This window comes from Natrix helvetica (assembly GCF_964273705.1).
Source record: "Natrix helvetica genome assembly, chromosome: 1".
Classification (NCBI taxonomy): domain Eukaryota; kingdom Metazoa; phylum Chordata; class Lepidosauria; order Squamata; family Natricidae; genus Natrix; species Natrix helvetica.
This window is the reverse complement of record NC_138548.1, coordinates 324,737,941-325,026,298: the sequence shown is the minus strand read 5'-3', so window position 1 is coordinate 325,026,298 and position 288,358 is coordinate 324,737,941. Positions and strand designations below refer to the sequence as shown.

At 38.1% G+C, this 288,358-nt stretch overlaps 1 protein-coding gene across 4 annotated transcripts; it reads left to right on the top strand.

The window, feature by feature from the left end:
* The first annotated feature begins 57,898 nt into the window (after window positions 1-57,898).
* Window positions 57,899-277,953, top strand: CHL1 (cell adhesion molecule L1 like). 4 transcript variants are annotated; one of them, XM_081940227.1, is made up of 27 exons: window positions 57,899-58,028; window positions 171,886-172,068; window positions 183,980-184,085; window positions 185,811-186,001; window positions 199,156-199,278; window positions 201,069-201,239; window positions 204,552-204,593; window positions 205,568-205,685; window positions 209,765-209,946; window positions 225,539-225,670; window positions 227,929-228,075; window positions 229,655-229,766; window positions 233,800-233,951; window positions 235,362-235,527; window positions 237,487-237,611; window positions 243,542-243,643; window positions 243,882-244,079; window positions 246,580-246,650; window positions 249,951-250,170; window positions 252,578-252,693; window positions 253,295-253,499; window positions 254,507-254,629; window positions 256,158-256,337; window positions 264,491-264,649; window positions 266,179-266,310; window positions 269,552-269,624; window positions 271,949-277,953. In XM_081940227.1, exons 2-27 carry the CDS (start codon window positions 171,978-171,980, stop codon window positions 272,163-272,165), a joined length of 3,654 nt encoding a protein of 1,217 aa, XP_081796353.1. In that variant the 5' UTR covers window positions 57,899-58,028; window positions 171,886-171,977; the 3' UTR covers window positions 272,166-277,953. The 4 variants fall into 4 exon arrangements, with proteins under 4 accessions (XP_081796353.1, XP_081796352.1, XP_081796354.1 ...); XM_081940226.1 differs by lacking the exon at window positions 57,899-58,028 and adding an exon at window positions 58,617-58,766; XM_081940228.1 differs by lacking the exons at window positions 57,899-58,028; window positions 264,491-264,649 and adding an exon at window positions 58,617-58,766.
* Window positions 277,954-288,358: the final 10,405 nt, after the last annotated feature.

The window sequence follows — 288,358 nt, the reverse complement described above, 5'->3', positions numbered from 1 at the left end:
TAGTTTAAGTTGTTGTTGCCATCTTTTATTTTCTTCTAATGCTGCTGGGTTTTTATTTTTGCATGTGGTTTATTCTGTAATTTTCTCTGTGAGCTGCCAAGAGTAATTTTTGATTGCGGTGGCATACAGATATGTTTAATAATATATTTGAAATTTTAATTGCTAGTTATTAAAATTAAAAAGAAACAAGACCAGACATATTTAATCGCCATTCACACTCTCAGAATGAACCACACAATTAACGGGAAAATCCATGAACCTGGCACTTAGATAAAAGATTGTCAGTGGAACAATGCAGTGGTGGGATTCAATTTCTTTACTCCCGGTTCTGTGGGTGTGGCTTGGTGGGCACAGCAGGGGAAGGTTACTGCAAAATCCCCATTTCTTCCCGATCAGCTGGGACTTGGGAGGCAGAGAATAAATGGGGGGTGGGGCCAGTCAGAGGTGGTATTTACCAGTTCTCCAAACTAATCAACATTTCCACTACCGGTTCTCCAGAACTGGTCAGAACCTGTTGAATACCACCTCTGGAACCATGGTACTAGATACAATCTCCTACATCTGATGCAAACAACAAATGAGACTGACAAAGTAGCCCAATTAAAATAGGGCTAACAGCACTTCCAAACACTTAATCAACCAATACTTTTCAAGAAGCCTCCAGTCACCAAATAGCATATGCCACAGAGTTCAAATTTCATACAGATTATACTCTAAACCAGGGATGTCAAACTCGTGTCATCACAGCATCATCATATAACATATTGCAACTTCCTCTCCCCTTCACTAAACCAGGGGTGCGTGTGGCCAGCAAGTGATTCATCTGGTCCACGGGCCTCAAGTTTGATACCTCTGCTCTAAACTGTTGCATTGAGGAGGCCTTACAGGAACTCAAAGCAAATCATGTACACTCTGCAGATATTGGTTGCCCTACGTCTGGGAAACCCCAAGTTTTTAAAAAATGATTTAATTATTATATTTAATCTTGAACTGGCCTTTATTTTTTATTTTTTCTGGATTGAAAAGTTCTGCTCTATTCTCTTTTCTAACATCCTTACTCAATCGGATGAAAGGAAAGACAGTTTTGAAACTTCCTTCAAGGAAGAAAACAATTTTGCAGTAATTCTCTTGGATTTAATATAAGGTTCTTGCGGTAATTTAATTATAAGATGACCAAGGAATCTCTATAACTGGCAGGTCTCAAATCAAATGAAATCAAGATTTATTATATTCTTTGAGCCAAATAGTAATGTCATATCTTTCTTAATCTTCCTGGTGACTGGCAGCCAATGTATTGAATTATAGAAATTATATTCCTATAATTCAATAAATTGGCAGATGATATTATGGAAGGCTTTGTAGGATTTTTCAAGTAGGGTGAGCAGGAAAATTTCAGAATAACAACAACAACACAAAAACCAACTAAATATCATATTAGGAGTAGCACCCTCAATTGTGACCAGCAATAGATTAGACTGATAAAATGCATCAAGTGAAATGTGTAAATAGTCCAAAAAAATTGGAAAGTTTACTTCAAATTAATTTTTATTCCCGGTGACTCCAGAAAAAAAGCCATATCATTTTCTTGGCAACAATATGGAAGTTTTCTTTCTTGCCTTCCTCAATGATATTTGTTTCTCAACATATCCATTCTAATTCCAAGCCCTAATGTTACCTGTGGATACAGAAAACAAATAAACAGAAGTCTTTTTTGCAGAAATGGTATTGGAGAAACTGCAGCGCAAATGTCAGTACAATATGTCTAAACGAATCGATGAAAGATCATTAATTCCAAACAAGGTGCAAATTAACCAGTTCTACCTGTGCTTGTACATATAATGCATGATCGTTTGGATAAGTTATTCTAAAATTCCATGATTTCTGTCAGCCTTCATCATAATATTTCACTATTGTAGCCATTCATTGTCACTTAGAGGCATATATGAAACAAAAAAAAAAAAAATCAGTTGCAGATTTATCTCCCATCTGCTGTGGGAGAGGTCAGTGATATTTTCAATAATAAATATGCTATAACAAAGCTTATTTGCTTATCCTCAAAGGCTGCACAATTCTCCAGAAGTTCATCTTTTGGATTGAATGTGTTTTATCCTCTAATTGCTGCTCTAAGGATTCTTACTGCAAATATTTGGAACACTGGATGTATATCCAGTATATTTATGTTTCTCTACTTGTTAAATTGTCCCTTTATATATATCTGGACTTAAATTTATTTATATTTACTTATTTGCTAAATTTATTTGTCATCCATCTTGCCAAGTTGTTACTCTACAACTTCTGCAAATCTCCCATAGTTGTTAAGTCAACCTTTGCAGCCTATTTGAGTTACTGAGTTCTGAAGACTTTTTTGTATGCATCTTTTTTTTCCCCTCATTATATATAGAAAGGCGGATGGAGAAAACAGGTATTTAACAGCAGATCTGGAAATTTCTTGGTATTATTCCATAAATCTGTATTTGTATTTGGAATTCTAGTTATCATTCTTTATTTATAAACCTTCTCAGATAAATATTTGCCATAGTCCAAATAGATGAAATAAGCCTTCTATCACATGCACATTCACACTTGTATATTGATTATATATTATGCATAACACACACACACATACACACACATACAAAAGCAAACAAGCAAGCATGCATGCATGTATAAGTACACATTTTTATTGGTTAAAAAAATCCATCTGAAATAATGAGTGACAAATTGCAGTTAGTCCAGATATTTGGAAAAATAATAATAATGTTGGAACACAACAAAAACAGCATCTCTGTTAAAAAAACCAAGCTGCTATTAAATACAACTAAAAAAAAATATTTGGGATCTGTTGACAAAATTCTCCACAGCATTCAGCTTAACATGCAACTGCAGAGAAAGGGCATAAGTAACAATAGCTTTTCTAGGCCAGATGAAGATGCTTTTAAATCAAAACAGATTACCCAGTTGCTATTAGTATTCCCATCCGCAATACCGTCTAAATTGGTGTTTTGTTTTGTTTTTTTGGATCTTGGATGTTTTAAGGTTCAAAAGGAAGGTCTTTCTTATTGATGGGAACACTTGATGTACTCTTAGAAAGAGACTGAATTTGTATAATATTAGTAAATATATCTGCATAGTAAGGGTGTGTGTGTGGTATACATGTTTTGCAGGTGTGGTTATTAATTGTATTCAGACTGCATCTTTTCTCCCTCCTTTACCTCCAGTTAAATACTGTCAATTTCTTTTCCCCAAGTTTCATCAGGAGAAGGAAAGACCCAGTTCAGGTGCCACCATTAAAATGTGTGGATGTGCTTTCAGGAAATGTCAAATGACTGGCTTAAATGTTAATATGCATGCAGGAACATGATGCAGCAAGCTAGCTGAGGCTAAGTAGATCAGAACAAGATAGTGCCTAGATGGAAAATTACATGATTTTTCTATCACTTTATAACAATGCCTTGAGGTACCTTTTGAAGGAAAGCGGAGGTTTTGATGGAATAAGCAACTAATGGAATAAGCAAACAGCTGCATTGGAAAAAAGTCACAGATCGGCTAAATGCCTGCCTTAACTGTTCTTCTCTCTGGCTTATGTTATTATTCTTTCCAGTTCAAATGTTCATGCAATCTAAACATGAAATGAACTATTCCAATAACAAGCCAGTGGTCAATTGAGATGGATAAAGAATTAGATCCATCTGGAATTTGAGAGAGATATTCAGATAATGGATCTATCAATTATATGCATGAACCCAAAATGTTACTTTTGTGATAAAAACCCTCCCCATTTGGAAATTTGAATTGAATAGGGGGAAATAAGCACACACAACTTTTTTTTGGTTCACTGTGAGCGCTTAATGGAACTTGTTATCAATTAGATGAGAAATTCAGCAAAAAGCAAAATGATTAAGCTTTATGAATAGATGGCAGTCATAACTTAATCCTACAAAACCGGTTTGCTGCTGGCAAGAGGCAAAGTAGTAAACCCAGTGGAAGTTTTAGAAAGCCTGGTGAGCAGACAGATTAAAAGCTCTGCATTATTTGTTATGGAAATTACTATTAAAAAAAAAAGCACAAGCGTAACCAAAAAAAAAATAGTGGATAAGCTAGAGCATTGTTTGACACCTTCAGTGGACAGAAATAGCAATGACTTTACTTTTTAAGAACTTAGAGAGCTGAATTCTCACTGATGAAATCTGTTTCCTATTTAAATTGTGCTCAACTGAATAAGAAGGACTGGATGTCTAGAACCGAGAGTGCGGTTATTGGTGGTTGGGGTTTTTTTTTTGAACAATGTAGAAGTTGCATATTTTCATGCTCTTCCCTTTTTTCTCATCTGAAAAAAGAGGATGGTTCTCTTTCTTATTTTTTCTGAGATGATGTCTGGAGAGGTTTTCTATTTTGGATGAATAATGTGTTTTCACCTGGTATAATAAGCAGAACTCTTTGCTTCTAATTCAGAATTGTGTTTTTGAGTTTTGAAAGCGGTTGATGAATTCATTCTAGAAGTGTTTTGTTCATAGCATTTTTCTTATATGACTTTCCACCATGGTTTTAAAGATTTTTACACTCTAAGTCTCTTTCTGAAGCAGAGTTTAAGTTATGTGGCATGGCTTCATTTGGTATCTCTTTTATTCCCTAGCAGCAGTGCATAAGGATTGAACAAAAACTCAGATGTGATTGTTTGCTTCTAGTTCATGTCTAAAACATGTAACTTTTATGTACAAATAGATCCATTGGTACATGGACCTGTTTATGAGTTTGAATGTATAATGGTTGTGGTGGTAGGAGTTATAATTTCTAAGGATATCAAATTTAGCTGGTAGTTATCTGTGTGTATGTAAATGGTGGCTCAGTGGCTAAGACACTGAGCTTGTCAATCAGAAAGGTTGGCAGTTTGGCAGTTCAAATCCCTAGCACCATGTGAGCTCCCGTTACTTGTCCCAGCTTCTGTCAACCTAGCAGTTCGAAAGCATGTAAAAAATGCAAGTAAAAAAATAGGAACCACCTTTGGTGGGAAGGTAACAGCGTTCTGTATGCCTTCGGCATTTAGTCATGCCAGCTACATTACCACGGAGACATATTCGGACAGCACTGGCTCTTTGGCTTTGAAACGGAGATGAGCACCGTCCCCTAAATTCAGGAACAGCTAGCATGCATGTGTGAGGGCAACCTTTACCTTACCTTTACCTTATGTGCATACATGTGAATGTGAATATACACATAGGCACACACATTTTAATGTGCATGCCAGAACTTTATTGAGAAAAGAGGAGAATCATTAACAATCAATTAGATGATAGTGTTTTGCTTATTTTACTTGCTTGATTGATTTCAAGCAAAATTGTACCTACTTGTTTCTTTTAAAAGAGCAGCATTTAAACACATTATTGTTACCCAAGTGTTTAGTTCCAATCAGCTAAAGTACAGGTGAGGGAAACAAATTTTTGAAGCAGTGGGAGAGAGTGGTGATGACATACATTGCAAACCAACTGGGAATCACATTGAACAAACATGCAAGGAAGATGCTGTTCTCAGGGGTCCCAAAATGTACCTGAGCAGTTCCTGAAGCATTTCAGGAAAAGGGAAAGGGAAAGCAGGGAAAGGAAAGGAAAAGAAGGGAAGGGGAAGGAAAAGGAAAAGAAGGGAAAGGAGAGGGGAGGGGAAGGGAGGGGAGGGGAAGGGGAAGGGAAGGGAAGAGGAAAGGAGAAGGGAAGAAAATTTAAGGAAAGGGATGAGAACGGAAGGAAAGGAAAGGAAAAATAAATCCTTTCTTATTTGTTTCTAAGAATGAACATGTTCACAGAAGTATATATTGCTAAAGAAAAACAATTTGGGGAAGAACAAGTGAAGGGTGTCTCCTCAAATAGTATTTTATTATGCTACAGAGATTTTTTCTGTTAGCATAATTCCTTGAGAAGTAAATTATTTGAAATGACGAATCTAAGCTCACAAGAAGGAGGGAGGGAAGGAGAGAGAGGGAGAGAGGGGAGACTTCCAAATTCTTCTTACTAATAGACAAATGCAAAAGTAAGCTACTGGTCTTCCTAACTCCACCATGGAGGAAAAGGTTACTAAACTGACATTTATTAAAAGATTTCAGGCAACCTGAGAAAGTCCCAAGACCTTTAACATATTACAGTTGTAATTGATCAGGTTATTGTAATCTGCCTGACCTGCGTCTGCATTACAGTCCTGTCTTCCCTTCCACCCAGCCTACCCTAATTTAAATCTGTCATCACTTTAGCCACTCCATTGCATCTAATGAAATGAGCTGCAGTTCACAAAGATTCTGCCTTTTCATAAAATTTGCTAGATGGAAAAGGTGCTGTCAGATATCTTCTGATTTTGACACCAAAGGATGTCATAGTTCTCTCCTACAGTATCCTAAGCTTCAGCTGCCTCATTATTGAACATAAGAAAAACCAGCACTAATTTATTAATCTAGAATGAAAATGTATTTCCCCCTCTTTTCTGTAATTAATCCTTATTACTAGCTATGCTGCTTAGCCTATTATCTTATTATTCACAGAAGCAAGTAGAAAACTGAAAACAATAAGAAACATCCAAAGGTTCTCCAAATTAGTTTCTATGCAGCCTCTATTATTTTCTCTCTCTATCCACCTCAAAATCCTGCACTGTATGTATATGATTTCTAAGGAAAAAACCTTAAAATAATGCTGAAATCTGTATGCATTTACCGGTATTTAATAATTTTTGCTTTTGATTTAAATATAATTTCCGATGAGTATTCGTATGTACACCACAATGAATAACTTTTTAAAATGGGATGTCTAATGGATTAATAAGGATAGGATAGGATAGGATAGGATAGGATAGGATAGGATAGGATAGGATAGGATAATGGAATGGAGTAGAGTGGAGTAGAGTAGAGTAGAGTAGAGTAGAGTAGAGTAGAGTAGAGTAGAGTAGAGTAGAGCAGAGCAGAGCAGAGCAGAGCAGAGCAGAACAGAACAGAACAAAATAAAATAAAACAAAACAGCTTTATTTGGCCAAATGTGATTAGACACACAAGGAGTTTGTCTCTAGTGCAGAAGCCCTCAGAGCACAAGCTAAACAACGAAGTAATAAAGATATGGCTTTTAAAATATATATACAATAATGTGGGTTTTTTTGGTGGGGGGTTGCATGTAAAAGAGGTTAGGTTCAGTCCGAGGCTTCTCAGACTGGCTAGGGAGTGGCATAAATACTCCTGCTAGTTAATGTTGAATTCAGCAGTAGATGGACATGATATAATTCAGCTTCCAACAGTCTTGGAATAGCCTCACATCTGAAATTTGAGGTGCCTCCCTACCCTTTTAGCTTTCCATGGAGACCTGGCTCTTCCCCCAGATATTGGACTAGGAGATGATTGATTTAAGATATCAATAGTTTACAGTAGATGGCCTGGTACCAGGGGAAAAGGTTTATTTTGTTTTCATTCCATTGTCTTTATTGGTTCTTGTGAGCTGCCTAATATCACTATGCCATATAAGTTAAATAAATAAATAAGATTTTTAATTACCTCAACTCAACTCAGCTCCTTCAGATGGAAGACAAGAACTGAAGGATACAAGCTCTTCTTGGTTTTTTTTTTAAATACTACATGATCTGTATTGTAGACACAAGATCTTTATCAAATAGGAATGTTTACTAACAGTATTCTGGAGAGTGTCAGCAACAGTATGTTAAATATACATCATTGTTCACTGTGTCTGGTTTCAACCACTTCAGTTGTCAAAGTTGTCAATAGTACAGTGCAAGAAACACATTTACCTTGTATAATTGAAAATACTAGCAGAACTGGTTCAAGAAGGATTGCTGCCTGAATGGAAAAGAACAATTCTGTTAACTCCTATTTCATGTGCAAAACCAACTAGATAGGTAAGGTGAATATTCATTTCACAAGGTCAGTAGACAGCTCAGTGGGTGAACCAAGGCACTCTAGTAGGCCAACGATGAACCAGGTGGCACATAGCTTTCTGTTCTGTGGTGTTTTCTAGATTCTGACACTCAAGGCTTGTTTCATTCTAGTAGTCAGAGTGAATTTGGAGATGGGTAATGGAAGAAAATTTCTCAGATGAGGATAAAGGACTGGGATTACATTAATCATCCTCTGATTTAGGGTAAAAATCTAATGAGTTGCTGGCCATTTCAGAAAATGATCCTGTAATAATCCTGTATGCATCATTTTCATATATAACTAGAATGGAGCAATATTAACCAAACAATGGAGTAATATTAGTATGGCATAAACAATTATTCTGGATGAAATGAGTGTGAACAAAAAAGCATGTAAATTATCAGATCCAATTATAATGTATACTTTCAATATAGCTTGCAGGCAGATTCAAATATCTAATCCTTTTGTAGCCATAGATTTTGATAGGGGGGAAAAGGTGCTTGAATTTGATAATAATTTGTTACTATCCAACATCACTTGTTCATCACAGTATTCATTAAGGGAACAAAAAGGAAATATTTAAAGATAGGTTTGGAATCACTGCCATTTTTAATCTGCACCTTTCATATTAAATGGTATATGGCCACTAATTCCTTTCAAATATAGAATAACTGAAAAGTTAAGGTCTGCAAGGAAATCTTGATTACAGATGGGTGAAGACATCCAGACTACTGAATACCAAGTAATTCTCCTGCCCCATATTTTGCATGCCATATTTTGTAAGTTGCAACTGCTCTCTACTAAATACACATTATCTATATTCTTTTCGTAATGACATCTACCCATCCTACCAGTTCAGAGAGGATGGCTACACTCTTGGTTCCTTCTTCTGAATAATGTCATCTAATGAGAACTAGGAAATGTGCCTTTTCCATAACAACTTCCCTGGCAGAATTTACCCCCTGAAGTTTGGCAGGGTCTCTACCTTCCTTGCCTTTGAAGACCTAGTTTTTGCCCAAGTGTTGGGAAAAGATTAGATGATGGCATGTTAACACGGATTAGTTTTGTTATTGTTTTATTATTGTTTTAGTATTTTAGCAATCATAATAGCATTTAGACTTACTTTTTTTGCTCTGTAAGACGCACTCCCCCCCAAAAAAAAGGTGGGCGGAAATATCTGTGGAGTGAGTATTGTGTCGAGCCGCAGTGGCGGGGTCTTTTTACAGTGCTGAACCCCACCTCTTCTGTCTTTGTCATTGCCTGCCTCTTCTGTCTCTTTTCCACAGTACAGGAGTCCATAGGCAGAGATGGCACATGAGAGGATACCTCTTAGGCTCCGCTTGATTTTTTTTTCTTGTTTTCCTCCTCTAAAGTGTGTCTTATGGACTGAAAAATTCAGTATATAGCAGCAATCACCAACTGGTGATCTGTAGACCACTGGTGGTCTGCAAGAAATGTTGGTAGTCCACAGAAAAATTATTTGCACTTTTATATTGCCCTAAATCAGGAGTCCTCAAACTACGGCTCCTGGGCCGGATATGTGCAATGAAAGTTTGTGTTGCTGCAGAGAGTCCCCCCCCCTTTGGTGTCTTTTTGTGCAGGTCGGAGGGGGGCAGTTATTCCAAATTGGAGTCTGCTTCAGCCTCCTGGTGTGGGGCTTTTGGTGAAGGCTGGAGGAAAGTACCACTGGTGGTGACGAACTGGAGGACTTCAATCCAGTGGGACTGCATCATGGTCTGAAACTGATTGACCATCTCAGCCTGCTGAGCTCCAGGCACTGGTACATGGCCTTGCACTCCCACAGATCTTCCTTCTGCTTGGAAAACCTATGCTCGTAGTCCTCAGTGAGGTGCTTCTGCTGAGCCTCCTTCTCGGTCAGATCCAATTTGAACTGAGCCAGCTGTTTTGTCAACTCTTTCTCATGGTGGATGCTTGGCTCCAACAACTGCTTCCTGTTGGGTTCCTATGGAGCCCAGGCAGGGAGGCAAGGAGTGACTGGCAGGGGAGGGTGAGTAGAGGCCGGCGAGGCATCCCTTGATGTGAGTGACATCAAGTTGGCCATGGCCACCCAGTCACATGACCACCTAGTCACACCCATCCGGTCATTAGGCAGATCATATTAGTGGTCTGTTGGATTTAAATTATGAAGTTAGTTTCCTGAGGTCTGAAAGGTTGGTCTATACCAACCCCATAGTGCTTTACAACACTTTCTGGGTGGTTTACAATGTCACCATTATGGGTCCTCATTTTACCAATTTATAAAGAATATACCAAGGACAGAAGGATGAGTCAACCTTGAACCACATCAGGATCAAACTCCAGACTGTGGGCACAGTTTGCCTGAAATCCTGCATTATAAAACAGAGCTCCCGGTTTTATATTTTAACTGGTCATGTTCTACACATTTTATGTTTATTTTAATTTTTGACTGGGAGATTCCAGAGTTGGCTGAAAAAGTGTGGCTATATAAATGTTAAATAAAATAAACAAATATTCTAAATTTTACTCTCTTTTTTGTATAATTTGGCTCATCCTTAAATCAACAAAAATAGTTTTTATATGGAATAGTGAGGCCCTTTTTTTGCTGTGATGGTATTTTAATAATCAGAAAAGTCATTCGTGTATTGTTATGATAAATTGCTTTTCTGGCAGGTAATACAAACTTTAACAAATATAATGAATATTTCTGCATCACCCATAAAAGGTGAGGCAGCTTAAAATGTATGGATGAGAAAGAATGAAGATGAAAAAGCCTACTGAAAATATATCAGAATATATGTTTCTATAGTATATATTAAATCAGAAGAATGTATATGCCTAATAAGAAATTTAAATACAATCCATCTTCAAGGGCAAAAAAATGTCAATGTTACATCAGTTCATATCTCTGAGGATAAAAGAAACCAGGTTTTCTTAAAATTGGTTGGCAATTTGGGTTTTAATGATACTGACAATTTGACTTCTGAGGTCCAAAACCATGTTATTAGTATTCAGAGAAAAATGTTATCATGTATTTAGCATCCTAAAATGAACATTAAACTTTTCCTTTGCACATATTTTCATGAAAAGATTTGAGAGCGTCCCTTATATGTTATTTCATCTCCTATCCTTCCCCAAACACCCAGCTTGTCCTAAGTCTTAAGAAGAAAATAAAATCAATTACAAATCAAGGAATAGAAGTTTTCTCATGGGATGTATATAAGATACTCCTTAACTTACAACCATTTGTTCAGTGACAGTTCAAAGTTACAATGGCACTGAAAAAGTGACTTGCAATTAGTCCTCTCATTTACAACAATTGCAGCATCCCCCATGATCACATATCAAAATTCATAGACTTAGCAGCTGGCATGTAGTTACGATGGTTACAGTGTTCCAGAATCATGTGATCATCACTTGAGACCTTCCCAGACAGCTTCCAACAAGCAAAGTTAATTGGGGAAGCCAGACTCACTTAACAACTGCAAGACTCAAATACATATGGAAGTGATTTCCCCAACAACCAGTGGTGGGTTGCTAACTGGTTTACTACTGGTTCGTTCGTGCACATGTGCATGCTCGCGTGTGCATGCAATGCTTCTGTGCATGCGCAGAAGTGTCCAGGCAGGTGGGCAGAGCCTCCCATCACCGCCACTACTGGTTTGGCTGAACTGGGACGATCTGGCAGCAACCCACCTCTGCTAACAACCACGGCAAAAAAAAAAAGCTCAGAATATTGAATAAGATTCATTTAACAACCTCCTTGCTTAGCAATATAAATTCTGATCCCAACTGTGGTCGTAAGCCAAGAACTACCTGTTTATATGTGAATGATGTGGGTGAATAAAGTGTGTATGTATGTATGTATGTATGTATGTATGTATGTATGTATGTATGTATGTATATGTATATATGTTGCATTTTGTGCTGATAAATAAATAAAGGGAGACTAGTATAGATCTATTTCAAGCTGTTTAGCTCTCATCAGCTAGCCATACCCTTACTGGGATTCGAATCTGGGCTGTTTTTACATGTTAGGCAGTTGTATTAGCCTCTAAGCCACAAGCTCTCCTCCCTTATCAGCTGAACAAGGAAATGATTAAGTGTTTATGTCAAAGCACCTGGTATGCCCAAATACGGGAGGGAGCATACTGCTTCCCTTTTGATTTTCAGCTCCACCCTAGGAGCCTTCCAGGCAGAAAACCAATTTTGTGTTGCATTTTGTGCTGATAAATAAATAAAGGGAGACTAGTATAGATCTATCTCAAGCTGTTTAGCTCTCATCAGCTAGCCGTACCCTTACTGGGATTTGAACATGGGCTGTTTTTACATGTTAGGCAGTTGTATTAGTCTCTAAGCCACAAGCTCTCCTCCCATATCAGCTTATTTATTTATCAGCACAAAATGCAACACAAAATTGGTTTTCTGCCTGGAAGGCTCCTAGGGTGGAGCTGAAAGGCAAAAGGGAAGCAGTATGCTCCCTCCCACATTTGGGATATATATATGTGTTACTGTGAAAGTCCGAAATCTGGTGAATGTCGACATTCACCGGTGAATGTCGACATTCACATAGTCGCTTGGTGTATGTCCGAAATATTTGCTAAATACCCTTATCCTCTCGACACCCTTACCCTAATACCCTTACCCTAATACCTCGGCTCCTCGCTTCCTTTTAAGCGTCTTCTATTCGCGGACTTTTAAAAAAAAAAAACCTGCGATCCTGCGCGGTTAGAACGAGTAGTTTCCAGGACCGCGAATTGAAAAGCAAAAGGAAAGTGTTACGCTGAAATTTCGGACTTTCACAGTAACAATATGTCACCGTGAAAGACTGAAATTGGTATGTGTCGACATTCACCGGTGAATGTCGACATTCACCAATTTCGGTCTTTCACGGTGACATATACGTATATAATTTTCTTATGTCCAATGAAAATATCTCATTCAGATACTCTTTGCAGCATAAACTCTGTAGTTTAAAGAGTGACAAGGAGATGAATTATGTATGTTCTTCATGACAAATAAAAGAAATCTGAGAGATGTTTTGAGGAAACAAAAGCAGAGAACATTAGGAGACATAAATTTTGAAGAACCAGAGCAGAAGAAAGTATAGATTGAAACCTGCACAAATTTCATAGTGAATTGTTGAGAAAGCTGTCTTAAAAAGAATAAGTTAAACCAGCTCTTTAGCCCAAGGCTAAACTCTACTATCTATTTTGCCACACACATCCTGTTTATCCTACCTGGGGATCTTTTGTGACATGAACTCTTTATGGGATATAGCACTGGTATTTCCAAGTGCAGGGCTAAAGTAAAGTGCATCAGGGATTAGTAAAGCAAAGACAACTAGGGGAAGTCTGTAAGGCCACCAAGAAAGCACCACAATGGGGAATTATAACAAGGAGTATAGTCATGGGCAAAGGCAGTAATTCAGGTTGTCACTGACAACAGAGATTTTAAGAATGACCTTTTCTATTTAGGCATGCAGTTTGCAAACAATGTCCTCAAAGTATTTTGGCTGCGTTCACGGCAAGCATTTCTGTATTCCATTGTACAAGGGTTTCAAGAGAGCAGATTATATACAACGTTCTTATTTCCGTCAGACTCTTCAAAACTGACCTATTGACCTCTAGACATTTATTCTGGATGCAGGCTAACAGTGAAGTCCATAGTAAACAGGAATACAGTGAAAGGGAGCATTCACGCATCCTCTACCCAGCAAGAAGTTCACAGAAGACTTAAAAGACAAGGATATATTTATTGGCTAAATTTACCTCCTTTTCTTCTCTAGGAGTAAAAGACCCTTTACATGGGGATCTCCCTTCAATTTATCTCCATGAGAGAGAGGGTGGCACTCAATGATTTTCTGTGACTGAGGGAAGACTCCCTAGTTCCCAAAAAGAATGTTATTATCTCTCTTAAAATCAGGAGTAAACAGCTATTAAAAATTCCTCATTCCATCCAGACATCTGCAGAAGAGCAGGATGATGGTGAGAGTTGTCATATGTTGGCAGGTCCATTGTGACTTCATCATGCAAATGTTTTGAGCTATGCCCTTGAGTCAAACATTAAAAACCAAGTATATAATGATGGTATTTATATATAATATTATGCCATTTTGGTGTCATTGTCGTTTGCTGCATCCAACTATGATTAAGTCTTATTCTTGATAAATATACAGTGATACTAACCACATGATTTATTTTTATATTTTTCTCTCTTGAGCTGCTCTGAAAACAATGCTGTGGCATGACCTTGATGACATGGGGTATAGAAGTAGATAGAAAATGGGATATATAAGTAGATAGAAAAAATAGCAGAATATATATAGATTACCATGTTTGGTCCCCTCTTGATAAAACATGTAGCAATTACTAATTACATTTTCTAGAGTACTTTAGGCAAATGTATATTTGTCTCTTTTACTAAGGATAGCATTATATTTGAACGATGTTTAGGGTACTACTGAGAGTTGTCAAAGCTTGTTGGGTATAATATGCTTATCATACAGAATGACAACTCAGCTCTGTTTGATCCAATCTTGATGGCCAATGACATTGACAATAAGCCAACAGTTGTAAGAAATCAAAATCTTTGACTGTTCTACAGCTTTGTGAATTTCACTGTTTCTTCTTCTACCATCCATAGCCTATGTTTCTCTATCATTGGTTGGTTTTTGTTGACTTTCTGTCATATTCCCTGTCTCCCAGCTCTAGAAAGTATTTGTAAATTGCAAGGTGGTGAAGAAAAGAAAGAAAGACCAGGCTCAATTTAGTACACATTAGACTGGCAAATCCAACTCTAGTTAAAACATAAAGAATAATAAAAGAGGCTCAAAAATGTCAAGATGGTATCCATAATTGTGCAATCAAAGCTGCTTTATCTATCTAAGGCTCTAACGTGTTGACTGATTTTAAGCATGATTTTGCTGGCATGTAAAATTATTGGATGGTAGTTTGCACACACTGATAAGTTTCCTGTTTTGAAACTGAAATGTTGACTGAGGTCTTCCAAATAGATTTGTCAACATAGCTTTGCTAGAACTTTTACCAATCTTCTATTGCTTGCCATATTTTGGTGGTAATTCCATCAGTTCCTGTAGCCTTCTGACTTGGTAATAACTGGAGTACTGATCTAACTTCATCTTCTAGTACCAGAGCTTTTTGTAAATGAGGAATATATTTTAAGCTATCTTGACTGTTGACACCTACTATATACTGCATAGTTCTTCAGTGTACAACTTGATACTTTGAGTCCTTTAGCATGCCAGTTTGAGATTGAGTTCAAAAATTCATAAGATTTTTCTTATGTTTTTATGTCTGTTTCCATCCTCAGTGTCTTTACTGATGTTGTTGTAATAGTCTCCCATAATAGCTCTGAAAAATCCAGGAGTGGTTTACCATTGCTTTCTCCTTTGCAGTATGAATTGATGCTTTTTCATTGTCACTAAAGTGATAATCCACTCCAGAATTTTCCTATCTTGTTGTTGTCCAGTATAGGTGCTTCTTTGCTTTAGTTGGGCCACTGAGATGACCTTCACACCTTGGATGATCCTATTAGGAGCATGTACTCTTTGTATACACTCTTGATGTTCTATAGTTCAAGAGTATGATTTTTAAGAATAACAATCTCTTTCCTAAACTCATAACTTAATGACTAGAGAAATTTTCTCTTTGCTTCAGAAGATTCTGAGTTTAAATTATTTTATTTGTTTCTTTGCTTGGAATTGTTGAAATTCCATTTGCTCATTCTAATTAACTAAAACATGTTTTATTTGTAATGTCAGTTCTGCCTTTCTGAATCATTTTTGTTGAGCTATCAGTCAATAATACAGTGTAAAAATTAAATAATTTGCAGCAGAAAATTTTGTAAAGAACAATATTTTAATTAGTACTTGGCAAAGTTGATTGAATGTTATATTGATGGTGTACCAGCGAAATAAAATAAGAAATTTCATACTGTATTAAAGTAGGAATTGTCACAAAGTGTCAATTGATGAATTGATCTCTGTGAATTACTTTTATCAAAGACAAATAACTGAACAAGGGGGGGGGGGATATATTTCTGTTATGTATTTGCTCATATCCAGTGAAACAAATGAAAGAGTTAATATTCTACTCCAATAATATCAAGCCTTTTTCAGGTCCTTAAAATCATTCAACATTTTCTCTGTCCTATCACTCTCACTTTTCTTTTACCATGTAAGAGATAGAGATAACATGAGAGCTATTTTCTTATATTGCATGTACTGTATATGTTCTTGGCCTGAAATTATTTATGAACCATTTATTATAGTACAAAGAATGGAACATACATTTGATAAGAAAGCAAATTGAATGTAAAATATATCTGTATACTAAAAGTCTCATGTCTATAACCTTTTAACTGCCTAAAATAATGCATTATAGAATAACCATTTTTGAACCAAGTTAATTTAAATGAGCTAACTTACAGAATATGTCCAAACTCCAGGACCCATATATCACATGGGACTGAAATTTAGTAAATTTGTGATTTATTCAGTGCTACTGTGATGTTTGGACTACCACCCAAATGTTTACTAGACCACTCCTGCCCCAACCCTCCAGAGGCCAGACAAACTAGCCCCTCCTTCACCTGCTGGAGATCAGGTAGACTAGCTCCAGCCCAAACTAGTCCCATCATCAGCTATAATGGACAGTCAGTTGTGGTCAAATTGGCAGAAATTTAGATGTTGTTTCTGCTCCTACTCCTTTTTTGACCTTGGTCATTCTCTTTTCAGGAATTATCTTTGAAACAATGATCTAACATGTGTTGTTTAATCTACATACATGCTATTAAAATTCTCATTGCCATGATTTTTAACTGGACAAGCCTTTGCATCAAAGCACAACATTTTTTTTAATCAAAGTACCTCAAATGTGTTAATATAGAAAATGTGTCCAAAATCTGGAAATAAAATTTGAGGAATCTGTGGCTGCTTCAATATTACTAGCTGCTGCAGGGCTGCTACTGAAGTCATATGGTCTTCATTTTCAATGTTCCATGACAGTTTCCCAGCCAGTCTTGCAATCCCCCACTCCCTCTCCCACATAGCAGCAGTAACTTACCTACCTGTTGAGAAGGGAAGTGAAGGGAAAGGAAAGGAAGGTGTTTCCTGACCCATGCCACCCTCTGCATACTTCCAATTCATTCTGCCCTCCTACTGTAAGTGCCTTCCCTGACCCATGTAGAACCTCCTGCACATCCATATGATTCAACCTTATCTATGCCACCCTCACACAAGCTTTCTAACTCTCACAACACATCTCATGCATACTGATCTATACCCCAGCACACCACCACCCCCATTCCCTTTCCCACCTGGCATCACCCACTTACCTGTCTGCTAGCCTTTGATCTACATCTTCTCCTGGCTTCCCCACTGACTTTCTCCATTGCCACAAACAAAGGAAATGGAGAAACAGCAGGAATGGGAGGGAAGGAAGGACAAAGGAAAGAAAATTTATGATGGTCCGTGACAGCTTCCCACAAGGAAACTCAGTGAGAAAGCCTGGCAAGTTACTTCTTCTCCCATCGCTTTATTTCTACCCATAGCCATTCTGTTTCTCTGTTTAGGTAAGAAACGCTCTCTGAAATGTTGATCCAATGGGGCACAGGTTGCCTAGTTTGCTCTAAAATTCAAAACAAACCAACTGAATAAAAATCTGATCAGGTGATCAGATCTTTCAGCAATTATGTGCTGTTTTGAGTGATAAGCAGAGCTTTGACCACTTTCAAAAACAAAGCAAAACACTAACCCTATTGATTAGCTAATACGTTAGCATCAAGTGGCATTGAGCCATTCTTTCACAATATCCTGGAATAATACTCTGTCAGAAGCATTGTAAGGAAATTTAATAGCAGGTCTCTTCTGTCTAGTGTCAATTCATGATTTGTTATGGTCTTACTCCAAAGAAAAATCTAACAAATCTTGTGCATAATATAGGAACAGGACGTCTTAACAAGGGCCCCTTAAAACCTGATGTCAGCACTTTTTAAAAGGAAACATTAAGATAACTGCAATGCAACTCATTGGTTAGCACCTCTAACTAATTGATTCTGTATAATATATAAATGGTGACAACATATGGTTGAGTCATGTGCATTTTGCCTAAAAATATGAATAAAATATGGTTCATTAAAAGGTACAGCAAAAAGCAGATTACCTACAATAGTGCTTTATATCTTAGCTTTTCATCATGTTTACTTTTATACTTAAGGTACAGTATGTTTCAGGTGAAGGTCAGTGGTTGGGGAAAGGAGGGGGAAAGAAACCATAATTCCCATATCTGAGACAAAATAGGCACTTTATTATAAATCTATCCATTATTAGTATAGGTTAACTAATTCTTGGGGGATAGAAAAGCTGTACAGATATTTTATATAGCAAACCTGTGAATTAAGGATTGTGTTGATTTGTAAACACCTACTTGAAAGAAAGTTCTACGGTTAACCCGGTGACAGCTTATGTTTTTACAATGTTATCAGTCTGAACACAACAGCACCACTGAATGTCGTGAGAAAAAAAATATTTATTTTGTGTCATATAAAGTGTTTCAGTAAATGAAGCATAACAAAAGTTAATTTTTCTAACACTTTCAAATGGTCAAAGAATTTCTAGTTATTTCTCAAAATAAGTAAATGTTTATAGAATCTTGCCATGTATCAGCTGCCCAATATTGTAAAAACAAATAAAAAGAAGTCAAGCATTTAAACTAAGATGTTGCTTTGGTTTGTCCTTATGCTAGAATAGCAATAGTGATAGTACTTAGACTTATATACCACTTCACAGTGCTTTACAGCCCTCTCTAAGCATTTTACACAGTCAGCATACTGCACCCAACAATCTGGGTCCTCATTTTACCCACCTTGGAAGGATGGAAGGCTGAGTCAACCTTGAGCCTGGCGAGATCTGATCTGCCAAACTGCTGGCAGCCGGTGATCAGCAGAAGTAGCCTGCAATACTGCACTCTAACCACTGTGCTACCGTGGCTCTTAATGACTTCCAAGGATGCTATTTTTAAAACAAAAAAGATTACATATGCCATTTAAGCCTGTTGCTATCCTACTATGAAATACCCTGATTTTCCATCATCATTTTAACCATATATATATTAAAGGCATACATGTACCCATTTTGATTAGAAAATGAGATCATATTCAGAAACTATGACTTTTCAAATTATAACTGTGCAAAAGTAAATGTAATTGAAATAATGTTCTTTCCCAAAGGCCTGGGAAGAAAGATTAAGTAGACTATCTTGAAAAATAAGAATGAACTTATAGAACAGTGAATGTAGATAGAGGTCTATTATAATTATCTAGATGGGATAATGTGAAAAGTGGTAAAGAAGTTTTTTTCACAATCAGGTATATTTTGCAGAGAAGCCAAATGATTGATCTCCAGGCTTCTAAATTGCTGAGGAACAGGAATTGTTCCCTTTAAGGCTATTCCTAACCAGAATTTAAATACTTCTGGTGAGAAAGAATAACGTCTTCTTGCTCCAAGGCTGATAGTGGGGGGGGGATCATACTTTTCCTACTGTTTCAAAAGAGGAAATCTGTGGTTATGGAAACATTTGCTTCCAAGAATTTTCTCACCTCTCTTTCCAATCAAATGCAACTCATTTTTTTTATCCTCCTTATTCACAGAGACCAGCAATGGAAAACTGACTTCTGCAATTAGCACAATTCTGGTTTTGTATGGTAATTTTCTTTCAATGTGCTGACTATTTTAGAAGTTTCTCTTTGAACAGAACTGATCAAGTGGTTCTGTGGAGATTAATATAAGAAAGGAACATCTTTAAGTTGATCAGAGGAGCAGGAACATTGACTTACATTTTCCATCCTAATGAAGGACAAAAGGTAAAGGATGCTTTGAATGTGTTGAATTTGAACCATGATTCACAAAACTCCAAACCATGGCTGCAATGACTTAGAATTTCAGACATCTCTTTCCCTTTTCTTTCTGTATTACCCATCTATGTCACACTATGGCCTTGTTATGAACACGTGCACTTGTTTAGCCCTTTTAAGAAAATAAAACTTGGTTGGCTTGATGAATATGTTGGTCCCTGACAATAACGATTTGATTCAAGTAAAATATAGCTCCTATAGAACATCCCAGGGGTGAAATCCAGCAGGTTCTGACAGATTCTGGAGAACCGGTAGCAGAAATTTTGAGTAGTTCGGAGAACTGGTAGCAAAAAGTTTGAGTAGTTTGGAGAACTGGCAAATACCACCTCTGACTGGCCCCAGAGTAGGGTGGGAAGGGATATTTTGCAGTATCCTTCCCCTGCCATACCCACTAAGCCACACCCACCAAGCCACACTATGCCCACAGAACCGGTAGTAGAAAAATTGAATTTCACCACTGGAACATCCTCTATAATGGTTACTATCAGGGGTGGGTTCTGGCAGATACTACTGCAGTTTCACTCGTGGGTGCACTGAATGCACATGCACAGTGCAATTAAAATTGTTCTGCGCATGTGCAGAACCGAAAAACAAGATGGCGGCACCTACAGCGCTGCCTGAAGAACTGCCAGTTCAGTGACCCAGGCCACCAAACCACTACTGGTTCAGCCAACCCCACCACTAGTTAGGAACCCACCACTAGTTACTATTTTCTCATATATTTATTCTCCATATTGGCTAATATTGTTTTATACTCACTTATTTGTTGATTTTATACCATCTCTCTTCTTCAAGAACTCAATTCAGCTTATATAGAATCTCAACACCAACCCCATGAAATCAACTATGCTGAGAAAGAGTGATTACCCCAAAGATACCCAGAAAGTTTTCATAGATTTTCAGATTCACTAGATTACCCAAATCACTTGAATTTTCAGGAAATTATGCTCGTCATGAAATGTCACTTTACTGATAAGGATCCACATAAAGCTTATTTAGCCGATTTAGAGCACATTACTTTCGTTCCATTTTAAGTAATAAGGGATACTCAATTGTTTTCGAAAGCAAAATGCTTTTGTCAAAGTATCACAATATTGGCCAGATGTGATTGGAACTGTGTGTATTTCCATGTATACATTTCCATGTGTTTCAAAGCTCAAATTGTAACAGAGAAGCAATGCAACTTACCATTCATTAGTATGTCATCCATATATCTGAAAGTATCTTCCTTATCCAGAGATAATTCCCACATTTGCAATTTACCACCAAAGCATTAGACTAGAAACACAGAAAGCTGCCATGTGGGGCCACTCCAAAATGCTAAATTATATCTTGCAAATTGGCAGTTAAGCAAATTGGGCAGAATTACATCTAGTCTTCTACGTTTGCCAGACAGAAGTGGTTTTTAATTAAAAGCAGCCTGACTGCATTGTGTCCACCTGTGTCGTGCCCTTTTCTTTCAGAGAAGTCCCCTTGAGTTACTCTTCATTTACGCCAGCATAATCAATTTTGTAATCAGACATGTTCTCTTTCCCAGCCAATTGGATTTTCTCTTTTTTTCTCAAGGTATTTGGCTTCCAAGATGAACAAGCCAGAGTACTTTATACAGTACAGGTGAAAAGGGGACTGCTAATTAAGGCTTATTAGTCACTGTCACTCCTTTCTGAACTAAAACAGGTGATGTTCAAACAATTCATCTTATTCACACTGGAGGTCACAATTCAAGTGACTGAACTCATCAGAATAAACACCCATAATCACTCTTTATCCACTTCATCACCATTCAAGCTATATTTTGTCCCCCAGTTGCCTGTCCAGCACTGCCACTCTGAACACATTACATGAATCCCTTTCTGAGCACCACATCACATACATCTTAGCTGAGGAGCATTTTTGTCAAGCCAGACAAGTCCTGGAAATTTATGATATCTCATATTTCTGCCTAGTAGCCTATCAAGCCAGCTTCTTCAGGCTTAGCAGAATGTTTTCCCAGAGAGAATTTGCAATTGACATTCTCTCAAGAGGTAGCAATTAGATCACTGGAATTAATAGGACATGTTCAAACTTGAATCGTTTTAAACCTAATTCAATATAACAAAAAGAGGTACATAATAGTGGATTAATTAAGCTAGGATTTACTACCAGGTAGCCAGGATTTCCTTCTTTTTTTTTTCAAGAAAAATCAGGTAGAATTTTCTTTTCAAACTGGATCATTGTGCTAGGAGCACAAGTTAAATTCACATACTTAGTGCCAAGCCAATCATTGTGAAACAGAAGAGGATGAGTTCAGACCCTTGTATTTTAGTTTTTTAAAAGGTTGTGTTGCAAAGATCAGGAAAAGTTTTACATGGATCAGACATTTTCTCTGCTCCTGAATTACCAAAGTACTGGTAAAAAAGTTCAGTGCATTTCTCATCATCTTTATATCTATGTTTTTAAAAGTGAAGCATCTAATACTTCTCTTAATCCACCTGATATATTTTTTACTAAGCTCCAGTGAAAACACATTTAAATACTAATTTTATATTCATTTTTTGCTTAATAGTGCTTAAGAAATAATCTCAGATAGATAGACACTATTTGTCTTGATTATTTTTTTAAATTTTATTGTTTTAATTAAACAGAAAACACACACAAAAAACACTCTTCAATACATCTTCCAGCAAGCATGTCGATTGATTACAATTAAATTCCGTGCATTACTACAATCATTCTTTATATTTCATTCAAATTGAATTGTACATTTTAAATCAAAAATCTTTATACCGTCAATATACCAACATTCTCATTTAACTATATTTGTTTGAAAGTACTTTTATCTAGAATCATTCATATTTATATTATAATAAATGTCATAATGGGTTATGAAATTTGTCTTGATTTATAAGGATACATACATATATGTGTTTGTGTGTGTGCCCCCTCCCCCAATATATGTATAGGTATATATGTGATTTATAGTTCTTTTATAGCTGAAATACAGATACTGAAATTCCTTTTGTTGTATTCTTTCCTCCCCGACTTACGACCGGGGAATTCCCCCCTGTTGTCAGCCAGCAACAGCCATGCTGCGCCTTAGCCAATCAGGCGCGGCATGGCTGAAGGCGGGCTGATCTGATCTCCTGATTGGTTCCTCGGCCTTAAATAGCTGTCAGGCTAAGGAACGGGCGATTCTCTCCTGTATTGCTTGCTGTTATTAAATCCTAATAAAATAGAGTTGGACGTTCCTCAGTGTGTCAAGCCTCGTCTTTTCCCACGCTTCTTCACCTTTCACTGGGAATGTTGCTCTTGGAGAAAAATAATGCTTAATCCAAGTCACGTGAATATAGATTTTGCACATAATAGGAGAAATAGCATCAGCCGAATTGTGTGAATAGCAACGTAAATACTAAAGTTATTCAGATTTATTTCATTCATCCAGCAATATTTATAATAAATCACTATATATAATTTGCTTCCAAAAGGATTAAAATATTATTAACCATTTACCCTGAAATAATCAATTAAAACATTGGGTAGGCATCTTTAAGGTATTTTTAGGCATCTTTAAGTTTCCCCCTTATGTTAACCCGGAGATACTTGTCTCCCAGGCACAACCAAACGGAACTTAAGCTGCCTTATTAAATCTTCGTCTTCCATCCCTCATTTCCTTGCTTTGGCCACAGCAACAGTCAGGGTGCACTTAACTTAGCTTCTGCTTGTGGATCCTCATATTTGTTTCCCTTCCCACCCATGCCAGGAAAATGAATGCCCGTAGTTTCTCTTTGGTGGGCTCATTTTTAAAGGTCAAAGAAACAGCTAGCATTTCATAACTCCACTACTGATCCTGTTAAATAAAACCCTACAGTGGCACCATCTTATATAACAGGCACCTCAGCAGTTCAATATAAAATAACTATTGAAAGCAGAGGGTGGGAATTGGAAAAAGTGGGGTGCCTACTCTTGGACACACACACACACACAAGCCAACCAGTATGGAGGTAGTTCTATAGGAATGAATGAAGTGCATCAGGTGGACCAGATTGTCCTACATGCCAGCAGAGAGAAAACGTTATTTATACTAATTTGGACAGAATGTATGATAAGATTATTAGGTTTATATGTGTGTTTGTGAGTATGGAGGTGAAGGCTGATTCTGAAAGGGCTGCATATAATGAAACAAAGCATGCTGGCTGCCGTCTTTAAAGCCCTTCATAGTTTGGGACCTGGTTATCTAAGAGACCATCAATGAAGGCAAAGAATGTTGCAGATCCCATCCTAAGAAGGCACATGTGGTGGGGCGCAGAACAAGGGCCTCTCTGTGGTGGCTCCCTCCCTTTGGAATATTAACCCTTCAAAAATTAGATTGGAGCAACCAAGTTTAATACTCTTTTATAAGGCCCCAAAGACTTGGTTTTGCTTGAGGAATCCAGAGTGGGATGGAGCCTATTACAGCTCATTTGATTATATGTTGTCACCAGGGTGATGTTCTGACCTAGGCTTCCCCAAAAACATGAAGCAGATTCCTGGTCCCGACAAAACCCCTTTTATTAAATGAACGTGAGTTTCCCCCATTCACATTCAGCAAAGGCCTTGTAAACAGACTTTCAAAGGCGAATTTATGATCAGAGATCTTATCTAGCTTGGAAAGCTGCCATGTAAATATTTTACAAATGCAGTGCTGTGCAAGGAAAGACTTGGCACAAAGTCTCTGAGATTCACAGACAGATCTTCACACTCCTCAAACGAGTGAACAAATTGTTTCCTGCAAACGCCCACTCCCCTTTCGCTCCTCTTTTATTTCCTATGGGAGGGCCCTTTCACTGTCCACCTGTGGCTTTATTCCCAAGTCGACCCTGATTTCTGAGCTGTTCTTTTCTTCTGACAACTCTGTGCATGCACACACTGGGAACAGGCTCCAGCTGTTCCTCAGCCTCACTGATGTCTAGCTTCGAAGGCAACTGAGAACTGCCAGATGGCCTTGGGCCCATCTCTGCCTCCAACACAGAGCCCTCGTCTGAGCCTTTCCCAGCCTACAGGACTGGCTCATGTTCCTCCCCAACCTCCTCACTGTCTGACTCTGGCAGCCAGCCACAACAGGTGGGTGATGGGGATTATTGTTTTTTTATTATTTTTATTTTTTTCTATACTGTGTTTTTATTGTTTGTAAGCTGCCTAGAGTCGCTGTGAGCAAATAGGTAGCTATATAAATTTGGAACAGCACTTCTGGAAAACCTTGCCAAGAAAATTACAAGAACTTGTCCAGACTGTCTTTGAGAATTAGGCACCATTGAAAGGAAGAGAAAAAAAAATAGGAATATTAGAGTTGGACTTCAAAAGTCTGGACAAACATAAGATGGCAGCAGAGAGGTACAGGAAAGTCGAATCTCATATATAATTGCATTGAACCTGAAACATTTTGAATGCAAACTATTTGGTGTGGTACTGAGCTGTGGTGTCTCTTATAAGGTTTAAAAGCATAAGAATAACTCAACCAGATCAGTTCAAGATGCACGTTAATGCAGCATTTTGTTTCTTTCAATGTCCAGTCAGATTGCTTACAAGCAGGAGACACGAGCATCCCTTGCGCCTGTTGTTGATCCTATGAAATTGGTATTTTGAGGCATGCAATCTAAGCTCAGAAGGAACATTAAGCCTTTAAGAGCAGCATCTCTTATCCAATCCTCCGTTAAAACTATCCAGCGCAGGGTCCAGTGCCGTATCTTGTAGTAATGAATGTCATATGTTAAATAAGCGATGTATGAAAAATCAGCTAATCCATATTCATTTTGGCCACCTTCTTCAGTACTTTTGCGAGGTCTTTTTTTCTAATGTGATGACCAGAGAAGGGAGGGAGAGACAGAGAAAGAGAGACAGAAACAGAGATAGACCCACAGAGACAGACAGACAGACAGACAGACAGACACACACACACACACACACACACACACACACACTAGTGGGGAGAAATATGTTATGGACTTCCCAATGCAGTTAGCTTCCATGTTATTGGCTGTTCATATGCTTTTAAAAGCTGAATTGTTTTACAGGTATCATAGATATTAATGCGTTGTTTGTGACTTTACATTGCCATTTTCACATTCCTTATGGAAATTGCATTTTATTATTGTTTGCCATACGGCCATTGTTAACTGTGATAGCGGATATTGAATAGTATAAATCTAAGAAATAAAACAAATTGTTTTCAAGCTCCCCCCACCCCCACCCATTCTTGAATTTTAAGAAGGTTGCTTCATTATTGTCAAATGTGTGTGTTGGACACATATACCTGTATAAGCCATTGTGATACCACATGCATTATCATGGTAATGGCACAAATTATATAATTCACTTTCCTCTCTAGTCCTTCTGTGAATTTTCATGGCTGACTTTGACTGGAAATTTCCCATTTTATATATGTACTAAATGTAATAGTATTACAGTCACTGATTCCTGTTGGTTTCCCAAAACTTATATGCTGCACAATATCATATCATATCATATGGTGGGTTTTGATTTTCTTTAATACTGGTTTGCACGTGCGTGCACGCGCCACTTCTGCAAATGCACATAAGCGTCCGGGCAGGTGGGCGGAGCCTCCCACCACTGACACTTCTGGTTTGCCCAATCTGGGCTGAGCCTGGAGCAACCCACCTCTGATATCATATCATAATGTCCATCATTATTTAGAGTTAAGCCAAGGGTTCCTTAACATTTAAAAAGGTTGAAGAAATGTAATAATTTAACCTTGTAAATGTATCCAAAAAGATAAAATTTTCTACTCTGCAAAATGCTGGGTTATGTGCATTGCTGTTTTCCATGGTCTTTTGTTTAAAAAAATTAAGTTTAATTATTAAAAGTATAAGGTTGCTCAACATGCACACTCTGGGCAGCATACAATATTAAAATATTACTGCATATTATATTAAATTATATTAATGTTAAAATATTAAAAATAATTATGAAAAATACAAACAAAATAAATATTAAAAATAGAAACAAAACAGCAACAGGACTCCAGAAACACATTCATACACACTCTAAAAAGAGACATACAAATATAACACATAAAAAGCCCACAATGATCCTTGTTCAAATTTCAGGAGAACAGCAGGTTTTAATAGCTCCTTTAAACAAGATTAAAATTGGGGCCAAACATGTCTCTGGGGAGATGTTGTTCCAGAGGACAAGCACTGTGACAGAGTAGATAGACTTCCCAGGTCCCACCAGATGACACCATTTAATGGATGGGACCTGGAATATGTCAACTCTGCCTGATCCTGGAGGATGGGTAAAAAGTATGGAAGACAGATGGTTGCTTGCATAATCAGGCTCAGTGCCATGAAAAATGAGCTCTGAATCTTTTAAAATAAATTACCGTGTTTAATAAACTACTGTGCTTGCCTAGAGATGAAAGGAAAGGCAGAATGATGTAAGGAAAAAGGAATTTAACATTTTACTGTGAACCAGGCCATAAAAAAAGAAAATATGTTAAAGTTCTTATTTCTCTTTCACTACTGTCTCAGTAGCTGCAGATTAAAAATTGGGATCATAGGGCCTTTAGTTAAATAAATATTTTGCAATAAGATGGACTTTGCAATTTGTGAGTATGTTTGCAACAAGTTGACTGTAGTGTTTACGAAACTTGTTCTGGCTTTTTTAGTTCTTATTTTTTTAAAAGTTCTTCCTTTCAGTTAGAGTACACTGTCATCTCTTCAGAGTTATGGTGCAATGGATTCTTGTCCAAGGTTTGAAGGTTGGCATGGAAACTCTTTTCTTTATTGATTATCAAGTGGTTGGGTACAATTTGTCCTGCAGAAAACACTGCTGAACTACTAGGTTCAGTTTAGAGGCATTAAAACAATCGTTCTCAACCTTGGGTCGGGACCAGTGGTGGGTTCCTGCCGGATCGCACCGGATCGCGTGCTCCCTTTTGGCGCTAAACCCGGAAGTACGTTCTGGCCCCGCCCCTGGCGATGCGACGACGCTTGCCTGCGCTCCACCAGCTCGGCTGGGAACGGAGACGTTTCTCTGCTCAGCAATGTCTTCAGTGGAGTGGTGGCAGCCTGGCAGGCTGAGCCTGCGTCCCTTTCAGGCGCTCCGCTCCGCTAAGGAAACATCTCCGTTCCCAGCCGAGCTGGTGGAGCGCAGGCAAGTGTCGTCGCGTCGCCAGGGGTGGGGCAAGACCGTACTTCCGGGTTTAGCGCCGAAAGGGAGCGTGCGATCCGGTGCGATCCGGCAGGAACCCACCACTGGTCGGGACCCCTTTAGGGGTCGGACGACCCTTTCATAGGGGTTGCCTAAGACCATCGGAAAACACATATTTTCGATGGTCTTAGGAACCGAGACACCAATTTTATGGTTGGGGGTCACCACAACATGAGGAACTGTATTAAATGATTGCGCCATTGGGGAGGTTGAGAACCACTCCATTAAAACATGTGGACTTTTCAAACATAACGCCTGAGAAGCTTACTCTGAATTTAGATGCATCATCATGGGCGGTAAGTGCAGGGCCCACATCAAGGCTCAAGGAGAGGGAGGAAACGGGCCTACGGGAGGTTCCGTAAGTCCAGAAACATGCCCGTTTCTGGCCTCCAGAAAAAGCAGTTTCACCCTCCCAGAGACTCGAGGAAAGCCTCTGGAGCCTGGGGAGGCAAAAAGCTTCCCACCGCCACCATGGTGCCATGCCACTAAGCCATGCCCACCATGGCCACTCCCACCCAGCAATAGGGCAGTGAACCCATTGCTGCAATTTTTGAAGCCCATCCCTGCTTTGTGCAACTTTGTGTTATGCCCAGTTATGCCCAGTTCCTGAATTGTGAGGCCCTGCATACAGTCACTCATACCTTGGTTGTCTCACATTTGGACTACTATAATGTGTTCTACATGGGCTACCCTTGAAGATTATTTGGAAGCCTGCCTTGGGAAATTGGTTTGGGAAACTGGCACAGAACGCAGCTGCACAGATAGTTCTAAGGACTCCTCTAGTAGCCCATGTAACATTACTGATGTAGGAGTTGCCCTGGTTGCCAGTTTGCTTCTGGGTCCAATTTCAGGTGTTGGTTATTATATTTACATCCCTTCATACTAGAACCAGGCTACCCGACAAAGCCTCTCACTCCAATGGGATTGGCCTGTCCAACTCACTTCACAGAAAGGGCATGCTGCAGACCCTGTCAGTCAAGGAATTTCAGTTGACAGGGTCCAAGAGGAGACCCTTTTCTGCTGTGGCCCCTATTCTTTGGAACACTGTGCTGCTGGAGGTAAGAACCAGCCCCACTCTCTTGGTCTTCCAAAGGGGCCTCAAAACGTGGCTTGGAATCCCAAAGCATCATTGTACATTGGAGGTAGCTAGTGGACTAAGAAAAGAAAATCCCCTCTCCATTCTGCTTCTGTACTGGTTCCTAGATTTATGTGATCCCTGTTAACTTTAATGTTTTTAACGTTTTGAAGTTTTTATATTCCTGCTTTAATACAATAATACAATAATACAATAATACAATAATTTCAATAATACAATAATACAATAATACAATAATACAATAATACAATAATACAATAATACAATAATACAATAATACAATAATACAATAATACAATAATACAATAATACAATAATACAATAATACAATAATACAATACAATAATACAATAATACAATAATACAATAATACAATAATACAATAATACAATAATACAATAATACAATAATACAATAATACAATAATACAATAATACAATAATACAATAATACAATAATACAATAATACAATAATACAATAATACAATAATACAATAATACAATAGTAGAGTTGGAAGGGACCTTGGAGGTCTTCTAGTCCAACCCCCTGCCTAGGCAGGAAACCCTATACCGTTTCAGACAGATGGCTATCCAACATCTTCTTAAAGACTTCCAGTGTTGGGGCATTCACAACTTCTGGAGGCAAGCTGTTCCACTGATTAATTGTTTTTATTTTATTAATTGCTTTTATTCTGTTAAAAACCACCCAGAGTTACTTTGATAGTGTGATAGGCAACGTTATAAATCTAATAAATAAATCTGTTCAGGGAAACGCATTTTGCTTCTTGAAATATTTTTAAACATCCCTGAAATCTGTGATGTCAAATCATTTTCATGTAGGGCCTGAGGTATTTTGCAGTGGCCATATGTGCTACAAAACTTCCTCACATTATTTTACCCAGGGGTCCCTTAGCAGTTAAATTTCAAACTTTAGCTCAGAACCAGCTGTGGGATATTTAAAAGGTGAAACCAAACCAGAACAACAGAATAGCATAGTTGGAAGATTGAAAACAAAACAAACCAAGCCAAACTTGTAACCTATGTAAACATTTTGGAAGTACTATAATGCAAATACATTTCCCTACTTTTACTATCTAGCTGAAATTTTCAGAGAACTGTAACAAGCCACCATAATTGTAATTCCTTGTGCCCATGCCTGGTTTTTAATTCCACAGTCTATTCAATTTCTAATGCAGTTTTGTCATTCATATATTTAAAAGGCAGCTCTGTGTGTATCTGCATGTACATATGCACATTTTTCCATTTAATGTTGTCAAGAACCTCCAACTAAAAAACTACGCTTATTAGTTTGGTCTCGGAGAGCTATGGGTGGTATTTTCATGATGCACGGATGTCAACTTTTCAGTCTTCTATTTTTTTTGTTTTTTGTTTTTAATGCTTCTTGAGCTGGAGCGCCAAGGAAAAATGGAGGCATCGAGTCTTCAGTGTAGATGTCTATGGAGATTCTCAGTCATCCCAGGTCATGGTTGTCCCAAAGGTGCTTTCTCAAATGGCAATTGGACTTTCTTTGTTTTTCCTTGAAGATGTTTTGTTTCTCATCAAAGAAGCTTCTTCAGTTCTGAACTGAAGATTACTGATTATCTCCTATCAAAGGATTAATTAAATCCAATCCTATTTAGTTTCCTGAGATTAATCAAGTGCTGCCATCTACTTTGGCCCATTTTAAAACTATTTCTTCTTTATTTCTTTTTACAAATAAATAAAATAGTGATGCTCTGGGGAGGAACATGAAGGTTTGAGGTGGGTTAAATTCAATCTGTAAATTCATTTATATATTTAATCTGTAATTTCTTCACCAAGAGATTAGGTTGGATTTAAATGTGGAAAATTTAGACATGTCTAGAAACTCACCAATTTGCTTCAACATTTTTGCATACTTTGCCTAATAATCTTAAAGTTACTTAAAAGCACAAAGCTACAGCATGTTCCTGATCTATATCTCACTTGTATTAATAAGTGCAGAAGCGTAAACAGTCGTTTTTAAATTTATAGCAACCGTTTGATCCAATTCACCTCTGTCTCTGAGGTAAAGAGTCGCCTTCAACTATATGGGTGGCATACAAGTTTGGTAAATAAATTAGGATGAGCTCTATTTTAGTCCTATTGCCAGTACCTTGCCAAACATAAATCTTTGCTTATTTGTCACATTTGATTTTCCTTTGCCTCCAGATGCTCAGATAAGGGAGCATAAAGTTGTTTTTAACCATCACAAACATCCCTAGGCTACCATTGAATATCTCAGGAAAAGTTTTGACCTTCTTTAAATCATAGCTGAGGCCATATACTTCAAAAACATAACTTCTACCTTTGTATCATGATCCTTAAAGACCAGGTCAATCAATGTTCCACCTATGTCTTCCTCAAATAGGTGTTTCTATAATGTATTGTCCCTGTTTTCATACTCAACAATTTGATAATCCAGTCTGCTAAAGTCTTTAGTTAGGATAGGAATGACCTCATCTAGCTATGTTTCTAATTGTCCAGGTATTATCTAGCCAGGATACAGATAGACTATAAATCTCTATAATAAAAACTCTCCTTATAGGAGCAGATCAATGCCATGCTTGTGTCATGAGACATAACTCAAATATAGAAGGGGGGAAAAAAACCATCTATGGATAGGTTTCCCAAGAGTAAATCCAGCTGTATACAAAATATTTGAAAGAAGTCAGCTGCACACTTTTCTGCTGCATGGGCATTTTTCATAAAGCTTTCTTCATCTCCCGAAAAAAGCTAAGTGTTCCCTTTTTCCCTTCTAAATCCCCTTCCTTCTTTCTGGGTGGCTCTTTCAAGCATGGCATGCAGATGTTTAAGATTACAAAGCTAGCAAAGCAGCTTTTAACCTGACAGAATACCACAGGGAAAGCCAGAAGCTGGAGAGCTACCTCTTTGAGATGACTCAACCCTTGGAACTAGGATCAGAAATATTTCAATCATCCAATAAGGACAGAATTAATATAGCTCCTGTGTGTGTGAACACATGAACATCAATCAAAGAGGGAAAGTACATGTTCCAAAGATGTTTAAAATGGAGGAGGAGGGAGAGGATCTATACCTGAATATAAATAGTATTGCTTATGATTTGTACAAAGTTAAGTTCTTCTCTTAGAACTTTTTGAAGTTTAAGAGCATATGGATAAAAAAAGGAGATCTAAGAGGTAGTAAATTCAGCAGCATAGAATATTTTGAAGAAATGTACATGTGGTGGTGGCTCAGTGGCTAAGATGCTGAGCTTGTTGATCAGAAAGGTCGGCAGTTTAACGGTTCAAATTCAGTGGTGGAATTCAGCCAGTTCGCACCACTTTGGGAGAACTGGTTATTAAGTTTCTGAGCAGTTTGGTGAACTGGTTGTTGGAAGAAATCAGTAGGGCAGAGAACCAATTGTTAAATTATTTGAATCCCACCACTGTTCAAATCCCTAGCGGCATGTAACGGAGTGAGCTCCCATTACTTGTCCCAGCTTTTGTCAACCTAGAAGTTCGAAAGCATGTAAAAATGCAAGTAGAAAAATAGGGACCACCTTTGTTGAGAAGGTAATAGAGTTCCATGCGCCTTTGGCGTTCAGTCAGGCTGGCCACATGACCACGGATATGTCTTCAGACAGCGCTGGCTCTTCGGCTTTGAAACAGAGATGAGCACCATCCCCTAGAGTTGGGAACGACTAGCACATATGTGCGAGGGGAACCTTTACCTTTACACTACTTTCAGTAGTCTATTTCAAGAAGCCCGTATTTTTTAAAAAAAAAAAAACAGTATGTGGGATATGACTGCAGCTTTGCTTAGCAGAGCTAAGCCTTTAAAACCGTGAGGAAACAATGATGAGTAAAAGGTGCCAGTGTTTCTGTTTAAGAAAAAGAAGAAGAAGAAAATAACAGGAGGAAGTATGTGGTAAGAAAGAGAGAATTCCAGGAGAAAGGAAATGGAAACCCTCGGGCCAAATTCTTAATCTTGGGAGTGCCAGGACATCGCATTGCCCTAGAAATTCCAGATCCAGTCTCTCATTCAACCATGAACTTCACTGGATGATTGGAGGAGCTGGCATTGTTTTAACTTGCCTTACAGCAGAGACTCACAAGAACATAATAAAAAGCAGAGATCTTTTGGTACCTATCTTCCGAAGTTGCTAAATTTCAACCTCTAGCACAGCTAACAGTGAAGGATTCTGGGAGCAGTAGTTCGGTATCAACCATAGAACCCCATTTTTTTTCTCTATAGAATAGAATAGAATTCTTTATTTGCCAATGTGATTGGACACACAAGGAAGTTGTCTTTGGTGCATATGCTCTCAGTGTACATAAAAAGACAAGATACATTTGTCACGAATCATAAGGTACAACACTTAATGATAGTCATAGGGTAGAAACAAGCAACGATGAAACAATCAATATCAATATAATTCGTAAGGATACAAGCAACAAAGTTACAGTCCTGCAGTCATAAGTGGGAGGAGATGGGTGATAGGAACGATGAGAAGACTAATAGTAATAGTAATGCAGCCTTAGTGAATGGTTTGACAGTGGGGAGGGAATTATTTGTTTATCAGAGTGATGTCATTCAGGAAAAAACTGTTCTTGTTCTTTAATTGTTGAAGGTATATCAGATTATTTTAATTCCTTGCTTTTGAATCAGCTTGCTACTTATAAGTCATAAGGAATTGAAAAGCCCAAAATGCAAGTAATAAAAATATGAGAATCATCGTACTCGGAATTTAAGGTTGGGTGTCTTTGTGTGCGTAGCTAGTTTGCCATCTTTAGATTGGGATTAACTTTATTTATTTAATTATTTGTTTGTTCTGTTATTTCCCAGTGTTTGCATGCGGAAAAAAATTGGAAACACTATTGTGCAAGAGAAAGATAATTGAAAATCTCCTTGAAACCACGTATCAAATCTTATGAGGGTTAAAATATATGCAAATGTGGAAAAGGAGAATAGACAATTATCTGCAATGGTTACTCTCAGTCATTTTAAAAGTGCCTTGTGAGCTCTATGGACTTGCCAGTGTCTTGGATTGCTGAAAAGGCATATAACTCTGATTTGCTCAAGTGCTTTGATCTCTGCTGAGATGCTTGAATGGAAGCATACCGGTCTGGCAGGCAGGTTTTCAAATCCTTTCTTTGAACCTCTTGGGCTCATGTTTGTTGTATGGATCTTTGCTAAATACAGGCAGATGCTAATTCGATGCACGCTGCAAAAGAAGAAATGAGTTCAAATGGAAGGTTGAACTCCGCTGAGGCTTTCAACACAATTCTTTCTGTACTTGGAAGCCATCCTAGGAAGTTACTGTACCGTACATTTCTGCAGTGAAGAGTTCTCTTGCAAAATGTCAGGGTTGTTTGGTAAAATTCCCTCTGCACACATGCAAAAACGCAGATGCACAAAGAGGGCATGTTAAAAGGTCTTGTTCAGCCGCCTTTCTTCCACCCGTCCAAGAAAAAAAAAACTCATTTGCAAGTTAAGTCCGCTCAGTATGTGGATATTTAAGACATTTTTAGTACCACTGGTAGCTTTTTATGGAACCTCATTTGTTTGGAGGTAGGAGGTGGGGAGGGCTAAATGATTGGAAAAGCCTTAATTGCTCAAATAAAACATATCACAATTCAGGCAATTATTGTTGGTCATTAAACAACAGAAAACAACCTAAGTATACTCTTCCAATTATTTTGCATTTATTACCTGTGCTTGACAGTAGTGCATTTACAGAGAGGCACTTTCATTTTCTTTCTCGGTGAATGCTTGGGAAATCTTTTACCTTGTTACCATTCATGGAATGACAAGAGTTCAAGGCACAGCACATGCTTTGCATGCAAAAGATCCCAGGTTCATCTTCAGAAGAATACTGTTCCTCTCTGAAAACTGAAGACATTATGCCAATTGATCATAGTAACCTAATGGATCCTCTGGTATAAACTGGTTTCCCAGGAAACCTATATTTTTTTTAAAGGAATGGATGTGTAAAAATCAAGTCAACTTAGTAGGGAAAATCTAAGCATGCTCGTTGGATTCTTTTTTTGTTTTTAGTTCATGAGAATTGTACAACTTTTCTTGCCAAAGCTGTTAAGTGAAACACTGCAGTTAATAAGTTAGTAACATGGTTGTTAAGTGAATCTAGTTTCTCCATTAACTTTATGTCAACTTGGATTTCTTTTGAAACTTGACTCGAGGCTCATAAATTAATTAGAGCATCTTTCGGAAACCTGACACTTTGCTTGTAAGAAGGTTGCAAAAGGTGATCCCATGACCTCGGGACACTGCAACCATCGCTCATAACTATGAGTTGGTTGCTAAACATCTGGTTTTGATCACATGACCATAGGGGTTCTGCAAGAGTCATAAGTGTGAAAATCAATCATATGCCACTATTTTCAGTGCTGGTACTTCAAACGGTCACTAAACAAACTGTTGTAAGTTGAGGGTTAGCTGTAGTAGGAAAATTCCATCATTACTTTTTAGCCCTGGGAAGCAGCAAAGGAAATAATTAAGGAAATCTTTATTCAACATGCCTATTTGGTTGCATGTTGCATTTCAGTCCAGCCTCAATATCTACCAAGATGTGGATATTTCACATATTTGCTAATTAGGTGTTTTACAATAACGCACACTTCTATGTATTATTTATCAGGTTTATTTAATTTTTTCATTATCCCCTTGAAGCAGAGACAAGGTTATATTTCCATGTCTGAATTTCAGGATGACACTAGACCAAAAGGTGAAGCCCAGCTTAGGTCTAGCAACTTATGCCTCTTTTAGCATCTTCTGGGAATTTAATGTCATCATGCCCTAAATAACATATGCAAGTAGAAGACGTCAAGAATCAGAACAGATTCCTCACCTCTAGAGCTGTGTGGTGGTGATTCTATATTCTCAGGGTGATTTTTTATTATTATTATTTATTCATTCAATTTGTATGCCACCCATCTCTGTACCAAGCAACTCTGGGTGACTCGGTATGTATAACCATATATTGTTCTTTTATCATTGCCAGTGAATAAAATTGTAGTAATTATCTTGGAGTTCAATAAACCTGTGATGTGAGCAGTTTCTGGAGATGGCAACATCTTTCTGAGGTGATTTATAATGACAAGGAGTCACTATATAGCATGGCAAGCATGTAAAAGGGGTTTGTCTTTGGTAGGATCATGCATATTGAAGAGCCAGCTAGCAAGCTATGAGGAACACTTTGTTATATCTAGTATAGTCCAAAAGAGGCTGGCAATAAAACCAAGAAAAATGTCAGTTTTTAGCCAGTTAGAATGATGAAAAAACATGAAAAAAGCCAAATAACAAAAGAAATAGCAATAGCACTTATATGTCACTTCACAGTGTTTTATAGCCCCCCTCTAAGGAGTTTACAGAGTCAGCATATTGCCCACAACAATCTGGGTCCTCATTTTACCCACCTCGGAAGGATGGAAGGCTGAATCAACCTTGAGTTGATGAGAATCGAACTGCCAAACCTCTGGCAGCTGCCAATCAACTGAAGTACCTGCAGTAGTTCTTTCTAACCACTGTGCCACCAAGCTAATATCTAAGCTTCAGAAATCTGAACAACTACTAGATAATAGCACAGAGTTAATTTTGTGTCTCTTCAGAATTTTTTAATCCAGATCTGGTACACCTAGGCAAGGTGCATAGGACATAGAAGAAGCCATAGCTAAACTACAGTGAGGAGGTTCAAGATGTTATCCAGAGCATATTCAGAGGGTGATTTATGTCAACTACATATTTCTCCTCTACTGTAAAAGAGATCTGTCTAAAAAGATACTGAATAAAGCTCTTTAAGTTTGTGCCATCATTGAGATGTAAGATGGAAATAACAATTATTTTTACTTTTATATCTCTGATGTTGTGAGAAAATTGACTAGAAAACAATGGGCATCACAGTGATAATGGAGAGAGATGTCAATGACATCACAACATTGATTTCTTTAGGATAATCAGGATTGGAAAATATTTTCCAGAACATGATAAAACCATTCACAGCCAGTTAATGCAACAATTAGAACCTGTTCAGTTAATCATTGTGGTCACTGATTGTAGAATAGAAATCTAGGAGCAGAAAATTATTTTTGGGAGATAATTTCCATCTACAAAAGTAAAAAAAAAAATCATGCGAAACCTAAGATGGCACACTATATCTTTTCAGGGACAATTTTTCTGTATTCAAAATCATTAGATATAGTAAAATAACAAGAGTCGCTTCTATTAGTTTTCATAAGTCACAAGATCTATAGTCTTTATATTGGCATTTTTAAGAAAATGTTATTATTTTGAGAAAGTAGCAAAATATGACAGTCTAGTGTTCCAGGTTCTCAGGAGGGGAAAGCTACTATGTTAGCCCATTTTCTCCACGTTGTATGCAATTAGGATAGTATGGATGTTTTAGTTTTTTTGTGAAGACAGCCATAAGCCTATCAGATTGGATGCTAATTGTATTAATTGCTGATCAGAGGGAAGATGTTGAGTATTTCCAGGCATTGTACATCATTCTGTGACAAATCTGACCACATATTTGACATCTGAATAATCTTTTACATCTAGACTCATAACTGATAGAAGAGGTACAAGGATTAAAATCAGGTATTTTATATCTGTTCCAGTATGATACAGGAAAGTTGAGGGTTTTTTCAAATTCTTGATACTCTTACATAACTCAGTTGAGTTTTGGGTTCTCCTTTATTTAAAGCATGTTCCTCTTGATTTCACCACACAATGCTTTAAATTATCCCCCTTTTCCCTCTCTCTCCCAATACATGTGGCAAAGTAGGAAAATTGGAATGAAAGTACAAAGTTTCAGTGAATATGAGAATGTTATTTTGCATCTATGAAGCTTAAGCATCACTTCCTAATAGAAAACTTCCTATTTTAAAGTATAGGAATAAAAAAAATAGCCTGCTCCCTCTGAATTAATACTTAAGGCGGGGGTGTCAAACTCAATTTCATTGAGGGCTGCATCAGGGTTGTGTTTAATCTTAGGGGGCCGGGGTGGGTGAGGGCAGGGTAGGTGTGGCCAGCTTGATGTCACTCGTGTCAGGGGTGCCTGTGGTGGCCCAAATGCTCTGCCAGCGAAAACGGGCTCCCAAGCTCCATTTTCAGCCGTGATGACCTCCTACAGCCCTCTGCCAGTGAAAATGGAGTTTGGGGTGGCCAAGCGCAGTCCTTCTCAGCTCCATTATCAACTGTGATGGCCTCCTGCAGCCCTCTACCAGTGCACGTCTGAGCTCCATTTTCTCTGGCAGAGGCACCACAGGTCAGTCCTTTGCTGTTTCCAGGGTGGCCCCGCGGGCCAGATCTAAGCACTCCACCCCCACGCCTTGAGTTTGACACCCCTGACTTAAGGCATCAAAGCAATGATTATATCAAGAGAAAGAATGGGAAAAGGAAAGGTTAATTAATGTCAAAGAACAGAACCTGGGAAGAAGGGGTAAAGTAAAGGAGAAATGTGGGAACTAATGAATAAGCTTATTTAGAGAGAAAAAGTGGAGGGGGATGGAAGAAGGAATAATTTATTGCTTCCATCTATACCTCTGGTGTCTTCTCTAGCCAGTACTTCATTGTTAGTTGGTGCCTCAAGGCTTTTTACAGAATTTAACCAGTACTATAAATGCTCGCAGTCTAGATAGTACCTTGTAGCTAAGAATAATCTCAGCTGTGGAGAATATTCCTAGCCATGCACTATAAACATTACTGGGAAGATAAGACAGAGAGTGAATAACACACACATCCAGGAGAATAACCCATTACAAAATTATTCCAGATTCTTCTGCAAACATTCCTGTTAATTGCTCATCCATGTGGTCTTCGGCAACCAGGAGGGCGAATGGCATAAAATCCATTGGAACTACTACACTGAACACTGCAAGGAAAAGATGCTGAGTGTAAATCATCCTTGCTGGTTTTTTAATTACTTCACTCAACATTAAACCAGGATTGGGCCATTTTTCTTCAAGTCAGCAGTTGAATTTATTTTAAAATTATTTCAAGGCCCCAGGGAGAATGGAGATAATATCATGAGGTCAGTGAAAGTAGCTAATTCAAAACCTTTTAGAAAATGGGGGGGGGGGTTGACAGGTTGAAGGAAGGTCACCACAAAAGATATGTTAGATTAGTACCTGAAAAAAATCAGCAATGTGCTACTAAAATTTGGTGATGTTGTTTTTGAAGGAATCAATGAGCTGCAATATTGGAGCCAAGAACCTGCATATGGGCCTACGGGAAATTCAATCTGAATTGGAGTAACTTTTGTAGTATTCGTTAGAATGTCCTCTATCACCTCTGCCAAGTTGCAGCAGTCGAAGAAAAGTGAACAATTTATCCGCCCTGCCACAATTGCCGGCTGTTTGTCTAAATGCTGGACTGCATGGCTACCATTATTATGATTATCTCTGTATTTTTCCATATTTTTAGAAGCATTTTCTCAACATCTACCGGTACAGAATAGAATGGCGAAGCCTTTCTATACAACGAGCAGGATGTCTATGGAGATTCTCAGTCATCCATATCATGGACAATAAGCAGGATATGCTTCCTTCATCACTCTTTTGCGTTTTTACCTGAACTACTTCTAATCCATTGTTAACTTAAATTCTGAATATAAGGTGCTATGTCAAACTTTAAACGAATGGAGTTTTGCAATTTTGCAATTCCCATTAGTAATCAGATCGGCATTTTGTACCTATGACTCTAGGACCTTAAGTTAATGAAGTGACTCTTGGCCTCCCTTGGCTTCATTGCTTAATATAGACAGCAGAAGAGAGCTTGTGCTCATCCAAATTAGAAGCAGAAGCACGCATGTATGCGCATTAGCACACATACACTGTCTCTCTCTCTCTCTCTCTCTCTCACACACACACACACTCACTCACTCACTCACACAAACACACAACCCTCCTTCTAGTTCTGTAATGTTGTACTTGGAATAAAAATCTGCCATAAACCCCTCAGGCAATCAATTTATGCCCTGAAGCATGATATTTGATTAACCATGTTATTATCTCAGCTTGCATAGCTAAAAATGTTATACACAGGCATAAAATTATCCAACATTTGAAATGCACATTTAAAAAAAAAATCCTGGAGTGTTTGAATCCCTGACCTCATGAGACACTATTCCCAGAGACCTAGCCATCTCTATAATCAATCAAATTGTTATTTGTAAGGTAAAAGTTACATAAGTTACATTAAACGGGGGGGGGGGGTTTTAAAGTTTTTGTTGCTTTTTACAAAATATACTCAACATTGTCAAATGATATCACGAACATGCTGATATTCCGGGCTGAACATTTCAATAATCCAGCCCCCAATCAGTTAAACAAGGGTTTGTGTATCAAAATGTTACTTTCAAAATATCATGATTTATACAATTGCTACTTCACTTCTCCATTATAGTTCTGCAATGTTATTTAAAGATCAGAGGAGTTGACAGATGCTATTCATGGTTTTAATTCTACTTAGGCTCAACACAAATCTGGTAAGCACTTCTCTTGGGTAGGTTTTTGAGGCTTTCAAGGACCACTTCACATACAAATTACGAGTACTTGGAGCTTGAGACTTACAGCTCTGTTTTAAGTAGCCCTGACTGCTTCGTAGTTGGGCAGAAAAAGAAGAAAAAAACATTATCAGCCTCAAGCACCCATCTAGATAAACCCACCCACTGGTAAATTGGAGAATTTTAAGTGTGGACTGCTATTATGAAATGAAAGATAACTGATTACTACAACCCAAAGAAGTGACTCTATATTAATTTTGCTAATTTTTTTTGACAATGGATTAATTAAACTGTGCTGCAACTTTTCCTAGATAGTGCTAGGGAAGGCCAGAAAAAGTATGGCATATGCCACTGCCCCAGTAAATAGTATTTACTGTATATCCCAGTTTCATGTACACTATTCTGAATATACATTTTAATGCAACTTTCCTTAAATACAGATTTTAAGTGGAATTCAGCCCCAATATATGAATTTAAATGTAACCCTTAAATGGATGGGCTACATTTTATGTAACTTCCTTGGTTTTTCTAGCTGACAGTGACAAATGAGAATGGAGTTAGTAACATAATATGTGCTGCAACTGAATCTGTTTGAATGGCTCGTGGATATTTTTATGTAAAAGAAATTGGTAATGGATTATTGTTTATTCATTTTGCATCCACTTATTTGAGGATATCTTCAGATATTTCTTTGAACATGTCCAGCTTCTCAACCAATTTTTCAAAGGTAGAATTTGCCTTTAGCAGTGATAATAATTGTGCTACTGAAAAATCCAGTGGGGAAAAAAGTTCCATTATAACTTCTTTCCCTGGGCTTTAGTGGAAGAGATTATTCTACAATGGAAAGATGATTGTGCAGTGCAAAACACATGTTGCTCTGGGCTATGTCATAAACAAATAAGGACAAAATCTATCTAATCTCATAATGGCTTATTTGTCAAATAACTTTTCTTCTTTGGAATAACTTTTTTTTATTAAATTGTTTAAAAATACAGGGCTCTTGGCACTGTTTACTTCACTGTGATCTAAACAGAACCATTGAGACAAATAGTAAAGGTAAACGTTCTCCTCACACATATGTGCTAGTCATTCCCAACTCTTAGGGGCGGTGCCCATCTCCATTTCAAAGCCAAAGAACCAGCTTTGTCCGAAGATGTCTCCATAGTCATGTGGTCGGCATGACTAAATGCCGAAGGCACACGTAATGCTGTTACCTTCCCACCAAAGGTGGTTCCTATTTTTCTACTTGAATTTTTACATGCTTTCAAACTGCTAGGTTGGCAGAAGATGGGACAAGTAACGGGACTCACTCCATTACGTGGCACTAGGGATTCGAACCGCTGAACTGCCAACCTTTCTGATTGACAAGCTCAACGTCTTAGCCATTGAGCCAACCTTAGAGACAAATACTACATTATTTCAAATAAGTGTGACAAACAGATCATACCTGAATTATGATTTCTACCACTGTAGAAATCAACAGTACCACTACAGTTTTACTACAATATTCATATTCCTCTCAGTTTGCAAAGAGATGCAGTATGTTTCTTATTTCAGATGGTTTAGTCTTGAAGCAGAAAAGATAAATAAGAAGGATGCAACCTTTATTGTCTATATTCACAGCGTTTTCAACTAGACCGGCTAAACATTCACGGGAAGCTTGTGAAATACCTAAGTATACCAGGTAGCACATTGTTAGCCATAGAATGCTGAGCCAGGTAGATCTTTTCTCTCATTTCTGAAGGCAATTATTTTGTGATTGGAAGACCTGCAATTCATCAGTTCATTTAATTGATTTGATTTGATTTCAATAGCTGCCTATCTCAGCACATGACTCTGAGTGGGATACATCATGAGATATAAAAACTATTAAAACTCTATAAAATAAATGCATATGGCACCAAGTAAGCTATGGATGTCACAGGGCCTTTAACACACTTGGGTCCAGTCTTGGATACACAACAAAGCCTTCATGGCCTTACAAAAGGCCACCTGGGACAGGGTCATGCTGATGTGTCAGAGTTTGTTGCATAAATTCAAATCCAGAAAACACACACAGATAACTGATTCATCTGGATTCATTAACTTCTTTATATACATAATAACAGATAAGTAAATGTACAATACCAACAGGTGGTTCTTCCAAGTAAACACAAGGCAGGAGAGTTTCAGGCAAATACAAGCAGTTCGTTTCATATCAGCAGACAAGCCCAGACAGACTGCTTTCTTACTCCTCAGAGCGCAGACTGCTTAATACTGACAAAGAGAACCTTCTCTTTACAGGACAGTTAAGCTAAGCCTAAGCCACGCCCATGCTCGGAGCCATCTGGAATAGCTCTCAGTCACCAAATAGCTCTCATTGGCTGACCCAGTTGCCATGTCTTACATTGGCTGACCTCAGTGGTCGGTTCAGGATTGGAACGTCCCCAGAGGCGCGCACACACGGGTGGCACGCACATGCGGTCTAGTATCAAATTATGCTTCCACAAGCCTCTGCGATGCTCCAACTGCTCCGCGGAGCATCGTGCAGGCACCATACACTCCATGCGCAGAAGCGCCAACAACATAAAGCACTTGTAAGGAGCATGGCTGGGTGGGTGGGCTCTCCGGAGTACCATACCGGAACGGTATCTGGTGCTCCGGGCAGGATCCGGTACTCCCATACCAGGACATAGCGCCTTCAACCCACCACTGGCTGACCTTGTTCCCATGTCTTTCCCAGTTATGAACATGATGTCTAAAGGGAAAATGTTCCAGAGAGGAGGAGCTATGGTGGAAAAGGCACATCTCCTAGTTTCTGCCAGTCAACATTTATTAGCTGATGGGAGCCAGAGCATCCTTACCTGCCTGCCTGAATTGGATGGGTATAGGCCCCTTAGGTAACCTGGCTCCAAGCAAAGAAGAGATTTAAATGTGATAACCAGCACCTTGAATTGCACCTGGGGGAAAAAACTGGCAACCAACACAGCTCATGAAACATGATGTGACACCTATCATACTGTTTACTACCCATGCATCTGCATTCTGCACCAGTTGAAGCTTCCAAATACTTTTGAAGGGCAGCCTGATGCACATTGCAGTAGTCAAGATGAGAGATCACGGGGCACAAAAGTGGGCTGTGAACAAAGCTTCCCAGTTTGATTGTCAAACAGACAGCCATATTTAAAATCACAGCCACATTTACTACATGATTTTAGATCATTTATTTTAAAGAAACAAAAACAATTACTTTTACAACAAAATTGTGCTTTATAATTACTGTATAAGGCAAAATATGATAAGGGACTGCTAGCAAGGTTTATAATGGAAAGTCAACATGTCCTTCATATGTTGTTTAAGTACATGTAATTCCATCATTTCTCAGATTTCAAGGAATTGTGAAAATGAACAAATCTACAGACACTGTAATCAGGCTGGATATGAGAGAAAAAGAAAGCTACAAGAGGAAAGCATGTACAGTTTGTGGAACTGAAATTAATGGTTTTCTTTCTTTCTTGAGTTTCCTGGAAATTAAAAGAATACTATTACATTTTGGATTTATAGTGATTGGTACAAATTTACTTGGCACAGTTATAATAAATTCTGCATTCACAGGACATTTCTTTAATAGTTTTCTCCTTGTTTTTTGTAAACAATATATTGTGGTTACTTTTAATTTATTATGAAAAGCCATTACTCATAATCAAATGAGAAATGATTGGATCAAGTGGAAAACCAATAATAGAAAAGTGGGATTCTGCTGGTAATACCACCAAAATAATAGAAACCTAACTAAATGAGTTTCAGTGGAGACTTTGGATTGGTTTAGAATATTTTGTTGGACTTAAAAGTGTTGCTGTAACCTACTATATAGTAGCTGAGAATAGAGCTGTTATGGTTTGAGTGCTAATACAGAACTCACATCAGAGATCTATATATCTGCTATGGATAAGAGATCTTATTTTTTTCTTATTTTGAGCATAGAGCTATCCTTGGCAAAGTTTCCACCAATACAGCTGGACCTCATTTACTGACCATTCAATTAGAGACTGCTTGAGGATATGTCTACACTGAAAAAGGAAACTTACTACTGATCCTCAAGAGTTCCAGCCATTACAGCAGCCCCACAGTAATTTAGGCATTTGGCAACTAACTTGCACTTACTGTCGTTGCAATGTCCCATAGTTCTGTGGCCACCATTTTCAATCATGCCTGCAAACTTTCTATAAGCAAAATCAATGAGAAAAACCACAGAGAATGTTGAAAGTCACTCCAGTAAGTCACTCCCCCTCCTGCACCTGGCAGCAGCCATCCTGGTTCGTCTGCACTTGTACCATGTGCAACACTTTATCTGCCTCCTGTCCTACTTGTAGCTACCTGGGACTCCACTTAATGACCTACAATAGTACTTAGACTTATAAGTTTGCTTCACAATGCTTTACAGCCCTCTCTAAGCGGTTTACAGAGTCAGCCTATTGCCCCCAACAATCTGGGTCCTCATTTTACCCACCCCGGAAGGATGGAAGGCTGAGTCAACCTTGAGTCAATGAGATTTGAACTGCTGAACTGCAGCTAGCAGTCAGCTGAAATAGCCTGCAGTACTGCACTCTAACCACTGCGCCACCTCAGCTCTCAATCCTCACTTAATTTTGGCAGTGGGGAGTCCTGGGATTGCTGTCACTAAATGATGCAGTCACCTGATGTTCTGCTTTACTTCTGCCTCGCCTAGCCACAAAAATTCTGGTTCCACTCTTAACCAAAGATTATCTGTAGCAGATCTTGACATTCTAGGGGTATGTTAGAGGTTAACATTGAGGGCAGATGCAACCAGGCACAAAGTGAAGGTGACAAAGAAGAAATCAGTTGTTGAAACAAACAGCAAAGATGAATTCATTAGCTTGGGCAGACAGGTCAAATGTCTTCTAAACTTTCCTATAAATGGACAGTCACTTGTCTGATATGGTATAGGGTCTCCTGCTTGAATAGAGGGTTGGGCTAGAAGACCTTGATGGCTTCTTCCAGCTCTATTCTGATTGATTGATTGATTGATTGATTGATTGAATATTTAAGTATCCATTGACTACAATCACTACTTTCACTACCTAACAGATACAATGTAGCTACGTAATAGTCCTGATACTTCCTGTGATTCTAGTCAATGAATAGAATCACAGGAAGTGACATGACTATTACTTAGCTACATTTTATTTGTTAGGTGGTGAAAGTAGTGGAAAAATTGTGGAAGATAAAAGAGAGCAATGGAACAGCTCCTGCAGATAGCAATGCTTTTCTTGCTGCTAATCCAGATTAGAAAGAGTGGCTGGTGCATAGTGCCAGTCATTACATCACTGTCAGTTGCAGTCATCATTTGAATCATAACACTTAGTGTCTCTGTTAACTCGGACTCTAGGAAAGGTGTCAGATGGTGTGGTTGATTGGAAGGATAGATGAGATATAAGAGCATAACCAAAGCAGAATCACCACTATTTAAATATCAATTTGCACTTTTACAGCTCTATCAATCTTTTTATCCTAGCTGTAGCTCAAACTGTAGCTTGGTGTGCTGTTTTATTAGACAAAATCTTAAAGCAATAGTAACATAATGCAAATCTGGAATACAACAGTGCGGTGACTCAGCTTTTTAGATACTTCTTACTGATGCTAAATAAAACAAACAAAAATGCAGGGACCTGTGTAACAATCAGTAAATGGGAAATAGAAGCTGTTCAGACTACTTATTTTGGTGGGCTCCAGCAAACCACATCAGTATTTCAATTTATTACAAGTGTTCTTGGAACAAAGAAGCAAGAAAGGTTTATCCCTTTCAAATTATGGAATCTAAAAGTAATTTGGATCTGTTTCTAATGTTAAACATGGCTCAGTGCATGGGCTATTTATAAATCACAGAGAAAACCAAATGTGATAGTCTTTTCATTACGAACAAGAGGTTAATGTGTAACTAAATTAGACGTAAGGATCTACGTTCTAATTGGTGAGGTTCAGGCAACAATAGGTTGGTTTGCAATGTAGTCTCTAGAATAGGGATTATCTTGCCTATAAATCCTACCTTGCTATTTTATATCAATTTAAGAATAGAATAGAAGAGAAGAGAAGAGAAGAGAAGAGAAGAGAAGAGAAGAGAAGAGAAGAGAAGAGAAGAGAAGAGGAGTTGGTATAGACTTTGGATGTCTTCTAGTCTAACCCTCTGTTCCGGCAAAAAAAACCTATACCATTTCAGACACATGTTTGTCCAATCTCTTCTTAAAAACCTCCAGTATTGGAGGATTCACAACTTCTGGAGGCAAGTTGTTCCACTGATCAATTGTTCTGCCAGAAAATTTCTCCTTAGTTCTAAGTTGCTTCTCTCCCTGATTAGTTTCCATCCATTGCTTCTTGTCCTGCCCTCAAGTGCTTTGGAGAATAGTTTGTCTCCCTCTTCTTTGTAGCAACCCCTGAGATATTGGTACACTGCTATCATGGCACACCTAGTCCTTCTTTTCATTAAACTAGACATACCCAATTCTAGCAACCATTCTGTCTATGTTTTAACCTCCAGTCCCCTAATCATCTTTGTTGCTCTTCCCTGCACTCATACTAGAATCTCAACATCTTTTTTTACATTGTGGTGACCAAAACTGAATGCAGTATTTCAAGTGTGATCTTACCAAGGCATTATAAAGTGATATTAACACTTCACATGATCTTGACTCTATCCCTCTGTTTATGCTGCCTAGAACCATGTTGGCTTTTTTGGCATCTACAGCACACTGTTAGCTCATGTTTAAATGATTGTCTACTAGGACTTCAAGATCCTTCTCACAATTACAACTATTGAGCGAGGTACGTTCTATACTTATTTATTTATTATTTATTTATTTGTTTATTGTATTAGACTTATAAGCCGCTCCCTCTCCTCGAAGGGACTCAGGGCGGCGTACAATAAAAAACATATCACATGTTGCACGGAGGAGGTATAAAAAACTCACAACATCAATTATTACAATTCATAAAATAATACAGTAATAATAGAGTTAAAAAACATTAAAATACCCTAAAATTTAAAATTGCCAGGGGGATTAGAAGATAGAGCTATAGTTGAGCCAGGCCGGCTAGTTGGAACAGGTGGGTCTTGAGTTTCTTGCAGAAGGAGCGGAGATCAGTAGTAGTCCTAATGTCGGGGGGAGGTCATTCCAGAGGGCTGGGCCCATCACAGAGAAGGCCCTGCTCCTGGGCGCCGCCCTCTGGCACTGCTTAGTGGACGGCACCCGGAGGAGTCCCTCTCTGTGAGAGCGAATTGGTCGCAGGGATGTATGGGGCAGGATGCGATCCCGCAAGTAACTAGGTCCTGTGCCATGGAGCACTTTAAAGATGGTGATCAGCACCTTGAAACGCACCCGGTAGACCACAGGGAGCCAGTGCAGCTCACGCAGGAGAGGTGTTATATGGGAGTATCTCGTACTCCCCATAATTGCCCGCGCGGCCGCATTCTGGACCAGCTGTAGTCTTCGGGTGCATCTCAAGGGGAGCCCCATGTAGAGAGTGTATACTGTACCTGTGGATTTTGTTTTTCTTACCTAAATATAGAGCTTTATTTTTTTAACCATTGAATTTCATTTTGTTAGACAGTGCCCAATGTTCAAGTCTGTCACGATCCTTCTGTATATTAAACCTATCTTCTGGAATGTTGGCTATTCCTGCCAGCTTGGTGTTGTTTGCAAATTTGATGAGTTCCCCATCTATGCCCTAGTCCAAATCATTGATGAAGATGTTGAAGAGTACTGGGAGAATACTTACAAAAGGTGAGGAAATGGATGAAGAATTTTAGGATGCTAGTGCAAAGGTGGTGGTATGTAATCTGTTAACAGTAATGAAAACTTGTTGGGAAAAAATCACAGCATATAAGGTGCTGTTACTCACTTTGATATATGGAAATAAAAAAACAACAAAGTTATCAGAATGCAGGGGAAGTAATATCCAAAATGTTTACCTGGCAAAAATGCCAGTGAGCCACCCTAACTGAGTATAAGATTCCAAAGGTCCCACATCCCCACAGCTTGAATGGTAGTTTAGCCAGGCCATCCTACTTTACCGTAAAAGTGTGTACCATGGAATGCATCCTTTTCTTATATTAGTTGGCCATGGGAAAGGAATGTTGTTCTTCAGTTTTGTTCCTGCCTCGCAGAACTTTGAAAAAGTTACCACTTTGTCTAGAGAAGTAAGCTATCATTTTGGTCCAGTTTAGCCTGGCATTTTTGCTTCCTTGTCAGCTGCCTCACTCTTCTAATTTATTTATTTTTTTCCTGTAATGTTCAGAGAAGTGACCATGTCTGTCTATGCTCTCCCCCAAAGTATGGGAGAGCTTTGGTAGTTTGTTTGTTTTTCCCCTCATTACAGGAGGTTTGTCCTCCCTTTGTCCATTCTTCCATGTCTGGTGGAAGTCCTTACGATCATCAGTATTCGCAGTCAGCTGCTTAATCTCTCTTCTCCTGCGTCATGTACAATGTCACTGTTGAACTGCCTTGCAGCTACATGAGTCACCATGACCTAACAGAGCTTGTAGGAATAAGATGACCTAATAGTAAGAAAAAAGAACCAGGCCCTTTGACATTGTAAAAAAAAAAAATCCCAACCAATGCTTAGGTTACCAATGGATCACAAAGATCTGTTTGTTTGTTTTTTCTTTCCTCTCATGCCTGCTGGAGAATATAATGCAGCATATTTTGGGTATGATTCTGGCTTCTTTTTTTAATAGGCTCAGGTGTTGTTTTGCTAGAACTCCCACTGTGATTCCTAATAATTGAAGGAAGACAATAATAGCAAATCCCTCTTATCCTTCCAAGATCCAGTTATCCCAATGGACAGATGAGTCATCCATTGGGATATCAAATCTCCAGATACATATACAGATGGCTGCCAGATTCACTTTTGACACTTTTTGATTATAAGACTTGTTGGTCTGTTTTGACAGCTTCTTAAATGGAAAAAATGCCATGGCTGATTGACTAGTCTTTCCAGGACACATAATGATCCTGATAGAAAGAAGGGAGCGAATGCCCTATGAACTTTGAAGATAAAGCAGGAAATAAATATGAAATGGCATTTATAAAAGCATAATGACCCTGGGATCTGTTCTGCTTCTTATTCCTCCTTGAGAGCAAGAAATATTCCAATTTTAAATTCTCACAATTGCTGCTATTTAAATCACGCACCCTTGAGGAATATCTTCGGCCTTCTCTTTCTCTTGGAGTGGGGTCTCAAGTGATGAGAATAGGGAGCCTCACACTGTCTGCAAATTGATTTCTCCATTTGTTCTCCCTTCACTAGTTCTAAGCTAATCAGTCCATTCCTTGACAATGTTGAATGGTTCCCTAATGGATATTTTTCCTAGTGAAGTGTCCAGTCTCATTTTAATTAGCTTTAGATAATGGACTCTCAACGACTTCCCCTGGGAGTCTGTGGCAAGGTTGTAAAAATCATGCAGTTTGTAAGTTTCGACTGTTTGCTTTGTGAACATGCTTTCCCTTGACACGATTTCATATTCTGACACTTAGATCGAGTACTCAAAAAGATAGTGATATTCCTATTCAAAATTACTTACTAAATCTAAAACCATGAATAGAAAAGTGATAATCACCTTTCCCTGGCAATCAAATGTGTGGCTGAAACTAATAATCTGTTATACGACCTGAAAGAGTTAAGCTGTAGACCACAAAACACAAGATTTTAATAAAGCATATCTCACAATAATTACTGCTGACAATTGTTCTGATTATACCTTCTCAAAAAGGTTAGTAGGGATTTAAGAAGATTTGGAATGAGCAGGCAAATTGACCAAGAGGGGGAAAAAATCCATCAAAATTTGGCCTTCAGAAAATTAATTTTGGAATGCAGTCCCAAATCATTAAAATCAAAGTAGTTTTGCCTTTACTGTTAGTGGAAAGTGTATGCATTAACAATGTTTGTTTTATTTCATTACATTCACACGTGTTTTGCTTGGCTCTTTTTTGTTTAGGATTCAAAATATTACAGCAATCATTGCAAACAAAAAATGCTGTGGGAAGGAAGCAGAGCTGTCATTGCAAGGACAAAAGGACAGGGGGGAAATGAAGTAAAGATGTGTAGAGGTGGTATTCAGCAGGTTCTGACGAGTTCCGGAGAACTGGTAGTGGAAATTTTGAGCAGTTCAGAGAACCGGTAAAGATTACCTCTGACTGATCCCACCCCCATCTATTCTCTGCCTCCAAAGTCCCAGCTGATCGGGAGGGAATGAGGATTTTACAGTAATCTTCTCCTGAAGTGGGGAGGGAATGGACATTTTACAGTATCCTTCCCCTGCCATGGCCACCAAGCCATACCACACCCACCAAGCCACACCCACAGAACTGGTCGTAAACATTTTTGAATCCCACCACGGGTATAGATCAATAGCCTTGATTCTTTTTAAAATAATTGCAAAGCCTATTCTGATTTTTAAGAAGAGATTGGAGAGCCATTTGTTTGAAGTGGTTTAGGTTTCCTGCTTGAGCAAGGAGTTGAACTAGACAACCTTCCAACTCTTATGTTATTTTGTTATTTTCTGTTTTCTTTCATGAGAACAAGCAACTTGTGGGTTTCTTATGCCGTCGATATAGTTTACTTGGACTTCAGTAAGGCTTTTGATAAGGTAGACCATAACCTACTACTAGATAAAGTAGAATACAGCATCACCACCAGATGGATTTGTAACTGGCTGACCAACCGCACCCAACGTTAGTCCTCAATGGAACTGCATCTACATGGACGGAAGTATGCAGTGGAGTACCCCAAGGCTCTGTTTTAGGCCCAATACTCTTCAACATCTTCATCAATGATTTGGATGAGGGAATAAATGGGGAACTCATCAAATTTGCAGATGACACCAAGCTGGCAGGAATAGCTAACACTCCAGAAGATAGGCTTAAGATACAGAAGGATCTTGACAAACTTGAACATTGGGCACTATCTAATAAAATGAAATTCAATGCTGAAAAGAGTAAGGTTCTACATTTAGGCAACAAAAACGGAATGCACAGGTACAGTATAAATGATACCTTGCTCAGTAGTAGTAACTGTGAAAGGAATCTTGGAGTCCTAGTGGACAACCATTTAAATATGAGCCAGCAGTATGGAACAGTGCCAAAAAAGCCAACACAGTTCTAGGCTGCATAAATAGAGGGATAGAATCAAGATCACGTGAAGTGTTAATATCACTTTATAATGCCTTGGTAAGGCACACTTGGAATACTGCATTCAGTTCTGGTCGCCACAATGTAAAACAGATGTGGAGACTCTAGAAAGAGTGCAGAGAAGAGCAACAAAGATCATTAGGGGACTGGAGACTAAAACATATGAAGAACGGTTGCAGGAACTGGGTATGTTTAGCTTAAGAGAGAGAAGGACTAGGGGAGACATGATAGCATTGTTCCAATATCTCAGGGGTTGCCACAAAGAAGAGGGAGTCAAATTATTCTCCAAGGCACCTGAGGGTAGAACAAGAAGCAATGGGTGGAAACTAATCAAGGAGAGAAGCAACTTAGAACTGAGGAGAAATTTCCTGACAGTTAGAACAATTAATCAGTGGAACAGCTTGCCTCCAGAAGTTGTGAATGCCCCAACACTGGAAGTCTTTAAGAAGATGTTGAATAGCCATCTGTCTGAAATGGTATAGGGTTTCCTTCCTAGGCAGGGGGTTGGACTAGAAGACTCCAAGGTCCCTTCCAACTCTACTATTGTATTATTGTATTATAACACATACAGCCTATGTAATAATATTTTATTCCCCAAAACTTTAATTAAAGCTTCAAAACTTTCTGTAACTAATAAACATAATACTGTAGTAAAGTGCCTGTGAAATATAAAACATCCTCGAGAAAAGTGACACCTTTAGATTTTATCATAATGGCACCATGGTTATCTCTTAATCCAGAGTGACTGATAGTACTGATTTTAAGTATTGATAGTACTTAAAATACAAACGTTCAAAGAGTCTAGAATAATTTAAAGTGGGATATGAATTACTAATAGCCTTTCTTTGCTATATCACCTACCCCATGAATGGGGAAAAGAGCATGATGCCTTTTCTTATATAGGACCCAGTTTTTGAAAAGCCTTATCTGAACTTGGATATTTCAAATTGTCATTTTCAAATTTAATTACTGAGATTTTCTAAATGCTGGATTCAGAATCAGTGCTAGGCATGGATCAAAAGGAAAACAACGGGACCTTTATGTCACCTTCAGGAGAATTCTTCCATCCATGAAGGCATCACTGGTCCAACTTCTCTCCATTAATTTCTGCTTCCTCCAGGATCAGCAAAATTAACAGATCCTGTTCCTAAAGTTTTTATTCCCTTCCATCTGTCACCTGTCCATCCTTCTCTGTTTTTTTCTTTTCCATTTTGAACTAGATGAACACACAAAGGAAGAGACAGCAGGAAACTACTTATATCAGTCTTACTTCACCTTTACACTCAGAACATATGGCTTGCGGTTTCTATCCAGAATGAATTTTGAGCTGGACAAATCCCACGTAGGGAAAGAAAGAGTAACGTATAAATTGGTTAATATTAAAATTGGTTTTAAAAATAAAAACTATAAGTATTTATTTATTTGGTTTTCAAATTTATATAGCCACCCATCTCACAAGAACTGACTCTGGGCAGCATACAATAATCCATATATAATAATAATTAGACAGTAGACTATAAAAAGTAGACTATAAAAAGTAGACTATAAAAAAGATATAATGAAAAGCTACCCCATCAACAGATACTACAGTGAGCTAATCAAGTATCAATGCAGTGATAGATGCTTTCACTGCCTATCATTGTCAGTTACTGCCACCATTGCTGGCTTTTACAAGCTGTCATGGCAATGTGCTCATCACTCCCAAGGGTCTTCTGAATCATGGCACTGCCGGTGTAATTTCATCTGATTCCCCGCTGAATAGATTTGTAATATATAACTTTGATGGTTTCATATGAGACTCTATTCTTCCATCTTCAATCTTCCCAATAATGATATTGTTGCTCATATTTTATATGAAATCTCATGATGAAAATGGTGAGTGAAGGTGTCTTTAACTGATTAACAGAATCAATTGGCAGCGATCATTGCAATGAGATCACCAATGGTTACCTCAATCACAGGACTGAATGGGGTGATCCTAGGGTGAAAATCTTCATTTTACTATTTGTTCTATTTTTTCCTTCTTTCTTCCTTCTTCCCTCCTTTCCCTTTTTTTCTTTATTTTCCTTTCCTTGTTTTCTTTTTTTTCCTCTTTCCTCTTTCCTTCCTTCCATTTCCTCTTTTGCAATTGTATGCCAATAACTTAGCCACTTTCCAGTACAAGCATAATAATTGTTGTCCTTTGTGAAAAACACTTGGCTTCTTATGGTTATTTCACTTTTAAACCTGGAGAAACAACAGCATCATATTCAATACATTGTATTATCATTCACCCTTACTGCCCTGTCTTTGAACAAAAAATAATAATGATCTGCCTATATAAAATTGCTTTGAAAATCCCTCAGGATATGACCAATTTCACTGCAAATTTCATAATGTTCTCCCAAGTGTTTTCCCCATGTTAGATAATGAGAGGTTTTGCTTTGTTTTAGTCCAGGAGCCAAGGCAGGAATCAACATAATAACCCAGGTAATTTCTATAACCCTGAACCTAGTTCTCTGAATTGATCAAATGGTGTCTGAAGTCTGAAATTTTACCAAACTGCTACTCCTAATGCAGAACTGATCAATTAAAAAGATACAACATCACTTACAATCTAATGTCATGTGGCCTACCATGATACCACCCATTGATCAGCCTATTGTGGGAAAAGGTGTGGCTGCCCAGAATTCTGCTGTGCATCCCATTAGCACCTTCCAATTAAGCAGCAGGGGAAACGTCCAATCTACAGTTTGCTCTCCTATTTTCTGCTGCTCAGATTATAGAACAGGGATAATGATGCCTGTTTCGGGGTGTTGGGTCTGAACATGTGAAGAAATCAATCCTAAAATGATCATAACCCCCTCTGCCTCATCTCTCAGTTGTGGCCCAGACCTCTGTCACTGCCAGGATGTGCCTCCAGATGTCTTTGATATACTTCAAAGGAAAGCATGGTCTTTGCATGGGAAAAATATGCCCATTACTGCTACAGGATTACAGAAGGGGCAATGAGATTTCCACTTTCCATTTGTAACAATCTGGTTCTTCAGGGGTTTGCCACAACAGTTGTAGTAACACCCTGCTAACTGTAGGACAGTTTCATGGCGATTTACATGGAAACGCATCTGTCTTTACATGACAGATATTTTCATCTGTTTTTCAACAGCCCTTTAGAATTTTCTGCATTTTATAACTTATCCCCTTACCTTCGCTAGTCTACCCTAGTTATGTCCCGTCCCCCCTTATATCTCACTCTTGAATATATACTTATATATTTAATATTTCTTTTCTGAAATGATACTAAATTATATTTGGGTTGGCGGAAATGCCATCCCAAGGAAACATAATCTGAGATTTGAAATATACACCAACATTAAGAGAAAGAGAAAGGGAGAGAGGAGGAGAGAAAGAAAGGAAGACAAGGGAAATACGAATTTTCTGCATTTTGTGTAGCTTCATTTTTGAATAGCTTTACCTTGGAGCTATCAGGATAATGTACAGGAGTTCTAGGAAAGGCATTGAAAGGGACATGTAAGCATAGCCTTTTTCCTCCTTATGTTAAAAGCTTACATTATAGAATTCTACAACAGCTAGGAATGTCTGAGCTTCATTGAAACCATAATCAAATATATGACATGGTAGCAATATTCCAATATTTGAGTGTCTGCCATAAAGTGGTGAATCTAGAAAGCATACTAAAACGCAGAGACATCATCCTGCCAACAAAAGTGCATATAGTTAAGGCTATGGTTTTTCCAGTTGCAATGTATGGATGTGAAAGTTGGACCATAACAAAGACTGAGTGCCAAAGAATTGAGGCATTTGAACTATAGTGCTGGAGAAGATTCCTGCGAGTCCCTTGGACTGCAAGGCAATCAAACCAGTCAGTCCTAGTGGAGATCAATCCTGACTGCGCTTTGGAAGGCCAGATCCTGAAGATGAAACTCAAATACTTTGGCCACCTAATGAGAAGGAAGGACTCACTGGAGAAGAGCCTAATGCTGGGAAAGATGGAGGGCAAAAGAAGAAGGGAATGACAGAGAATGAGGTGGCTGGATGGAATCACCTAAGTAGAAGGTGTGAACTTAAATGGACTCTAGAGGATGGTATAGGATAGGAAGGCCTGGAGGAACATTGTCCATGGGGTTGCAATGGGTCATGCAAGACTTTGTAACTAACAACAACATAAAGAAGAGGACAAATTACTCTTCAAAGCATCACAGGGCAGGATTAGAAACAATGGATGGGAATGAATCAAGGAGAGAAGCAACCTGAAATGAAGGAGAAACTTTTTAACAGTGAGAACAATTAACCAGTGGAACAGTTTGCCTTCAGAAGTTGTAGGTGCTCTGTCACTGGAGGTTTTTAAGAAGAGACTGGACAGCCAACTGTCTGAAATAGTATAGGGTCGCATGCCTGAACAGGAGTTAAACTAGAGACCTTCAAGGTCCCTTCCAGCTCTATTCTATGTTATGTTAAACATAATGAGCTTTTATGACTTCATGGAATAATAAGTCTTCCTGTGACTTTGTGCCCATCAACAATTCTTCAAACCTACAAAAATGAACTTTGCACATTTATGATCACTTGGAAACTTCTCTTTTAAGTAGCTGACAATAAACATGGAACATGATGAAAACAAATTAGCAATTTAGAAGGACGATCCTGGTTATATTTATAGGATATAACCATGCTGTCTCACTTGGCTTAAGGCTTTCTATTGGCCATTCCAGGAAGAAACCAGTAAATCCTAGAATTAAAACCACCAATCCAAATGCCATTTAATTCATTCAGAATAGAGACTCTACATTTATCTCCCTTCATTTGTTTAAAAGAGTCACTTAATGTTTCCTAAGAAAATCAGATGCCCCAGGTTAAATATTTTCTCACATATTTGGGGGTGGGCGTGGGATGGGGAAGGAAAGGCGAAAAGAGTTAGGGACTAATAGTCATCTTCTCCAACCATTTCCCATTCTTTCCTAAGGTCTCTTCTATCCAATTCTAGTGAACTTCCTAAACAACCTTCCCTTCTGTCTCTGCTCCTCAAAGCATGTTCAGCTGGCAGGGTGTGGCAGATACCTGAACATAGTATGAAGCATGAGAACATGCCAGGACTGGACTTTTTTGCAGTGTATTTGGTTTAGGGCAGCTGGGGGAGGGAGGAGGAGGCTGGCATTGAATGATTTCCATCAGAAATAGCCTGAAAAAGAGGGGAAAGGGTGTGTATTGGTCTGTGTGACTGGAGACCAGCTGTGCAAAAAGGAAGCATCTCTGCACCTTTGATTCCCCAGCACCCACTGCCTTCTCTCATCTGGCTTTTCATTTTCTGCACTGCTACAAACAGCTGTTCTAGAGGAGCACAACTCTGCTGCTTCTCCCCCCCCCTTCTTCAAGGTATGGTGCCCTCCCTAAGGAGGTTCTTGTTGCTCTTGGTAACGCCCGGTGGTTTGGTTGCGGTTAGGATATTTCTGCCAGGGTGTGTGCACGTGTGAAATGAAATGCCTTCTTTCACAGAATATCCCCCCAATTCTCCATTGAGAAAGATGCGGCCGGTGTGTGACTTTTCTCTCCCTCCCCTTCGCTGTTGGTCCTGCCTCTTGTTTGCCAAAAACACAGCGCCCCCCCACCCCCCACACCCCAATCTCTAGCTTCAAGTCTCTTCTCCCCTTTGTAGGTCTTCATCCCTTGGAGTTCAGAAAAATGGGCTTTGGGAAGGAGGGGTACGAAAGAGAATTGGGAAGGTTTCTCTCACTCCCCTTTCTCCTTCCTGTTCAGGGAATCTTCCCTTGATTCTTGGGGAACCTTGGAAGGAGATTCTACCTGGTTGATTCAGATCCGGTAGGGAGATAGGTAGGTAGGTAGGTAGGTAGGTAGGTAGGTAGGTAGGTAGGTAGGTAGGTAAGCGTGTATGTGTACGTACGTGTCAGCCTATCGCTTTCTCCCCGTTGGATTTTTTTTTTTTGAGAAAGCAACCTGTGTGTGTGTGTGTGTGTGTGTGTGTGTGTGTGTGTGTGTGTGTGCGTGCACGCGTATAAAGAGATTGACACCTGGATGAATTGGAAAGTCGGCAGGCTATATAAAACCCTCTTCTTCCCACCCATCCACCACCAGCCCGCGCGCGTCTACCGTTCTCAGGTGTCCGTCAGCTTCTAACCGGGGAAGAGCCTACGAAGCGGCTCAGGCCAGGTCAGCCTTAGGGGCTTAAGGGACAACTCGCCCAGATCTGGGGAGTGGGGGACACGCCCCCACGAGCCCTTCTCCGGGGTCCAGGTAAGCGTCCGGAGACGCCCTTTCCCAGGTTGCCAGGCTTCAAGCAAGTTCCTCGTATAGGAGAAGGCCGGGGGAAGGGTGAGCGAGCGAACACAGCTCGTTCCCCGCTTTCGGTGTCTCTCCAACCTCTTAGCGGCAGAGGGATGGCGGCCGGGTGGGGGGAGTGGGTTGGGTCCGTGGGAGGGAGGGAGGGAGAGGATAAGGCTGTCTCCCCTCCTTTTTTTTCTTTCTCCCCGGAGCACCAGCAGCAGGCACAGCAGCAGCAGTTTGTGCATGTGTGTGCGGGTGTCCATGCTTGCGCGCGTGTCCGTCTGTAGCTGAGAGAGAGAGAGAGAGATTTGGGGAGGTTTAGGGGCTCGTTGCCATGACTCCCTTGAAGCTCCGCCGAAGGAGATATTGATGCCAGTCACGGAGGGACCTTCTCTTTTCTCCAGGCTTGAGATTTTTCATCCTCCTCTCCCTCTCTCTTTCTCTCTATCTCCTCCCTTTTCCCACCTTCTTCCCCTCCTAGCTCCCTCCCCTTTCGCGAAGGGAAGGAAAAAAAGCAAAAGTGATTAATTTAGCAAGCTGGGACGGGCTCCCCAGCGCTCTTGCCCTCAGCCGAATTCCGTTGCAAACTCCAACCGCTTCCCTGAGACAGACAGACACACACACACGCTGGCACCCCTCTCCCGCGCGTGCCCCCCAACCCGGCAGCGCTGCAAACAGCTCCCGTCAACACACCCCTCAAGTGGCAAGGTAAGATGAAGAGAGAAGGGGGAGAAAGGGGAGGAGGTGCCCTTTCGCACCTGGATGGGGGAGAAATCTACTGCAAGGAGCGTTTTGGGGGTACAAGGGTGGGGGAACAGATTTGGTGGTCCCAAAGGCTGAGAGATGCGGTGAAGAAGGGGGAAAATGTAAGAGAACTGGACAGGACCTTTTCCCTAACAAAAGACGCTTGGATAAACTGGGGAAAAAATCTAAAGATCTCCTGACAATCCACCTGCTGAGCTAGAAGGAAACCCACGGTGGACCCAACGCCACCAGTGAAAAAGCTTCCTCGCCTCAGAGTCCGTTGTTTCCTCCCTATCTCAGCTCCGGATCCTCCTGAGCCCCCAAAAGTAGAAAGGGAACTCGCTTCCCCTCACCACAACCGTCCATGGGAATGCGATTGGGAATCTTTTGTGGTGTGATGTGTGTGCGTGCTTGTGTTTCCCCCACCCCCACCCCGCCTCGCACGACCCGAAGGGATCCGCCAGAGAGCAACAGCAAAGCAATATACCGTCGATTCGGATGTTAGGGACAGTTGACACCTTCAAATTCAAGGAGATGTTGTTCGTCCTTCCTCCGGGTTTTAAGTTGCCGCCTATTCCGAGGCTTTTTATGATATAATCTAGCGGAGATCGGTGGATTATACGGTCCTAGAAGTATTTGGGGAGGGAAGGAGGGGGAACAAATCAGTGTGACATTGTTATCTGGTTAAAGTTTATTTGTCACAGTCCTTTGAAAGTATGAGGGGGAGGGGTGTCTTTCTGAGCATGAGGAATTACAAGGGACTAGTGTGAGTCTTTGAGGATGATATGCAATGCTGAATTTGAAGATTATTGACTCTATTTTCCCCCTCCCCTTCTAATGGCATTAATTGTTAGTTTGGATTTATTGAAGTTAACAAAAAATTGGATTTGATTTCTAATGGAGAAAAGGGCTTATTTATGATTTTAAAACCCACATTTTATTATAAATGGAAAGACAGATAAATGAATTGTAGAATAATAAATATTAATTATTTAAGCATATGTAATTTGGAATAAATGAAGGATAAATTAGATGCTGTGTTATGGAAATGGCATAAATAAGGGGCATACCAAAGTTGAGGTAAAGGTGGTTTAAAAGCACATCATGATCACAAACACCAATTTAAGTAATTTCCTCCTAGATGTCTGTGGAGATTATCAGTCATCCAGGTCATGGCTGTCCCAAAGGTGTGTTTTCAAAAGGTAATCGGACTTTCTTGTCTTTTTCTTGAAGCCATTTCGCTTCTTATGGAGTAAGCTTCTTCAGTTCTACTTCAGTTGCCTTTTGAAAAAGCATCTTTGGGATAGTTCCTCCTAATTGTTTCTTCCTTCCTATCTCCCTATTTCATATCAAGGTAGTAAAGGCATGAAGTGTTATCATAATCTGCTCACAGAAGTACTCAATGCCCCATTCCCAAAAAATACCTGACAGTCTCTTAATGTGGTAGTATATTGATGTTCAAAAGTAGGCTTTTGTAAACCTCTTAGGTTATAAACGTTTTAAAGAAAAATGGGATCATGCATTTAAATGAAGGAAATATGACCTATTTCACAGTGAGTCCCAACTCCATCAGACTACATCTAGATTAAGATTGACTTCGATGGGATCTAGGTCTGACAGGATGAAAACATATGCCCCATTGATGTCAAAAGGACAAAATGCAACTATTTTGTCTTCATATGACTAATCAGAATGTGCCACTCAGTCTTTGATAATAACAAAGTAGGTAAAAGACTTGGACAAAATGGATTGGTTTATAAAATATAAACTTCACCAGAAGAGAGCCATTATTTTTAAAATAACAATTTAATTTGTAGAAAAATTGCGAATAAATCTTGATGTGTTGCATTAGATTCAAATGCACTGCATAACATTTGCACAGGGGAGTCTGCTTTCTTTTCTAAATTCCATGCATAAGGATTGGTTCTGAAACTATCTTCTAATTGAGGATGCACATCTGTGTGTATTCAGTCTTCAAAAAGGTTATAACAGATGTATATGTGCATGCAATATTGCTGTCAGAGCTGAGGGGATTCTCAATAGATTACCCTGGGGTGTTCCTAGCTGTGTATTCGACTTTAAACATTTTAGTCGTGCTTTCTCTAGTCTCATTCTTCCCTGCTTCACCCTTCAATATTTATCAAGCAGTGGCCCTTTTCCTGATTTTTATTTTAAAACTGAGGGTTGCCCTTTAGGTAATCAGGTTTCAATATGGACTTAAATCCAGTGCACATCTCTCTGCATCTGTCTGTCTGTGTGTGTCTGTCTCTGTCTGTCTGTCTCTGTCTGTCTGTCTGTCTGTCTCTCTCTCTCTCTCTCTCTCTCTGTGTGTGTGTGTGTGTATGTGTGTGTCTCCAGATAGACATATGGTATACATATACACATCCATCCATCCATCTATCCATCCATCCATCCACCTACCATCTATGTATCTATCACAAGATAATTCTTGGAAGCAATATCCACCTGTTATATTCTGTTCTACATGTGTTCATTTTTCTGTTATCCCATCAGGAATTCCAGTTAAGCCATGTTCATAGGGCTTTATGTGATTCAAATTGTCCTCATTTCTACCAGTGCTACATTAGTCTCAGGTATCTTTTGGTGTGATTCTTAAAGATTCTTATGGATAGCTACAACATGAAATACCCTCCCCTCCACTTACTCTAACGTTAGCTGTTATTGTTAGATATTCCCTTCTCCCATAAACCAGTTTCCTACAGGATAAACTAAAGGCAGAAAACTTTTACATCTTATAATGTATGGGGGGAGTTTGGGGGGTGTATGTGCTCTGACATGCATGAATCTTCCAGAGCCTTCACAATTAGATACAGTTCTTAAATCTTTGACTTTTTTTTTAAAAAAAAGGCTTTAGTATTTGGAAAAAGAAGGAAGTGACAGAGGTTGGGAGAGAGGAAATGAAAGTAATTCTTAGAATATGATCATTTTTGCACAGTGGCTTCGTTAAAAAATTATGGGATGCATGGGCTTATTTTGGATGGAAGAATGCAAAGGAAAGTGAAGTATTCAGATATTACCCTTGGATTGTTTCCCACAAATGTATCTTGTTGTTTTGTGTGTGTGCTTATTAATACTTTGGGTCTCACAATTACAAATGCACAGATGTACCATGAGTCTTGATGGAGCAATTACACTCTCCAGAGGCAGATGAATGGAGAATGTAGAAAATTTCCTTTATAACATAGGCTGTCAGAGTGATCTGTAAATGCTGTTAAATTAAATAAAGGGATAAATATTGATAAGAGAAAAACTTGTACATCTGTTAAGCATTCTATGCAGCGTCCATTCAATGTTCCAGGCTTTCAACAAACTCCTTAGCATCTGTTATGAAGAAAATGCCACTAAAATGACTTAATGGCATTCAATCTCCAGATCCTTTATTATCTTTTAGTGACTTCATTTGGATGCTAATTGCTTAGAGGACCAAAACCATCCCTTAAAAAATTGCAATAATGCCCAGAATGCTGAGCAACAGTACCTAGCATTTCTGAGTACATTCAATCAAATAGGACCAGGATTGCTGAAAATCAGTGCCAACAAATCCCATAGAAGCCAAATATTCCAGAAAAATACCCTATGGGTTGTATCAAATTTGTTGGGAAAGTTGTAGCAGAGCTAAGCAGGGTAGAATATTAATCAATCAATCAATTGGAATAGAGCTGAAAGTTACCTTGGAAGTTTTCTAGTCAAATCCCCTTCTCAAGCAGGGTACCCTATTCAATATGAGAAAAGTGGCTGTCCAGTTTCTTCTTAAAAGCCTCCAGGGATAACTTCTGAAGACAAGCCATTCCACTGGTTAATTATTCTCACTGTTAGGAAGTTTTTCCTTAATTCCAGCTTGCTTCTCTCCTTGATTAGTTTCCATCCATTGTTTCTTGCCTTCTGGTGCTTTGGAAAACAAGTTGACCCCCCTCGTCTTTGTGGCAGCCCTTCAAATACTGGAATACTGCTATCATGTCACCTCTAGTCCTTCTTTATGCTTTATCTGTTTTCCAGCACAGATCATTGACTACAGTAACGGAGATGGTTTTACATTGCAACGTATGTGTAAATAATCTTCGCCCACAGAATACTGAAATTGGATTTCCAACATTAACCCCAGGATCTTGCTTAAAAATGCTTCTGTAAAAGTTGCTTGGACATTACTCTTGTCTGCCACCGACCCAGACAGTTCCCCTTCGGCAGTTTTTACTAAGCAGGATGAACTGAGCAAAGATCTAGCAAACAAGTGTTTGTCCTCATTTCTCCAAACAACTTGTCCAATACTCTACCTCCGGGTGAACAAAATGAAACTCATCCATCAAAACTGGACAAGTGTCTGCCTCAGTCACCCCACCAGAATCCACTGTCAATGTAGAGCTGTCAAAATGAATGGAAGTAATTTTAGCAGAAAAATGGTTTATAGACTCATCTCACTGGGTTGCCTAATTGAGGGATCCAATGAGCATAATCTCTTTTCTTCTCAAAACAACTCATATGGACATATCGGGGGGGGGGGGGGAGAGGGAGGTTGTCATCAGATTTCAGACAAATAGCTATCCATGAAATATATGAGAATATGGGAAAATCATAGGACTTGTAATTCAACCTGTCTACAGGGCATTAGTCTGGAACCTTTGTATATGCGTGCACATATACATACAGTACAGCCATACACTAATAACATCATTGCAGTAAGAACATATGGTGACAACTTCCTCCCTTATTATAAAATATTGTTTATAAACGGTATTTGAAACAACAGAGACAAAGAGGGATCTTTGGTAAAGCACCATGGTAAAAATTCATCTTCACAGAACTATTTATGAGCCCTAAAATTTACCTTTGAAAAGCACTGAAATATTTTTAGCATTCATCATCTTGAAATAGCATGGTCAGTTTGGAAGAAAAATGTTTTGGCTTACCTGTGTGTGTTTACAAATACTCAGTAACATGTAAAGGCTTCGTTTTTCAAACAATAACCCTTGACTGTTGCTGATTGCCATTACACAATAACAGTGTATTTGTATGGTTTGTTGTAAAAGGTCTCATTTTTCTATCTGGTCTGCCCTAAATAGGATAGCTTAGGTAAATAAAACAAAGATGACTTTTGCTGATATTTGCTGCTATCACTTTCTGTTTTCCACCCAGTCAAGGAGATAGAAGTAAGACTAAAACATCCAAATGTCTCCCCACTTCTAGTATAAAGGAAAGAAAAATGGCAATTAAAGGTGAAGAACAGTGGTGGGATTCAAAAACTTTTACTACCAGTTCTGTGGGCATGGCTTGGTGGCCGTGGCAGGGAAAGGAAACTGTAAAGTCTCCATTCACTCCCTATTCCAGGGGAAGGTTACCCCATCCCCTCCCGATCAGCTGGGACTTGGGAGGCAGAGAATAGATGGGGGTGGGGCCAGTCAGAGGTGGTATTTGCCAGTTCTCCAAACTACTCAAAATTTCTGCTACCCGTTCTCCAGAATTGGTCAGAACCTGCTGAATACCATCTCTGGTGAAGAAGTGATAGCTAATTTGCAAAGATTTAGGATGTTACAGTCTAAATCCACAAGATGCCACCAAAACCGTTTCCTTTAAATTTTATTCACTTTATTAAAAAACATAAAACTGCAAATAGCAACATAAATAGATGTGGCCTTCTGAGAAATAACAGAATAACAGAGTTGGAAGGGACCTTGGAGGTTTCTAGTCCAACCCACTGTTCAGGCAGGAAACCTTATACCATTTCAGAGAAATGGTTGTCCAATCTCTTCTTGACAACTTCAAATGTTGGAGCAGGTTGTGCTTGAACTGGGGGGAGGGGGCTATGTGAATGTGGCCAGGGTGGATATGGTCAGCTTGGCATCATCGTGTTGGGGTGCCTGTGGCACCTCTGCCAGTGAAAACGGAGTTCAGGAGGGTCACATGCAGCCCTCCTGACCTCCATTTTCACTGTCAGAGGTGCCACTGGCTGGTCCTTCACTGTTTCCAGGGTGGTCCTGCAGGTCAGATCCAAGCACCCCTTGGGCCGGATTTGGTTTGAGGGCCTTGAATTTAACACCCCTGCTCTAGCTGATCACTTATAGCTCCTAGAAATTTGCATGCAATTAAAGTGCTGCTACCCAGCCTTTCCTTGGGAACTCACTAGAAAGCAAAACAAATCATACTAATACCAAAGAACATAACATTGTTGGATGGATTCTGTTTATCTTATTTAAAAAATGGCTTTAGCTAATGCAAGTATCAGTCCCACTAGGTAGATCAGACCAGGAAATCAATTTCTCAGAAAGTTAGAACTACCTTTTTGCAATTGGCTATAATAACAGAATCAGTCAAGTTTGATTGTGTTGTACGTCCCTCCCTCTACCTCTCAGCCTTACTTCTATTCCCCAGAGAATCAGGAAGGCATCTGAGTCACTTCTGAATGCTATCTTGTTTCTCAGAGGTTAAAAATGTTGCATTCCTTTTTGCCCAGGTAACAATATATTCTTGTATATTTCCTTATTCTCCACAATAAGTAAAAAAGAATAAAGTAGAAATTATTTTATTTTTCACTCAGATTTAATTCTTTCAGATTTAGAAATTTCAATCCAGTTCAGCTTCCTCAGAAGCAAGGCATTTATCACACCATAAATTCCATAAAGCCAATATCAATTCAATTAGCTCTGTCCATCTCAAATCTTTGCATCCCCATAGCTCTTGAACAATTACTGTTTCTTTACTTTGTGTATTAGCAATGCAGAAAAGGCACCCAAACATTTAAAAATTGGACAGCAGACAAAATAGGACCAACAACTACAAGAAGTTCTTAAGAAAGGCTTAAATGTCACACCAGTCCAGATGAATTCTACCTTCTATTCTATCTGTACAGTAGGAATGTTAAAATAGTAAAACAATAGAATAAAACTGAGAGTAGCCTTTCAGAGTGAAACGGGCAACATATAATTTTTTAAACAAAACCTAAAATAACAAATACAGTAGCAAAAACATAATAAAAACCATGACACACATTTGAAGTTGTGAATTTAACAAGTCATTCTTAAAATGCCAAGTTTTTACAGCTGTTCCTAAAACTCAACAAGGTGAGAAATAATCTGATCTCTGGCAGTGAGCTGTTCCAAACGAGATCTACTGCTCAAGCAGGAGATCATATACTATTTCAGACAAATGGCTATCCAATCTCTTCTTAAAAACCTCCAGTGATGGAGCTTCCCTTTCATAAGGGAAGCCTTATGAAAAGGTTCAACTCGCTGGATTCTAGATTATGCTCCTTTATGAGGTGGGACCCAGGGAAAGTTTTCTTGAGAATTGGCTCCTATAAATATACAGATCTCAAGGCATGTAGTGATTATAACAATGATAGTTTGAATAGCCCCTTGATTTCTCAGTTCTGCTGTACAGAAACCAAAGTTCAGAAAAACATATCTAGGCAGAGGGCAAATCCCAGTATTTTCAGTCAGTGAGAAGCTACACATAGGATTCTCACTGGTAATGTTTGCCCAAAGCATTGGACTGTGAAGTGGTCGGCCACATTTTACTCCCAACATTTTTAATAGACTATAGTCAAGTGCAATGCAAACCCATAAGACTGAATTAATTGAATGCACCACAATAAGTTGACCTCAGGGTTTCCTCCTTCAATTCTAAAAGTTTCAAATTCAAAATATTTTTCACAAGTTTCATTAGCAAGCCACATATCCCTCCTGACATTTGGCTGGTGCGTCTGATTTTTGTTTCCTAAATTATTATAATTTCATTATTTATTTATTTATAATAAATAAATATAATTTATTTATGTTACTTTTAATCATTTTCTCTAATACCAAAACATTGTTTTCAATATTATTTCTGTCTACTAATATCCCACCTAATGTTATGTTATCTGTAAATCAGATAAACGTTACTTCCATCTCTTTATCAATGTCACTAATGAAAATGTAATGCATAGAAATCAGAACTAAATTTTCTACCATATTAAAGTTTGTTTATGAATGACTATAGGTCTATGCTATATTTCATTACCATCAATAAATAATCAGTTGCATATCTCATAATAGGTTAAAGATAAAATCAAGTTATTAAACATATAATGCATCTTCTGATTAAGTAGTTTGCATTAAGCTGAAAGGAATTCAATTATTATGGACATTTAGAATGTGTACTTTTATAATTAAACTGAATTAGTAAAAGCATGAAAGCCTAACTGTATATTCCAGAAGTCCCCAAGATAAATATTCTGTAATACATTATTTGCAAGCATTGTATGTTTATTTAGCAGTTTGAATTGCAGCCATTTTGTTTGCTATTGAAATGTTGAATGAATCAGCTGTCATTGGCTGGCAGGGAGAAGTCAAAACCTAGTTATAAGGAGATTCAAGGACCTTGTGACTAATTTGCATAATGATTCTTTTTTCTCCTTCTCTCCTTCTGTCCTGCGATTCTCCATGGGACAGGACACACAATAACAAAATAGCACTAATTGCTCTTGTTTATTCACATATGTTACTTTGGTGCAATTAATTGTTGCTTTTCCTATTAGCACTTTTAAAGAATAGTAGATTAATGTACTGTATTCATCAAAAGGCATTTACAAAGTTTATCGAATGTGTTACTACATTACATGAAGTTACTGAGATTTTCAAAGTAACAAAAATATATGTGGCTTTTTCTACAAGGTGCTTTAGACCTTGATGTATGACTTGAATTGATCACCAAGGAGTGACACTGGAACTATTAGTTGCTAAGCAACCTGGTTAATTCTACAATTTTGTCTTTATTTCTCTAGCAAGTAAGATTTGTGTGTGTGTGTATGTGTGTGATTTAAAAAATACTTTTTAATGAGAAAAAAAGACACCAGTTATAATAACAATAACAACAGTAGGATGATATTACCAAAAATATTTCTGTGCCATACATCATAAGATTAAAGACTTTTGATTTCATACCCAGAACATTTCAGATTTATTAGATGTTTTTTTAATAATTTGCAATAAGTTATAATTTCATGTTTTTTCTTTTTGTATTAGCTGTCTAGAGAAAGACGCACAATAGTGGGAGAAATAGATCCCTATGGGAGGAATTCATCTACTTAGTGCTTGAAATGGTTTGTTCATGCTGCCTTTATGTATGAGGTCCTGTTAAGTCATGTTGAGTTACATCATGAATAAATGAATCATAGCATGGAGCATGCCATTCAATGATTGCCCAGATTATAACAGGCAGCTTGGCACAGCTTGAGTTCACAGGAGTTGAAATCTCCACTGGATCGTCTCAATGATTGAAGCTGATTTCATCAATGGCATCCTTTGTCTTGCTTTCCCTGAAGGTGTTAATGATTGGGATTAGTGTAAAATTGCTTAACAATAATGATATGATACAATGATGGAATTTAAAGACACTCTTGGGATTTTTAAACAATTTTGCAATGTGATTTATTTAGAAATGGAACTACTTTATGGTAGTGTAAAATAATGACACATATATGAAATTAACACATTTCTGTAGTATAGGGTGATGGGCTAAATGTTTTAAATAAACATTTTAAGATTTTAAAAGTCTACTATTTGCAGCTGGAGGACCTTTCTTTTTAAACTGGCCTAGTATGATCTTAAGTAAATCAATGCTATCCAAACATTTCTATTTCAAGGTCAATAGTGCAGAGGAGGTAAGCTACAACATGCCACATAATCTTTATCCCTTATCCCTTGGAATCCAAGACTCTGTAAAGGGATGGTAACTTCATGAAAGTTCATAAGTTTATTTTCAATCATTCACTTCATATTAAAAATGGAAAAAGGGGTCATAGAAATATTTTAAACAATTAAGGAATGGTTGTTAAAATTCTGTGCAATTTGATTGCTTTAAGCAACCACCAGGTATAGTTCAGAGGGGAAAATTGGACTAACAAATCATGAGTTATATGCTTTGTGAAGAACAGATTTAATAAGACCTTCAGCCACAAGTATTACTTGCAGCTGAAGATCCTCCAGCTGCAAATAATAGTTTTTCACAGTTCTTCAGTAATGAGATTCTTCAAAAATTATTTATGCATCGTGAGAGAAAGGGCGTGAGCTATTTGTACTGAAAATACCTTGTACACACCTGAAGTATCATCGAATAGATTTCTACTTATTTCTGAGTAGGCATAAGATTGCAAAAGAAAAGTTTGGAATGGAATTGATTTTTTTTAAAAAAGATGCTGCAAAGTTCCCAAAACATTTTGTTAAATGGGTGCAGATTTAAGACAAATAGAATAAAATGCTTGTAGTTTGTTCAGTTCCACTAAACAGTCCATGGAACCATGTTAAATCAAAAGAATTTTGCCTTTTATCAGTGGAAATATATAAGATATGAACATTTTGGAGGCATTTCTACACTCACAAATCTCTCAAACCCACCCAAAATCATTATGAACATGGTAAAGCCTATATTATCAAGCATCATTCCAACCTATTCCAAGTAGCTGGCCTGGCTCAACTATGATCTAACTATATCGCTCCTGACGGGTTTTTTATTTAGGGGTTTTTAAACATTGTGATTTTAATTGTTTTTATTCATCAGCTCACCTCCTCCTTGTACACGTCTTAGTATACGTCTTTGTTATATGTATGTCTTGTCTAGATATGTATTTTATATGTTTTATTGTACGCCGCCCCGAGTCCTTTGGGAGAGGGAGCGGCTAAGAAATAAATATTTATTATTATTATTATTATCATTCTGCCACATTTTAAGTCAGATTTACTAGGTAGACCTCAAGTTGTGTTACCACATTCATGATGTTCAAGCAAAGAGAGCCATAGAAACTAGCAATTGCAAATGAAACAAACAAAATGTTAAAAAGTTATATTTATGTAGTTATTTGCCAAGCATATCTAAATTATATTAAAGTAGCCCAAATATCTTGACAATCCCCAAGGCATGTCACAACCTTTGAGCACCCCTAACGCTTGGAAATTGAAAGCTGAGCATTTTGACATGCTGTATATTGCATCTATGACTCTGCATTAAGTAAAAAGAATAACCTTGAGGAACAGAGGCAAAAGTGACTACAAAGGCAATGATCAGATAAAAGAAACCCAAGTCTGCAGCAGAACTGTTATCTGAGAAAGTGTCTCAGATCAAACCCTCCCCCAGTTCTCATAAAGATAAAGGGAGAGAGATGGGGACAATTCAAACTTGCACGATTCTGTTGCTGCAACCTTATAATAAAAAGTAATATTAGCCTGCATGACTTTGCCTTCTAGTAAGGGCTGCCTTTGCAATTGATGCAAGATGAGGTGGTTTGTGTGTTAACCATAGCAAGTGACAGGGATTGTGTAACACCTGAAATAAAAGTCTATCCTGATTGTGTGAGACCTGGAAGTTTATCTTTTACATTGGGCCTTCAGGCCTGCCACAATTTCTACTGTGGGAAAATGGGAGGGGGTTTATATGGAGTATGGGTGAGATATAGTCAAAATAACATTCTTTTCTCAAGAGAGTCAAAGACACCTTGTCCTGCAGCTGTGATGGTGTGACTTGGAGGCATCCCCAGTTTTGGATGGTGTCTGATTGGATCATGTGATGGTCATGTGGGTGCTGGGACAGGAACTTGGACTTTCATTTGGCCATCTGTCAGAAATCGTGTAGGGTCTCCTGCTTGGGCAGGGGTTTGGACTAGATGACCAACAAGGTCCCTTCCAACTCTGTTAATCTGAATCTAATCTAAAGATTCCTTAATTGCTAGAAGGTCATCTTTCCAGATTATTCTTATATAGTCTCATCCAGTTTCCAAAAGAACTGATTAGCCCCTACTTGAAAACTGGTAAAAATCCATCTCTTTTTGCCCATTTTTTAATCATGACTTGTACTTGTATTATTGATTTTAATTTTGCCTTGACTTTCATTGTATTGTTCTTACCCTTACATTTTAAATCTGGTTTTAAATTGCTGTCAGCCATTTGTTTGGTTATTTGAACAGAAAAACAAGATGTAATTTAAAAAAAAAATAGACAACCCACGTTAATTTAACAGCATGTTTGGTGTGCATTTGTTACCATAGCAGCCAACTAAATGCGAATAGTCACCACCGAAATAGAGTGGAAAATGTCCATATTTTCAATAATTGACAGTAAGAACCATTTAACATTTAATAATATAATAAACTATATTCATGAATAGCCAGTCCTCTTAAAATTTATCTATCCAGTTCTCTTTTAAAGCCATCTAACTTTAAATGTTGATGACTATTGCTACATCTATACTAGAGTCATACGTACATGACAAATGTTTCCTGCCATAAAGAATATGAGTTTCAATATAGATGTTGGTTTGATATAATCATTGGCAGCAATTAGTACTTCTTAAATAGCTGTCACTCTCCAACCCATAGAAACCAGACAGAGTTGTTTATACCACTAAACCACATTGCCCAAATAGGTAGACTATGCTGATGTGCTTGCAGTTGCCTGCCCAACTATTGGTTCTCTGATTTCACAATCAATCTTATTCCTGAAGCCTGTATGCTTGCAAACTGCCACTCCCAGCCTCAAACATAGACTGCCTAAAAGAATTTACCAATGAGAATTTAAAAGTTGAACTATTATCACCTGGGATGAATACTTTTAAGGGCAATGATACATATAACTTTTTGCAATTGTGAAGTCAACATTTAATTAAGTCAAAGTAACTCAGCAATATTTGCATCTTGTAATGCAAATAATAGGGGAGTAGAGTGGCCTAGCGGTTAAAATGTGATGCTTGTTGATGGGAAAGTTGGCAATCCTTCTCTAGCCCGGCTCCTGCTAACCTAAAAGTTGGAAAGCATGCAGATGCAAGTGTCAATTTCAAACTGAACTAGATTTGGTTTTCCTTTGAAGCTGTGCTGATGTGATATACTCATTAAAACAGCCAAGTCTGGGAGTTCTGATTTGCTTGAGTTCATTAGTCGAAGCCTTGACAGTAAGTAGATAAACAGGTACCACTTCGAGGGAAGGAAATACTAACTGCGTTCTGTGCACTCTGTATATAATCATGATGGCCACATAACCACAGAAGTGCCTTCTGACAATACTATCTCCCTTGGCTAGGAAACAGAGATGAGCACCACCCCCTGGAGTTAGACACGAGTGGACAGGGGAAATCTTTATCTTTTTAAAAATGCAAATAATTGTCATAGTTACTACTACCATCACCACTATTACAAGTAGAAGCATTTCAAGATTATGGATTTCTGTTTTAGGGAAATACTGTCCTACCCAGAAGAGTTTGAATCCCCATCTCCAACTTTAGCATTGCATTAATGAAAGTTGTCCACTTTAATTTCAGCCTGTCCACACTCATCCAATTTATTATTGGGTTTCAGTAAGGATGTACTATTGATTTGGTGCTTGGAATTTAATGGCATGTAACAATAGAGCTGGGTGGCATCAATATAATGATAACATTCTAAATCTCTAAATGTCCTAAACAATCAGTATTGCTTGGAAGTTAAATAGTTACATAAAGGGCAGAATGGATCATTATACGGTGCCACCAGTTAATAGACTATGGTTGTTGAACTGTCCGGCAATGCACTTTCTGGCAATGACCCAGCATCAATAATCAGAATTATTGAAAATAACTGTTCCAAAAAGATTGGTCAACAATACTGAAAGCAGATCTGGAATTGGTATTTATGCTATCTATGTATTTACTTACTCATTTTTTTAAAGCTTCCTAATCATCAGTTAACTCAAATTAGCAAAACACATTATTCAAGCCAGAAAGAGGTCATCTACAAATAAAACCAAAACTACTTTAGCAAAAGTATCTTGAAAAGGCATCTGGGCCTATTTGGTCTAGTGGTTAAAGTACTAGGCTAAAAAGCAGGAGATCAGGAGTTCAAGTCCTATCTTAGCCATGAAAACTGGATGTTTTTTGGGCCAGTCATGCTCTCAAGCTTAACTCACCTCAAAGGTTGCTGTGGTGGGAAAAATAGGAGGAAGGTGTGTTGGATATGTTTTCTGTCTTGAGTTATTTTTAAAAATAATAAAAGCAAGATACAAATGAATAAAAATAAACTTGTAAAAATATGCCTTTTGAATCAATTTAGCAGAAATTGAATACTAGAGTTAAGTCTGTTATTACAATGATCGCAAGAGGCATTTAATAATTGCCTCTTTAGGCATGTCACCCCAAGGCAGCATCAAACACCTACTTAATCAAGAAATTATGGCTGATTTGAATATGCAGAAAGGACAAGGATTGAATAGAGAAACAATTGCCCTGATTCCACCCACTGTGCCCACATACTCAAGATTTATAAGCTGAAGCCAATTCAAAATAATAGGGCAGACAGGTCCCAGGTTTATATCACTGCAACCTGCCCAACACTGGGATGCAAGTTAATTAAGATCTAATTCACTCAGATTTACATAAATATTCTTAGACTATGCTAGTGACTGTTCCACAATATAGAAAGCAAGACCAGGCTAGTTTGCCTGGAGACAGAAAAGAAACTATTATTTGCTGTCTCTATTACCATTAAATAAATTCAATCTAATTTAATCTGATTTCTCCTGAATTTCCTCCATTTGTAATCAATGATCATTTATTAATAAATCAGGATCTGATTTAACTCTGAAGAAGTTATGAATGGTACAAGATATAAATGTTCCTACACTGTTCCCCCCAAAAAAAACCTCTACCATTTTTGCAAATTTTCCTTGAGGATGAAATATATCTTTTTCCCTTCCCTGAGTTTTAGATGTTGCATATAAGAGATCTTAGTATTAGAAAAAAATAAGTGTAGTGGATCAGGCTCAAAAATTATTCATGCTGCATATCTAAACACCATTTGTTTCAGGAGCTCAATGAGCTGCAAGACATGTAAGAAAAATAGTCATTCTATCATAGATGTTTTTTAAATAAAAAAAAATCAAGAAACATGCACTGAAATTAGGAGATCAGCATAAAAAATACTGCTGGCGTCAGTATTTTAGTAAAAAGGTTACAACTAATAAAGTGTCGGTACATTCTCAGTTTAATCACCTGAAACCTATTCCTACATTTTTCTATGTATCATACATGTCTCTGTCTGATTTGAATAAATGTTGCATATTTATAAAACTGAGATCCACTGAACTTCCAGGCATCGGCCATATGATGCTGTCATCCAATATTAATTATTTGTGGAAAGTAATTGAAAAGTCATTCAATAGCTCTTGCTTTTGCAAGTATTGTCCACACAACAGTCTGTATCTCCAGACTTCCCTACTTGTTAAATTAATTTTAAAAACTTTTGAGAAATTGAGAGATTGACAATTTTTGTGGGATTTCCATGTTCAGCAAAAGATTGCTGAAATCTCATGATAAGTAATAGAATGAAATTTCTGTTTACATTTGCTATCTTGTGAAAGTTGGGAGAAAAATTTAAAGTTGTCATTGTACAAGCTTGTATGAATTAACCCATGGCATAAGGAAGTGGAGTTTGCATTAAACATTGGCAAAGATTATCTATTGAAGATGCACAAACAAACAAAAAATAAAGTAAAATATCAGAAATATTAACAGATCAGTTATTTTCTGGAATATAACTGAATGCTTAATTTGAGCAAAATACAATAAATTAGGGACATATATTGTTGTGCATTTGCTTGGCAATTTATAGAAGTAATTATTAGTTTTCAAACACAAGTAATCATGTATGTATGTGATGGTAGACATGCAGGAAAGCCTGCAAAAAAAAGAACAATGCAAACATGTTCTTAAACAAATTATCATTGAACAACTTCAATGATGATGTTATGAATTATCATATGTAATGAATCATCATCATCATCATTTTAGCTATTGCCTATCCACTTCAGGATGAAGGCTTCTTCCACATGTTTCCAGACTATATGATATTGAGCTTTCTTTTGCCAATTGGGCCTGCAATACTTGCTGATGTTGTCCATCTTGTTTTACGTCTCTTTTTGTGGCTGTTTTTTTTATCAATGGGATCCATTCTATGACTGCCTTGATCCACCTGCCATCAGTTCTTCTTTCTATGTGACCAGCCCATTTCAATTTCAATTCTTTTATTCTCTTGATGATATCATATACTTTTGTTTGCTCTCTGATTCTTCTGCAGCTGTTTCCATGGCTCTTTGCACCACTTGTAGCTTTTTTATCGATTGTGAGGTTAATGTCCATATTCATATTCATATTATGAATACACTCTTCTAAATGTAGGTTGACCAATGATGAAACTAAAAGCATGGATCATTCAGTGAATAGTTGTTTTAATGATAATTCCTCTGAATTGAAGGAGACTTGTTGAAAGAAGAATGTTAATATCTTAAGGTATTCTACCTATATAGTGAGATGCTTAACTGCAAATAATGTTGTTTAGAAATAACATTAATAAAATGGTGCGAAAAGAAAATGTCTATTTTTATTGCTGATTGAAAATCTCCTATGAACTTTTTGTGTAAAACAAAGAAAAAATGAATGTATGATTTTGACGATTAGGCATGATAGATTATGGAAAGAAGAAAGTTATGTTGTAAGCACAGAGTAAGAAATAAACTTAAAATTGTACTTATAATTGCAGTAGAGAAGAAACCTATGAAATGATCTTGAAGGATCTTGGTATGTTTAGCCTAAAGAAGAGAAAGCTAAGGGAGATATGATAGCAGTCCAACATATGAAGGGATGACACCAGAAACAGGGTGTGGATCTATTTTCCACAATACACGAGGATTAAAAAAAGAAATCCAGAGGGAGGAAGTTTCCAGTGAAAGATCTAAACTTGATATAAAGGGAAATTTCCTAACTGGGAAAGCTGTTTAGCAACAGAACAGCATGCGCCCTGGATAGCAATAGCAATAGCATTTAGACTTATACACCTCTTCATAGTGCTTTACAGCCTTCTCTGGCTGGTTTATAGTGTCAGCATATTGCCCCCAACAATCATTTGAGGTCCTCATTTTACTGACTTCAGAAGAATGGAAGGCTGAGTCAACCTTGAACCGGTCAAGATCGAACTCCTGGAAGTGGGAAGTTAGCTTGCAATACTGCATTCTATTCACCAATGCTCTACCATTGAGAATGTATAAGAAAAGACAGTAACACCATTTGTCCAGGATGTTATAAGTATTCTTACATTGGTTAGGGAGGTGGACTAGAAGACCCATTTCAACTCTATGATTCTATTATTTAGATTTTACATACACAATACTTTATGAAAATAGTATATAATAATAATAATGAAATATTAATTATTAAGATGTATGAAACTATAGAATGTTTTTGCTGATGTGTTTTTCCTCTTTTTGATTTAACTGGTCTCCTATTTTTTCTTTCCTTCTTTGTAACCTGATTACATTTTGGTGGAGTACTCTGAACCAAATAAAAGGCTGAATGCAACCATTATGCTACAAATATGTTTTTATTACAATTTTAATTCACACAATAACAAGATCAGATTACAAAGCTGTGATTGTACATGCCTAAATGCTTGAATATAGGGAAGGTTGCAACAACAAGGGAATAAGTCAGAAAAAGCTGATCAGTGCTAAAATAAATTCAATCAATATTGCCAATTATATCACTACTGCATAACAATTGTTGCCTTTTTCCTCTGATTTACATTGATTAAGCTGTGCCTGGTCAAAGGAGGCAATTGGCCATATTTCAAGTTGTTTTCCTGCCAAATATTTTGCTCAGAGAACTCCCTGCTAATGGCAATGGAAGACTCATAAATGCAAAGCTTATCATGCTTTTGACAAATATAGGTTTTCATACTCAGTTGATTCTGCTTTTAGTTTCTTGTTCATTAAAAAAAATACATTGTACTATCCCTGATTATTATCTGTGGAATTTCATTACCCATACTATCTGGGTAAGCAAGCAAGCCACATTTCTGCGGGTTCTGTTGAATGTACCGTAATTTTATAGGACTACCTGTCCCAACCAGAACTCATCTGCAGTGAGTTAGTTTCTGTTACATCCCAGTAAGAAAGAAAAACATACAAATTATGGTGGAATCAGTAGTGGGATTCAAAAATCTTTACAACCGGTTCTGTGGGCGTAGCTTGGTGGGCATGGCATGGCTTGGTGGGCATGGCTTGGTGGGTGTGACAGGGGAAGGATACTGTAAAATCTCAATTTCTTCCCCATTCCAGGGGAAGCTTACTGCAAAATCCCCATTTCTTCCCGATCAGCTGGGACTTGGGAGGCAGAGAATAGATGAGTGCGGGGCCAGTCAGAGGTGGCATTTACCAGTTCTCCAAACTACTCAAAATTTCCACTACCGGTTCTCCAGAACTGGTAGAACCTGCTGAATGCCATCTCTGGGTGTAATGTAGTCCTGATTTCCAAGAGGGAAGGTGTACATTCTAAAGAAGCAAAAGACAGTGAAGTTTAGATCGTTTGGATGGGAGAAAGAGAGTCAAGACACCTCCTCACTCTAGGAGTTCTCAGAGTATATGTTTAATGGTGAAAGTGGTTTGCTTTAGTTTGGTAAGATTTTTGTCTATAGGTGAAGAACAATAAAAGAAGCCAGAAGAACTTCGGTGTGTTGTTGTTGTTGGTTTTTGGAGCCTGTCAAAAATAATCCATCAAAATAATGTATCATAGAGTTTTTATCTGCAATTTTTAAGAAATATATTAGCAACCAAAAGAAGGGAGAGGTGGAGGATGGTAAGGGGGATAGATGCCTGTCATGTTACCTCTGAAATCGAGTTGTTTTATTCCCAGCAGCATTTAGCTTGTACAGGTTTTGAAACTTACAGTGTCTGGGGTATGGTAGCTTTTATACAGAGCAATGTAGTTGTCTCCTTTATAACAGTGCAGTAGAAAATATGGATTTTGCTATCCTGCTTTGTAGAAAGAGTTCAGTGAACAATTCCAACTTCACATCAGGGTGAAAAAGTAATCATCTGTATGTGGTAAATAAGTCTGTCTTTCAAAGTAACAACAGTAAGCTTATGAAGAAAAATGTGTTTTTCATTGTGATGTCAAGTTCACCACAGTTTGATATAGTCATCCAATTAAGTGATCAACAAAAAGTCATATTCTAAATTGATTCACTAATCATCAGCCATGATGTTGAAACTTATCATGTCTTCCGTGCCCACATCTTTCTAAATTAGCTCAAATTAAGACATTTAATTAATTCTGTGTTCTATGTACACACACACAAACAGAGAGAGAATGTGCGTGAGAGAGAGCAAGATAGAGGGAGAGAGGTTTAAAAACAAAACAAAATAGATAGCTGGATTTTTTCCCTTCAAAATTGAATAAAATTTATATGTTATTTGTATTTGTGGATTATAAATTGTTATGTTCATGAATTAGGTATCCATGATTTAATGCTCATATTCAAAACAAAGACATATGAATGTATAGTCTAATATTATAGAAATGGCAGCCAAAGATTCAGAGAGACATATGATAATTAATGGTTTATTTTAAAGTTATGATGTGATCAGATCCATTTATTGTTCTCAAGTAGGGTTTCAGTTGTCCTTTTGTTGTCCTTCCTCAAGAAAACCTTCCTGTATTTTAAGTTGCAAATTAAGAGGGAAATCAAACAGAAACCTCTGATGAGCATTAGTCCATTATATGTCTGCTCTCTTGAGGAAGCAGAGAAATTAAAAACTGCTTGATGATTGACACACAACTAATGTTTGAGTTAGCCTCTAATACTAACGTCATTGATGCTTAGCAGAGATTTGGAACCAATTAGTCTGTTGAATAAGATATTTGGTCCATTGGGTAAGAATATGAAGGCCATTTATATACTGAAGTAGATTAGGGTGTCAGAAATGTAGAGTACCACTTATGAATTTGATGATCTGTGTCCGTTTGATATTAGATTAATAATAAAGTTGTTACACAAGTTTGCAAAAATAGTGATATAAGATAATATTTCCACATTTTTACTTGGGTTGTTCACTTTTCCTAACAATGCTTTTAAAATGTTTTGTTTTGAAGGTTAAAATGGTAATTGTTTTGTGGTTCATGTGCCAGTTTAGAAACTGGTAACTTTAAATTCAGATTAATTCATGTTGAAGGAGTTGAAGTCCATTTTGCTCAGATACAGTTCCTTCTGCCTTCACATGTATAGGACAGTATTGCATGTTAATATTGCTTGTTGCAGATATGTATTACATAGATATGAGTCACATTTGTCAATTCTAATTCTAAGACCCCTGGTGGCGCAGTGGTTCGAATGCAGTATTGCACGCTACTTCTGTTGATCACCAGATGCCAGCAATTTGGCAGTTCGAGTCTCACTGGCTCAAGGTTGACTCAGCCTTCCATCCATCCAAGGTCAGTAAAATGAGGACCCATATTGTTGGGGGCAATTTGATGACTCTGTAAACTGCTTAGAGAGGGCTGTAAAGTACTGTGTATATAAGTCTAAGTGCTATTGCTATTGCTTTGGATTTTCCATTTTTATTCTCTGCCAGGGACAAGAGTGCTTTTCACCTGAGGGCGGGGCTTGATGTTGCAATGACACAATATGCAATCTTGGGGCTCCAGTATTGTGTCGATATCTTTGTTCCTGGACGGTCCCTTTGGACCTAAACTGTTCTGAAGAAACAGTGATAGAAAAGAGCATGTCCTGCTGATCTCAGGGACATCGCAAAGTTCCTGATTGATCCAGGAGAAAACTCTTTTTGCCAGCTACAAGAGAAGCAGTCAAAATGGCTACAGAAGATTGGTACAAGCCCCTGAAACAGAAGCAGTACAGGAGAGCCAGTGTGTCAAAATGGTGAGAAAAAGTTTTATTATTAGAGAAGGGAAAATCCAAAAGACTTGGAATTCAAAATAAAATTGAAGACAGAAGAAAATAAGTGGCAAATTAACCCTGGTTTAAAACTATCATGTTATCTTTTCTACCTTAACTTTGTTTTCTATGGATGGGTATTTTTACAAATGCCTCTTACTTTTAAACTGGACTGGTCTCTTTTTTTCCTTTTTCCTCTATACTTTTTCCATTTTTTGTTTTCGTGGATTAAAAGTTTCTTCTCTCGCTTGATCGGAGCGTAATTTTTAAACATTTTTTTCCTCTTCTGGAGCTTGAAGTTTACAGAGAGAGACAAAAACAGATGGAAAAGAGGTAACAGGTGGAGGAGGTGCTTCCGGAGGGAATGGAGGTTTACCTCTGAGCTCCGTTCACGCGGAGCTCTCTATCGGGCTGGGGATGCTGCCGACCCTCTTTTTCATCCCGAGGGTCGGAATTCCTGTTGGCTGACCACCCTGCCTTCTGCCTGGGACCCGAACTGGCCCGCCTGGTTGCCTGGTTGCCCGGGCAGGAGCGAGGGAGATGGCGCACCAGCTGGTGCGGGGCGGAGCGGAGCGGAGAATCGGCAAGGCCTTGAATGGGGGGGCGGAGGAGGCCGGAGGACGGTTGGAAGGCGGCGGCGACCCGATGGACAGAATTAAAGATCCAAAGAGCCGGGACGGGATGGCGGCGACCCAGGGAGAGCCAAGGGAGAGTTGAGAGTCGTGGGAGAGCCGAGCGGTCCGAATTGCGCCGGTCTTGGTGAACCCAGACCGGCGGGAGGGCCGCGGAGAGGAGAATAAGGCCCGGATGGAGCCCGAGGCGCCGGAGGGAAGAAGGAAAGTAGAGCGAGGCCTGAGGCGCCGGAGGGAGTGGAAAAAAACAGAAGGTAGGCCACAGGAAGGCCGTGGGGAGGTCGGAACGCTTTTCCAGGCCCAAAAACGGCCGAGGGTTGCTGGACAGATTGAGGACTATCCATAATTGGTGCTGAAGGCAGGCCACGGGGACAGAGGCGCTGGAGCACAGGCCATGGACTTAGTGGTACATCAGAGGCCTGTGCGGAGGGTTGCCCTGTACCCCCCCCCGTGCGATTACAACCCCCCCCACTCATCTAGGGCTACCTGTTTCTACCACCCACTGCGGCCTTCCTCTCAGTTCCAGCCCCAGTTTCCATATTCACCAGCTGGTTATTATTATTATTATTAACCCATCATCTTCATCTACGATGTGGACCACTTCCATCTGCCTATCCCTACCAGGACTATTTCATCTGTTCCATCTGGATGTATGTGGTTTCGGCTAACTTACATTAACATCGACAGCACCCACTTGATGAGCGCTGGCCCTTTATTATGCTTTATTCGAGACTAGACCTGCTGCTACTGCGAGAGTCCCCCCTCTCGCAGTCATGGCCTCCAGCCCTTTCAAGGGCCCACCTTGAGGACGGGTTTGTTAACCCAGAGAGGTGGAGGAAGCGTGCATTAAGGGTTTTTTTAGTTAATTGTTTTTTAAAATTTGTAAAGGGTTCTAAGGGTGGGGGGGGGAAGGACCAGATCAGGAGTGATAGTAGAGCCAGGCAACTAGGTGTGGTCGAAAGAGGAAGGAACGGAGCGGGAGAGGAAAGGGAGGATAACATTCCATTACAGGGCTCTTTGATACCAACGGTCGTGGGGAGGGGCAGGCGCGAGGACACATTAAGAACGCGCAGTCGGTTGGGAGACCGGGGTTTTTGGTCATTCCCGGTCGTTTGTACCAACCCCTGCATACTAGGTGGTCAGGTTCCACAGGCCCAAGGCCTGAGACTGCTGTTATGCAACGCGAGGTCCGTTGTCAATAAGGCCCCCCTCATTCATGATCTTATTTTGGAGGGGGAGCCGGACCTCGCAGGAATAACCGAGACCTGGTTGGGCTGCGAGGGAGGTTTACCCCTCGTGGAATTGTGCCCACCAGGTTATCGAGCATTTCATCAGCCTCGGGCCCAGGGGAGGGGCGGCGGGGTAGCAGTGATTATTCGGGAAGACCTTGAGCCGAGAGAGTTCACCGTGCCACAGACATCCGGGTGTGAGTCCCTTGTCGTGAGATGGGGCCCAGGGAGGCAGTTGGGCCTGCTGATAGTATACCTGGCTCCTCGCTATACGTCAGCGGCCCTGCCTGAACTCCTTGAGCTGATCTCATCGGTGGCGGTTGAGACCCCCAACCTTATAGTGATGGGGGATTTCAATCTGCCGTCGATGGGAGAAGCGTCTGAGGGGGTTCGGGAGTTCATGGCTTCCATGACAGCCATGGACCTGACCCAGTTAATTCAGGGCCCTACTCACGAGGGAGGTCACACGCTGGACCTTGTTTTTGTCTCAGGCCGGTGGATGAGTGATCAGGGAATAGGGGACTTAGCCATTACTCCCCTGTCATGGTCGGATCACTATCTTCTCCGGCTGGACTTCCCTGGTGCTACCCCACACCGCGAGGAGGCGGAACTGGAAGGTATTAGATGGTTCCGCCCCAAGCGCCTGTTGGAACCAGATAGGTTCCAGACGGAGCTTGGGCCACCTCCTGTGGATTTGACCCGCCCCCGAGTGGAGGACCTGGTAGACGCATGGAATAGTGCGACTACCGGGGCCCTGGACCGGGTGGCGCCTTTGCGGCCTCTCCTGCGGCGACAAACCACCCTGGCTCCCTGGTTTACCGAGGAGCTAAGGGTGATGAAACGCCAAAGGAGACGCCTAGAGAGTCGTTGGAGATCCTCTCGTTCCGAATCTGACCGAGCACAGGCACGAGCCTATTTGAGGACGTACCTTGTGGCATTAAGAGCGGCCAAACGTCAACATTGCGCCGCCCTTATTGCGTCTGCAGATAACCGCCCTGCCGCCTTGTTTCGGGTGACTCGCTCCCTCTTGTTTGAGAGGCCGCGGGAAGCCCCTTTACAGGGTAGAGCAGAGGAGTTTGGGAAATATCTACATGACAAAGTCGCTCAAATCCGGATGGGATGGGCCCCCTTCAGTGGTTCAGTAGAGACGCCCGTGGCGAGTCTTGAGGGTCCGCTTTGGGAGGAGTTTGATTCGGTTGCCATCGAGGATTTGGACAGGTTGCGTGGACGTCTGCGACCCACCACATGTTTATTGGACCCGTGTCCCTCCTGGCTTGTACTGGCATCCTGGGAGGTTACACGTGACTGGCTCCTGGTCCTAGTGAACACTTCGTTGGGTGAGGGGTCTCTACCAGCCGCCTTGAAAGAGGCGGTGGTGAGACCCCTGCTCAAGAAGCCTTCCCTGGACCCGACGGACCTAGTCAATTACCGTCCAGTCTCCAACCTTCCTTTTCTAGCGAAGGTTGTAGAGAGTGTGGTGGTACAGCAGTTCCCACGCCACCTGGAGGAAAATGATTATCTAGACCCGCGCCAGTCCGGCTTCCGACCCGGGCACAGCACGGAGACGGCCTTGGTCGCATTGGTGGATGATCTCTGGCGGGCCAGAGATAGGGGTTGTTCCTCTATCCTGGTCCTATTAGACCTCTCGGCGGCTTTCGATACCATCGACCATGGTATCCTGTTGCACCGGCTGGAGGGGCTGGGAGTCAGGGGCACCGTTTTACGGTGGTTTGGCTCCTACCTCACTGACCGGACGCAACGTGTGTTGGCAGGGGAGCAGAGATCGACCCGGAGGCCTCTCACATGTGGAGTGCCACAGGGTTCGGTACTCTCGCCTCTCCTGTTCAACACATACATGAAACCGCTGGGCGAGATCATCCGTGGCTTTGGGGTGGGATATCATCTGTATGCTGATGACACTCAGCTATACATCTCCACCCCGAACCACCCCAATGAGGCCATCGAAGTGATGTCCCGGTGTTTGGAGGCCGTACGGATCTGGATGGATGGCAACCGACTGAAACTCAACCCTTCCAAGACGGAGTGGCTGTGGCTTCCGGCGCCCCGGTTCAACCAGGTGCTTCCATCTCTGGCCATTGGGGGCGTGCAATTAGCCCCTATGGAACAGGTGCGCAATTTGGGCGTCCTCCTGGATGCCCGGCTGTCCATGGATGACCATGTAACAGCCGTGGCAAGGGGGGCGTTCCATCAGGTTCGCCTGATGCGCCAATTGCGCCCCTTATTGGACCGGGATGCCCTACGCACAGTCACCCATGCGCTGGTGACGTCTCGCCTGGACTACTGCAATGCTCTCTACATGGGGCTTCCTTTGAGATGCACTCGGAGACTACAGTTGGTCCAGAACGCGGCCGCGCGGGTGATCATGGGGAGGACTAGATTCTCCCCTGTAACACCTCTCCTGCGCGAGCTGCACTGGCTTCCTGTGGTCTACCGAGTGCGTTTCAAGGTCTTGATTATGATCTTTAAAGCGCTTCATGGCACAGGGCCTAGTTACATGCAGGATCGCATCCTGCCCCACACATCCCTACGACCAATCCGCTCTCACAGAGAGGGACTTCTCCGGGTGCCGTCCGCCAAACAGTGCCGGGGGGCGACACCCAGGAGCAGAGCCTTCTCTGTGATGGGCCCAGCCCTGTGGAATGACCTCCCCCGTGACATCAGGATTACTTCCGATCTCCGCTCCTTCCGTGTACAACTGAAGACCCACCTCTTTCAACTATCTGGCCTGGCTCAACCGTAATTTTTTCGTACCCCTCCTGACTGTCTGTTTTTAACATTTTGAATTTGGATTGTACATGGGGTTTTATAATTAGGGTATTTTAATGGTTTTTAATTGTCTATGTATTGTATCTGTTAACCTCCTCCGTACATGTGTGTCTTTGTATTTATGTATGTCATGGGTTTATGTAAATGTTATATGTTTTTTACTCCATTGTACGCCGCCCCGAGTCCTATTCGGAAAGGGAGCGGCTAATAAATTTAAATTGAAATTGAAAATCTAGTGGCTAGAGGCTTGGCAATATCTGATATTACAAAGCTATAGGCTTTGTTTACTGAAAGGGTCAGTGGAAAACATTTTGTTTATACAGGTGTTCCTTTGAAGGAAAGAGAAAGCTTTGATTTGAAAAACTCCACTGAATTTGTTTGAAACCTAAAAAGTCTCTGATGTTTTGGCAGTGTTTATAACCTGGAAAATGGCACAATGTGAAGAAGAAAAGGCATTAACTTTGCAAAGAATTTTCAAAATTCAAAAAGTTTTAATAATCACAGAAAGAAATGAAAAGACTTGAAATTATAGATCAAAATACAGAAAGTACAGGGACAGTGATGAAGTTTGAGGACAGAGATCAAAAAATCACAGAGACATATGAAAGTGATAAGAAAATTGTTGACACTGTCAGCAAACTGAGAGTGGAGGGAAATCACAAGTGTGAAATATGGAAAGGAGAGATCGATGAATTGGAACTTTATTTCAAATGTCAGGGCATAGATGAAGAAAGGAGAGAAAATTTGGCAGAAATAATGAGAGTCATCTCGGCAGAAGCACTAATGATAACAAAAGTTAAGCTGATAAAAGGAGCAGATAGAGGGTTTCAAATCCTTATAAGACATGCAATGAACAACAAGTTCTTAAGTGAAGTCCACATAAGACTTATCAAGAAAACACTTGGAATACAGACTTTACAAATGGCAAGAGATATTGGACTACACTATTTCTGGAAAGATACAGGATGTTGAAATGAAATGTCACAATAAAATTTAGTTAAATGTAGTTAAATTTTGAGTGCTATATACAATGTAATAATAGCTATAGTCAAATAAATGATTAATAATGATAACAAAGCATTTATATATACTAGATTGATAATATGACATTTTATACAAACTGTAAGTGAGGGTGATGGAGATGATGTTGAAAAGCCTTTTTATAAAAGATAAATAATTCTATATAGAATAGAATATAAAGATATAATATCATTCGATGATTTCAGGATGATGTAATGAAATGCCATAATATAAATTTACTTCAAATTTAATGTCTTATGTTGAAAGGATATAATGATAGCTAGACTTAATGGATGTTTAATAATTATAACAATTTGTATACATGTATATTAGATTGATGATACTAATAATGGGAAAAACGTGGAATTGAAAATTATTAGAGAATGTTATCAATGCTAAAATAATAGAATGACTTAGAATAGGTTAAAAAATAACTTAATTATTGGATATATTGAAGATGATATAATGAATCATTATAATATTAATGGTTATATATTTAGAATGTCTTGTTTAAAATGGAGAAACAATAATGATAATCAAACAAAGGAAGCATAATAACAATGTATACAAAGATATTTTGATTGACAATAAGTAAATTTTGATAAAATTCAAGTGATGACTATGGAAAGGATGCAGAAAGACCTTGTAACCAATCAACACACTGTATGTACTTGAAGAGGCTTTTATGTTATATGTGTTGTGTGTTTGTGTTTGTTTGAAAATTATTGAATTTTTTAAAAAAGAGTGCTTTTCACCTGGGAAGGAGTGGGAGGTAGGAAATCTCATACCCTTAAATTATAAGACTGATGATATTGGATGTTGGAAAATCTTGATTAGACAACGCTCCCAGATAGTATGTTCTGGAAACGGCAGCTTGGTGATAGATGATTTATGGGTCTGGTTCACTTTAAGTCTCTTACTCTCCATGCTTTCCATTGAAAACTTTTATGGAAGAAGTCAGCAGCAGAATAATCCAACTCTATAAATTGCATGATAAAAGAAACAACGTGTTAATCTTTAGTTAACACATTGTTTATTTTAGTTAATCTTTAGTTCTGTCTGCTCTAATTGTTCAGGATGTTTCATTTGCTGTCTTCCAAAGTATCCTCTTCCTTTGCATACTTTTATGACTTTTTAGAAAGACCCTTGGAATTCAGAATCTCTGGGTGACAAGCCACTTTGTATAAAATTAGGGCAGGGATCCTCAAACTTTTTAAATAGGGGGCCAATTCATCCCCAGTTGGGGGTGGGTGGGCATGGCTAGGAGTTCATGTGACTGGGTGGCCATGGCCAATTTAGCAGTCCAAACAATAGACACAAATTAAACTTTAATTTGTTATGCTCCTGGAGGTGGAAAGCAGGTTAGTGACGGGATGTGGCTGCCTTGAGGTGTGTATGTGGGACTTCTATTTGTGTGTGCGTGTGTGTGTGTGCGTGTGTGTGTGTTACTCCCTCTCTTTGGAGGCTTGGGAGGCTAAAAACGGGCCCATTTTTGGCCTCATGAGGCCTCAGCACGTCCCGCTGTTGGCCTCCCCGGCCTCCAGTAGTATTCTGCCACCGAAAAAGGATCCTGTTTTTGGCCTCCAGAAGGTGGGTGGGAGCTGGTGGATAGGCAGGGTGATGTGAGTGGGGCAGTCTCATGGTGTAGTGCAGGCCAGATTAATGACTTTGATGGGCTGTATGCGGTCCATGGGCCATAGTTTGAGGACCCCTGACTTAGGGTATGTCTTTAAGGAAGGAATGAAGAGATTTTTCCTACTTGCACCTAATTGCAGCCCAAATATTCCTGGTAACTCTCTTTTTTTAGAAAAAAAAAGTGTTCACATGAGATCTGATGCCAGAGCCATAAGTGTGGCAACCTCACAGCCAATGGGTAGCATTCAAATTTGATAAATAAAAATAATAAATGTTAAGGTGGATGATCATGATGTTTTTGATGATGATAAATTAAATTCATATGCCATCCAGCTCCAAGTAAATTTGTGCTGGGAGATAATTTGTCCTTATCATTTTGGTCTGGATACACTCTAATGTGCTAGTGTAGCAATCAGATAACACCTAGGGGCTGAGATAAGCATGACACCTAATAGCCACTTGTTTATTTATTATATTTCTCCACTACTCCCTGTGATGCCGGTCAGTTAGGCTGATGAAGGCACATCTTTCCTTCCACCCCCCCCCCCCGGTATTATCTTCCAGAATCATTATGTTTTGAGTAGAATGGGAGAAGAATGGGAGAGTCTGGTTCTTTCAAAGTGTTTTTTCCACTGTACTCTCTAACCAGCAGTAGCAGATTGAAAAGAAAGAAAGAAGGGAGGGAGGGAGGGAAGGAAGGAAGGAAGGAGGAAGGTAGGAAGGAGGGAGGGAGGGAGGGAGGGAGGGAGGGAGGAAGGAAGGAAGGAAGGAAGGGCAAGCGAGCATGAGCTAGCAGTCTGTGTGCCATCTCTTGGCATAACTCATCCCCTGCATGCCAGTTATTGTTCAGGGGTTTGGGAGTTGTTCTATTGGAAGAGCACTAAATTTCCATCCAAAAAAGCTTCGCAGCTGATAGTCAGACTGCTATTGGACCTAGGTTTCAATAGATCAGTAAATATCTTCACCAGCCTCAATAACTGACATGCATGGCACTTTGCTCCTGGTTTTCAGGAGCATTCTTAACCCTAGCACCATGTTGATGGTGTTAACTCTCGACACATTTTGTTATTAAGCAAAGAAACACCCAAAGAAACTTTTGCAGAAAAATAAAGTAAATTTTGACAGGTAACTAAAGCCGTATATCTAGTTCAAAATTTCCCTTTTCCACAGCTGTCACTTCAGTTCCACAAGGAAATATATTGGGGCATTTTTTTTTTTCATGAACCAGTGATGTTTCAAAAAAGAGAAGCAAAACAAAGTAGATAAATCCATCATTCCTTTTCCTGACTTCCTTGGATTATTGTAAATAACAACAGTTTCTAATAGCAGCCTTCCTGAGTCAGAAATGGGGCAGCCAGTTTTATGCCAGTGCATTTGTCTGCATCTAAGTGGGTATTACTCAGCTAAGGAAAGATATCTGAGAATCACATGACAAAAATATATTTGCACATATATACTCTATGCAGACTAACAAAGAATGAGATCATTCTGGAGAACTGAAAAATCACTGTTTATGGATAGATGTAGAGATGATAGGGATAGACATGATATAGCTATTCAGAGATGATAAGGATAGAGCAGATAGAAATGATAGAGGGGGAAGAGAAAGATGGCAAATGAGGTCCAGGCAGAAGAAGGAAATCATGGCTTCAAAATCTAAGGGACAGGTTGGGACAAAACACAGCAGCACTTTTTCATGCGGCTGTTGATAAAAATAGGATCGGCAACATGATCAACAACAAGAAGAAGAAGAACAAAATTATCAGGAGAAACTGAAAAATAATTATAATTGAAGAGTTTTGGCATATATATATATACAAATACAACACAAATGTAACAAAGGCAACATTAAAAATATGATTTTCTGCCTGGATGGTCTCCTGGAGTGATCCGAAAGACAGAAAAGGGAAGCAGTGTGTTCCCTCCCATATTTGGCCATACCAGGGGTTGTGACACTATATATATATATATATATATATATATATATATATATATATATATATATATGTGTGTGTGTGTGTGTGTGTGTGTGTGTGTGTGTGTGTGTGTGTGTGTATTTATGTTACAACCCCTGGTGTGATACATACCTATTTCCCTGGCTCAACTGATAAGGAAGAGGACCCGTGGCTTAGTGGTTAAGAGTCCTGCCTAAGATATATACAGCCCGGGTTCTAATCCCAGTAAGGGTATGGCTAGCTGATGAGAGCTAATTAGCTCGAAATAGATCTATCCTAGTCTCCCTTTATTTATTTATCAGTACAATTACAACACAAATTTATATATATATATATATATATATATATATATATATATATATATATATATATATATATATATATATATATATATATATATATATATATATAGTACATATTTGTGTGTGTGTGTGTGTGTAGGTGTGTGTGTGTGTGTGTGTAGGTGTAGGTTTATATGTATATGTACACATTATTAATATATATTAATATATTATATTAAATCTTTTTCTGATTATGGCACCAGGTTTTCTTGAAAAAGAAAAACATTCACACGTAAGCATAAAAGGAGTCTGTGACATAGCTGAGGTTAGGATTCCATTAAGAACAGTGTTTTTCCCTTTGATACTGAGAGGTAGTTCTTATTTCTTCTATTTTAAATTAATAATTGCTTGATTCGTTGTTCATATGTTGTAATGGAGTTTTGACAATTAAATGCGGAAAAAAATGTTCTTTTTGAGACAAAGATCCAAGATGTGAATGGACTCTCCAGGGATCTCATTAAAGTGCTTGCTCCCTAATAGTGTCTAGCACAACAGCCACTCCTACCATAATCCCTCACAATGTATTTTTCAGTTAGGTTAGTTTACGCAAAATTAATAGTCTAATTTTGCAAGCAACTGGTGCAAAGAATTTTTTTTTTTTTTTGCATAAGCCTCATTTCATTTTAAGGTAGCTTTAATTTTCAGAGCTTGTCAGAATGCCTGACACAACTTATGTTATGCTAAAAATGAGGTCTGGTTTTACATACTGTTTTCTTATGTACTTATATTCGGGTATATATACCCAAAAAGACACATTTTCTTATTTTCTTGCTGGAGATATTCACAACATGACAGCTCACAACTAAATGCTTCCCTGGGCTTTTGCAGTTTCAACTACAGCTCTTGTTTCTGAGTCAAGCTTTATCTGGATGCTTCTTTTGAAAAGCTTCTATTTAAATGTTGGATTTTACTAAGGAAAGGAAACAAGCAGGTCAAAGTCCATCAGGACTGGGATGGGATTGTAAAATAAATTATTTTAGGGTATATGTTATAAACGGTATGCCTGAGAACAGTGAAAATACATGCCATTTATTATTTTAAACTTGAGATTGGCATGTTTTAGGATTTAGGACTAATACAAACCTAAGGATTCTCAGGTTGTTTATCTCTGATTTGGACAGAGTGATCAGCTACAAATAATAGAATTTGAACAGCAGAATGATTGTAGGAGAGTAATAATTAATATATAACAACAAACTATAAGGAATATTTCAACTTTTAATTGCTTCTGGGTGGTTTAGTTATTCCATCGTTACTTAAAATGGATGTTGATTGGGTTTCCTTAGAAATGTTTATATTTGTAATCTGGAACACCAGTTTCTGGAATTTATAAGCATCCTTGTTTATTGGATTTATTGTATTGTGTATGAAGGGAGAGCCTCAGCTCTTGTCTATTTAAGATTAATTTTATTCCATATTGTATTGTTACAAAATCTGAAAGCAGAAAAATAGTACAATTAAAGACACATTAGAAGTTAATTGCTGGGAAGCAACAGACACAATAACAAAGGATGTCTAAAATACGCCTAGTGTTGAGGTCTGGGGTGTCAGACAAATATGTTGCCAATAAGCAACCAATTGCAGATTGTAACACAAACAGTAGAACCCCCCCCCCCTCCCTTGAAGTTGGACCTGGCTCAATCATGAATCTCAGGTAGTCGGAATCTTCTAGGAAGAGATAATTTGCATGCATTAGGAGTCAGTTTGTTCTCATCATCTCTGCATACTGCACTAAGTGCAGCTTCTCAATGTCCCATGGGGGGATTCCACATATAGGGCACTGTTATAATCTAATATTGAGATTAGCAGTGCATGAATGATGGGGGCCAACCTATCCTCATTCATTAATCAGACAAAGCGCTGTGCTTGATTCTGAGTCAATATAAATACAGTTTCTCTTCAGACCACTTACGTGAATATCCCTGAGAGGACAAGGGATGGGACTAACGGACTAAGTAGTATGGCCACTATTATTCCCTACCTCCAGGCATTCAGATAAGCATCTAAACAGAGCCTGTGAAATACATATGGAAGTTTCAAGAGAAAAGGGGAACAGTGTCTGCATTGTTTTCTGAGTCATGATATGAACAATCCAGGATGACAACCTTGATGTCAGACGGAAACTCCCTTCAGATTTTTTCTCATCAAAATACTAAATTGTTTATAGAAATACAGTTAAGCATCTGAAAATGATAGAAGACAAAAAATGAATAGCTGATATGAGGCTGCCTTTTGACAGATTGCTGCGATATAATGTGAGGCAGCAGAAAAAGAAAATGTCTGTTTCTGAATGGGCTAAATAATTTCGGCTGTTTAACACAAGAGTAGCAAGCCAAGAAAATCTGGTAAAATAACCAAGTATGTGATAGAGCCTAGACAATGACAGCCCAAACCATAGCCCATCTGGTCTCCAACAACTGCCACATGGTTTTATGTCATATTAAACAGGATCCATTTTGGAAACAGAACAAGCAAAGCTACTATAAAACAAGTTTTTTTTTTATTCCTAATGCATTCAGAGTAGCAATTGTTCAGAACTGCAGGAAAGACTCTAAAATAAATTATTATTCCTCTCTTTTTGGAATGATGCTGAAATTACTTTTGGAACTGGACCCAAACTAGATCTGACATTATAACCAAGCTAGGCAGTTTGTATACCATACAGATGATCCTTGCCATTTTGGCTCTAACCCTCTGGATGTATTCCAACAATCTGCAATAAAGATGTAGGCTTCTTTATAAAGTTGTGTTCTTTTCACAAACTCTTTTGTTACCCTTAATTAAACCCATTGTTTTCAGTGACAATGAAGCTAATCTTTATATTATGTAGGCTTAAATAAATGAAAAAGGACTTATTTTACTTGGCAGTAACAGTAGTTAGACTACTTTGACCAAGTAAAATAATTTGTAACAAGTATGAATAATTCAAAATGTTATGATGCAAATCCTGCCCTCATGTACTTGTGTCAATTAATGCAGGCACATAATTAACAATTTTGTCAAAAAGTTATAATGCACATTTTGTCATTTGCTGTCTTGTACATTACTCCATACAGTAGAAATTCTCAATTCCTTTACACCATATTTTCAAAAGACTTATTTTTTGGTAATGATAAGTTGGAATGGTTTGCTAGGTTTTTAAATGGTGTCTTTTTAAGCTCACAGAAATATCAAGAAACAATATTAGTTATAGAAATAAAGAAATAGGAATAAGGAAAACAAAACAAAAGAGAGGCATATTTCAGTAGCATAATTTGGCATAGTTGTGTACCAATAAATTATGAATGTTTAAAACATAGCTGTACTGTGAATATTCAGTTAGATGTGGAGTTATTAAATATAAAATAGGACAAGTAGCAAAAATAGTAGTCTATGTGAGCTAAAAGAGGAGATCTCTATTATTTAAAGACACAGTTAAACCAAGAAGATTGATGATTATGGCCAGCTTAACCTAATAAAACAGTGGTAGAAGGACAACTTATCTACACTGGTATCTCTGAAGAATTTCTATTCTTATAGGGAAAATATGATTTTAAAAACTTGCTCAGCTTATATTACATATGCCCTGGATTTACAAAACAAGCAGTTCTTTTTTATTGCAGTAAATTTTATATCATGTTTAATCATAAAAGCTATACATTACCTTTTGTTAGTACTGATAACTAAGTGCACAATAAAAACATGTCATTCATTGCCTTTGAAACACTTGCTATTCATGTATTGGGAGAGGCCAAAGTCCTGTTTTTTTTGTCCTTAATTCTTTTATGTTCATTCTCCTCTAATGTGATCATGCTGTGGACTTAGAAAAAGCCTATGTATTAAACAAGAGACTAGTTCAATACAATCTGATCAAAGGGCGTGGAAGAACAGAAGAGCAAAAAGCATATGTATTCATGTATGTGTGTCTTGAAAACCCTGGGAGAGTGATAAACTAACTTCAAAGGCTTTGCATTTAAATTGTTATATCACTCGCCTCGAGCATTTCTGGACTTGCCAAAAGGGTTTTCTAAACTGTGGTTTGTTAAATTCTAAACTCCAAAAATCAGGCAGATCTTAACTCCCCACTCTGAACCATTTTAGATTCTTACCTTTTTGGTACATATCGTAGTACTTATTCCTATCCTTGTTATATTAGAAGCATTTGTCAGGGTTCCAAGTAATGTAGCCATAGCAAGCAAAACTCCAAGGCAGGTAGATTCTTCAAAGAATAGTTTTATTGGATATATCATATGGCACAGATCTGGTGAAAACTGACTCTGAAGCTTCCCACGGTTTTCATCCAATTAAAAGTAAAAACTTGTCACTTTCTTAAAACAATCAGTCACATGGTCCAATCATGGCTCTGTCTAGTTGCCTGATGACATTACTCCTCCTTCCTCCAATCAGGTCTGAGAATGTCCTTGGTTCCCAAGAGAAAGTATTTTATTTCGACTACAAAGTCCCAATTATGTCAGATCCCCTCTTCCTATCCCTCAGCTCCAGTGTGACAACACTGAAGCTCCAAGATGGCTTTGGTCAGGTCAGCTTCAGGGTTGATAGTATAGTCAACTTGTCTAAGGTTAAAATAACATACATCTATTGAACTAAGCCATAATGTGATTTTAAAAAAATAGAAAATTTTTTGAAACTATTTCTTATTGTCTTACTGATTGAAGATATCATTTTCAAACTCATTCAACTGACAATGGGAAGAGTGGCTAAAAAGGAAAAAAAGCTTAGTTTAAATAATGTATTAGTGTAATGTGTGAACATAGCTACAAGTAATGCAAAAGTGGCTATATAAAATTATGGTTTTTATAGCAGAATAAAGAGGTTTAGGCCATGGGCTTTGAGCTTGCTTCAACTTCTAGTTATTACAGTATGTGTAAAACCATCATAAAAAGTCATTACATGCTAAAATGGTTTGGTTTTTCTTAGTTAGTTAGTTCAATTAAGAACAATCACGAACTGAATAAACCAAATGGTAAATTAGATGAGTGTGTAAATTGTAAAGTGATAAATATCTGTGACCACTATATCAGATTTTTTTTCAAAGCTGTACATTTGTTCACTTATCCCCAGTGGTTTTTAAGGCAATCAGGTGAAAGTTTATCCATCTTTATGCATTTTAATGTTCCATCGTCTTAAAAAAAAAATAACCTCCTTTTCACATAGTGAGAAATTATATACATAAATGAACTGGCATTCGTATATCAGCTTAGTACTGCCCCTAAAGAGGAATCAAAGCAGGCAAGATGGCAGTTTCCTCAAGGTGGTTTAAGATTGTCTCACAAAGTTGATGCACTATAAAAAGGACAAGGTTTCAACGATGATGCCTTAACCTTTACCTTTTGGTTATGACCAGGCATGAAATCCTCATACCTTTGCTACTGGTTCGGAATCAGGAGCACGCCCACCTGCCCACGAGACTTGCTCGCACATGGCACTTCTGAGCCTGTGCAGAAGCTTCTGTGCATGCACAGAGCATTCTTGATGATGTCTGGCAGGTGGGTGGAGCCTCCCACTGCCGCCACTACCGGTTCGCCTAAACCGGTGCCAACTGGCACGCATACCACCTTTGGTTGTGACCCTATGGATGCTGCTGGATCTATGCAGAGATAAGGTGATCAGGAAATGTTAGCTATCCTGCCATTGCCTCCAGAATGCCATGCAATGTTGATATTGGATAATGTGAATGGGCGCTGTTATTGTACTCATGTCCCACTTTGTGCTTTTTTTTAATATATATAAAAAGAGATTTTATAAATTGGCCACTGAAGGATCAGAATATTGCATTGATAAGCCTTTGATCTGATTCAGCACACATCTTTTTTATGTTCTTGGATTTGTGTGCAAAACATGAGTGGACTATGACAGCAGGCAAGGGACTGAATCAATTTTCAAATAACATAAATGGTAATCCTGACTTTCTTGATTTGGAGTGGGACTGATCTTTTAATGCTTGGGCCTTTCCTGCGGATTATCTAATAACACAAAGACCAGCCATTGTATTCTTTTGCTGCCTCCAGTATTCCTTGCTCTATACTTTCTTGCAAATCCGACTTTTGAGAAGGAAGGATTTGTGAACCTTGGGAAAACACATGTATCATGAGATTCCCTTGTTTAGAATATTTTGGCTGATAAAAGGCTGTAATTTAGACTTACAATACAACCTGCCATTACTTCGCAAAGAAAAATAATCAGTGAAGCTACCGATTCTGCTATAATGATAGCAAAACTAAAAACAACAAAAACAGCAATAGAGGAATAGGGTTCATGGAAGCAAGGTTTTATACAACTGTGTTGTCAATTTTTTTCCCATTAAAACAGAATGAAAATTGTTGATTAAAATTTATTTTGGGTTGTGACAAGCAGTTTTTTTTAAAAAAAAAAAGTAAATCTGAAGAAAAATAGTCTTACATAATTTGCAGTAGGTATATGCATATGTGTGTGTGTGTGTGTATGAGATTCATATGCGTGTGCCCTTGCATTAATAACTAATTTGGATTTACATTTAGTTAATAACTAGTACCTTTAAAAAAAATGTAACATATGTAAAAAATGTTCTTCCCTTCAAAATAATGCAGGACTCATGCATTTCTCTATCTATTATTTTGGTTTATTAAGGAATAAATACATTTAAACTGCTCTCTGGCTTGGTATTTTGCATGAGACTGTGTGGGAACAAAAATTAATAATGAATGAATGAATTATTCAGTACCCATAAATATCACTGGAGTAATTGATTTTTATCACAATTCTAAATTACTTGTCAGGCCAAAATGATGGGTAAAACATAAGTTCTTAATCCATGGCTGAAGTCAGGTTTGATTAAGGATTTTACTATTCATTCCTGGAAAACATTTTTTCAAGAGCAGTACTATAGTAAGCATGTGCTTGTATCTAAATTCCAGCATTAAATATGTGCAATAACTTTTTCTCTAATTTTGCCACTATGTATGTATGTATGTATGTATGTATGTATGTATGTATGTATGTATGCATGCATGTATGTGTGTTACAACCCCTGGTATGCCCAAATATGTAATATGTAATACAGCCCTGGTTCAAATCCCAGTAAGGGTATGGCTAGCTGATGAGAGCTAAATAGCTTGAAATAGATCTATACTAGTCTCCCTGTATTTATTTATCAGCGCAAATACAACACACACACACACACACACACACACATTTAGAATTGAAGTTTAAATGTACAGCAACAATATTTATATTATATGGAGATTATAGATGACAAAGCTTCAACATATTTTATTTTTATTACTCTTAAAATATGTGCCCTGCATATCCAGGACCAACCAGCAATTCCAGGCAACTTTCAAGGTAACACATAAAAACCACAGTCTACAAATTCATACCTAAAATTACCATGTTGAAAGTACAGCTCCACAAAATAAAAGAAAAGCTCTCCAGGAAAGCTGTTTTCTTCTCAGGTTTAAAGTTTGAAAGAGGCTTGTTGTTTTGTTTTGCTTTTTTAAATTGAAAGCCTGGTAAAATGCAAATGTTTAACTTAGTTTGGAATGAAAATTAGGTAGAAATAAGCAAGCCCTCCTGGGACAGAATGATTGCAAGTGGAGGTGATCCTACCAAAACAATTCTCCCTTTGACTTACATCCATAGGCAGTCCTCTACTTGCACTCCTCTATGTAGTGGCCATTTGAAGTTACAGTGGCATTGCAAACACGTGACCTATGACCCCTTTTCACATTTAAGAAGATGGCTGTAGCATTTCCATGGCCACATGTTCAAAATTCAGAAGCTTGGCAACTGTCATGTATTTACTATGGTTGCTTGTCCCAGGGTCATGCGACCACATTCTGATAAGCAGTCAATGGGGAAGTCCCACTCACTTAACAACTGTTTTATTAACTTAACAGCTACAGTGATTCACTTAACAACTGTGGCAAGAAAGCTCATCAAATGGGGCAAAGTTCACTTAACAACTGTCTTGCTTAACAATGGAAATTTGGGGCTCAGTTGTGGTCATAAGTCAAGAATTACCTTTAATATAATTCTCATAATGTACTAGATAGGAGTATTCAATGATAATCTCAATAATTGGGACAGGCAATCAAGAGATGCTTCATATATCGCCCAAGTGTTTTTCTTCTCCCTCTCCCGCTCTCCCTGCTGTTGCTAGATCTCTATTGGGACAGAGGCAATGAACTTATACTGTATTACTTTTTTTCTCCAAATACAAAAGAAATATTATCTTCAAATAATATTTTTTTCAAATAATCTCCCTGTATCTGGAAAGAATTGTATTTTTTATCAATTCAGGTTTTCTACCAAAGTCTCAAGTTGCTTAATCAAAGCGACGGTACAATGAAAGAAGAAATCACCTTTGATCGCTGCTAAAATCTGAACATGATATGACCTATCTGAAGAATAGAAACACCCTGTAGCAGGGGTGAAATTCAGCAGGTTCTGACAAGTTCTGGAGAACAGGTAGCATAAATTTTGAGTAGTTTGGAGAACCAGCAAATATTACCTCTGGCTGGCCCCAGAGTGGGGTGGGAATGGAGATTTTGCAATATCCTTCCCCTGCCACACCCACCAAGTCACGCCCACGGAACCGGTAGTAAAAAAAATGAATTTCACTACTGTCATGTAGCAACTGAATATTCTGGAAATGAAGAAGACCAGCCCACTATAAACAGATAAAATATGTTGCTTTGATGGTTGGGCATATAGATGGCTTTGTCCTTTGGCTAGCTTCCTGGAGACTGTATTCTTGGTGGGACCCAAGAAAGATAAATAATTCAAAATCAGGACAAAAAGCAAAATTTGAATCCATTTAAATTTAATATTAACTAAATATAAACATTTCCCATCATTTGCTTCATATGAAATATTACAGCTTGATGGACATTTTTGTAGAACAATATCCAATGCATGCAGGGCTTCATGCAGCTTTTCAGTCACAGATTATAGATCTATGATGCACTTCTTCTGGCCATCTTTACAGTAATAACAATCAAGAATGGCACAAAATAATTTTCTCTCTTAAAGCACTAAGTTGTTAGCACTAAATAATGGCTTTCACAATCACACTAGTTTCTCCTAGTTTCCCAAGCCTTTGTGTGCCTCCTCACAAAAGTTGCAACAGAAATAATAGCTCTCAATGTAATAATTCTCAAGTAATTACTCTTGTTATCCAATTGGCCACAATGGTCATTAGGATCAGAGAAAGCACACAAGATACTTTCTCTTTCTTCTCTTGCATCTGCCCTCTTTTCCCTTGATTGGAAAACTAGTCTAGATTAACCACAATCCCCCTTCTTTTTAAAGAAGAGCTCATAGTTTATTAATCAGTGTTTCATTGTCCCTTTCTCACACTTAATGTAGAGGGGCTTAACCAAAGTTCCCAGCTGAACGTCTGCAAAATTTAGGTAGCTAGGGAAATAAATGTGTCAAGTTAAATAAATATGTGCATTCTGCCCTTTTTCAAATCAGTGATTTTCTCTATGCCAGGCTGTTATGGAAACCCTTACTACAATAGTTTCATCAGAAATAAGAGGCAGCAGCCATTGATTCAAATGAGAGGGCGTTTCTCAGTCTATTTACTTGAGAAAGTAAAGTATAGAGGCAAATCAGACAACAAGGTTTGAGCCAACAAGATTGAAAAACACTATTTTCATCTTGCTATTGGAAAATATGGGCATTTCATGTAGACTGAAGGTGGGTAGAAGATAACTTCATCCATTCTTGCCTCTAGGGCTGCTTGGTGGTCCACACTAAGGTCAAGTGGATATGCCCTTAATGGGTCTGCTAAAATACTTTTAAGGTTTTTAACTCACTTGAAGTTAGATGGATTCATCTACTCTCCAGTTTAAAATCTTTCGCAGATTACTTAGTTAGAATATGCGGTAAAAGTGTCCTGGAAAGGGCAAGAAATCATGTTATATGTCAAAAAAGGGAACTAAAGGTCAGTGTGGTGTAATGATTTTAAATGAGTGAAACTGATGAGTTCTGTCAAGTGTCCTTCTAGCCCAGTGATGGAAAGAATGTATAAAACTTTATTTTTATTAGTTGTTTTTAAAAAAAATGGTAAAACTTGCTCAACTGTCTTCCTCAAAATGCTTCACCATGTGTTATTTGCTTCAAGTTTTAAAAATAATTTAAATCTACATTATTGTCTCTATTTGTCAGCATGTACATCATTTTCCCTGTCCCTAAGCTCATTTTGTAACTACTGATCTCTTTCACTCTGTGTGCATTTGAATGGTAGAACATTAGATGTTGTCATCCTAGAAATAGGGTTTGGATGATGATCTTAATTAAACTGCACTTGAAAAGGATTTTGGGGGATGCTGCAGAAATGGCTTGACTAACAGACATGTAATTTGAAAACCTCTGAACTTATGAAAACCCTTTCATTATTCAAGTTTTCAGGCAAGAGTTTTTTATAGCCTTCCAGACAATGATGGGATTTATATATACAAAGAGATGTAGTATCGTTGAGCCACTATAATTTACCAGGTCTAGCTAGGATGAACATATTTCTGAATCATGACCTATAATTTGTTCCAAATAATAAGAGAAGTTTTTTTTGGGGGGGGGCAGTTCTTCTAGTAGGCAAAGTCTGGTAAGAATGCTATCCTAGTGTCATGATGTATTATCTGAATTGTAAGAAAAACTGCTAAATTTGTAGAGTATTGTAGAAGAACCATGCTTATCCGCTATTAAAAACCCAAGGGTGGTTTTTAATGGCAGGGGAGAGAATGGCAAAACATTATAGCATAACCAATACTTTAAGGGTCATTGATATCAATGAGACTCGTAGATGGATAGCAGGATGGAATTAATATTTTTCCTCATTATACAAGTGCTGATTGACTTTTGCTGTACCACAAACTACAGTTTGTAATAAAGCAAAAGTCATGTGTTGTAACTCTTCTGGTTTATGTCAATATAATTAGTGGTTATGTTCTTTTGTTTGCAAAGTCCTACTGCCATAAATAAATAGTGGACTAAAAGCATGCTTTAAACAACCCCATTACAAGTTACTGTATATTTTATTTTTGCTAGTAGGCATGAAAGTGATTTAGGCTGTGTCATATCATGTTAATTAAGTTAAGGTAAATGGCTCCTATGCTTTGCCTGCAGAAATGAACTTTTAAAAACAAGCAGATCTGGATAAAATCTAACCTAAGTAGACCTAATTTGACAAGCAGACTGTGCAAGTGACCTGCTCAGTTTGCACTCCAAGCCACTTACATTTCAAATCTGATTTCAATTAGGAACCTCTAGAAAACTTTTAGTGATGGGAATCTTATGTTTCATTCTACCTTATATATACTGTATATTAAAAAAAAATTCAAATATGTTGTCATCTGGTACACCTGGGAGCATTTGAAGTACAAATCTACATTCTGCCTTCCTGAGACCGTAAAATGGTGGATTGGTAGCTATATTTTAATCTTGAAATTAAAATGAAAAGGACAGTTTGTTCATGGACCTGAAGGCAAGCCATGGTTTTATAAAACCTATATAGTACTGGTCATGTAGGTGGCATGATAGCTTAGTGGTTAAGATTCTGGGCTTGGAAAACCAGCAGCCTGGGTTCAAATCCCGAGCAGCACATGAGGGGAGCTCCCAATACCAGGTCCTGCCAACCTAGCAGTTTGAAAGAATGCAAATGAGGATAAATACCGCATTTTTCGGAGTATAAGACACACCTTTTTCCCTCAAAAAAGAGGCTGAAAATCTGGGCGCATCTTATGTACTGAGTACAGCAATTTTTGCCTCCAGAAATTCCACCCCCTTCACCAAAATGGTCGTGCATAGCCTTTAGGAGGCTTTCAGAAGTGTTCCTGGGTGCTGGGGAGGCCAGAAATGAGTGAAAAATGGGCCAATTGTTTTGCTCAATTTTGCCCCCCATCCCCCAGGAGCACTTTCTAAGTCTTCTAAAGGCTATGTGTGCCCTTTTTTTTGACATGTTGGCCTGTTTTTTTGCGAAAAATGGACTGTTTTTTGCTTGTTTTGAGGGGTCCCCACCCCCAGGAACACTGTACAAGCTTCTTAAAGGCTATTCATGCTCTTTAAAAAAAACAGGCCATTTTTGTGAGGTCTGCAGGGTGCAAAAACTTCTTTTTAAAATTTGCCTCTTCATAACCTTGGCGCGTCTTATACTGCAGAGCGTCTTATACTCCAAAAATTACGGTAGGTACTACTTTGGCAGAAAGGTTTCTGCATTCCATATTTTCATGCTGGCCACATGATGATAGAAGCATATTTCAAACAACACAGGCTCCCTTGGCTGAGAATTGGAGATGAGCACTGCCCTCTTGAGTCAGTCACAACAGTAAGGGGGAAATCTTTAAACCTGTATTAGTCATGCAGTAGTTCCACTAGTATTGTATTAGGCAGGTTCAGATCTTCCCTCAGTCTAAGAAATTTACTGGGTTACTTTGGACAAGTTATGGTCTGCCTCTAAAGTTCATTAGAGGAAAGTAAGGGAAATAGAATGTTAGATGGGTCACCATAAGCGCTTGGAGGAAATAAACTAACAAAATACAGTATTTAATAGGAGCTGCCTAAACTTGAAGCTTCTGGGCTAGATAATTCCATCCTCCCCCCAAAAAATAAATTAGATATGAGAATTGGCATTATATTACATTTTTTTAAAAAAAAGAAAACACAGGTAAGGATGAACCTTAAATATAAAAATCAAGTAAAGGTGTTGCCTTCATATTCACACTCTTGTGTATGTTGATAAACTAGAGATTCTCAGGATCCACCACAACAAATAGATTTGCAACCAAAGTGTCAGGGTTCCAAGTAATATACCCATAACGAACAGAACTCCAAAGCAGGTAGATTCCTCAAAGAACATTTCATACCTGACAATTTGAAAACAAAGAGTTTGTGGTTGTGCATGAAATGGATATTTTTGTTTTGTTTTGAATCCCACACAAAGATCAAATCCCAGTTATGGAAAACAGAATATTTTTGGTTATTCACACAATATTTGATCAAACAAAATCTGAGTGACTTTACAGGATAAGTAATATAAGTTGATGCCATCAACCTACTCCTCTCTTACTTACAATTTCCAAGCACAGCATATTATATTGGCCCATATAGCTCATTCTCCTCTCTTTCCTTGCCTGGATTCCTCCCTTTCCTCAGCTACTGCTATCATTGATGATGATCCAACATAGGATATTTTACTGGCTTGCTTTCACGCCCCAAATCTTCCCAATGAGCTGCTGCGAGTGCCCCCAGCTTCTGTTTGCTCATATTCTCTTCTCATTCTCATCACTGCTATACAGAAAACTCTGGTTCAGTTTATATCAGAAATAAAACTATAAATTTTGGTTCCATATGTGAACCAAAGCACAAACAGTGTTTGGGCACAGAGCATCTAAAACTCTATCTACTCTCTTAGCTCTACCATAGCGTACATAGAAAATTATATTCGTCACATCCCTTCCAGAAATCTGGGCTGATATACTGTATGTGATAGTTTCATTTCCAGGATCCTCTCAAGAGAATCTCATTTACATATTCATGATGTCAGAGGATCTTTAATTGCCTTTAGGGGGCCAGTTTTCCTTGCTCTAAAATACTATGTCTCATGTTAATCGTACAAATAGATTATTTGTAAGGGTAGCATCAAGAATGCACAATATATCCAATTAGATTATATAGAGAAATTTATTTTCCAAGAAAGTGGTAGACATGCGTCATTGACAACTTATAATGAGTGCCCTCGGTTTATTTCAAGAAATGAGTTTAAAATAAATGCCACTTTTGAAAGTTAGTTATATGGTGGCAAGTGTTTCATTCATTTCAACTCTGTTCGTTTCCATTTCTGCCCATTGTAAGTCATCTTATTTGTTATTCTTGCTTTTGAAAATAATGCTGACATTTGCATAGATCTTGCACATTTCAGCCAACATTTTATAAGCAGCTTTGCCTAATATCATAGAATCATAAGGTTGGAAAGTACAATAGAATCCAATCCAACCCTCTGTCAATGCTGAACTACTTACGGTGGTCTGTCTCAATCTTTTCTTGAAAACCTCTGATGATGAGCACCCACGACTTCAGGATAGGGTATTCCCATGCATAATAGCTCTTACTATAAAAAACATCTTCCTAATTTCATGTTTTGATATCTCTCTCTCTCCTCTCTCTCTGTAAACCTCTTATTATTAGTTTTTGTCTTATTGTTAGATGTTCTAGAAAATCGATCTACATTGTCTTCTTAGTGACATTCCTACATACAGTATATTGTAAAACAGTTATCATGTCTCCCTTAACCTTCTCTACTTTAGGCTAAACATGCTAATTTCCACAGGCGTCCTTTGTCGAGTTTAGTTTCCCAGCTTTTCACTTCATTGCTGCTTTTCTCTGCAATATGCATTTTATTACATCATTTTTACCACACTAAATATACTTTTCTGCTTGCTGATTTATAATATTTGATATTGCAGTGCACTTGAGAAATTTAGAGGTTTGACTTTTAAAATGAAAAATTGGAGATGCAGATATATTAAATTGAAAATATTATTTTGCACTTTTTACATGAAGTCATTTAATGTCATATTATTAATAAAATTACATGCTGTAATAGCTTTTCTTCCTGAAGTATAGAAAAATAATTTCTACTTTAAGAAATCCAAATACATAACTTGGACATTTGGAAATGAGGGAAATAACGTTGTTCATGACCATCTCTTATTTTCCCTTAGCCAAACTTGACAAATGTGGTAATTCAATGAGTGGATGGTTCCGTTTGGAGGATGAGATGCTGGCCAGATGGCTTATCAGTTTTGAGATGCTGCAGGGTTTGGACCCTTTTCTCCTGTAGCTTTATGTTTATATGAAGCTACTGTGATAGATCATCTGTTGGTGTAACTGTAGTATCATGATACCCAGTCAGTGGTTCTCAATTGTGCATCGCTACTGTTGACCCTGCTGATAATGCTATAAAAGTCTTCTTGTCTTGAGACTTTGGCTGTCTGGACGAGATTAAAAGGGTGAAATTGAACTGAAGCAAGTTGATGTTAAGCTGGCCTCCCTCAGCAACCAAGAAAGAAACCACTTAACTCCATTTTGCAGAATTAAGAGTACTTTTACTGGTTATGAAGATAGCAGCTAAGAAAAGCAAGATCTGAGGCAAAAATGTGCGAAATCATACATATCAATATGTGACCAAACCCCCTCCCCCTGGTAACCCTCATCCCAGTGTCCAATCTGCAAATTCCTTAGGTGTCATGTGAGTTCCATCTTCAAGGAGCATCATTGGGTTGGTATGCAGGACGGTTGGCCTTGACCGACACCAAGCACTAATCTCCAGGATGCGCAGTAGACGGTGAGACCAAAACTCCCAAATATCATCACCCCCGTTTCAATGGCAGCTGAAAGCAAATAGCGAAACAGAGGCTGACAGTTGATCTCTCAGCAACTTTGAATATCCTTGCTTATGGTTTTATTCTAGAATGGGGCTCATTGGAAGCTTCAGTTGTTCTAAGAACTGGCACAGGAGGCAAGAGTGAGCATGTCTCAGTATTCTCAAGTAATATCCTTGCTTCACAAGTTGCACTGATTTCCATTATGCTTCTGGGTGTGATTTAAGGTGCTGGCTGTAACCTACAAAGGTCTACATGACACAGGGGCTGATTATATGAAAAACTGCCTAACTCCCATGATTTCAACCTGTTTGGGAAGAGTTGACAAAAGTGAATGCAATCAAGCCCCCTCTCCCAATGAAATAATACCATCTATCAAGGACCCAGGAAACCAAAGCCTTGTTTTTTAAATGTAATCATCCCATGTTTTTGGATACATAATACACTGTGATTTTTCATAAGTATATGTAAAATTATAAGTTGATTTCTATTTTTCTACCATAAAGCTCTGTAGCTATTTATTAATGCCTGAATCATCATAATACTTTAAAAAATATGGAAATCTCATCAGCGAAGTGGGAACTGTATAATTAAAGATTGCATTCATAATGAAAGTGTGGATGATACAAGTTTCTGAAGTTGACCTTGTTCGTCTTTTGTTCTTTTTTCTTTAGGGATGCATTCTCTCATTTTGTTGTTTATACAAGTCTGGTGTGCTGCCTTTTAGATAGAACATGCTTTGGATAGGTTAAGAACCATGGCATTAACAATGTTTATTGAAATAATCCTGTTTTGTGAACATTCAGCTTCTTTTAAAAAATAAAATAAAAGCTGTCCCATTATTACTTAATTCTAGCTAGCCTTATCTTTCTCTTAGTTTTCTCTTCCCCAAAATAGCATTTATCAATGTAGGCTTTTAAATGTCTACATATAAAATCATGCTTTAATTGGAAATTTCTGAAGCACTGTTTCCTTCAAAACATCTGATTTGACTAGTTGTTTTGTTTGCATTTTACTAGAAGTTATATTTTAAGTGACTTTCTAAAAATACAATGGTGAGTCCTTCCTATGATGTTTCATGAGACATTTCATATACTGTCTTTATTTAATTGTAGATAGATGTTTATTTCCCAAATAAACTAAAGTCATGATGGATAAGCTATCTGTGATAGCGCAGTGGTTAGGATGCAGTATTGCAGTTCAATCCTGACACCTTCAAGGTTGATTCAGCCTTCCATCCTTCTGAGGTCAGTAAAATGAGCACCCAGATTGTTGGGAGCAATATGTTGACTCTGTAAACCACTTACAGCACAGGTGTCAAACTTGATCACATCACGTGACATATCGTGACATATTGCAACATTTTTTTGCCTTTGCGGAGCCAGGGTGGGTGTGGCCTGCCCCTTATGCATCTGGCCTGCTGGCCGCCAGTTTGACAGGCCTGACTTAGAGAGTGCCCTAAAGAACTGTGAAGCGGTATATAAGTCTAGCTGCTATTGTTATTGCAATAATCAGTAGTTTCATACAGCATATAAATTCATGTGTTTTACCAATTTAAGCAGACTCCTAAAAGGGGGAAATGCTATTGTAAGTGTCGTTTCTATGAGGAAGAACGATTATCTGGACTGTAATATCAAGCTGGAAGATGGATGCTTTATCATGAAAATGACATGTGGTGTGAATCATTCTTACATAAATTGTACTTCATCACAAGGCAGTCATTTATGGATGGTAGTCATAAACTGCTGAGTTGGGGATTAACTCTATTCTCATTTTCATAAGGCCCAAAAATATTTGGACCTCCCAAGACACTGTTTTGCATCCCAGATTTTTTTAACCTATATGTGCTTGCATTCTTGGTACTGTTGTGCTTAATGAAATGTATGTATGCATCCACTCCTTCTTAATTGTTCTAAGCAGAATCATGATATTTTTGCATTCATCTCCTGCATGATATTTGCTTTCCCATGATTCCCTTACTAGTACCCCACCCTCTACACCAGCTTTGTAAGCATTTGATGAAACATAGACTCCACCTCAGTGAGTACATCAAAATTAATAAGATTGTCTTAACCTCATCTGCTGACTGATTTAACCCTTTGACCCTTTAGAAAATTGAAGGTGCAGTGAAGGGGTTCTAATAAAAACAAGTGTGAATGCAAAACATGGAACTAAAGGACAAACAGCAAATCTCCATTTAACAGCACAGCACAATGACTTGACAGCACAGCGTATTCAGATTTGTGTATAACCTTTGTCAATCACTGCAGATTTTCTGTCATATGGAAGTGGTATATTATAACCAAGAGATGAAAACAAAAATATAAGGTTTTTTTTCCCACCCAGATAGCAGGAGGTTTCATCTTAGTTTTGGAAAGGCATGAAGGAACTGTTATTGCAAATTGATAAATGTAACTCTGAGGTGGAATGGAATTCCTTCCAGTTACTAAAACACTTCAGCCTAGCGTTCGCCATATGGGTATTTTTCAAGACAAAAGATTCCAACAGCAATCACCCAAAAGCCCTTTTTTCCTCCTACTATGTCAGAATAATGCTAATGCCTCATAAGGAATCTTTCTGCATCATCTGTTTTCCGTTTGTGAAATAATTAGTGAGTGCCCTTGACTTTAGCAAGTAGGTAGTTTTTACTGCCCTGGACCAATATTTCCATATTAAGTGCAATCAGTCTATCTTTTGTGTTTGATATCCAGCCAGTTCTGATAGCTGGGAGACACAGTACCTAATTTCAGCAAAAAGCACTTTTCTATTTCAAGACTGTAAATCAAACTTTGTTGTAATGCTAATATACCACTGATCTTTTTCTCTAGAAAAAAAATGGAGAGGTCTGATGTCCTTTAGAATTGCTACTAAATGCTCTACAGTTATTGAGTTTATCACCAATATAGGACTATTATAACAATCTTTCTCACATATTGGTCACAGTAAATGTAAACAAAGAGTGCACAGCTTTCATTATTTATATATTTTCATTGCAAAGCCAGGTCTCAATTAGAATATGCAGCTATATGCATCCTAGCATTTAAGAACATTTATTTCTGTGTAATGACTGAAAGCTATTCACTATCATCTTTCCTTGCTGCTTCAGGAATAATAAAAAAAATATATTAGTGGTAAATAATTGTTATTTTCTCCTGTTAACTTAGGATAGTTAAGCATATTAACCTAAGCTGGAAAAGGATGGTTATAGCATAAAGGAATATGAGTCAAGTGGTTTATCAGCTGCTATTAACATTTTTCATTAATGTCTTCTGAGACACATACGCACACATGCACAAACAGACACATATATATATATACTAACAAAATAGAGAAACACCCCAACAACATGAATAAATGTGACGAGGCCTCCCGCCTGCCAGACATCTGGAAACCAGCTCTAGTCAACAAACAAACCCCACCCACCACCCAGGCTGTTGCAACACAAAACAATAATGGACACACAGCAAGGATCTATCAATCAGCACCAATCTACCAATCATGATACAACCACACAGCCAATCAATCCACTTACTGAAACAACGCCAGCACTCTACACACCCCACCAAGATTTATAGCAAGACGGCAGCTCCGATCACACTTTAAGCCAAAAACACCAGTCTGAGGATGGCGAGTGAGACCTTGCCAAATAAAATCTCAATCTTACATGGCAAAAAGACTCGAATAAAACAAGACCAGCATACCTACACCCGTGAAAATCTACGAATATATATATATATATATATATATATATATATATATATATATATATATATATATATATATATATATATATATATATATATATATATATATATATATATATATATATATATATATATATATATATATATATATATATGTTGTATTTGTGCTGATAAAATAAAGGGAGACTAGTATAGATCATACCAGGGGTTGTAACACAAACACACATACATACATACATACATACATACATACATACATACATACATACATACATACATACATATATATATATATATATATAAATACATGACACAAACAAGCATGCAGGAATTGCACAACTTCAAAAATAAGCAACAATTGTGGCAACCATGCATATCAGGGGGAAGAGAGCACACAATGAAGTGATAGTTAAGAATTTGTTTTTCAATGAAATTCCTTTTTTTTCCTTTAATATATCATAGTCCCTGACCCAGAAATGTTTGCTTGTTAAACCATGATAGAGCAGACATAATGGACATATAGGCAGGAATTCCAACATCAAAGTAGGTTCAATAGTCTGACAACTGATTTAACATATGCAGGTATATCAGTCAGTATGTCCTTACTTGATCTCCATCATAAATTGTGGTCATGAATGGAACCTGCTAATTAAAATGTCAATAAGATTGTACCTTAACCAGGATGAGCTCCAGGACACTGTGTTTATTGGAACATACAACTCTAAAAATGGAAAGTGTTAAACAGTTGTATTACTGAAATGTCCATTGACTCCATTGACACTCAATGGCTGAAAATTGCACTCTTTATTTCCAACTTAGAACATTATATCAAGGAAAAGCCATTGGTCAGTTGGAACAGCTATAAAAAGCATGAGTTACCTTTTAATCTGCCATAAAGAACAGTTTTCAGAACTTGTACTCAATTTCTGAACTCTTTTCCTCCTCCCCCCATATTCTTTTAATCTTTATTTCCTTTTACATTGTGTCATTCAAACTATAAATCAGATTTCCATTATGCCTTGGAAAGGCTTATTTGATTGAAGAGTGAGGAAAAATCATTGTTTTAAAAAGGTTGCATGCCATCTAAGGCAGGCTGAATCGTACAACTATTAATAACCCAGTTCAAGTTAATATATACAATATGTGAAAAGTATTTTATTAATCATATATATCACATAAGCAAAACAGCGTGCAAACTTTTAACTTATTGTTAGCAGAAGTGTTGTTTTATAAAAAGAAAAACCCTGGAAATTATTATTTGAAAGAAGAAAAACATATTAATAAGATAAATTGTGCCACGTCTTCTTCTGGGAGGAAATATAAGAATTTGACTAAAGTATATATAATTCATGTAGAAATCTAGATTAGTAAATGTAAACTGTCCTTCAAATTGTTGATGTATTATGCTCTAAACTAAGGATTAGTAAATGCACAAGGGCCAGAGACCACACTGTTAATGTAACTTTTTCCACCCCATCGCTTAAGCTCACCCAATACTGGATGGGCATTTTTTGCCCCACCCACATCAAGGTAGCTGGTGAACCTGTCACCAAAATGGCCACCTGAGGAGACAGTAATCATTTACAAGAATGCGGTAGAACATGGAATGTTACACACTTTCCCATTTGCATATTATGCACCTCTATTATGTGAGCTGCACTGGCCCCCAGTTTTTTTTTCTGGCTGTAACTTAAGATTCTGATTATCATCCTTGTAAGTCCTAAATAGCACAAGGCCAGGGGACTGTCTCTCTCTGAGGCAAGCACTTCAAGAGTGGACACAATTCAAGTCCCTTGTCACAAATGCTGCTTTCTAGTATGAAATAGGAAGTGTGTCTTCTCCATAGCAAAGCTGCCTTTTGGATACTCTTCCTCTTGAAATCTGGCAGACTCCCATCCTCCTTGCCTTCAAAAACACCCTAAAGAACTGTCTGTTCTCCAAAATATTTGGCACAGGGTGAGGTTGGAACCCAGGGATTAAATAGCACACATAGGATAGGTTTTGGAATATTCAGGATACAAAGTAATTGAATATTGATATGGATGTTTTGAAGGCAACAATATATAATATTGTTAGTAAAAAAATCACACTGGACAGAGGCAGGTGGGGATTGTATCTTTGCATTTTTCAAAAATTGCACTTTTCAAAAAATCTAGAAAGTTGCTGAATGAACTGTGAGCAGCCTAATTAACATCTAGAAGCTTTGAACTCACTGAAAAATTCTTTGCCAGTTTTTTTCTATTTTCATTTTGTTATAAATTCAGGAAAAGAAAACTCACTGCAAAGGACACATGTTGAGTGACTTGAAGGCTAATGAAAACTATTGATCATAATGTACCTGTCATATTTTTTTGAAGAGAGGGACAAATGCTGACTTAGTTTATAGTGTGTGTTCCATCATAGATTCATTAAAACGAATTCCTGGATTGTTTCCACTGGAATCAGTAGCAAAAATACTTTGCTACCTCAACAGTGCATCAGATAGTGGGATTAATGTCATGGGATGGTTTTCATATAGAAATACTGAGTGACATTTCCTTTTATTCGAATATTTAAGATTATTATATTGGAAGCAGTGAATTATGCATTTTTCAGAAAGCTTCATTTCATATTAAAAAGCTACTGGATACAAATGTCCTGCATATGAATGATGTTGCCAAAAACTAAATAAAATAAGGGTTGTAACAACACCAAATTTATTCAGCTGAGTTTAATGCTAGTTTTTTGTTTGAGCTTGGGTTGCTTTTGGCATACTTTGCCACAATAGTTACTAATTTGTCTTGACTGCTTTACAATGGTAGCATCTATTAAAAATGGTCTTAATCATCTTTTATCTCTGTTTCTTGCTTTTGAAAGTACAGTGAGGATATTGACATAGTACAAAATGATATGCAGATTGTACTATTGCCAATGCTTATTTCTCGTTCTCTAACAAGAATGAAAAGTGTTGTAAAATCTCTGGAGATTAGTTATGCTGCAAGTTGCATTTCACATGCTACTCATTGCATATTCTATTTTCCAACCACTGCTAATAGAAACAATAACTGTAAAGTAATTTGAGCCCCTGATGGCTGTTCTTTATGCCTCTGAACTTTATTTTCCCAACTTCAGTCCCCAAAGAAGTTGCTGGAGAACATTATTGTCCTGTGAAATAATTGCCCACCTGCTAGCTGAAAAAGACATTAATACAATAATTAAAGACTCTATGGAATTTAAATTATCATCCCAAAGAAAAGGCATTTATTTTTCATCTCTGCATGAGTAACTATTCTTCACTTATATGCAATCATATTATACGAAGGAGAGAATATTCTATTATTTTTGACCTTTCCAGTAGTACTTAAACTGTGTGCCATTATCTGTTGTAAGAGACTTGCCAGAGATTGGACAGGATCTGAATTTAGCCATGTTTAGAGGAGACAACCCCAAATTAAAGGAATTTAATTAGTCATGGTTAATTTATCTGATTGGTTTCAATGGGTTTCTTCCAAGCATGAATATCTAGATCCAACTCAAGAGAGCTTATTTTTCTACTTCCACTACATCCACACAAATTAGGTTGGCATTATTTTCTGCATGGTATAGTACTTTCTTCAACATAATATTGGAAAAGGGAAACTGCAACAGTTGGTGTCTTGATAAAAATTATTTACATTGTTTGTTGTGCCTAAAGTTGATGAAATCTACCTTACTTGGATTCCAATATTGGAATCAGGGGTGAGTTCCTGCCAGTTCTAACCTCTTCTATAGAATAGGTTCCACAAATCTACAGTGCTGTTTAGAACCGGTTCCAGCTCCCTCCTCCTGCCATCCGCACATCATCAAGATGAAGAGCGAGAGGAGGAATTCTGGGAGTTGAAGTCCACAGGTCTTAAAGCTGTCAAGTTTGAACACCCCTGGGGTTTTTCCCTAAAGGGTTAGGGGTGCAAGGGTCTTGTAACTTGACAGCTTTAAGACTTGCACACTTCAATGCCAGAGTTTCTGAGCCAACATTTTGGTTGCTAAGCAAGAGCGTTTTAACACATTTTACAAGTTGGCCACGCCTACCAAGTCACATGGTTGGCAAGCCACTCCCACTCAGTCACATGGCCACTCTCACAAAGCAGGCCACACCTACAGAAGAGGTTCTAAAAATTTTTGAAAGCCACCATTGATTGGAATACAATGCCAATGTTTTAAATTTTCATATTATTTTTTTTAACCTTATAGATTTTGAAAATTTGAATAGACATATAGAGAGATGAGTGCTATTATCTTCCTTTTGCCCCAGTCCTCCCTATCTGATTCAACTGGCAAGAACAGGAATAGCCCATAATTAAGAAAGTGATCAATGACCGTTTCTAGATGGTATATGTTTAAAGGTAAAAGTAAGGGTTCCACTCACACATGTGTGCTAGTCGTTCCTGACTCTAGGGAGTGGTGCTCATCTCAATTTCAAAACCAAAGAGCCAGCAGTGTCCGAAGACATCTCTGTGGTCATGACTAAATGCCGAAGGTGCACGGAGTGCTGTTACCTTCCCACCAAAGTGGCTCCTATTTTTCTACTTGCATTTTTACATGCTAGGTAGGTAAAACTAGGACAAGTAATGGGAGCTCACCCCATTACCTGGCACTAGAGATTCAAATTGCCGAACTGCCGACCTTCTGATCAACAAGCTTAGCATCTTATGTGTTTACTTCACCACCTTACTGAATAACCCAGGACTTTTGTAATAATTGTAGGGTGTGAACATCATATCCATAGATACATGTACAAGTACCATTTCAAGCAGGTTTTCTACTGAAATTTGGTACTGAGACTGGTTGAGTCATTTGCGTTGCTGACCTATGCTGAAAACTGACACAAGGAAGTGTAATTCTAGGCCACATGCTGCTTTTTAACATGATTGGCCGCACTATGCTTTTAGATCTTGGAGAGATTTTTGTGCAGTTGACCTGCTCCTTTCATTGAGGCCAATTCAAATAACACTGGAAACTACAGTCCAACCCCTATGATATTTACAGAATTCCATTAGCATGTTCAGTACTGTTGCTTTTTGACATGCTAAGTGATTGTTGTTGTTAGTTGCGAAGTTGTGTCTGACCTATCGTGGCCCCATAGACAACATTCCTCCAAGCCTTCCTGTCCTCTACCATCCTCTGGAGTACTTTTAAGCTCACACCTACAATTTCAGTGACTCCATCCAGCCACCTCATTCTCTGTCATCCCCTTCTTCTTTTGCCCTCAATCTTTCCCAGCATTAGGCTCTTCTCCAGTGAGTCCTTTCTTCTCATTATGTGGCCAAACTAGTTGAGCTAATTAATTATAAGGACACAATTGGGATAGTTAAATATTTCCTACATAAATATTCCCTACAATTGACAAACACCTTCTTCCCCACTAGGGTCTTGCATGGGGATGCTGTCTATTGCCAGCCAAATCCCTTCCTGCCTTGGATTTTGGATAAAGATGTGCTTTCTCTGGGTCTTCATTTCCCTTGTTCAATGGAAGCCACCTTTGGCAATTTCTTCTCCATGTCTGGGAAATTGTTCTGTACCAATGGTGGGATTCAGCCAGTTTGCACCTATTCGGGAGAACAGGTTGTTAACTTTCTAAGCAGTTTGGAGAACCGGTTGTTGGAAGAAATCTTTTCTTTTTTCCCCACTTTACAGGGCTAATCCTGTAAGGAAGGTAGAGAGGAAATATATGGTGTTGTTTCTAGCCTAATCTTTATTGCCCTGCTTCCAGAAACTGCCTCTCCAGTTAACCCTTAATTACATTATAACAGCTAAGGCGAAGCACCCATCGACGTGAGTGACATTGAGTTAGTCCCGGCCACCCAATCACCTGACCACTGAGCCCTGCCTACCCAGCTGGTCATTAGGGCAGAGAACAGATTGTTAAATTATTTGAATCCCACCACTGTTCTGTACACTTACATAATTTCACTCTCCAACTTTTCTCTCCAGCCACTCCATTTCACAGGTGTTCCTTCTTCTTTTCTTATTTTTTTCTTTGTCACTACAACTTTTACTCAAACCAACACATATCTCCGAGAACTGGGGAGGTAAGTGTGCCTCCCAGAGCTCTAATTCATCTGCAAGACTACAAGACATTGTACAAGACTGGTACAACGAAACTACTCTGTATCTTCCTACAAGTCCTAGTTAACAGCTAGCTCAGTGCATTAGCCTTGTGGCACCAGAGCTGCCTTTCAAAGCCAAAACTCAGTTTCTTTTCCTCCTTTCTCATGCCATTTGCTTAGTTCTGCCAATGGAACAACAGCTATATCAAGCCACTGATAATCATATGTCACAGTGACAATTTAGTCATCTGGATTACTATTCTGTACAAATGTGGGATTAACCTTAAATAAATATTAAAAAGATCAAACTGATGCAAAATGAGGCAGACAACCGTGCTTTAGTCCAAACTAAGGAATTTGCTGTTTACTTTCTAGACATAGGTCCCTAAATGGTTTGGTGCCTATAGAACTATCTTGCCCATCTATGTAATTTTGCAGGACTTGTCTTTCTGACACAAAAGAAAAGGCTTTCTACTGCATAATTTTCAGGCTTTCAAATTTATTCCTTCAAGAGTTCTGTTTACCCATCCCTCTCTCTCTCATTATAGAGGAAGTCTGTTCATATATAGCAAGGTAGATGGGTGGTTTCAAAATTTGATAAATAAATGTAAAAACATTCTTTTGTCAGGCTCTTAAATATTCATTGGGAAGTCATGTTAATACTGAGTTTAATATTTAGTTTTAAATGTTATGTGCACTATACAGCAATTATTTTAAGTCACCTTGAATACAGTTCTAATTTGAATACAAAGAGGTATATAGTTTGAACAAATGAGAAATAAAACGGATGTGGTTTTTGTTTATTGCTGCCTAGAGTGCAACAACATATACCCAGCTCATACCTGATTTCAGTTTCAGTGTAAATTTTAGCCAAGGCTGTACATTTTCAATACCTGAAATAGAAAATTAAAGAGTTATTTTTCTCTGTCATTAAAAATGCAACAAGAATAAATTGAATTACTAGTAATTTTCTATCCAGACTACCTTTATATTTGTTTAGGTGCCAAATGAGGGACATTATACTGTTTTAACCAGCTTTCTAAGATGTTAGATTTACTTGCAATTGATTTTTTTTTGACCTGGTGCTGGTTTGGGTTTTGAAAGCTAGTAGCTTACAATTATATTACATTTGGGAATAAGTCAATTATACCGAGCAAGGATAAGGAAGTAAGCTATAGTTTACATTTGTATAAAATAGGGAAAGGCTCTTGATGAAGCATAAGATTGGTCTCAAAGATACTGTATTAATCCTTGATTCAATTTCATGTGTGTGAAGAATGTCAGAATTTAGCACTGTGAAAAATTTTGGATTCTGCAAACCTTAGGAACATAGCTGGCTATTGCTTGTCAGAATATACAATGTGACTGTATGGGCCCTTAGGATAGTATCATTAATGGATTCTTTAGAAGAGATTTAAAAAGTCACAATTCTCTATTTCAGGTCTGCTATCTTCATTAATTTAATTAACTTTTAGAGCTCTGTAAGGATTACTAAGTTAAACTGTGCAAAAATGATTGCACACTTAGGAGTTTTGTTGCTAATTTACTTAGGAAAACCACAATCTATGGATACGGCCATTAGGTGAGCTGCCTTTATAAAGTAAATTACATACATCCACAATGATTTCAGTTTGTAAATCTGTTAGAGCTGGATTGAATTTTCAATATACTATTGAGTATAATTCAATGGAGGAAAACTATGGAGCAGGCACTTTGGAAGACAAAATGTCCCTCTAGGAAGATCTTTTTCTATGACATCAGGAATTATTTTATTTTATGTTCTTACATTCACAATAGCAACTGCAACACAAGAGAATCTTTATAAAATCATCTTGCCAAAACTAGGAAAAATGTGTCACATTCCAAGAATTGAAAAGGAACTCAGGTTTAGGTGAAATGGCTTCCAATATATTGGTGTATATGCGGGCCTGTTTGTATGGCTTTAAAGATAGCTTTGTTTTCTACACAAGCTAATTTCCTCCCTACCCAGCTCATTCACTTTGGAAAATATTTTGATCTCCCAATCCCTCTCAGCTTCTTGGCTTTCCCTTCTTGTATTTTATATGCAAATACTCCCAACCAGCTAAATAAATTCTAATTGCCCCAACCTTTTTAAGTGACCCATGCTTTGCCTGACCAGAGTATGAACCCTGGAACAACCATTCATATTAAGATTCCTTCCCTGGCCACGTAAATCAAATGTGTTAAAAGCTTAGTAGCCCATTGTTAAACCTGCAGAGCCTTCATTAGAAAAGCCTTGATTTCTATTAATACTAGTGTAGCCAGTTATAAATTGCTGTCAGAAGTGAAATGGTTTTTCAGAAATTGCGGCTTTTATGTCCTTCTTCCATTCCTTGGTAGCATGTGTGAGAGAGATACATTTCAGCAAATATACTTGTGACTGTATTTTAAGTAGTAACATCCCTAAATCTGCACTGGAAAATCACACCAGGCATATCTCATGTTGAAGTTGTAAGTGTGGTGAGGCATCCATATTTGCTTTGTCTGTTAAGAAAAAAAAGCAATTTGGTTAAAGATGTGCCCTTGGTGACAAGAGCAGCTAATTAAAAATTAGCTGAGTTTTGGATAGACTTTCCTTGACCCTCATATATATATCATAATGACAGTAATAATAAATTAACAATGAAAGGCAAGAGAACTTTAAGCAAATGCGCTCAACCCTGAAAAATTGAATTTTATTTTTTAGGATTATGTCCTTGATGACTAATGATCTGTATTTTTTGCATGCCACCTGTTTCCAGTCCTACTTGCAGCTTCATAGATTGAAGAATCTGGATGGACATTACATCATGCAGGCCAATTGCAGTTAGCAAAAGCTTAGCAAGAGAATACTGTGAACACAAGATAATGCACGAGCATCTAAAGAACCTGTAGAAATCCCTCTAGTGCTGATTTCTGCCAGAATGATCAAGGATCTTGGCAAGAATATACTCCTTATATTGGGCTTAGGAAGGGTATCTCCATATGATGGCTTTATTATAATTTAAAATCAGCTTCTAACTTCTGCAATCTCAGGTTGTCCATTGGTTGAGAGATGAGAACCAAATTCATGTTTCTCTGAAACTGAAGCAAAGCTAGTTTCTTCTCTGCCTCCAATACTGCCACTCTACAAATTATGTAGAATTCAATTCAAGTTTGTAGATTAGTAAGAATGTTTTAGCAATGCTATCTCCAGGCACCTGTCATTAACAAGTAAATTTACTTTCTCTTTTCCTTGGAGTACGGATGAAGGGATTTTTTGGTATTCTATGGTCTGAGGTAGTCAAGGAATTGATTGAACAATGGTTATGCTCTGTTATTGACTACTTAATGATGATCAAGATTAGATCATGGAATCTCTGTATGTTCTGAACAGTTTGTGATTAGTAGAACTAAAATCCACTTTGCATTGCTTTGGAGGAATTGGAAAGTAGAAACCGTTGTGATGTGAAAGGGCCCTAAACTCACAAATTTATAAATATTTACTTAGGAATAAATAAGTTTTATTTAAGTAGTCATGTATATAATGATTTGATTCCAAAATGATTTACATTTCTGGTTTCATTCTATTCCCAATAGTTCATTTAAGCAATTGATAAATCAGCATTGCTATTGCAAATTTTTGTGTGTTTCTCCAAAAAGAAGGCCGAGTCTTACATTCTTTTTAGCCCTGAAAACACATCTAGGCCTTCTTTTTGGAGGACCCCCTGCTGGCCCACTACTTCTGCTGCTGCTTGCTGCCACTTGCACGCATCGCCCTGGCCTCTGTTTCGCCTTCAGATGTCTGCCGGAAGGCAACTGCAGCCAATAACAATGCAGCACATATCTGAGAGCAAAACGGAGGCCAGGGCAATGTATGTGAGTGGCGGCAAATGGCTGCAGAAGAAGAGGAGGCAGGTGTTGGGGTGTGCGAGTCCTGGTAAGTAAGGCAGCTCCACCCCATCTCCACCCTAGCTTATTTTTTACCTGTGTGCCTCAACCCACCCCCTGCACCCTGGGGTGGGCGGGGTCTTAATTAGGGCTAATTTTGTGGGTGGGGCTTAATTTGATCATATGCACTCAAAAACATGATAGGGCTTCTTTTCAAGGTGGGTCATCTTTTTGGAGAAACACCTTATGTTCCCAGTTCCCTTTTCAAGTATGCAGAGTGGTTTGCTGGTTTGTCTGCTTTATATCCCACCTTGTGTTCTGGAGAACAAAGCAGCAGTTCTACTGAAATACCAAAGAGAAATCTTTCAATAGTTTCAGCTTCCCAATGAAATATAGCAGAGGCTTAAGGGAGGTTCATTATGTAATCAGAACCTTATTTGTGAGAGTCATGTCACATAATTTCAGCTATGGCTAAGCTTCAAAATCCATACTAAAATCTGTTCTAACATCTAAAGTGTAAAGCACCTGTCAGCAAGGTATTACTTTATTCTGTAAATTGGCAGGAAAGAGATCTGGATTCTTCTTGCTTGCAATTTGTAGGCAAAACTATGAGGAGAAGGGGAAATAAAATTGCTAAAATTGAGCAGTGGTGCTTTCACATTAAATAATCCCCATTCCTTGATTCACTCAAATGATTAGAACTGGAACTGCGTGAGTGTTCTAATTCTGAGTGGCATGCTTGCTCCGATAAGAAATATTTCCTATTTAGATTAGTGCAGAAGGGACCTGTAATACATTATTATGGTGTGGATATATTTTATTTAGGATTCCAGCCAGCTCTGCTTTCTGCTGGGATGTTTCCTTCTGTTTCCTCATTCATTGTTTCCCAATTAGCAGAGCTTATGACTACATAGCAAGAAGTGTACACTTCTCCTCCTAACATTTAACAAACTTTTAGTCTTAGTGTGTGCATGTGTGTGTGCATGTATGGGTATACACCTATTTTATTTTCTTTAATCAAAAACCAAAGGCAGTGGTACATGAATGTACACACTAGTTTTATACCACATTCAGCCCCACAATTTGTATTTAGCCTGAAAGCACATACTATACGGCAAATGTAAGTGTAAAATTAATTAATTATTCTTGCCTACTTTAAAAATGTCAATTCCAAATTTAAATGTTAACATTTTAGCTTTTATATATTGTTTATATTTTGATGTTTTATTGTACAATGCCCAGAGTCATTTTTGAGAACGATGGCCAGTTCAGAAAAATGAATAAAACAAATAAATAAAGTGAATAGTAAACTAGCCTAGCTGTAGCTCTGAGAAATATATGTAAGTTATTCAATGAACAATAGCTTTCTTGGATATTTGAAATTCAACATGTAATTTCCTTGTATAACTGTTATCCACTGCAGAATGTTACCTCTTCATGGTAGCTAATAGACTACCACTTCAATCTAAAAGATTAGAAATAAGAAATTTTCAACTTCCCAATCTATAACTAAAAGAGAATGGCTAGTTAAATTCACCAAGCTGGTTTCCATGTCTGAGAGAGAACTAAAGCCTGGGTCTCTTCACTCTCCACTCCTAGTCCAGTACCTTAATCCTTACATTTGACCGGCATGTATACAAGTGTATTCATACATCTGTTTACATCCATTCCTACATAAAGGTCTTTTGAAATTGCTCCTGGGAATACCATTTTTTACCCAAACAAGGAAACATTTCCTCTCCTTTAACATGTACAGTATTAGTCAACAATATAGTTTATCTCTGTCCCAAGAAAAGGTCAGTTCACACTTAGGTTAGCAGTTAGTCCTTTATGTCCTTGAATAGCTTTATGGCAGTTCTCACAAGTCATTTGGCGGAAAATGTTCCCTAAAGGATACGGCATCACCTAGAGCAGGGCTTACAAATTCACAGGCTGTGGGCCAGATGCATCACACACTGGCCACACCCATGCCTGGTTTAGCAAAAGGGGGGGGGGGAGTTCTGATACATCACGTGATGCCGCTGTGATGCTGCGAGTTTGACACCCCTTGACCTAGAGTATCGAACAAATTTTGAAAGCAAATGTTGCATTTTATATTACTGAGAATTATGCATTAACAGCATGAGGTACAAAAAATATTGAGCTAGCTTGCACATTTGGCCTTACAATCCAGTCTATGTTGTGTCAGGTAACACATGCTGATCAACCTGAATTTCAAGATGAAATGGCACTACACTAGACTGAAGATATTTATGTGTACTCCTTTTGTATTTTGAGAACTAATAGAAAAACAGAAATGAAAGTATGGAGGAAAATATTTCTGAAGTGAGTATTCCTGCTGAAAAAGTCTGATCACCAAAATGTAACACATTTTAAGGATGTGGTAGAATTTGGCACCGAAATGCAGGAAGGAGGTGCAAAGAGGCAAATCAGTACTGAGTCATTGGTATGTAGAAGGAGATGTAGAAGGGATCCTCCCTAAATCTTCACAGTATTTGTCTAATAGTTATGCAGAGTGTAATGTGGTAAGATTAATGTCATGCATGAAGCATCAAGAACACCACAATGAATTGCTCAAAGTAGTTTCTTTATTGCTGATTACCTAAAGACATGAATCTTGCCAAACTAAAGCACACTCTGCATAACTATCAGATACATATTATGAAATTTAGGGAGGATTTTTCTACATACCAATTTGCCTTTTCACTCCAATCTCTGCAAATCAGCAGCAGACTCCACCACAAAGTATAAGAGGTGCCTCTGATGAGAACTAAATAAATATTTTCATAGTAAACATCACGGACAAGTTAGTGCCAATAATTATTTAATGATTATAAATTCAGTATACACACTGAAGAAAAGCCTGAACTGAAGAGGTACGGTAGTACGATAACTTCGCAATCCCAAGAGTAGTAGAGAACAAGAGCATTTTACTACTACTTTATGCTTCGTTAATAATTGACAATATAAAGTCTACCTATAGATCTATATTCTTTACTACATAAGTAAATTGTTTCCGTATTTATTTTCAGAGCAGTTTTATTATTTCCGTGTTGTTAAAGTCTGCTGGGATTTTTTGCTGACTTGAAATGTCTGTTTTTAATTCAGTCATGTCTTCTCTATCACTATATATATCTATCACAAAAAAAGCTACACATAGCCTAAATTTCTACATGTCCTGAAGATTCTCCAGGGAAATAAAGAGGCAAAATCTTGCTTTAAGCAGCAGAAGGATATATTTTTTACAGAAGTCATAACATTAGCTGAATTTGCACTACCTCTCCAGACCATGAATTTCTCCAGACCTAATCGACTACCGGTAGTTTAGGCCTTCTGCAGCAATGAAAGGAAGCAGCCTCTAATTTAGGAGTAGAGATATGAAAATTGCAGATGGAATCGTTACGAAGATTCAACCAAGGGGTTACTTTTGTATTAGTCCACAAATCCAAATGCATTTCTGTTTTTGTGTATTTTATGAGTTGAATTTATGCCAAGCTGACTTGGTATCTGACTTTTCAAACTCTGGAAGCAGTTTGCAATTAAAGTGACCATCCCCCCTCAAAAAAAAAAGCAAATTAGGTCCACTTTATGCAAATAAGGGGGAATCTTCTAGAATACAGGAAGCAGGAATTTTCTTCATTCTGCTTGAATGGCTATAGAAGTTTGAGGTGCTAGCTCATGGGTCCTCAACATATGCATGCGGCTTGCTGAAGCCATTAATCCGGCCCTCTTTGACCACACCCTTTGGCCGAGTGCAGGACTTACCTTTGCGAGCCCCGCAGGCTGGAACTAAAAGGTAAGGCCAACAATTTTGGCCTGCAGAGACATTCTGGAGGTGGGGGAGGTGAAGAACAGGGCACACAAAGATCCCAGGAGGTCAAAAAAATGGGCAAAAATAGGCCATTTTGGCTAAAACAATGAGCCATTTTTGTCTGTTTCTGGCCTGCAAAATGCTTCTGGAGGTGGGAGGATGAAAAATGGGGTGCATAGATTTCTCGAGGCCAAAAAATGGGGGAAATGGCCCATTTTTGGCCAAAAACTGAGCCATTTTTGCCTGTTTTCGGCCTGCAGAATGCTTCTGGAGGTGGGAGAGGTGAAAAACAGGGCACCCAGATAGTCCAGGAGGCCCAAAAACCTGGTGAAAACAGCCTGTTTTTTTACCTCCCCTGCCTTCAAAACATAGAGAGAGATAGAGAGATGGAGGGAGGGAGGGATAGAGGGAGGAAGAGAGAGAGAGATTTCTCAAGCTCCTTGGGGCTGAGAAGAACTGCTGCAAAACTGAGTTTCCTGAAGTAGACCAATAGACTCCTAAACTGAAAAAATGATTTAGTAAATAGAAAAGGCAACCAAAAGAGCAACATGCAAACAAAAGCAAATAAAACACCCTCAGGAGCAAAACAAATTAAACTTTAATTTGTGTGCATTGTTCAATAGACTATTAAATTGGCCACACACACCCAGTCACATGATCTATCTACACCCACCCAATCACACAACCACTTAGCCAAGCCATGCCCCAGCTGCCCCCCCCCCAACAGTCTGAGGGACCATGAATTGACCCCCTGTTTAAAAGGTTTGAGGACTCCTAATATAGTTATTGACTAGATCAGTGTTTCTGAAACATTTTGGTCCTAGTACCACTTAAAATGATTGTGCTTTGCTTTTTTTGGTTGTATTGCCAATATTTAGTTATAAGTAATTAAAACTGAGCAAATTAGTTACTTATTTGATTTGATAGACCTCCCAGTAGGATATTGGGATTCCCGGGGGTTCAGAGATCACATTGTTGTGGCCATTGGCTGCAGACAGAGCTAGCAGCAGAGTCAGGTGAGGGGGAGGTTGAGGGAGAAACCTGGGCCAGTTTAGGAGCCTTTGGAAGGCTCTGATAAGGAAACAGCATCAGAGATAGAGGCAGACCCGGAGCCTTCTGTCCTCCCCCAGGTGGAGAGACAGCTGTCTTCGAGGGCTGAACTGAGTGAGGGGGAGACATAGATGGGTGCCATCCCAGATGTGCATATGTGCAGGGAGGAAACAAGAAGAGAGCAAAGGAAAACAGTAAGCTGGATGTCAGGGAGAGGCAGACATAGATGATAGCTAGCCTCTCCCTGGCTGGGAAATAAATAGGAGGGGTTTGGGAGTGGCCGGTTGTCGCAGGCAGCCGTTCATTTTCTATATACAGTAGGGAATTTGGGTTCCTTGGCCAGAACCAGTTTTTTGGGGGGGCTAATTACATTTGGTTTGATCATGTAAATGAATCCTGCCCTGTTTTGAAAAGTGGTTTGCTTTACTCATGAGTAAGCGGCTTATCATTATTGTGAAGGCTGAGTCAGAACACACACTTTGAGGACCACTGGACTAGAACAATATAATCAAGGGGTTCATTTTCATAGCTTTTATTTATATAAGAGATATTTACAAATACATCAGGAATCATCACAATAAGCCCTCAAAACAGAGATGATAAGTATGAGAATCCTATTACGGGGTATAAACCAGTATATTTATATTTAAGAAAGAGAGAAAGTCTGATCTGATCACATTTTCCAGGTGATTCCAGCTTCTGTGATTAGGCAGGTATTTGACAAACATGTTGAGAAAGCATTTCTTCATTAGTAAAATCCTCAATGTGTAAATGTCTTTTGAGGATAATATTTCCATCAGAAGAAATACTTTAATGTCAAGTAATTATTTATATTGGATATTTTGGGCACCTGGTGAAGGCTACTTCTAGTCCATTTTGTTGTTCTCAAAGCTGTCTGATTGTGTGGAGATTCTCAGTCATCCAGGTCATAGTTGTCTTACAGGTGCTTTGTCCATTCTGACCAGAACAGATGCTTCTTGGATGAGAACCAAAATGTCTTCTCCTTTCTTCCTCAAGGGAAAAAAAAAACAATCCTTTTAAAAAAGCCCCTTTGAGACAAGCTGTCTGATTTTGTTGTTTCTTTTTTGTTATGACCTGTTTGATTCTGGCTATCTATTCACCCCTCCATTTTTCCATGGGTCCTGATGACAGAAGAAAGGATAAGCGGAAGCAATCTTCAGAGGATATTTTTATTTATTTACTTATTTATTAAACAAACTTGTATGGCCACCCAACTCACACATAAGTGACTCAGAGTGTCTTACAGCATTAAAAATCACAACATAAAACCCCATAAAAACACATAACTCATTGCTATTGCTATTGTATGGCAATAGCGATACAATCAAATTAATAACTTGACCAGCTGCATCTCTGTTTGGGATCCCCATAGATTATCCACAGCATTACCCAGAAACAAAATAATATTTCTCTAAATCTTTTATAGAATCTTTGAGATCTGTTTTATTCAGATAAGACCATCCTTTTTGCTGCTAGGAGGTTTGAATTAAGGTTTCGCTTTGAGCTAAATATTGTGCAAGGATTTTCAGGGGGGGGGGCAGTTGAATGTGAAAAAAGGGAACAACATTTAGTTCATGTCCATACAAAGAGCTAACAATGAAAGAGACATTTTTGTGAGGTTTATTTGCTGATATAAGCAAATGGGATCACAAAGTCAAGGTCCATTCCAAAGTGATTTTCTCTTATTATTACCCATGGCTGCATTTGAATTGATAACCTTGAGATAAAATGATCCCATTTTTGCATCACTGATATTTCAGACCATCGGGCCTCCAATGCTCCATGTAAAATCAATTTCCATATGATACTTCCTTGGATACAATAATTTCCTGAATTAATTAATATTAATAACAGCAATCGTCTTGATGAATATACTCATTATTATCAGTGTATTTAAGTGTGTCATTTGTCTTATACATATTTCCACAGTTTTGCTGAATAGATGAAGATTTGATAGAGGGAAAAAAATGGAGCTAAATGATCTAGATAGCAAAGCTAGTTTTCTTTTGCCTGGCTAGATGAATCATTTAAGACAATGACAGAGAAACATGCCATACAGTAGTTTAAATAAATAAATCAGTAAATAAATAATAATAAAAGTCGGAGAGTAATATAATCCCCTCAAAGGATTATTTATTTCAAGTAAATTATAATTTGAAGTCCTGTTTCGATGATGAAATAAGCATGACTACAGATTACTATGTAAAAATGTTTAAAAATATGACTTAAAACAAAATTAGTGTGAATATGCAATATAGCTACACAAATCACCAGAGGGGAAAGGAAAAAAAAACAACCCACAGAAACAGGAAAATTACATGTCCTCGGTGTAATGTCTTTTTGCCCCTAGGAAATAGAAAGCAGGTCATATTAATAGAAAGTGGGGGTGAGACAGAAGGAATTTTAGAGTGAATTTGTTCATATCCAAGCCTCTGCTAAATTCAGAAATATTTCTTATGGAGTAAAGAGCATTATTAAAATCAAATCTTTGTCTGCAGCTTTAAACAAATCCAGAAAGAGAAACAGGCATTTAAGAAATTTAAAATAAATAATACTCTACCATGCAGACATAAACTGAGGTAACTAACAGATTATGTACTAAACATCATCAATCATAGCTTTTCATAGAAATGGCTCACAGAGCCTGAATCTATAACCATCTAAGTCCAGTCACAAGCTTTAGACTGGAAAAAGATTTAAATCAGCTAAAATTACATCAATGCTAGATCTGATTAGCATAGAGCACTGTCCACTTTCTGAACTGTTACACAGTGGAAATTAAGCAATTTAAGGCCCACTGAGGTCACTGGGGGAATGGACTTTTGGATGTCTGCCAGTGGATTTAGGGAATTACCAGGAAAACACTTTCTTTCACTAATTTCTTGGAGAGAGTACTGTTGACTTATTCCAATAAACTGTTTGGGATACAGCCTAATCAGAATCCCTACTACGATCTGCTTAATAACGCATCATAAAGTGATTATAGACACTTTATCTGATGGATTGATTATGTGCCATCAAGTTGTTTTTAACATCTAACGACAATTTATTTATATAATATATATATATATATATTATTTGGTGATGGAAATGTAGGGCATTTACAAAATCTTTCAATAGTTTACTTCTCTGGTATGAGGTAGAATGACATACAGTAGAACCCCTGGTCACAACCCTAATTCATTCCATAACTTTGATCGCAACCCGATTTGGTCGTGACCCAAACCTAATTCTGGAAATTTGGCGCTTACAAAAAAATGTTGCAGAAGGGGAAATTGGTTGCAAAAAATAAGTCCATGTTTTTGATCGGAAGCTGATTTGGTCATGGTCAGAAGCATTTGCTGCCCAAAATCACTTTTTGTGAGATGTGCAGCTATATAAATTTGATAAAATAAATATTAAATGTGTAAATAAGAAAGTAAATAAATAAGCAAACCTTTTAATGACATGCATTCACTAAAGCACACTTTCCTTTAGTGATAATAGGATGAGATTATCAAAAAATAATATCCATTAAAAAACTCAGCTATGATTTTGGTTCACAGTAAAGGTATAAAAATATTCAGCTATTTAGAAGCATGGGGGAACCAACCTATGAACTATTAGCTGTTTTTTCCCTGTGATGTTCTCAAGGCCTGCTAGACTTTCCTTCTTGCTTACGGTCAACTCAACAGGACAATCTATCAATTGCATGTGTACACTATTGAAATAGCAATGTCTACCTCGGCTTGGGCATGTTGTGAGAATGGCTGATGGTTGGATTCCGAAAAATCTTGTGTATGGAAAATTAGTGCAGGGAAAGTGCCCCAGAGAGAGACCGCTGTGATATAAAGATATCTGCAAGAGGAATCTAAAGGCCTTGGGAATGGACATTAACAGCTGGAAACCTTGACCTCTAATTGTTCAGCTTGGAGGTTAAAGACGCAGCATGGCCTTCTCCAATTTGAAGAGACACTTGTCTGGCAGGCTGAGGCAAAGAGGCAGTCCCTGAGCCAGCAAAATCTGGAGGCTGGGCAGGAGACAGTGTGGAAGGGATTGCCACTCCCAAATTGGCCTTTTAAGCCACACCAGATGCTGCTTTAGGACCTGTTTCTAGAGCACGATATCATAGTCTTTTGATACTGAAGGATGCCAATGTAATTTACCCATTCCCTGGAACCTCCAGGCCTGCTGGCTTATTTAGGTTTTGTGGGACCTCCAGAAGCTCAACAGTGATGAGGCCAACCTCACTTCAAAGGGCAGAAGATTCCACAGTGTGGGCACCACAGCCAAAAAGGTCCACCGTCTAGGACCCACCAAATGTAGTTCCTTTGGCAATGGAACCTCTAAAATGTGAGCTCTGCTTGGATCTGATAGAATGGGCAGATGAAATTGGGAAGAATCAGCCCCTAAAATAACCCACTCCCATGGCATTAAGATATTACTCTTACACATGTCAGATTAGGTATGATTTCCAGCATGCTTAACATGAATGATTATTTCTATCATTCAGTAGTATGATTTCTGTTCCTTAGGAATATAGAACTATTTAAAATGAGGCTGCAACATTTCTGACAATTGTAACTCTCAGTTTTCTCACTCTGCCCTCCCTTTTCTGGCTCTTGTAAGATGAATATGTAAGCATTAAGTATAATATATGCAAATCCTTTAGCATTACCTGTGTTTGTTTTCCATCTATCAATTGCTTGGAAAGGTAAAGTGACATGGTGGTTAGAAAGATTGGTTACCTGTGATGTTATAATGGGCCATTATTTAGTAAACTGCTAATAGCTACATAAGAGATAAGTAAACAAGACAGCTGGAGTTAGGCCATGGGTCTATCTTTCTTTAAATTATCTGCAGAGAAAACAGTAGCTCTAGGGTATTAGATAGGAAGCTTTTTCAGGCCTGGTTGGAGCTATCAGGAAATGGAACTTGATTGTCTTTAGCTCTAAGCTACAATTGTTTCCTAGGTCCAGTGAAGAATTACCCATAGTTGGTTCATACAGCTCCTAAAGCTTTAATGAATAATTAAAAATGCGGAAATTGCTATTTTTCCATTAATAAATGAAGATATATACTTTTTTGGGGGGAGGGGTTCTACTGCCAAACTGTTTTTGAAATGTAATTCCAGGGGCAGGTAATTCAATACCTTTTTGGCAAAGGTATTCAGCAATGTCTATTAGGAAGCTATCCAATAGCTGGCAATGTCTTCTACAGACTCTGACTGTAGCTGAAAAACATCCCTAAAATGAGGAAAATCAGATTTTGGCCATGTGCCAGGATTCTGTAATAGAACAATAATTGGATTCCCATTGTTAATAATCTTTGATTTAGAGGAGCTGTGTTGCTCTGATAAAAGCCATTTTAGTTCATAAAGTTAATCATTTGTTTTAGAAATCCTTCTGGCAGTTGTAAGATCTCAGAGTGATAAACCCAAAATACAATAGAAAGTACAATACATAAGCTGTATAAGAATAGATAAGCTTTAAATAGCAAGACATATCAACTACAAAGGAACAGATAAAGTATAGACAGTACAATAGATAACCCGTTTTAAAAAAATAATAGAGCAAGAGAAATTTTACCACTGATATGAAAAGCAGCAGCAAGATTTTATCTACTATTAGTCTTTAGAATGGTAAATAAGTTGGTTGCATAAACGTTTATTCCATGAAAGTTTGAAGCATTTTTATAAAAGATGTTCTGTAAAAGAGATGAAAATACAAGAAGTCAGTGTTAGAATATTACAAATTTTATCTTTAATTTTATATGTGGTTGTCACTTTCTAGAAATAAATCCTTAATTCCAGTTTTTACATGCTTTGTGGAGTCCTTGGTATTTTGTGAGCTTGGTTGGTTGTTTGCTTGTTTGTTTGTTTCATTGTCCAACTAGGTAACATCATCAGAGCACTGGCACTAATTTTAAAGTATTTATTGTATGCTGCCCAAAGTCACTTTTTGTGAGATGTGTGACTATATAAATTTGATTAAATAAATATTAAATATGTAAATAAGAAAGTAAATAGATAAGCAAACCTTTTAATGAAATGCATACACTAAAGCACACTTTCCTTTAGTGATAATAGGATGAGATTATAAAAAAATAATATCCATTAAAAAACTCAGCTATGATTTTGGTTCACAGTAAAGGTATAAAAATATTCATTTATTTAGAAGCATCGGGGCACCAACCTATGAACTATTAGCTCTTTTTTTCCCGTGATGTTCTCACGGCCTGCTAGACTTTCCTTCTTGCTTACGGTCAACTCAACAGGATAATCTATCAATTGATTCCAGTGGCAATAGCATTTATTTGTTGTATCAATACATATGCCATTCCACATGTTTTTCTACCAATCAATCATGTTTGATTCTCAGAGACTGCTTGGACAAGTCCTTGCAGTTTTTTTGGCAACATTTTTCAGAAGTAGTTCGCCACTTCCTCCTTCCTAGGGCTAAGAAAAAGTATCTGGCTCAAGATCACACAATTGGCTACATGCCTAAGGCAGGATTGGAACTCATGGTCTCCCAGTTTACAGCCTCATAACTTAACCACTGCACCAAACTGATTCTTACTCTACTTGCACAAAGATAGAATTCCTATTCATTAAAATGCCCTCTTTTTCAGTAGCCCTCCTAACTAAATATGTTGGTTAATATATATTTAAAAAATGTAAATTTATTTTACAAAGATAGTTATAGAGAAGGAAATAGTGAGATATTTTCTTGTCTACAACTATCTCTGTAAGCAAATTATCTCATTATTTCTGTAAATAAATATCTCATTATTTCTTAGTACAATAATAATTGAAATGGTTGGATTTATTAGTTTGCTGGTGTATAAACTTTGAACAATATTTTATTTGAAATAACTTAAAAGCAATTGTGCATTTTGCTGACTGTCCAGTTATTAAAGACTTGCTGTCTTTGCTTCAATATATTTATCTTCCATTTCCCAGGATGGAATTATATTATATCTCCCTCCCATAAAAAAAATATTCTGTCATCTATAAATGTGCATCAGAGAAACTTCCTTTAAAGCTCTTTGAAAGCACAGCCTGAGCAAACTTGTGTGTGTGTGTGTGTGTGTGTATTCATTGATTCTTAATGGCTATTTCTCATATACCCACATGGGAGAGGAGAAAAGAGGAGAGGAGGGGAGAGGTCATGATGCTTTAGAAAGCCTAATTCCTGTTCAATATTTTTATTCTGTAGTGACCAACTGGATGTCTATACAAGACATAAAGGAAATTTTAACTTAGCTCCATTTTTGTGTGTGTTTATGTTGCTAGTCAGCTGTCACTATGTTTTCATGTTTCATAATAATTTCATTTTCTAGTCATAAAAGTCAAGGATGAAAGGAAAATCTATCAGTTCTGTTTCACAGTAATTGTTGAATGCAGTACAAAATATGGGAAAGCAACTCTATGTTTAGCTCACTCTCTTCTTCCTTCTCTTTCATTAGCTAGCAGAAACATAAAAGCAAAGCAAAAAAGCTATCATCTCATGAGATAAATTTGATTAGGTATTAAAGGGCTGTTGCTGTTATGAATAGCTTGGTCATAGTTGCCATTTCTTTTGATTTCCACCATCTGCTCTGACTACAAAATCCTACTATTAAATGAATCAATGGTAAATCAGACTACGGAATCAAAGCAGTCTGAGATACAACAGAAACCACAAATAAAGAGGCGTAATTCAAGCAGGCCCAAGTAAATTTGTTTTTAACAGGTTTCTACTTACATCTATGAAAAAGAAAGTAGCATGAAAATGCAGGGAGAAAGTGCTACCATAATTGTTTCCAACTATGAAGGTACAGTATCTTCAGAAGTTAAAGCAGTGTATATGTTTATGGTACACTATATATGGTACACAGTGGTGGGATTCAAAAATTTTACTACCGGTTCTGTAGGCGTTGCTTGGTGGGCATGGCATGGCTTGGTGGGCATGGCAGGGGAAGGTTACTGCAAAATCCCCATTTCCTCCTGATCAGCTGGGACTCGGGAGGCAGAGACTAGATGGGACGGGACCAGTCAGAGGTGGTATTTACCGGTTCTCCAAAGTACTCAAAATTTCTTCTACCGGTTCCCCAGAACTGTCAGAATCTGCTGATAACCACCTCTGATGGTACACTATAAAGAACAAGAGATGCACTAAACATCCTTGGATTGAGGTAGGTTCCTAGTGATTAAAGCAAAAGTTGAATAGTTTCTTTTTTTCAACTAGGTAAAACTTATTTTACTGCTTATTCTTCCCGGTTTGCATGTGTGTTTTCACCTCAGAACAATAGGAAATAATGAAAGCAATTTTTATCTATTGTGTTGGAAGAAGCTCTGATAAACAGAAAGGATTGGGAGGGAGAAAAGGAGGAAGAAGGATTATGAAGGCTTATCCAACTTGTTGTACAATCCTGGTTTATATAATAACTGTAGTTGAGTCAGTTGTCAAATAAAATACACAATCAACATTGTTGGATCAGATTTTAAAGATATGTAAAGACACCAATAATAAGCATTTCAAGGTAATAGCTGGAAAAGTACAATGAGGAAAGAATTGACCTGGCATAGGAAGGCCCAATTCAGGTCAAGCTCAGCCATGGAAGTTCCTGAGGTGATCTTGGGTTAATTCTCTCTGTCTCAGCTATTAATATATTTGTCGTGGTGTGGAAAAAAAATAATAAAAAGGGAAGTACTAGATGCATCGGCTTTGCAGGATTTGAATCTCATAAACTTAAGTTTCCTGCCTAAGCAGGGGGTTGGACTAGAAGACCTCCAAGGTCCCTCCCAACTCTAAACCAATCCAATTGAGGTAGAAAGCAGTTCTAATAAATTAGCAACAGCATTCCCTACTCTTATTTGTGTTTAAATAAATTATTAACCTTAAGATCTTTATTTTAAGATTTATTTTGATTTTAAATTTCTAATTTCAGTTTTAATTGGTAGATATTCTCACTGACCTCTGATCTCCTTTGGATATATGTCTCTAACCCTATTGTAAGGGGACTTTGTAAACTGATGATTGTTGCCTTTGAGAATGCCATTTGTCTGGCATTCACAAAAGGCAGTCACACATCCTGTCTAAGAAAATAATAATCCCCTTTTTTGAATTACCATTTTAATATAGAGTCGCTTTATCCAAAGTCACATTTACTAGGTCTTCCAGATACAAACACTGTACTTCTATCGTGTTACTTGACAGTGAATGACATCATTTTCTTTCTTGAAGACCATTATAAATTTGAAGATATGGATATGGTTTTGCAATTTGTCCTCTTAGCTGTATATCATTAGTCAGATTTTTTTTTAAAATGTCCCTCTTTATTGTGAAGGGGAAATACATAATTAAATTGCAACTAGTTCTAATCAGTGTGCATGTCAATGCCCATCTGATTATGAATAATGCAAAAATTGCTTTGATATTCCAGATAATTGCTGGGCTTTATTACCATTGCCTCAAAAGTCCCACTTGCATTGTTGTGACATTGTATGACATGGATAAACCACAGGTCTATAATTGCATTTGGAAAAAAAAATCTTGAAAATAGAGCATCATGCATATTATTACAACAAAGTAGATAATGTAACCTTGCCATAATCATATAAGCTTATAGCTGCGTAGTGTTTCCCTGAAAACTGTTTGAATATGTAGAATATAGGATGCAACATTATTAAGTTCTTACTATTAAGAACTTTAAATGCCTAGCTGACAGTGTATTCATTCAAACCAAAACTATGATTTAATTATTCACAATAACTGTTTATCATCAGGAAATTAGAAGAAAATTACATTTATTTCAGTATTCATGTAGGTATTATGATTAAAGTTAATTTAAAATGGAAAATATATTTAGAGGGCTAGCAAATAGCCCCACTAGTCCAATATATCCAATACATAGAAACATCTGCATCAAACAACAGGAAGGTCAAAAAAACCCTACTTTTTGCAAAGAACATAGCAAGATTTCATAGACACAGCTGTCACCAAAATTGATAATTTAGTTGAAAAGCTTCGTTCTTCCACATATATTCTGTGTTTAACACAGGCTCAAATCATACGGAATAATATAACTTTCCTTCAAGATGAATTTCACTCTGAATATAGCAGGCATTTCAGATGATCAGTCTTGTGTTTCTTTGGCATCTATCTGGGTAACCAGTAGTTACATGCCACAAGTATGGTCATGCAGATTGATTCACAATCAGTTGTTAAACATTTATGCAGATATTTCTGGAATGTTGACAGTGCTAAATTTTGAATCACTGCTATACAAGATTATAGAAATGGAATTTAATTATTTCACTATCTAATATTTGGAGTTATGAACAGTTGACAAGCAACTAATCTTCAATCCTTTGCTTGAGGATTTTGAATAAAACATGGATATTTTAAAAATTAGGAGTTAGCAAATACTTATATTCCATCTCTACGTTTGACTTTGAAGAGCAGAAAAAACAGAATTGTAGATTTCCAAAGACTCTTAGATGTTGTCTAGTCCAAGCCCCACTAGAGCACAAAATGGAAGTAATCAGAATCTGAGGTGGTATTCAGCAGGTTCTGACCAGTTCTGGAGGACCGGTAGCATAAATTTTGAGTAGATCAGAGGTAAACATCACCTCTGGCTGGCCCCGCCTCCATTTATTCTCTGCCTCCCGAGTCCCAGCTGATTGAGAGGAAATGAGGATTTTGCAGTAACCTTCCCCTGGAGTGGGGAGGGAGTGGAGATTTTAGGATATCCTTCCCTTGCCGCACCCACTAAGTCACACCCACCAAGCCACACCCACAGGACTGATAGTAAAAAATTTTGAATCCTATCACTGATCAGAACCCTATACAAGGCTGAAAGTTTGCTTACCAGCAAAGAGGGAAAAGAAAAAGACATCAAACGACTAAAAACATATAAAGGAAGACATCAGAAGTTGTGGCTATCCCAACGTTCCGGAACCTTCAGCAATCCAGGAAAAGATCCAGCAGGAATTCCTCCATAACAAGGAAAGAAGAGAATAACAAATAAAGCAATGTTCTTATTCCATACATTGCAGGAATATCTGAAGAGCTCAGGAGGCACAACATATGTGCACACTTTAAACCCAAGAATACACTAAGACAGAAGCTTGCCATCCACGAGGATAAAACACCCAGAGATAAACTAAGCAATGTGGTATATGCTGTGCACATTCTGGACAGAGAGGAGCATGGTTTGAAAGAGGAGTCAAAGAGACCATCTATATTGAAATTGAAAAGCCCTCTCTCAACAGAAGGGGAGGTATACAGCACCACCTATCTCCTGTCTACAACACAGTCCTTTCAGCAGTCCCAATCTAGTTGCCCTCTGATTTAGGTGAAGCTGAAAGTGGCCTCAACAATTTTCTGAGAACTAATGACCCACCTTTAGAGTGCTAATAATCAGATGACTGCTAAGGAATATAAATCCTTCTATTCCTCGCCATTCAGCCAGAACTGAAGAATCTTCTTGAATGGGAAGTGAAACATTTTCAAGGAAAACAAAACCAAGAAAGTCCAGTTGCCTTTTGAAAACCACCTTTAGGACAACCATGACCTGGATGATCAAGAATCTCCATCGAAATTTCTATGGGATCTATTCCTTTTGAATAACTTGTAGTCTTTCAGTGTTCTTTGCAAATCATGAGTATCATCGCACTAAGTTTCATTGATGTCTTATCCCATCATATTTGTCTTCCTGGATTAGACCTCCAGTTCTTATTGTTTATTTCCAAACTCTTCCTCTGTTTTATTCAGCCCAGCCTTTCACTGCATTATTTACTTCTGAGCCTTTGACACATTCCCCCTTTTGTTCTAGTTTAGTGCTCTGACAAGACTCCTCACACTTTTCTTTGTAGTTATTGACAGGTATTTCCTATATCATCCCAAGAGCCCTTCATGAAAGTAGAACAGGACACTGTCACAGAATCTAAACCTTTATAAGTGACACAATTTGATGGACAGTTGCTGGCTTCCTTGATCTTGTTTTGTCTTCTTTTATTATGGCCACAAACTGGACATTTGGTGTAAAAACTGTGGACTTAATTTCTTTACCTTTCTGCCCAAGTCTCTGAACACTTTCAAGGATTATATCATTTAACTCCATACAGATCGGATCAATCCATGTGGTTGATCGTCTAACACAGTGGTGGGCAACCTTTTTTTTCAACTGAGCCAAATCTCGCCAAAACCACGATTGAAATTTATTTTGAGAGCCACATTTTTAAAACCGAAAATACATAGGATGGTACACTATTTTCAATAAACTCTGGCATTTGAAGCACGCAAGTCTTAAAGCTGTCAAGTTGCAAGACCCTTGCACCCCTAACCCTTTAGAAAAAAAACCCAGGGGTCTTCAAACCTGACAGCTTGAAGACTTGTGGACTTCAACTCCCAGAATTCTGAGAATTGAAGTCCACCAAGGGCATTAATCATATTAGCCCAGGGATCTGCAAAATTGGCTCTTAAGACTGGTGGACTTCAACTCCCATAATTCTGAGAATTGAAGTCCACCAGTCTTAAAACAGCCAACTTTGCAGACCTCTGTGTTAGCCCAAAGCCTTGCGCTGGGCAGGCCTTGCTTCCCCATTGGTGGAGCCACAAGAAGCGAGGAGGGAGAAAAAGAGACGGAGGCCAAGGAGCTTCCCCCCCGCCCCCTCCCAGCAAAAATCTAACCGGGGAGCTGGGCGGGCAGTAGCAAATTAGCCGATCACGCAGCGTGATCAGCTAATTTGCTACTGCCCGCCCGGCTCCCCGGTTAGATTTTTGCTGGGAGGGGGCGGGGGGGAAGCTCCTTAGCCTCCGTTTCTTTTTCTGCCTCCTCGCTTCTCATCCCCGCCCGACTTCAGGATCCTCCCTAATCATTGTGGGTCGAAAAGAAAAAAGGGAAAGGGGCGCTTGTTTTGAAGTGCCCGAGAGGAGGGAGGGGAGCGGGTGCCCGGCACACAGAAGAGCCGCATTAAAATGTATAAAGAACCACATGTGGCTCGCGAGCCGCGGCTTGCCGACCACTGGTCTAACAGATAGCAAAAATATAAATGATCAAAAAGCCGTGGACATTTAGTTAAAAGAGGGATAATCTGCTGATTACAAATATCCCTATAAAACTGACAACAAAGTAAAACATGAGCAACGGATTCTATTGCATCCTTACTGCAGGCATAGTGTTGTTTTTAAGAAAACATTTCCTTATATTTCCCTTACAAAATACCTAAGAAGACATTAAAATGGGTTAGAATTAAAGCTCTTCCAAACAGGATGTAAGTAGGAAGCTGAACTGGGAATTAAATTTTCCTTTCTGGAAGCTCACAATGAAAGTCAGAATTGGCAATCACATGACCACGAGATGCTGCAATGTCATAATTTTGAGCCAGTCACCAAACACCTGGGTGCAAAAGTTGCACTTCGATGCACATCTGGGGTACTAACATTAAACAAATTTTCTAAATTCACTCATTTTTCCATTAAGTCAAATTGCTGTGAATCTTCTAGATTTTTTCGGGACATTTTTTTTTCAAAAGCCAATCTTTTAAAGGTCCCTCCCTTTGGGCCCCTAGCACCTCATCCCTCGTGGTCCTCCTGAGAAATTTAACATGTACCTCTCTTGGAACATTATGGGTTCTAGCATATGCTGAATTAATTCTATAAATCAGGTCCATATCCCACCACAACTGTTCTTTGTTTCTTTTAAGGTATTCTGCTAAAATTGTGCTCATAATATCTTTTAAGATCTTCATTTTCTGTCTCTGGTAAGTTCTGGAACCTAAGAAAAAAGGTTCAGGCATTTAACCAAAAGTGGTTAAGACATCAGGCTAGAAACTGGGAGTCCACGAGTTCTAATCCCACCTTGTATACACACACACACACACACACACACACACACACACACCGGGTGACCTTGGGCCAGTCACTCTATCACAACCCCAGGAAGCAGGCAATGGCAAATGGCTTCTGAATTATTGTTAAGAAAACTGCAGGACTAGTCTAGGCTATTGTCAGGAGTTTTAAAAAACTGAATTGAAGGCCCTGCCATCATATATAGTTAGACATACTTGAGAATAAGTCAGTTTAATTAAATAGAACACTATTTATGAGTGGTCAATCAGTATGAACCAGCAAAAAAAAAAAAAGATGAATTCTGAATTCATTGAAATTCAGAAATAATTTATGTTTGCTATTGTCATGTTTATAAAAATGACCTTACTATAAATATTACCAATCAACTGAAGTTTTAAAACTGGCCGTTTTCAATGTTTAATCCTTTTAATGTCTCTCATAGTTACGCCGTTGCATAATTTGTCAGAAGCTGCTTTCTCTTCCATTTCTGAGTAAGTTTGCTACAATGCTAATTTGTGATCTAGATATGCAGCCTAGATGTAACAGAAGAAAATACTGAGATTTTTTACTCATAGTAAATTGGAAATCATAAATATGTAATATGAGTTAAATATGTCAGTAAAGATTAGTGGTTTCATGTTTTTCAATGAGCTTTTATGTTTCTTTTAGACTTTCATTTACAATCACTAGTATTAATCAGTGAATCTCTCAAGAGATATCTTTGGCCAAATTAGTCTATAATCTGTAATAATGCTCTCTCTAGAGACTCTTATTATGAATGTTTTTGCTAAGTAATATGCAAACTAGGTCTGTATTCTCATGGCATGAATGAACAATTGTAGGTAGTGTGACGGCTCCATTATACAGAATGTGGGCATGGTAAATTTTCAGATTTATGCTTTATAGCTGAAATGCATTCCTTTTCTTGAGCATATTGCTGTTTCACAACCTGTGCTTTTTACTAGTGTTTTGTTTTATTTTTAAGGTTGCACCATCATCATTATTCTTTGGAGGAATATTAGGAAACAAACTTTTGAACAAGGCAAATCCACAGGCAACTGAAAAATTCAGTAGAGATTTTTGTTTCTCAACAGAGAAAAGCGTCATTTTACTCATTGTTTGATAATCACTTTCCAAAATATAACCAAGGCGTACTAAAACTGTGTACAATAAAGATGAGAAGATTTTCAAACTTGAAACAAAATGAGTTACTTGGGAGTACGTGGCATATACTTTGTGTTGTACCAAATGGAAGTACAGCATAGCTCCTATATGGTTCAGTACAGTATTTCAATATGGCTCATTCTTAGCAAACTTTCAGCATATTATTAAACACTCTGTGTGTGTGTGTGTACTGTAATATATAAACATGATAGGTAGGTAGGTAGATTAATTGATTGATTGATTGATTGATTTGCCCTGCTGATGTTGGTGGGATGGTTTTCTCCTTGATTAGGGTATTGCTTTCTGTTTGTTTGCCTGGTGTTAATTCCGGTTTAACAGGGTATCAATTGCTGGACAGGATATGTTCTACTCTTTTGGGGTTTTAAAAACTTTTTTATTATCTGTTTGAATGACCTATATCATTCTATCTCATTGTGTCTACTGATGCCTGATTTCTCTTAATGCCAAGCGTCCAATAATTCCCGATGTTCTTGAATTTAGCTTGGATTGGAAAAACGGCTCACAGTTTCTAGTTAAAATGTGTAGAAGCTGTCCATTTGTTGTGATACTAAGGGGTTTAATTGTGATTTTTCACTGCTAGCTGATGTTTATGGATGTGTTCTGCTAGTCTTCTGACTGTCATACATAGTGGCTGCTATAGTCCTCATAGATGACTCCTGTTTTTTCTTCTCACACTATTGGGTGTTTTGGTTTACTTAAACTGTTTTGGAGGATTTTAGTTTGTTTGTGTGATACAGTGATGCTATGTGTTGCTTATGCTGTAGTGGATTGAGTGGGGAAATAATTGGTGAATGTTTAAATATCAAGGAAAAATAAAAAAAGAAATAATGAATATCACAAACTATTATAAAATATATCCAAATGTACATTTAAATATTTGTCCTATTGAAAAGAAAAAGGAAGACAGATTCCTCATTCATATGTATCAGATCAGTGCAAAAGTTGCAGCAACCATTTGTTACAAATATATTGCATTTTTCCCACTCTTCTTTCTCTGAAGATGCAGAAGAAACAGTAGGACTAATGAAAAAGAGCGAATATAATAAAAATTAAATCTGTGTTACTCTAAATATGATGATAATAAGTAAGTTGTTGTGTTTATTTTGTTGGCTAAGGAGTATATTCCAAGTGCTAAATCACCTTTAATGGTTCTCACGCTCTCCAAGTTAACTCATATGCTGAGCAGAGAGTTAATTAATCTTTTTGCCAAGAGAATCCCCACTGCTATTATTCAAGGTGCTGCAGTGCATCAAGTTAATGGCTATTGAAGAATGACTTAGACATAGATCTCTAAGACACTGAGAATATTCCCACTTGCCAGTGTATGTTTTGTTCATGTTTTGGTGCTTCAAAAAAAGAAGAAGCTTTCATTCTTTTAAAAAGATTATTTTAGGTAAAACACTCCTCTATTCTTTCCATGCAACATTTGCCAACCCAGTACTATTATGCAATCATTCTTTTCTTCTTCTTTCTTTTTTTACATTCCTGAAAATAGACTGGGAAGAATGTACGGCTTTGAGTTCAAACAAAGAGAATCTGCAGCATTCTGAATGATAGAGAATTTCTACCTGCTAAACCACAACTTTGTTATAGTCTGCAGGCAGCTGTGGAGATGGAGGAGGTTGGGGAGGAACAAGGGGACAGTCCTGAGGGCTGAGGAAAGCTCAGATGAGGGCTCTGCATCGAAGGCAGAAAGGGAGCTAGACAGCAGCAAGGCAGAGGAACAGCTGGAGCCTATTCCCAGTGCATGCATGTGCAGAACTGCCAGAAGACAAGAACAACTAAGAAAGCAGTGTCAACTCAAGAGTAAAGCCATACTTTGAAGGTGATTTGCTCCTCCCATAGGAAACAAAAGGGGAATGAACAAGGAGTGGACTTTTGCAGGGAACAATTCGTTCACCAATCTGGAAAGTTCTGTTTGTGAGAAACTCTGTGCCAAGTTTAGTTTTGCTCTGTGTTTGGGCACTAGTTATCTGGCAGCGCTCCTAAGGGGGTAAGGTGCATGTTGATAAACATTCTTTTGAAAGACTGATTGTTAAACCCTTGCTGACTGTGAATGAAAGGAATTCACAGTTGTGTAAATAAAAGAGGTTTTGTTGAGACTAAGACTTTGCTTTTGCTTTCTAAGGAAGCCTGGGTCAGAACAAGCTTCAGATATTTTGGGGGGAAGACTTTTCAAGGGTGAGGGGGCATCAGCATTTGAGACACTACTCATTTCCAGTGAAGACAGGCTGTACTAAGATGTGATAAATTCTCTATGTATTGCTTTGATGGTACAAGTGCTTTCATGTAGTATTTGTCAGTTAGATATCACCGTCCCAGACAGGCATTGTTCACATCCATTGCCCTTGCTTGCCTAGGAAGAAAAGGAGTTTTAAATTCAATTTGTTTTAGAAGTGCCAGGTTTGGGACAGTAGGTCTGATGCTCTTCTATCAGAGCAGAATTCTCCATAAATAGCAGACTGTTGTGCGATTACAGAATCCATAATTTGCGTATCATTGTGCTGCTGTATTTTTTTTAAAAAAATCCTCTATTAAGAAATGAATGCAATGATAAAATGAATAAACATCATCATCATCTGAATTATATATCCCCCAATTCCCAATGATTCTAGGCAGTTCACATTGCAAGGATTAAGCATTATAATGATTAAAAAAAGAACAAGGGATAAATGGTAGCAAGTGTCTTTCTTTGTCTTAAGATGGAAAGAATCCAGATAACATTCTTGGAACAATAAAATCCTTTTATTTAGATGAACACAGAGATAGCAGCCCATTCAGTTTCCACCACATCCCTAATGGACTTTTGTGTAAAATTGAGTGTCCAGAAAACAGAAGGAAAGAGTATCAGATTATTCAGATGCTTTTTGATAGCGCATTTAATGATTGTGTCACTTTGATAAAGAGGATAGTTTAAAAGACCAAAATCCAGAGAAAGGTGATAGAAGGAAGATTTATGGTTGATGTCCAAATGTTTGGGTTTTGCTATTAGCCAGTTTGTTCAAAAGAAACATTGACATTACGGGATTTGGGTAGGCTTTTGTTGAGGTTTATTTCACAGTATCCTTCCTAAGGAAGAATTAAAAAGTTAGATACATATAGCATTATAAAGATTATTAAGACCATAATAATTCAATCAGGCATTAACATAAATGACTTTCACCCCCATCAACGTGTTCTGAAATTATGTGATTATGTGTCTATAACAAAATGACAAAGATAAAACATTTTTCAATTTTTAATTATAATGGGTTTACTTGTTGGAATGATTGGTGGAATTATAGATAAAACATGTACATACAATACGAGTTAGTTTAAAATAGTAATTATTAATACTATAATCTAAGCCACCCACATTTCACTAAATCATTTTAGCTGACATTTTTCAAAGTATTTTAACAATTGCTACTGTTTGTAGAAGATTTCATTGCAGTGCAGAAAGAGAAAAAGTTCCAAAAATATAGAGGCATTGCTGGAAATGACACTGTTAAGAAGGAAAAAACAAATCATTTTTAGAATGCCAGACTTAATTTTGCCTTTCATGGGAATTCAGGATCAGGTTTTGCATGTATGCAAATATGTGTGGATGTGGATATAGATACGTAGACCACTAAAAATTAAAATTGTTATTCTGTCACAATTACTGAACTAAAAATGCACAAAAAATCATAATTACTTAGATGCTACAACAGAACTATTGAGGGAAAAACATGAAATCATTTCACTCATAATATATTGTTATACAATTATCAGACAAATTATCTATTTTCTGTTATAGGCTGGTCAGGAAATAATTATTAAGAATTAATACTTATGTACCGTGTGAAAGTCACTGAAAGATTCAATCCACCAATAGCCACTAAAGTCACAGGATGACTTCTGACCAATCACACACTCTCATTCCAACGTACTTTCCAGAGCTGTGGTGGGGGAAAATGGAGGAAGGAGTGTTGTATGTGCTACTTTGAAAGAAAAGCAAGATATAAATCTAATGAAAACACTTCTCATGGGACCACTGGATTAGAGCAACAAGAAATAAGAATGTTACTTTAGAATCCTGATGTCTCAACATCAGAAGATAGAGGATGGTATCTCTATAGCTACAAAGAGATGCCATTTCATTTTAACAAATACTTCTAGAAATCAAAAGAGCTATGGTTAGTCCAATTGTTAGAATTCAGTCTTGCAATCTAACTCTGTCCTCTGCCAGGAGTTCAATTCTAACCAGCTTGAGATTGATTAAGCCTTCCATCCTTCCGAGATTAGTAAAATGAGGACCCAGATTGTTTGGGGGCAATATGATCACCCTGTGAACTGCTTAAAGCACTAAGAAGCAGTATATATAAGACTAAGGGCTATTCCTATTGCTATGTCTTAACAATGAAATATAAGATAAGCAAATTTCAATATTTTTTCCCATGCTGCTGATATCATCTTTTCATGTAACAGGAATTGGTGATGGTGTAGAGATCATAACAATCATATTCATTTTTGGAAAATATAGGGAGATGGTTTTTGTGATAACTTTACATATCATAAGTTAGGAAAGCTCAAAACCAATAAAAGAATTTATACTGCTTTTTTTCAATATAAAAACATCATATCCAATCTTTATAATCAGAAAGGAGGAATAAGGAATCCTTTCTGAACTGAATTGCATGCAGATGTTGGTTCTTAATCACTTTGAAACCAAATAATGAAGTATTCCACCATTCTGTACTCGTTCATGATGTTGCCTAAAGTATATGCAGTAAGGAGTTGAGTGTGTATGGTATTTGATCATTTAACTTCCTTGCCCCTCCAGCAGAAGCCTATAGACAACCACATTAATAAAAATAGTACTATATTTCAATAGTATGTAAAATCTTTTAATAAGGCCCACCTTTATCAACTCTATGACAGGAGATTATCAGGGTGAAGCATGTTAAGAGATATAGTCATCACAAAACAGAGTTTTAATCACTTTGGGATTTTTATCCCCCTCTATACGGATTTGTTAGCTGTTCAGAGTTAATATGACTGGAGTGGCATGGAAGCTAGAGCGAAGAAAGAAAGAAATGCATGGCAGACCTCACATTATATTGTGAATTGTTAATCAAAAAAAGAGCAGTAAAGTGGTGAATGTACACATAAAAAGTAGGAACTCTTTAAAATTATAATACAAATAATCACTCTTCTGAAAGTGCAAAGGAAGGCCATTCCACTTTTCTGATTAGTCCTTTTTTCTTTGAATGTGGCAGAAACTCTAAGAGGAGCACAGATTATAGAAATAATTCTATGTCTGCTATTTCATTCACTGATATTTGGAATTGTGGCTTCATGCGTTTCCTTAACACCAACTTAAAATGTATAAACCTTAAAAAGCTAAATGCAAGAATGTATTCTTTCCAAATCATACAAAATATGTATGATATATTATACATTCTTGAACCTGAGATAAGGTGAGTTCTATTCATTGGTTTCCTTTTTTTAATTGATTAGTTTTATTATTTCATAAGGATTATACAAAGGTAGGATGTCAAAAAATAGAGATACAAGAAGTAAAATATAGTGTAATTAAAAAAATACATTGCAAAAAATAGTTCAGTTGCGTACTTGGCCTTTTTCATTTTCCCCCAACCACTACTTACTAAAAATATTTATACTTTTAATTCAGTTTTTACAGTTGTTCTTTATGACTTCTTATATCTTCTGTAAAAGCCATATTCTAAAATGCCTTAGCTTGCCTTATTCTGTAACATATTGTATGTAAGGAAGCCATTATTCCTTGAATTGTATGTAAGGAAGCCATTATTCCTTGAATTGTATGTAAGGAAGCCATTATTCCTTGAATTTACTTAGACTTCTATTGCAAATATATACAATCATTTTTTTCCCATCGTTGCATATTCTCCAACTTTGGTTTCCCAATCTTGTATCACTGGCAAGTCTTATTGAGCCCTAGCAACATCCTCAATGCATCTACATTCTTATTCAGGTAGCTCCAGATTCAACCAGAACTGAAACAGTTATTTTAAACTCTTGCTACTGCTTCTTGGTTTTATATTATACTATTTATTTATATATCGGATTGCCATTATTATCTTTACAAACTGTGTGAGATGGGTTGAGCTTAGACACAGTAACTGGCTCAACGTTACTATTTATTTTCTTTCAGAGGCTTCAGAAACTTTGGAAATTTCATTTCTCACCATTTTTGAAAGTCATACACTTCACTATGAATCCTGACAGCAGGGTAAAATTTCTAACTATGATAAAATCTTGTCCAGGACATGATCATATCTTGCTAATTTTGGAAAAAGTGAAATGGCAGTAGGATTGGAAAAATGATGAAACTAATACTGCATTTACTAAACAATAGGATGACATTCTACATATTAATATTTAAGTATACCTTCAGGACAGCATGGCGGTCTAGTGGTGAAGATGGTCCTACTCAAAAGATTGAGAATTCACTCCAAGCTAGTGGCAGATGTTTCTCTTTTAGGGTGCAAAGAAAAATATCTGCCGTGAACTCCACATAGGCTTCAGGAAGGGCAACCAGCCAATAAATGCTCAGTTCCATTCATATAAGCAGAACTCATGAATTATCTCTATAACCATACCACACACCATGCACAAGATAACAGTTTACACAAAGTCAATAAGCAAGAACTCACAAAAAACCTAGAATTGAAAAGCTTGCTTATTAGAGGAGGTTCTGAAAATTCATATCAAATTGGCTCTGTTTACTGCCTCAGAGAGAACCACCCAATAGAAGCTTAGCTAGGTAAATTAGTTAATAGTTAAATTCTAGATTTTAAAAAGGAACATGGTGATAACGTAAGCAGGAGAAGAAAAATAAGCTTCCTAAAGTGGCTATACATACAATAGCTTATACACAGTTTTCTCTAAATAACAAGTCTAATAATGAGGCTCTAAAAATAATGCTACATATTTTTAAAATAGTTGTGCAGCATACATGGCTATATTAAACAGGTGATTTTCATAATTCTGTCATACAGATAGCAAAAACTCAGAGGGTTATGTTTTATGAAGCTAGTTACAATTTGTACAATCTCAAAAAAGAGCTTGTAAAAATTGATGTACATTTCCCAGAGAGAATATCCAGTAATTATATATTGGGAAAGGAAGTAGCAAGCTAGAAACTCTACATGAAAAATTATAATTGCTTTTATAATGAATTTACAATGCAGTCCATTGTTTGGTTTTGTCTATCTTCTTAACTATTGTGCAGTCAGCTACCAATCTAACAAACTCTACGAAGTTTCCAGAATTTACAGAGTAATACCACACACACACACACACACTACACATAATTAAAATAATAAAAGCTAAATCCTAACCCTTTAAATTAGGTACTAAATTAGAGCCGAGATGGCGCAGTGGTTAGAGTGCAGATCAAATATCACAGGCTCAAGGTTGACTCATTCTTCCATCCTTCCGAGGTGGGTAAAATGAGGACCCAGATTGTTGGGGGCAATATGCTGACTCTGTAAACCGCTTAGAGCGGGCTGTAAAGTACTGTGAAGCATTATATATGTAAGTCTAAGTGCAATTGGAGTTTAGCGGGAATAAGAATAAACTTTTGGCAGACACGTATGCCATTGTGTATATAGTTTGTACTGATGTTGTTATTTTTCCTCAATGTGTACAGAAAATTGCCATTCTGACTATTGGGTCTTTGTACTAACGTGGAACTTGTTACTAAACTCAGAGTTATCCCTATTCATAAGCAAAGTGAAATATTTCCTTTTCTTAAGCACGTACTGAGTGGAGGATGGTGTTAGGAACTAGTGAGGCAAAGAGTACCTGTTCTCAGAGTAGCAAGAATGTTATATCAATAAACCCTAGCTATGAATCCTTGAAGAGAAAAATACTATTAACTCAACAAGTCAAGAATAAAACTTCTAGAATTTAACCTCAGAAAATGAAGACACACACACACACACACACACACACACACACACACAGAGTGTGTGATTACAGTATAGTGCAGTAGTTACACCTTCTAAATTTTATCTTGTTTGCAATAAAGTGTCAAAACCAGCTGAGCTGTTTCCAGAAGATTTTTGCCAGATAAGCCTATTTCAGAACAAGGGGATAAGAGTCTGAGGTGCCATGATTTATAGCCATGTCTGGCATGAAGCTTGACAGATTGAAACTGACTGAAACCCTCAAGAGGCCTGTAAATTAGCTTGCTACTCTCCAGGTTAGGAGACTGGAAAAGATTCCACTAGAAATCTGTGGATTAGGTTCCTAGTAATCATCTTGTATAGTGCACAGAAGAAGAATGCTTCCATAGAGAAAAGAGAAAAACAGAGAAACATTAACAAGTGATTCTCTTCTATTTTGTAAAGAAGTAGAAGAGCGTAATGCTTAGTCATAGATCTGAAAAAGAGGGGATAATAGCAAGTGAATATTGATTGGTGATATTCTCTACATTCAACTGTCATTGGCTGGTGGTTCTTTGTGTGTTCCAACCTTACAAATATAAAAACATGTCTGTTCTCATCTGAATATCTGAAAGAGATCTGAACATTGTCAAAATATCAAATCTGGATATGCTTTAAACCAGATTCAATGGAGCTGGGAGAGAGAAAGTCTGGGTATTAGGAAATTTCTCTCTTTCTTGGTTATCTATCATAATACTCATTTATATGCCGAAGCCCATTTGTAACCTTTTTATGCTATTTATTTCTATGAATACCATTAATTGTATTAGATGATTTTATGCTTTCATTATAATTTCATTATTAAAATATATTTTGTTTAACATCCTGAATGCTGATTCGTTCAGTAATCCAGGCTGTAAATGTAATAGGAAAACAGGTAATGAAGATGTAATATTAGAAGATTGGGGCACAGTTTTGCTAAACATCTCCATTTTCTCTCTGAGTGACGAGAATGGCTTGTTATTTTGTCAGTGTTTAATATAATATCTTCATTGATTATTACATTGCAACTATATTTTTTAAAAAAAATCTAATATGTGCTTTTGATCATATTTGTCTGACAGCCTCTCTAATGGAAATTCAACCACAACCACAGTGTTGTGCGTATTGATTTTGAAATGTATCAAATATTACACAGTAATATTACAATTTCTTTTAAAGGCTATGTAAGGCATTAAAACAGCTTTAAGTTGATGTGATATAAAATGAAAGAACATGTGAAATACAAGTGAACAACATTTCAAAAACTTAATATCTGGATTTTGATAAGGTATAAAGAATATATATGTTGTCAAAGAGCTTTATGAATTAGGGTTAGATTGATAATGTTAATAATATATATACTACTTGCATAAATTAATTAATTATTGCTGGTTGGATACAGAATTCTAGAGGTCGAATAGAAATAGAATTGCAAGATTTCAAACTTGTGCTGGAGCCCATTTTTGTTCCCTGAAGATGGGCTCCAGCACAAGACCCAAACTCGGTCTTGCAACATTATCCTGGGACACATATGTGTTTGCCTTCATTCGGAGGGGATCATGTCATTATCTTCAATCTTTCTCAATCTTGAGAACTTTAAAAGGTGTGGATTTCAACTCCCACCCTGGCTGGGAAATTTTAGGAGTTGAAGTCCACACATCTGAAATTAATATAGGTTGAGAAATTTGGACTAATTTAGTCCAAAACCCTGGACCAAGTTTCAATGTTGCATATTGCACACTTGGAATACTGCATTCAGTTTTGGTCGCCACGATGTAAAAAAGATGTGGAGTCTCTAGAAAGAGTGCATAGAACAGCAACAAAGATGATTAGGGGATTGGAGGCTAAAACATGAGGAACGGTTGCAGGAACTGGGTGTGTCTAGTTTAATGAAAAGGACTAGGGGAGATATGATAGCAGTGTTCCAATATCTCATAGGTTGACACAAAGAAGAGGGAGTCAAACTATTCTCCAAGGCACCTGAGGATAGACCAAGAAGCAATGGGTGGAAACTAATCAAGGAGAAAAGCAACTTAGAACTGAGGAGAAATTTCCTGACAGTTGGAACAATTAATCAGTGGAACAGCTTGTCTCCAGAAGTTGTGAATGCCCCAACACTGGTAGTCTTTAAGAAGATGTTGGATAGCCATTTGTCTGAAACGGTATAGGGCTTCCTGCCTAGGCAGGGGGTTGGACTAGAAGTACTCAAGGTCCCTTCCAACTCTGCTATTGTGTTGTGTTGTATTGTATATCATTTATACAATACACTTGCTTATTTTTATGCAATCGATGTGACCTATCACCTCAATATTCATAGCCATTAGATGATATTAAATTGAATCTGAGTTCCCACCCTGGTCTATTTTTTCATGTTTCTCCTATTTAATTTGTCTTTATTACAGTTCTAGACATGTTGCTTTTTTGATTGGCTCATTGTATAACACTTACCATATTTTAAATCAGATAATTTGCAGACTTTGCATTCTTTTATTTTTAAAAAACATATGGAAATGTTATTTAAACATTTTTAACTTAAAAATAAATACATATATAAACATATACAGTCAAATCAACCTTGAGTTGCTGTTGATTCTGTGGATGTAAATATGCAGTTGAACAGATGCTGTTTGTCATTACCTTGCTTGGAGATTGTTTTTCAGATTCTTTGCATTTCAATAGCTCCAGAATTTTCTGGTGCTACAAGTACTAACAAGGCCCAATTCTTATTTTAAAGCCCAAACAAGGTCCATTAGATGCTGCTAATTAATGAGTGAACTATGTTCTATGGTTATGTTTTTATTTTTGTTTTACATTAGCCATTTAAGAGCATCCTCACACTCTTGTATGAATTGATTCCAGCAGGTTAAACAGGGAAAAAAAGAAAATCTCCATATTTTCCTCAAATATTTTAACCATGTATTCATTCATCTGAAAATAAAATGAGAGCAAAAGAAAAAAGGAATGACTGTAATAATCTATGCCTTTGAGGCAGAATAATTGTTTTAAAGGTTTGTCATTGTGAGTGACATATTACATAATTATAGCAGGGATTTAAACCCAATTGTTTCTATGAGACAGTACAATTGCAAATTAAATGAAATATAATTTACTGAGTTAACCACTAATTACAGAATATTATGAAATCCTCTGGGCACATAATTACTATAAAACTTTCCCTTTTTTATGACTTTATCACATAATCATAATGTGACTTCTTGGGTATTTTTACCCTACAAAATGAGGTAATGATTGTGTGGATATGATGGGGAAATTAAGATTGAGCAGTGAAACGGCCAAGTATGATGACACTAAATTATTTCGGACAATAATTATTTAAAAAGAATTACAAAAGTGTAGGAAAGAGCATGAAAATACTTTTTCCACACTGGGAAACAGACATGAAAGGGCTCAAATTTGCTAATTAATTAATATATCTTAACTTCCTCGATGCTGTTGAGGTTTGAGTTAGTAACAACCAATCAGAAGCAGGAATTTGGGTATTCCTGAACCAATAGAATAAATGAAGGAAGGTTTTCCAGGTTAATAGTTTAAATCTCAAAAGAAGAAAAAAACATTGAGGTAACAAAATTGGATTCATTTGAACAAGGAAAAAAAAACCTTTTTAATGAAATCTCCTCAAATGTCTGGCAAGTGAGAAACAGAAAGAGAAAAAGGAGGGTTAGAATGAGGAAATGAGGAAAAAATGGTCTGGACAGAGAAGGAAAAGTGTTTGGGTTCCACATAAGGACCTTGGGAAGAAGGCAACAGGAATTCACTAACATACTTTTGACAAAAAAAGAAATCACCAAGAACAGAGATGTCAAACTCATGGCCCATGGGTGGAGTGTGTCATGCGTGGGCCACCCCCACCCCATTTTAGTCACATGATGACATCATGATGATGCAAGTTTGACACCCCTGACCAAGAGGGTCCATAAGGAGGGGAGTCAAGATGGCAGCCACAGCTATGCAATCAAAACCCACCCATTTTTTTTCATGCATTGAAATGCAATACAAAAAAAAATGGGGATTGATTGCATGGATATGGCCACCATTTTGATTTTTAAAAAAATCATCCTGTAGATGTTCCTGTATATTGTCAATGACTTAAAGAAAGCAATATCTCTTCTGAGAAATTAACCTTGAAATCATAAGCGGGAGAGAGAAAAATCCCCATCTTGGTCCTATTTTGTAGCTATACCGAGCGCAGAACATTTCCATGCATCTTGATAAAGTTTCTTCATACACTCTATTGGGTTTATGATAAAATAGTCACCAGTGCAAGCAGAACTAAATAATAGAAGATGATGAACTTTCAAAACAGATTCTGAAGAAATAGATTTTTTTTCCAGCTGGTTAAGAGATTGGCATATAAAATTCAATGCATGGTAAATTCCACATTAAATTTTCTCCAACGATTTCAAACTTACACATATTTATACCCTATACAAACAAAATTCCTCTAATAATGTTTACCTAAGGGATAAATATATATTTCATGGTCTGTTATCAAACTCATTACAGTGTAAAGGCAGAACACAGTATAATGTCTGGAACTGTAGAAAATTCAGGAGAAAAAAAACATGCAAAGAAAAGTCATGGTAAATCTCCAGTGACATTTATGTAGTTTAATAATATACATTCTGATTATCTCTTTCCAATATTGCAGAATGAAAATTTACTTTGGGATTATAATCTGCTTTATAATTATTCAGAAAAAAAACTATTTAAAGTGATATTCTTTATTGGCCAAGTGTGATTGGACACACAAGGAATTTGTCTTTGGTGCAATGCTCTCAGTGCATATACACCAAATATACATATTGCACCAAAGATTCATATTGTTAGAAGATTGTTTGGGGTTCCAACTCAAACTGGGGGTTTGGTAGGAATAAATAGCAATGAGATCCAGACAATTTTTTTTTAAGTTTGTATTTAGGGGCAGCTACGGAGAAATGAGGTACAGCAATGTTACCTTTATAGGGGAGTTTGTCCAGGGTGTGGAAGTGTATAGAATAGAATAAAATAGAATAGAATAGAATAGAATTAGAATTCTTTATTGGCCAAGTGTTAATTCTTTATTGAATAGAATTCTTTATTGGCCAAGTTTGATTGGACACACAACAAATTTATGATGCATATGCTGTCAATGTACATAAAAGAAAATATACATTCATCAAGAATCGTAAGGTACAACACTTAATGATAGTCATAGGGTACAAATAAGCAATCGAATCATATTAAAAAACAATGAATATAAATTGTAAGGATACAAGCAACAAAGTTACAGTTTGTATTCCAGGGTTTATTCCTATGAACATGCAGTTCCGCTGGGAGACTTGATTTATATTTTAAAAAATCATATCTCCTTCTAGGAAAGATAGCATCAGAAATTCAGGTTTGCTGGAAATGTATAACTCCAAGTAAATTGAAATAATAATATTATGCTTGCTTATGCAATTGCTAACTAAAAGCATTTATTTTTCTTTATAAAAATGCATTGTAATAAGTTCTGATTGTCTCAGAATAAAGTTGAACCTAATAGAGACATTGATGGAGCTGGCAAAAAGTAGGGCCTTTAAGGCAAAGAAAGTAAGGTCTTTAAAAACCTCTTATATTTGCAAGAAAAAAAATGCTATCTATAGAGATGTTCAGAGAAGAAAAGAACAGCAGCAAATATTTAATTAAAAGAAAACCCTGCTTGAACTAGAGTATGCTGGTAGCAGCTGCTTAAACAGAGTTCTGGTTTTTAAACAAGGTGTAAAAATGTCAGCTGCAAGGGAGAAAAAAAAACAGAGCAATGAAACAGTTCAGTGACCATGTGATGTATTGGCAAACTGAAAATGCTATCCTCTAGTCTGCTGCTCATATAGGAGACTTCAGGCTGTTTATATATGACTTGGCCTTACAACTGGAAACAAAAACTGAAGCTGTTTGCATTTATCATACTACCTTTTTGAGAAGTAATGAGAGTGAGAAGTGCCCAAATAACCCTAGAAAATTATTTTGACATTTTATGTTGTATTTGTTATTGATGAGGGAAATTATAAGTTCTAGTCAGTTCTTACAAACTGGAGAACATCAGAGTTTAAGAAAAGCCCTGAGACTGGATCAGGCCTCAGACCTATATAATTCAGCATTCTATGTGCTTAGCATTTTGGTTGTTTCATTTCCTTTTAGCAGCCTTTACCACAAACGGTCGCAAAATCCATTATAAATATGTGACATGTTAAATAGTACATCATTCTGTTGTTCTGAATATTCCTGCATTGAATTCTAATGGATGAGCTTTTACATTGTGAAAAGGGTAGAAACGTTTTCTATAGACCCAGGTTATCTAACCGTATGTATATACTGTATTTCTAACCATATGTGCAGTGTATAGCAAAGCACTTAGAGTTATATACTGCTTTTCAGAGTCAGCAAATTGCCCCCAACAATCTGGGTCCTCATTTTACCCATTTCAGAAGGATGGAAGGCTGAGACAACCTTGAGCCTGGTGAGATTTGAACTGCCAAATTTCAGGCAGCTGGCAGTCAGCAGAAGCAACCTGCAGTACTACACTCCAACCAGTGTTTCTCAACTTCAACAACTTAAAGATGGGTGGACTTCAACTCCCAGAATTCCCCAGCCAGCTCTCTTGGCTGGGGAATTCCGGAAATTGAAATCCACCCATCTTTAGCTTGTTGAGATTGAGAAACACCACTGTGCCACCTTATATTTCTCTTATGTTTCATCTTTTGTTCAAATCATCCAACACGTTCAATGGCTATAGTCTCTCCTAGAGACTATACATTTACTTAATTTGTTTCATTTTTTTCCCACTTTTTATTACTGTTTATTTAATTTGTATTTTGCTTTTATTATCCAACACACCTTCCTCTTCCTGTTTCCCCCGCAGCAACAAGAGAGTGACTGGCCGAAAGTCATCCAACTGGCTTTAATGGCTAAGGTGGGATTTGAACTCACAATCTCCTGCTTTCTAGTCTAATGCCTTAACCACTAGACTGAACTGACAAACTAGACTTTCAGTTCAGTTGTCCTTTTTCCTGTGCACCGCTTGGAGAGTCCAAGCAATGGGTTAATTCAGTCTGGTTGCCCTGGATACTGAGGAACTTTTTTTCTCCCTTTAACCACACCTCCTCGTGTGATTACTGCCAGAATTAATTTCCTCACTGCCCAGATCGGATGCATATTTGAGTTCAGGCTATTAATCCTTGGCTTGGACTCTCCTAAATTTTTGGAAAACCTTTTCCTCTTCAAAACGAACTTTTCTCCTTGCCTTTTATTCTTCTGCAATCAACATCAGCTATCTCGGAGGCCAGGAGGTAAGCGTGTGTGGGGGAGGTTTTTTCTCCACAGCCTCGCACTCGTGCAGGCTTGAAAACTTGCCGCTTGCTCCCAGAGCGCGGCAACAGCGGCGAGGGGGTTTTTTCTTGGTTTTTGGCTCGGTTCCCTCCACGGTTGTTATTTTCCGGCCTAGTTTTTTCGTTTTTTTGACTCCCCTGCGTTTTTTTCCACCCCTCAGCCGCCGCGGAGCCACGAGCGGCCCGGATTGATCCTGGCTGCCGCTCTCCTCTCCGCCCAGCTCCTCGCTGTTGCGGTGGCCATTTTTAGGCGCGAAAAGTTCACGCCTTTAATTTTAGGCCTCTGCCGCTCAGCCACGCTCATGCAGGAGGCCGCTTGGTGGCTACAGGGCCTCGCCGGGCCCGCCCAACGGACCCTCGGCCACCACTCACTGGACATCAGCGGCGCTGGTAATTTGGCCACCACGTGTCCTTTGCACCGGCACAGGGAAGGATTTTTCTCTATCCTTAAGATCTGGCCAGGCCTTCGCCTTTTTTTTAAGCTCTAGTCTCCTGGCCTACTGACTTCCCTGTCTCTCCTGCAGGGGTTACTGCAGCCTGAGCTGCGGGCCCACCTCATAGCTCAGCCTCCTGGGTGTCCTCCTCCCATTTGGCTACTAGTGTTAGGCTGAAATGGATTTATTAATTTTTTCCTATACCTGTATTATTAATCATAATTGTCTTTTTTCTTTATGCCTTTCAGTGTAGCCAGTCGAATTCCGCTGCAGCCTACTCGCTTGCCTGTGTTTTCTGCATCATCCTTGTGCGGTCATTGGCATGGAGCTGCCCCCTCCATCAGGTTCCCTTGAGGCTAGATCCGGCCCCTCTCAGGCCCCTAGCAAGGATCCCCCTTCCAGTAGGGGTGGGAGTGTGGGCAAGGGCGTCTCAGGGGACACCCATAGGCACCCTGTCAAGGCCCCGTCTGCAGCCGAAACCAAGGACGCTGAGAGGCGCCAGCGGGCCCTTGATAAACAATTTGAGAAGGCCCGGCGCCAGGCTGGGACAGGGTCCCCCCCAGAGGTGGCCCCCGTTCCCCCATCCAGAGGTGATATCTTGGCATTGCTGAATGAGGAGGTAGAGTCTCAGGATCTGTCCCCGGACAGATCACTGGCGGAACCAGCTTCTCCTGCCCCGTCCTGGTCATATGAACAGGACCCAGTCCCAGAAGGTCACACCAGGGCTCCCCCGGCTGGGGGTTCCCACTACCATCTCCAAGACCCCAGGGACCCGGAATCAGATTCTGATCAGGAGCCCGAGCTGTCACCGCGCGTGCAGGCCTTGGTCGATCGTGCTATCGCCAGAGGCATTGCTGAGGGCCTCCAAAAGCGCTCCCCTCCCCCTTCGGGGCCAGGGACCACTTCCTGGGGCCCGGCGGCCCCTCCTCCAGCCAAGCGTGCCCGCCATCCGTCCCTTGAGTCATCCGTGGTCAGCGAAACCTCCGCCATCGAGGACGCTGACCAGGACAGCCTGGAGCTATCTGAAGACGAAGGCCTCCCCCCGGACGCCCCTGCCTTTTCCGGACTTTTCAAACCCACTCTCTTTAAGTCCATTCTCCGTAAGGCCAAACTAGCTACCAGGGTAGGGATTAAACCTAAGCCGGTCCAACCTTCGGCCGATGCTGTTCCCGAAAATCCCAATGCGGCCATGTTCGACGTCCCGGCCCCCCAACAAGAGCTGGTCCCGGTTCCAGGCTTATTCCTGGACGTAATCCAACGCCAGTGGGCCCAACCAGCCACCTTGTCTTCCCCCAGCGGGGCAGACAAGAAACTTTACTCTATGGACCCCACCTTGGAAGACCTTTTGGTTCTCCCAGCCGTGGAACCACCTATCACTGCCCTCACCTCCAACTCCTCCCTCCCAGCAGAACTGCTGGATGGGCTCAAGGCGGAGGATAAGAAGGCGGAGAGGGTATGCCATAAGGCCCACCTGGCGGCTGCCTGGGCCATCAAAGCCTCCTCTTCCGCCTCCTTTTTTAACAGGGCCTCCGTTATATGGCTAAGGGAACTGTTGGCCAAACTCCCGGCAGGAGACTTGCGCCTCCGCCAGGATATTTCAAAAATTATTGCGGCCTCGCAATATGCGGCGGACGCATCCCTTAACGCCTCTAAATTTGCTTCTAGAGCCTTGGCGGCCAACGTCACCTCACGCCGCCTGATCTGGCTCCGCGGACGCTTCTGGCAGGCGGACCAGAAGCATAAGTGGAAGCTGGCCTCAGCCCCCTTTAAGGGCGCCAAATTATTTGGGGAGGCGCTTGAGCCTCTCCTCATTGAATCCAAAGATAAAAGGAAGATTTTACCTTCCACCACTAAAAAGCAGGACCGCAAGTCCGCTCCATACCCCAGGAGGCAGCCCTTTCGTGCCTCTGAACCCTCTACCTCTACTTCCTTCTCCCCGCCCTACCGACCGGCCGGTCAGTCAGGGGACAGGTTCCAGGACAGGTCCTCCTTTAAGGACAGAGGTAGACAACAATTTGGCTTCCGTAAATCCAACCGCGGAGGTGCCTCTAACAGGCCCTTCCGCAAATCTAAGTGACTGCCCGGGCCCGTCACCCATAGGGGGGCGCCTCCAGCTATTCGCCCACCATTGGGCCCAGACCACGGAGGACGCCTGGGTCCTCCAGATTGTGAGGGAGGGCCTATCCCTAGAATTCCTATCCCCCCCTCCCCGGAACTTCATCCGGTGCCCCACTCCTTCCTGTCCTCTGAAGAGGGAGCTTATGAACCAGGAGATTCGCCATTTCCTGGAGATAGACGCGATAGAGCAGGTCCCCCCCCGACCAGGAGGGGAGGGGGTTCTACTCCATCCTCTTCCTGGTACCAAAGAACTCGGGGGGCTGGAGGGCCATCTTGGACCTAAAGAACCTCAACAGGCACATTGCCTACCGGAGGTTCAAGATGCAGTCCCTCCAGTCCATCCTGTCGGGGATCCGTCAGGGAGACCTCCTTACCTCTATCGACCTCAAGGAGGCTTACCTACACATCCCCATCCGTCCCCAGCACAGGAGGTTCCTACGCTTTTTTTATGCCGGCAGGCATTTTCAATACCGGGCCCTTCCCTTCGGCCTGTCGTCGGCCCCCAGGACCTTCACCAAGGTCCTGGCGGTTGTAGCAGCCCAACTGAGGCGTAGACCCATAAGGCTCCAGTGCTACCTGGACGACATCCTGATCCAGTTGTCGTCCAGGCAGCAGGCCTTGCGGGACCTCCGCATCACAATGAGAACCCTGAGGAGCCACGGTTTTTCCCTAAATCTGAAGAAAAGCCATCTGGTTCCCACCACCAGACTTATCCACCTGGGGGCGGTCATAGACACTTCCCTGTGCAGGGTCTTCCTATCCCAGGACAGGCTAGACAGCTTAGTGGCCATGACCCGCAAGGTGATGCTCGCGAGACAGGTACCGATCGTCCTCCTGTCACAGCTGTTGGGAAAAATGATCTCTTCCATCTCGATCGTCCCATGGGCTCGCCTCCACTCCAGAGCTCTCCAATGGCTCCTCCTTCCTCACCAGAGGGCCTCAAGGAGCAACTCAAATCGACTGGTGAGCGTTTCCCCAACAGTGAAGAGATCGCTCCGATGGTGGACGTCCCCTGCTCTCCTCAAGGGCCACCTGTTCAAGGAGCCCAACCAGTTAGTGGTCACCACAGACGCAAGCCTCGCCGGCTGGGGGGCACACATGGGTCATCTAGTGGTGCAAGGCAAATGGTCACTCGCAGAGAGCTCCTGCAGCATCAATCTTCTGGAACTGCGTGCGGCCCGCCTGGCACTCCGGCATTTTCGCCAGGACATTCACCATCAACATGTCCTATTGATGACGGACAATGTGGCCACCAAGGCCCACATAAACCGCCAGGGGGGCACCAGATCCAAGACGTTGATGAAGGAAGCGGAATCCCTGGGGCGCTGGGCGGAGAGGCATCTGGCATCTCTTCGCTCCGACCACATTTCGGGAGTCGACAACACCCAGGCGGACTGGCTGAGCAGGACCACCATAGACCCGGCAGAGTGGAAACTGGATCCGGCTCTGTTTCGCCAGCTGTCCCGCAAGTTCGGCACTCCCGCGGTCAACCTATTCGCATCCAGGGAAAATGCTCAACTTCACCGCTATTTCTCCCGCTTCCAGTCCCCGGGGGCGGAAGGGACGGATGCCCTTCGCTCCCCTTGGCCCCGGGGCCTACTTAATGCTTTTCCTCCTCTGCCCCTGATTCCACAAGTCATCCACAGGATCATCGCGGAGGAGGCGGAGGTGCTCCTCGTGGCCCCGCACTGGCCCCGTCGTTCATGGTTCGCCGACCTGGTCAGCCTCTCCCTGTCACCTCCGTGGAAGATTCCTCCAGACCAAGTTTCCCTCAGCCAGGGGGCCGTAACTCATCCAGAGCCCCAATGGCTACAATTGGCCATCTGGCACTTGAGGGGGACCAGCTGAGGCGCGAGGGCTTCTCAGGGGAGGTAATGCACACCATTCAGGCAGCTAGGCGACCGTCAACCACTCGAATCTACGATGCCTCGTGGGCCTCCTTCGCCAAATGGTGCGACGCCTTACGTTTAGACCCGGTGACGGCTCCGGTCTCCCACGTCCTGGACTTCCTACAAGGGGGTCTTGCCAAGGGCCTCGCTCCAAATACCCTTCGACGACAGGTGGCGGCCCTCTCCACCGTTTGGACCGGTGACCCGGTCTTGCCCCTTAGCAAGGTGCCCAGGGTCCGTTCCTTCCTCAAGGGAGCTTGTAACTTACGACCTCCCACGGTCCATCGTTACCCCACCTGGCAGCTGTCCGTGGTTCTGCAGGCGCTCACTGCTCCACCCTTCGAGCCTCTCAGCACTACGTCGCTACGTCATCTTACACTAAAGACGGCATTCCTCATCGCCGTGACGTCAGCTCGCCGTATTTCAGAACTGGCAGCCCTGTCGGTTCGCCAGGACCTATGTACCGTCCACCCAGATAGGGTGGTGTTGAGACTGGACCCTACTTTTATTCCAAAGGTTAATACTTGGTTTCATAGAACGCAAGAAATTGTGATTCCTGATTTCTGTCCGAGACCGTCACATCCCAGGGAACGACAGTGGCACATGTTGGACGTGAGAAGGGCGCTGAAAACATACATCGCCCGCACCTCCGAATTCCGGAAGTCGGAGTCTTTATTCGTGTCATTTCATCCAGGTTCCCTGGGCAAGAAAGTCTCCTCTTCCACTGTTGGCAGGTGGCTGCGCGCCTGCATCGCCCTGGCCTACGAAAGTCAGTCCAGATCGGTGCCCCGAGGCATCACTGCGCACTCCACTCGCAGCGCGGCTACCATGGCGGCCTGGGCCACCCAGGCATCAATACTAGACATTTGTAAGGCGGCTACGTGTCCTCCCCGTCACCCTTCATCCGTCATTATAAACTGGACGTTTACGCCTCGGCTGAGGCGTCCTTTGGCAGGAGGGTACTTCAAGGGGTCGTGTCTTCGACCGAATCCCGGGACTCTGATTCTGCCCACCCAACCGGACAATAACTTGGGTATGTCCCATTGCTTGGACTCTCCAAGCAGTGCACAGGAAAATGACCATTGGCTTACCTGAAGGGTCCTTTTCTGTGCACCGCGGGAGAGTCCAACCCACCCTGGTCTTCGGCCCGGGGATTCGTTCCTCTTTTTTCAACTGAAAACTCCTTGGACGCCTTCGCTCCATCCTCTCGACAGATTGACTTTTCGGCAATTAATTCTGGCAGTAATCACACGAGGAGGTGTGGTTAAAGGGAGAAAAAAAGTTCCTCAGTATCCAGGGCAACCAGACTGAATTAACCCATTGCTTGGACTCTCCCGCGGTGCACAGAAAAGGACCCTTCAGGTAAGCCAATGGTCATTTTGTACATTTTCTAGATTTATAATGCATATCCTTTTTAAGATATGGCGGCCAAAACTGTAAACAATGTTCCATCATAGATTTGTGTAAAGCCCTTATTATATATACAACTCTATTTGTAGTCCCATCAGCTGCTGCCTCTTTATCACTAAAACTTCAAATTTGAAGTTTTCTGCCAAAATGCACCACTTTACACATGTCTACATTCACCTATTTTTGAGATCTTTACCCTCACATCTAAATAGTTTGGTATCATCAGCGAATACAGCTTTTTCACTGAAGTTCACTTACAGATACATTAAAGCAGTGGTTCTCAACCTGTGGGTCAGGATCCCTTTGGGGGTTGAATGACCCTTTCACAGGGTTCACCTAAGACCATCGGAAAACACATATTTTCAATGGTCTTAGGAACCGAGAAACCAGTTTTATGGTTGGGGGTCACCACATGAAGAACTGTATTAAAGGGTCGCAGCATTGGGAAGGTTGAGAATCACTGCATTAAAGGGTTTTAGTTTCAACAGCAATCCATGAAGAACCTCCTTGCATATCCTGTGTAAACAATGTTCATTCCAATCCAATTTCCAGCATCTGAAGTTGTTCCAAATCTATAAGAACAATGTCTCCTCAATCTTGTAATACCTGAGTTTGTTCAGGAACCCTTGGTGAAAGACTTTACCACAGCTTTGTAAATTTCAAGCATACAACAACCTAGTGAAACAAGAGAATAAAAACAGCATTTTCAAATTGATTGATCAATTAGAGAAATATAACCTGTTCTTCAAAATATTCCCCAGTGCTCTGGAAAAAAAATCCAAATAAAAAAATGGAGACAGGGTTATTTATTTATTTGATAGCTGTGGTAGTAATAAATTTAAAGAAAACTCCCTTGTTTACAAGGCCAGTTTTTTTAAAACAACAACAACAACAAAAGAATATAACACTAACAATTTAATAATACTAAAGAAGAAAGCAAATTATAAATTGAATATGTCTGACTATAGTAGCGATCTACTGTTGTTAGAGCAAATTACTGTCCTTATTTCAACAAATTTTAGTATGCCATGATCTATCAATTATTGCCTGCCTGCCTGCCTGCCTGCCTGCCTGCCTGCCTGCCTGCCCGCCCGCCCGCCCGCCCGCCCACCCGCCCACCCGCCCATCCATCTTCTATCTATCTATCTATCTATCTATCTATCTATCTATCTATCTATCTATCTATCATCTATCTATCTATCTATCTATCTATCTATCTATCTATCTATCATCTATTTATCATCTCACTCATCCTTTATTGCATTGAGAACATTTACTTGGTGACATGTGCCTATAAATTGAATCATTTCTGTTAACTCATGCTCAGAATTAATTTTCAGTTTAATGTACTATGGATTTAGTTCCCTTGAAAATTTGGATTACTCATGAAATAAAACAATGATCTGATAAATGCTAATATTATCTTACATGATGCAGTATTGGAATCATCTATATAAAGAATGTATTTCCACTCCATCTAGATCTCAGAAAAATTACACCACTATGACTTTTAGATGAATTTATATGGAAAAAAATTCAATATCATCCATCATACACATGAAACATTGGTTTATAAGGCATTGCTATCTACGTTTTTCAGCTTAAACATACAGATAATAAATGAAATGTGCATTCAGCATCTGATCTGATGATCAGTGATAGCATCTCTATTCAGTGAAATTACATTTCCCAGGAAAAAAGATTGAAGACTGGAATCTATAAAAATATAATGTAGTTCAACGTTCACTATAAATACCAATTAAATCAAATCTTTATTTGCTTCAATTAGGCAAGTTTTTATTACATGTTTATTCCTGTCCTGTGATATTTGATTGGCAGCCATTTCCAATTCCAGTTTTGCATTCAATTTCTTCTATTATACCAAAATTCAGAAGGTTTAACTCCTGGGTAAATTTGTCTGAAGTTGGGTTGAGTTTTATAACATTAATGAAAAGAAGGATCACCTTTCATCATGTTATATAATTCATATTTCTAACATTACTAATACTTGGTGTCTATTCTTCTTGTACATTGTGATGCAGTAAAGATTCTGAAGTTCTGCTGCTTTTCCAGGAAGCATCTAAAATGCTGACCTAGAAACAGGAGAATATGAATTCCAGTCCCACCTTAGCCAAGAAGTGGATGGAGGACTTTGGGCAAACACTCTCTCTCAGTCCAACCCACCTTGCAGGATTGCTGTTCTGGGGAAAATAGATGGGAAAGTAGTAAAAGAAGGGGGGGGGATCTAATAAATACGTAAATAATAAATAAATAATACCCACAGTTTCTCAAGGCAAATCCACGCTTCTACAGTATTTTAAAATTAATATTACTTTGTGATGCATATTTCTTTGACTACACCATTGGTTGGAAGGGCATCCAGACAGTAAATATTCAGCTCGATCCAGTTGTCCTGACTCTACCCTGAATTAAGAGATTACAGGGTGCTAAAAGGGGGGAGCTATTTATTTATTTATTTATTTGCATTCAGAGAAAAATAAAGGACTTAAAATACAAAAAAGAAGCAGTAGTAATTATTTGCATCTGTCCTCACTGCAGAATATGTATGACATATGCTCATATATGAAGTGAAACCATAACAATGGAGTTTAAAAAAAACCCTAAATGTTTCAAAATACTGTAAACAAAGGTGTTACCCATCTGAACATTTTTAAAATTCAGATGTGAGATGATTCATTTTCTATTAAAATAGAAATAGAAAGGTACTCATTAAAACCTATGTCCAAAGTGACATAGGTACTGTTCAATTAAATTACTTTCAAGGATATGGAAATTATCTGCTTCACTTTGTTGAGTTAGCTTTATGGAAAAAAAATTGGATAGCCTTGAACCACTTATAGACAATAAAAGAGGTAGATGGACATTTTTTTATACTTAGGTCCTGCTTGTAAACTACACAAAGTCATGCATTTGGCCATTATAGGATCAGAATGCGTGATTAGAAGGTTTCTTTGGTTTGATTCAATGTGACTTTTCCTAAATCTGGGGGTAGAGATCTATATATAACATAGTTGACAATCAGCCCTGGGTCAAAAAAACAAACAAAAAAAAAACAGGTTTGAAATAAAATTTTAAACAATATAATGAGCCCTGATATAATTGCTTAAAATTTCATACAGGAAACCCGTATTGCGTATTATTGCGTATTCTTTTGGACTTGATCATCTTATGCATATGGATTATATAGTAAAATATAAATAGATCATACAGTAGTAATTTCTGAAGCCCTTGAATTTCAAACAGTTGACTGGATTAATAGGGCTCAGAATTAAACCAGAAAGATTTATAAAATGTAAGTTCAAACCTACAAGGTCATTATTTTTTCCTTTTTTATAGATAATTATCTTATAATTATTCATATTTTCCTTTAACTACTTGAAAAATAAGCATAGTTAGGTTGAATTTCTACTCAAATAAGATAACTCATAGCACTTTCCTTTTCCATGAAATAATGACTATGTATCAAGTACAAACAGACAGATATGTGTGTATTGTACATGTATATATAGAGAGAAACCTGCTTTTTATAGTTCATAGTATTAACTTTTCTTAACTGAAGAAAGTTACTGAATTAACCAATTAAAGAATGAGTAAGCTTTCAATATGCTGTTCTATGCAAACTTATTTTTAAACTGAAAATCTATATATTGCAGAATGTTTTTAATATTGTATCTGCCTTTACCTTTTGTTTTGCTGTTATTGAGAAATTCCAATAGCTTTTTGTAGACAGCATGCTAAATAAGTAGCATGTCAAAGTTAATAGCTGAAAAGCTAAAAAACTGATATTAGTGACAATTATATATCTTATTTTCTGGGTCAGTTAACAATATTCCAAAACAAGCAAATATGCCTTGAGAAATAGCCCCTTGAAATGTCCTTTTGTAGGACAGCTGTTTTGCATCAAATTAGATGCGGAATGGTAAACTGTCACATTCTTTGACAACAGAACAATGGCTTCAGAGAAAATAGCAATCTTTTTTAATATGCATTTTTTAAAGAAACAAAAAGCACAATTTAAAAGTCATAATAGAACAACATTTTAGATCTGCTGTAGAAAGCTTAAAATGTATACTGGAAAGAAATGAGGATAGACAATCAATCCTGCATATGAATATGCGACAAATGTGAGCTTCTGTTTCTATCCATGTTATACTGTAATTGAGAAAGTAGTTAGCAATGTTGAACTGATGGATAAAAAGAATACTTAATTGTGAGTGATGATAATAAATACAAAATGATACTAGGCTGAATTGAAATTTTGGTAAAACAGTTTCTATCACTTGTCTCGGGTTAGGAATTACCGTGTTCATATTAAGGTATGTTTGAATTCTCAAATATACATAATTTAAACAATTTAATATGGTAGCAAAATTATAAATGCCGCTGAGAAACTCCAGTCGAGTAAAACCTAATTACATCTTGTACAACAAAATACTATAACTACGAAATTAATATTTTCCCCACTGATGACAGTATCAAAAAGAGCTATATCCCAGGCCTATGATTTACTGAACTTAATTATTATAGTAAGAAATAAAAGTACCAATTATATTGCACTCAAATCTATTTCAGCACCTGATCTCCAATTTTGTTGATCATGAGAGGTAAGTTAGATGAGTTATTTTTAGATGGGACATATGGCTTCTCAGTAGGTTTGGCAGTCAGGCTAAATAGAGTATTTAGAGACCTGAAATCAGGGTGAGTGTACCTAAAACAGCCACCACATGTTGCGTTCAGAACATCTTAAATTGCTCCCCATGGTGGCTGCCTCTATACTGCAAGCTGTTCCTAAGCAATAGTTACACCATCAGAGAGGGAAAAAGCAGAGGGAAAGAAGGCTTTTACAGTGCTGTAGAGAAAATTGTACAAGACATTTTATGAGCCATGTTGTCCTAATGACCCGAACACATAGGAGAAGATACTCTCATGAAATCTTGTAGTAGCTTCTCCACAGCATCTGTTTCATGTTCACAACACCATCTTGTTATTTAAATATTGCCCTGATCTAAAATGGCATTATACATTTTATTATTTAAAGACCTATGAGATTGGAAAATAAGAACACATCAAGTTCAACCTAGAACTAAGGAGAAATTTCCTGTCAGCAATTAACCAGTAGAACAACTTGTCTCCAGAAGCTGTGAATGCTCCAAAACTGGATGTTTTAAAGAAGATATTGGATAACCATTTGTCTGAAGTGGTGTAGGGTTTCCTGCCTAAGCAGGGGGTTGAACTAGACGACCTCCAAGTTCCCTTCCAACTCTGTTATTCTATTCTATTCTATTCTATTCTATTCTATTCTATTCTATTCCCTAGTTTATTATCTTCACATGAGCAAAAACATTTTTAGAGGAAAATGTTTCTTATCAGTTTAGGCTTCCTACAAAGTTTGAATTTTTCAGGATTATAAATCTGGCAATGGACCTCCATTAACACAACAGGTTCCTCTTATAGTTTATTCTGTAGAAAGTCTGAGAATAGATCCACACTTTCTATCGTGCATAATTGGGAATAGGTGATATTATCCTTTTCTACTTCTTAGCTATTGCAAATGACCTCTGTTTTCTGGATTTCATTCAGAACTGCTGTATCCTGGCCTATTTTAATCACTTCAGAGTAGCTTTGCCTCCAATATTTTTTATCATTCTAATTCCATCCCCAGCTTTGATTGGCTACAATGCCCAACATGACCCTTTCCCTGGTCAGCCATTTCATCCTGGTTTGCCAGGGAGCTATGTGTTCTGCTTCTTGGCAGTTGCTTTAAAAATCACCACAATCATCTACATCCAGAAAATCCAATGATGACCCGTGAAGTCAATGAATTATCCTTCAACCTAGATTCTCCATTCATCCCTTACATCACCCAGGGGACATCATTTCAATTTCTCCTCAGGTGAAATTATAATAAAATGCAGAATGCTAATAGGCCAATAAATCAATTCTAGACCAGGACACCAGAAGTGGTGTTCAGCAGGTTCTGACCAGTTCTGGAGGACTGATAGCAGAAAGTTTGAGTAGTCGGAGAACCAGTAAACACTACCTCTGACTGGCCCCATCCCCATCTATTTTCTACCTCCCAAGTCCCAGCTGATTGGGAGAAAATGGGGATTTTGCAGTATCCTTTCCCTGGAGTGAGTAGGGAATGGAGATTTTACAGTATTTCCCCTGCCACGCCCACCAAGCCATGCCCACCAAGCCATACCACGGCCACAGAACTGGTAGTAATTTTTTTGAAACCCGCCACTGCAAGATACTATTTAAATAACAAGATGGGTTTCTGCACATGAAACACTTGCTATGAAAAAGATAGCACATGACATTGCCTCTATTTTCTTACCCCCTGCCCACAGTAGTAGAAACCCTCACTCCCCTTTATTTTATTTTTTTAAGCTTAGTTACATTGTAATATAGCATCATTACTATAATGTTGAACTCTCAGTTTTCCATGGACCTACAGAGAAACATAACGAAAAAAGAAAAACCAGTGCCCTATTGTTTTGATTAGTGTATCACCAGAGCTTCTCTATAGAGGGAAAGGTTAAATAAAGAATAGAACATAGTTGTAATTGCATTGAAATAAATAATGAGGGAACAATATTTGAAGGCATTCATGTGTGAGAATACTGATAAAGAAAAAGAAAATCATGTGGTCTAATGAGAAGTGAAGGAGAATGAAAAGGCAGGAATTGCAGACCAGTCCATAAAGGAGCCTACGGGCCCACGAGGTGAGCCTTTCATGCATGGATAGGAAGGCAAGAAGCAGGGGAGTGATCAATCAGGTCTTTGATTTGGATCAGGCATTGGCCTAGTGTAGCCCAATCCAGTTGTGAAATCACTGCAAAATAACTGCAATTTCTGAAGTTAGCTTACACAATTTACGATAAGCAGTTTCTACAACCCTGAAAAAATGTTCTGCAAACTACTTTTGTGTCATGGCCATTGCACCACATGGATGTGTCAATGTAGATATCAGAAACTTATTTTTAAAAATAAGTTTCTTTTTAATCTCATATTCTGCAACAAACATTTTCTTTGCATTTTTCTTAACACAATCTCTTCCATTTTTTTTCATTCTAATTAAGTTTTTTGCCCCATAATTCTAATTAGAATCACTCTATAAACTTCTGCAACACTTTTAACATAATTATTTTCATTTGTTGCAAGGAATTTCCATATATTTTTCCATATGTTCATTTTCTATTTATTTTATTGCAGGATTTATCTAGTACTCTTTCATACTGAACTCATTCTTCCTCTTTTTCTATTTTCTCTTATTCTACTTTCACCTTCATTTAGTTCACTTCTTTTCTTCTTTTTGTGTTAAGAATATATTCTTAACACTACTTAAAATGGCCTAACCCATCCTTTCATTAACTTTGTTTTTGTATTCTTTATGGTTCTCCTAATATTTTATCCTAAACTTTTTTTACATGAAGCTCACCTTTAGCTATTACGTTATCACCATTGTTCCATTTATCGGATTAATAGGTGCCCCCAACTTTTCAATCAGATATACTTACATAGTAAGCCAATATCTTATTTTATAAAATCTTAAAGTAAGGACCTTAGATAACAATAAGACAATAGAAAATTTGTTGTAATGTAGACTATTAAACCATCCAACAGTATATAAAAAGAACATTGTTTCTTTAAAATATTTACTTTTGGTTTCTATAAACCAATTCTTGGCACATGGGGTTATCTTAAATTCTTTTTTAAAAAATGTATTGTACATTTTTCTTCATTTTATGTCATAATTTCAATTTTGCAACAGCAATATACTGATTCTACCAGCCCTTTTTAAAATATACATGATGTTATATATCCTAATTACATCAATTTTTCTCTTATTCATACAATATTCAACATAGGAAAAAAAGGGAGAAAAAAGAAACTTGATATTATACAACATACTTATACAGTATCTATTGTTTCCATAATTCTAACATACTTTTCTATATATTTATCATTCTATATATTTTAATTTACACTTTTGTACATTTGGGTAGTGATATTGCTTACAATACAATAATAGATGCAAAGATTAGACAACAAATGATGAAAAATGATTAACAAACCAGAAATAAATACAGGCATGGAGTTATCTTAAATTCTTTGAATAGGCAGGAAAAGATAAATATAATTAAGATCTAGTGTGATTCCCATGGTTGTGATACATGAGTGGTTTGGACTTTGCCAATAGATGCAACATGCACTGTTATGTTATAAATTATGAAGCATTATTCTGCTTTCAAATTCAACTGATTGCAAAACTCTATTATTTCTTGATTGGACAGAAGGCAAAGATCTGGACAGAATGAAAACCAAGCATCTACAGTAGACAAATATAGGAGGGACTGTAAAGGAATAGAGAAGCACATGTCACAGCAATTTTTGAGAAAATGACAAATGATCTTAGTAGCCATAAAAGAAACATTTTCCAAGCAATTGTAGGATTATTTAAGGGACATTTCCACTGTGCGCATGTATTTTAGATGGAACAACTTTCTAAAAATGTAATTAAATGTAATTTTAAATTTATTACTCTTTCCGCTCCAGACTGTTACAAAATTATTACACTATCAGTAAAAGTGAACATTCTCCCTTTCCTCCCTCGCTTCTATCAAGAATGAAGGCCCTCCTGCTGTCATACCATGTTGCTGCTGTTAAATCACTCTGTTACATGACCTACTACATTGACCCCTGATGTCAGTCCCGTAACTACTTACTTTCCACTATTCATTCTTACCTTGGAAGAAAGTGCAGGGAAATCATTTCTGTGAACCACTAACAGGTTAACATTTTCTTTGATCTTGTATAGTTCTAACACTGGGCATAGGTACTTAGAAATCAAAACAGCATTCAATTGAAGTAAATCTGGTTTGAAAAGGGGTATGTTTACTCTGCTTACAAGAGGCATAAAATGTCTTCTACTTCCTTCTGTGAATAGAAACAGAAAGGTAGAAGCCATTTGATAGAACACTATCATTTTCAAGTATGATAAATAGTAAAACAATAGTAAGACATTGTTGAACCACATCCCTGGAACAATATATTTTGGGTATAGTTTATCATGGTTTTTTTTTTTTTTGGGGGGGGGGAATAGAGATAGATAGATAGATAGATAGATAGATAGATAGATAGATAGATAGACAGACAGACAGACAGACAGACAGACAGACTGACTGACTGACTGACTGACTGACTGACTGACAGACAGACTAGTGGAGGGATTATGAATGAGACTATGAATGATGGTGTTCAAAGCCTTTGACACCATTGGTGAATTTAGTACAATCAGGTATTAAACTCATCTATTTGGGAAAGTACTGTATGTATAAAAGAAGAGATAAAGGAGGAGAAGAAACAAAAGGAGAAGGAAAGGTTTAGAGATACGGTATTTAAGCTCTATTTACTAAAATATAGTATTGGATTTTCCATGTGGCGGTATATAAGTCTAAGTGCTATTGCTATTACCAGGATCCTATATCTTTTTTTCTGAGAATTCAATGTGATTTTCACTTTATACTCCCAAATGATCATTTAAACAGAATTAGTGGCCCCAAATTCAACCCCAAGTTTGAAATTTGGGGCTGAATTTGAACCTAGGCTTTCCTAAACCTAGATTCATACATTAACCATTGTAGCATTATACGTTCTGGATATTAGGTATGTATCACCATTTTCCAAAGTTACAGTTGTACTGATATCAAAATATACCATTTTTTCTTTATTTTTGTATTTTTCATAATTTTCTGTCAGTTATAATTCTTAATAAAAGTATTTTTTAAAAAGAAAAAGGTGCCTCTGTTTATATGGGATGTGCAATATAAAATTACATGTGTCAGTATGAATATATCAGCATAGATATTGATAGGAAGAGCAAATGAAAAAGAGAGAGAGACAAATTCCTTGCAAGAAAAAAATATCAGGTGTGCAGGGATAGCAATATCAATAGCTATTTATATAACATTTTACAGTGCTTTATAGCCCTCTCTAAGCAGTTTACAGAGTCAGCATATTTCCCCCAACAATTTGGGTCCTCATTTTTACCCATCTCGGAAAACTGGAAGGCTGAATTAACCTTGAGCCTGGTGAGATTTGAACTGCCGAATTTCAGGTAGTCGCCCGTCAGCAGAAGTAGCCTGCACTACTGCACACTAACCACTGCACCACTGGGCTCATGTTAAATTTTCCTTTGGTGTCTTTGTTTAGGTGTCATGAATGCCTTTTTTAATGAGGTTTCATATGAGCAGGAATTGACTCTGGCAGCAAGTTCTAAATCTTTTTTTGAATGCATTCTCAATATACGCATATCTCTATATCCCTAAATGCCTCTTCTGGTGCCAAAGTATGATTTTAGGAGAAAAGTGACTTGAATGCTCATTTGGTGTGTTTAGTACTTTTTTGTTACTTAGGATATAGTTTTAATTTATTTATCCTCAATTTACAATCACAATTGTGGCCAGAATTTCCAAAATGAGTTGGTGCAGTTGTAAAGCAAGTCATATGACCAGACCCGATGTTACAGTCATAGTTATTAAGTAAATCACCTGGTTATTAAGAGAATCCAGGTTCCCGAATTGACATTGTTTGTTGGAACTTAGGCTGAGGAGGTTGCAAATTCTGACCATAGGATGCTGCAACAGATTGTAAAGTCAAGCCAGTTGCCAAATGACTGAATTGCAATCACATGACTGTGGGGGAGAGTTAGCAATAATCATACGTACGAAGACATGTCATAAATCACTATTTTGTGTGGTGCTTGTAACTTTCAACCATCATTAAATGAACATACTGTAAGTTGAAGATTACCTCAGGTTTTCTTTCAAAATATGCAATGATTAGTCAAAATAATGTACTGTCTTTGTTCAATGCTATAAAGTTAGGTTATGACAGAAGAAATAGTAATTTAAGGGTGTGCGCCTTCTATGCTCTTAACTTCTAGTTGTGTGGGAAGAAACTCTAAAATCCAATGACAGTATAATGAGGATAAAGGAAACAGCAACATATATATCAGTACATGGAAAAATTAGAAAATAAAGGGCAGGATGAGTTAAGGGCAGTGGTGGGCTGCTGCGTGGTCATGTGGGTTTGGGCAAACCCTTAGCTTTGATCTCTGGCTGGGCCTGCCCACCTGCCTTTGTGCTAAGCTATCCGTTTATAACTAACTTTCTGGCTCGTTCCCTCCTCTCTTGCTGCCCAGCTGAGTTTTGTGCCTCCCCTGCTTTATTCACCAGAGCTGCCTGCATTGATTACCTGATTCTTTGAAGCTCCATTTCCCTCCCAAAGGGGTGCATGTGAGTGAAGCTAGTGCACAGGCGTTCACAACCAACAAACCACTTGTGAACATAAGTGCAGCCCATCTCTGGTAGGGGTAGAGCACCTCACTGAATATGGGTGAGATGGCCCTAACACAACAGTTGCTATGTCAGTTGTTTATGCATGATTCATGATGGATTACATTAGTGATAGAATATTGCAATAGGCTTTGAGTTTATGGAGATATCAAGAACCACCAAAGCCTACCAACATTAGCTTTGAGATTGGATGGCATTTTTAATTTAACACTTCCTAAATCTAATCATTTGTAGATGTAGTTAATTTGGATTGAAATATTGCTTGAATATGCTCCGTCTCCAGTTTAAGTTCTATTCATTTTCAATTTTTATTTAAGAGGAGGCTGGGGAGAGGAGAGCAACCCTGAATATAAATCGCCATCAAAGCTTTAATTCCTGTATTGAGTAAACAAATCCCCCCCCCCCCCCAATCTCCATAATTTCTACCCAGTTATAAACCAATGGCCTGTAACACCCTCTGAATAACTGCTGGTCAGCCAGCTGTTTCTCATTGTCTCTCTGGGGTTTTCTAAGTGTCACTTCCTGGCTGACTGCCTTCGCTCTGTCAGATATAACTGGAAGATAGCTAGCTTTTCTGAAGTACAAATTACAATCCAGAACATTTCTTCTGAGATAAATGGTCACCTGATTTCCATCAGTGTAGCAGCTGGTTGCCAAACTACTAGTTTCCACCTTGGGCAGTGAGCTGCGGGCAAAATGATATATAGACTTTTGGTTCTTCATTACATTTTATACCATCCAGCTTCTGTTCTTCCAAAGTCTTTTACAATGGCTATAAATGTAATGGTGTCTTTGTATCCACCTTAAATTATTGACTCTCAGTTTAAGATACCTGTGGTCGACAACATTATCTGTGAATGTGCCTGGGTAGAAAGCACATTTTCTATCCAAAGGTGTTTTATTGTTAATAAAATTCTAAGGTGTGCCTGATAGAATGTTGGGGTAATAGTAAAATAATTCTAGCTTGTATTACAAAATAAAATAAATGAACTGCCATGATAAATATTTTTAAAACTGTTTTCACTCTCTATGTCTCTATTAAAAAGAAAACAAATAGAATGTTAGAAGTGTGCCAAATATGTTCATCATTTTTCCCCTTGTATACAAGCAGGAAAGTAATTTGATTTGTTTGGGGGTAATTGATTTTGGGTTTTTTTTCTCTCTTTCTTTCTGAATATGAGAACAGGAGGCTAAAAGAATAAATTACAATCTGTATATTGCTGTGATTTATGCTTCTGCTTATAAATCTTTCCTATTTCTTCATGTTCTTAACATAATTACAGCTGGACCATTGCCTTAAGTTTATTTTGGTGACTGTCTCTGCTTCATTTCCAGATTTTGCTGTCTGGGACTGTATTCAGTGTGCAAAACAGGAAGATTGTGAAGCATCTTTCAGTCTGTTTGGACTTCATGTTTACAGAAGAGAGATGGAGATGCCATTAGAAACAAAAAGGATTTCTGTGTGCCTGATTCTCTTTGTATTAAGCTTGGCAGCCGCTATTGAAATCCCTCTTACTGGTAAGTTATAGCCATTTGCTGACTGTTTCTCCACTGGTGATTAGATTAGATCTTACGAATGTGTTGTTTCCATTTTGAGCTTTATTTTTTTTTCCTAGTGTGGTCTCTTGAGAATTTCTGTGTGACAGAATTGTGAGTTTTGTTTTCTTTCCTTATGATTCATGCAAAAGCATCAAAGGTATAAATAGCACATAGATAGGTGACTGAAGTTCATTATGTATCAGGCACTAAAGCTGTGATTACCAAATTTAGACAGGAGTTTCACTAGAATTTTTTAGTTATCCAGACATGACAGAAAAACTCAAAGTGAATATCCCAAAAAATTGGTGGCAATAATATCAATCAATGTTTCCTTGAATATTTATCAGCCAGGAGTATTTAATAAAACAATTATTTTGTTGCTTTTCATATGCTGTATTGTTATTTATCCATTTATAATAGATTTAGCTGCCATTCATGACTACAGTGGTTTGCAACTATACCTTTCAATAAAAGCAGCTTATGTATCATTTGTCTATGAAGAGAAAGAACTGCAAATAATGGAAAAATACAGTTTTTAAAGGATTGATGCAGATATGGGATTGGATTTTCTAAAATAGTAGTGCTTTGTTCCCATTACAGATAAAGGATTTTCTTTTTCTTTTCAATTACATAATTCATCTCACTTTTTCAATTTTATCTTATTAATTACAGAATGTGTAGAAGTTCTAGAGATCTATTCCATTCCCATCTATTTTTATGTGAAAATCTGCTGTTGCTTGTCATATACTGGATAGCTCACAAGTTTCTCTAATGAGAACTTATGAGGTGATTTTTTTTCTATATACAGATAATAAAAAATAAGTCTTAATACTTCCTCAGCTTTTCCTTCCTTCCTTCCTTCCTTCCTTCCTTCCTTCCTTCCTTCCTTCCTTCCTTCCTTCCTTCCTTCCTTCCATATTCTTAATAATTGCATTTTCATTGTCAACCAAAACATGATATACTTAATATCTGTTGTTATATACAGCTAACACTTATTAATATTTATGCTTATTGTGAAATTGACCCAATCAAAGTATCCCCCAAATCATAGAAGTCCTGAAGAATAGAAGTTAAAAGTACCTTAGTAAGAAAAAGGTGTGAAAACAATTCCCCTGTGAGCTCATGATTCTCATTTGGCTGCACTTTTCTCAAGTTCTCCTGAGAGAGAGCCACTCATGTTTTCACTAAGCAGATTAATGTACCTTTATATATAAGATGCTTTTCCACTCCTCCAATCTCATATCAGACAATTTTCTGTTCTAGCGTTAAGCATCCCAGGAAACTATTTTGTCTAATTTGACTGTAGACTGCCAGTATTAGGCAGAGACGACAAAATTGTGTATAAAGAAGTATTGTTCCATAGAGAATACTATTATCAGAAAGCTGAAAGTGAGTATTATACAGAAATCGTTTGCTTTGCAATGAGTAGGATCACGTATGAAACACCTTGCCTTGAATTATTAAAGCAGCCATCTCTTTTTTCCACATTTGTGGACCTTCCAGCTGATATGGCTACTTTAATCATTCATAGAGATGTGTTTGTTTAGGGTTTGCACAGCTCTAATGACCATGGAAAAACAATTACTTTTGTTGGTGTTAGTTCACAGTAAATGAATTACCTTTTTCAGAGCTGGTGGTTGAATTCTCTTATAAATTGCAAATTTGGATTCAAGATCACCCATTATTTAGAATCATCTCCTCAAATTACATGACCTTTCTTTGACCCCATTTTTCCATCTGAATTCTTAATTTCTGTTAATGAAGGTTTTAATGGCTTTAATAAACATGAATCATATTTGGCAATAAACCAGATAGGCAAAGCCTGGTTCCATTGGCAGTGTAGATGAAGAGGTACCATATGGTGCAGCAAGATACTGCATTCTCTTTAAGCAGCGGGTTTTCCAGTTCACTAGGTTTAAAGACTTTCTAGCCAGTTCTCTAATATGCATTCCTGTAATTTATAACAAAGTGGTAATTCTATTATGGTCAATTACTCTTCAGGGTACAATTTCCATTTTTATAGTTTGGTTATGTGAAGATTCACAACACTTTAATTTCTTCAGCATAATAAAAGAATGTAAATCTATGAAATAGATGATTTGCATAGTTGTGAGTCCATCTATTCTGCTTCTGGGGGTATATGGTTTTAAATAAAAATGTCACTGTTTGGCCATGGTGGGTAGATTCTATGGAAATATACTAAGTCACACCAAGACTTAGATGTAATATCTCCCATTTTAAAAGTATTCAACTATATAATGTGTATTTTAAATTTTTAAGCAGTTTAATTCCAGTAACATATTTATTCTCAGTTTCTCTGAGTTATATTACAAATCCAGCGAAAAGACTGTGTAATTTGTAGAGAGCCTGGGTGGATTTTGATATAATTTGATCTGATTTATACCCATTGTCCAACAGCTTTCATACTTCTGGAAGAATTATCTTTCTTCTTATATATCTTGATTAAATTCTTGTTTTTTTGAAAAAATATATTAGTTTAGAAATCTGTATTTAGGGAGGAAGTCTCTCTTAAAATGTTACCTGTACTTAAATAATATTTAAATAAAGTAGGGTTTTTGGATTCTAAAAATAGATATTCACAAATTAGAGCTGAGACATGATGGGAAAGTTTTCCCCCCCTTTTACTACATACAACAAGGACTTGTATTACAGGACATGCATGCTAAGTTATGAATCATTTTTGTCTGTATCCAAAAATGCATTATCAGGATTGATCTGAGACACTAAAAGAATAGCTGATTTTTTTCCCTCTAGAATTTTAATGTTTATAAGGTTGATAGGATATAATGGTCTACACACACACACACACACACACACACACACACACACACACACACCAAAGGTAGTTTACTTAATGTCCCCCCTCCATAAAGAGCCCTTCATCCAGAGAGAGAAAGAGGGAGAGGAAGCCACATTCAAAGCATGATTCCATTTGGAATTATGATATGGCTCATGTGGGTATTGCAATAATGGGTCCTATGAAATCATGCTATTTAAAAATGATATTGGCTTATTAAAGCTCTAACCATATAGATGCTGAGCTGAGCTGGAACTCTGATCTCAGAAAGACTGATATAAGGAAGACCTGATAAGTTCCATAGTAAATGGATACAGCAAGTTCAAATTATAACTGATTTAAAAATCACATTGTAGTATTCAACTTTAAGATATCTGCCAGGCATCAACTTTAAGATATCATACCATGCATCAGAGACACCAGAACTTCTCCTGTGGACAGAAGCATAACTGTTTATCCTGCAAAAGCTGATAAAGGACTCTCCTTCCTTTTGTTATTGCTATTGCTAGAATTAGTATTAGGCTATCCAGTATCAAGGACAATCCTCAGAATGCAAACTTGTTCCTTAAGGGAGAATACAACCCCCACCCCCTCAGAAAAAGGACATCATCTGAGCCTTGGAGGTGAAACCTCTGGAATCAGCAACAACTCTGTCTTGTCCAAATTCCATTTCAGATCATTTTCTCACATCTAGTCCTTTACAATAAGGAGGCTTATGCAGAGGCTCTCAAAACATTGAAGAAAGGAAACATACAAATGTTTTTCATCAGTAGAGGGAATGCAGTTAACACCAAAGCTTCCTCCAAATCATGCTCCATGTTCAATTAAAATGACAGAGAGAATACAAACTTTGAGACCCGCCAAGATAATTCATAGGAGACCAAACTTAAGTTTCTTTGTATCAACTTCTTTTAGGCCCAAACACATAAAAATGAAATAACTTAAACATCTTTAAGAAAGGATTCAGAGAAACCAGAGTAGAGCAATAAAAATGATCAGGGGACTAGAAAGCATATTTATTTATGAAACTTGGTGGCACAGTGGTTAGAGTGCAGTATTGCAGGCTACTTCTGCTGATTGCCACATGCCTGCAATTTGGCAATTCAAATCTCACCAGGCTCAAGGTTGACTCAGCCTTCCATCCTTCTGAGGTGGATAAAATGAGGACCCAAATTGTTGGGGGAAATAGGCTAACTTGGTAAACCACTTAAAGAGAGCTGTAAAGCATTGTAAAGCAATATATAAGCCTAAATGCTATTGCTATTGAATATTGGATAAGATTAAAAAATACTGACAAAAGTGGGGCATGGGAGAAAAAGAAACAAGAACAACATATTTATCTAACACAAAGGCATAATTTCCAGAAGCCACAAGAATCAATACCATATTTTGTTTAAATTATTTGATTTAATAGCATGGACAGTCCAAAGTGTACTGAAAAGGTGGATATAATTGAGCAAAAGAAGGGCAAGCTAAATAGCTTGATGTTGGAATCTCTCTCTCTTTCTCTGTGTTTAAAGAATTACCATAATACAACACTGATAAAGTTATGGGGAGAAAATATTGGTTGGTGTGGAATATATAGTTCATAGGATCAAAGTTTTAAAGCCATAGTATGAAACTCTGAAGTTGTTAATTAATGTTCTTTGAGCAGAGAATGTAGTTGCAGTTGAGATATGTAATAAGACTGAATGAAAATGGAAAGGCTAAATGTATTAACCTCACAATTAATGTTAAAATTAATTTCTCAGATTAATGTCTCCATTTTTCTTTTCCCTTTTTCTCAGTTACAAAAAGTTAAGATGTAACTCTTGAGCTCATTCCCTTCAGTGAAATTCCTTTGGAATAACACTGCTGGGGAATTCTCCTGATCAAGCCAAAAAAAGTGAATGGAAGATATGCAAGATCTCTTAGGAAGCATAGCATATTCATATCTGAAATAGTTGCCAAGAATATCTATTTTACAACTTTGTGTCTTTTCCTGAAAGATAATGTGCTATATTAATGTAGTGCATCTTTTTTTAAAAAATAGCATTGCTGTTATAGTACTTCCGATATTTTGAGTAGCATATTTATTTCTAATTATTTCTCAGCTTCAGGCTTTATATTCTTGTCTCTAAACAAAAAAGTACATAAAAAATAATAATGAAGTAAAGCTGCTGAGGACTTTGAAGTATAAGGGAACAAACCCTACAAATTCAAATTCTAGACAGCCAGTGGTAATATTGCCATTAATTTTATATTCTGCTTGTTTGCTTTATTGTAGAAGCTACAATATGAGAAGTTAAAAATATCCAGCAAAATGGTGGTTGCATTGTATAATAGGGCTACCAGATGTAGGCTGCACAAATCTGGATAACTACTAGATAAAAATTTTAGTATCTCTTCACTAAAGTCATTTAGATTTTTGCAATTTTTTCCCTAGGAACACTATTATAAAGACGTTTGAGCATATTTCATACTTAATAATAGGTGGTTCTTGGAAGGTAGTTTAGATATTATTACAATATTTTCCATGGGTATACTATGTTGTTCTTTAGTTTCTCAAATTTCTGGTGTTCACCAAGAAAACATTTCTGTAGAATGAGTCTACCAGACAATGGAAGTTTAGATAAGTGAACAATGTAGATGCTCATCATTCCATTGGAGTTCAAGACCATATATATGGTGGCTTCCTGTTCTTTTATTTGATAGCCGAAACTTTGTCAGTTCAGTTGGGCTGAGATAGAGTTACTGGCCTGACGTTGCCCAGTAAACAATGAATAAGGTGAATTATTGCCCCGAAACCTGGTCTTTCAGATCTACAGCCTCTACTGCTGTAATTGAGTTCATTCATCACACTGCTAGCTAACCTCTTTTTCTTGTTCTTTTCATCTTTTCTAGCAATATGAATTTCTGAAATGATCTAGGTCAGGGGTATCAAACTCAAGGCCCAGGGCTGGATCCGGCTCATGGGGTGCTTAGATTTGACCCACAGAAGCAGCCTGGAAACAGCCTGGAAACAGCCCATTTTTGCTGATAGAACTTTCGGGCCACCACAGGCACCCCGACACAAGTAGATTATAACTGGCCACCCTCACCCCACCTCCCAAGGTCAAACACAATGCTGATGTGGCTCTCAATGAAATCGGGTTTGACAACCCTGATCTAGGTCATCACATAATGTGTTCAAACCATGCTGATTTAAACCAGATTATTTGTGCCTTTGGTGGGAACTCATAATTAATTTGTTTTCTTGGTTATTCACGTTTTCTTGAATACAAGAGTCTTGTATTCAAGACTCTTTTCAAGAGTCTTCTCCAGGATCAAAGTGTCCCTATTTTAATCCCATGTTAACTACTACAGTCCCCTCACTCTTCTGTAAAATGATTGCTACTTATCTAATTGCATTTTTGGATCAGTGGATATATTTTTACTAGCTGCTCTTGTTCCGGGGGAATTCCCTGTTAAAGTCAGGGTGGTTTTCACTATCATAAAAAGTCAAGGCATAACGAAAGTGAAGCGGAAAGCAGAATAGCACTTGTTAAGTGCTTGTTAGTGTTGTTGGAAGACTTGAGAGAATAGGTGGATTTTCTGGGCTGAATAAATTGGTTGTTAAAAAGCTTGATTTGAATACTTTGAAATGGCTGCAAAACAAACAAAATTAAGTGTCTCTAAAAGCACTGGCAGTTCTCCAGCGCAGTCGCAAAAGCTGCAACCTTTACTACCTCCGGTGGAAACACAAACACAAACCTTGACACTGGAGGGTCTACAAAATAACTTACAAAATGCATTAAAAGAACAGGCAGTTGTCTTGGAGGGGAAAATTTCAAATGCCTTTAAAGATGTCTCTGATGAAATATCTGGAATTAAGGATTTAATCCAAAGGCATAACCAAGAGATAAGGGAGGATATAGTTGATGCATTTAAAGGATTATTTGGTTACGTAACATCTCTCGATGAGAAGGTGGAAGAAATTAATGAGTCTAATATAAAGTTGGACAATAAACTTATGGAGGCACAAAGTAAAATTGACAAGTCGGAGGCAGAGCTTACAGTGATACAATATAGAACAATGGAATTTGCCCTGAGGATAAGGGGTTTGAAAGAACATAACCAAGAAAATTTAAGAGATATTTTTGCAGACGCTTTCGCTCAATTAACTGGGGAACCAAAGGCCGAATGTGCCTGGCAAATTGACAAAATTTACTGCGTTAATTAATGGATTGCCAGACAAAGACAACTGCCAAGAGATATTGTAATCTATTTTGTCACCAGGAAAATTAGGAATGAAATATTGCAAGCAACCTATAAAAATAAACTGCAAGTGGCAGGTCAAGATGTGATAGTGTTGAAGGAAATCCCCCCCAAAATGTTGAGATCTAGAAAGGACTATGCATTTCTAGTGGATGAACTTAGAAATCACCAGATTCAATACAGATGGGAGACCCCAGCCGGATTGGTGGTGAATTACCTGGGAGAAAGACATCGTCTCAACTCTGTCTGGAAGGCAAAAGATTTTTATAGCATAGTATTAAAGGCAGGATGCCCTCCATTTCCAGGTCCCAAAGAAAGAAAAGAAACAGAGGACCCTAGGCAGCAAGATAGTCAGGCACAAACTGGGGTTGTGAGTTTACTGCAGGAAACAGAAGAACAAAGACAAACCCGTGCGGCCACTAAATGTAAAGAACAAGAATTAAAGTCTCAACAAGCCCAGATAATAGTCCAAGAAAATATAAATATGAACACAGAAGCTGTGGGAGGAGCTAGACCGAAGGTGAAATCTCAGCAAGATTTCCTGGCAGCTCTTAGAAAGCTTCAGCATGCTGAAGATGACAATTAAATTTCTAATTTGGAACGTTAATGGCTTAAATTTACCACAAAAAAGGGGAAAAAAAATTCACTATTTCAAACAATTTAAAAATGATGTAATTTGTTTTCAAGAAACACACATTAGAACACAGGATCAGAAATACTTGATGAACGCAAGACTGGGACCACACTTCGTAGCATCTGCTCTGGAGAAGAAAAACAGTATAGTCATATATTTAAGAAAAGACTTAAAGGCTGAATTAATTGAAGCAGATCCTCAAGGAAGATATATTGCAATTGAACTATTAATAGAAATGTAGAAAATACTCTTAACGAGTATATGCTCCCAATCAACAACAAGAAAAAATTTATAAGTTGCTTCACACTAAATTAACACAATGGGGTTATAGATCCTGTGTTTTATTGGGTGACTGGAACGGAGTACTGGATCCCGTTCAAGACAAGAAGAGGCTTTTGCTAAATACTCAAACACGAACAAGATTACCTAAATCATTTTTTGATATGATGGACGATTTTGAATTGAGAGATATCTGGAGAGAACAGAATGTTAAAGAACGGGATTTCACTTTTTTTTCTGATAGGCATCAATCCCTTTCTAGAATTGATTTTATACTAATTACAAATGATTTTTTTTAGAGGGTAAAGAAGACTAAGATATGCCCGAGAACTTTAACAGATCACAACCTGGTTTGGATGAAATTTGAATATGGAGACCGACCTAGGAGGTCTTGGAGATTAAATGAAAATCTATTTAGATATGAGAAAAATGTTACGGAATGTAAAAAACTATTGAAAGAATATTTTGCTTTTAATATGCATAAGGGGACATCTATGGAAATCGTTTGGGATGCAATTAAAGAATACATGAGAGGTGTTTTAGGAAATTTGAATAATATATATAGGTGCAGACAAAGGGAGAAACAAAGGGAATTAGAATTTTAAACTTGTAATTTCTATTGGGGTTTTAATTTAACTTATTTTAATATTGCTATGTTATTATAATATTGTATTGTGTTTTATACCTCCTCCGTACAATGTGTAATTTTATAATATGTGTTTTATTTATTGTACGCCGCCCCGAGTCCCTTTGTGGAGAGGGAGCGGCTAACAAATTTAATAAAAGAAATAAATAATAAATAGAGGAAGAGATTAAAAAAAAAGAGCAGGAGTTAATGTCTAAACCAGATGATAAGAAGATAAAAGAGGTAATTACCTTATTGCGAGGGCAGTTTAATATGTTGATGTTGGACCAGATAGCCACTATTCTTCTATATGCTAAACACAACACTTTTTGCAATGCCAATAAACCAGGTGGATGGTTAGCATACATGTTAAGGAAAAAACAAAAGTCTCGTATTATAGAGAAAGTAGAATACAAAGGTAAAGAAGTTTTTCAACAGGATATGATTAAAAAGACTTTTTTAGAATTTTACACTAGATTGTATGCTGGTGATAAAATACAAGGTTCAGACATAGACAGATATTTGGAGAAAGAAAATTCCTATACTCACAGATGAGCAAAGGGGAAGATTGAATCAACTTTTAACTACAGAGGGAATTTTCCTGGCAATTGAGCAGTTAAAAATTGGCAAAGCTCCTGGCACAGATGGTTTGACAGCAGTTTATTATAAAAAGTTACAACTAGAAATGGTGGAACCTCTTAGGAAATTATTTAATAAAATCCAAATGGAAGGCAGAGTTCCACCATCCTGGAAAACAGCCTTTATTTCCCTGATTCCAAAAGAAGATCAGGATCCTACCCAGCCAAAAAACTACAGACCTATTTCATTACTTAACACAGATTATAAAATTTTTGCTAAAATACTGGTAAACAGGTTAATGCCAATTGTGCAACAAACGATTCATAATGATCAGTCTGGTTTTATGCAGGGGAGACAAATGAAAAGTAATGTAAGACAAATGGTCAATATAATGGAATATTTGGGAAAGAATAATCAAGTCCCAGCAGTGCTTTTATTTTTAGATGCGGAGAAAGCATTCGATCAAGTCAATTGGCAATTTTTAATAAAAATATTACAAAAGATGCAGTTCGGAGAGCATTTCATGCAATCTATTAAGGCAATATATGAGAAACAGACCGCACAAATTATAGTTAATGGAGGTTTAACAGAATCTTTTAAAATTGAAAAAGGAACAAGACCCTTGTCCCTTGTCTCCATTATTGTTTATTTTAACTTTGGAATTGTTGTTGAATAGAATATGTGGGTCTGACGAACTACAAGGAATTAAGATTAGGCATTATGAATACAGAGTAAGAGCATTTGCGGATGACTTGGTTGTAACTTTAACCCAGCCGGGGGAATCAGTTACAGGTTTAATGAATATAATTAATCAATATGGTCAAGTATCTGGGTTTAAAGTAAATCTAGGGAAGACAAAGATGATAGTTAAAAATATGACTATAAACCAAAAAGTAGAATGAGAAAGAGTAACAGGATGTGAGATAGTAAAAAAGGTTAAATATTTAGGAATTTATATTACAACTTCAAATGGGAAATTATATAAGTATAATTATGAACCATTATGGCATAAAATACAGATAGAAATGAATAAATGGAAAAAAAACTACAATAGTCTTTGTTGGGAAGGTTAGCAGCAGTTAAAATGAATGTTTTGCCTAAGTTTCTATTCTTCTTTCAAATGATACCAATACTTAAAAAAGACGCAAATTTGGAAGAATGGCAGAAAGGTATTAACAACTTTGTTTGGGCAAGGAAGAAACTGAGAATAAAACTTAAAATAATGCAAGATATACGCGAAAGAGGAGGCTTAAAAATGCCCAACTTAAAATTATACTATGAAGCAGTAGTTTTAACAACAATTAGCGATTGGATTAATCTAACAGAGAATAGAATATTGAATATTGAGGGTTATGATCTGGTATATGGTTGGCATGCTTATCTAATATATGACAAGAAGGTGGATAAGATTTTTAAAAGTCATATTTTAAGGAATGCTTTATTGCGTGTCTGGAAAAAATATCAATATAGGTTAAATGATAAGATACTATGTGGGGGGTGCCCAGACACGCTATAGAGAACATAAGTATAGAACAAAAACAAGATGTAATTACATATGCAGAACTTCTTAGTATGGATAGAGGTGTACCACAGTTAAAATCTTTGAATGTACTAAGAGAGGAAAGGATAACTCAAACCTGGTTTCAGTACGGGCAGTTACAGGCTAGATGGAAAAAAGACCAGAAAACTTGTATTATCCAAAATGAGGATAATTTGGTAAAACAAATTAGGGACCAGGGTCAAATGTATATAAGATGGTTGTATAATGCATTGATAGAAATAGACTCTGAAACAGAATTAGTTAAAGATTGTATGATAAAATGGGCACAAAATTTTGAAGAACCAATAATGATGGAAACATGGGAAGTGATCTGGGTAAGAAATGTAAAATTTACACAAGCTCAGAACTTGAGAGAGAATTTTTACAAGATGCTGTACAGATGGCATTTAGATCCAAAAAAGTTAGCCTGTATTTATCTGAATCTACAATCTTAATGTTGGAGATGTGACTGTGTTAGTGCCACGTATTACCATATTTGGTGGACTTGTAAAAAAGTTAAAGCATTTTGGATAAAAATATTATTCAAAATATTTTGAAAAAGAGGATAAAGTTTACGCCCCAGTTGTTTTTGTTAGGTATAGTTTCAGATTGTACTGTTATAGAGACTAATTTGATTTTGAACCCAACAACGGCAGCAAGATTGTTGGTGGCGCAGTATTGGAAGAAGGAAGAGTTGCCTACTATCCAAGAATAGACGTTAAAAGTAGTAAAGTTAGCAGAGATGGCCAAAATTTCAGCATATCTGAAGGACCACTCATATGAGAAGTATAAGCTGGACGGGAGAAGATGGATTGACTATATTCAAAACAAATACCGGACTAAAAAAATTCAGTTAGCTTATGAATGAAGGCATAAGGAATGCTACAATTTATTTAAAGCTAGTTTAATAAAGGGGGAGTTAAAGCACAAGAATGGTAGCATGTTAAAATTAGTTAGCTTATGTTAGCGTATGGTTGTTAAATGTTTATACCCTGTATTCTGCTCTGGGAGGTCGGGGGGAGGGAGGGAGGGAAGAGGGGTAGGGTTGGGGGAAGAGGGAGGGAAAGGGGGGAAATAATTGTAAAACTTATTTTAAAAATGTAATTAAAAAGTCAAGGCATAAGCACATAGGGTCTGCTGGTTTCATTTGTCCACTCATTTTATCTTTGTGTATTTCAGTGCAACAGCTTCCAACAATAACAACACAGCCAACAGATCAGGTTGCTTTCCCTTTTGATGATGAATTTTCAATCAAATGTGAAGCTAAAGGAAACCCCCAAGTAATGTAAGTGTCACTGAATTTGGAACACTCTGCATATTTATTTCTTTTTTAGTTCTTTTTTAACCTTTGTTTTCCACTGTTTTCTTTAAAAAAATGTCTCTCCCTCTTGTAATTATGTATTTATATTTATATCCAGCTTTTATTTTTATAAATACAGCAGCGAACATATTTAATACTCCTTCCTCCTCCTAAGACATACCTCCACAACAAAAACCCTGTGAGATAATTTAGACAGTCTAGTATTATAATTTTGAATCTGGGTTGTAAGTCCCCTTTTTCAGATCAGTCATAACTTCAAACACTCGCTAAGTAATCAGTTGTAAGTTGAGGATTACCTATATCCAGGTCATTCTCTTGGTTTATTTTCATTTTCATTTTTAAAATTTCAGTCAACTTCTTTTGAAACATTCCGTAATGAGTTCTTATCCATGTTATGCCCTTGGCCTGAAACTTGGATTTCTAATTTAAATGCCTTTTCTCTTTTAAAATCCTTTTTTTGTAAATAATATTATTGATACTACTATTTATTTATCAGTTTTTCCCCCAAATGCCATCACTCTGCTTAAAAAGTAATTGCCACAACACTGTCAATAATTTACCAAGAATGTATGACTATTATTATTCTCTTTCTTCCTAGTATCTATCTTTCCCCAATTATGAGTATAACTATGTTGCTTGTATCTTTCTATTTATATTGTTTTTATTGTTTTCTAGTTTGATTTGATAGCTTATTAGTAACCTTGACTATCACTAAGTGTTGTATATTTTTGTTAGTACTATTTTACAAAGCCTTAATAAGACTACAACTGGAATACTGAATCCAGTTTTGGTTACCACATTGCAAAAAAAAAATATTGAGACTTTGGAAAAAGTGCAGAGAAGAGCAACTAAGATGATTAAAGGCCTGAATACTAAAACATATGAAGAACGGTTGCAGGATTTGGGTATGGTCAATCTAGAGAAAAGAAGGAGTAGGCGTGACATGATAATAGTATTCCAGTATTTGAGGGGCTGCCACAAAGGAGAGGAATGACCAACTTATTTTCCATAGTAGAAGACAAGATAAGATACTTTCTAACAGTAAGAAAAAATAACCAGTGGAACAGCTAATCTTTAGAAGTTGTGGGTGCTTTATCACTGGAGATTTTTAAGATGAGAGTGGAGAGCCACTTTTCTGAAATGATATAGGGCCTCCTTCTTGACGAGGGGTTGGACTAGAAGACCTCCAAAGTCCCTTTCAACTCTATTCTGACACCTGGATTTGTACATAGGTAAACAACAGCACTTCTGTATTTCACATAATACTTCTAGGACACTGAGGGAAAGTTTATGAAGGCTACTACACATTAATTTATAATGTTTGCACTACATAGTCTCTAGATAAGCATTAGATCTGATCTTCTACATTCTTCTGTATTCTTAGCAATTTTTCTAAATGTTTTATTTTATGTAATATGTGCCCCTCAGCATATACACTGGAGAACTGCTGAGACAGTTATCCTTTAATTTGAGGTTTTGAGTGGCCCAGTATAGAATGCAACATATTTCAGTTGATTTTATCAAAATGCATTACATGAAATATATCTATTATGTAGTCTATCTAATTTATTCATGCATAGACGAGAAAAGGCAAGGCAAAATTATTAAGATCTCTGGTATTTAATGTATACAATATTGATACATTATAACTGTTTCAAAATTATTTAATGGTATTTAATGTCATTTTAGCTTTAACTGGACAAAAGATGGAAAACCATTTAGTCTGTTGGGTGACTCACGGATAACTACATTTAATAATTCAGGAACATTTGTAGTTAAAAATCGTGGCAACATAGCCTTTTTCCAAGGAAAATATCGCTGCTATGCATCCAATGAGTTGGGAACTTCTATGTCAGAGGAAATTGAGCTAATAGTTCCAGGTGAGTATTTGTGATGACAATTATTGTTATTTCAATGTACTTTCTCTAAACAGCTAAATTGTAAGATGCTGAACATCTTGTTTATTGCTAGGGTAGCTCATTGCTTTAATTGTACCTGACTTGATGTGGAATTTATAAGAACCACCCAGGATATAGAAGGGCCTTGATTGAACAGTACAGATGTTTTGTTTTGGAGAATTGGGACAAGCATTCCCTGTATTCTAGTTGAGTCTTAAGTATTCCTTCTGGATTCTTCCTTTTCATCCGCTTTCTCAATTATGCATTTAGGAATACATCAAATGGCAATAAATGTAGTGAGACTTCTTCGAAGAATAAAAATAAAGAGTTGGGAAAGTTAATTATGAATCCTTTTTATTTGAGCAAATCTATTCAGCATTTTTAATTTGAGACATTAGAAATCAATTTAAAGGTTCCCCTTTCACATATGTGCTAGTCATTCCCGACTCCAGGGGGTGATGCTCATCTCTGTTTCAAAGCCGAAGAGCCAGTGCTGACCGAAGACATCTCCATAGTCATGTGGCCGGCATAACTAAATCTGAAAGTGCATGGAGCTCTGTTACCTTCCCACCAAAGGTGGTTCCTATTTTTCTACTTGCATTTTTACATTGAACTGCTAGATTGGCAGAAGCTGGAACAAGTAACGGGAGCTCACCCTGTTACACGGCATTAGGGATTCAAACTGCCGAACTGCTGACCTTTTGATTGATAAGCTTAGTGTCTTAGCCACTGAGCCACTGTTTGAATTTAAATGTAAACCTTAAAGGTAAGAAGCCTATAATCCACATTAGTAAAATCTCCTTCAAACCCAACTTGATTCCTGATGATTTTATGGACATATTCTCTTAACATTCGTAGCAGCAGTTGAGAGGGTTTTGCCATAGTCTTGTTTCACAATGTTTTTTCACTTTCACAATCTAAAGTTCCAAGTATGCTTTGGTGGTCTCCCATCCAAACAGTAATCAGGATTGATTATAGTTAGCTTACAAACTCAGGTTCTGCCATCAGCTAAAACTGGTGGTCTATGGTAGGCTTAATTCCCTGTGCCGCTGCATTGTAGACCTGTTGCAGCTTTCAACCGGTCCTTAAATGTAGCCCTATAGAGAGCACATTACAGTATTCTGTTTGAACCAAGGCATAAGTTATTTATGAATAATGACTCCCATTCTATAAAAAGGAGAAACTGGCGCAGTAGAAAAATATGTGTGAAAGCTGTCCTCGCTATGAACTGAATGATGAATTAAATGATTTGTAATTTAATCACTTTTTAAAAAATGACTTGTAATTAATCTAAGGCAAAAATAATAGTTGACTTTTTTTGGCTTGGGACCATGATTTCAATGTTTTTATTTTATTGCAGCATAGCAATAAGCCAGTAATGTCACTTGGAGGAGGCAAAATATTACATAAAATCAAGGCATTAATGGTGGTTATGATCATAGAAGAATGTAGGCAATTGAGGTACCCTGGATGCCTTAAGGGATGGGCAACAGGCCAAAGCGAGTTTCAGGCAAGCTTAGCAAGACAACCTCACTCTGTGCTGATTAGGAGTTACAGAGATGGAGCAAAATGTCTTTGCTGGAACTTAACAGCTGTCAAGGTTATTACAGCCCAGATCTAGTAGACTCAGTGCTGTGTCAACCAACTGTGCTGCTCCTCTTATCTTGAGAAGATTGACCTAAAACCCCACCACTGCTCTTTTTTCTCTAAAAGCAAGTGCTGCCCAGGATGTTATAACAGGTCTTCTTCCTTGCACAAAGCACTAGCTCATTAACTGAAGGATTTGCACTGTGGGCAAAGAGTACTGCTTATCTCCCCTGGGCAGAAGGTTCAGCTCTTGAAGGATTTTTGTAGTTCTCTGTTGAATGTTAAAATAAAAGTACTAGGCTCTGCTTTTTGTCACAAAGGTGTTTTTTCAGGAGGCAACTGGACTTTCTTGTTTTATTTTCTTTGAAGATGTTTTGCTTCTCATCCAAGAAGCTTCTTCAGCTCTGGATAGTGGGGAATGGAAGGATTTATATTCCTTGCAGACAGCTGGTCATTTGCATCCTTTCAGAGGGTTGTTGAAGCACTTGGAAGTTTACCTGGAAATCCATTTCTACTCCAACACAATTCAAAGGGTGTTCATACCAAATTGTATAGTTAACATTCTGTAGAGATTCTCAATTATCCAGGTCATGGTTGTCGCAAAGGTGCTTTTTCAGGAGGCAACTGGACTTTTTTGTTGTTTATTTGACGATGTTTTGCTTCTTATTCAAGAAGCTTCTTCAGCTCTGACAGGAAGGAACCTCTGACTACAGGAACCAGGAGAACTACTCAGGTGACCCTGAGGACACAGATAAACCTCCAAGTACTTCAACGACTCTCTAAAAGGATGCAAATGACCAGCTATCTGCAAGGAATATAAATCCTTCCAATCAGAGCTGAAGAAGCTTCTTGGATGAGAAGCGAAATGTCTTTAAAAAAAACAAGAAAGTCCAGTTGCCTCCTGAAAAAGCACCCTTGGGACAACCAAAGGTGGGACCTGGATGACTGAGAATGTCTACACGCCCTGCTTTTTGGTTTTACATTCACAGAACAATCCCAATTTTGGATTAGGATAAACGTCAATCTTAAACAAAACTTCAATCTTCAACAAAACTCTCAATTTACTACCACGATTGAGCCCAAAATTTCTATTGTTAAGTAAGACAGTCGTTAAGTGAGTTTTGCCCCATTTTATGATCTTTCTTTCCACAGTTATTAAGTGAATCATTGCACTTGTGAAGCTAGAAACTTGGTTGTTAAGTGGGTCTGGCTTTCCTATTGACTTTGCTTGTCAGAAGGTCACAAAAGGACATCACATGACTGCCCAAATATGAGCTAGTTGCCAAGTATCTGAATTTTGATCACACAATTGACCACAGGGATGCTGCAATGGTCCTCTGAAAAACAGCACTTTTTTCAGTGCTGTTGCAACTTTGAACAGTTAAATGAATGGTCGTAATTCAAGGACTATCAGTACTTATACAAATATAATAGCAGAGTTGGAAGGGAGTTGGAGGTCTTCTAGTCCAACCCCCTGCCTAGGCAGGAAACCCTATACCATTTCAGACAGATGGCTATCCAATATCTTACTTAAAAAAATGAGGGTGAGACTTGACCAAATAGAAGAAAAAGCTGCTGGAAGGCAGAAATGCTACCATGTGCTTTAGGCAGGATGGCAAGATCACAGCTTCAGAATCTTAATTGTATAATTAGGTGCTTTCTTAGAATTTAGTTGGCTTTGAACATGTCAAGCGAGGAATTCTATATGAATCTGATGGAAATGTCAATGTCAAAAACTCATTTTGAAATGTGAATATGAAGTCAGATTCACTCCTATGCTTTATAGCCTTCTGAAAACCCTTTAAGACATGGCTCTGACAACTAGCCTGGGGCCCCAATGAGAATGTGGCATTTTGAAGGTGGCTAATGGACTAGAAAACACCCCACTTCCTCTCTGTGCATGCTTCGCTTCCTCCCTCGTTATCCTGATTAGTTTTAGTTTAATTGATATTTTTTTAATGTAAGATCTTTATTGTTTTTAATGTTTTATTTTGTATTTTATTCAAGCCACCTAGAGTCGCGAGATGGGTTGGCACACAAATTTGATAAACAAAGAAAGAAACAAATTCCAAAGTACTTTAGCTTAGAGTTAAACCACATATACTAAACATCAGAGAATAATGATATGTGTTTTTTTTTCCTTAGCTACACATATGTACACCAAGATTCACTTATCCGTTCCTCCTCTACCTTTGTTTTCTTTTTAAACGCAATCTAAATATTGATAGTGAATTTAAGCTTTGCTCACAAACAAAGACAATGTTCTTGCTCTATTATAAATAAAATCCAGAAGGCAATCATGCATTACATCTTTAATGTATTGAATAGTTTAGCCCTAAGTTACATGGATTGAGACTGAATTTATGCATACATATATTATCAGGGCTGTGCAAAATTTATTTGCTGACTTTCACCATGCTTCTTTTTTCCCCAGGAATGAGCTAGCAGGCATATTAATATACAACCAATTTAAAGAGTACTCAGGAGAATAGTGTTATCAGTGTCAGACAGTGATTTGATTTGGGTAGACAGTGTTTAATATTGAATCCCTTCTTTTTCTCTGGAGATTTATTTTAATGCTCCACAAACTTTTACATAAAATTATAACTGATCCATTTTTCAACAAATTTTAATGTCACGTTCCGGCATTCACGTTGCATACAAACAGAGATTCAGTTTGATTGGTGAAAAACTTTTATCTCTATCTAACAAACTACGTGATAACCAGCACTAAATGACAATGATACAAAGGTAATCAAATCCAAGTCAGTTCTAACCAAGTTAACACCATCACCCATATATATACCATTACCCCACCCAGCTCCACCCAAGACTCCACCCAGATGACACCCACCCACCATCACCAATCACCATGGCCCACACCTCCAGCCACACCCCCACTCAGTGTCATCCTAGCCTCTTTCCTGGTTAGCAGCATCCGAGCAAAAGAGTTACATCAGAGTAGGCAGTTGCACCCAGGTAGAAGAGATACATCAGAGTAGGAGTTGCACCCGAGTAGAAGAGTTACATCAGAGGAGGCAGTTGCACCCGGGTAGAAAAGCCACATGTCAATCGACATCAGAGAGGCAACATCAACGTGGCAGCATTGCATGGTGGGCATGGTGATGGACAGGGTCCCCCTGGATGGCAGCCTGAGGGCTGACATTTAATAGATGTTTGTAAAAACAAGAGCAAAAACTTTCTGGCGGTTAGAAAATCTAGAAATCTTAGAAATGAAGAGAAAATGTGCATATAGTTTCCACATTTTTCTTCTTTTAATTGTCATTATTTCATTATTATTACTATTATTGTTATTACATATTGTAGATATGTATGCTATTTTGCAACAGTTCAGGGTAATGTATATAACACCCCCTCATTCAAATTGTCCATACCACAGCTTAGTTTTCCCTTTTCTATTTCAGCTGAAATGCTGTTCAAATCCGGGTAATAAAAAAACCCAGAACATTAACTTAAAATCACGATAAACAAAACAATATTCCCTAATATTCCCTCACCCATACAAATCTGCCTTGCTCATCAGTCAGCATTAATTGGGGTTTATATAATAACTCCACTTTTTCTGTTCTTACTGAGAAAAAAAGCACTATGTTTTAATCAATAAGTTTTTTTAATATTTTATTTTCAATATATGTTTCTTGTAGGCAAATTATATTTTTTCAAATAATATTTTTTCTCAAGGAGAATTTGCTTCAGTTATATTCCATATTAAACATTTGTAATCCATAATCAGGTCCAACATTTAGAGAGAGAGAGAAAGATATCGCTAGTGCCTAGTTCAGTATAATCCCTTTTAGTTTCCCACATCAGCTGTTGGAGTTTTTGTTTAGTCTCAATTAACATTTCCATTTGAATCTCTCCTCTACAATATTTTGTATAAATTTCCTGGCCTTCTGGACAACTCAATCAACATCTCTGCTATTTAAAAGTATAAATCACACTTTCCAATTTTTCCAATTGGAAGCAAACTTTTTTAATATAGACAACAGAACCTGTTTTTTGTTTACAATTAAAGAGAGCAGGAAATTGGTAAAGTTCATAAAACAAAAGATAAAGGCAATATGAACTAGACTACGATGTTGACTGCAGCTATAGAGATACTGACTATGATATTTGGCTATAACTATGGAATGTTATTTTAGACAAACATATTAAGAGCAGAGGAAGGCAAAATAGCAAGCCTAAAGGATACCAAGATATCATAAAGACAATTAAGGCAACTACTTCAAGATGCACCCACTGCTCTAGAACAACTGCTTTCTTAACCTTCTGTACACATAAATAAATGAAAAGTCACACATTTGACTATAATTGTATATAAATGGCTTTTTATGCAAAGGTAAAGGAAAATTTCTCTTTATTCATGGTACTTCATGGCCAAATACATATGGCACTTTGAACAACTATACATAAGTGGTATGATATTGACTTATTCCTGATTTCTTCCCTGTATGGTCTTAGCCCCAGTATTGTTTGGTGGTTTTCTCACTCATGTACTCATATACTGTACGTAGCTGTTCAAGATCAGCTTGCTGGCTTAGATGTGAAAGAACAAATAACCCAATTTATTTATTTTATTTATTACTTAAATTTGAATACCACTCACCTCTGTTTAAACCTGATGTGTTTGGGGAGAAATAAAATGTATTTATTCATTTCCAATATCTCTATAATCCATATATGTTCTTTATGCTCCACATATGATCCATCAACCAAAAGGTGACTATTGATATATTTTAATATGTATGTTTATATACTAAAACAAATAAAAGAAAATAAAAGAAAATTCCTAACATTTTTAAGGGGATATACTGTATATATGACAGAGTGAAGAAATGATGAGGGAAAGAGGAATTGTAGATTGTATTAAAAATAGTGTTTTGTGTGCTAGTTCATATCTCATCACCCTCCATATCTAAATACATGAACTTTTAATTATCACAGAGAAACCTTAGCATCTTTGCAAGGTCCATCTTTTCTGTCCTATCTCCTCTTTGGTTAAGTTAGTACCTAAACAATGCTATTCTGCATGGCCAAATTTGATAAGTGGGGTTGTAGAGGACCTTAAAATAAATCAATTCCTTTTATGTACAAACACAATCAAAGCATAGCCTGATAAATATGACATCATGATAATAGCATGGTTCTTGGCAGGCATCTCTCCACAATTTTGAAGGAAGATACTAGGTGCTTGGCAACTCATCATCCATATAAAAAGTGAACAGAGAAAGAAATCGCACCAAGTCATGCTTTTCAACATCAATTATGCCAAGGAAACCATTGAGTGGTTTACACTTTGCTCAGTGACAGCGGGATTTCAAAGTCAAACAAGGATCCTGCTGAAGGAGAAAATAAAAGTCCTGTTTACACATTCCAGTTATTCCAACAACACAATGAAAATGCAAATGTATAAAAAGGGCTATTACACAAATTTTAAGTCTGAATAGCCCTACAATATTATAGGGAAGAAAATAAGAAAGCTGAAATAAATAAGAGTTTATGCACTTTCAACTGAGTGAACATTAAGAATTATTTTACATAAATATAGAGGGAAGTATTGAATTATTCAATTATATTCTAGTTCATAATGGAAGACTGTTAGAAAGCTGAAGGCACTAACTGCTAAGCTATATAATGACTTACAGTGACATTCTGTAACTTTTAATTTTCAATCTATTCCTGTAGCAAAAGGAGGAGACATTGTTTGGAGTTTGGTGCTGATCATGACATTTGAAGTATACAGAAATACTGAAGTATACAGCTGGGTGCAAAATGTGACAGCCAGGCTGTTAGCCAGTATAATAAATCCAATTTGTAATAATGAGAGATCTGTATTGGTTGCCAATGGCTTCCCACAGTTTAAGATGATGTTCTTTAATTCTATGTATGATACACTTAGAACTCTAAGTTTCCCCATTAGTCTTAGACCTCATTCTTTCAATTCAGCATTATTATATGACTCCTATAATTGTGAGCCAAAGGCTAAATGCACCACTTCTCCTTCTTTTTTTTTTTAAACAAAGTTTTATTGGTTTTTTTAACATTTTACAAGGGAAAAAGGTAAGGGAGAGGTTACAAATTTTGGCAGTTGCGATGTGCGGTAGGTGCCCCCCCTCCATACTCATAGTATACATTTACACAAAGTTCATTACTAAGTAGTAACATATAGTCAGCATATAAATTCAGTTAGTAATTTCGATCAATTTATATCAGGTGGATTTTCTTGCTCATTTTTGTGATCTGAGCTTTCTCGGTATTGCCCCATCTCCCCCCGCCGACAGAGCTCCGGCCCCTCCCGTGTCCTGTATGTCTGTTGGAGGATCATCTGGTTTTTCTAGGAGTACTTTGTTTTTTTTCCATAAAGGCCTGCGCCTCTATGGGTGTATTAATTCTAACTCTTTTCTCCTCCCAGAATATTAGCATACCTTCAGGCATCAACCATCTGAACCACACCCCCTTCTGGTATAATTTATTCGCTAATTGTGAATAGCTTTTTCTTTTCCCCCTCACTTTCTTGGGGATCTGTTTCAGAATGGTTATCTCCCTATCTTGGTATGTCAAGGCTTGCCCCCTTTGTGCACTCAGAATTTCATCTCTTGTACTTTTTCTGAGAAATTTAATGTGTACCTCCCTGGGTACATTGTGTGTTCTAGCGTAGGCTGAGTTCACTCTATAAACCAGATCTATTTGCCACCCCATCTGTTATTTCTCTTTCTGGATGTATTCAGCCAAAATACTTGTCATGATGTCCCTTATATTTTCATCATCTGCCTCCATCACGTTTTGGAATCTAAGGTAAAAGGACATTCTCTCAAACTCTATTTTCATCTGTTGGGTGTCAAGTTCTTTGTTTCCCCTCTGCACCCCTTCCATCCCCTCCCTCATCTCAGCCGTCCCACCCTCCAAAAGATTCAGTCTCTGTGAGTTCTTATTAATTTGAGCCTGGTTCTCTTTAATTTCTTCTTTCATCTCCTTCAGTTGTTTCTTTATTTCCTCTTGTCCCTGTAAGAGTTGCTGGAACATTTGTTGAAACTCCGTCTCTGTAATTTTAGGTTGCATCAAAGCTGTTATCGTTGATTGTGTACTAGGACTGGAGGTTGCAGATGTCGGGGCAGAGGCAGCAAAGCCAGGCTTTCCAGGAGGTGGTTTTTTTGGGTGACATTGTTTATGGAGTAAAGAGTTCAGTCAGTGTAGAGAATGATCAGTCAGAGAGGCAGAACAGCCAGAAGAGTCCAGGAGACAGAAGGTCCAGGCAGAAGAGAATTTTTTTTTCTAATCACCCTGGCAATAGAGCAAAGTTTTTCACTCCAGGGAGTTCAAAAGAAAGCAATCAACAAGAGATTTATCTGAGTAGCACGGAGACAAAGACCGGAAGCCTGAAGTTTTAAAGGTGGAGTCAGGTTTCACAGTTCATAAAGACAACGGAAGTGTGCCATCTTGCCCTGCCAGCTTCGGGTTTAGAGGCAAAAAACAAAGTTTTCAAAGTTCAAAGTTCCCAAAGTTTCCAGATCATCATTATGTTATGGGATTAAATCCGAAAATTCACTTAGTAAGGGCGTGACATCATTGGTTGGCTCTCCCCCTCCTCCTTCCCCTGGGGCTGAGAGCAGAATTGTTTCCAGCCGCCTGTCCGAGGGGGGGAAATCCCCCTCCCTCCAGCCGCGCCTCTCCAAATCAAGCCGAAAAGAAAAAAACTTGAACTGCTGACAGTTTCTTCAACTTGGTAGGGGGAATGGAGGGAAGTTTACGCCTCACCGCACCGCAGCCGCGTCCTTCTGCTCTCTTTTTCTCCGCACAGCCTCACAGCGAAGACGCCAGAGCGTCTCCCCATCGTGCTCCCCAGTGCCTGGAGCGAGGCGGGGGGCCGCCGCCGATCCAGGGATCCCCCGCGGTGCCGCCCCTCCGGCAGGAGCCTCTACGGGGCATCCTGTGCCCCCCAAGAAGTGGGGAAGCCCTCCGGGAAAGCGCTGGGCGAGCAAGACTTGCCCGTCGCCGTCAGCCGCCGGAACCGGAAGTGGCACCACTTCTCCTTCTTTTCCCTTCCCAGTATGAATGTTCTTGAGATCTTTCTCCATACTCAACATTGTTCATCTTGGAAAAGGGTCAACAAGAACCAGTTGAATGATTTTGCTGGCCCGATGGCAGGTAGTTAAAGAGACCTACATACATACATGCACACATGTACACACCTTCACCCCCACCCCCACACACAGGGTGTTTGAGGGGGAATTCCTGGTCTTTCAAGTTATGTGTTCTGACCTAGGCTTCCTGAGACAGTAAAAAACACATGCTTAGTCCCAAAAACCCTCTTTTTATTTCAACAGTGTGAATTATGTTCCTTCAAACTCTGTAATGAGTCACAAATAGTTTGTAAAGAGTCTGGCAGAATTCTGCCACAGTCCTTCTGGATAAGGCTGCTAAGCACCCACCTTTATCTCCCTTGAAATACTGCCAAAGACATGATTGCCAATTAGCTTTGCAAGGCCCCACAGAGCACAGAGTCAAAACACAGCTTCAGAGTTTAAACCAACCAGAACGAACACAGTTGCTTCCTGCAAAGGCTCACTTGCCTTTGCTCCTCCTTTATGTCCTATGAGAGGGGCTAATCATCTCCAAGCCTTACTCCCAAGTTGCCCCTTTTGTCTTAACTCTTCTTGCCTTCTGGCAGCTCTTGCACTGGGAACAGGCTCCCCCTGTTCCTCTGTCTTGCTGAAGTCCGACTCTGGAGGCTCCAGAGGTAGCACATAACTCCCTGATGGCCCCCTCTCTGCCTCTGATGCAGAGCCCTCATCCTAGCCTTCCCCATACTCCAGGAGTCGCCCTTTTGTCTTAACTGTTCTTGCCTTCTGGCAGTATGGGTGCACTGGGAACAGGCTCCTCCTGTTCATCTGCCTTGCTGATATTTGACTCTGGAGGCTCCAGAGGCAGCACATAACTCCCTGATGGCCCTGGCCCCATCTCTGCCCTTGACGCAGAGCCCTCGTCTGAGCCTTCCCCAGACTCTAGGACTGGCCCATGTTCCTCTCCAACCTTCTCGTTGTCCGACTCTGCTGCGAGCTCCACAGGCAGCCAGTGGACCACAACACTATGGAACTCGATAGATACAAAGATAAAAGGGGGTTTGGGATTTTTTTTTTTAATAGAAGCGAACTATTCACATTACAACTTTCATAAAATGTATTACTAGGTTTTGTTTAGCTTCAACTTTCCTTTTTTCAAAAAAGTCATTCAACTTTTTGGTAATATGACACTTCAGTTTTAGCCTGTGTTTGTGGGCCAAACTTTTCTGATTAATTTCCCCATCCAGTTCCTTCTCATTGCTGATCCCTCATTGTCCAATTATATTTGAATAAATTATTTTGGGAATTGTCTCTTCAACAGCGAGCTGGTTGGTGAGTCATTGCATTCCATTCCCAGCACTTTGACCTTGAGATGGTGTCTCTGGAAGATACGATGAGTAGTTAGCCTTCCCGTCTCCCAACCAGCTCCCTTTCCCCATAGTTCACGGCATATTGGCAGCTACTGAATGTGAAGCTCAAGCATATGATGGAAGTTTTGACAGTGTGGTTGGGAGATTTGCAGCAAAGATGTAAAACAAGGTTTAAATTGAGTCTTCATACAGGGAGTCTTTTTATTTTTGTTTTCTTTCTATAAATGCTTATGTACAGTGATCCTTAATGAGAGGCATAACACTCTGGAACTTCTTAAAAAAAATAAAACAATGTAATGAGATTAATCCTTGGTATACTATTATTTGTTTTAATGCTGCTATTAACTCTTTATCTACAGTTAGAAGGATGTGTTGAAAATGCAAAGAATTATAGAATGTCAATAAAGGCATGCTCTGGAAAGAATTTCATTATGTAAAATTATACTATATTTCTACTTATTTATTTACAAGTCATATTTACACATTAACTAATTCCAGAGGTGGGTTCCTACTGGTTCAGACCAGTTCGGCCGAGTAGGTAGTAACTCGGCCTGCCTAGAACCGGTTCTATCAGTGATGGCGCCATTTTGATTTTTGGTTCTGTGCATACGCAGAATTAATAATAATAATAATAATAATAATAATAATAATAATAATAATAATAATAATAATAATAAATTATTATTTTTTCTCTTTTCTAACTTTGTGCGTGTGAACAAACCTTTTTAGTTGCAAATGTGCACTTGCACAAAAATTTAATGTAATGCAGCAGGAAACCACCCCAACTAGTTAGGTTTCAATACCAATACAATTTTAAAGTACAATATAACCATCAACAGAAAAACATCAGATTGAAACAGAATTTAAAAGATTTAAATACTGTATTTAGGAAAGGAAAATACATTTTATTTATTTTATTTATTATTCACACTTATAGACCGCCCCCTCTCCCGGAGAGGACTCGGGGCGGTGTACAGTCACTAAAATACGTTGTAAAATACATACATAAACAGTTAAATAATTAAATACGTAGGTGAAGGAGGTTGTGAGACTGTAATAGAATAATAAATATAATACGTTAAAAGCCTATTAAAACCCCAAACCCAATTAAAATAAATGAATCCCGGGAGGTAAAACTAAGAAAGTGCCAGGCCAGCTGATTGAAATAGGTGAGTCTTTAACTTTTGCCGGAAGGAACGGAGGTCGGTGGTAGTTCGAATGTCTGGGGGGAGGTCATTCCAGAGGGTTGGGCCCATCACAGAGAAGGATCTACTCCTAGGTGTCGCCCGCTGGCATTGCCTAGCAGACGGCACCAGGAGGAGCCCCTCCCTGTGTGAGCAGATAGGTCGCAGGGACGTGTGTGGTAGGATGCGATCCTGCAGATAACTAGGTCCTCTGCCATGGAGCGCTTTAAAGATGGTGATCAATACCTTGAAACGCACCCGAAAGGCCACAGGTAGCCAGTGCAGCTCGCGCAGGAGAGGTGTAAGGAAAAGAATTCATGAGGATATTTTAGAATTAAAATAATTGGGTCTACCTGCTATAGCAACTTTGGGAAATTTAGAAGGGCAACTCTGAAGATAATCTCAGGATGGTATGGCATGAGAATAGGGATTTGTGAGATTAATTATTTTCAGATAATTGTTTTCAAGATAAAGGTAATTAACAGACTTTAAAGCTTAACCAGCTTTTGAAGTGGGGATAGATTAGATGTTAGTGATATAAATAAATAATGTAACAAAATTAAATTCCATGAAGGTGCTAAGGCACCTCATCAGATATCTTAGTCCAACCCCTTTCATTTCTAAAGCAAAACCAAACCTACCATCTATATAGTGGGGAGGAAGAATGTAAACATGATCAATAAAAAGTATATACAGTATATCACTGTTAGGGTCTCCACTATGCCTGAAGTTGCCACTCGATAGTCAGAGAACATATGTCAAAATAGTTTTCCTTCAAGAATTTTTGTTTCACCAACTGAATAAAAGACAAAAACAAAACATGGCATGTAACAATTAATAAAGAGAATGCCACAAATAGGAAAAGATTAACAAGTGCTATTTAGCTTCTTCTTGTGGTGCTTCTATTACAATAGGTATTCCTAAATTTCCTAAGGAGAAAATTGACCCCATTGATGTAGAACATGGTGATGCAATGGTTTTGCGCTGCAATCCTCCCAAAGGCATCCCACCACTGCACATTTATTGGATGAATATTGGTAAGTGTCTGTCCTTTCCTCCTGACATCATTACAAATGGAATCTCTCTGCAAAAGTATTTCTATAATTTGAATTTAATTAAAATTGCATGTGGTTGATAAATGGCATTTTCTGTGGTTAACAGAATGCAGCAATAAACTGAAAATTGCAGATAATGAATTAGAAAATGTTAATGCTAAACTTAAAAGGCAGCTGCAAAGATTAATGCTGTTCATTAAAACACTTACTCATCTTACATCGTGGAAAGGGAGAATGTAATGAATTATATTTGGATTTCATTCAGCGAGTCACATTTCTGTATGTATCCAGTCCTGTCTTGAGCAAATGAGGTACTTGGTTTTACTGTTGATTTTCTCTAAAATTCCTAAGTGGACTTTTTCTAGCTTTTTTGCACTTTATTTTAAAATGGATTCATTTCCTCCCTTCTCCCTGGGAAATCTAACAAATAATAAAAAACCTAGCTTGTGAATATGAAAAAGATTTACTATAAATACTGAAAAATCATGGTAATAAGAATTGTGGTAAAATCAGAAAAGCCTTGATACAGAACCCTTTGACATAGGAATGGGAGTAGTGGGAAAGATGCTCAGAGTGGTGGGGTTCAATTTTTTTTACTACCAGTTCTGTGGACTGGTGGGTGTGGCATGGCTTAGTGAGCGTGGCTTGGTGAGCGTGGGGAAGGATACTGTAAAATCTCCATTCCCTCTCCACTCCAGGGGAAGGTTACTGCAAAATCCCCATTTCCTCCTTATCAGCTGGGACTCAGGAGGCAAATAATAGATGGGGGTGGGGCCAGTCAGAGGTGATATTTACCGGTTCTCCGAACTACTCAAAATTTCCACCAGTGGTTCTCCAGAACTGTTCAGAACCTGCTGAATACCACCTCTGGATGCTCATCATAGTTTATCTTTTAAGTGGCCTATCCAGGTAAAGGTAGCTGGCCCTGTAGCTGTAGCTATTTCAGTTAAATGGGTTTTGGGTGAGGAAGGAGGAGGAATCAGAATAAGGGGTTATTTGATGGAGCAGAAGAATCGGCATATATAGGCTAGCATGCAGCAGAGGGATGAAGTCACCAAAGAAACCATGATAAGACAGAAGGAGCAAGGCCAAACCCCTACTGAATTCAGTGGGGTGACAGTTATTTTATCCTTTAGAGAGGCTTGTGCTAAGAACTAGTAGCATGTCATCTCTCTCATACAGTCCAAGTTTCTCTCTTCTCAAAGTATTTTTTTCCAACTCATTTTCAAATTAAAGCATAGAATTAAATTATGGATTAAGTATATAGCTCCATTTAGCACATTGGGCTGTTTTACACATAAGATTAAATCATATAATGAGTTCATCTACACAAATGTAAAAAAGAAAGAAAGAATAGACATTATACTTTTGTGTTATGCACCATCCAAGCCTATTCTAAGTGACAGGATAAGTGGCTTCTTGACAGCCATGACATGTAGAGTACAGGCCTGACTTGAATAATTCTTTAACAAATGCACAATGAAAACGGTGCATTATTTTGCAAAAAACAATAATGCATTCTGTCACAGAAAAATGTATGCAATATGAAACTTGCAATACACATGCAGTATATATTTCATGGTTGGGAAGAGGATATCCAGGCAGTTTGTTCTATTTGTGATTCCCACCCCCCTACATAACATAGTGGAAAACTAGCAAATATGCTTTATATTCTTTCAAGTCACATGCATTATTAATACCCAAGAGCTATTTCCTTACCTGGGATCAGGGGTCAGATACTGAACCATTACCATTTTTTTTTTCCTTTTCAGATTTGCAGCATATCCCACAAGATGAAAGGGTCTCCATGGGCCTTAATGGGGATCTTTACTTTGCAAATGTGGATGAAAATGACAGTCGTAGTGATTATTGCTGCTTTGCTGCATTTCCAAAATTAAGAACGATTGTGCAGAAAATGCCAATGACATTGACAGTTACACGTTGTAAGTCTGGGAAATTGGTTCTCTTTTTTCCTTCTTCCTTTCTTCCTCTATCTTCCATCTGCCCTAATGTCTGCTTCCAACCTTTGGTTCTTTTGGTAATTCTTACATGTGACATGGGTTGTTTTTTATCATTATTTTTTGCTGAAGAAATATATGCAAATGTATTCAATTCCACACTGCTGTCTTAGTGATGACAGCTAGGCCCAGCTCATAAAACTGCTGCAGCTGCTAGCTCGCCAAAAGATTTCTCTTGTTTTGTTCTGAACCTCAAAACTATAAAAATGTAACCCTGATTGGGATGGAAATCAAATTCTTTTCAAAGCCACCAAAGGATAATTCCCTTTAGATATAAATGGAAACTGAGATTAATGTGTGCTTTCCTGTTGAACTAACACGGGATATATTTATTGGAGACACTTGTCGGCAATATGTTTTATTTTCTCTTGAATGGAAAAAAAACCTCACCAAAATGACAAGACAAAATGATTTGCAGGGATGTAGCGGCTGAGGGCCACTAGCAAATTTGAAGGACTTCATTTGCAACTTCCATCTTTTTCTTCTTCTTGATTGTAACATATAAATTGATTGGTCTCCTCCTCCTTATGTAATTATTACAGACAAATACCCACCTAAGTTCCTTTCTGAATAATTTGCCATTTGATTAATTACCTTGGGAGGATTGTTAAAGTAATGTCAAATCTTGGTGACCACCTGAATCTTCCCTGCTTTTCCCCCCCAATAGTTTATTATCTTCTGGGAGTATTTATTACACTGAGTTTTTTTTTAAAAAAAATCCTAGAATATTCCATAACTCTGGGATTTCCTGATGATATATCATCTGAATGCTAGTTTCTCTGCTTATCTTTTATGAGCTTAGTAAAGTTTAGCTAAGAGCTACTACCTGTGACTGAAAAACTGTCAGAGAATGCTTTATGTTGCTGAAAAAGACTTTGATTGGGTCTGGTGTCTTGCCAAATTGGACTCTGTAGCAACATAAGATTGCCTTGGGTGGCAGTTTTAATATTGCTTCTATGATGATACCAGCTAGTTTCTGAGGTGGTTCATGGCAGCTGACCCACATAATCCACAAATATTCTTAAAATACTGCCTCACTACATCCTTCAACATCTCATTTATTGTCAAAACCACACATGAACTTTGCTCACAACCGAGCAAGTGTTATATAAATATTATACAACATATTTGAACAATATGATGGGGTAATATTTTTTGACATGAAACTACTTCTAACTAAACAGAAGAAACTTAAATTTATTATTTCTGGAGTTTTTAATATTTTTTTGTGCATTTACAGTTCTTCCTATCCACACATATTTAGATTTAGTTCAGCTTAATTAGGTGGGATTTTTATCTTAATAATCATCTATAGGGTTGTACAAAATGTTGACATATACATAAAACATTGAAAAGACTAAGCCACTATGTGAAAATAAATAGGTTCTCCACTTATCTCAAGAAAGATAGGATTAAATTATTTCCCTACTAATTATTTTTTAATGCAGAATAAAATTCATTTTTCCCACAGGACAATTTATCTAAGTCGGAAATAATCTTTTTTCAGTTTATTATAATTGAGGATACATTTTACATTATTTTATCATTGTAAACCTTATTTCTTCTACCAATTGCGATTGGAAAATATCTAAAAAATAAGGATACATAGTTTGTTTAACACATCTGTATGTCCCTGCAATAGAAAAAGTACTGAGAGATTCACATATGACAAAAACTAATGCAACACAATCCACTTAGAAAAAACAATAGCACATAGCAATAGCACTTAGATTTATATCACACTTCATAGTGCTTGACAGCCCTCTCTAAGCAGTTTACAGAGTCAGCATTTTGTTCCCAACAATCTGGCTCCTCATTTTACCAACCCTGGAAAGATGGAATGCTGAGTCAACCTGGAGACAGTACGATTTGAACCATTAGCAGTCAGTAGAATTAGCTTGCAATACTACCTTCTAACAACTGCACCACCATGGCTCTTCAAAATAAAAACTTCTGTTATTATAAAGAAAATAAACTATGGTAACATGAAACCAAAATGCAATAAAAGCATCATCATCAAAAGCAAAACAAATTTAACATCAGCATCTCACCAATTAACCGGAGCTTCAATATTTGCTATCTGATTCCTATTTTGTGATAGGCAAACTAGCTGCCAAATATCAGTATCCTTATGTACTGAGTGCAAGGCATATTATAGAAGGGAATTGGGGAATTTCCCTGGCTTTGTTCTCCTTCCCTGCCTTCAAACAACAGTAGGTCCTGGAGAAACATCTACTACTTTGTCTTCTTAAAATGGATTTGAATTGGAGAGGTGAAGTGAGATGTGATGAATGGCTAGACTGAAGGTTCATCACAAGCTTGTAGAACTGTTTTTCTTGCATGGGCGAAAGGAACCCACCTAATAATAGCAAGAGCATTCAGGGTTACATATAGTCCATTGCCTATGACAACATATGTAGTGATAAGTAGTGGAGCAGCAAAAATTGAACCTCCGGTTAACTTGTTAATTTGTGATTTTTGGTGATGATAGCTATATTATGAGCCGTGGTGACACAGTGGTTAGAATGCAGTTCTGGAGGCTACTTCTGCTGACTGCCAGCTGCCTGCAATTTGGCAGGTTGAATCTCACCAAGTTCAAGGTTGACTCAGCCTTCCATCCTTCCAAGGTGGGTAAAATGAGGATAAAATTGTTGGGGGCAATATGTTGACAGAGGGCTGTAAAGCACTGTAAAGTGGTATATAAGTCTAAGTGTTATTTTGCTATTGCTATTGTGATTTGGTTTCATAAGAATTATCTGAGAGTGGAACAGGCTTTAAGTATTGATCAATCAGTCAATACAATCTTCTGTCTGCTGAAGGGTTGGCTGAAAGGACCATGATGGAAGAGCATTTTAAAATATTAGCTAAATATGAGGTCTTTTTGTATTTATGTCATTTGTACATGTGTTCATTATCATAGTGCTTACTTGCATTGCATCTTCAGCAATTATGGAATTTTTTTTAGGTGGAAATAATATGATCTCAGTTCAGGATATCAGCAGAATAATCTAGTTGTATTCAAATAGCATTCCTCTCCATCCCATTTTTACAGAGCAGGATAATTTTAACAATTTCAGTTTCATGAGACATGGATAGGACAAAGGAAGTTCACCTTGCAAATGGATCTACGTCAGCATAATCTGAATTCGTTACTTAGTCTGATTATATCCATCATTTATTTGACAAATTTCATCACCATTCATGTTTCCATTTGGTCTCCATTTCTGTCTGTTGCAGTAAAATATACTAATGATTCCAGTTCATCTAATGCGGCTAAGGGTAAGTTGTTACTGTTTAAAGTTTCATGCCAGTTTAGATTAAAATGAATAAAATATCCTAAGTAAAGTATATTTCATTTTACACAGAGACATGCAAATGACTCTGTGTGTGTGTGTGTGTGTGTGTGTGTGTGCTATGATTACCCAATAAAACAGGAATAGAAAACTCCAAAGTCTGGCTCTAGTCCAAGATTCTCCACCTTTAGCCCGTCTTTCTCCAATAAGATAGATTAATGATTGGGTGCCACCAATTGTTTTGAATTCCTAATGACCACCTAGATTTCCTCCAAAATCTCTAATAAGAAGCTGAACCCAAAAGATACTATATTAAGTTTTGCCAACCTCTTCCTGCTTATAATTTCCAAGTTTCTCCCATGTTCCATTCTCATAGGAGAAAACAATTTAATCTTATTTTGAAAGTGGAACCATAATTAAGCTAGCTAATTGGAAAGATGAAGAATATAACTTTTCTTTTTCCTAAAGGCTTTATCTTAATCTTTAGTAGACCAGATGACACTGAGGGATAGAGTTTCAGGAAGAGAAAGTCCTTTCTTCTCCAGACCCTGAAATTATCCAATATTTCTTCCTCCTCCTAACCTCCCCATCCTAGGAGTCTATTTAAGATGTTGTCATTTCATCCACTTTCAAAGCTTGTAATTTGGAGCCCACAAATTTTACAATTAATTCTAATTGTACTATTCCTACAATGTCAAGAATATGCTACACTCATACATTTTATCCCCAAATTACAATTAACGTACCACATTCTATTGTATAGTGTTTGTTTGCAAATTTTAGAAATATTTTCTAAAGCAGATGAAAAAAATGACCTAGCAGAAAAGAACATTTCATTATAATATGTAGAGCATATGAATGAATTAGCACTGATATTTTTATTGACCATGACTGATAGAATAAGGAAGAGTTGAATACATCTTATTTCGAGAGTTCTGAAATTACTTTTCTCCCTTTCAGCAAATTTAATCAAAGAAAGAAAACCCAAGCTACTTATCCCTGAATCTTCTGGTGCCAGTTCGGAAGTGACATTTATGAAAGGAATGGATCTTTTTCTGGAATGCATTGCTGAAGGACTGTGAGTATTCGTATTTTAGAACTGATTTTGAAAAATAACGGCAAATTACTCCTCAGCTTATAACAAATCATTGACTGTTCAAAGTTACAATATCACTGAACAAAGTGATATATGGCCGTTGCGTCATCCCTATGATCACAATCAAAATTCAGCTGGTTGGCAATCAATTCCTATGTATGATGGTTCATAAATATGTGGGGTCTTGCAATCAGCTTTTGCAATCTTCTGACAAGCAAAGTCTCACTTAGCAAAAGAAATTTTGATCTCAGTTGTGGCCGAGGACTATCTGTAATTACAACAAGGAAGCAAAAGCAATTGATTTTTTAAAAAATAGATACCTAAAGTTACAGAAAGATATTGTAGATATTTGGGCTTTGTCCTATAATCAGCCCTATTATATTTTTAGGAACTGGGAACTGATAGTAATCTGACCCTTGGCATGATGCCATTACAGCAGATGGACACAAGAATAAGCTGACATGATTCTGCTCTGTTTATGCCATACACAATGTTGGCAATAGCAAGGCCAGCTGGAAATGCTAAGTTAGCAGCCTGGCCTGGACGTCTCTCTTTCTTGTTATGAGAGTTCACAGTAATTCTGCAAAACACAAAGTTCCTTTTATATTTAATTGTCTGGAGAATTTGTGCTGTCTAAGAAGACGAAGAATTGATTATTGCCCTTGCAGCAAAATCTTTAACCCCATTTATGATTTTAAAGCCATTGTGGACTGAATGGAATAAGCTCAACTTCTCAGTGGCATTCTGGACTACTTTTAATCTATAGTAGCCATTAGATAGTGTTGTGTATATTTTTACTTACTCTATCTTTCAGAATATAAGGCACACCTTCCCCCCCCCCCCCCAAAAAAGAGGGTGAAAATCTGGATGTGTCTTATACACTGAATACAACATTTTTGGTCTGAAACCCCGCCCATTCACAAAAATGGACGTGCAGAGGGTTTGGGAGGCCTGGAAAGTGCTCCTGGGGGCTGGGGAAGGCAAAAACAAGTGAAAATGGCCCTTTTTGCTCGTTTTTGCCCTCCCAGCCCCCAGGACCATTCTACAAGCTTCCTAAAGGCTATGCATGCCATTTTGTGTGTGCAAAAAATGGGCCAGTTTTCGCAAAAAATAGGCAATTTTTTGCTTGTTTTTGCCCCCCTCCAGAGCCCAGGAGCACTTTGCAGGCCTCTGAAACTCTCTGCATGCCCTGTTTTTCACAAAAAAATGAGGCATGCAGAGGATTTGGGAGACCTGCAGAGTGCAAAAACTTTTTTAAAAAAATTACCACTTCAAAATCTTGGTGCGTCTTATACTCCATTACATCTTATAGTCCAAGAAATATGGTACTTTGGAGAAAAGACAATATAGTTTCTATAAAATACAAATCCCATCGGTTTTTGCAAGAAAGTATTCAGATGATTATATGGCTGGTGATTTATTTAGTGTGATAGCCAAACGGAGTCAGTTTGCTTAGAATAGCAAACATGTTATCATTATGTTACCAGCATGATTCAGAATTCAGATACATATTCATGAAGGTATCTTTAAACATTGATCAATTTTATTGAACTGAATTGAACCCACAGTTACCACATATACAACAGTTTCTTCCATTGTTTTTTCCTCTTAATATAGATAAAGAATCCAAGTGTTTCAGCTATTTCTTCAGAGTAGAGCAAAGATAGCAGATTTTAATTATTTAGCTGGGCAAAATTAGTAATTCTATTCAAAATACAAAATGGAAACTACATTAGAAATTAAATGACACCTCCAATCAACTGTAACTATGCATATTTGGTATCTCAGGCTTTGCTCTTCCTGAGATTGTGGAAAATAGGAACCACATTTTGCTGGATGACCTGCTTTAGCTAAAGGGGAGATGAGAGAAGATTTGAAAATGAGTATATAACAATGAAAAGATTGCTAAAAGGCATATTGAGGGGGGAAATGGCATCTCAGATAATTAGTGGAGCTTGATTCCTTAACTTAAGCAGAGTTTTCAAATAAAAGGAAAAGGAATACCACAGCAGGAAAGAGAGGAGGGAAAGTACACTCTATATTTGGTATTTATTTATTTGTTTGTTTATAAATTTTTAAAACCACTCATCTCCATCACAGAGCCTTTGTATAACCTGCCTTGTTCTGTTCTCAATACAAGGCAGTACAACTGAGGCAGTTTTATCTTGAAGGGAAAAAAAGATATAGAGGCTTCACATTTTAGTACTCTTCTCTGCTTGTCCTTTTCTTTGTGGCAGCCATTTTCTCTTAAGTACAGTGGAATTTTGTTGTTGAAAGCATCACTAGTGACTTTCTGCATTTCCAATATGCTTCAGTTCTGGTGATGACCTAAGATTATCCTTTTTTTAAAAAAGACTGTCATTACTCAACTAAACCCAAGAGGGTGCAGTAGTTTGCTTAAAAATGCTGCAATTACCTCTGTGGCTCTCAAATCTATAGTCTGACATTGTGCAGTTGGACAACAGACCCTGTGGCCCTGAACTCTATGGTTTGCAGTGCAATAATGCTCACATTTTCTTCTTTTAAAAAACTAGCAGAATCCAGATCTTTGAATGACTAAATGCACATGTTGTTGCACATAGATTCAGTTTATCTCTGATATTTCAAGCTCTTCACGACACAAGAGATGAACTGACTGTGTTTATTATGATGAGTTTGGAAAGAAAGCATATTGCAAGGAACATTACTATAATATAGGTAGATTCAATACCAACTTCTTCACATATAACACTGTTTTCATACAACATATTTCTTGACTTCTAATATTCAGCCTTTTTGCCTTTTACTATCCTTTTCCAAAGTCTGATTAGAGAAAAAATATTTTTTTAAACCAAATATTTATTTATTTATTCATTCATTCATTCATTCATTCATTTATTTATTTATTTATTTATTTATTTATTTATTTATTTATTTGAACTTATTAGTCGCCCCCTCTCCCCACAGGGACTCGGGGCGACGTACAAAAGCAACAATCAAAACAGTATCATATAGAGGAGGTAAAAATAAATAAATAAATTACAGTGCTTAGAAAAAGTTAAAACCCCAATAACATTAAAAATTTAAAAACTAAAATTAACAGTTAAAAAATGACCAAGGGGTGGAGAAGTTGTAGAGTTATGCCAGGCCGGCTAGTCGAAACAGGTAGGTCTTCAGTTTCATACGGAAGGAGCGGAGGCCGGTTGTTGTCCTAATGTCTGGGGGGAGGTCATTCCAAAGGGTAGGGCCCACCACAGAGAAGGTCCTACTCCTGGGCACCGCCCTCTGACACTCTCTGGAGGACGGCACCCGGAGGAGTCCCTCTCTGTGTGAGTGAATGGGTCGCAGGGATGTATGGGGCAGGACATGATCCCGGAGATAACTAGGCCCTGTGCCATGGAGCGCTTTGAAGATGGTGACTAACACCTTGAAGCGCACCCGGTAGGCCACAGGAAGCCAGTGCAGCTCGCGCAGGAGAGGTGTTATATGGGAGAACCTCGATCTCCCCATAATTACCCGCGCGGCTGCATTCTGGACCAACTGCAGTCTCCGGGTGCACCTCAAGGGGAGCCCCATGTAGAGAGCATTACAGTAGTCCAGGCTGTAAATGTGTGTAAATTCAATACACAACAGAGAAAGAGATACTCTGCAATGCATATTTTGAAATAACAAACTTTTGTTGACTTGCAGATGGCAAATGTGGAATAAGACATATGTAGGGGAAGCATACTTTAGTTGTCTTTTCCGAGGGTTATCCCTAATCAATGTTTAATCTTCATTTTATACCCATTTCTTTGATGCACAAGACAAGAAAAATTAAAATAAAGCAAAAAACAGAATTTATAACACAAACTATTATTTTACTCATCTCCAAAACAATTGCAGCTCAGCAAACAATAGCTTATTGTGATATATTGAACATCATAACATTTATTTACAATGAAAAGATCTATATGGTCACTCATCTTAAGCAACATTAGTCTATATAAACATTTGTTGAATCTAGAACTCTTGACTGGCAGGTAAAGGCCCATATTAATTTTTAACATAAACATTTTCTTTCTTTTTTAAATTCATCCTAGTCCAACACCCCATTTAACATGGAGAAGGATTAACAAAACCAGCTTTTTCAGAGGAGTCACTGAGAATTTTGGAAAAGTTTTGAAGATAGAGCAAGTTACTAAAGATGATGAAGGAACCTATGAATGTGTAGCCTCAAATGATTTAGGTGAAACAAAGCATGAGTTCAAAGTTCGTGTTGAAGGTAGGTTCAATGATCCCATAAATGACTCTGTTGGGGGGGGGGGTCTGTGTGTCTGTATGTATGCATGTATCTTTTAGATAGATACACATTATTTTTATTCATATCTAAATCCCACCTAGTGCTGGCTTTCCAAATTCTAAATAGTTTTCTTATCTAATGAACAGTATTCTTGCTTTTCAAAATAATGTTAATAATCAAATAGAACATTTATTTAAAAGCCTGATGGCCTATTACGACATGATTTTTAACATGATTGTACACTATAAGCATTTAAGACTGCTTTGAGTAGAATATATATAGTATAAGAGAATTAAATATTAGAAAGCAATTTGTAATTGTTCATTTCTACTGTCATATGAATATTTGCACAATTTTTGAAAAACAAAATAAAGTTCAAAAATACAGTTATGTACAGGGTGTACATTTCTATGTGGTTAGTTCAGTTTATATAATATTTAAGAGTTCTTTTTACAGAAAACTATTCTGAAAGCAAACACATTAAAATCTTCTGAAATGGTTCCCTACATTGATCAGTATACATCAAATCAAATCTTAATTAAAGTCAAAGACCAACATAATGATCACTACAGCGTATTTGATTCTCAGCTAAAATCAATTTCTTTTTTTCCACACTTATATTGTTTCTATGGAACAAATCATGCACAGCATATATGTGAAATTACTGCTGTCTCAACTGAAACAAATCATGTTGGCTATGAAAGTTTTCTCCTCACATCAATTGTTTTGCTCACAGATATTTGTTGGGGAAAAACATATGTGCTCTCTCCATATGTTCTGATGTACAAAATCAACGATTATGTCTATTCTCCACACATGACTTACTTTAAAAGATGGGAAATACAACTTTGGGAGGATACTTCAAAATAGTTATTAAATATCTAAGGCTTCCTCAACTGCAAGCAACAATTGGAAAAGGGAACACTTACAAAATCTGTTGTGGATATGCAGCACAATTACCAAGGAATTTCAAAGTCAATACAGCGACATGCCAATGAACATGCATAGATTTGCATTTTGGATATAATGAAATTTAAGTAAATAATTCTAATGAAGAGCTCTTGTGCTAAAATCGTTACAAATTTATTACTGATGCATAAAAACCTCACAAATATATTGCATCTTTGTTTTTTGCACTTCTTTTTTCCCCTGACAAGTTGTACTGTACTGAAATTTTTTTGTACATCTTTTTAACCATTCATATTTTTCCCTTTCCTCTAAAAAGAAGAAAAATGCTCATAATAATGTACAGGATAATGGCTTGTATTATAGTTGAAGTCATGTAACTATTTCAATACATTCATTTCACCAGAGAGCTAAAACTTCCCATGAAACTTTTTCTGATCAGACATCATAAAGCCACACCAGATAAGCTTGCAAAAGTGAGAAGTTAGGGAAACTAGGACAGAGATGGAATTCAGCAGGTTCTGACCAGTTCTGGAGAACTGGTAGCGGAAATTTTGAATAGTTCAGAGAACTGCTAAATATCACCTCTGACTGACCCTGCCCTCATCTATTCTCTGCCAAGTCCCAGCTGATCGGGAGGAAATGAGGATTTTGCAGGAACTTTCCCCTAGAGTGGGGAGGGAAAGGAGATTTTATAGTATCCTTCCCCTGCCATGCACACCAAGCCATGCCATGCCTACCAAGACACACCACACCCACCAAGCCACGCCACGCCCACTAAGCCACACCATGCTGCACCCACAGAACCAGTAGTAAATATTTTTGAATCCTACCACTGAAATAGGAGATACATGACCTCATGGCTTGTTATATGTATATAGGGAAAGAAAACTGTTAGTAAAGCCAAATAGATTTTGGTCCAGTATTACCTTGCTTTATTGAATAGATTTATATAATAATTTATGATGTTCCGTGATCTGTCATGCTTTATTTTTAAATTCCTCATCCTCTCACTTTAGCTTTTTCCCCCTGATGATTCTTTTCTTGTAAGGTAAATTCTTTAGAAATGGCCTAGCATTATCTTACATATATATTGTAGGACTTTCTGATTCTAATTCTTTCTTTCTTTAATGACCAACACTGTTTACACATTAATCAAGAAAGCCTTGGCTTCCCCCTTTGTTACATTCAATGTAAAGGACTAATGGGGTAATAAGTGTCTGATAAAGCTAAACATCTGTTAAACATGATGGGACTCTATGCTCCATATTTTACATAATATGTGCAAAATGATAAACTAGACATATTTTCATTTATTTATTAAACTTCTACATGGCCCATCTCTCACATAAGTGACTGTGGGCTGTTGTGCCTAAATAGATGGTTGTGAATATACAGTTGTCAGTCACATTTAAAACATATTATACAAGGTTCATTAAATGGAAATATTGCTAAATAGAACTGAATACATCAATTGCCAGGGTAGGCACATCATCCTAAGACACTTTGTCTACGTTAGCACAATATGTCCAAACAAAGAAAAACGCATGGTTCAGCGTAATGTGTGAACCTAGTTAGAGTCAGCATGCTGAAAATACAGCTTTTGGAGATAGCGGGTAGGGGCAGATAAAGTAGCAGGCATAAGAATGATTAAGCACCTGCACTTTGTCATTATTTTTTTTCCAGCTTGTGAAGTTTATGGTTGGCCACTGAGGATTTTTTATACACATTTGCAGCCATTATGCAGCTGGCATGTTGTGCAAATTTGCCATAATAATTAGAGATACGTCTTAGTTTTTCTTGACATAATCAACTGTTTGACCTAAGAAAAATGAGCAAAACATTTAAATGAATATGCATGTTTCTTGTTTGGTTGTGATATATAAGCCTTCTTCTCTTACCCTCTCAGTACTAGAGGGAATTTATAGATTTAAAAAAAAAAGCTTTTCTGGTAATTTTCTTCTTATTTAAAAAGGCCACTGTTAAGCACATGTGCAATAAAATTACTTATGCCTGTTCAGTGGACTTTGTAGAATATTGCTCATCCTGAAGTATGTTTCTGTGTGTATTTGTATTGGGCAGGCATGTATGGGCCCAAGAAAAGGAAAGATGCTGTATAGGGTATGAAAATGTTTCTATAATTCAATTGCTATTAGATATAATTCCAGTTGGCTTAAAATATCTCTACAATAGTTGTCTATTTTAACAAGCTGGAAGAAGTATATGAAAATGTACTGAGAACATAAAGTGTTCAAAGTAAATGCAAAAGCTGCAAAATTTATCAAATGGCTAAAGAAATCAGTGTAATTAAGCTGCATTAGAATTATGGTTCCAAATTCAATAAAAAAACCATTGCTCTATTAAATAGGATACAGCCGATGTATGTACATCTGCATTTCCATAATGCCAGCATAGGACAATATAATTAGCAATAAAATCTGCTAAACCAGCTTGGTGTGACTGACAAGATTTCTAGTTATTCTCAGAAGTTTTCTAAGCAATCCCTTTCCTCCCAAACTGCCAGCCCCCTCCCCCAGTGCCTGACTCCTTGCCATTTCTTACATTTGTGGTCTGCAAAATGTCAGCACCATTAATCAGAGGTGACATTTCCATCCCTTTCTCTCATAACCTAAGAGCTAGTGCTCGTTTGGTGGAAGTATTTCACGTTGTCGACTTTATAGGCTACCAGCTGATAACCTGGCATTGCCCTGATATTTATTTATAGGGGGAAAATGTCTGGACCAAATGTAATTTCTAATGTTGGAGTTTTCCCCTTACCAGAGGGAGTCCCATTGTGGAGTACTGTGAAGCCGTTACCATGGCAACTCCACTGCGCTATATAGTAGAATCCATTTTAAGGCAATACAGTAGAAGCCATTTTAAGGCACAACAGGCTGTATCTTAACAGAACACACCCTAAGGGGTGTTAGGGGTGTCTTAACCCCAAATTATGATTTTTTTCCAGAGGGTAACTCATCTGTGTACCAAGTTTGGTTGAAATTGCTCAAGGCGTTCCAGAGTTACACTGGAACGAACACACACACACACACACACACACACACACACACATATGTTATTGCTGTTCACATCTAAGGATATAGTCCTAGATAAAATATAAGTCAGTGCAGAAACAACTGGCTGCCTAGATGTTCACTGTTCTTTTTACTCTCTCCTGCTTTCTTTTGATTGTTTCCTAATACTTTCCTAATTTTTTTCCATGCAAATTGATATGGATGTATTAAGGAACAGCATGAACTAAATAAACCTAAAATCCTGGCAAAAATGAAAATAAACTTGAAATTTGACAGATTTGACAAATTCCTTCTCTTGCACAGGAAGATTAGAGAATAATTTGAAGATAGAAAATGCTTGACTATGCTTTCAGATAAGGATTGATGACAGAGATATTTACTTTCTATTACTTATATTCTTATTTTAAAATGAACACATACTGGGGCACCTGGGAAAAAACTGTTTTACTGTTTTCGGGGGGGGGGGGTCGCCCTGTTTATTACTTGTAAGACGATGCTTTTTCTATCAAAGGCCATTTCAAAGAGGAAGGTATATTTAGATAAGAAAGGGTTAATTATAGGGCTGATGAGTTACTATGAACCTGTTCTATTGTTTTCTTTGCATTTCTATAGTTCTGCTAGCTTTCTAAGGATAGTCCTCGACTTACAACAGTTCATTTAGTGACCGTTCAAAGTTACAGCGGTACTGAAAAAAATGATTTATGACCATTTTTCACATTTATGACTTTTGCAGCTTTCACATGATTTACATTTGGATGCTTGACTACTGGTTCATATTTATGATGGTTGCAATGTCCCGGAGTCATGTGATCCCATTTTGCGACCTTCTGACGAGCAAAGTCAATGGGAAAACTAGTTTCACTTAATGACAGTGTTACTAATTTAACAACTGCGGGGATTCACTTAACAAACATGGCAAGAAAAATCATAAAATGGGGCAAAACTCACTTTACAAATTTTTCACTCGGCAACATAAATTTTGGGCTTAATTGTGGTCATAAGTGGAGGACTACATGCATTTTTGATATGGTCAAATGACTATAATCGATAAAGTTTCTTTACCATTTTCAGTTTCCCCACCACTTTTGCTAATGCTATTTCAACTACAGTCTTTGAAGAAAATTGTGGACTTTTCATCTGAGGGTACAAGGATTATTTTCTATACTTAATTCCTCTAGAAGTGAAGTAATATTACTTTAGAAAGTGAAAATGCCTGGAAGGCTATAATAAGGAAGAGATGGAAGTTTAAAGGGGAATGGGGAAAGGATCTTTCTCACTTGTACTGCTAATTAAATTTCCAAAGGATTACTTAACTTTAACCATTATGTGTGTCCTAGGTGAAGGACAGCAGTCTAGGTAAAAGAATTTAAAAGAAAATATGCCTTCTAGGGAAAATTTAAATTCCTAGCTATCTAATATTGTGAATCTGTAGCCTCTCACTCTTTGTCTGTGTATGTGGTGTGTGTGTGTGCGTGCGTGCGCACACATGTGCGTGCATGCATGTATCTGTACATGCATGTTTCAATAGGTCCAACAGTTCTAAATTAGAATACCCACATATTAGGGAACAGAAAGAAGAAAATATTTTTTGACATTCATTAGCACTTTTCATTCTGAATTATTCCAAAGTAATTGTGCTTCTTCAAAGAATCAGACTAAGAAGCACAGCCAGATGGCTGCATTGAATTGCTACCTAACAGTCCTTGAGCTAGCAAGAAAGTATGCCAACATAAAATTTTCTGCCCTGATTGTTGAGCCCTATTCTGCTGAAGGAAAAAAAACAACAGGCTGCTGATACAAGCTGTCCTTGCAATTTTAACATAAAGAAAGTTGAAGAAAGCAACTTCTTCCAATTTAATTTGTCTTTCCATTAATCAACACCTCCCAAAAGGAAAGCAGCCGCAGACTGCCCCCTCTAATGGAGGTGGGGTGTACAGGGTTAATTAGATGTTTGGAAGAGTTGTGTTTTGCCACCTTTAAAATGTCAGACCAACAGCCAGTGATGGGATTCAGCTGGTTCACACTGGTTCAGGTGAACCGGTTGTTAAATTACCTCCCCCCCCCCACACACACACACACACTCACCCGCTATCAATGTGGATCCTGGGCACTGTGCTGTGCTGTAATGGATAAATGGGCAATGGAGTGGCTGGTGCAAGGAAAGGAGAAGGCCGCTTTCCTTCTTTCTTCTCCCTGCTCCTCTTCTTTTCCTCATGTCGGTTCACCCAGGGTCACGTTGGCCATCGCAGGAGGCTCGTTTCACATGTGCGGCAGAGTTGGAGGATGGGGATGGGCCATGCCTCCCACAACAGCCCAATTGGGTGAACCAGTTGTTAAATTATTTGAATCCCACCACTGCTAGCAGCATATCATGACTTATCAGTTCATGTGCTTAATGCTTTGCTGAAACTCATTACCAAACTAGACACTAATAGTTTGAAGGCATAGAAGTGGTGTACAGAATAAGGTAGGTGGAACAATTGATGTTGAGCTGGCTCAGTCTAAGATTAGTGCTGCAAAGGAATGAAAATTCTAGGAGCAAATCCAATAATTTGCAAACAGAACAATAGAACAATCCAAATTAGAACAATCAAAATTCTAACAAGTGCAATAATGTAAAATTGCTTATTGGCAAAAGCAGGGGGAAAACTATAATGAAATCTGCAAACTATAAAGGGGTCTATCTTGATGTGCAGAAGCTACTGAATTAAATGCCACCTATTTTGTACTGGTGTGTCCAGTTTTTCCAAATGCTGAACCTTAAATTTTCCACCATTGTATCACATATTTGAGTATAGGCACAAATTTTCATATCTATCAAGCTTCTAAGATGAAGTGCTCTTCTGAAGTGTTAGCAATCCTTCCCAGTTTTGCATCATGTGCAGATTTGATCAGCACTCCTTGTATCTCCTTATCTACATCATTTATATTTATTTATTTATTTATTAGAAATGTTGAAAAGCACTGGACTAGGACAGAGCACGAAGGGAACCCTCTGCATTCCCCCCCTCTGTCTAGACCAGGGGTGTCAAACTCACATCATCACAGTGGTGTCACATGACATAGCATGGTTTTTCCCCCTTCGGTAAACCAGGCGTGTAACACATCTGGGCTTTGAGTTTGACAGTCCTGATCTAGACATAGATTTATTAAGATCCAAGTTGAACCAGAACCTGGTAAAGTTGCTCAACCAATCGAGAATCAGGACCAACCATACCACATTATTTCCTTATATCAACAAAGAGGCTATGATCAATAGAATACATCCATAGAAATTCAAATGCAATGTATTCACAAAATTCCCTTGGTCTATTAATGTAATCTCTTTGTTGGAAAAGAAAAAGAAAAGATGTAAGTTTGTCCAGCATGACTATTTTTAACAATCCCATGCTGGCTTTTAACTTTGTTCCTTTCTAAGTGCTTACAAATCCACTGTTAAATTATCCTTTACAGGATTTTCCCAACTGCTGTTATCAAGCTGCTTGAGCTGTAATTTCCTGGGTTCTCCCCATACTGTCGTTTTTAACAAATGGAATAATGTTAACTGTTCTCCAATATTTTGATACATCTCTTGCCCTTCAGAAATTCTCAAATTAACTAAAGTTTATAGACAGTGATTCTGAGATCATATCCGCTTGTTCCTTTAGCACTTTGAGATGCACATAATCAAAGCATCTAGGCATTATCTCACCATTTCCTTACCTATTTTGGCCTGCATTTCTCTTCAGCTCCCCATGGTGTGATTTCTGACAGGTTGGACCATTTCCCCCCTTCATTTTGTAATCACATTATCATTAGTGGGACAGCTAAGCGATTAAGATGTCATTCAATTTGCTCTGTGCTGTAGAGTTTTTCAAAAGTTCTTTGTTGCTAATTTTACACCCAGGAAAAAAAAAAGCTCACATTTTTAAATATAAGCAATCAAATTAAAGATGCATTTTAGCTTTCCACTGCTTTACAATATTAAATCAGGCAGTTAGTAACGTGAATGGAATATTTAAAAAGAACGAGATGAGTAACAGGTAGGCATACATATCCAGCAACTTTCAAGAAAAAATCTTTGCTACGTTTTTGTCTTCTATCCGAGCATATAATTTATCAGTATGGAATTGAGAAGGATAAGCTTGCCCTAGTTTGACCACTATCATTGCCTTCTTTGGGAAAATCCCTTCAAATTAAATTTATCTTTGCACTGAGTCTATTCTGACTTTGCAAAGTTCAAACAACAATAGCCCTGCTGGAAGAGAATACTGGCAGTTCAGGGTTGAAGTGTGGTGTCCTTGATGTTTTCTGAGCTTGGAATTTTCTTGCAGACACTTTGTTATCCAGTTAGATAATATCATTGGTGCTAGAAGGTAGTAGGTGTTCTGACCTAGGCTTCCCCAAAAAGCACAAAACAGAATCCTGGTCTTGACAAAACCCCTTTTATTAAATGAATGTGAATTTCATTCAAATTCAGCAATGGCCTGGTAAACAGTCTTTCAAAATTTAAGACCAAAGACCTTATCTAGCTTAGAAAGCTGCCATGTAAATATTTCCCAAACGCAGTGCTGTGCAAGGAAAGACTTGACACAGAGTCTCTGAGATTCACGGACAGATCTTCACACACCTGAAATGAATGAATGAATAAACGAATGATTTTTTTTCCTGAAAAAGCCCACTCCCCTTTCACTCCTCTTGTATTTCCTATGGGAGGGGCCATTTACTGTTCACCTGTGGCTTTACTCCCAAGTCGACCCTGACTTTTGAGCTGTTCTTTTCTTGTGGCAGCTCTGCGCATGCGCACACTGGAACAGGCTCCAGCTGTTCCTCTGCCTCACTGTTGTCTGACTCCGAAGGCAGCTGAGAACTGTCAGACAGCCTTGGCCCAATCTCTGCCTCTGATGCAGAGCCCTCGTCTGAGCCTTCCCCAGCCTCCAGGCTGGCCCATTTCCTCCCCAACCTCCTCACTCTGCTGCCAATTTCGCTGGCCATTGGCAGGCCACAACACTGGGGTTTGCTCTCTGTTTACCTCTAAATGCCACTCATATAAAAACAGATTCCCTTCCCTTCTAGTACAGATGAATAACTGGGTAATGAAACATCTGAAAGAAAACAACCAACTTGGACTCCACAATGATAACACCTTCCCAATTTTGATCATTTGTGAACATGGTAAAAATTACACTGCAAGCAGAAATATTATAAAGATGTGCTGTGGGTACCGGCGCCTCGGTTCAGCCAGCTGACCCCATCGCTGGCCATAGGGGGCGAACAGCTGTCCCCTGTGGAGCGGGCGCGCAATTTGGGCGTCCTCCTCGATGCCCGGCTGTCAATGGAGGACCATGTGGCAGCCGTGGCAAGGGGGGCGTTCCACCAGGTTCGCCTGGTGCGCCAATTGCGCCCCCTACTGGACCGGAGTGCCCTGCGCACGGTCACTCATGCGCTGGTGACGTCTCGCCTGGACTACTGCAATGCCCTCTACATGGGGCTTCCCTTGGGACGCATCCGGAGACTGCAGCTAGTTCAGAACGCAGCCGCGCGGGTTACTATGGGAAGTACTCGTTACTCCCACGTAACACCTCTCCTGCGCGAGCTGCACTGGCTACCTGTGGCCTTTCGGGTGCGTTTCAAGGTATTGATTACCATCTTTAAAGCGCTCCATGGCATAGGACCTAGGTATCTGCAGGATCGCATCCTACCACACACGTCCCTGCGACCTATCCGCTCACACAGAGAGGGGCTCCTCCTGGTGCCGTCTGCTAGGCAATGCCAGCGGGCGACACCTAGGAGTAGATCCTTCTCTGTGATGGGCCCAACCCTCTGGAATGACCTCCCCCCAGACATTCGAACTACCACCGACCTCCGTTCCTTCCGGCAAAAGTTAAAGACTCACCTATTTCAATCAGCTGGCCTGGCACTTTCTTAGTTTTACCTCCCGGGGATTTATTCATTTTAATTGGGTTTGGGGTTTTAATAAGCTTTTAATGTACTATATTTATTATTCTATATACAGTCTTGCAACCTCCTCCACCTACGTATTTAATTATTTAACTGTTTTATGTATGTATTTTATAACGCATTTTAGTGACTGTACACCGCCCCGAGTCCCTTTCGGGAGAAGGGGCGGTCTATAAATACGAATAATAAATAATAAATAAATAAATAATAAATTAACAGCTCTTTTCAGCTCCCTCTTTATTCCTGCTTAGTACTCATATTTCTTTACATCTGAATTATTTAAACTTCTGTTAAGTTATATTGTACTTTGCAAGGCTTCTTTGTGTATTTATAAATACAGAATTACTATCTAGCTTACCTGAAGGGGGATTGATTCATTCCATCATCTAGTCGTAGAGTGATACCCTATACTTTTTACCTCTTTTTTTTAGTGTGCACTGAAGTCTTCACCCTGAAGATGTAATGCACAAAACATCCACACATATATACAATAGTGATTTCCCAGGCAGGTATTTCCAAAGTCAATTTGAACTCTGAATTCAGCCTTTCTCGCTATCATGTTTGAAAATTTGAAAAGCTAAAATAGTCCAAGGACAGATTGTCATGCATGTTATATTGGGTTACTGTTGTTCTAAAGTATTTCTTTTATTAAAATAGGCAGGCTTGTATCCTATATCTTTCCAGGGCTTTATGAAATTATGCAAGACAAATTTAATGTGAATTGTTTAGTGCATATACAAGACCAGAGATTTAGAATTTTAATTCTCTGAAAATTTCTCTAAAGGTTTGCCACCCAAAGTGATAGTGGAATTGGACAGCTTATAAATTTAATAAACAAACAGCTATAATGGATTGTTCTTTTGGTTTGTCATACAGTCAGCTTAGATGCATAGACTGGATTTGGTATTTTTATCCATCTATTGCAGCGGTGTCAAACTCGTGTTGTCACATTGTTATCACTTTTCCCCCCTTTGCTAAAACGGGGGTGGGCGTGGCCAACATAGGATGCACGTGGTCCATGGGCCGCACGTTTGACATTCCTGATCTATTGAATAGTTCCTAAGAACCTGGGATAGGCAGAGGCTGTTGTCTGCTGGTGTTAAATGTACCACAACAGAAAGTAAAGTTGCCTTTTGCGATTGACAGATGGTGATTTTGTCAAGATTGATCATTGGTGTTTAAGTTGTGCTCCAAAAGTTTTGGGATTGTACCCAAGGCACTTATTATTGTAGGTGCTATCTTTGCTTTGTTTTCTTTTGCCACAGTCATTCTACTTCTATTTGCCGGTCTTTGTATTTTGTGACAACCCCCCCCCCACACACACACACATTTCCTTCTCTTCTGTTCTGCTGCCTCCAGGTTCTGCAACAACTACTACTTTTTTTTTTTTTTGCTAAGTTTGGGGTGTTATGCAGTAGACATGTCTCTGCTTGAATTCTAATTATAATTATGTGTGGGTAATTTATAGTTATATTTAAAGAATAACACTGGTGGAAACTTAATAATTCAAGAACCTAAGAATTTTTAAGATAGTATATAAGAATATAGGCAATTCCAAGTAGGATAGTGAAATGTATTGGAACGTTAATTCAATGATCTCTTGTATTGTGTGGATATTGAAAATAGGTATCATTCCCTAGCAAACTATAGTAATCAGTTTACCACAAGGGACTAATCACAAAAGTAATCGAAATTTGCAGTAGTGGTGAATCCAAATAGTGGTAATCCAAACCTAGTCTAAGCATTGGCACCAGCAGTACAGAAAGAAATCAAACTAAAAACATAGTCAGCATTTAATCAGGCGTCAAAATGATTAGGTAGGTCAAACAATCTGGAGCAACAAAGTACAATGTTGCAATCATATACAACAATTTGCCAAGTAAGCTGTGTTTCTGTTTTGATTCTGGGTGGCAAAACTCCAACCAAGATATAGCAGCCTATGATTGACTCACATCTCCCATGATTCTCAAGACTGTTGGCTTTATTATCTTGCAGTTCTGCCTAACTGGGTTTCTAATTGGCTAACTGGGCTTCTACACAATAGCACTATTATCCCTGTAAGGCTTATGATTTGAGTTCAGACTCCATTGATAGGGGGGAAATTATATCAGAACTTGTTGGCAGGTGGGATGTGTTCTCAATGGGCTTTCAGGTGTGATTTAAGCTCACTTACAGGTTATTTGCAGGATCACCATCTCCTACCATCTCTGCTCACCTCGCCAATTGCAGCAGGGAAGATATATTCTAGGCATCTTCCATTAAACAAATGACATTTTATTGCATCCCAGAGCCATGCCTGCATAGGGAAGGCAGCACCTTCCCTATGCAATAGTATCCTCTTAGACAGGGGTGGCGAACAAGTTCGACAAAAAGAGCCAAAATTTTAAACTGTGAGAGTCAGAGAGCCACACCACGCAGTGACCTGCCAAAACAGACCCGGAAGCATAGTTCCCTCTAATTTGTTTTCGATGTGAGCAGAAAAGTATAGTGTTTGAGCGGCACATTTTCATGCCTGAGCACCCGAATTTTTTTCACAGATGTCACCTAAGACAACAACGAAATCAGTATTATTTGAAACTCAAAGTTATGTTTCTTCAAGGTACCCGCTTAATTCAAAGTGTTATATAATATCAGTATCACTTAACAACGCTCCTGCTTAGCAACCAAAATGTTGGCTCAGAAACTCTGGCATTTGAAGCACGCAACTCTTAAAGCTGTCAAGTTACAAGACCCTTGCACCCCTAACCCTTTAGGGAAAAAAAACCCCAGGGGTCTTCAAACCTGACAGCTTTAACACTTGTGGACTTCAACTCCCAGAATTCCTCCTCCAGTCATGTTGCAGCAACGTCATCTGCGTGGATCTGCTCCATCTTTGCTTTCTTCATTGTGGGCAGGGCTTCTGCTGAAGATGCCGACGAGTACGAGTTGCCACCAGAATAACTGCTGCTACCTCCTCCTCCTCCTCCTCCAACAGAATCACCAGATTTGCTCCTGAGCTCAGCGCTGGGTTACCTCTGCCCCCTCCCCCTCCTCCGTGCTTTTGAGGAGCCATGAGACTTTTTTTCCCCTGCTCCCCCCCCCCCGCCTTCCTACTGGCTCCTGCAGCCTCATGGCTCCTCAAAAGCACGGCGGAGGAGGAGGAGGGGGCAGGGGTAACCCAGCGCTGACTGAGCTCAGCTGCTCCGATCGGAGGGGAGGCGCCGCTGCCACGCGCGGAGATGCCGGCTGGAGCTTTGGCGGCTTCATCTCAGCCGCAGCGCCGGGCGGCAAATCCGGCAGTGCTGCCTGTTAGAGGAGGATGATGAGGAGGTGGCAGCAGTTCTTCCGGTGGCGGTGGGGGCTTTGGGGCTTCACAACTAGCCTCAGTCGCCCCGTGCTCCTCAAAGCAAGTCTGGGGAAGTCCTTTGCAGGCGGCTCGTTCTAGCTGCCTGCAAAGGACCTCCCCAGCTTCCAAAAGGGAGCGCGCGATCCGAGCCACAGTATACTAAATAATGATAAGAGGCAAAGAGCCTCATTTATTTTGGCCGGGAGCCGCGTGTTCACCACCCCTGCTCTTAGAGATCCTGATGGCCCAAAATCTTTAATGCTAGCCATTAAAGATCTAGATGTTTCTTCAGGCGTCTGAGCAGGGTGGCTAGGCAAACTCTGGATGTTGTTTTGTTCTGTTTTGGGTGTGTCAGGTTGTGTTTGTGTCCTATGGTTGTAGTTAAATTGTTGCATTTAACCCTTGTATTCTGTTCAGAGTTACTTCTGTATGCTAGGCAATCTTTCTTATTTATTTGTTTGCTTGTTTATATCCCACCTTTATTCTATTTATAAATAATTAGGTGAATATACCTAATACTCCTTCCTCCTCCTATTTTCCCCACAAAAACCTTGTAAAGTGGGGTAGGTTGAGAGAGAGTGTGTGATTGGTCCAAAGTCACTCAGCTGGCTTTCATGACTAAAGCAGAACTAGAACTCACAGTTTCTGCTCTGCTGCCTCAACCATTAATAAATCATAGACTAATAGAAAGAATAGGTCTCATGTTAAACTCTTATAGAAAATCTTATTTTTTTCTAACCAAAAAGATGGCTATAATAATTTAGAGAGCGAACAATTCCTGTCTATGAACTTGATTATGCACTTATAATCTCAAGTGGCTGTTGGAGGCTGACTTTCTCTTTCCCTTTTCCAGTTTACATAGAAATATTGGGGAAAAAATCATCAATAAATTGAAGTCATGGTGTAATTAGTGAAGTTCTGAAGAGGAGTTTGTGAGTGAGGGGGATAACGAATAGCCCCTAGTTAAACAAAACTGAAGAATTTGTGAACTTGGTCTTGCCAACCTGTTTTTTTCTCCAATTGCATGAGTGCCATCTGCTGGTTAATGGATGTATAGCCACACACCATATGATGCTTTTGTTTTTCCCGGTTTCACATATTCAGCTATGCTGAGCATTTCTTCTGTAGGTTTTGAAATATTCTCATTCAGTTTTATAATTTCTTTTTTAAAAAAATCCCTAAAATAACATTTTCATAATAATAGACTTTTCCATTTACTTTGTTACACTGTAGTTTATGAAGTGCAACTATTTTTTTATTATTGTTTGTGGTGCATTTAATTCACCAGACGTCTGCATGGAAACTTCTGTGAAACTTTTTTTCACAGACCTCATAGGAAAGCCATGCCACACAGGTTGCAAAATGAGGAAACGAGGATGAATTTGGGAAAATTGAGAGATATAACATTTATTCCATTGGGGGAGGAGGAGAGGACAAAACTATTAGGAAAGCAGGATAGATTTTGGTACAATGTTGCCAGAGTCGAGTTGAGTCAAGTCGAGTAGCATAGAGTAGCGTAGTGTAGAGTAGAGTAGTATAATAATCAAATTATTATGGTTTGGGACATGCTATGCATTTGTTTGTTTGTTTGTTTGTTTATTATTTATTCTTTCTCAACGAAATACTTGCAGCCAACATTTCTAGATTCTTCCACATCATCTAATTTGTTTCAACTTTAGATATGCACAGAGTCCAGAATCCCGTTTTTTCACATTATGTTTTATTTGTTTTATCTAGTTACTAAACATAGCATTTAACATTACACCCGCTACGCATCTAGAGAGAATTTTTAAAAAAATACCATGAAACTGAACACATAAAAGCAAACAGCATGTAAAACAAACACAATTGTAAGACAGATTTTTTTTTCAATTAAAATGAAAAATTGTGTGTACAACTTTTTATAGCACTGAAACTCTGATGGTATCAAAGATTCTTTACTACTTGCCTAAAGTAGAAAGAAAGCAGCTCATTTCCCTTTAGAGTTCTTCAATTGCAATTTTGATGTAAAATACAGGAGCAAATAATCTGTTTCCAAATTATCTAGAGTTTGAGAGGTCAAAATGAACATTTTGGCAAAACAATAGGCAAATAGGCCAACCAACCCTGAAAGCAAAAAAAAAAAAAAAGTGAAATAATCTACAAAGTACAGCTTTGCAAAACGTTTAGCCCCTGCATTTCACACTCTTTTGAGTTTCCAATAGTCTTATTTATACTGTATAAATAGGAGATGGTTAAGCCATGATTCATATGGTTAGATTATCTTTCTTCAAGGAAAAGTGCAGTTAACACGCCACACCAATATTGTTGCATCAGGGTTATGGGTGTGTGTTTATGGTAGTGACTAAAATGGTAATTACTTTTTCAACAGAGCCACCCACCTGGGTAAACAAACCAAAAAGTGGAGTTTTCAGTGTTGGTGGAAGTTTTGTACTGTTGTGTGAAGCTATTGGCTTCCCTGAGCCAACTATAAAATGGAAAAAGAACGGCATTCCTATTGAAGGTAAGCATAGGATTTAAACCTACAGTTCAATAATAGTAGACAGCTATATAAACTGGCCTTTTCGAGTGTGATGCTTCTGGATGCATAAGATTTCAGCTTCCATTATCCCTAGTTATCGATCCTATGGATTGGATATGTTTCTTAAAATCCAACACCACTAAATTAGACAATTCTACTATAGAAGAAACCCAGTGAGATTGCTAAAATTTAATCAGTTTTATTGGACTAACTTCCCAGTAACAGAGATATTGTGATTGATTATTTGATAAAGTTGTCTGGATTCCTTTCATTCTTATGGGTAATAAGCTATGTCTCTTCAGCCATGATGCACACAATACCAACAGATCTACAATTTAGAATCCAATTCCGTCTAATCATTGACTTCAGCTATGGATTCCCATAATGTTGACATGATGGGCTTGTTTAGATGGGTGCTGTTGCATAATAGCCATTGAGGAGGTGTCCATTCAAAAAATAGCTTGCACAACCATTTTGAAATATTTGTTCTTAAATATGCATATCTCCCTAGAAAATGAACAATAAGACAAGGGAAACAATAAATGTCCCAGAGAGCTAGAAAGGATGTCAGGAAACAATTTCACACTCCTACAGTAGCTATTTTCTTGGAGTATCCATTGCATGTTCTCAAAATATGAGATGTATCTATGAACCTGTCCCCAAATTCATATCTTTGTACTCCTATGTACTATAAACAAAACAAAGAACAATAATACAAAGAAAATACTAAAATACTAAAAAAGGCTACCTACCATATAAAATGGTGAAGTCTCCTTCATTAGTGGTTTTCCAAAAGAGACTTAATGGTCCTTGTTCAGAGATGCTCTAATACATACTGCCATAAGCAAGGGATGGACTTGATACTCAAAAGTAACTTCCAGCTCTCTGGTTGCATAATTTTAAGAATCTTGGTTAAGATTAGTATTGTATTTAGTATAGGAATTATATTAAATTGGAATTATGCTAAATTATACTTGGAGGGACGCAGTGGCTCATTGGCTAAAATGCTGAGCTTGTCGATCAGAAAGCTCAGTGGTTCGAAACCCTAGCACCGCGTACCGGAGTGAGCTCCCGTTACTTGTCCTAGCTTCTGCCAACCTAGCAGTTTGAAAGCATGTAAAAATGCAAGTAGAAAAATAGGAACCACTTTTGGTGGGAAGATAACAGTGTTCTGTGTGCCTTCGGTGTTTAGTCATGCCGGCCACATGACCACAGAGACATCTTCGGACAGTGCTGGCTCTTCGGCTTTGAAAGGGAGATGAGCACCGCCCCTTAGAGTCGGGAATGACTAGCACATATGTGCAAGGGGAACCTTTACCTGCAATTGGGAACTTAATTTCTGTTCTAAGCAAGACGGTTGTTAAATGAGTTGTGTGTAATTTTATAAACGTTTTATGTCACGGCTATTAAGTGAATCACTATAATTATTACATGAAGCATGTAGTTGTTAAGATCATTTGGCATTCCTGATTTTTTTTTTTGTGAGAATATTTATACTTTCAAATGGAGTTTATAATGCCTGTTGCTTGTTGGTGGTCTTCTATTTTGGCATTTGTCAGGCCTAGTCATATTTAGCTTCCAAGTTCAGATAGGTTGAGATAATTGAAATGTTGGACTAGAACAGGGGTGTCCAAACTTGGGAACTTTAAGACTTGTGGACTTCAACTGCCAGAATTCCCCAGCCAGCATGGCTGGCTGGGGAATTCTGGGAGTTGAAGTCCACAAGTCTTAAAGTTCCCAAGTTTGGACACCCCTGAACTAGAAGATCTCCAAGGCCCCTTCCAACTCTGTTATTCTATTCCATTCTAACTAGATTTGAAATTGAAGGTTAAACCAAATAACTTACCACTAGGGCAAAATCAAAGGCAAGTTTAGACAGTTTGTCATTATGCTATATTACTAGAAAAATAGATATCTGCAGTTTGTTTTAAGCTTTAAAGAGTAATCATGTGTCACCAGTATGGCATTTATAGGTACAGCTAACTCATAAACAAACCATGCATCCAGAAATGTTAGGCTTAAAGCAAAACAAGTCTTGTTCATGATGTCATTATTTAACACTAATTGTTATTTGCATAATTCAATTTGTTTTAATGCAGCACATAATATAAAGATAAATTAATGTTTTCTACATTTTCTCACCTTTTCTGTACGACTAATGTTTGCCAGAGGAAAAGTTAGTGCTAGGGAAGAATTGGAAGTCTCTTAGTATAAGTACCATTTTCTTACCTTATTGACAGATAACGAAATAAAATCCAGCAGAGCTGCTTTTTCAACAAGGGAGATCAGCATCATTGACCTGGAGCTGAGTGACACTGCAGTGTACCAGTGTGAGGCTACCAACAAGCATGGCACTATCCTGGCCACAGCAAACATTGATGTTCTCAGTAAGTTATTTTTTACAGGGAATAGCACGTTCAGGCTTTCACCCATACTTGCCATGCACAAGGATCAGAAGAAGACTGGTTTGAAGAGAGCTACTGCCTCTCACAGGGGAAAATGCTGAACTTCATGGATCAAAATTCCATCTGTCTTTGTATGTAAGGAATGATATTAATTATTATCAATTAACAAGGAGGCTAAAACATATGAAGAACTGTTACAGGAACGGGGCATGGCTAGTCTAGTAAAGATAAGGACCAGGGGAGACATGCTAGCAGTGTTCCAATAATTGGGAGGCTGCCACAGGGAGTCAAGCTATTTTCCAAGGCACCTGAAGGCCAGACAAGGATGGATGGAAACTGATCAAGGAGAGATTCAACCTAGAAATAAGGATAAACTTTCTGACAGAGAGAACAATCAACCAATGGAAGAGGTTGCCTCCGTAAGGTGTGGGAGCTTCATCACTGGAAGCTTTCAAAAGAGATTGGACTGCCATCTGTGAGAAATGATGCAGGGCTCCTGCTTGGATGGGGGTTGGACTAGATGATCTACAAGGTCACTTCCAACTCTGTTAATCTGTTAAGAGCAAGGTAACTAAGTGATTAGGGGTTGGTGTTAGGATACATTACATTTAGGGTGGTAATTAGAATAGATCAAATTCTTTTTTTAATTAGAATGATCTGTGCGTCATCATAGTGAGCCAAGAAAACTTTTTAATGTCTATATTTCTGCTCAGAATGGCATTTGTATAAATAATGCTAATCTAATAGGAAAAACACTATTCATACAGCTGAGAGAAATAAAGGTAGATTGAAATAAAATATGCCCTTTTTTGCTGAACCAGTTTTTTAGTCAAACATTTTCCACATTTTTTAATCCCATTGATCCACTAAAATATGTTTTTTTTTCATTTTCTACCATTTTTACAGTAAGAGCTGTTAAGAATATCATTTTATGTGCTTTGGAAAAATGGAAAATATAAAACAAAACAAAGCAAAAACAAAAGGAACTTTGCCACCAAATGTGACATATTGGTAAAGTTGCTTATAACAATGCCCAACAAAACCTGAAAGGTCTACAGTGTAATTTTGATGAAGTGTGAATCTATCTCTGAATTCATGGTTTATTTGCTTGTATCCTAATCAATAGCATAGATCAGGATTAAATACTGTTGCAAGGTGCAGGTGCCTTCCAAACGTCTGTTTCATGGTCAGAGCTTCCTCTTATGATTATGTCCCTGAATTTTTTTTAATGAATTACTAAATATAGGTGAAAATTAGGAAAGTCAAAAAAGAATATTAAATCCTCAGAAAAGTTTTAGCATATCTTAAACTGTCAAAAAGTCCTAGAGCATCCAGACCTTTTAAAATCTGAAAGATCAGAAGTATTCACCTCCATCTCTTTTCTAGTAAAATTCTATTCGCATTGTTTATAATTGTGAAAAAGTAATTTTTTTTAAAGGAATAAAATAAGTATACCTCAAAATCACACAATTTGCCCTAGGATTAAGGCTACTTCTTTTTTTATCACTGTTGGTAGTCCTACCTTGACTCTTCCTTTGTTAATTTACATTTCCTTTTTCAGATATCCCCCCTGAAATATTAACTCCAGATGGTGAAGAATATGTGGCAGTAATGGGTTATTCAAGTCACTTGTACTGTCAGTTTTTTGCAATACCCACACCAGATATTTCTTGGTAAGCTTTATTTCACTTCCTTGATAAGCTCTTTTTTCATAAATTGTTGTTGACATCTTTTAATCTGTTTATATTTGATTGCCCGAAAAAAATGAATTTTTGCACCAGAAAAGTGTACTTTAAAAAAAGCTGTAATTGTTGATGATAGAATACTCATAAGCTACCTTTGTATTAAATATTCCAAGCGTTAACATGACAGTGTTAATGAAACTGTGCATTGTTAGTCATGAAATGATAAGCTCTCTATTTGCTCAGAGGGTTTCCTTTGTCAATAATAAATTAGATGAATTCCAATGTAATTTTGAAAAGATACCATTGTACTGCAATCATCCTTAAAGTTTCCTACAAATTTCCTTAGTTAGCAAAGAAACTTGTCTCAGACGTAGCTTTATCTGTTGGACAATCTATCTGAAGTTGAACTAGACTGCCCTCTGCATATGGTCTCATTATTCTTTATTCATTTCTGTGATCAAATATTTCTAAACACTCATGTTCTGCATATTTTTTGCCTTACAATACTAGCCAGCATTTCTGACCATTACATAGAGAGAACATTCCAGAAAATGTAAGCAAACCATTGTAAATTACCCAATCTCTACAATCTGCAAGATGTTTCCTTATTTTTTCCCTTACACACACACACACACACACACACACACACACACACACACACACACACTACAGAAACAACTTTACATGATCAAGTCAGTATTACCGTGTTTTCCCGAAAATAAAACAGGGTCATATTTTCTTTTGACCCCTGAAATAAGGACTTGGCCTTATTTTCGAGAAGGTCTTATTTGTTTTGAGGTGCAGGAGGCAGTAAGTGAGGTCACCTCATTTCAGGGAGGGCTTATTTTCAGGGGAAGGCTTATTTTAGCGCATGCACTCAAAAGCCCAATTGGGCTTTTAATATCTGGGGAGGTCTTATTTTTGGGAAAACAGAGTATCAATTGCAATTGATTTTAGAGAAACTGTGGTTGCACAGTGGTTAGAATGCAGTATTACAGGCTAACTCTGCCCATTGTCAGGAGTTTGATCCTGACCAGCTCAAGGTTGACTCAGCCTGACGAGTTCAGGAAAATGAGGACCCAGATTGTATTCTGACTCTGTAAACTATTCAAAGTGTGCTGTAATGTATTGTGGAATAGTATATAAGTCTATTGTGTTGCTATTATCCATATTTGTAAATTTGGAAAACTATTTGGAAATTAAAACTGGTCCAGAATGCAGCAGCATGTATCATTTGGAACACCCCACACTTTGCCCATACTAACCACTGCTTTGGCTTCCAGTTTCTTTCCAGGTAAAATTCAAGTTGCCGGTAAGGGAATGTTACATCTTTAAATCTGTCCTAAATAGCACTGAGCTGAGACCCAAAGTGCTGTTTCAAAAGGCAACTGGACTTTCTTTGTTTTTCCTTGAAGACATTATACTTCTCATCCAAGATGCTTCTTCAGTTCTCTGAACAAACTTCTTGGATGAGAAGTGAAATGTCTTCTCATCGTCCAGTTGCCTTTTGAAAAAGCACCTTTGGGACAATCATCATCTTTATTCATTTAACCACCCCATAATCCCTTGTGGGATGGAATATGTTCAATTGAATGTAGCTAGCAGAGTCTTTTAATGACCGGATGCCCTTCGTGTCGCCAATGCAGAGTTTTCTTCAGCAGATGTATTCTCAGTGCGCCTAGAGAGAGAAATATCTGCCTCTATCTATCATCAAACTCACAGCTTCCTGATTGCGAGGCAAGAACTCCACCTTTTGGCCCACTGCACCACTCCAACTTTGGAACAATCATTACCTGAATAATTGAGAATCTCCATAGATACTGAGCTGAGAATATGCAGGATCACCTATCCTTGAGAGTATCTACCTGCTCTCCTGGGTGTCACGAAATGGACAAGTTGCAAGTCCTTTCTTTAAATGTTGTCATCTATCAGAACCTAGAAGATGTGGCCTTTCCATAGCTTCCCTACCTCCTATCTAAGGGGACGCAGTGGCTCAGTGGCTAAGATGCTGAGCTTGTTGTTTAGAAAGGCCGACAGTTTGGCGGTTCAAATCCTCTAGTGCCACATAACAAAATGAGTTCCCGTTAATTGTCCGAGCTTCTGCCAACCTAGCAGTTCAAGAGCATGTAAAAATGCAAGTAGAAAAATAGGAACCACCTTTGGTGGGAAGGTAACAGCATTCTATGCGCCTTCTTCATTTAGTCATGCCAGCCACATGGCCAGGGAAACGTCTTCGGACAGCGCTGGCTCTTCAGCTTTGAAACGGAGATGAGCACTGTCCCCTACAGTTGGGAACAACTAGCATATATGTGCGAGGGGAACCTTTACCTTTATCTCCTCTCTGAGATCCAGTAAGCCTCTACCCTCTACCCTTTTGAGGCCTTCCAAAAAGCTTTAAAGATTTGACTTTTCCCACAAGACATGAGATAATGAGAGGCTGGAACCCAGCAAAGCTCTACAGTTTGTTTAGATACATGGGGATATGTTATATCTGGGGCATTGGGAAGTGCTTGCTGGTGCTTGTGTTTTGTGTATGTGTGTGTGTGTGTGTGTTTACTGTTTGATTTTATTATTTTATTAGCCACCCATAGAAGTGCCATGTAAGATGGGTGACTACATAAATAAATCCCCACCTTCCTTTTTCAGTCCCACAAAAACTTGTGGAGATCAAAGGGAGGTAGATATCCTCCATTCTGCCAAAGAACCAAACAAACCCCCAATTCTTGTCTCCAGTCCTTGAGTCTCTCTTTGTGATGTGTTGCACAGCTTGTCATAAAATAAAACTAAAATGTGCTTTCTACAATGCTCAAGAAGAAGACTAAGGGACCCTATCGGCAATGGGTTAATGGAGGTTAAGATAAAGCAGAGCTATCACTGCAAACAGGATGGAGTTCTGTGCATAGACTGATCTATGGGGTGTTTAGTGTTCTCTGAGCTTGGTGATTTTTTTTTGGGGGGGGGAGGGGGAAGATGTTGCATTACCAAACTAGGTAATTATCATTTCACTGATGATGTTACCTAGCTTGATAATGAATGTCTGTCAAGTTTAGAGAATACCAAGACTGCACACTTCAATTCTGCTCTGGGCAATATTCTCTTCTATCAGACTGATCGATGGGTGCCTCAACAGATCATGACTGTTGAGGTTTTCACTGACCATGATAATAGGCCTTAAAATGACGGTGAGCTGAATCTACTTTGGATCTATCAGATTTAAAAACTTTTCATTTTCTCTGAGTGTCAGGATTACCTCCTCTATTCAAGCTTCGTTAAAAAAAAAACAACCATCACTAATTTTATCTCACTCTGAGAGCAAAGGAAAGATAGCAATGAGACATAAAGAAAAGCCTCATATTTTCTACCTGGGTTTCCCTCCACCCCTCTTTTGTTATTAGTTGTGAAGTCGTGTCCGACCCATTGCGAACAATGTTCCTTCAGGCTTTTCGGTCGTCTACCATCCTCTGGAGTCCATTTAAGCTCATGTCGACTGCTTCGGTGACTCCATCCAGCCACCTCATCCTCTGTTGTCCCTTTCTTCTTTTGCCCTCAAGCTTTCCCAGCATTAGGCTCTTCTCCAGTGAGTCTCCATCCCTCTTTAGAGTGGCACAAAATTTAGGTCTCTGGAGGAAAGTGTATTCTAAATTCTATGCAATATCCTTGTTTTGCTATTTTTTCCTTCACCTGTCAAAGTAAAACTAGCTTGCCATTACGTGCCTCTAGCCACTAACAACAGGGTTGAAAATAACTTTTCTATAAAACAGTTTGAAAAAGATACCACAGAACACTTTTGATCTTGGAAATTGGTCTCACTGTTTCTGGGTTAGTGCTGTTAAATTATTTCTCAATCCTATGCCTGTTTTTTTTTCCTGTGGTATCTGTTTTTTATAGGCTGTGTTTCCAACATGGCTTGTTCCAGGATTTCTTTCTCTATTGGATGATTTACTGTTAAAGGGAAGTTTAAAAATGACGTTTATAAATAAGTAATAAAGGCATACCATCTGATTGCAAATTCCCTTACTAGGACTAAAGATGATAGCATGCAACTTCTTGAGGTGGATCAAAACGGAACCCTGGAGATCAGAGAAACACGGAAGGAAGATGCTGGATTTTATACCTGCCTGGTGAAAAATTCTGTTGGGAAGCGTGCCATCACTGCTACTCTCACTGTCAGAGGTGATAAAAAAATGTGAACATAAACAATAGTTAAAGATTCAGTTAATTTTATTGCATGCAACGAAACATTTACACTTGGCTGCAAGGACAGGAATAAGAATGGCTTTTTGCCGTTTACACATCTGATGTAACAGATTGACAGAGTTGGAAGGGACCTTGAAGGACATCTAGTCCAACCCCGCCCATGCAGGAGACCCTACACCATTTCTGACAGATGGCAGCCCAGTCTCTTCTTGAAAGCTTCCAGTGATGAAGCTCCCACAGCTTCTGAAGGCAAAGCTGTTCCACTAATTGATTGCTCTCACTGTTCAGAAAATTTCTCCTTATTTCCAGGTTGAATCTCTCTGAGCTTGCTTGTTTTCTTGCAGACGTTTCATGACCCAAACTAGGTAACATAATCAGTGCTGGTGCTACTGAATGAAGGACCCCTCATTTCAACCCTGAGCTATAAACATTCTTATTTATTGATTGACACATCCGTCTCAAATGATTAAGATGGCCAGGAATCATAACTTGTAACGAGCCCCTTAGGTACGCAGAAAAAAGTAGAGGGGAGAAAGTTTTGCTGAAGTGGAATGGTGGTGTAACTTGTTCTTTATTTACAACCCTTTATCATCATTTTAATTTTTTAATCAATTGTGCCCTTTTTATATCAATAGTGATAATGATGAAGATGATTAATTTTTTTGCACCTTACCTTGCCATGTAGAAGTATCAATGTATAATAAAAAGCATTTTGAAATGTGTGTACTGTCTTCCAATAATATTTTTGTCCTGGTTCCAACTAACACCCCCAATGAAAGAAGTCTCCGAGGCTAGAGATTTCTCAAAGTTCCATTTTATTAGGGATGTCATATTGGCACATTTGGGAAAACCCAAATCTGAAATTTTCTAGGTTTCCCCCACCCAAACGAAAGCTCAAGTCCTTGCCCAGCATCCACATGTCCATCACATGGTCCAACCAACCACCATTCCAACTGAGGATACCTCCCAGTATACCACTCCAGGTGCAGGGCAAAATGTCCTTGACTCTCTGAGAAAGAAATGTTATTTTGACTATATCTATCCCACTCTATATAATCCCCCTCCCAGTTTCCCACAGCAATAAATTTGGCAGGCCTGAAGGCCCAACGCAAAAGATGGCTTCCAGGCCTGACAATTTTGTTAAATTAACAACATATATTTTAAAAATGAGTATTCTCTCACATGAAAAACAGGATTAATAGTTCATTATAATTATAATAATTTATATTATATAAATTCCAATAAATATTGCTTATGTATAGGAAAAAAATAAGACAAACCTTGTAAATCAGTTTTCAGAAGAACCTGCTATGTTTTGCCATTGAAATGTAATTTTACAACAAAATGATATATGGTCATGCACTCTTTTTTTTCTCAATTTCTTAGATGCTACCAGAATTTCAATTATACCTAAGAATCCACAAGTTTTGAAATCACATTCCGTTTTATTGAAATGTCATTCTGAATGTGACCCACATTTGAAACACCAGTTTAAAATTTCTTGGAAAAAGGATGGACAGGAACTGGAGATGAATGACACTGAGGATGGAAGGTAAGAAGAGAATGCTTTGTCTTTATTCTTTTCTTTTAATAAACTTGCATTTCACAGAAATAACATTGTATCTCACGGGCAGGGCCCAATAGTGAGTCACTTTTATTTCTAGAAAGATACATAATTAGAAGCAAATATGTTTAGGTCTTATTTGCTGATAGTATTGCTAATGGAAGGATGATGTTGATTTGGTTTCTTTAGAAAATACCAAATACATATTGAAGTTCATAGATGTTAGTGTAAAAATAATAAGGGAGGTATAACCTTGTAAAGTATTATACAAACAATAAAATATGTATTTCAAAACCAAAAGAGCTTTAATTTATTTCAGATCTAACAGAGAACTTAATAAGAATAAGAAACACTCAATTTTAATGAGGAAAAAATAAAATATTTTCCCTTCAGTATGAAGATTAGAAATAGTGATAATAATGGAAGACCTTGAATATACCAGTAATCCCCCCCTTTTTTTGTGTGTGTGTGAGTGTGTGTGTGTGAGAGAGTGTGAGTGTGTGTGTGTGTGTTTGAATACTTTAAAGTAACTTTTAGTTCTGGAATAGAATAGGAATTTCCTTTGTGATCCTAGAAGGACCTCTAGTGGTGAAATGTTAGAATTCATATATCAAAGTGGAAATTTGAGAATTTGGGAAAATCGAAAAGTTTAAAAGTTACATGTCTTCATTATCAGGAAATTAAATTATATTTACACATTTTTAAAAATATTACGCTTGAAAACATTATTTAAAGATTTTTTTTAAAAAAAGATTCTCAGTTGGCAGCCATTCATGTTTCCTGAAATAAAAATAATTCTATGAAAGTTCACCACCAAAACTGTTTTAAAACGGAAATTCTACTCCATTTTTATTTGTGTAGTCTATCATAGATAAAAGTATATACTTCTGTGCAAATCATGTATTATCTTACATATCTTGTATATGTGGAAGAACCGAAGAATCATTCCAGTATTGACATGTATGTCTGACATTTGACTTTTAAAATGCTGATATTTACAATATTCAGGAGTAATTTATATTGTGAGGAAGCTTCTTGGATGAAAGGTAAAATGTCTTCAAAGAAAAATCAGAAACTCCAGATGCTTCTTGAAAAAGCACAGTTGGGACTAGTTGTAAAAAACTGAATATGTCTAGTGTAGTGAAAAGAAGGACTAGAGGTGACACCATAGCAGTGGTCCAATAACTAAGGGTTTGCCATAAAATACCTGAAAGTTGGACAAGAAGCAATGGATGGAAACTAATCAACCAACCTAAAAACAAGAACAGTTAACCAATGGAACAACTTGCCACCAAACATTTTGTGTGTTCCATTACAGAATATTTTTAAGAAGAGATTGGACAGCCATTTGTCCAGAATGATATAAGGTCTCTTGTTTGAGCACGGGGTTGGACTAGAAGACCTCCAATGTCCCTTTTAACTCTACTATTCTGTTTTTCTGTTAATTAAAAATCAGTGTGAAAACCAAATAAAAGGCAGAAAAAGGGCTTTCAGGGTGCTAACCAGCCCCATGCTGCTTGCTCCGATGCAAGCTACAGGCAAGGATCAATCAGGATAGATCCATGTTTTTACACATTTTTAAAAGGCTAGGAGACTGGATGTCTGCCTCACCTATGGGGATAGAAAATTAGTTCTGTATTGTAGTTTTACATTACAGTGTATTATTCCTATATTAACATAAGTTGACAAATTCCACTTTGCAAAGCTTTTAAATTCTCTTGGTACGTTGCAATGGTAATATCTCTAAGTTTCTTCCTCCTTTCCATCACCCCCCTCCCCCCTCTACATATACATTGGATTTATATATAATATGCAAGCTGGAAGAAAGATGAACTGATTCTTGAAAGACTGCTTCAGAAGGCAAAACCTGCACATCTAAATGTTTCAAGAAAGTGCAAAATACGTAGTTCTAGTATATAGATGTACAACTTGTATTTTTCCTTACAGAATAATTATTAAAAGGGATACATTGGTTATACAAAATGTGGGCCCAGAAGATGAGGGGGTGTACTCTTGTGAAGGAACTTCGTTGCTTGATAGAGCCACAGATGACTCCCGCCTAATTGTCCTGGGTAAGTGGATTTTGTTCTTCTGTTTCACAAACTAATTAATATTGCCAGTTTAAATCCCTTTGGATTTTAGGGGTGGGGGGCATTCTTAGTGCATCTCTGCAAATTAATGGATTCAATTCCCAATTCTGGGCCCAATAACAATATTAGTGTGATTCATTAGAGTAAAATTCCCTAAGTTCTCACATAAACTTCAAATTTTTCCAAATCTCCTTTTTTTTTTTTTGACTGGAGGTAAAAGTAATGAAGGTGTCAAGGTTACAGGCATTGCATATATAGAGATATTAAAACATTTCCATTTTTTTGAATTTACTGTATTTCTTTATCCAGTTCCTAGATGTAATTATATTTCTTTAGTCATGTAATTCAAGGCAGTGCACATAACGACCCCATCTGTCAGCTCTCCAGGGTAAACCAGACAAGAGACATGACTAAATGAGCTAAATCTAATTTATTGTGAGGCTACATTAACAGAATCTTGAAAATCTGAAAGAATAGACTTATCCCATCACTTTTTATTTTTTTATCCCTAGGGTGGGTGCTTTCTAGGGTTTTTTTTCCTGATGATTAAGCCATTCGGAGTCCCTGCCTCCTTTGCAGCATCTCTTCCCCTTGTCGCCCAAGGTCATTCCAACATGCCATTACATCATCCAAGACAGGGGCCACCAAACATTTGGACCTCAGGGACCACTAAAGTCATAATTTTAAATCCCACGGACCACTAATATGATCTGCCTAATGACTGGCTGGGTGGGCGTGACTAGGTGGTCATGTGACTGGATAGGTGTGGCCATCTTGATGTCACTCATATCGAGGGGTGCCTCGCTGGCCTCTACTTGCTCCTCCCATCCCAGCCACCCGTCGCTGCCTGCCTGGGCTCCTTAGGGCCCCACTAGGAAGCAGTTGTTGGAGCTAAGCAGCCACCATGAGAAAGAGTTGGCAAAATAGTTGGCTCAGTTCAAATTGGATCTGACCGAGAAGGAGGTTCAGCAGAAGCATCCCACTGAGGACTATGAGCATAGGCTTTCCAAGCAGAGGGAACACCTGCAGGAGTGCAAGGCTAGGTACCGGCACCTGGAGGCTCAATGGGCTGAGATGGTCAGCCAGTTCCAGGCCATGATACAGTCCCACTGGAACAAGGCCCTTCAGCTCTTTGCCATTAGCAGCATTTCCCTTCACCCTTCACCCAAAGTCCTGCACTAGGAGGCTGAAGCAGACCCCAAGTCTAAATTTCTGCCCCCTCCAATCGTACAAAAAGATCCTGAAGGGAGAGACTCTCTGCAGCAGCACAAGTGTTCATTGTTAGTATCTGCAAAGGGGGCATAGTTTGAGGACCCCTGACTTAGTGCAATATAAAAAATGCAAGTCATTTTTCTGCGGACCACCAAGATTTTCTCATGGACCACCAATTGGTGACCGCTGATCCAAGGCATTTACCAGACCCAGGCTATCTTAGCTTCAGCAAATTGAATCTTCACAGTAAAGGCATGACATCAGGCTTTCAATGGAAGCGAGATTTTAAGGAGGTGATTGAGCATGAAGAAAATATTGCAAACAATTATAATTGTAATAGTTAATAATTGCAAATGCAGCATGGGAAAAGTCAAACACCCATTGCAAATATTTGACATGAGATAAACAGTGTATAAATTGATTAAACACAATGTGTTAAATGAAATGTATGCCACTAAGTTCAAAACTGACCTCCAGGGAAAAGCAAGATAGAAAAAAATAATAGCTTAATTAAATATATTAAACAAAGCTGTTTGGCTATAATTCCAACAGCTTCATTTAATATTACAATGACTCAGTATAACCTGAACTTAAATTATTTTACCTTGAACGTGGAAACCCTGGCTTTTCCAGCTGTTAAAGCATCATTCTCTATTAAGTTTGAACACATTTTCAGATATTTTGATAAAGAGCATCATGTAATTTTGATTCATTTTGAGCTGGGTGAAATTAGTCCTTTCCTTTTACCTCCCTTGAATTGCATTAAAATCATACTTAGCTTTCAATTTCATCACAGGACTCAACATCCTGCATCTATTTTTTAGCCCCAGCAGAAAATCATATCTTATTGAGTTTTTTTTTAAAAGATCTTGGATGTCTATGTTTAACAATCTTTAATAATCAGGTATTTATGTAGCATTTTTCTCTACACCTATTTCATTTCTTTCCTGTTACTAGGACAGTTGCTTAATAAGAATCCCATTGTGGCTGAGACAAGAAATAAAATTTGACCTTTGTTGGGAACATTTCTAGCTATTACAGCAGAAACATATATTTTCTCCATTGGAACAGAAAGAAATAAGTCATACATTAAAACAAATTGCATTAAAATTACCACAAGAATAGAAATATTTTTTTGCTTGAAGACAGTATTGAAAAAAGAAACTCTTATCCGCTCACCTTAAAACTAGAAGTTTATTTGAAATTATCTCATTCTATGGCTCCCCATGCTCTAAATAGCCCAACAATCCTCAGAAGTGAATTTTCAAAACATATCCCTACTGTGTACTGTTTCTGTTGCAATTTTGTTCTACAGTTCGCATTTGCAGCTTTCTAGATAAATGCACCTGTTTCTACAATATCTGCCAATCTTTAAAGCATTGCGGTGGTAGATACAATTACGTATGTTCTTTTGATGTAAGGATAAAGAACATCAGGCAGATTTTTTCTGAGAGTGAGCCTTCTTCTTGCTATACTATTGGGAAACATAAAAAGCTATGCGTACAGCCAATAATATCAGAAATGGCTCCATGATTTGTGCTATATTTTTTTTTATGAAAGACACATGCATGTTGGAAGAAGGAAGCAAGCCAGTCTGACCAAGCGATATGTCACCTGCAAATATTGGGAATTGTGCTCTTCTGCCACTGAAAGACATCAAATTGAAGATGGGCTATCAAGTGCTTTTCTTTTCTGGTGGTTTGTGTGGTTTCTTCTGGAAAAAAAAGATGCAGCTACTGTTTTAAAGCACAGCTTCTTCGGAGTTTGAGAAGCTAGCTTCTCTGAAATTCTTAAGATGAACTTGTCAAGCCCTTTCAAAGTTTATTCCAGGGTGGGCTGCTGTGGGTTTGCTAATAGGTTCAGCAGAATCCATAGCTAACATTATGGCCAGTTTGTAGAACCTCCAAATCCTACCCCTGGATGACCCCTCCCACCCCATCCCTCCCAGGAGTCTCCACGTGGCCCATTTTGGATGTGAGGTAAGTGCAGGGCCCATGAAGAGGCTCAAGGAGGAGGAAAAGTGGGGCTCCTGGAAGTTCTGGAAGCCCGGAATGGCCTCCAGAGCCCAGGGAAAGCAGTTTTTGTCCTCCCAGAGGCCATAGGAAAGCCTCTGGGGCCTGGGGAACGCAACTCCCCCCCCTCCATGCTGCAGGAGGCTGACTAGGCCACGTGCACCATGGCCACACCCACCCAGTGATTGGTCAGAGAACCCATTGCTGAACTTTTTGAATCCTACCCCAGGTTCATTCTAACTCAAACCTAGTGCCAGGGCTTCAGTAAGTAGCAAAGACAGACCTAGTGGCAGTAATTATGAACAACCTTACTACTTTACCACTGGTAGTAAAAAAACAGCATCCATAAAGTTTGACAGATAGCATGATATAAGCCCAAGTTATACAACTTTGTGGGATGAATCTTCTTTTTTCTTGTAGAAACTCTTGCTAAGAGCTAGCAATTCATTTATTTTATACATAACAGGCTAACCAATCAGTTATAAAGCATAGCATATATTTAGATGATCCAAATGCCACCCACACCCCACCATAGTAACAGCTAGGGCAGTGGTGGGCAACCTTTTTTTTCAACTGAGCCAAATCTCGCCAAAACCATGATTGAAATTTATTTTGAGAGCCACACTTTTAAAACCGAAAATACATAGGATGGTACACTGTTTTTAGTTTCAATACACTCTGGCATTTGAAGCACGCAAGTCTTAAAGCTGTCAAGTTACAAGATCCTTGCATCCCTAACCCTTTAGGAAAAAAACCCCAAGGGGTCTTCAAACCTGACAGCTTGAAGACTTGTGGACTTCAACTCCCAGAATTCCTCCTCCAGTCATGTTGGCTCAGAAACTCTGGCATTGAAGCATGCAAGTCTTAAAGCTGTCAAGTTGCAAGACCCTTGCACCCCTAACCCTTTAGGAAAAAAAAACCAGGGTCTTCAAACCTGACAGCTTGAAGACTTGTGGACTTCAACTCCCAGAATTCTGAGAATTGAAGCCCACCAAAGGCATCAATCATATTAGCCCAGGGATCTGCAAAATTAGCTCTTAAGACTGGTGGACTTCAACTCCCAGAATTCTGAGAGTTGAAGTCCACCAAGGGCATCAATCATATTAGCCCAGGCAGGGATCTGCAAAATTGGCTCTTAAGACTGGTGGACTTCAACTCCCAGAATTCTGAGAATTGAAGTTCACCAGTCTTAAAACAGCCACCTTTGCAGACCTCTGTGTTAGCCCAAAGCCTGGCGCTGGGCGGGCCTTGCTCCCCCATTGGTGGAGCCCCAAGAAGCGAGGAGGGAGAAAAAGAGACGGAGGCAAGGAGCTTCTCCGCCCCCCCCCCACAAAAATCTTATCAGGAAGCCGGCGGGCAGTAGCAAATTAGCTGATCATGCGGCGTGATCGGCTAATTTGCTACTGCCCGCCCGGCTCCCCGGTTAGATTTTTGCTGGGAGGAGGCAGAGGGGGGAAGCTCCTTAGCCTCCGTTTCTTTTTCTGCCTCCTCGCTTCTCGTCCCCGCCCGACTTCAGGATCCTCCCTAATCATTGTGGGTTGAAAAGAAAAAAGGGAAAGAGGAGGGAGGGGAGCGGGCGCCCGGCACACAGAAGAGCCACCTTAAAGTGTGTAAAGAGCCGCATGTGGCTCGCGAGCCGCGGCTTGCCGACCACTGAGCTAGGGGATGTTAGAGGTTTTCTAACTTGTGCCCACTTACTCCTGAATTGAATTCATTCTAGCCATTTGATATGTTCTGAATCTTCTGCTGCTTTTTTTTTTAGCCTTACAAGCTTGATCCTGCCCCAATTTGTTTACTTGGTAATTTCTTGACTGGTGAAGCATATAGACTTTCTGTCCTTCTTTGGGCAAATCTCCTTTGTACCCTAAAGTTGACTCCATTTTCTGTTAACTGTACTTAGTGGAACCCCAGCTGGGCAAAGAGAATCAGCAAAACAGGACTGCTGAGATATAACTACTTTTAGATAGCTTCAATCAAGTATTTTAGACTTTTATCTTTTTACTTTCATTTCTTCCTTGGGAATAGAAGGTCTTCTGCTTATAAAGCCTCTGTTCCACTGTCTCTATCAATCTAAGAGCAGACAACCTAAACCTAACACTAATCATGCTATTTTGAATCATAGGGCTGGAAGGGGCGTTGGAGGTCTTGGAAGTACTGATTTCTTCTGGTTCTTAATGATAAGTTAGTGGAGAAGAGCCTAATGCTGGGAAAGATTGAGGGCAAAAGAAGAATGGGACGACAGAGAATAGGGTGGCTGGATGGAGTCACTGAAGCAGTAGGCGTGAGCTTAAATGGACTCCAGAGGATGGTAGAGGACAGGAAGGCCTGGATGAACGTTGTCCATGGGGTCGCGATGCGTCAGATACGACTTTGCAACTAACAACAACAAGTTATAGGACTATGAAATGAGGGCTGGAAGGGATCTTGGAGGTCTTCTACTCAAATCCCCTGATTTCCTCTGATTCTTAAAGATAAACCTGTTACAGACCTGTTAAGCAAGGAGTTAACTTCGATATTTCTATCAGTTGTGTCAGATTTTAATTTCTTGAATTGTTTCTCAACTTTAGTACAACCTTCTGGGTTGCACAGAACTTGGTTGATAAATATTATTATGGTTTGCTAAGTTCAAAATTGCACACTGCATACTGTAGTTAAAAGTCATTCTTGCATTTCTTTCCTATTTTTTAGATGTCCCTGACCCACCAAGGGACCTCCAACTTTCCGAAAAACAGGCAAGAAATATTAGATTATCTTGGAGTCCTGGAAGCATTAATAATAGCCCAATTAATGGTAAGAAGGATTTTTCTGCCACTGTCTGGCTTTTATAAAGTGACAGTAAATAATTAGCCTTGAATTAACCATATATCCTAAATGAAAGCACCACTGAATTAATTTGTTGTTGAAGGTCTTTGTTGTTAATCATCTTTTTTGTTGTTGTTGTTGTTCTCATCAGGTGGCTCCAGGGTAGTTTGCTTCTTTAATTCACGGGCTTTCCTTATTGTGTTTTTTTTTCCCTTGTCCTTTCTAGAATCCATTGTGGAATTTGAAGAAAACCGATGGGCACCTGGAAAGTGGCAGGAATTAATTAGGCTTCCAGGAAATGACACTATGGTTGTTTTACCACTGATCCCTTATGTAAATTACCAGTTCCGTGTTATATCTGTCAATGCAGTTGGGAGAAGTAAGCCCAGCGAACCATCTGAACGATATGAGACACCTCCAGCTGGTATGTATTGTTAATTGCTTTTTTTGTGCATAATTATATACTGCAAATGGGAAAAAAGATATACTGATATGTAATGCACCTAATATATTATCAGGATGGTTATCTTGCATTTGAAAGTTTGATTGGGGAGGGGGTAAGCTAAATATTATTGGTTATAATCTTTGAAACTTTTCTTTGTTGTCATTCTTGGAAAACGTTATAATTGAGCTGGAAAGGAGCATTAAAAGGGGTCACTCAATGAAACAGGGGACAGTAAGTACACAAGATGTGAAGGAGGGAGGGGCCGCGGCTCTGCCAGCAGACAGTGGGGAGGATGCAACACTCAGAAGACTCAGGTCACGAAAATGAGTTGAAACATTATTGCAATTGTTGTTATAATCTAACTTTTGGAAGTGATACAAAAGATGATTGAATATATTGATGATTGAATGTAAAAAAAAAAGCTGCCAATGTTTATTCAAATTTTGATGTTTCTTTTTTTCTTTTTTGTAAAAGTTGTGAGATTTGGGGGGATTTCTACCTCCCGCATGATGTAGCTGTCAAAATTTTCTATACCTATTTACCCTTTTCCCTAAAACATTTGTAAAAACCAATAAAATTTACAATACAAAAAAAAAAGGGGGGGGGTCACTCAGGTGAGTACAAATGAAAGACTAGTCCTGGATGATCTAAGGAAGGATTTCATGTAAAACACAATTGTTCCAGAAAGCAGAAGGAAACATTTTATAGACTAGATGTTTATGGATATTCTCAGTCATTCAGGTTACGGTTGTCCCAAAAGTGTCTTTTCAAGAAACAACTGGACTGTCTTCATTTTTCCTTGAAGGTCTTTCGCCTCTTATCCGAGAAACTTTAATCAGAACTGAAGAAGCTTCTTGCATGAGAAGCAAAATGTCTTCAAGGAAAAACAAAGAAAGTCCAGCTGCTTCTTGAAAAATCACCTCTGGGATTTTATAGACTACATATCCAACCACAGTAAATTTGTCACAATTTTTAAAGTTTAGAGAAAGACAAATTCTTTAGAAAGTGAGTAACCTTTTCCTGGAAAAAAGATAATTCCTAATTATTGCTAATTACTGCTACTATTCATCCTGCTATGAGCCTGAAGAAGCAAATCATACTAAAAAATCATTTCTATTAGGATTGTGACATAATTTATTTTAATCTCCACTTGAGACTCTTGTTTTATATACACAAAGATTTCTAATGAAATGAACAAGAAACTGTCCTTTTCTTTCTGTTCTATACATTTCCATAAATTGATCTGCTTTCCTAGGTTGTTATGAATAGAATGCTAAATTAGCTTAAACTTCCTGCAAGATTTAATGTGATATATTTCAAATTCAGTCCCACCTTTCTTTATACAGGCATGATTATTAATAGGATTTATCAGAACATTTTTTAAAAAAATCACGAGTCTCCCAAAAATTTCTGTTCACAGCCAATATCTCTTGTTTTAACATAAAATAACTAGTTGCTGAAACAAATGTTTTGAATGGCTTGTTGATTTATATTCCCCTGATAATTGTTAGTGTAGGTTTTGTATTTTCCCAGCTTTCCAGTTCCATGCCTTACATTAATGATATACTGTCTGTTTTTCCAATCCCACTCAGCCATCTCTTTATAATAATGCTATTAACATCTGCTGCTTTGCGAAAATTACTATTTTGTTCTAATCCTATCATTTTAATGAAAATGACTAAATCCATATTGTTTGCATGGTTTTTTTTTTCTTTCCAGTGCCTTTTTCAGAATTTTGTGACATGATTTCCAAGTATAAATTTTACTTGGAATGTATGTATGTATGTATGTATGTATGTATGTATGTATGTATGTATGTATACATTCATCAGATAGATAGATAGATAGATGATAGATAGATAGATAGATAGATAGATAGATAGATAGATAGATAGATAGATAGATAGATAGATATAGGAGGAAGGTATACAAGTAAACATGTTGAAGAATCACTTGCAGAAGTACCGATTCTAGAAAAAGAAAATTCAAAATAATATAGATGTTGATATTGAAGGTTTGGAAATTGTAATTTACAAACTGATTTCTTGAAGGAGGAATATCTATAACTCTATCATATTTCTTCCCCCCCCCTTCTCTTTTAAAATTACCAGCATTTTAAAGGCAATTAATTGTAGTTATAAATTTAATTTTTTTTTCCTATCCCTGTCCAATTCTGAATATGGTATGCTTGTTTGCTGCAAATATAAGAGGGAAGGCAATCTTCAAGATTAGTTTTCACTGGAGTTATCAAATCAGTTATGATGCATCATAAACACAGTGAATAAAACAAGAACATATAGCTTTTTATCCTTGATAATGTTCAGCTATATGTTCTTGTTTTATTTATTCCCTTTTGTCTGTTTTGTTTTTAAATCTACATTTTGACAGGGTCATCTTAAATATTGCACTGTTCTTGGTTTATATTTGTAATAGGCATATTAAATAAAAATTGGTTAACTGAATTATTCTTACATTGCAGCTCCAGACAAGAACCCAGAAAACATCAGAATTGAAGCTTCCAAACCACATGAAATGAACATGACATGGGAGGTAACAACTTTATATAAATGTTATGGGCCCATTTGTTATGATATGTCACACAAATTGTGAATAAGCTCCAGTGTGCTCAATGGGGTAGCATTTGACTGAATATATACCATATTTTTTGGAGTATAAAACGCACCTTTTTGCCTCAAAAAAGAGGCTGAAAATCTGGGTGCGTTTTAAACATCGAATGCAGCATTTTTTTGCCTCCAGAAGCCCCACCCCTTCACCAAAATAATGGTGCATACCCTTAGGGAGGCTTTTAGAGAGCTCCTGGGTGCTGGGGAAGGCAGAAATGAGCAAAAAAAATGGCCATTTTGTGCCCCCCCCAGCCCCCAGCAGCACGCTATAAGCCTCCATAACACTATGCATGCAAAATGGGTCCATTTTTGCGAAAAACGGGCCGTTTTTTGCTCCATTTTGCCCCCCCCTTCAGAGCAATCTGCAAGCCCCCCCCCCCCAGCTATTCATGCCTTTAAAAAAAGGGCCATTTTCATGAAAAAAGGGCCATTTTTGTGAGGTTTGCAGAGTGCAAAAACTTTTTTTCCCCCTTTTGGAAAGTTCTTTAACTGATTGATGAGAATTACATTGATCAAGTGCTGTGCCAGCATAAAGAAAGTCTTAGGTGTTGCAGATTGTCAGTGATTTCCTTCTCCAGCACATGGATAAATACACCTGAAAACATCTACCTACCTACCTACTCTCTCTATCTCTCTCTCCCTACCTATCTACTATATTTCTCTCTTCCCCCCCATCTACCTATGTACCTACCTACTCTCACTTTCTCCCTACCTATCTACTGTATTTTCTCTCTCTCTCTCTCTTTGTCTCTCTCTATCCCTCTACCTACCAGCCTACACTCTCTCTCCCTCTCTGTCCTATCTACTATATTTCTTTCTCTCTTTCTATTTCTCACTCTCTATCTCTCTACCTACCTACCTACACCCCCCTCTCTCTCCCTACCTACCTACTATATTTCTCCATCTCTCTCTATTTCTCTCTCTCTATCTCTTTATCTACCTACCTACACTACCTACCTAACTACTCTCTCTCTCCCTATCTACCTACTGTATTTCTCTCTCTTTCTCTCCCTCTCTATCTCACTATCTATTTACCTACTTTTTTAAAAAAAAATGCCTCTTCAAAACCTTGGTGCGTCTTATACTCCGAAAAGTACGGTAAATCATGATTAAAGGAAATATTTTGATAGTGTAGTGAGGGTAAAATATGAAATTGTCACATTTTAAAATTCATGCTAAAATTCTACCTTGCCTTTTGTTTGTTATTATTTTCTGGCCAACAATTATAAGTTGCAAATTTCTCTTAAAATTATCTGAGGTCACTAAGAATAAGAGAAAAGAATGCTGCTTTGTATGTTCTCTTCCCCCAGTAATAATTTTACATAATGCCTCATTAAATATAACAATTCCTGGCTGAACATTTAAAAATAAAATTCATAATATAGTGTGGTGTGCATCATTATTATGGTTCCTGAGCTGTCCTGTCAGGCTTTGAGCCTATGAATTGCAAAACAAGGTGGGCTATTTTGCATTTATTGTTTTAGTTTCAGGGGTGGGATTTAAAAATTGCACCAAATCCCACGCCCACCCTGCCCATTGCTGGGTGGACGTGGCCATGATGGGCATGCCCTAGTCTGCCTCCTGCATCACAGCGGGGTGGTGGTGGTGGTGGTGGTGGTGGTTCTTCCTTCCTTCTCCAGAGGTTTTCCTCAAGTCTCTGGGATGTTGAAAACTGCTTCCCCTGGACTCCGGAGCCCTCCGGAAGCCGGAAACAAGCCAGTTTCCAGACTTCTGGAACGTCTGGTAGGCCCATTTTCCTTCCTCCTCGAGCCTCTGCATGGGCCCTGCACTTACCTGGCATGATGAATGGGCCACGTGGAAACTCCCTGGTGGGGCGGGGTGGGAGGGGAGGTGCAGGGCGGCATGGCCAGCAAGCGGCGGCATTTGGGGGTTTGCCGAACTGGGCAGAATCCTAGCTAGAGGATCATCTGAACCCGGCGAACCCCCAGCAGCCCACCCCTGCTTAGTTTGGTATTTCCCTGAATTTCCTGAATGAAGTTACAATGCTGTTTATTCATAAAGTGTTCCAAAGAGTCGGTAAAAGCTTGGGGTTATTGTGTTGGAGAAGGAGAGGCTGGCGTGCTTTATTTAAATGGCTGCTGTCTTATTTCATTCTCTCTGTGTTTTTAATTGTTTACATTTGTATTGTATTTTATAAACCATCCAGAGTCCACTATATTAAATAACAATGATGTCATAATTGTACTTTGCCATTTATTGAGTAAGCCAAACAAACACTGATAGGCTTTGGATAGCGAGATGGGCAGCATATAGATAAATAAATGCATTTGCCTCATTACAGTATCCCTTTTCTAGTTTCACTTTTGGAAAAAATTAGGAAAGTGAGGAATTAATTACATTTTGTTCTTTGATATGTAGAAAGATGAATATTGGTTTTTTTTTTCTAAATTGCTTTATAGATTTTTCAAGACTTATAGGTGCCCATGGGTATCTGGACAATGTAGTTGAAACGAGGCGATTTCAGTCCTGCTCTTTTGCATATGTGCATTAAGTACATTATGCATTTAAAAAGATGGGGCGTCATTCACCAATCTCCTGCCTATTTTGTCGTAATTAACTGCCCCACAGATAACCTATTTACAGTCAGTTTTGTAATATAAGTTAAGGTTTCTTCTTTGAAGAATTGTGCTATGGGTAGTATTGGTGTTGCAATAGCTGATTCATTTTAACAGAATAACAGAATTGGAAGCAGGGGTGAAATACTACCGGTTCGCCCGAACCGATAGTAAAAATGCTTCCCATTCTCCTGAACCGATAGTAAAAAAAATGCTACTGATTCAGGTGAGCTGATTTTTCCGACAATCAGCTGTGATGCACAATTTATAATCTTAATCGCGTGGCACAGCGGATTCCCTGCCCCACTGTTTGCTTACCTTTGCAAATGCGCTCTGCGCATGCGCAGAAGGTCCAGGTGCGTGCTCACATTGCTACCGAACTGGTAACAAAGGTAAGTGGATTTCACCCCTAGTTGGAAGGAACCTTGTAGGTGTTGCAGTAGCTGATTCATTTTAAGAGAATAACAGAGGAGAAAGGGACCTTGGAGGTCTTCTAATACAACCTCCTGCTCAATCAGAAAACCCTATACCATTTCATACAAGTGGCTGTCCCAGTCTCTTCTTAAAACCCTCCAGGGTTGGAGTACCCACAACTTCTGGAGGCAAGTCATCTCACTGTTTAATTGTTCTAATTTTGACTTCATTTGCAGCCACTAAACCCCATGGAGCATAATGGACCTGGTCTGGAATACAAAGTGAACTGGAAACAGCAGGATACCAATGAATGGGAAGAAGAAACAGTGCAAAAACATTTCCTAGTTTTGCAGAACACCCCTACTTTTGTGCCTTATGATATCAAAGTCCAGGCAGTGAACAAGTATGGATCTGGCCCTGAACCTAATATACTAACTGGATATTCAAGTGAGGACAGTAAGTAATGGGAGGTGGGGAGAGATACAAACAATCTCATCTACTGTATATGGTTTTTCAAACTCAAAGGTGCTGAAAAGTGATCTGACTGGTGGATATTATATGGTAGATACATATTCTACTACAGTACATTTTGACAGATCAGAGCTCTGATAATATTAGTAACCTTGGGGAGTTGTTTAAAATCCTGTATTTTTCTGGGTTTATCACCAGAACTGCCAGACATTGATCTTTGGAACATAAAGCATAACAGGAGACCTGATGAGTCAGGAATTAGGCCCATCTAATAGAGTATTCTGGGTCTGTCAATGGAAATTCTCAGTCATTCAGGTCGTGGTTGTCCCAAAGGTCCTTTTTCAAGAGGCAACTGGACTTTCTGGTTCTTCTTGGAAGACGTCGTGGCTCTCATCTTGGACTTCATCTTCTCATCCAAGATGTGAAACAAAACGTCTTCAAAGATATACAAGAAAGTCCAGTTGCCTCTTGAAGAAACATGTTTGGAAGTATTCTGGGTCATACAATGGTCAACTAGATGTATTTGAGACCTCACAAAGCTGGACTGGAAGCTGAAATTTCTTCTACTACTGTTTTCAGCAACCACTTAACACACATTGCCCAAGGTTCAGTAGGTAGTGAATTGCCCTCAATATCAGTATATCCTGACTGACTATGAACTTGTCTAGCCTGTTGTAAAACTGTCAATTGACATTATTGGCAGGCAAAAATGTTCACAATTTTATTCTCCTTTCATTGCACATACACACATGCACATAAACACCTATATTCCTGCAAGAGCTGGAAGAAATGGCAAAGAACCTGAAGGTATATATCTAGTGGGTTACGACTGGTACGCCTCGGTACTGGCGTACCGCTGCCTGCTGGGAGCACGGGTACCATTCTGGTATGGTGCTCCGGAGGGCCCACCCACCCCGCTCCTTACCGCTATTTGTGGTCTTTGGCACTTCCGCGCATGCGTATTGAGCGTATGGTGCCTGCGCAATGCTCTGCCGAGCAGCTGGAGCATCACAGAGCATCTCAGGAGATAAGGACACAAGTGTGTGCTGTGCGCATGTGCACACGTGCTTCGCATGTTCATGTGGAGGACGCCAGGCCCCGTTTCACCGTACCAGTTGCAATGAGATCCGGAACCCACCACTGATATATATGTAAGATATCTCATACAATGTCATAGACTGACTCAGAGAAATAACATTAGATATTCTAACATAGTTTATCTACCAAGGATTTTTCGGATATAAAAAATGCCTTCCTTCTTCTCTTTCCATCATAAGAAATAAAAGAAGATGGCTGTAAGGAAATTTAATTAATATGCAACCAAAAGCCTGAAAGATGTTTGTACAGCATTTTCATTTATTTTCGTTTCATTTCTTTATTTGTATTTATTTTTAGAAATAATTCAAGGCAACAAACATACTCAACACACCTTCCTCCTTCTATTTTCCCCACAACAACAACAACTCTGTGAGATGGGCTAGGCCTGGGGTGTCCAAACTTGGGAACTTTAAGACTTGTGGACTTCAACTCCCAGAATTCCCCAGCCACTCCTGGGCTAGGCTGAGAGAGAATGACTAGCCCAAATTCACCTAGCTGGCTTTCGTGGCTAAGGTGGGACTTGAACTCACAGACTCCCACTTTCTAGCTTAATGCGGTCTGACAAAAGGGTGAACATATTAGGGCACAATATTAATGACCTTGCTATTTTCAAGAGTATGGGCAATAGTGAGAAACAAGAAATATACAGGATCTTGAGAATGACTCTACCTGCTTAGAAAATGTATACATCTGATTAGCAACTGGCAAAGAAAGGGACTGGAAGAGACAAGAATTTGCTGATTTGAACTGAATTCCAGACCTGGATTTCTTGTTGCAGGTCCTATTTGTAGTTCATAAAGCCCAATTCTGTTTGAATTTGTTCCAAAGTATGTCCACTAACTTCAATTGGAATAAATCCCAGCTTAATGTGCCTAGCTCAAATATATGCCCATAGATTAAGGCTTAGGCGAGATGCTATCAGATTTATCACACTACTATTACCGAGATATGATTATATGTGTGGCTTTTCATTATACTGCCTCATCATTTTAAATCCAGGTTATCAAATGGCTGTCACGGGCCTAAATCTAAACCCAGAGGAGTCCCTGGTCCATTTATTAATGTGCTAATGAAGTGTGAGGAAGATGCCATATCTGTCATCTCAGAATTGCCTGGAGTACTGTTTGAAATTCTAGTTCATTAACTCTCATTCACTTCCAAAAGAGATTCCTCTGAGATTGAGGGTGGTTGAATGTTACACTAAACTTACAGTTCATATAAGCACAAAGTAAAAACCTACTACTGTCTGCTGAATATAGGATGTCGTATAAATGTTTTCTTCCTCTGTGTTCAGTTCCAGAAGCAGCTCCTTCAAACGTAATTGTGCAAGTCCTCAATAGCAGTCTGGCGAAAGTCATCTGGTCCACAATTCCAAAAGATCGGGTTCGTGGACATCTTAGAGGATATAAGGTAGGTGTTGTTCTCCCTGCTTTCCCACAGTTGACCTTGACCCTTGAATTACTAATACACTTTTGTAGAAGGCTGGTATTTGAACATCAGTTTAAGCAGATCATCAAAAGAACTAGAAGGCACCTTTCTACAAAATGCAAGCCTGTTTATATAATATTAAACTTTGGCTAGGTTATGTATGGGTGTGGTTCATGGGTGAAATCCTCCCGGTTCAGCCAAACTGGTAGGAACGATTGTCCTTGGTTCTGCAAACCAGTAGTAAATAAAAAAGCTTTGGAGGATCGCGGAGCTCAGCTGTGAGCTGCACAATCATCGGAAGCTATTTTTAAAAGCTTTTTAAAGCATTTCTTCCTCACTGGTTAATGTGAACCGGCAGGGAAAAAAGCTGAAAGTGAAAAAAAGTTGGCCATCCAGTCACATGACACCCCCCAAGCCATGCCCACAGAACCAGTGGGAGTGGGTGAATTAGATTTCACCACTGGTGTGGTTGTGTGTGTGTGTCTCTCTCTCTGTGCATGTGTGTTGATGATTTAGTGATGTGAATGCTGTCCAAGAGTCAGATCTGGTCTCTGTTTCAAAACAGCAAATATCCCTTCTGCAGGTCAACTGGTGGAAAATCCGAAACCGTCTGGATGAAAAAAATCATCACCCAGAGAAACACTCCTTGACATTTAAAGCAGACCGAAATGATGGAATGATCCCTGGTTTAGAGCCTTTTAGCATCTACCACTTAACCGTCTTGGCTTTTAATTCCAAAGGAAATGGACCTGAAAGCATTGCGTATGAATTCCAAACTCCAGAGGGAGGTAAAATTGGAGAATGGGAGTGGGGAGGAGAATAGAAAGGAAATAATAGTTAACTTTTGTAACTGTACTTTCCCCTTTGCAGCTGTCTTGGTTGTGGGTCATTATTACCTTATCTGGGCATTTGCACAGCTGGAGATATAAAATTAATATCTGATTATTAAAAGGGAATTTTTATAGTTGATCACTGCAACTATATATTCATTATACATGATAATAATAACAGGGTTGTTATTATTGTGTTTGACAAAAGTGTATTGTTTTTTATTCTTCCTTGGAATTTTCTAAGAACCCAATGGGTTCATAGCAATTGGAAATTAGATGAGATCTCCAAAGAGTTACAAAAACTGTTGCTGGATATTCACTGTTAGAAGCAGGGAGGTACTACTGAAAGCATATGCCCTGCTTTCCTGCAGTTTGCTTAATATCTTTAATTCAACACATTCCTTCTCAGCTGCAGATTCAAGAGCCCAAAAAGGCCATGCTGACTAATGGCAGGATTTAGGAAAAATGACTATGTTCATTTCAAATGGGAGAATTGGGGAAAGAGAAAATTACCAATCTTGCACATTTTCTTCATTTCTTAGATTTCCCTAAACTACATGCATTTTATAAAAATGGTGAATGAAATCCTCTGATAAAATAGTATTTATCTTTCCAAAGCTGAATACTTAGCTAGTGTAACTGTCAAACAAGCGGGTAGACTATTCAAAATGTTCTAAGATAGTCCAATTGAGTTTTGGAAACCAAAAAAAAAAAAAATCATGTTCATTTTAGGGAATTAGTTTACAGAACTTAGCCAATAAGGTATATTTTGAAAGGTTGTCTGTATTTTTGGTAATTTGTAGAGATGAAATGAGTGACTAATATTTACTTGCTTTGTTTTTATATTATCTTATTTTATTCTGTATCTAGATACTCTTCCTATATTGCCCAACCGGATAAATTTTATAAGAACAAATGAATAAAAGTGTATTCATGATCAATTTTTTTACATATGTATTTTACAGTTCCAGAAAAACCACACTTTCTAAAATTACTAAATTTTGAAAAAGGCTCTGTAACACTGTCATGGGGGCCACCAAAGAAACCTAATGGATTCATTACTGGATACACATTGCAGTACCAAATGAGTAAGTACATAAATATTCTACTTTGGGTTAGGATTCCCCCCCCCAAAAAAAAAAAATCCTTAAGAGGGATCATTCCTAGCTGATGTCAAAATATGATGGAAAGGATTTTTTTTTCAATATTGTTTCTTTAAAAAAAATACAAAAAATATACATAAACCATAATTAAATTCTAATTGGGCAGATGCATTAAGCTGTTCTAGCATTCCTACTGTAAATCTTTATTGTCTTTAAGGATTAGCAGGCTTACTGTTTGAAGTCATGACTTGAAAATATGTGTTTTAACTAGGGGTGGGCTTCAAAAAATTTAGCAAGGGGTTCTCTGCCTGGTTTTGGGTGGGCGTGGCCATGGTGGACATCACCTAGTCGGCCCCCTCCACCATGAGGGAGGGTTTGCCCTTCCCCGGCTCTGGAGGCTTTCCTAGAGCCTCTGGGAAGGCAAAAATGGCCTTTCCAGGCTCCAGAGGCCCTCTACAGGCTGGAAAAGGGTCTATTTCAGTCCTTCCCAAACTTCCGGTAGGCCCATTTTTCGCCCTCCCTGAGCCTCCGCATGTGTCCTTCACTTACCTGCATCCAAAACGGGTAGTGTGGGGACACCTGGGAGGGAACGAGTGGGTGGGTGGGGCCAGCCAGGAGTGGGATTTGGGGATTCTCTGAACTGCACAGAATCTTAGCTAGAGGTTATTATAACCCCATACCATCTTTATAGGGTTAATTTTATTAGTTAGAAATAATTTATTTTTTTCTTCCAAATCCAAAGTTTGATGATTGAGGAAGATGCAAGCAAATAGTTAACAGTGTAATTTGAGGGAAGAAAGATAGAATATGGTGTTACGTGTATTAAGTATGCTTAGAATAAACCATATTCTAAAGCCTGTATTGTGATAACCTTCCAAGAGTTCCCAAAGCTATGTGATCTCACTCTTAATGATAGAACATTGACTGACAGATCAAATTAATCTGATTTTTTAAAAAAATAGAATATAGTTGCAGCTTCATGACTGAAAAAAAATTGCATAGATATGCCAATCAGGCATAACACATATTTGATATGTTTTCCTTTTGTATTTGCTGGGGAAGTTTATTGGATATAAATTAAAAATATAAACAAACTGTAAGGAGTTAAGTAGATCATGGCCTTGGGTTCTGATTGGATTATTTTGGGCAGATATTCCAGGTTCAATATGCAAGTTGGTAGAATTATTTGCTACAAGATGATCAGCAAATAAATTCAATAAATAAATGTTCCCAGAACTATATCATGATTTTTAATAACATTTTTACATGTAAATTTTACTTAGGTTCATGTTCTGTTTACAGCAAAAGTTTTTTTCATAGTAATTAACTGCATGACACAATGTGTCCCTGTGTGTACATGTATCACACACACACACACACACATAACAGTTAAAGTGTTTTATGTTGTACATTGGTGAAATATAAAGTTGGCATACGAGATACATTTTTAAAAATAAACTGATTTCTAATGATGTCTGACTAAATAGTGTCTGCTCCTTCTTTTGTTTTTCAGTTAATGAGACTGATAACATTGGGCCTTTGCATGAAATCAGTATTACCAATTCATCATCATTAAGCTTCAGATTGTCTAATCTAAGCCTCAGCACAAAGTATAAATTCTATGCAAGGGCCTGTACAGTGCAAGGATGCGGAAAACCTATTACAGAGGAAGGAGTAACAGTAAACCATGGCAGTAAGTTAAAAGCAGGGTTGAATGCCTGCAAATCTAATCTTAATCGTAACATCTGGGTATTGGACCTAAGGAAACTTAATCAGAAGGAAAGAGAAGAGTGCTTATCATTAAAAGGCTGATATTTAAGGCTTCAGAAGGTTTCATGTCACAGTCTACTAAAAAATATTCCTCACTAACCATTTTGTCTTTTTCTTTTCTCTGAATATACTGTACATTGCAAAATAGCTACCTATGATAATGCTGTGAATACATGGATTTATTTTGATTTGCAAGCTTGTCAACATAAGTGGCTCAATACCATGAATATTAGGCTGTGCAATCCTTCAGAGCAGTGTTTCATGTCAAAAACAAAATGACAAATGAAACACTCCTCAAAGGTCCTACATACAGTAATAACCTTGTCTCTTACATAAGATCCAAAAGAAGCATCCTGTTGTTTCACTATATCTGTGGCATCATACTACTAAAGTCCAGGAAGCACCTGCTTTCTCTTTCAGAGCTATTCTCATTTTTCCTCCACCTGTTAAAGAAGAAGGCTGAGAACAGCTTCTTTAGCAAATGATACAGGAGAAGTCTGAAAGAGCTTTCTCCTGTAGAGTTAGTTACAGGGCTTCCAAGGTTGAAAACTTCTGGTCAGACTCGAATTTTCTGGCAACTGCAGAAAATCGCATACCAAAGATTTTTCAGAATGGATGGCTCCAGAGCAGACTGCAGGAAGTCCCTTGGTACATGCTGAAGGTGGCCCAGTCAAAATTTTCACAGCACTCACGTAGGAATCTTTCAGTTGATCACTTCTGTGATGGGTTACAAGGCATCCTCCACAAATGCCATTTACCTACTTGAGAATAGATAATGGTGCAGAGAAGCTCTTTTGGTGACACTCAGTTGTCCTAAATGTTTGAGACAAGAAAGTCCAGTTGCCCCCTGAAAAAGCACCTTTGGGACAACCATGACCTGGATGACTGAGAATCTCTACAGACTTTCAGCAGCATAACACAATACATGTTTCATGACTCTTTCTTTCTTCCAACCATAGATAGCAGAAAAGAAAATCAAGTAGTGTGGAAAAGCTCCTTTGACTCAGGAGGTTTGATCCAGAAAATTAGATTAGGTCATCTCCACAATTCAGATCACTTCTTTAAACAAACCTGGGTAATTTTATGCCCTTTTACTGAGTCAAAGAATCTTGGTTATAAAGGCGGAAAGGATATCACATAGGTATGTTGTTATAATAATCAAAAATATAATTATATTTAATTTGACAATGTTTGCTGCAACCACTTTTAATATACACATGGACAAATCTGAAGCCAATATTTAATTGCAACTCTTTAAACTGTAACATTCAGGGGGTTCACATGATGAACCATTTAATTTCCAATTAAAGCCCCATTAGCACAGTTACATCCATCATTCAGTTGAAATATGATCAGATGGGTGACTTACAATTCTGTCTCTGTAGCTATAGAACCAACTAGATATTAATTGGTAAAATTAAGTGAGATTGGCACACCAATTTGCCAGACGGAATGAGCTAAGTAGAAAATGCCCAAGTTCATCAGTGTGAATAACATACAATAACAGTGTTGACAGGGAACAGTCAAATATTTTTCTTGCACTTAATAGCTTATCTTATTAGAATAGGAGTGCACTCCATTTAAATCAGAAACTGGGACCGTGGAAGACTCACCAAGATTGCTTTAAAGAAGAGAGAATGTCTTTGAAGTTCTGTTGAAAAACACAATTGTTCTTTTTTCTGTGGAAGATACAGTTGAAACTTTCAAGCAGAACCAGAATATCAATATTAGCATATCATAACAATGGTTGCTTTTTGGTTTGACTAGTTTGACTGGAACATGATTTGCTTATTCTATAGCCCAGACAAGCATGTGATATTCTGGACTGGGTAGATTAATTTGTAGTATAATAATCCAGTAGTGTGGCAATAGTGTAATGCAGCCACTGATAAGGCACTTTAAAATGCTTTAACAGGAGCATAGTAATACTCCTGTTAAATTTCACAGTAATTGTCCCACTCTACTTTGACTTGGTCAGGCCCTATTCGAAATACTGCGTCCAATTCTTGACACCACAGCTTTAACAGGCTATTGGAAATATTTAAATGTACTGAATGTATTTAGCTTTCAAAAGAGAAGTTTAAGAGGAGGTACAATCTCTATCTTCAGACATTTGAACTAGGCAGTTTGTAAGCTCTGTTGTAGATGTTACTTTTGTTTTGAGGGTTAGCGTTTAACTGATGGGTATATATTATAATAGTTTTAATTTCTGTATACCACCCAGAGTCACTGCTGTGAAATAGGAATCTTCATATATTGGATGGGTAGTAGATGGGTAATAAATTTCCATTTGTTGTATTAAGTTATTGCTCAATTATCTCCAAAATATCATTCATTTTTGTAAGGCTCCAAACTCAAAAGAAATCTGGACTTACAGTTTAGTATTTAATGTTAAATGGGTTCTTTGATATAAAAGAAGAAGAAAGCTGAAGCGCCTGTTGATTTTATTCCTAGTTCTCACCTTCTAGATAATAAAAACAAAAATTAAGCCAAGTGCTTGTGGATTTCTTAAGCTAATAACTATACTTCAGTGACCTTTAATATATTCCCTAAAATATCTTTCCTTCAAGTTCTTCATTTTTTATCTTTTCAAACTGCTATTGCATACTGCAATGTATACATAGGCATATTATTTATCTCTCTTGGGTACCAAATATAGCTCTAAAATGAACTCCCAAACTATCCTTAGTGGATTTATACACTAACCAAATCTTTGCAGATATCTTACAGAGGGAAATATGTCTGAATATTAATGCAATTTTTTTATAAAAACCCCAAACCTGTATCAAAATCTTCTTATCCAGCAGTTAATATTAGTTGGATATCTATGGTGCAGCAGACTCATTTCTATTTTATTAAGTCTTTAAACAGCTTTATGATATCATTTTATTTGCTTTTTGTTTGACTTCATTATGACTTTAGTAAAAGTAAAGCAGGGAAAACTCAATTCATTGTGGGTTTTTGGGAGATATTTCAAACTAAGCACTTCACTGACACTGATGGATAGATGGATAGATGATGGTTAGATGGATAGATGGATAGATGGATAGACAGACAGATGATGGGTTCTCCTCCAAAGCTGCAAAAAAAGGTTTGGTGGAATATAACAGCATAAATATTAAGATTAAAGCAATAATATTATGCATAGAGCAGCATGTACATACACAAATATATCCCAAGGCACCACAGCATTTGTTTCTTGAAAATTCAACAAAATGTAGATGCCTTACTAAAGGTCAGCAAACAATCCATATTCAAAATACTCCTTGTAAACTAATTATAAAAGCATGTGGATAATAGCTTACAACATCACACCAGTAGTCTTTAGATTTTCATACACTGGGAAAACATTTTTTGGATTTGCAGATCTGCAGCAATGCCTTTAAAAAAAGGGAGAAAAAGTAATAGCAATAACTGGCAGGTATGCAGATGTGAGGTATCTTTTATAGGTAGCTCTTGGCATTCATTCATTCAGCTCTTGACATTCATTCATTCAGCAAATTACAACAGCATTGAACAAATGCCCTTGGAGATCCAGGCATTATAGCACCCCATGATCATGTGATCATGATCTGGGTGTTTGGCAACCAGTTCACATTTGCCGTGATCTGCGGCCCTATGATCTCCATTTGCAACCTTCCCTCCTGACTTTCCAGAAAGTCAATTGTGAAGCAAGGAAGGCCAATGTATGTACTAGGGTACATCCTTCTGTGCTCATGCCATTACCAGCCATTCATATCCTGACCATCACTGTGACTCCTTCATAACCTTGCACCTGTCCTCACACCTCTGTGCACCTCACTAATCTATACTGCACCTTCATGAAGTGTTCTTGCAACCTTATGCTCCCTCTCTAACTGTTTCTTGCACTCCCATGTAACCCCAGGGCCTACTGGGTACCTCTTCACCCACCTATCATCAACAACTCGGCCTCAAATGCCATCATCATCGAGGACTATTTGCTCTGTTCAGTTTCCTCCATCTCCACATCAACCCAACAACATCAGTAGAGTCTTTGCCAAAATGGATAACCTGGAAAACATCTCAAAAGATTAACAGTCACTCAATCATAAAAAGAGAACTATTGCTCAACCTTAGTGCTTAGGCCAGTAAGAAAAAATTAAAATAGCAATCTTCTAAATCTATAGCATTGATTCTAAGATTGAAAAAAAAAACCAGTCCATTTTGCTTGACCATGAAACTACCTTGAATTGCAGAAAAGAATCAAAATGTTTCAAGGTCAAAACACTTTGAACATTTGTAAGGAGTGTTATCACAGAACCATTATTATTAGAAATGTCTATTGAAACTTGATGTCTAAAGCAATTGATGAAACATGCTTAATTTCCAGGTACTTCAACAGCTGAAATATGCCTGACAGAATTGGAGGGAGCCTCCCGTCCCTTTCAATTTGTAATCCTGTGTAACTGACAGCTTTAAATAGTTTGGATTATTTGAAATGACAGAAATTGATATATTTTCCCCTTGTTACCTTTCAGAAAACAATTATGTTAAGTGTATTACTTTGTGCATTTAGGGGGAAAAATAACTTGTAATGACCTGCTGTTTAATTTGTGGTTTGATTAGAAAACATAATTTTGACTTCAATTAATTAATTTAGCAATATCAATTCTGCCAGATAGTGGCAGAGGGATATTAAACAGAGGGATAGACTCAAGATCACGTGAAGGGTTAATACCACTTTATAATGCCTTGGTAAGGCCACACTTGGAATACTGCATTCAGTTCTGGTCGCCACAATGTAAAAAAGATGTGGAGACTCTAGGACAGTGATGGTGAACCTATAACACACGTTTGTCAGGCCATGCGAGACGCTGCCCTGTCAGCTGGCCAGCATGCATGCATGCGCTGGCCAGCTGAGTTCACCCTTTTTAAAAGCCATTTTTCGCCCTCCACAGGCTCCAGAGGCTTTATAGGAGCCTGGGGAGGGCGAAAAGAGCCTCCCCCACCTCCCTGGAGGCCTTCCGGAGGCTTCATGAGCTTCCCTGATGCCTTCGGAGTGCTCAAAACGACCCTCCGAGCAAACCGGAAGTCACTTACTATTTGCTCGGAGGATCGTTTTGAGCACTCCGAAGGCTTCAGGGAGCATCCGGAGGCTTTCCTGACGCCTCCGGAGGGCATCCAGGGGGGGCAGGGGGGGCTGTTTTCGCCCTCCCAGACTCTTATAAAGCCTCTGGAGCCTTGGGAGGACGAAAAAAGCATGTAAAAATGGGGGGGAGCGCCTGTAGTGCGCGCATGTGCACTGGGGGGGGTCATGCATTGCATTATGGGTGCGGCACTCCCGCACACGACCCCCCTGCGCTCCCCCCACTTATGGCACGGGAGCCAAAAAAGGTTCATCATCGCTGCTCTAGAAAGAGTGCAAAGAAGAGCAACAAAGATGATTAGGGGACTGGAGACTAAAACATATGAAGAACGGTTGCAGGAACTAGGTATGTCTAGCTTAAGAGAAAGAAGGACTAGGGGAGACATTATAGCGGTGTTCCAATACCTCAGGGGTTGCCACAAAGAAGAGGGAGTCAAACTATTCTCCAAAGCACCTAAGGGCAGAACAAGAAGCAATGGGTGGAAACTAATCAAGGAGAGAAGCAACTTAGAACTGAGGAGAAATTTCCTGACAGTTAGAACAATTAATCAGTGGAACAGCTTGCCTCCAGAAGTTGTGAATGCCCAAACAGTGGAAGTCTTTAAGAAGATGTTGGATAGCCATTTGTCTGAAACGGGTTTCCTGCCTAGGCAGGGGGTTGGACTAGAAGACCTCCAAGGTCCCTTCCAACTCTGCTATTGTATTGTATTGTATTGTATTGTATTGTATTGTATTGTATTGTATAGTTTTAATTATGTTAAACCCTTCACATCAAATGTTGGTTTAATGCACCAATCAACATATGGTATTCCCTTTTAATTCTCCCTGGCACTATTATAATTAAAGCACGGGCTGTAATTGATAAATAATTGTTTTGGAAAAACCTTGTCATATTCTGCTGTTTTTTGTCTATATCCAACCATTTTTAATCTTTTCTCTTTTTCCCTTTCAGTTATCTTCTGAGTGTTAATCTCTTGAAGCTGCTATTTGCTTGCTTGCTTATTCCAGAACTAATAATCATTGCTTCTGCATTGCACATGCAAATTATCTAAGAGTTTGCAAGCTCTACTATATCTATGAACTAACTATCTGTTATAATAGATACATTGTACTTCAAGTTGTAGTATTAGACAGACTGAACAAATAAAGCAAAACAAATTATTACTTTAAAAAAGAATACTTAAAATGTTTTGAAAATCTTATTTAAGAGAAGATTAAAGAGTTAAATAATATGCAGGTTTCCTCTTTAGGATTTAAATATTCTTCTTTTTTGTTTGTTCTTAAAGAATTATACTTTCAATATAGTATAAAATAGATTAAAGTAATCAAAAGAATAAAATTACATCCCGACTTTTCATTTGATTCATGAAACAGAAGTAAAATAATTATTTAGTGAGGTAACCACTACTTTTGTTAGAGCAGAAACCAGAAAGTGCCTTATAATACTTTAAAAATTAACAAACGTATTATGACATAAATCCAAGATTCCCAATGCTTCTTGGATTGATGACTGTGTTCCACCTTTGAACAGTGTATCAGGACCAGACAGCAGGAGATGTAACCAAGGCAAAAATGTAGGCAAGGTTAAGAGAGAGAATTCGATTTAATTTTCATTGCATTAGAACCTAATTTGTATTAAATTAAATGGAAAAAAATTCTTATGCATTTTCCTTTTCCTCCATATTAATAAGACAACTTGATGGCAACTTTTTGAAGGGCTCTTAGTCATGCCCTAGACGGAAATGTAGTCCTGAAATTTCAGTTATGTACTCTAATAAAGGAGAATTTTTATAGCTCAAGGTTGACATGACGGGTCCTTGGTGCTCTCTGAGTTTCCTTGTTTTCTTGCAGACATTTCATTACCCAAACTAGGTAACATCAAGCCAGAGATGGTATTCTATTTTCTTCACTACCTGTTTGGTAGCGAGATTGCACGCGCAGAAGGCAATTCATGATGTCAGGGTGGGTGGGCGGAGCCTTGCACCGCTGCCACTACTGGTTTGCCCGAACCGGTGCCAACCAGCAGCATACCAACTCTGCATCAAGCACTGATGATGTTACCTAGTTAGGGTAATAAAACATCTGCAAGAAAACAAGCAAGCTCAGAGAGCACCAAGGACCCCTCAGTTATCTACTCTGCTATAAAAGCTTACCTTAGTCTTAAGAATCCCAGAAGACACTGGCTTTTATTCAAATGATGATAATTTTATTAGAGGGATTTCTGACTCATTATTTGGATACTTGTTTTAAAACAAAATTTTAGTTCAGTTTACTAAGATGAACCAAACCTTATAACATTGTAATTTTCATTTTAATTAATATTTAATAATACATTAATATAATCAATTAAAATATCAATTAATACTTTATTAAAGCACTATTATAAAATTATGTTAATTTGACTCCTTTCATGTAAAATATTTTATAATGCTCAATTATAGATTTGATTTTAATGGTAATTATATATCAATCATTTGACTTTTTTCCCAACAAAGTTGGAACAATATGGGTATTTGAGTTTTTAAAGGAAAAAAATGCATATTCTAGCATTTATTCACTAGAACTTAGGTCTAAATGTAACTTTTGTTAAAATTCTGTGGAACATTAAATTTTCCATTTATTTATATAAACACCATTTATTTATTTGGATATTTAATTATGATCAATAAATCAATGAATATTTTATTAAATTCAAGGTACTTTCCTTGAATTTTCAGAAACTAGGCTAAATTATCCAGTAATATAAATGACTAGGTCCTATTACAATAAATACAATTTAGAACATACACTACATGAATACTAATGTGTCATATATGATCATTACCCTAAACTATCCTTTGTCATAAATGCAAAATTCTCTAAGGATAAACGCTCGACCTATTAATATTAACTGGTAATGATTCTGTAATTTTATATCCTGAGGCCCTCACTCAATTCACCTATTTGACTTGACTCTGTGCCTTCCATAGGTAAAGCTGTCGGGAAGATTACTGAAGTTAAGCCTACCCCAAAGAGTCAGCCTGTTGAGGCTCTTGATCCTGGAACTGCAAATACAATTCGACTAATGACTAAGAATTGGGTTGATAATAATAGCATTTCTGCAGATGTAATTGAGACCAGGGGGAGAGGTGAGAAATTTTTCAGGCCTCTAAGATCACCACGAGTCTCACAAAAACAAAACTTTAGCAACTGCGTATTAAGATTATATACTGCATAATTGTAACAAGAAACAGTTATATATTCAGACATCTCTGCACCTATCATAATTGGATTTCTATTGTTGATTTCAACAGAAAAAAAAGTAGTTTCCCAGTTCATAATCCTCAAACACGCCAATTTTCTGAAGTACTGCTGGGGCCAAATCTAGTACAGGAAATGTAGATTCAATATTTTGAATCTTCAACTGACAATTGCAAATTAACTTTGCAATAAATGTTAGTGTGAATGTAATCAGTCCCATCCCACCACAGGTTTTTTTGGTTTACCTTTAGTAGCAAGTTTCCATTAATAATTCCAATTCTATATAGAGTATGCAGAAAAAATATAGAGTAATTAGGACTACTTATGCTTGGACTGCAAAACTTAACAAAACCACTGGATGGCAGCAAAGAGTTAATTTTCTGTATAATTTTCTGCAGTCTGAAGTTTTATTTAGATTTTTGCAATCCAAGTTGTGATAACTCTTAGAGAAGTTGGCATATAGTTGTTCCAGCATTTTACTGTTGAAAACAGAAAACCATTGTGCAAATAATGTTTGCATACCCAGAGTATGTTGTGTTCTCAGTTTCGGCAAGTGCTGTTGGCCAAAATTAAAATTTTGTGGGAGATTAAAATAATAAAAAGAGGGAAAATATTTCTCCCAATACAATTCTGGAGTGAAAGGTGGATATTAGACAATATGACAGATTTCTGAATGGGTCTTCATTTTTCTTCAAAGAGCCAGCTTGTAAGCCTTTGGCTCTTAAGTATTATCCCATATCAGTGGAAGTTGCAGCTCACAAATCTACACTTTTTCCTTTGTGCTTGGCTAGTTCTTTATCCTAGACATATTCCTTCTATTTCTTGGATTATGCTGCTGATGTCCCCTTAAGACATTGGCACATTGCTCTTCAAAATTCCCCACTTCCTCTGCATTTGTAGCTCCTAAGGAATGGCCTTTATTGCATAATCTCCTACAGAATTTGAGCTATTATAGGTGAACCTGATACTGAGATACCACTCCCATTTTTGCTCTAAAATCTAAATTTAACATTCAACTTCCAACACAAAAATGAAACCAGTTCAAAAAGGCCAGTTTGTACAGCTTAGATATTAATTACCTTGCCAGTCCCTTTCTTCTTGCATTTTATACGCAGTAAGCTATGCCTTTGCCTCTATTCTATACACTTTTTAACCCTCTCTTTCTTACTTTTGCATGACAAGCTGGTTTAAGTACTGTATTCATGTTTGTTTGCTTAATTGAAATCTGCAATGAAATGTTTTAAATCTTAATAATGTGCCTTGCAGACTTGGTTTTAATATAAATATTCACCCCCCTCCACCAATGCAGATTGCTAGCCCCTGATAATCAGTTCTAAAATGTTCTTTAAAACACCAAATTTTTATTTTTATGTTCTTATACCTCCATTATATATATATATATATTTTCCATTCAAAGCTTACACTGGAATTTATGAACGAATCTCTACACAAAGTTGGTTTATTGGACTGATGGGTGCCGTCGCTTTGCTTACCTTACTGTTGCTTACTATCTGCTTTGTTAAAAGGAACAAAGGAGGAAAATATTCAGGTAAGAAAAAGTGTGTTCTCCAAATCGAATATACTTTTATAATGATGTACAAGCCTTTCGCGGGTTATCACCAAATTAGAGTTTGAAGTCTTCTTGGAGGTCAGAAAGTTACATAAACCCCAAGATCCACAGCAAGCAATGATGCTCCCCACATTATCAAGAGCTGATAACAGATCTTTGGGAGCTTCCAGAAATTATCTCTTGCTATTCCTTATGAAGATTAAAAAAAAGCTTCTTTGAATGGGGAAAATGCATGGAAGCGACAATTCTGTTTTAAGTTAGAATTGGCTGAAAGAAAACAGGATCCTTTCCAAAATAAAGCCGTACTTGATAAAAATGGGAAAGTCTCCAGAAACACATGCACAGCTCAGAAGTTTCTATTTAACAATGTCAGCTAATTGCCATAATAATAGCCAGTAAAGTGATGTCTTCACCATGGCGTCTTTGAGAATAGCATTCCATAAATGAACAAAAATGTACACTATGTAGTTGGAACTTTTATTTTTGAAAAAAAATAAAGATCCTGTCAAGAAACCTGTCACTTCCTGTATCATTTTAAATTTAGGATTTATGTAAGTATGTATGTATTTACTTACTAACTAACCTACTTTACTTACTTACTTACTTACTTACTTACTTACTTACTTACTTACTTACTTAGCATAGAATTGTAGAGCTGGAAGGGACCTTGGAGGTCTTCTAGTCCAACCCTCTGACTAAGGCAAGATACCTTATTCCCTCCTGGAAAATTAATGTCCTTTTTTTTTGCAAACCTCCTGTAGGGGGGAATGTCCCTTCTTCAATCTCAGGTTCTGCAAGGTTGAGATTTTTCCTCAGTATCTTAGCTGTTCCTAACACTGATTGTCTCTTCCTGACCGAGAGCTCTGATTTTATTTCTGGGATCTGCTGGAGTCTAGCTAAACTATCCTAGTTCAAGTGCTGGAGGTAAAGGAAGATGTAGCTACATAGAGCTCAGTGGTAATTGTATTTGATTGATTATGGCATGGATTTCTAGTAGTTTCAGCCATCATGTTTTGCAGTCCGGTCTTTTTTCAATGTTGTATCAACTATATCATGGCTCAAGATAATTATTCCTTCCCCAGGCTAACCAATTGATATGACTGCTGGTTTCAAGGCCAAAACTGGATCCCTAAAGCCTCAAAGGTGGAGCTGAGGGGAGGCTAGAGAACAAGAAAAATGATCCAAAGAACATGAAGCCACTCCAATAGAAATATTTTTTTTTAAAAAAGACATACTTCATACCTGAATTTTGGCTTTCTATAGGATTCCAGTTTTTATTTAAAATTGTTGTGCCTATCACTGAACTTTATTTGTTAATTAAAACTTACAAGGAAAAGTTGAAAGAGTTGAAAATAGTTTCAAGCAAGCCTAAAGTATTTCAAGTGAGACAGACTTTCTCAATTTACTTAGAATTAAGTTAAAGTTTTAAATTACTGATATTTTTATTTTTAAAAGCATGGCTCATACCTATATACAGTATGCTGATCTTATATTTATTGTATGTTTCTTTAAACATGCACTGTATTATTCTGTGAAGATTTACAGAATACCATTAATATCTGAAGCAAAGAGAATTTGGCAAGGTTTCCTCCAAAAGAAGTCTTGAAACAATAGTAGAAGGCCAAAGCAGTCACCATAGAATTTCACTTTTAGTCCAAAATTAAAAATGCCATTCCTTCAATACAGGACTGTTCCTTAGAGCTCATTCCATGATTTGCCACAGATAAGGCAGTTGTAATAATAATAATAAAAAAAGTAAATCACATTGGATAATTTGCTTCCAAAATTTACATAATTTAGTAAACTGGGATTATACAGCCAAGTGATTTAGCTTCATCTAAACTAAGATACTCAACTTAAATTCAATTAGTGGTATTAACCACATCAGTGGTGGGTTCCTACCGGTTTGGCCCGGTTTGGCCGAAACAGAAGTACCTTGGTGGCCTGGGTCACTGGAACCGGCAGCAACCCAGCCCTGCAACGCCCCAAACCGTTTCTCCTGGCGGCGCTCTAGGCACTGCTATTTTGTTTTTTGCTTCTGCGCAGAGCAATTTTTGTTGTACTGCACATGCGTGCAGTGCACATCAAGTGCATGTGGACACGTGAAGTGCATGTGTGCGCACAAAGCGCACACATGCGCACAGCGTGTCCCTGAGCAAACCGGCAGTAGTGGCTGCCGGAACCCACCACTGAACCATATGATAATATTGTGAATAATTCAGCACTGGAAACAAAGATGATGAGGGTCCTGGAGGCTCAAGCATATGAAGAATGGTTGTAGGAACTGGGCATAGCTAGTCTAGTGAAGGGAAGGATCAGGGGTGTCATAATAGCAGCATTCCAATTTTTGAGGGGCTGCCACAGAGAGAAGGCCAGACAAGAAAAAAATGGATGGAAACTAATGAAGGAGAGATTCAATCTAGAAATAAGAAGAAATTTTCTGACTGTGAGAGCAATCAACCAAACAGCTTACCTTCAGAAGTTGTGAATGCCCCATTACTGAAGGCTTTCAAGCCATTTGTCAGAAATAGTATAGGGTCTCCTGCTTGAGCAGAAGGTTGGACTAGATGACCTCTTACATCCCTTCCAACTCTGTTATTCTGTTAGTACAAGAGCTTTAAATGATGGTTGTTGTTGTTATTGTTGTTACTATCATATGGTGTTGTTACAGAGTCAGGAGACCACGGTGCTATTGCAGAGCAGTAGTTTGGCTTGCCCAGGTACTAACATTGTTATAGGACGCTTGCACGCTTCCCAATGTGTGCCACAAGGGGCGAGCTGGCTTTTGCACCAGAGAGAAAAACGAGCAGCTCTTCCTACAGTGTCACCAAGACCCATCCCCCTTCCGGAGCTGCTCGACAATGGGCAGTGCAATCAGGAAGGTTCAGAGCCACCAGTAATCTGACTGCCTACACAGAGCACTATCTTGTTTCCCCACCAAATTGCTTCCTATCTATTTGCATAGAACATGCTTTCAAACTCTTAGATGGACAGAAGCTGAGATGAGTTACAGGAGCTCACTCTGCCACACAGTGCTTGGTCTTGAACTGTTGGAGCTGAGACCATCTCCAACATCACTAAACTACTGAATCACCGCACCTCTTTTAAAAGATGGTCATACAATAAGATAACTAATTTTAAGTTGAGTGCCTTGTTTCCTATTACATGAAAGCAAATGCCTAAAAATATCTGAATAAGAGACGTTTTTATGTATGTGCAGTAAAAGAAAAAGAGGACCTGCATCCAGATCCTGAAGGCCAGTCCATAAAAGATGAAATCTTTGGTGAATATAGGTTAGTGACACATATCCTTCATTGCAATGTTTGGGGTAAATAATGCTCTTGTAAGATCTTCTAATATTGCAAGCAATAATACTTTGCGATCGTCAAATGAAATTTCAAGGGGATGATATGAAATATTATACAGAACACTTTAGTGGGATGAATTCCATTTTTATTAGTTTCTTGCGAATGGTTTTATAAATATTTTGGTAAAATAAAAATAAATTCTTAGGGCCTTTGGGGCAGTTATTTCATTAAACAGTCAGATTGCTCATCTAATTTGGAGTGTAATGGGATACACACACACACATGCAGGCATTGGGTTTTTTTTCTGAAAATGTAGAAATAATTCATATAGGACTATATAATTAATGTACTCCTAATATGAAACAAATGACATATCATTGTTTGACTGGAAATAAGTTATAAACAAAACAATTCCAAAACATTTCCCCATGTTTCTGAAACATCTTTCTGGGTCTTTACTCAGTTTTAATAATCATATTATTATATTTGTATGTGGGAGACATTTGGACATAGATAGCAATAGCAATTAGACTTATATGCCATTTCACAGTGATTTACAGCCCTTACCAAGTGGTTTATAAAATCATATTGCCCCCAACAATCAGGGTCCTCATTTTACTAACCTTGGTAAAATGAAAGGTTGAGTCAACCTTGAGCCGGTAAAGATCAAACTTTTGGCAGTGAGCTGACTTAGCCTGCAATACTGCTGCATTCTAACCACAGCACGATCATGGGTCCTAGATACCCCCCTCCCAAATGCTAATAACCCATAAGGTGGTATGAAATTACTTGTCTGAAGTTCAAGGTTGAAATCATTTTTAATAGTTTGGGATTGCTTCCTAGAAACTTTCATTCTCCTTCCCACCTGTAAAAAAAAATCTTCTGAAAAGAGGAAAAAGTCTACGTTTGAAAAAAAAAACACTTTCTTTTTGGAGATTAGATACTTCAAGTTATTCCTATTTTGATACCTGTCTTTTTATACAACAATGTGCATATTTTTGTGCATCCTTTCTCTAATACATTCCACACAGAGAAGTGTGAATTAATTTATATCAGAGATTGAATTTGTAAGAGTACCCTCAAATCCAAATGGAATGAATTTGTCTCTCATTCCTGATCCCTACTAATCTGTTTGTAGAAGTTCCTCCAATAAATGAAATTAGCATAATGCAAACTTTTGCAATAACATTTGCCAATAGAGTATACTACGTATACTTGCTTGCAATGGATGTCTTCGAGTTTGCAAAAGAATTATCAGCTTTCTGCCTTTAAGATTGTAATTTACACCATGTAATTCATTTCAGAAGTTAAGCAAATAGATAGAAAAGTATATTTTATACAAGATAGATATAAAGAATATTTTTTCCCACTGCTGTTTCAACCTCGAATCTAAAAGTAATATTAAAGCTGTTTATAGATGTATCCTCCATGAATTTATTCAGTCCCCTTTTAGACCCATCCAAGATTTGGATGTAACCCATTTACACTTTAATCATCCACTGAATGAAAAAGTGCAGCCTTTTGTCTGATCTAAATCTTTTCCCAGTCAGATTCATTATGTGATTCCAGTGTGGTTGCTTTGAAACAGGGAGAAAAACATGCACCGTCACTTTCATATTGGCCTCAATTATGTGTATTCTCAGCTAACAAACATCAAAATACCAATCTTATTACTGTATATATGAAACAAGGGATTTGGTCCCATTATGCCTCACTTGCAGTGGTGGTATTCAGCCAGTTCGGACCGGTTTGGGCAAACCAGCAGTGGTGCAGGTGGGCCATGTTTTCTAAGCCGTGCACATGAGCAAAGTGCCTGCACGCTCACATTTTTGGTCTACAGCGAACCGGTAGTAAAATTATGTGAAAGCCACCTCTGATCACTTTATATGTATTTAATTGCATTTGCCTTTGAGTAAACCATTTTCCATCTTTAAAAAGAATACTTTTCAGGTGTATTTTCCTGTTACTTTGATTTTTTTCCCAACTCTATTGGTAGCCTTACTGATCTGCTAGGAGGAGATTTTGTTCCTGTCAATATTGCTATCAGAAGCTCTAAAACCTCTGAGCCTCCCACTCCAAGGTGGTGTTTGGCTTAGAATCAAATGTTTTGGAATATTATATATTTTCCCTGTCGAGGCACTTCTATCAGAAGCCCTAAAACCTCTGAGCCTCTCACTCCAAGGTGGTGTTTGGCTTAGAATCAAATGTTGTCTCTAAATAGAATTTCCCAGTCTCTCTCTTTTTCTTAATTTTCTCTGTATGATGGAATGTGCCCTTCTGCTCCTCACAAGTGTTTTTCCCTCTTTCAGTGACAGTGATGAAAAGCCGCTCAAAGGAAGCTTGCGGTCTCTTAACATGGACATTAAAGGTGCAGAAAGTGCTGATAGCTTAGTGGATTATGGAGAGGGGGACCACAGGATGTTCAATGAAGATGGTTCATTTATTGGCGCTTACGCTGGATGCAAAGAAAAAGCCTCAGTTGAAAGCATTGGGAGTTCCACAGCAACCTTTCCTCTCCATGCATAAAATATTAAGCATGAATTATTCATTTCAGACCATCGTATTTATCTTTACTTCTCATCAAATATTATACAAGGCAGAAATAGGCTGCAGAAAAGTTAAAGACCTAGACATGCAGCAGTACAGAAACAGGCACTATAAAAAGATTTTTTTTTTAAAACTTAACTCTTTTTTCAAGACACGGACATTTTCAATTCATTAAAAAAAAAAAAAAAAGACTCCGAACTAAAGTTTCATCACACATGTCATTTAGTCTGACCAAAACCATACCTTCTTCAGTGTTATATATGTATTTTGGGGTCTAATTTCCTCCAGGTCTTTTACAACCCAGTTTTATAAACATCTCTTAACTGGAACAGCAGTCAAAGAGTTGACATTAAATGAGTAACTGCTACAACTCTGTCTCTGATTTGGGTCTGGCAGGCTATAGAATGTTATAACCAAATATTATGGAGAGAAGGTTATGCTGGCATGACTGACACTCTGCTAGGCAATGGTGCTGGAAAGCTTCAGAAGCCAAGTAGTTCCTTATATCTCTACCGTATCCTTTTTCTTGGTCAGTTCTCTATTGCACAAGGATACAATGCGAAGCCAACGCATCATGTCTGCCAATGATCATTCTTGCTGGTGTGCTTAGTCAGTGATAATAGTACATTACCTTTCTGTTGGGAATAACAGATGGTGTGATATATTCTACTGCATGTACTGCACTCTGTACACATTCTTGTTATGTTGTAACTAGTAGCAATGGGCCCTAGGTTAGCGTTTCCACTTTCTTACATGTTTCTGCTTCTCTGTGTATGTTTCAAACCTCATATCCCATATTTTCGGTGTTACAGGGATCTCCAGGCAAAAAAATGTGTAGCAGCAACAAAAAACATTAGCTATTGGTAATAGTGCACTCCGCAGTATGTCTTATTTTGAAAAGATATGGAAAATGTGCCAGTTATATGAGAATTTGTATTCTGTACAGATAACAAGGCCTTCAAATATAGCACAGTTAGATGATATTTTATGTTTTGCCCACTAGCTGCCACCCTTTCTTTATGCAAGCAAATTCAAAATTTTCTTTGGGTTATAGAAAGTGCATGGCTCTTTCAAAATCGTGGAGTTTTACTCAATCCAAACAAGAAGAAGAAAAAAATCAGGAAAGAGATGGCTTTTAAAGGAAATAGGATTTTTCACCACTTCATATTTGAATGCCCACATATCTTTTCTGAATGTTTGTATATATTAAGTTTATACTGATACTTTCAGGGGAAGTCATGCTAGTTTTTATTTTGTCAAGGTGCAGCATGTCATTATGGAACTCGGTGGCAATTTAATTCTTCCCAGGAAGTTACATTTAAGGGGATACAATTCATTTTTCCAAGCAAAATATATTCAGAAACATTTATGAATCTACAACTATGAATATTGTGTCTCACTTATTAAATCAAAGCAAATGTGATTATTGAAAAGGGTTTCTATCAATGCTTTGAGTGTATAATAGAGTTGTTACCCAAAGTTTAAAGTTTTTTGGTGTACATTATAGAAAGGAAGACATATTCATTATAACAATATAGATACTATTGTATGCAAAACTATCTTGGAATAATATACTTCCCCATTTCATTTTAATATGTTATTTGCCTTGTTACTCAATTCTCTTTCTTATCTTGGTAGGCTTTTACATGCCGATTATGTTAATTTTGAGACATGCACATTATTCAATGTTCCTTTTCCCCTAACCCCAACCGCAGATAACAAGGATGCAATTAACTAAGCACTGATCTTCAACTCAGATCCTTCATTTTGGCTAGGACTTAATATTTTGGAAATGTCAAACAGCATGTTACATAGAGAGTAACCATTGTCTGTTCATCAGAGTCCTAATTACTTATTGCAGCATTTGAACCCAGCGCTGTGTAAAAAGGTAATTTCAGCTCTTGGTCCATACTAATGGCTGCTAGGCAAGATACCACTGCTCAAGTGGTAAGGTGCTAATACAGTCTTTTATAAGCTGTATAAACTTGACATGTATCAAAGGAACTTGTTTTCTTCCCTTTGGGGCTTTGGCAGTGATAGTTATAAGTACTTCTTGGAGACAAAGCAGTCCTATTATCGCCTTCCACCTTCCAAAACCCCAATAAAATTAGCCATTTTGCTTCCAAAGTTTAATGGCATGGTTTCCGTCTTATGGGGAGGTAGGATTTCAAGAGACCATGTGCAGGGAACATTTTGTTCCTCAATATTCAGCTCCAACTCTATTTGAAATATAATTTCCCTACCTTTATTTTTTTTAAAGCTTCTAAAAGAAAGAACTCTCCTTTGAGTCAGAGTTGGCACTGGAGACTGACAAACTTGGGCATCCTTCTCCAGTCCCTCTTCTTCAACTGCTGTTTTCAATACCTTCCTGGCCTTTCCATACAAAAGGGGTAGAAACGTCAGAGAAGAAGGATGACCTAAAACATGTCATTCGAAGAGTACTTCTGAAGGTTTCTTCCTTTACACCCTTTTTTTTTGTTTTTGTTTTTGCATATAATTGAACCAGAAGATGCAGCATCACAATTTGCTAGTAGAACAATCCTTTAAAATAAGCCCTTGCTTTATGTGGAGATTTGTTGACATAGTTGACCAGTTTTTATTCCTTCGGATCATTCCTGTCTCTCCATTTCTTTTATAAAGTCCAGCCTAGGAAATCATCATATAATGAGAGTGTTCCTGGATGAACTGAGAATGAAGGAAGGGGAATGAACAGTTCACTGCAGGTATCAATTCCTCATCAGGGAGAGATTTCTGTTCTTGATATTTCCATAGGCAACCATTTTTTAAAATCAATATAATTTCTTTTAAATTGTGAGGAAGACTAAACATGACATTTTGTGCCAAATCAGAAGTATTGCAGCTACCTTGCATTTTTTTTCCTATTGTGTGATAATGGGCTGTTTGTCTAATTCAGATGTACATGAATATTAGATGTTTTAACATTTCATATTCTGAGGAGATATTATTCCAGTGGTCTGTGAAAACGTATTAGTGAACCTTTAGATACAGAAGCAGCATGAAGGATTTCTGAAGAAAAGTGTTTTCTTAAGAAACAATGTTGATTGATAAACATACACAGACACACACAAACACACACAAACATCTACACTAGAACAAAGACCACTGAGGATATTGTGATACTCAACACCTGAAAAATGGCATCTATGAAGCTGTGAAAGAAATGCTTTCTGACAGATCTACAGCATTCTCTTTTATTTCTCACTAAATTTCTTTTACCTATGGTAATTTCTCCTTCAGAAGATGTAGTAGAGTTTAATATGAGAGTTCCCAGCTTTTAAACCATGCATTGAAAAGTACAATCTAGATTTTAAAGTCTGCATTGGATTCTTAAATTGATGCTCCTGAGACATTAATGGTTTTATCCCAAAAGGAACGTCATCTTTGAACTGATCTCTTCCAAATAACTGCATATTCCTCCAGAAGTAATTAGTTACATTGTTGTATTGGAGAGAGAGGTGAAAAAAAGTTTATGTTACAAATTTAATTGCTCACACCAGAATGTGTATTTTGATTTCAGCAGAGATGTTCCATTTTTCCATTAATGTGAATTTTAGATTATAGCAATATGATCATAAAAATCGGAATAATGTCAAAGCTTTTTGTCAATGTGGAACAGAAAAAGTCTAATAATATTTGCCACTTTATAAACTGAGTTGATAAATTGTCTATCAGGAATTTGAACTCACATTCTAGTTTCTTCGGCTCAAATGATTTCTTGAGGTATCTCTGAAGGAGGATCTGTTAAAAAAAGCTCAAATTAAATTAAATTATATCTAGTTTACAGCCAAAACTATCAAGTTATGACTATTGGTACTGTACACAACAAAGCTTTACCATTTCCTGGCATAGCAGAAAATATGACTAACTGCTGCTCTCTGTCTATCAACAATTTGCACTGACCTCTGATCTTGTAATCAAGAGAATCATTTCAAAGACTCTAGGAAGCATGTGTAATATGTCACCAGAAGATCTAATAGATAAGTTCTATGTCTACTACTCTGTAAACTTACCAGAGAGGAAATCCCTATTCCATGTAATTTTGATTGTGTTTCAGTAGACAGATGCCAGCTAGACAGAATAATTTATTTGAAAGTTAAAATGACAGCTCTAAGAAATGATTGGAAGACACAGAGGAAAAAGAGGAGCAATTTGGTAATGAGGCAAGAGTATGCTGCCAGTTGTACTAGTGGTGATAAAAAAAAACTTTGAGTTTGTATGACTACAGAATGCAGGAGAATCTAAGGGTAAAACAGGAACTAAAGCACTACGGCAAACTAGAGGTAGGATGAGCCTTCTACTGCATTCCCAAGTGTCAGAGGTGGCCTAGGCCCACCGGGGACACTTCTACTTTCTATAAAGTTATATAACTACATGGTGATGAAGTAATAGAAATAGTAATAGCTCCCAGTGCCTCCTATTAGTCCCTTGTGACATTTCTCATTCATGGCATTGAATCTTCTCATTCAGTGATCTGTTCAGTAGCTAAAGGAAAGAACAACCAGCTGTGTGTAGTTTCCACTATTTGCACTGGCATTCATTTATTAGTCTAACCTAGACTTTCTCAACCTGGGCAACTTGAAGATGTGTGGATGAACGATTCTGAGAGTTGAAGTTGACACATCTCCAAGTTGCCAACGTTGAGAAACATTGGTCTAACCTAATATCGATTTGTGAGTGAAGTTGCCAAATTTACATATAGCACCAGATCAATCTGGGTCTCATTTAAGGGAAAAATAATATGTGAATATTATTGTAAATCATTTCAGTCAATTCAATTTTCTTTGCAAGGAATTAGCAGGTGCTCAGAACTTGGCCATCTCCTGTACTCTTGCCATCCTAAACCTCATGGTATAGGGTTTTTTGCCTGAGCAGGGAATTGGACTAGAAGGCCTCTAAGTCCCTTGCAAATCTGTTGTTCTGTTATGCTTCTTCAGTTTGTGGCATGGTGTACCAGATCACAACCATGGTTTTAGGTAGGAATAATGTTTAGCTTCCACATAATGAGCTCTCGTATTTAAACCATAATTTCTTTTGTTGCATTACTAATTACACATTTGAATAATATGCTTCAAATGTTGTATACATATGCTCATTCAATTGACTTTAAACAATTGGGAATGAGATTCTTGATACCTTTTATTAAATTAGACAAAAATAAGATACATAATACAGGGAAAATCTATTCTTGTGCTGATAAAACTTCTATTGATTTAGCAGAAGAGCCAATGTTTGCTAATCAGAACATCAAACCCTTGCCTCCTTCCAAATTAAATTTTTAATTTAAAATTGTCAGTCCTACCAAACTCTACTGAATAAGTAGGACTTCCTTATTAAGCATGCATACCACTGTCCTGTTATTCTGCCTTTCCAAATCTTAAATAGCTTGTTTTCTTGTTAGCACTGTTCATAACCTATCAAGTATTCATCTTTGTAATCTTACCTAAATTTCAGCTTTTGCACAGAATTGGTCAGAGCCAAAGCATTTTTTTAAATGTTACTTCATGGAAGATGAAAATAATAATATGGGACATGAGTACTAGGTTCTGGCTATTCCTTTTTGAAATGAATGCCCATGAAAATTTCTTAAGGCTTAGAAAAATGTGTTTGTTTGTAGTTGCTGTTTGTATCATGCCTATGTATATGTATGGTTTTTTAAAAAAATATTTTCATTCTACATGAATTTCAACTTTGCTAATAAAAGTTAGACTTGATGTTATCTTCACAAGCCTAAATTGAAATGAAAGAATATTTTTGTTTCCTTTTGCCATACAAATCATGAGAAAGGAAGAGAGGGTAACTGTGCTTATTATGTTTCAACTGCAACACACAGTTCTACTTGTGATAAAGAATCACTACGCAGAACAGTTCCCTCACAACTGTCAACCACTATGCCTAGAATTTATATTACCTTAAAAAAAAACATACTCAGGGAGTTGCATATCTTGATCTAATCCAGATTTTGTGCCACATAAAAGCTGCCAAGGTTGCATTGTTGTTTTTTTAGCCTACAAAGTCAGTGAAAAAATAATCTTCATCTCTATGTGCAGGGCAAAAATGGTTTGAATGATCATAATTAAAATAGAGAACATTACAAGGAATGGACATTTGTAAATTCAGCAATTGAATGGATAAAAAAAAACCAGAGGTAGAATATTTAAATTGGATAGTGAAACAAGAGTTTGTGGTTGTCCGTTACTTTTTTCTCCACAGGATTTTTTTTTTTATCATTGTTCATGTTAGGAGCCTATTCATCCAACTTATCCAATCCTTTGTATCACACCAATGTTTCTCTGCTTTGGCAACTTTAAGATTATAGACTTTAAACTCTAGAAATCCTCAGCCAGAAATCTTAAAGTTGAAGTCCACACATCTTAAAGTTGTCAAGGCTGAAAAAACATTGCACTGAACCAATCTCCTAATAACTTTCCTACCTTTCTAATGTAAGCATGTATCTAAATCTTTGGTGCAAATTCAAATGCATCTTGGAAAGGTACTATACATTCAGGGAGGATTCAAGGATACCTGAAATGTTACCATTATTATTCATGATGCATATATGATAAGGAGCAGGGTAACTTTCACAATCATGTGCTCCACTGGTCTGAAAATCAAGATGCCTCTGCCACCTCTAGATACAGAAGGTAGTGACATTCATTTGAGTTATATAAGTCAAGAGTTGGGTCAGTGAAGGCTAAAATACAAGGTGAAAGCATAACTTAGATGTGCCATCTGGAAAGGGAAGGTCCAAAAGAAGGAAATTAGAAAGAAAGAAAGAAAGAAATCAGAAGGTTGCTTTTTCAGCAAAGGAATCCAGTACAACTTTTTGGAAACATTATAATACATTATTAAGAAGGCGAAACACAGCTTTAATAAGGTACTAGAACATGAAGTGTGCTTATTTCCATTACCATAATATGGTGCTAAGCTTTTTTTTTTCCTACCCATACCTCTATTTTTAAGTTATCCTGATATAATATTTCCTTTCCCAGCAATCAATTGATTTGTTAGGAGACAGATAGACAGACAGACCGACAGACAGGCACACACACACACACACAGACTGGTCAGCTGCCTAAGGCCAGACTAAAAGTCCTAATCTCCAAGTTTCTAACATGGTACCATAACCACCAATAATTTAAAAAATACCACTTTGTTTCATTCTCACAAAACATGCAGTTTTATGTTTGCTATCTAATGTGACCAATATGATATAACTGAAATAGTAATGTAACTGACCCCAGTAACAATAAGCTCATCAATTTTTTTTTTGGCCACTACACTCCCTGGGACCCCTCCCCCCATTTTAAAAAAGGAAGGTGGGGTGGGAAAATTGGAATACTGCAAACACCCAGCCTATGGCATATTCATTACTTCTGAAACTATCATTGGTCATAAATAGTCCCTTGATGTTTGTTGAAAATAAAGGATGATCAGTGTACGTGTGTGTGTGTGTGTGTGTGTGTGTGTGCATGTTTCAAACTACAAAGGTGCCCTTTATTTGGCAATGTGTGCAGTGATTCAGAATAAAAAGAAGCAGGCATAGGAGGGAACAATTTATGGGAGGTGAGAGTTAAGTGGATTAAACAGTTTAACAAAGTATAATAAATCTTTTTTTCTCTATTTCTGGCAGCATTCATAATAGATTTCAGTGTACCCATCAAACCCACATTTGGGAAGGAGGCATTTCTAGTATCACAATTCATATTGTATTATGCACATGTAACATGTACATAACTGATAATATGTACCTATCAGAATCTTACATATGATTTGCTTTCCTTTAATCATGCAGTGAGACGATACCATGTGGTCATATCCTCATTTATGAGGTTTAACATGTCTTCCACTGTTCGTCTTTACTCTTTGGGGAGCGGGAATTTCTCTGTTTTGCATAGTACATTATTTTGTGTGGTGTTTTTTACTGATGTTGACCAATTAGGGAACGATGGGTCCCTAATTTCCATTTGGATCATCAGATAACGTGTTAGAACTGAGGATCATACTTTCATATATGCAAATTGCCTTGCAGCATGTAAGCAAATAACAATAGACTTGAAATCAGAATACTACTTCTTTTCTAAGACATGCTGCAAATAAAAACAAATAGTTTTGAAATTATTTACAGTATGATAATATTCATGGAAATTCTTCATTTCCTACAATATCCTATGTTCAGGCAAAGTAACTCCCAAATTTGATTTTATCATATTATTTTTGCATTTCATCATACAAATAGATAAATTGCAATTTGCTTATTATTTTAGCAATGGTGCGATCCATGAATCAACTGAGTTAAATAAATGTACCATCTTTTTCATTTTCTACAACCTTTCACAATTAACATCTGCTAGTTCTATAGATTACATAGTTGCAGTTGTACCAGCTACTAGTAATAAAAAAATTAGAAAATAGTCCACTCTACCAAAATCCATATCCCAGAATTCATTACAGTGTTTGCATGAAACTGTAATCTATGCAAATAAAATTCTTTCAATAGAACAATTATACACACATTATAATGCCAATGCCAAAATGATTTCATAGTTTTATATATTTATCAAATTTATATGGCTGCCCATCACACACATGGTGATTCTGAGTGGCATACAATAAAACCAACAATTTACATATATTATAAAATCAATTAAATCAACTAAATTAATTGTTAAGATCCAAAGATAGTACAGATGTGAAAATTATTATTATACAACAATGTGAAATCACAGCTGCCAGTCCTTTAGCTGGTATTGGCCTTCATACACATTGAGTCCTTCCTAAGAAGCTAGGATGTTGTAAGTTATTGTAATATATATGTAGTATATATGTAGATTTTAGCAATGTGGTCATTTGTAGATAGATGGAAATTTTGTCAATGTGCAAATTTTATGCTGTCCAATTTTTGGCATTATCAATTTATGCCATAAATTTTCAACATACTATTATGGTCACACAGTAAGACAGATATTTAAAATGGATTTGGCATCTTTATCCATCTACTAGCTGATCACCTGGCACTGCCTGGGTATTTATTTATCCCAACCCTCCTTCCATGAACATCGCCACAATTTCTAATGCTGGATTTTCCACCTTATCAGAAGGAGCTCCCTTGTCGAGTACTGTGAAGCTGTTACCATGGCAACTCTACAGTGCTGTACAGTAGAAGTCATTTTAAGGCATAATAGGCTGTATCTTAACAGAACACACAGCCCGGGGGGTGTTAAAGGTGTCTTACCCTCACAGTATTTGTTTCCAGACAGTAAGTAATTTGTGTACCAGATTTGGTTGAAATTGCTCAAGGTGTTCCAGAGTTATGCTGGAACATATACACGCATCATAGCCATGTGTGTGTGTGTGTGTGTGTGTGTGTGTGTGTGTATGTATGTATGTATGTATGTACGTATGTATGTATATGTGTGTGTGTGTGTGTATGTGTATATGTATATGTGTGTGTGTGTATGTATATGTATATGCAGTGACGTGCGGTGAGGTTTATGACTGGTGAAGCACTGACACAGTGCTGGGTTTCAAATATTTTTAGACTTGTGGACTTCAACTCCCAGAATTCCACAGCCAGGCATGCTCAGTTCCAATTTAAAGCGACAGCATTTGTTTTTCTCCTTTGCTCCTTCTTTCTTTTTCTTTTTCTTCTCCTTCCCCTCCTTCCTCCCTCTCTCCCTTCCTCCCCCTCTCTCAAACACACACACACACAAGTTGGATTGGACTATCTCTCCTACCCCTTCCCTCTCTCACTCACTCTCAAACAAACCCCCCCACACACACAAAAGTTGGATTGGATATCTTTTCCAGTGGCTTGAAAGCAGCTCCTCTGCCATCCCCCCCCCCATTCCCCTGCTGCCTTTCCCAAACACCTCCACCATTGCAAATGCAGCCTGCTATCTGGGTGGGAAATGCCTGGAACACAATAAAGCCCACCCACCACCTCCTGCTGGCAGGCTGGGGTGAGAGGAGAGGCAGAGAAGCCGGAGGGGAGCCGAGCCGAGCCTTCCAAAAGAAAGAGGCTGGGGGGAAGTGTGTGTACTACAGCATGGCTCTTTGCCTGGCTTCCTGCCTCCTCCTGTGGTCTCCTCAGTGCTCACTTGTGCTCTCCCTCCCCAAGTGTAGTTTGATTGCAGGTGGAGCCACGTTGCCTTTTCAAACTTGTAATCAGTGAAGCTGGGCTAGATTTTTATATAGTTTTATCCAGCTGTGTGTGTGTGAGAGAGAAATGAATGGGGGCCTGGGGAGGAAGTCACTACACTTGGGGAGGGAGAGCACCAGTGAGGTTAAGCAGAGTCATCCACGGTGAGGCAGCAACTAGCTCAGCTTTTTCCTTTTACTTTTTTTTTTCATGATGAGAGTGGTGAGGCTGTGCCTCACTTGCCTCACCTGACTGCACGTCACTGTGTATATGTATATGTATATGTATATTGTTGTGTCTAAGGCTAGCAAACATAAGGTGTCAATTCCTGTAGGCATCACCAGAGGGAGCTAACATTCTTCTGATTGGTTGCCGGTTTGACAGCTGCTATATAAAATAGCTGTCAAACCGGAGTTCGCTGTTCTTGTTATGGTTTTACTTAGTTGAGTCTGAAATAAAAACTATTACTTTACTGGATCGCCTCATGCATCTTAATTACAATTAAGAACTTAATACTGGTGACGAAGAGTTGGCAAATGTCCATGCAGTGTTTGACTAACAAGACCACAATTTTTTCTCTCTCTTTTTTTCTTCAGAATGTCAGCCATTCCAAGTTTCCCCCCTTTCTCCTCTCAAAAGGAGTCATGGGAGCTTTTTTTAGAAAGGTTCAAGTGTTTTTTGCTGGCTCATGATTTACTGAGGTTTCTGAGGATAGAAAGAAAGGGTTTTTCCTCAGCGCATGTGGACCAGAAATGTTTAGCATGGCCAGGGCTCTATCTGCTCCAATGTGCCTAAGTACAGTTCCATGGGATGTACTTATGACTACTTTAAAACATCACTATTCCCCCGCTCCATCAAAAATAGCAAGAAGATATGCTTTTAGACAGTGCCTACAGCGGGAGGATGAGTCAATTTGCCAATATGTGGCCAATCTTAGACATGAGGCAATTCCTTGTCTTTTTAAGGAACTGGACGATGCTCTAGTAGAGCAATTTGTACGTGGAGCAAGAGATAATAGACTTCAGCGTCGTCTTTTGGCTAAACCTGAACTAACTTTACAAGCTGCTATAGATGAAGCTAGAGCCGCTGAGTTAGTTGATAAATCTGCTGTCATAATTCAAAATAGATTCAGCGCTCCCACTCCTTCTAATTTATTTTCCTCCATTAATCATCAACTAGCACAAAACAATGATTTTCCTGATGACCTAGAGCAGATTGACCGAATGCAATATAAAAATTACCTCAGAGGTGAGCCCGCCAAAAAACTTAATGATGGCTGCCTGAGTTGCGGAGGCAAGCACCTCCGGTCCACCTGCCGTTTTAAACAGGCTGTTTGTAGGCGCTGTGGCCATCCTGGTCACATCGCTGTAGTTTGCCGAGCTATTTTACCAACTCAGGTTCCTCAAAACAACAGGAACCTGGATAAACGTTTCCTCAAGCCTTCACAGGCTCATAATAATGATTGCTCTGCTGTGGATTCTGATGTTTTAAGTGACGAATGGATCGTTCAATCTGCTTCTGAACCAGCTTCAAAAGCGCAAAAAATCTTTATTACTGTCCGCATTGAAGGCAAACCTTGCCGAATGGAAATTGACTCTGGCTCCACCAAGTCGATCATTTCCTGGCCATCCCTCCAACAATTGATCCCTTCAATTTCCAGAGATCAACTCCATGCTTCTACTTGCTGCCTGCGCGACTATCAAGGGAACTTGATTCCTGTCTTGGGGATCGCCTCTGTTCATGCTGAACACAAATCTTTTAAAGCTCAACTATCCCTCATCGTTGTGGCCAAGCCTCTATCTACACTGCTGGGTCTTGAATGGTTACAGCCCCTTGGACTGTCTATTGACGGATTGAACAACATTCCCTGCACTAATGACTTTGAGACTTTGATTACTGCGTTTTCTGATGTTTTTGATGACAAATTGGGTAACTACAAGGGCAAACCCATCTCCTTTAATTTAGATCCTAATGTTTCCCCTATTAGGTTAAAACCCAAGAGGCTTCCTTTTGCCCTTAAATCTAAGGTTGAGGCTGAGCTCAACAAATTGGTGGCTCAGGGGATTCTTGAGCCAGTAGAATATGGTACATGGGAAACCCCTATTGTTGTTCCCATTAAGCCTGATGGTTCTATACGCATATGTGGGGACTATAAGTCAACAGTGAATAGGGCGCTGGATTTGAACCCATGCCCCATTCCTGTCATTCAACATTTGTTGCACTCTCTGGGGAGGGGGTGCATTTTTGCTAAGTTAGATATGGCCCAGGCATATCAGCAATTGCCTGTGGACCAGGCATCTGCTGATGCCCAGACTATTGTGACTCATAAGGGGGCTTTCCGCTGCACCAGGTTACAGTTTGGTATTTCAGTCGCACCTGGCCTCTTTCAACGCCTTATTGAGCAGCTGCTCCAAGGCTTGGAGGGGGTGGTTCCGTATTTTGACAATGTCTTAATTGTGGCCACCTGCAAAGATGACCTCATCATCAAAGTGCGGAACGTCCTGTCTCATTTCAGATCTGCTTGCCTTAAGCTCAAGCTCTCTAAATGTCACATGGGAGTTTCTTCCGTCGAGTTATTGGGTTTTTTGATTGATGGCAAGGGGCTACATCCCACTCCCAGCAAAGTTGAAGCCATACATCAGGCTCCAACCCCTAAATCAAAACTTGAGTTACAAGCCTTTTGGGGGCTCCTAAATTTTTATGCAATGTTTCTGCCTCACAAGGCTTCTGTCGCAGAACCATTGCATAGACTCCTGGATACTTCTACAGTTTGGCACTGGGGCCCCAGGGAGGCCAAAGCTTTTGAAAGGGTTAAACAGCTTCTCACGTCTTCAGCTGTCCTCATACAGTATAATTCCAAACTTCCATTAACCCTAACCTGCGATGCTTCCCCTTATGGGATTGGGGCTGTTCTTGCTCACCTGTTACCTTCAGGTCAAGAAGCCCCTATTGCATTTTTTTCTCGTACCTTATCGTCTACTGAACGCAATTACAGTCAAATAGATAAAGAGGCTTTGGCGGCCGTAGCAGGTGTCAAACGTTTTCATGATTATCTGTACTGCCGCCATTTCCTCCTGGTGACTGATCACAAACCCTTACTGGGGATATTATCTGGTGATCGTCCCACCCCCCCTATCTTGTCTCCAAGGATGCTGAGATGGTCCAAATGTTTGGCCGCTTATTCCTACAGGTTGGAGCATCGCCCAGGAAAACAGGTAGGACACGCTGACGCGCTGAGCCATTGTCCACTGCCATTAAAGTCTATGGACCCGGCTCCAATTTGCCCTGTTCTGGCTGTTGAGGAACTCCAGCTACCCATAACTTCCACTGATATTGCAGCACATTCCCGCCAGGATCCTATTCTTTCTAAGGTTTTAGACTGGGTTCGCAGGGGTTGGCCGGATGAGGGGTTGACTAGTAATTTTATGCCTTATGGTAGGAGGCGTTTGGAATTATCTGTGGTGCAGGGATGTTTACTTTGGGGTCATCGAGTAGTAGTTCCTAAGACTCTGCAACCCCAATTATTGCAGAGGTTACATGAGGGCCATCCAGGGATCGTGTACATGAAAGCCCTTGGCTGTAGTTATGTATGGTGGCCTGGCCTTGATGAAGCTATTACAGCTTGGGTAAACAGCTGTCCCGATTGCCAAGCTGCATGACCAGCCCCGGCAGCAGCTGAGCCTAGGGAATGGGAAACCCCAAAAGCAAACCCCAAAAGCAAAACCAAACCCCTTGGTCTAGGTTGCACCTTGATTTCGCTGGCCCAATACAGGGTTCCAACCTGATGATTATTGTTGACGCCTATTCTAAATGGGTGGAGGTGGTTCCCATGTCCACTATAACAGCCGAGGTATCTATTAACGTCCTTAAACGGATTTTTGCTTGCCATGGGCTTCCAAATGTCATTGTGTCGGATAATGGCCCCCAGTGGACTTCGGCCTCTTTCCAATCATTTTTAGCTATGTTAGGAATCCGACAGGTACTGACGGCTCCGTTCCACCCGGCCAGCAATGGCCGAGCAGAACGCGCGGTCCTTCGGTTAAAGAAGCCCTCGCCAGGATGACACATGGCACATTGTATGACAAAATTTATCAATATTTAATTAATCAACACTCTACTCCCTGCACAGTGACCAATCTGAGTCCGGCCGAACTCCTAATGGGTCAGAAACTCAGAACCACCTTTGACAGGCTGCATCCAGAATATAACGAAATTCCACCGGTTCCTAGAAATTACCAGACTAGACATTTCAGTTGTGGGGACTGGGTTTTTGCCCAAAATTTCGGAGGCCATACAAAGTGGGTTCTTGCAACCATACTTGAAGTAACAGGGCCCTGTTCTTACAGGGTCCTCCTGAATGATGGAAGGCAATGGCGGCGCCACATCAACCAGCTGCGCCGCCGTGAAGCCCCAATCGACCAGCGTTATGAGTTTTTGCCTATCGATGACAGTTCCCTTGCCGCCTGCCGGCCAAACCCGTTCATGCCCCCATCTGTCTTCCTGTGCACGCCTCCCTCTGTCATCACGCCTACCAATTCACATCCAGCGCCACTCCATCTACCTGTGGAAAACCAACATCAACCCAGGGCAGAACCTTCACAACCTTCCGAGGAGCTCGCATTACCAGAGGGGACTGATATACCAGCTGTGCTGCCCCCATCGCCACCACAGGGTTTGCATCTTTCCGGAAGAGTCCGTAAACGTCCAGCTTACCTATCCAACTACGCCTGCGCGAACTTGGGGGAAAGCGGTGTTGTGTCTAAGGCTAGCAAACATAAGGTGTCAATCAACACCCAGCGAATGTCTGGATCGGTCAATTCCTGTAGGCGTCACCAGAGGGAGCTAACATTCTTCTGATTGGTTGCCGGTTTGACAGCTGCTATATAAAATAGCTGTCAAACCGGAGTTCACTGTTCTTGTTATGGTTTTACTTAGTTGAGTCTGAAATAAAAACTATTACTTTACCGGATCGTCTCATGTATCTTAATTACAATTAAGAACTTAATATATATGTATATGTATATGTATATATATATGTCACCGTGAAAGACCGAAATTGGTGAATGTCGACATTCACCGGTGAATGTTGGTGAATGTCGACATTCACCGGTGAATGTCGACACATACCAATTTCGGTCTTTCACGGTGACATATATATAACGAGTCAGCGTAACGCTTTACTTTTGCTTTTCAATTCGCGGTCCTGGAAACTACTCGTTCTAACCGCGCAGGATCGCAGGTTTTTTTTTTTAAAAGTCCGCGAATAGAAGACGCTTAAAAGGAAGCGAGGAGCCGAGGTATTAGGGTAAGGGTATTAGGGTAAGGGTGTCGAAAGGATAAGGGTATTTAGCAAATATTTCGCACATACACCAAGCGACTATGTGAATGTCGACATTCACCGGTGAATGTCGACATTCACCAGATTTCGGACTTTCACAGTAACATATATATATGCATATGCATGTGTGTGTGTGTGTGTGTGTGTGTGTGTGTATGATAGATGATAGATAGATAGATAGATAAATAGATAGATAGATAGATAGATGATAGATAGATAGATAGATAGATAGATAGATAGATAGATAGATAGATAGATCAAGTCTTTCCAAAAGACTTGGGATAGACAGATTCTATTGCTTGATGGTGTTAAAAGTCACAGATATCTTTAATACCATGAAATAACATTATTGTCATTTCTACAATCACTATATTTATATATATATTTTCATTTCAGTAACCAACAGATCTAAGAGATGTAATATACAAATACCAGCTTTTATCTGTTTTCTTAATTTATCTTAACATAATACACAAGTTACCTTTTGAACTCTGTATCCCCTGGGTCAAGCAGAAATGCACAAATGAAATCAGACTTTCATTGACCTAACAATTAGTTTCAGAAAAGAGATCAAATGGTTAATTCTTGTTACCATTACCAAGCAGCAAAGAACTCTCTTTTTCCTTGACCTATTGCTCATGAATACAATTATGAATTTTTATTTGCAAACTGTTT

Bases quoted from the DNA above. Each gene is read 5' to 3' on its own strand.
- CHL1 (XM_081940227.1), top strand. From the start codon at position 171,978: ATGGAGATGCCATTAGAAACAAAAAGGATTTCTGTGTGCCTGATTCTC. The intron at 244,080-246,579 runs GTATGTATTGTT...CTTACATTGCAG, and splicing joins ATATGAGACACCTCCAGCTG to CTCCAGACAAGAACCCAGAA. The intron at 269,625-271,948 runs GTTAGTGACACA...TCCCTCTTTCAG, and splicing joins GAAATCTTTGGTGAATATAG to TGACAGTGATGAAAAGCCGC.